The sequence below is a fragment of the Sus scrofa genome, chromosome 4, assembly GCF_054392235.1.
Source record: "Sus scrofa isolate SSC_HxYL_T2T_F1_AM1 chromosome 4, Sscrofa_HxYL_maternal_Yorkshire_Landrace_v2.0, whole genome shotgun sequence".
NCBI lineage: Eukaryota > Metazoa > Chordata > Mammalia > Artiodactyla > Suidae > Sus > Sus scrofa.
Window position 1 is genome coordinate 129,978,759 of NC_139386.1, and position 208,787 is coordinate 130,187,545.

Genomic DNA, 208,787 nt, shown 5'->3' on the forward strand with positions numbered 1-208,787 from the left:
TGTGTTGATAAATCTCTCCGTAGCATTCAAGACAAGGACCCTTTAATAGGCAGGTTCTACAGGTTCTGATTAAAGTTCTAATTAAAAGGCAGTGATTTTCCGGAATTTAAAAGTTCTATTATTTTTATGGTGTACAGCTGCAGGCCACTTATTTCACCCTCTGGCCTCAGTTTCCTTATCTGTGAAGTGGGAGAGTGAGCTGGAGAGGGTTGGAGGAGAAGTGCAAATTGGATGGTTCTGCTTTTGGTTTTGTTTAAATGCATTTTATTTTTGGATGACCTGCATGACATGTTTTTTCCCCTCCAAAACAATGCCTCTGCTCCAAAACAAAACAAAACAAAAAACTAGAAAAATCAGTGTGGGCGTTCCCTCTGTGGCTCAGTGCTAACAAACCGGACTAGTATCCATTAGGATGCAAGCTTAATCCCTGGCCTCGCTCGGTGGGTTAAGGATCTGGTGTTGCCGAGAGCTGTGGTGTAGGTGGCAGATCTGGCTCAGATCCTGTGTTGCTGTGGCTGTGGTGTAGACTGGCAGCTGTAGCTCTGATTCGACCCCTAGCCTGGGAACCTAAAAAGCAAACAAAACAAAACAAAACAAAACAAACCCAAACAAACAAAAAACAAACCAAAACAACAACCACAACAAATACCACACACACACACACACACACACACACACACACACACACACACACAAAATCAATGTCAAAATAAAGAAGAGCTCAAGATACCACCAGCTCCACTTTTCTTTTCTTTCTTTTCTTTTTTTTTTTTTTTGCTTTTTAAGGCCACACCCATGGCACATGGAAGTTCCCAGGCTAGGGGTTTAATCGGAGCTGTAGCCGCTGGCCTACACCACAGCCACAGCCACGTCGGATCCTTAACCCATTGAGCAAGGCTAGGAATTGAACCAGCAACCTCAGGGGTCCTAGTTGGATTCATTTCCTCTGCGCCACAATGGGAACTCCAGTTCCACTTTTCTAAGTCCTAGTTGTTGTGTAGATGAGAAGCAGCAGCCAGCCAGTTATGATTGACGGTGACATACACAGTAACAGGCAAATTTGTTAGCATTTTTTCCATTTCTAAACCATCCTTAAAGAAAATCATATATGCAGTCACACCATCCTCATAGCAGTCCAGCAGAGTGGCCATGCCATCTGGATTCATTTTTCACCAATGAAGAACTGACAGGTTTTGAAATTAGCAAGGATGTGCTTGATTTGTTCTGCATCTCCTGTGATAAAAGGTTTTAATCATCTTTCTGGTCTCTGCTCCTTAAGTTTCCCTTTGACTTGACTTCATGCAGTCTCTCTTTTTTGGCTTCACCCAGGCATGCAGAAATTTCCAGGCCAGGGGTGGCACCCGAGCCACAGCAGGGACGACACCAGATCCTTAACCACTAGGTCACCAGGGAACTCTAACTTCATGTAACCTCTGACGTCCTTCTTGTGGGCTTCTTTTGCCAGCTGGTTTCCTGCAAGGGATGGTTCGTAACATATGGACACCAGTGATGACTGGCTTTCTGTCCCTTTGCCCTCCAGCCTTCAGCGGTGGCACTGCCGCCCGTGAGCGAGTCTGTCCCACTGACCATCCTCCAGACAAAGCCCACTGCCATCTCCTGGGTCTCGTGGATGTCAGAGAACGTCTCATGCCCGCTGACCTAGTCCTGGTAGAGGACTATGATGCTGGCTTAGAGCTGGGCATGAGGCTCGGGGGCGGTGCTGGAGGTGAGGGGCGGGGAGGGTTCTGTATTTTTAAATCCTCATGAACCAAAAGAAGGAGGAAATCTCCTGACTCAGACCAAAAAAAAAAAGGGAGAGAGAGAAAGAAAAAGAAAACAGGGGTATAGGTTCTTTGAGAGAGTGGCCTTTTTACAACACTCACCACAGACACAGAAGTTCCGTTCCCACTGAGTAGGCAGCAGTAAATCTTTTACCTCATTCCAGACCCTGATAAGCTTGGAGGCCCCCGACCAGGGACAAAGGAAAGCCCCCCACTCAAGGAGTTTGTCAAAGGCCCCCTCTCTGGCCAGGATGCAAAGGATGCCAGAGGCTGTCAGAGGAGCCTCAGGCTCAGAGCCTGGGCTGGGCTGCCAGACGGAGTGAAGCCAGCACCCAAACCCACCTCCCTTCCCCTAATTACAAAGGACTTTTCAAATGCACCCCGGGACTTGTCATCCTTCTAATTCACAGATGCAAATGCCTCCACCTTGTGCCTTTGACACACACGGATGGAAGCGATGATGCCTTCCAGGTGTTGCTGAGGGAACTCGGGAATGAAAGGAGCTGGGGGGGATGGCCCAGAGCCTCTTGGGAGGTTCCTTCCTTCGCAGTTGGGTGGGGGGTGATTCCTTCCTTCCCCAAGAATGGTTTTATCTCATCTGCCTTGAAACGGCTCCACTGCGGATTGCCGTTATCGCTAAAACATTTACGGAACTAAATCAAGTTCCTCCTCCACGGCTTTTGAAGATGAGATCTGACCTGAGAGCAGGGTCTCAAGCAGCAGGAGCTGTGTGTGAGGGTGTCCATCAGAGCAGCTTAAACTCGTGGAATGGTGCTCCCGTCCTAGCGCAGTGGAAAAGAATCTGACTAGGAACCATGAGGTTTGGGGTTCAATCCCTGGCCTCGCTCTGTGGGTTAAGGATCTGGTGTTGCTGCAAGCGGTGGTGTAGAAGGCAGACGCCGCTTTGATCTAGTGTGACTGTGGCTGTGGTGTAGGGCAGTGGCTGTAGCTCTGATTGGACCCCTAACCTGGGACCCTCCATACGCCGTAGGTGCGGCCCTAAAAAGCAAAAATAAATAAATAAAAAAAATAAAATCGTGGAATATCAGTAAAAGCCCATCAGCAGAATCACGGACTGTATATTGTAAGGCCCAGAATTTGACATGAAACAAATCTGTGTTAAGTATAGTAATTTTAGTGTATGTAGGGGACGAAATTGGAGGAATGTGGGCCGGAATGTCATAGTGATACTTGGGGACGGGGTGAAGTGGGCTGGAATTTGGGGAGATTTCACTGCATGTGCTGTGTTTGCAGTGTTTCAATTTTATATAATTTTGTATTCGTTTTGGATCAAAAGAAAAAAAAAAAAAAGGAGGAAAGAAAGAAAGAAGAACGGAAAGAAAGGCAGTATTTGAAAGATTTTCTGTTCGTGGCCCCGGGTCTTGATGTTGCATCCTCTCCTTAGCCAAGGTGAGGCCTGGTACTGCGATGCGTTCATGGTCAAGTGCCTTTTCCTCCTGACAGGCTCAGGTGATCCCATAGGTGCAGATTTTACTCCCCAGCACATGCAGCGGCTGATGGCCTTCATTGGGGAGGGTTCTGTTCTCAACAGAACTTATTGTAACAGTAATCTTGCAGGTACTGAAATACTTGAGGTAGCTCGCCATTTGACCACTGATTTTGTTGTTGTTGTTGTTGCTATTTTAGGGCCACACCTGAGGCATATGGAGGTTCCCAGGCCAGGGGTCGAATTGGAGCTATAGCTGCCAATAGCAACGTGGTTGACCACTGAATTTGAAATTTATTTATACAGCACTTTTGGTTAGATTGATTTTTTTTCTTTTTCTTTCTTCCTTCCTTCCTTTATTTCCTTCGTCTTTTAGGGCCACACCCATGGCATATGGAGGTTCCCAGGCTAGGGGTCAAATCAGACCTGCAGCTGCTGGTCTACGCCACAGCCACGGCAACACAGAATCTGAGCCACATCTGCGACCTACACCATAGCTCACGGCAACGCCGGATCCTTAACCTACTGAATGAGGCCAGGGATTGAACCTACATCCTCATGGCTGCTAGTCAGATTCCTTTCTGCTGAGCCAAGATGGGAGCTCTGACTTTTTTTTTAGAGTTTGTTTTTTTAAGGTACTCAATATATAAGGATATTTATCGTAGCAGAAAGAATGGAGAATTTCATGGTGCTGAGACTAAACGTTGACATAGACTACCCACTCAAAACTATGGCTCTTTCCATTTTTATTTATTTATTTATTTTTTCTCTTTTTGCCATTTCTTGGGCCACTTCCCGTGGCATATGGAGGTTCCCAGGCTAGGGGTCCAATGGGAGCTGTAGCCGCCGGCCTACGCCACAGCCACAGCAACGTGGGATCCGAGCTGTGTCTGCAACCTACACCACAGCTCACCGCAACACCGGATCTTTAACCCACTGAACAAGGCCAGGGACCGAACCCGAAACCTCATGATTCCTAGTCGGATTCGTTAACCACTGCGCCACAACGAGAACTCCTGGCTCTTTCCACTTCAAACATGTCTATAATGCACAGCTAGAAATTCTGACCTTGAATATCAGCTCAGTTTCCTGGATGTTTCCAGGGAATCTGTGTTCTTTTACTTTATGTCTAGAGACTCAGCCTAACACAACATGGTCTCTTCATGGGTTTTCTTGTTTGCGATATATTTCATTCATTCACTCACTCATTCAAGAAATAACTATTATTATCATCATTAAACAAAGTATAGCTCACATTTAATAAGTATAGACTACTTGCTGGTAGTTAACACAAGGTAACATTTAATGCACATTTATTACCTGCTGCTCTTTAATGCCTTCTCTTTGCCTGCCATTAGAGAGGATACAAGATGACCTAGACTCTGGAGGTATATACATGATCCGAATATAGCTCTGTGCTCAAAAGGAGGGTTAGATACTAAGTTATGCATTTGCTAGACTGAATAAATGACTTCCCACCAAGGAAATCAAGGAAAAGCTTTAGGAGAGAGATGGTATTTTTTTTTTTTTCCTTTTCATCATCACACCTGCAGCCTATGGAGGTTCCGTGTCTAGGAGCTGCAGCTGCAAGTCTACGACACAGCCATGGCAACACCAGCGTCAGATCCAAGCCACACCTGTGACCCTGCAGCTTGTGGCAACACTGGATCCTTAACCCATTGGACAGGGATTGAACCTGCATCCTCACAGAGACAAGGTTGGGTCCTTAACCCTCTGAGCCACAATGGCATGATATTGGAGTCTTTAAGCAAAAAAATTGGTCAAAGGAGAAGGGGGAGGAGGAACATTCCAGATAAGGCGGAAAGGCAGGGATGAGAACGTGCAGTGTCCTGGGAGCACTGGGGATGCAGGACAGAGTAAATGAAAGGGAGACGCAGGAAAAAATGCTAGAGGGGCAGATGCCTAGAATGTTCCACTTATAGGGCCAGGGAATCACTGATCCCAGCACCTTCATTTTACAGATGAAGGCACTAAATCCACAGAGAAAGGAAGTTCCCTCAGTTATTCGGCCACAGGGAGGGAATTAGATCTCAAGCTCTCCCCGTTCTCTTACCCGAGCTTCCCGTTAGGCTGGGACAGATCAAGAAATGCCGAGAGTGGCAGGCTAGAGCTTGGTGGTCATCTCAGTATAGAGGGGAGTTGCTGAAAGTTTTGAGGAAGGTGTGAGCAGCAAAAGTGAGGCAGGACTAGGATGATTTGGAAGTTTCCAGGCTAAGAAACTGAGAATCTGGAAATTACATTCGGGTAACTAATTTAATGTCACATGGTTTCTGTTAACACAGAATCAGATCTAGAAAAAAATGAGTAGTTCAATTAAAAACAATCAGTTTTTCTCAAAGGAACTATTGGATTGAATGTAACCTCTTAAAAAGTCTCATCTTGCTTTTTCACTGCCTGACTGCCCCCATCATGGGTCACATGCCCGCTCCAGGAAGGGCCTGTCTCAGTCTGCTCTGCCCTCCTGCCCACAGCGTTCCCACCTGCCTGAAGCCGACATCTGACAATGTGCAGGAGCAGATCTACAAACTGGCAAAGAAGGACCTGACTCCCTCACAAATCGGTGTGAGCCTGAAAGACTCACGTGGGGTTTGACAAGTGCTTTTCTTTTTTCTCGGGGCACACCCGAGGCATATGCAGGTTCCCAGACTAGAGGCTGAGCTGCAGCTGCCGGCCTATACCACAGCCACAGCAACGCAAGATCCAAGCTGAGTCTGTGACCTACACCCCAGCTTTTGGCAATGCTGGATTCTTAACACACTGAGTGAAGTCAGGGATTGAATCTACATCCTCATGGATCCTAGTCGGGTTCGTTAACTGCTGAGCCATGATGGGAACTCCTACAAGTACTGTGACAGCCAATAAAATCTTGAGAATTCTTGGGTCCAAAGGACTTGCTCCTGATCTTCCTGAAGAGCTCTACCATTTAATTAATTAACAAAGCTGTTGCTGCTGGAAAGCATCTTGAAAGGAACAGAAAGGATAAAGATTAATTCCATCTAATTCTGATTGCGAGTCATATTCACCAGTTGGTAGATATTAGAAGACCAAAAGAGTCCTTCCCCTCTGTTGGAAATATGAGTCATCCACAGCCTCTGGCCTGCCCACATAAACTTGTTGGTTGTACTCAAGCAATAAAATCATTGTTTAATTAGAAAAAAAAAATGTACGCCTTCATTTACGTATTTATTATTTTGGCCAGCCTGCAGCATGTGGAAGTTCCTGGGCCAGTGATGGAACCCAAGCCACAGCCGGAAGTTGAGCCACTGCAGTGACAATGAGGGATCCTTAGCCTGCTCGCCAGCCACAAGGGAACTCCCAAAAGATTCTGGTTTAAGAGTATGTTAACAATGACTGGAGAAAGGGAGTCCAATCTGTAATGGGTGTCAGGTACTCAATTTACCTCCTGAGTCTCTGTTTCTTCCCTTGAGAGGTGAAGAATTTCACTTGAGTCCCCCCCCCCCCCCCGTATAATTTGCATTCTTTTTACATTTGAAAAATAAATCAAATATTCACTTTTTTTAAAGTTCTTTACTAGAGGCTTATTTTCATTACATTTAAGCTTTACTTTCCTCACAAGCAGCACCTCCCAGCCTCACATGTGATATCAACAAAGATCAATAAAAGAGGTTATCTTTAGCCACAGACACACAAAGCCTCCCAATCAGCAGCAGGAGTCTCATTCCCCTCACCTGTAGACTTGCAGGCCCCAGATGCACCTCACCATCAGCCAAGCTCTTAAAGGGAGGGGAAGGGTGGAGAACGTCAGACCCTCCGAGTTTCAATCCCTGCTTTGCCACTCGCGAGTTGTGAGATCTTGGGTAAGTCATTCCACATTTTTGTAGCCGATGATAACGCATTCTGGGTTTATGCTAGTTGTGAGAATTGCTAGACAGTGGGCCGGTAGAGTTAACCACAGTGCCAGGCACATTGTAAGCATCTCCTTCAGCCTTAAGCTGCATGAACTGGCTCACCCACACCCCAGGACAGACAAGCTGCTCAGAAAACAGTATTTCCGATAGGGTCCCAAGTACTAGCGCCGTGCCTTTATTTTAGATGAACTCTAGGACTAAACATATAACTACTTCACAATTTGTCTCCAGGGTCCATTGTTTTGAGAGCCTTACGAAGAGCCTTTAGGGAAGATGTAATTTCCACATCTCTGATTCATGTACAACCACCCACCCCAAACCAAGACCGAGCTTTTCGGCCTCCCGCTCTGGCCTGCTTCCCAGCTGTTCACGTTCCCTCCGGGATTGTTAGAAGCTCCACTAGCTCCGCAGGAGCCGGAGGAAAGTAAACAGCCCGGCCAGGCGGGCACCCCACCCACCATTTTATTTTCCTAAATCACTCCTTTAGCTAATATTTCAGGGACAGACACGCGACGCATCTGGCTCCAACCAAATATTTTCAGTCAGTCGGATTCCAAAGTAAATATTTGCCAGTTCGATCGCTGCAGCTCTGGCGGCCTGAAGCGGGGCGCCATTAACCAGCTTTCAATCAGGGCCGCGCAGCTGGAAGGTGTCGCGGCCCCGCCCCTTCCCGTGAGCCCCCGCGCAGGCGCCGCCCCCGCACTTCCGGTCCCGACTGCGGGGGACCGGAACCTGCCCACGAGCGGGCACCTGCCCGAGGCCAGGGCGCGCGAAGCCCGGGGGCGGGGGCTGCCTGCTTGGCCGAGTTGCTCTCTCGCCAGAGAGGGTTTCTTTTTCAGCAGGTGTTTACTTAAGTATCTCGACTTGTGGAGGGTGTTGGCTGTGGCCTTTCGGAGGTGGGGAGACACACCAGGGAAGGGTTGGGAAGTCTCCAGGACGCGGGGTGATGATAGACGTGGTTTGAGGTGGAAGGACCTAGAAGATGCCTCCTAAAGCCTGTTCCGAGTGCTTGAATTGCTACCTTAAGCGACTCCTATCATTGTTCCAAGGCTTTTGAGCTGATTGCATAAACAGGGCCCTGGGTTATCAAGTCGTTTACACGTGGGTGAGAAAGTTTTCTCTTAAAGAGTTGCATTTTATGCCATTTTATGGAGGAAGACTAATAAAGGAGGAAGGAGAAGACGGGAAAATCAGGAGTGGGGGGTTTGTGATAGAAGCAAACATCCTGCCTCATTCTGTGGCAAGGCTTCTTCATCTTTTAAGGGTCCTTTTGGGACCCCATGAAAGTTTCCCCAGGAAAAGATTTGTGAACACAATGTTTTGCCTATAATTTGAGGAGATTCGTGGATCCCAAGGACCCATCTGCAGACTCCCTTGAGGCCAGGTGAGGAAACCCTGGTGACCTGGACCTGAGGACAGGGACCGTCTTTGTCTGGCGCAGGGGCATCACTAGGGACAAGAGAATAAGGCATTTCCTGCAGGTACAAAATTTAAGGGGCATCAGGAAGTTCAGAAATGGAGATTAATGTTTTAGTGAAATATTTTAAACAGTCAAATGTGCAGACTATGGCCATGGCTTGTCGCCTTTTGTAAACAGAATTTCTTTGGAACCAGGGCAAGGATTTGGATGAGATGGGTGAGGCAGGTTTGAACAAGTGCAGTCTGTGTGTGTGTGTTTTGGCTGCACCTGTAGCATGCATAAGTTCTCAGGCCAGGGGTGGAAACCCAGCCACAGGAGTGACAACACTGAGTCCTTAATTGCTAGGCTATCAGGAATCTCCCAATTCTGTCTTTTTTTTTTTTTTTTTTTGCCTTTTTTATGGCTGTTCCCACAGCATATGGAGGTTCCCACGCTAGGGGTCTAATCAGGGTTGTAGCCACTGGCCCATGCCAGAGCCACAGCAACACGGGATCCGAGCCTCATCTGTGACCTACGCCGCAGCTCACAGCAATGCCAGATCCTTAACCCACTGAGCGAGGCCAGGGATCGAACCCACAACCTCATGGTTCCTAGTTGGATTCGTTAACCACTGAGCCACGACAGAAACTCCCCAATTCTGTCTTTATTTAAAAATGTTATATTGTGTATTTTGTTCATGGATTTTTAATTTTTAGTAGTGCATTAAAGATACTGTGTTTTAATGCTGAGTTTTTTTATGCTCCGCCTTTAATTTTGCTCCTGACACCAGTGCCCCATTTACCTTACCCTAGCCCCAGCCCTGCTTGTGTCCAAGACACTGTTCAATTAAAAGTCATATGTAAGGGCACACTTGCTGTGTTCTAGCCCTTGAGCCCCTGCATTTACAGACAGCAGAGGCAGTGGGCAAACTCTAGTCCTGGCTCTGCCATATTCTGCTGGATGACCTTGGCCAGGTCATTTGACTTTTCTGAACCTGCAGAATGAGGGTGCAGGGTACTTTCCAGTTTGGGCAATCCTGTGATTCCATGACTTTGAAAGAGACAACTAAGCCAAATTGTTCCCTAGAGAGCAGAGCCCTCAGAACCCAATTCCACAACCAGCCTTCTAGGATTCCCTTGATTTGCCTCATTGATGGAGGGGCTTTGCCTGCTATAGACTTTCATGTGTCTTCATGGAAGGACCCGTGAGTATCAGATCTCCTGAACTGGAGTACTGATTGCTAGAATCAAAGATTATGAGAGCTGAAGAGAGTAGAGTGCATGGAGATAATTTTAAGGAAAATGAGGCTGAGGCAGGTGCGGTCAGTTGACCAAGGTGATACCAGTGTCAGATTTAGAAATAAAACTCCATTCTCTGATTGCTCTCCAGTTCTCTTTCTGCCTCACCATGAGATAGGACGCTTGCCTTCCTACTTCCCTCCAGAGAATTTCCTAAAAGTACTTTGAATATTCTTTCATAATGGTCTTTCCTCCTCTGTGTTTTGCTAGTTTCCTCCTCACAGTGCTGTTCCCTCAACAGTTCACCCTCTTCTGAAGGACGGGAGCCAGAGTTTTTCATCAGTGTCTTCCCCTCCACGTCTTCCCTCTCCCAACCTCATTTTGGATGATTTAACTTCTCTGGGGATTTTTTTTTTTTAACTGCTACAAGGTATATAATCTTAGCAAGTTAATTTCCTCCTTGTTTCTTTTGAAAGGTATTTTTAAACTTGGAGAGAAGAAGTGATGCATGACAACTGTATCAGGTGGGTACTGTTACTATTCCTACGTTACTGATGAAGAAACTGGAGCGCTAAAAAGCTAAGTAACTTGCCCAACATCTACAGCTAAGTATCAGAACCAGGGTTCACATCCAGGCGCCCTGACTCCAGGCTGTACTCTTCACCAGAACAGTGTGTGGTCTGAACAGTTCTGCAATGGGGATCTTGGGGATTCTTGGGCAGCTTTTTTTTTTTTTTTTTTTTTTGGTGGCCACACTTGTGGCCTATGGACGTTCCCAAGCCAGGGATTGAATCTGAGCCACAGCTGTGATCTACGCTGCGCCTGTGGCGGTGACAGATCCTTTAAGCCACTGCCCTGGGCCGGCAATTCAACTCATGCCTCCACAGCAACCCAGGCATCTGTAATCAGGGTCCTAACCCCCCGTGTCACAGCGGGAACTCCAGAATGTCTTCTTTTTATTTGTTGGTACGCGCTATAGCTGGTTGTCCAAGATGGTTTTCTATTTTCTAAAGAAGAAGAAAGGTAGAAAGAAGAGAGAGGATCACAAAACTGAAATCCTTCTGCCGGGCCTTCACCAGGCATTCCTGACCCGCTTCCAGTTCTGTGGGCTTCTTGAAAAGACACAAAGTTCCTTTTTTCAGTTTTGTGTCTTTTGAAAGTAAAATCCCCACCCTATGTGTTTATACATTGTTCCAGGAAAGATTTAAGGTGGTTCACAAGGATTATAAAATACAAGTAAATGGCATAAATTAAAAGAGTATGGCATGATCCAGCAATTTCCCTCCTAGGTATTCGTGCTTCAGAAATAGTTACAGGGGCTTACAAGGATAAATAGTCAAGGGTTTTTATTGTATCTTTTTTGTAATTGCACAAAAAATTGTGGGCAATTTAAATGCATATCAGTGAGGAAATGGCTGAATACATAATAAATATACTTTGTTAAACTAGTAACATGGGAAGATGTCAGTAAGTGTGGAATTTAAAAAGTAATTTTTTACTTAATTAAAGGAATTATTTTTTGGCCACATCCATGGCATGTGAATGTTCCTGGCCCAAGGATCAAACCCTCACCACAGGAGTTCCCACTGTGGCTCAGGGGGTTAAGAACCCAACTAGTATCCCTGAGGTTGTGGGTTTGATCCCTGGCCTCCCTCAGTGGGTTAAAGGATCTGGCGCCGCCATGAGCTGTGATGTAGGTTGCAGATGTGGCTCCGATCTGGTGTGACTGTGGCTGTGGTGTGGGCTGGCAGCTGCAGATCCAGTTCAACTCCTAGTCTGGGAACTTCCATATGCCGTAGGTGTGGCCCTAAAAAGGAAAAACAAACAAAACCCTTGTCGCAGCAGCAACCCAAGCCTGATGCAGGGACAATGCTGGAGAACTCCAACATGTAATTTTTTGAACCATATTTGTAGAATGACTATTTTTATATGGTGCACTGAAAAAGGTTTGGAGGCATATACTCCAAATTATTAACCATGGTTGCCCACAGGCATGGAAGTGATATTAGGAAAGGGTGAGAGGGCTTTCAATCAGGATGACTCCATTGTATTTCAGGGTTAAAGGACAAGGGTTTTTTTGAGCACCATGGCTCAGGTCCAGCACATCCTGAACGTTCAGCTGTTTGTTGAATTGATTAAGAAGCTGGATCTTATCTTCGGTATATATTGGTAATTTAAAGTTTATTGCTGACACAGTAAATAATCATCTAGGAAAAAAAAGAGAACTCCAACTCTTCCAAGTCAGCCTCTGCCAAAAAAGTATCAAAATTGTTTCTCTGACATTCAGACTAGTTTTAACTATTTTCAATGCATAGTGTTAAAGTAAACTCCCTATTTACTCTGGAGAAAATCATTATTGACACTTTTTAAATTGGTGCTTGGAGTTAGTTCTCTTGTGGCTCGGTGGCTTAAGGATCTGGCATTCACTGCAATGGCTCAGGTTGCTGCTGTGGCCTGAGTTTGATCCCTGGCCCAGGAACCTCTGCATGCCCTGCCCTGGGAGTGGCCAAAAAAGGTAAAAGAAAATAAAAATTGGTGCTTGATGAAGTATTTTATCACCTCCACCATTATCCCAATGGGGGGGTACAACAGTTTAAACACCTTTTTCTCATTTCAAAGTGAATTATGTGGAAAATAAGAAAAAGTGTAAAGAAGAAAACAGCCTGTAATTCCAAACCCTAAAGATAAGAACTGCAAACCTTTAAATGTTCTTTCCCATCTCGTTTGTATACATGTAGCATTTTTTCGTAGGATATACAGAACATTTGAATCATTTTTAAGTGTACAATTCAGTAGCACTAGGCACATTCACATTATCGTGCATCCATCATGATTTTCTCTCACCAGGACTTTTTCATCATCCCAAACTGAAACTCTGTATATCTGTTCAGTAATAACTTCCCATCCTTCTCCCCCCCAGATCCTACTTACCACTATTCTACTTTCTGTCTCTGTGAATTTGTTATTTCATATAAGTAAAATCATACAATATTTGTCCTTTCATTTCTGCTTATTTCACTCATCGCTATGTTTTTAAGATTCATCCTTGTTGTGGCATGTATCAGAATTTCATTATTTTAAAGCTGAACAAAAGCCCGTTGCATGTGTGCACATTTTGTCTATTCATTCAAACATCAAGGGACATTTGGGTTATTTCCACATTTTGGCTGCTGTAAATGATGTCGCTATGAACATTGGTGTGTAAATCTCTGTTCCAGTTCCTGATTCCGGTTATTTTGGGTTTGTCCCCAGAAATGGCATTTCTGGATCATACGCAAATTCTGTGATTGATTTCGTGACGACTGCTCTACTGATTTTCACAGCAGCTGCACCATTTGACATTCCCACTAGCAGTGCACAAGGGTTTCAGATTTCTTCATTCTTCATTCTTGACAACGCTTGTTATTTACCTTTAAAAAAAAAAAAAAAAAAAAGTCTCCATCCTAATGGGTGTGAGGTGGACTCTCACTGTGGCTTGATTTGCGTTTCCCTGGTGACTGCTGATATGGAGCACCTTTTCATGTGTCTGTTGGCCATTGCTATCTGTTCTTTGGAAAAATGTCTCTTGATGTCCTTTGTCCACTTTTTATACTTGTCGTTGCATTGTAGGAGTTGTATATATTCTTAATATCAGTCCCTTATCGGATAGATGGTTTGCAAATATCTTCTCCCATTCTGTAGAGAAAACTTTCTTTTGATGGTGTAGTCTGCATAATATTTTTTTTTTTTTACTTTTGAAGAAATCCAATTTATTTTTTCTTTTGTTGTCTGTGCTTTTGGTGTCATATTCACGAAATCTTTGGTAAGTCCAATGTCATGAAACTTTTGCCTATTTTTCTTCTATAAGTTTTATAGTTTTTTAGGTCTCACCTTTAACTTTGATCCATTTGGAGTTAATTTTTGGGTATGGTGTAATTTGAGAGTCCGGTTTCAGTCTTGTGCTTGCGGATATCCAGTTTTCTGGGCACCGTTTGTTGAAAAGACTTTTTTTTCTATTGTCGTGCTTTTCTGATGCCAGGCTTGTTCTGGCTGCAGCCGGGGCTGCTGCTCCAGGCTTTCCTCACCCTCACAGGTGTGGGCTCCATTGTAAAGTTACTTCACTGGGAACAAAATGGAGCCATTATGAGCTTTGTCCAGTACAGAAACATGGGGGCCCAGAAGAGCCTAGTGAAAGGGGTGGTTCCAGTATTGACCATACAGAGCTACTCAGTGAAAGCAGTTTCATTTATCGCTCAATGGGGATGATGAGAAGACCTCCTCACTTTGCCTTGCAGTAGCGTAAATGCTGGAGGAGTATTACTAGGGCTGATGTTCATTACTGCGGCTCATGTTTATGAGGCGAGTACTGTGTGTCAAATAGTTCACGTGTATTTTTTTTCATTTAATACTCAAGCAGTCTTATGAGGTAGATGCTATCATTTTTATCCCTTTAACCATCCCTAAGCTGCTTTTGTGGTCTGTAAAATGAAGAAAATTATATTTACCATGCAGAACTGTTGTGAGGATTAAATGAGAAGCGTGAACGTTACGGGCCTGGCGAAGACGATGCACACAGTAGATGCTTACTAGACAGCAGGTGCTTTCCTTTAGTCCAGGAGATGACTCCAGTAAGCACAGACTACATCACATGACGATTCTGTTTGGTTTCTAGTCATCTCGAGTTTCCTCATCCTTCCCCTTCAAGGTGACAGGTACTGATTATGCGGGTCCGATAGGAAAGTCTGATGCCCTTTATGTATGAGACAGAAGTACCTTGTAATCATCTGCCTGCAAGGCCAAAGTCAAGAGACTGTTGAGTATCAGCCACCAGGACGACTTCCACAGTCACTCATCAGCTGGGATGTCAGCAGGCAGGGCAGCCGCAGTCCTGGAAGCAGCCGGCTGTGTGTTTTGGTCCAGTGTGTTAGCGATGCTTTAACACGTCAGCATTTTGGCCGGTAAAGTGCCGTTTTCGTAAACCCTTCTCCATTTCACTGCCTTTACTCCTCCCTTTTTAAAAGTTTTTAGATTCTTTTAAAATAACAATTACAGTGAAGTACCACTGCCCGCGGCCAGACTAGAAGAGACAAACAGGCTGAGACTAGTCATTACATTCGCGGAGTCCTCAGTGGCTGTGCTTATGCTGGCTTAGATTTTCTGGATATTATTTGGACACTCATTGGATGGATCCAGGCCACTTATTTCTCTTTAGCGGCGGCTAATAACTGACAGTGGAGTCAATTCCTGTGCCGAAGTGGCAGCTGGACCCTCCCTGGAGCCTCTCTGCAATCCCTTCACTTACTGCTAATTGCCTTCCTAATTCCCCGCAGCAGCTGGTGTAAGTAAACCTTTTCCACTCTCCTCCGTGCCCTTAATCTTCTCCCTGCTCTGAGCGGCAGGTGACTGTGAGTCCTCTGTCAGTGCTCCCTCCCGTGGCCTCGGGCCTCTGCCGTCCTCCACCGCGCCCCCCGGGGGGCCTGGTCCCCAGGTTCCCCTTGGCGTCTGGCTCCTTCATTGACTCCCTCTCTCCCAGCTTCAGTCTCTCCTCTTTTTCCTTCACTCATAAACAAGCTCAGATAGTCCTCAGCCTGTAGAAGCGTAAACCTATTTCCCTTGAAGTCAATTCCTTTCTCCTTTCCTTACTGGCAAGTTTTTAATTTTTTTCCTCATTACAGAAGAAATAGAGTAGTAGAAAACTTGGGAAGTGGAAATAATGGAACATGTTTCGAACACCCGTAGTCCCCCTTCGGGAGGTCGTCATCAGTGTCCACATCTGGTTTATGGCCTCCCAGTCTTACTTCTGTGACATGTCCTAGTCCTTGATTTCAACATCAGGAGCATTCTGGATAGCTGCTTTGTGAGCTGACACTTTTCCTGTGTCGGTAGGTTTTCTACCATAACATGATTTAAATTGCATTAAAAATCTCCACTGTATGGATGCACTGTCAGTTATTTAGCCATTTTATTTTTATTTTTTTGTGTTTTTGCTATTTAGCCATTTTAAACCGTAATCATAGGGTTACCTCCAACTATGTTTGCAAATAAGTCTTTTCACGTCTTCCTGATTATTTATTTAGTATACATTTCTGAAAGGAAGTTCCTGAGTGTACATTTTATTGCAAAATACAGACATTTTTGCAAGAGTAGCCTGCTCTCATCACTTCAGCTGTTAACTCCCATGCACTAATTTCTGGGCAGTCCTGGCCCTTCCACGGTTCCTGAAGCGGTTCTGTCAGAGGTTAAGGTCAGCACTGATTCCTAATCACCAGCCTTCCCAGGCTTTGTCCAGCCTGGTCTCTTTGCAGCAATAGCCCCTTTCCATCCTTTTCTTTAAGACATGTTTTTCCCGTTATCTTACCTGAGTCCTTTAACCTCTCTGGTAACACATTTCAGGCTCTTCCCTGGCGCCTTTTCCTCTGCCTGATCTTTGGCTTGTTTCCTGCTCTTGGGATTTTCAATTGTGGGGTTAATGCCGCTGCCACGTAGATCTCAGCATCAGTCTGACCTGCCGGGGTCTGCTGGTCTCTGCCTCGCATCTCACTGCTCTTCGCAGACAGCTCCCTCCCTCCATCCACCTACAAGCTCTATGCCCCAGTCATTCCAAACTGGGTGCATTTCCTATGCCTTTGATCATGCTGCACCCTGTGCTTAGAAATTCCTGCTCCCCTTCTTCACGTGATGAGGTTTTATTTGCCCTTCAAAACTCACCTTTTGGGGAATCTCGACGGCGCGCCACTTCCACTCTTTTTACCTCTTGCCCCTTTGGCTGGCTGCCTAGGGTGGCCCTTCTCCGTTCTCTCATGGTCGTGTTTCCTTCTTTGTGCTGTGTTAGGACTGATGGCTCCTCTGGCCTGTGAACTCCTGGAGGTGGGATTGTGACTCTGAGGGTTATAGCCCCAGAATGTAGCACTGCCCCTTGTCATCCAGCAGAGACGTGGAGGAGACATCTTCCACCCCTTAGCCAGATCCTTCGCTGACCTTCCTCTGGGAATCCGCCCCCTGCGTTGCTCTTGAACCACAGCTCTGGATGGGCCTGACCTAAGCCCTGCCTCAGGGGAGGTCCTGAGGCCGCATTACCCAATTACAGCAAATGAAAGAATCCTCTGGGTTTTTTTGGTGGGGGGGAGAAAAGCTTTCTCTCTCTCTTTGTTTTGTTCTGTGACAGTTATTAGAAGGCGTGTTTCTCTTCCCCTAAAAGACGTAGTAGAAAGATTGAAGGTAGCGTTGTTTACCCATTTTGCCAGCAAGAAGGGGTGCCTGGAACTGCCTGCGGGCTGTGGAAGATGAAGCCGGCATCCTGGAAGACAGAGCAGAGACACAGGGCGAATCGACATATGTATGCGTGTATTACTGTTATTATCATGTAACAATCATGCGCGTGACGTTTCTGATGTGCCAGGTGCTGGTCCACGTGCTTTATAACTAGTAATTCATCTGATCATATCAAGCTTATGAAGTAGCTCTATGGTTACCTCTATCTTATGGTGGAGAAAAGCATTGTACAGAAAAGCTCGATAACTTGCCTGAGGTCACACAACTCGTACGTGGGGATTTGAAGCTGGGCTTAGTCACCAATCTTACGCTGTCCCTCACGGTACATTGTCACCAAAGAAGGGCTTAAGGCACAAGGCTTCCTCCGAAGGCAAACAACTATTCAGTGTAATGTCCTTTATCGTATTTGAAATCTCCGTGACTCCGGGACCTGGATGCAGAAGGCGGGAGTCACTCAGGCAGGCTTATGCCCAGGCCCACAGCTAATTAACACTCAGCCTCTGGTGTCTGAGCAGGACTTTTACTTCAGAGGGAAGTGTCTAGCAGCTTCTGAACAGAGATGCCTAAAGGCCTTGGGCCTCTGGGGCAATAGTGAGTGACAGACCCAGCGTCTGGGTCATCAAACCCAGGAGTCTTTCCACCTCCCTTGGCCCTGAAAGGGCTGCTAAGGCTCTAGGGTGTACGTGGAGGGAGTCGGTCTCCCAGGCTTCTGGAGGAGGCTAACACAGGCTTGGAGAAGCCTCGCCCAGCCCAGCTTGCCCATGTCTCCTTCCTCAGGCAGCTGTGACTCGCCGCAGTGGCTTCCCGGCCCCTCCCCAGCCCACAGGAGCTCTGGTGGCTTTGTCGCGGCAGGACCTGCCGGCCAGAACGCACCTGTGGGGCAGAGTCATCTCTGGAGGCTCCGGAGCCCCGCGGCCCAGCCTTCCGATGGCTGAGTTTGGGTTCTTGTGGGCAGTCGTGAGCACCTTGGGCTGGGGGCGGGCACCGTGGAGCAGGGCTGGGGGGAGCCGAGGGACTGCTGGAAGGAGAGGCCGTGGTGGGGCGAGGCCGGTTCACGGGGGTGCTGCACCTTCCGTCCACATGTGTTCGCTGATGCTTCCGAGATACTGTTTGGTCTGTGAGGGCAGGAATGCCAGGCTGGAGAGAGGCGCTGATGGTAGTGATAACTGTTTTTTACCCAGACTGTTCATGTTCAGGGCCGTACATACACTGTCATATGCTCCTCCAGCGAGTCTGTGACATGTGAATAGTCGCTTGTCTAGATTAGACCATTGGAAAAAGAAACCTGACGCTTGGAAAGGTTGCCTGTAACCACCGAGGGAGGGTTGGGGTTTGAATCCAGTCCCAGATGAGTGTATCTCGAGCCTGTGCTAAGCTGTCTAGAAAATAAAAACTCCGCATCCATCATCAGAGACCTCCCAGCCCCTGTGTGCCTCTGCTCACTAGTCCAAAGTCCCCTCTTGTCACTGCCCGTCTCACTCTGCTCCAGACACACTGAAATACTAGCAGTTCTAGCATCTTCGTCTTGCCTCTTACCTCCAGAGCTTTATAGATGCTGTCTTCTCGGCCTGGAATACCTCCCACTCCCTGCGCTCCCCTGCTCACTCCGTGTCATTCTTCGGGTCTCGGCTTGCTGGTCCCCAGGCTCTCCAAGACTGGGGGTCTCACGCTTCTGCTGGGTAGGGGGCATTTGCACTTCCATTTCCCCCTCTTCTCTTACAGGAAGTTCTTGGACTTCTTGTTGGGACACTCACTTCTCCCCAGGCTTAGTATGATGGACACCCGCAGGTCCAGGCCCTGGTCTGATTGTTTAATCCAGTCGGCATGTCTCATTCTGACACTGATGAGGTCAGAAACAGGGGTGTGTATACTCAGAATCAAGGAACCAGAAGTCTTAAGTTACCAGGACCGGTCCGCTCACAACCAGAGGAGGGGACACAGTGCAGAGGGCCGGGCTGGGGGTGGGGGCAGCAGAGGGCTGGGGCGCCGGCCGTGGAGGGAGAGGGTGAGAGGATAGTTTGAGCCCGGCTGGCGAGGCGAGAAGGCTGTGAGGATGATGGACTGGGAGAAAGAGGAGGGATCAAGGCTCTAGTGGTTTCAGAGGCTGAGGAGCAGGTGCACAGCTAGAGGGTTGGGAGCCTGTGCTGGAGAACGGCTTGGGTGGCAGTGGTGCCATGCACGGTGTGGCTGTGGCAGCAAGTGATGGGCCATCAGGGTGACTCGGTGCCTGCAGGGGAAGGGGGCCTCCTCCTGCCCACTCACCGGCCCCAGAGGGTACAGGGAAGGGGGCTGGGACGTGGGGAAGCTGCTGTGCCCCAACAGTGTGGGCCCCAGGGGGGTTCCGCTGGAAGGGAGTGTGGGACTCTGCATCTCCCCTCATCTGGTCTGAGTCCACCCGCTGAGCCATGTAGACACACATGTAGGAGAGAAGCGTGGTATCGCTGAGGGGGCTTCAGGAGTGCTGTGTTAGGGGCCGACAGGTCTCGGGGAGAGAAGAGAGCCCTCTGTGAGGTGAGGGATCAGGGGCATTGGCAGGAGTCCAGGGAGAGCTTTGCAGGGAGGAGAGGCAGCTGGCGTTTGGGAGGAGAGGCGTAGGAGAGTGCCAGCTTGAGAACACTGGACAGAAAAAATGAGAACGCTTACATTTCAGGAGTTCCCGTCGTGGCGCAGCGGAAACAAATCCGACAAGGAACCAGGAGGTTGCCAGTTTGATCCCTGGCCTCACTCGGTGGGTTAGGGATCCGGCGTTGCTGTGGCTGTGGTGTAGGCTGGCAGCCCCGAGCCTGGGAACCTCCATATGCCACGGGTGCGGCCCTAAAAAGACGAAAAGAGAGAGAATGCTTACATTTTTGACAGTGACTTAAGTTTGCAAGCGGTAACATCTGGGCATGAGGGGACCATCTGGATTTCTGGGGTCAGGTGGCCTTGGGGGCCACCCAGGCTGGGGCTCCAGAGTAGCTTGGGCTGGTGCTAGGGCTGCTGACTGTGGGCCAGCCCACAGTCCGGCTCTGGGTGTCAGAGGCCATACCAGGAATTTCCAAAGACCTAAATATTCGGAGCCGCCACAGCCCCAGAGAGCCTGCTCCGCCTCGGAAGCCTCTGTGCCTCGATTCTCAGGCTTCCAGGATGAAGCCTGGGCTCGGACCCCACCATCACTCACCCTGTCGACGGCTGGAGACAGCCCTGCTGCTCACAGTGCTGGCAGTCATGCTCCTCGAACGTCCATTGTGATTTAAAATCTCTCATGTTTGAGGCCGACTTTTCTCTGTTGACAGTGGGCTGGGTTTGGCCTGGTCATTAGGTGTGGAACTCCCGGCTTGTGGTAAATCCTGATTGGAAAACAGTATAAACATATTTCCTGGTAAATGGGTAAACATATAGAGAGATGGTGGTTGTTCCCCTCCCGTCACCAGCACACCGTAGAAGCAATTGGAAGCAATTTAGGTGTGCTCAGCATCTGGCCCTCATAAAAGGCCTCGAGTGAGTCATGATTTTGCACCAACAGAGAAGGCTTGTCTCGCTTGTGGAGAGAATTGTATTTGCCTCCCATTTTGCCCATGAATCTCTCCACTGCTTTATGATGATCAGTCTGATTTGTGTGCCGAGAGACTGGTGAGTTAAGAATTTGGGGAAGGGGGGAGTCCCCTTTGTGGTTCAGTGGTTCATGAACCTGACCAGGATTCATGAGGCTGGGGAGTCGATCTCTGGTCTTGCTCAGTGGGTCAAGGATCCGGCGTTGCTGTGAGCTGTGGTGTAAAAAGAAAAAAAAAGAATTTGGGGGAGGGGAGCAAGAAGAAGAGGAGAAGGATCCAGAAAGCTACGTTCAAGGCAAAACTACCAGTCGTGGGGGGGTTGCTGTTTTTGCTTTTAAGGATCTAACAACAATATCAAGAAGGCAGTGGAGAGAGCTTTTCATTTTATGAGTTAGGAGACAGCCTCTATTCCTAATGTAGGCCACTCAACCTTTTGGCACCTCAGTTTGCTCATCGGACAAGTGGGACCAGTAATGGCTGCTGCAATGCTTGAGTTGTGGAGTGAACCCCCCCCCTTTTCTTTTGCTTTTTAGGGCCACACCCGTGGTATATGGAAGTTCTCAGGCTAGGAGTCAACTTGGAGCTACAGCCGTTGGCCCACACCACAGCCACAGCAACACAGGACCCAAGCCACATCTGCAACCTGCACCACAGCTCACGCAACGCTGGATCCTTAACCCACTGAGCAAGGCCAGGGCTCAAACCCACGTCCTCATGGATACCGGTCAGGTTCACTACCCCTGAGCCATGACGGAAACTCCATGGAGTGAACTCCTTAAAAATGCCGATGTCATTTAATGCCCAAGAGAGTTTCCTGAGGGAGGTAGCATCAAACCTTTCTAAAGCAGCAGGAACTGAGACACAGAGAGGCAGTGTCTTGTCCCAAAGCCTGTCAGAACTCAAACCCACATCTGGCTTGCTCTAAGTCCTGTGTTCTTGTTATATTACTTCACAGTGACGCTGAACTCAAAGGCCACATCCCTGTCCCCCCCTGGGGTGGGAAAGCACACGGTGACTCTCTGATCAAGGCTCAGGGTGCCCTGTGTCGTTGGTCCCCCCAGAAGTTCCAGCCAAGGCCAGCTCTGGTTCCTCGGGGCCATGCGCTCTGCTGTGGGAGCAGGTGGGTTGTTAGTTGGATGAACGGCTTCCTGCTAAGGGGGGAGGGGGAACTAGAGAGCAGCCGAATGGCCCCCCAGACTGGCAGGTGGGAGAGGCCTGTGCCCATGGACGTGCTCTTGGGCTGCGTCTGAAAGCCTGAGGGCTTTGGGGTTGGTCAGCCCTGGGGAGGGTCCTGGCTCTGCCTCTTACCAGCAGCATGACCTTGGGTTGTCTGACCTTCAGTTTCCCCAGCAGTAAAATGTGGATTAGAGGGCTCCCTTTAAAGGGCGGCTGTTGGGACTGTTAACTGAGCCAATTTAGGGGAAAGGTGCCCGGCACCTTGTGTCGTGCCTTGTACACAACCGAGTGGAAGGCAGCCACTCTCTCCATGGAGGGAGTGGGCTGATCTCCGGGGGAGCTAGTTAGGCTTTCAGCAGTTTGTGTGTCCCATCCCCTAAACCCACACTGTAGTCGATCATGTATTCATTTGTTCAGAAAATGTTTTCTAAGCATCCACTGTGTCAGTGGCCGGGGACAGACATGGACAAGACAGGCAGTGTCCTTGCCCTCATGGAGCTCAGAGTTGAGCTGGAGCCATGTGGCTGGGAAGTATCTGGACAGTCGCAGAGGGGGCAGGGGCAGGGGACCAGAGCCAGAGCTTCCCCACGGAGTCTGTAGAAGCATTGGCCTCCTCTTCATGTGTAACAGCTGCTTAGGGAATTGTCTAGCACATTCCCTCCTGGGGGGTCAGGAAAGGCTGGGCTGCAGACTGCTGAGAGGAGGGGGTGGGCGGTGCCAAGGTCCTGGGGGGGCTTCCCACCTGGTGCTGGCAAGACCCCACCTCCTTTGCCAGAGACGAACTGCTGCTTCCAGCCCAGAGTTTATGGGCTACTTTACTTGTTATCTGAGGCATTTACAGGGTGTTAGGTGTTGCCGTGTCTTCCAGGGACAGTAAAGGTAACACAGACCTGTTCCAGCTCCCAGCCCACTGACTCACAGGTCACCTTGAGGCCGGGCAGATCAGTGAGCACTCTGGGCTCTCCTGGGAAGCGGTAAGAGGAGTGCCCAGGTCCACATATAGAACTTAGTAAGCGGGCTCGCTGCCAGTCTGCTTGGTAGGACGCCCAAGGTATAGCTGTCCTGGGGACTGGGAGGGTGTCCCCATCTTCCACGGTCAGTCCCGCCCTTTCCCGTGCCAGTCTACCCGCTCTCCCGCCTGCTTCTCCACAGTCAGCACCTGTGCCAAGCTAGCAACTAGTGAGTCTCCAAAGACACAGAAACTCAGTCCGACCTCAACCTGTTTGCAGGTAGATCCCTGTCATTTCGCTTCTTAGCCGTAGCTGGATCATCTCTGAAGCCCAGCTCTCATCCTGCCTCCTCCAGAAAGCTTCCCGTAACTTTTACAGCACATGCTGATCTTTCTCCTCTTGGATCTCCCCGTTTTGGTGGCTCTTCATTAATTAATGCATTCAGCGCATTGGCAGGTCTTACCTATTCCTTGTGAAAGTGCTTCCCAAACACGTCGACTTCTCCCCATCTCTGCTACTTCCAGCCAGTCATTTCTTGCTGGATTGTTAAATGATGCTCTGCCTTTCTCCAGCCCTTCCACGAGCCTCGGTGCTGTCACGGTGAATTAGCTCCTGTCTCTCCCCCGCTTACATCTTCTGGTAGCTCCCCAAACTCCTCAGCACAGCCTTCCAGGCTCTGCTGATCTGGCGTTTGAGTGCCTTCCCAGCCGCTTCTCATCCTGTCATTCCTCTTGCTCATTCTGCTTCAGCCATTGCAGCCTTCTCTCTGTTCCCCCAGAAGGCAAAACCACTACCACTGCCTCAAGGCGTTTGCATTTTCTGGGCCTTCTGCCTAGAATCGTCTCCATTTGTCACTGTCTCCCTCCATCTCGCCTCTCACGCAGCATCTGTCCACCTGTGCCTCCTAGTGAGCTCTCTCCTGAACACCCCATCGAAAGTAGCTTTTGCCTTCAAGTCATGGTTTACCTCATTACACTATTTCCTTTATAGCACTGAGATTTTCTGAACTTGTTTTCTTTATAGAGTCTGCTACTTTCCACTAGAGAGGAAAACGATACCTATCTTTTTCACTGCTCTGTTCTCAGAGCCTAGAAGAGTGCTTAACATGTACAAAACCAAAAAATACTGTTTAGCACATATGGGTATTAAATGTCTTCTCTGTATGAAGCCCTGAAAATCAGTATTTACTACCACTGATTAGAGATACAAATGCCTATCTTCGAAGCACGCTTCCTCAAAGGTAGTCCACAAACTCTGGTAATCTGTTAGGGAGTTTGCAAATGATTTGATGGTTGTAAAGGAAAAACTAATGGACCAACTTTGATCACATACACTTAACTAGTTTAAAATGTAAGATTAGTTAAGATTTCTATAGAAATCCTTTTTTTTTTTTTTTTTTGTATTTTTGCCTTTTCTAGGGCTGCACCTGTGGCATATGGAGGCTCCCAGGCTAGGGGGCCAATCTGAGCTGTAGCTGCTGGCCTACGCCAGAGCCACAGCAACTCGGGATCTGAGCTGTGTCTGTACCACAGCTCACGGCAATACCAGATCCTTAACCCACTGAGCAAGGCCAGGGATTGAACCCACAACCTCGTGGTTCCTAGTTGGATTCATCACCCACTGAGCCACAATGGGAACTCCCTATTACCTTCTTAATAGTTGTTTGTTCACTGAAAGGGCTGTATCTGTCAGTTCATCAGAGCTAATTTCAATTATCAGTTATAGATTATTTTGGATAATGTGTTTCATGTCAGGATAGTTGTAAAACTACATCTTTGTTGTTACTTTTGTGCTGCATTAAATTTCTTGTGATTCAGAAGTAGTTCATCAAAGAGTAAAATTAATGATGAAGATAGTATTGTAAGTAGTGCAGTACAGAATAATTATGTAAGTGTCAATGCTGAATTGGGCCACAGTGTCAGTGGACACCATGAATATGTGTGAGCTGGGACAGAATAATCTGTAAGAGTGTTGATTTGGTACAGTAGCTGAAAAAGGGACATTCCAATAAGAAATACAGTGCTGAATGTTTGAAAATTGGACTTCATGGGACTTTGTTATAATGGCTCCTAAGGGTAGTGTTTCTTGTGACACTTTTTTCTTTGACGCAATTTTTAGTCAAAGTATGGTTACCTCCCTGGTAAGTCAAATGACATGTTATTGTGTAGGAAACAGATTAATTTTGTCAGTAAAGGCAAAGAGGAGACTGAAACTCAAAAGTATTGTTCAGAGTTATACTTCTTAGAGCAAAATCACAAAATCAAGCCATATTACTGTGAAGACACTTGACCAACCAGCTTAAGCTGAGTTAATGATAAATATTGGGTTTGGAGAGAAAGCCAAACAAGTCCAGGCAAAATTCTTTTATCAAGGGATCTGTCTGAAAGGAAGTAAAGAAAACAGTTAGATGTGGAACCTGACATTATGGCTCAAGTCAGTTCTCACTGAACTGACTATATAGACATTTTGGTGAAAAGTTGAAAACAGTTTTTAGCCCTCTCACTGTTTTGGGATAATTATTTAAAAACGACTATATTTTATTTACACTTTTAAAAATTGAAGTGTATTTGCAGCTAAATGTGGTAGATTGAACACATGTTTACTTTCCACTGCCTCCCCAAAGTTGTCAGTAATGGATTTTCAAAAGAGCATAAATAAGGCGTTCCCACTGTGGTGCAGTGAGTTAGGGATCCATTGTTGTCTCTCAGTGGTGTGCGTCTAATCTCCAACCTGGTCCAATTGGTTAAGGATCTTGCATTACCGCAGATTTGATCCCAGGCCCGGGAACTTCCATATGCTGTGGGTACAGCCATAAAAGAAAAAAAAAAAAAAAGCATAAATGGACTTCTGTTTTAATCCATGATGAAGTGATAGGGGCCAATTTATCTTGCCACTGTAACTAACTAGAAACTATATACAGTGTATGAAACAGCTATTCTCTGATACTGGACTAGAGCTAGTACAGGATTGTGGTCTCTGAGGGGAGAGAGACACATGAGATGAGCTCTTTCATCACTTAGGTTTTTATTTGGAAGCATATTCTGAGTCATGGAGTGGGGGACTGGATGGGGATGGGGGGGTCCCAAATACAGCACAGTGGTCTCACAGAGTAGAGGAGAGATTGTAGGTCAGGGAGGCTGAGGCAGCTGAAAGGTATGAGGAAGAACCCACTCCAAGAGGGAGTCATGCAGAAAAGGAGATCCGAAAATGTTAGATCTTTTTGGAATACTAAGCATCTAAGAAATGATGCTTAGAGTTTTCTGGTGGCCTAGCAGTTAGGATCTGGCATTGTCACTGCTGTGGCTTAGGTCACTGCTGTGGCATGTATTCTATCCCTGGCCCAGGAATTTCTGCATACTGTGGGCATGGCCCAAAAAAAAAGAAAAAAAAAAAGAAATAATAATACTAAGACAATGGTGAACACTTTTCTAAATTTGGTAAAAATGCTAGGACAGAGATCCAAGAAGCTCAGTGAATCCCAAGCAGGATAAACCAACATATACAAAAATTCATATGAAACCGTATTGTAATCAAGTTGCTGAAAACCAGTGATAAAGAGAAAAATCTTAAAAGCAGCATGCACAGAAAAACAAAGGTAAAGTGTGACTGCAGACTTCTTGTCTGAAGTTATGAAAGCCAGAGACAATGGAATTACCTTTTTTTTTCTTTTTTGGCTGTCCCACTGCATATCGTGTTCCCCAGGCCAGGAATCAGATCTGAGTGGCAGTTGTGACCAGCACTGCAACTGGGGCAATGCAAGACCCTTAATTCACTATGCTGGGTCAAAGATTGAACCTGCTACCAGGGCTCCCAAGATGCCACCAGTCCCATTGTGCCATAGCGGCAACTCTGGAATCACATCTTTAATGCACTTAAAGAAAAAAAAAGATAACTTGGAAATAAGTGAAAATATCCTTCGAAGTAAAGGCAAAATAAAATCTTTTTAAAACAAAGGTTGAAGGAATTTGTCAATAGACTTCTGTAAGAGATATTATTTAAGCAGGAAGAAAAAATCATATGGAAATATGGATTTACACAGGAATGAAGAGTGCCTAAAATGGCACATATGTAGATAAATATAAAAGGCTTTCCCCCCTCATTACAATTTTTATTTAAAACCCAGTTGACTATTTAAGGCAAAAATTATATGCATTTATATGGGGTTTAGACCATATGTAGGAGTAAAATGTATGACACTAGTAGTACAGAGGATAGGAGGAATGAAATAATAGTTATGAAGTTTTGTTATGAGGTCTATATATTATACCTGAAGTTATATAACATTATTTGAAGGTGCAGTGTTATAAGTAAAATTTTATTTTAAATATGAAGTGTCTAAACACTGCAGTTACAAGGCAGATACTGTCAGACTAACTGGATAAAAAGCAAGACTCAACTCTGCGTTGTCTAGAGAGAATCTACTTTAAATGTAAATACATAGGTAGATTAAAAGTAAAAGGATAGAAAAGTTATACCATGCAAACACCATCCATAAAAAAGCTAGGATGACTGCGTTAATATCAAAGTATGTCTTACAACAAGAAATGTCATGTGGAAGAAAGAGGGTCATTTCCTAGTAGTTGAGAGTGCAATTCATCAAGAGGATGTACGAATTCTAAATGTGTATCTAATAACAGCTTCAAAATACATGCAACAAAAACTAATCAAAAATTATTATTTTTTAGAGTTTTCAATATTCCTCTTTCAGTCACTAATAGAACAGACTGACAAAATCAGTAAGGATATGAAAGATACTAACAACACTATCAACCAACATGACCTAATTGTCATTTAAGGACCCTCTACCCCAAAACAAGGACTACATGTTCCTTTCAAGTGCATATGAAAAAAAGCACCAAGTTAGGCCATACCATGAGTCATAAAACAAGTTTCGGTAAATGTAAAACCAAATCACATAGAGTGTGTTTTCTAATAAGAATGTAATTAAATAAATTAATAGTAGGACTTCCCTTGTGGCCTCTAGTCTCACTACTTGGTGTTGTCACTGCTATGGCATTGAAAGCCTTTGGCAAAATTCAACACCCGTTTATGAAAATCTTTCAGTAAACTGTGAATACCAGGGAACGTCTTCAACCTAATAAAGGCCTTCTGTGTAAACTTTACATCTTATATCGTTCTTAACGGTGAAAGATTGAATATTTTCTAAGATCTAAGAATGTCTGCTTTCACCACTTATATTTCATATTGTTCTGAAGGTCCTAGCCAGGGCAGTAAGCCAAAACATATAGATTGGCAAAGAAGTAAATTTTACTTGCAGATGATGTGATTGATTGAGTATGTAGAAAATCCTAAGATTCTGTGGGAAAGCTACTAGAACTAATAAGTAGATTGGCAAATTCACAGGATATAAGGTCAACATATAAAAATTCTTGGGAGTTCCTGTTGTGGTGCAGTGGAAACGAAACGAATCCTACTAGGAACCATGAGGTTGCGGGTTTGATCCCTGACCTCTATCAGTGGGTTAAGGATCCGGTGTTGCCATGAGTTGTGGTTAGGTCACAGACACGGCTCAAATCTGGTGTTGCTGTGATGTAGGCCAGCAGCAACAGCTCCAATTAGACCCCTAGCCTGGGAACCTCCATGTGCTGTGGGTATGGCCCTCCAAAGACAAAATTCTTTTTCTCTATACTAACAATGAACAATTAGAAAAGAAAAATTTAAAATATCCCTTACAATAGCATAAAAACACTTGAGATGGGGGTGTATGTGGGGGCAGGGGGTATATGGGAACTCTCTGTGCTTGGATTTTGCCATGAATATAAAACTGCTCCAAAAAGTAAAGTTTATTTTTATTTTAAAATTGTTTTTTGTTTTTTGCCATTTCTAGGGCTGTTCCTGCGGCATATGGAGGTTCCCAGGCTAGGGGTCTAATTGGAGTTGTTTGCTGCCGGGCTACACCACAGCCACAGCAACACGGGATCTGAGCCATGTCTGCAACCTACACCACAGCTCACGGCAACGCCTGATCCTCAACCCGCTGAGCAAGGCCAGGGACCGAACCGTCAACCTCATGGTTCCTAGTCGGATTCGTTAACCACTGAGCCACGATGGGAACTTCTAAAGTTTATTTTTAAAACAAACATGAAGTATTAGGGACATATTTTACAAGATCTGTGTGAGACTTACACACTAAAAACTACAAAACATTGCTGAGATAAGTTAAAGGAGCCCTAAATAAGTGGAGAGGTGTGCCATGTTCATGGGTCAGAGATTTAACATTGCGAAGATATTAATTTGTCCAAACTGACCTATAGATTCTTTGCAATCACAGTGAAGCTGATTGTGAAATTTATGGAGTAATGCAAAGGACAGAGAATGGCCAGAACAATTCTGTAAAGGACAAAGTTGGAAGTCTTACACTGTTTAATTTGGAGACTTCGTTGTGAGTTATGATTATCAAGACATTCTGGTATTGGCATAAAGAGAGATATAAGGGTCAATAGAAGATAATAGAGTCCTGTTATAGACTCAGACCTATATAGTCAATTGATTTTTGACGAAGCATCCAAGGCATTTCAGTAGGTAAAAGGAAAATCTGACGCTAGATCAACTGGTTCTCTTTATGGAAATACAGAACCTCCAACCTTACCTCATACCATACGTGATAAGTAACTGAAATGGATCTCAGGCCCAAACATAAAAGCTAAAATTGTAAAACTTCTAGAAGAAAACTTGGAAAAATTTCACAGCTTTGGAGTAGGCACATATTTCTTTAACAGGACAAAAAAACCACAAATGGAAAAAAAACTGATAAATTTAACTTCATTAGAATTCAAAGAACCCAGGTGAACTAGCCCAAGAAAGAAGCACGTGTAATTACAGAGACGATAAAGAGAGCTCCTGAGAAATGGCTGAGTAGCAGAACTAGAGGCCTCCAGCCTAGACTGGAGCAGAAAGGCCCTGGGAGGGTTGTGTTCAAGGGTTTGATAGACACACGGTGTGTTTCAGTAGAAGGAGTGGAGATGAACAGGGCAGGGAGTTGGGTGATGGCTTAGTGGAAAATACTAGAAACTAAGCAAGCCAGTAAGACAGATTTTACCTCGGGTTAGCAGTTGTATAAGAAAGAAAGAGAAAGGCAGCCTATGGCAGGGCTTGCCTGAAGTAAGGTTACAGACGATAATGACGTAAAGTTTGAACATCAATCTAATTAGAAATGATATTGAAAGGATGGAAGAGGGGAAGCATATGGACCACCGAGGCGGGCGGTGGTTTCCGGTAGTGGAAGAGCCTGAGACTCAGAAGCGCAGTAGTTAAATAGGTGGAGCAGGGAGGGCAGGGAGGGAAGGGCAGAGGGGGGCTTTTCATAGGAAGTCGTAGAATTTTTTGAGTTGTTCAACTATGTGCACATGAACATGATTTGAAGCCTGATACTACCACGGACGAGCTGTGTGACCTTGGCAAGTCCCTTAACCTCTCTGTGCCTCCGTCACATCTTTTGTTGAAAGTCGGTGTAATGATTGTGCTTACCTCAGAAGGCTGTTGTTAGGGAGAATTAATTTAATCCATGTAAAATACTTGGAATAGTGCCCAGTACAAAGCAAGTGCTATGTAAGTGTTACCGTAAAGGGTTTTTGTTTGTTTTTGCCTCTTTAGGGCCTCACCCACGGCATATGGAAGTTCCCAGGCTAGGGGCCGAACTGGAGCTGCAGCTGCTGGTCAACACCACAGCCACAGCAACGCCGGATCTGAGCCTTGTCTGCCACCTACACCACAGCTCATGGCAACGCCGGATCCTTAACCCACTGAGCGAGGCCAGGGATCAAACCTTTGTCCTCATGCATACGACTTGGATTCATTACCACTGAGTCACAGCGGGAACTCCTACTTAAAGTATTAAAATGAAAATAAAAACAAACATGTGGCTGAATCTTAGAAGTTTTTACCTAATATTGGTGGCCTCTATGTATTTACCTAATATTGGTAGTTTCTGTGTCTTTATGTCCCATTAAATAAGTAACCCTTTAAGGAATCTGTTATTCTCCATTTTCAAATAAGCTGAGGCTCAGCGGATTTAACCACCTGCCCGAGATCAACCAGCTGGTTTTTGCCAATTACCCTAATGTTAGGGTTTAAATGGGGCCAACCTGGCCACGTGTCCCAGCCTTTTCCCATTTTGCTTCCTGTGCTCATGGTTTACTGAACATGTCACAGGCCCAGCTGGAGCGCAAGCGTCTGTGGGAAACGAGGGTGTGTGCAGAGTGCAGCCCTCCGAGCCTCGTGGAGAAACTGCACGGGGCTTCGGGGAAGACACTCGTGAGTGGTCCTGCAGGGAAGGCCTGGCCCGTGGTGGGCGCCCGGTAAATCTCCATTCTCTGACTGGATGAATGAGTGTGCGTGGTTCTGAAGCCGCGGGCGGGTGCAGGATGCGCCCCGGGAGTGTAGGAGGGAGGAGACAGCTTCAGGGGGGACTCAAAGCTCCACACCGCTTTGTCAGGCCTACCCCCCCTTCCCCGGGCCTGCAGCTGAGCAAGTTGAGGACGGAGTGTGACTGCGTTTATCCAGCCAGTAAATTCCATACATTCCTAGAAAATAAATTAACCGGGAAGCTTTTATAGATCCTCATACTAATGCGAACGTCCCCCCACCCCCCAAAAGGCCCAGAACCCTCCTTTTGCAGATCTCTGCTTCTCTTGCCATCGTGAGCGAGCAAGCCGGCTTTCTTGGTGTGTTACTTTCCACAGAAACCTCAAGGTTTTAATCACAGAGAGCACAAAGTAGTGATGGGCGTGTTTGCTGGTTTTACTGACTTGAACCTGACCGGGGTGGGTTAGAAAGGTCTTCAGTAACAGCTTCCTCGCCCGCTTAGTAAATAGTCCTTCTCTGTCCTAGAGGCTTTCCCCGAGAAACTCCCCGTGCAGCTGAGCTCTTCCCAAACTCTCAAAAAAAAAAGCCAGGGGCTGCTCCCTGGCCCCATGATCTTTCACCCTCTGACCAGCTTCAAACAAAAATTTCTGAGCCTTAAAACCAAATTGTTGTGACTCACACCCCAACCCCGTCCACCAGTTGGGCTCTCCGCGTGGCAGTGACCCTTGCTCTGCAGCGGAAGTGGGGGCGGAGGTGGAGGCATCTCAGTTTAGCTCACCCAGACGGGCGGCGGCCCGGGCCAGGTGGGTTTTGATTGAAAGAGTTCTGTTTTGAGCGCCCCTCTCTCTTCAAAGCTCCTTGGACTTTTTGGTTGCCCTAGACTAGGAGTTTGAGACCTAGTTTCTAGCAATGGCTCTGCTGAAAGTGGCTTCAGCTTGTGTCAGGGCAAGGCTCTGGGTCTTAGTTTGTGCCTTCCTCATAGGAAGGGATTTAGACCAGCCCGAGGGATTTTCAGTCTCTTTCCCTTGGGTGTAAGACTCTTTGTACAAAGGCCATCCACCTGGCTGCCCAGTGTGGACAGGAGGTAGGGCTGCTGGCCTGGAAGGTGCACCCTTCTCCCCCGCCGCGTAGCCATACTGAATGTGGCTTTAAAATTGGTGTTTTGATTTTTTTCTCCAAAGATGGCTAATATATTGATAGGACAATGGGAGAAAGACAGGAAAGAAAGTGAGGATGTGAGAGGGAGTCAACAGACCGTTGGCCTTGCTTTCTATGTAAAAAAAATGGAGGTCAAGGAATTACAGAAGATATTAGTGCGGTGTTTCTCTGAAATGCCGTATGAATTACGATTTATGAAATTTATGAATTACGAAATTATACTGCTGTATGGCACTCAAAAAATAACAGTACGGTGGACACGGCCTTGGCTCTAAGAGCCTAGTACGTCGGGGGTCAGGTGGGCATCCAGGGACCTGGTTTTTCTTGTTCTTTTAAATCATAAAAGCGGTCACGGCTACAACACCTCATTTTATCACTGTCTTATTTCTGTTATAGGTCCTGTGAGCTTGGTTGGGTCAGGGGTCACCCAGAAAATAACCACCTTCCACTTCCTTTAATTATGCAAACTAGAGCGAGGTGACTGAGATCTTGCCTCTGGTCTGCAAGACACAGGGAGTTTTGCAAGCCCCAGGGAGTGCAGAATTTCCTGAAGATGTTGCACAGGGGCTGGCTTTTGCTGAAGTCGTACAGTATTCTCCTTTGCTTTGGTTATGACTGCAGAGGTGCTGGGAAGCCGACTGGAGAGCAGCACCATGGAGCGGCCGGCTCCTCTCCGTGGGAGGCGACGCCCGCTCTTTGAGAGGGAAGGGCTCGGCTCTGCTGCCTTGGGCTAAAAGCACTGTGATCCAGTTCCACCTCCTGGCTCCTTCATTGGTAATTGGTTTTCCAAAATGCAAGGATTTTTGCTGACCGACAGGGACCTGAAGGCTTGAAAATTTAGACAGCAGAGAGCTAGGTGGCTGAGATTTTACAAAAGTCCACATTTTGCTAGTTTAATCTGGAAAAGGACACACAACCCAAAGAATAGGAGCCTTGTTGCAGAAGAACCAATTTCATTCATCAGGGTATTTTACCAGTAGTCGCGCTGGGCACCTGGCTATGCAGTCACCGCCCCGTGCTTCTCAGCTCCAGGCGGAGCTGCAGCGGGAGGAGAGCCTGGACGTGCTGCCAGCCCGGGAGCCGGGCCCAACTCGCTCAGGCCTTTCTAGACCCATTTCAGGTGAGTCACCCCTGCTCCCCACGCCCCCTCAGCCCAGCAGAGGTGACCTGGCCCTCCTTCCTCCTCTTTTCCTACCAGGGCCTCTGACGTGAGGCTATTAGCCATTCAGACTTCACACTGTAGCCCTTTCCTTGCCTCTCGGGAAATGTTTAAATGAGCAGGCAGATTACCTAGTCTCTGGACAGGACCATAAGCACAAGACACTGCGTGATACGTTACAGAGACTCCACTAAGTATAGTAAATCTGCTGGGGTTTTCAAGGGTTTGAAAATCTCAAGGTGATGGAATTATTCAAAGGGCAAGATTTTTTTTTAAGTCTCCATTCTCTGAGTATAACAGCGTATGAACTAGTTCCTGAAGTATTTAAATAGAAAGTGAAACTGAATCACACTGTTTACTTTTCATAGTAAAAGCTGTTGAGGATTCAGATCTTCCCTGAAAGAGCAACAGGGTTTTCAGAAAATGCTTCTTCCCATTGAGCTTCGGAGTTCCTAAGAAAACCTGGGGGTCATGCTTTACTGAGGGCAACACGTGGGGGGCAGGGCGGGGCGTCCTGGAGAGGAGGCGTCTGGGCTCTGAGTCAGCAGAGCACATGACCGAACCAGAGATGGGGTCAGATGCCCAAGGCCCAGGGAAGCAGCTGCTTCAGGCTTGTTTAGGTTGAGAGCTTGGCAAGTGGAAATACTGCTGTTGAGAGGAATCTCACAGTCCCTTTGAGAGTTAGTGTGGGTGAGCGGGAGCTCAGTGTGTATTCAGGGCGCAGAGCAAGTGTAGGACAAGTTAGGGAAAGAATGGATAAATGGGGGGGATCTCTCTCAATAAAACTGATTTGGTAGGTTTTTCATTTGGAGGGTTGAAGGGCAGTGTAGCCACTCTCCCTCCTGTGTGTTGGAAATACATGACTGCCCCAATAAAGTTCGTGTCCTGTTCTAAACCTGGCTGACCCCATCTTTTTCATCGTGTCTGCTGCTTTCCTTAGTTTTCTCCAAATCCCACATCTGTGTCTTGAAAGGAACACACCCTGGGTCTTACCTCCTCTGGGCCCTTCTTCTTGAAGCTGCCCAGGCCTGGGCCAGACTCCCCCTTTCCTGTCCCTCCGGCTTCTGGCTCGGCTTCCTCGCTCCCCAGCTAGCCCTCCAGGCCACCGTCGCTTCCCATCTCCGACCACTCCCGAGTGGCCTGTGCCTTTCGCTGGGGTGACCATACAATTTAATGTCTAAATCAGAGCGCTTGAGGAAGTAAGAGGAGGTGCTTGTACTTGATGCTGCCGCCGAGTTGACAGTTAGAAACTGGAGACTCTCCCAGGCAAACCAGGATGCACGGTCCTCTGAGGACAGCGACTGGTCTGTGTGTCCTTTCTTATGTTCAGCTAGTACTTTAAAAACGAAATTTTTTATGTTGAAATAATTTGAGATTTACAGAAAGTGGCAGAGTACAGAGTTCGTGTGTGTATCACTCACCCACTTTTCCCATCATTTACGTCTTGCATTTCTGTGATGACACTTGCTGAAACTAAGGAACTGCATGGTTTATTGCTATTAATTACATTTTAGATTTTATTTGGATTTCACCAGTTTTTTTCATTAATGTCCTCTTGCTTTTCTTTCTCTCTCTCTCCCCTCCCTTCCTTCCCTTTTCCCTGCCTCCCTCCCTCCTTTCTCAGCTGAACCCATGGCATATGGAAGTTCCGGGCTAGGCATCGAATCTCAGCTAGAGCTGTGACCTGTGCTTCAGCTGCAGCAATGCGGGGCCTGGGATGGAACTGGTGCCTCCACAGACACAAGCCATCATTAACCCACTATGCCACAGTGGGGACTCCCTTTGATTTTATTTATTTATTTATTTTGCTTTTTTTAAGGCCGCACGTGCAGCACATGGAGGTTCCCAGGCTAGGGGCCGAATCGGAGCTGTAGTTGCCGGCCTACACCACAGCAATGTGGGATCCGAGCCTCGTCTGTGATCTACACCACAGCTGACAGCAATGCCCTCCTCTTCATACCCATCAGGGGACACAATATGCACGTGACGCCACGCGGGACGTGAACCCGCATCACTCGGGGAAGGTGTTTTTCCTCTTCCTGTTCTCTTCTTTGGGAGCAAGTCACCGAGTTTCACCTGCCCTTCAAGTGTGAAGAAGCCCCGCCTCCTGGAAGGGATAGTTCTACATATAGTTTTATTCTTTTCTTTTTTTTTTTGAGGTTCTGGTGTTTTTTGTTTGTTTAATCACTTTTCTTTTTTTTGGCCATTTCTTGGACCGCTCCCACAGCATATAGACGTTCCCGGGCTAGGGGTCGAATTGGAGCTGCAGTCACAGGCCTACACCAGAGCCACAGCAATGTGGGATCCGAGCCGCGTCTGCAACCTACACCACAGCTCACGGCAACGCCGGATCCTTAACCCACTGAGCAAGGGCAGGGACCGAACCCGCAACCTCAAGGTTCTTAGTCGGATTCGTTAACCACTGCGCCACAACAGGAACTCTTCTTTTTGTGTGTGTGTGTGTGCGTGTGTGTGTTTTCTTTTTAGGGCCACACAGGCAGCATATGGAGGTTCCCAGGCTAGAGGTGTATGTGGTGTGTGTGTGTGTGTTTTGTCTTTTTAGGGCCACACAGGCAGCATATGGAGGTTCCCAGGCTAGAGGTGTGTGTGTGTGTCTTTTGTCTTTTTAGGGCCACACAGGCAGCATATGGAGGTTCCCAGGCTAGATGTCGAATTGGAGCTGCTGCTTACACCACAGCCACGGCAACGTGGGATCCGAGCTGCATCTGTAACCTACACCATAGCTCACAGCAACGAGCTGTGGGAGCAAGGCCAGGGATTGAACCCAAAACCTCATGGTTCCTAGTCAGATCCATTTCCGCTGCACCACAACGGGAACTCCTTTATTCATTCATTTATTTATTTCAAGACTGATATTTATTTTCTGACAACTTTATTTTCTGTTAAGGAGTCTGTGGAGAGCAGCTTAAGACTGCCCAGCGGTTGTTCCTACCCACTCAGTGGCCTGAGCAGTGGGAGCTGCAGACCCGTCTTGAGTGCGCTGTGGGGACAGCTGGACAGGCACAGAGGGCACCTGCATGCCCTCAGACCAGCCTGTGACCTCAGGATGAGTCGCAGTAAACTCAGGAGCTGGAGCAGGGTCACAGCCTTCTCCGCACGGCTTGCTTTTCCTTCTCAGTCCCTTCAGGACCTGGGAAGCGCTGAAGATCGGACCTGGCCTCCTCTGCGTGTTCATGGCAGACTGCACAGGACTCCCCAGACCAGCCTCCACACCAGACCTACCGAGTGAGCTCCCTTGTGGTTGCAGGAGGGCGCAGTGACCACATGGCCAAGAGCAGAGTCTGTGCTGGGAGAGTGATGGAGGCCGGGGGTCCTGACCAGCAGCCGACCGAGGCTCCTGCAGGGCTGGCTGGTTCTCACTGGGGAAGGTTCCGGGAGCGAGGCCCCGAGCAGCAGGAGTGGCTCCAGTGGCGGCAGCACGTCAGCAGAGCCTGCCGACCAGCATCCCTGGAGCGCGACAGCGACACCAGCCAGGTCTTCAGTGCAGCAGTGGCACGAGCTGCCGGCAGAGCCGTCGCTTTAGTTTTGATGCAGGTGCCGTCGTGTTTCCTTTTACGGATAAAAGGTTCCGCTCGGAAGTCAGTGGTGGTGCCACCGACGTGGGTTCCCGGTACAGGGAGTTTGAGGACATCCTCTTCTTTCGTCCGCAGGACATCAGGTATTCTGGCTGTTTTGCAAGCTGCCTTTTAAGCTGTGACGGGAGAAGAGGACAAGGCCGTGGGGCCCCTCTGGGCAGTGAGTGGGCGAGGGCTCTGCGAATCTCACGTGCAGTTTTTCCACGAGGAGGATTTGTCCTCTACCTCATTTATTTTTCAGCCACTTACATCAGTATGTTTCTTTCTTTTATATTTTGCGTCATAATTCAGTATTATATTGTTATTTTGTTGCTGAAATTGTCCTAGGATTGGCCACTGGGAAGTTTCAGGTAGGTTGCTGTGTCCCTTTGACAGTCTATTTTGTTTTGAAGCACCTGCTCACTTTCTGGTACCATAAGATGCTCCAGGCTTAACTTGTATTTCCTCTACCCCAACCTTAGAACTAGCCAGTTCCCCAAGATGCTCTGGTTCCTTTTATGACATTTGGTTCCTTTTTTTCGGCTTTTTTTTTTTTAGGGCCGCACCCATGGCATATGGAAGTTCCGGGGGCTAGGGGTCAAATTGGAGTTGCAGCTACCAGCCTACACCACAGCCACAGCGACGTGGGATTCAAATATAACATAGTGATTCAGTATTTTTATCGATTAATTATAGTCCATTTAAAGTTACTGTGAAGTAACGCTGTATTTCCCTGTGCTGTGCAGTATACACTGTAGCTTATTGACTTTGTACATGGCGATAGTTTGTGCCTCTCCGTCCTCTCCCCTTCCCTCGCCCCCCCCCTGCCTCCCCTCTTCCCACTGGCAACCAGTAGTTTCTTCTCTTAATCTGTGAGGCTGTTTCTCTTTTGTTACACGCATTTGCTTGTTTTACTTTTTAGATTCCACATATAAGTGTTAACATACAATATTTGTCCTCGTCTGATTTATTTCACTAAGCATAATACTCTCTAGGTGCACCCATACTGTTGCAAATTGCAGAATTTCGGTCTGTCTTATGGCTGAGTAATATTCCACTTTGTACGTATACCACATCTTCTTTATCCATTCGATGGACACTTAGGTTGCTTCCATATCTTGACTATTGCAAATAATGCTGCTGTGAACACTGAGGTGCATGTACTTTTTCAAATTAGTGTTTTCACTCTCTTTGGATATATATGCAAGAGTGGAATTGCTGGATCATATGGTAATTCTAGTTTTAATTTTTTGAGGAACCTCCCTACTGTGTTCCATGGTGCCTGGAAACAATTTACATTATCGCCAACAGTGTGCTAGGGTCCCCTTTTCTCTATATCCTCGCCAGCATTTGTTTTTGTAGAGTTTTTGATGATAGCCATTCAGTCAGGTGTGAGGTGGTATCTTGTGGTTTTGATTTGTATTTCTCTCACGATTAGCATGTGCCTGTTGGCCATCTGTATCTCTTCTCTGTAAAACTGTCTCTTCAGATTCTCTGCCCATTTTTATTTATTTATTTTTTTTTGGTCTTTTTTTGTCTTTTCTTGGGCTGCTCCCAAGACATGTGGAGGTTCCCAGGCTAGGCGTCGACTCGGAGCTGTAGTCACCAGCCTACGCCACAGCTGCAGCCACTCGGGATCTGAGCTGCGTCTGCGACCTACACCACAGCTCGCAGTAACGCCGGATCCTTAACCCACTGAGCAAGGCCAGGGATCGAACCCACAACCTCATGGTTCCTAGTCGGATTCGTTAACCACTGTGCCACGACGGGAACTCCTTGATGTCGTTTTTGATCTTTGTTGTAGATATTAACTATCAGATAGATGATTTGCAAATATTTTCTCCCATTCAGTAAGTTGTATTTTTATCATTTGTTGATGGTTTCTTTTGCTGTGCTATAAAGCTTTTAATTAGGTCCCATTTGTTTTTTGTTTCCTTTGCCTTAGGAGACAGATCCAAATAAATATGCTGCTGTGATCTATGTCAAAGAGTGTCTGCCTGTGATTTCTTCTAGGGGCTTTATGTTTCGGGTCTTGCATTTTGGACATGGTGTGAAACAATGCTCTAATTTCACCCTTGTACATGTAGCTGTCCAGGTCTCCCAGCACCACTTATAGAAGAGATTTTTTTCTCCATTGTATATTCTTGTCTCTTTTGTTGTAGATTAATTGACCATGGGTGCATAGGTTTAATTCTAGGTTCTTTATGCTGTTTCATTGATCTGCGTGTGTGTGTGTGTGCACATGTGTGCCAGTACCATACAGTTTTGATTACTGTAGCTTTGTAGTATATCTAAAGTTAGGGAGCTCCAGCTTTGTCCTTTTTTCTCAAGATTACTTTGGCTATTTGGGGTCTTCTGTAGTTCTGTATGAATTTTAGGATTTTTTTCTAGTTCTGCGAAAAATGTCATGGGTATTTTGATAGGAATTGCTTTACAATTTTAGGTTACTTTGGGTAGTATGAACATTTTAAATATTAATTCTTCCAGTCCTATTCAGTAGGTTGCCTTTTCATTTTGTTGATGGTTTTTCTGCACAGAAGCTTTTTAGCTTGATGTAATCACACTTATTTTTGTCATATCCAAAATATCATTGCCAAGATTGATGTCAAGGAGCTTACCGCCTGTGTTTTCTTCTAGGAATTTTACGGTTTCAGGTCTTATGTTCAAGTCTTTAATTCATTTTGAGTTAATTTTCGTGTAAGGTGTGAGACAGTGGTCCACTTTCCCTGACACCCTTTACTGAAGAGATAGTCCTCTCCTCATTGTATATTCTTGGCTCCGTTTTATAAATTAATTGATTACGTATGCATGGGTGTATATCTGAGCTTTCTACTCTGTTCCACTGATCTATGTTATCTGTTTTTGTGCCAGAAGCATACTGTTTTGATTACTATAGCTTGGTAATATAGTTGGAAACCAGTGAGTAGAGTGTCTCTGCTCTTCCTTTTCAAGATTGGTTTGGCTATTGGGGGTCTTTTGTGGTTCCATATAAATTTTAGGATTATTTATTCTAGGAGTTCCCCTTGTGGTGTAGTGCAAATGAATCCAACTAGGAACCATGAGGTTGCAGGTTTGATCCCTGGCCTTGCTTAATGGGTTAAGGATCTGGCATTGCTGTGAGCTGTGGTGTAGGTTGCAGATGCAGCTCGGATCCTCTGTGGCTGTGGCTGTGGTGTAGGCCAGCAGTTCTAGCTCCAATTTGACCCCTAGCTTGGGAACCTCCATACGCCATGGGTGTGGCCTTAAAAACCAAAAAAAAAAAAAAAAAAGATTATTTGTTCTGTTCTAATGAACAATACAATTAGAATTTTGATGTGGATTTCACTGCATTTGTAGCTTGCTTTGGGTAGCATGGACATCAGCTATTATTTCTAATAGCTTTATTAAAGTATAGTTTATATACAAAACATCCACCTGTTTAATGTGCACAAATATTTTTAAAGTTTACAAAGCTTTGCAAAAATCACAGTTTAGTTGTGAACGGTTTCCTCACCCCGAAGAGGTCTCTGTGGCCACTGGCAGACAGTCCCCCTCCCACGTAACCACCAGCCTGGTATCTGTTTTAGATATTTTCCTTTTCTGACATTTCATTGTAAATGGAATCACACATTATATGGTCTGTGCGTCAGACTTCTTTTACTTGGCATGACGTTTCTGAGGTTTATCCATGTGGTAGCAAATATCAGTATTCCGTTGCTCAGCTTTTTGTTTATCCATTTACCAGCTGAGATTGCTTCTACTTTTTCACTGGAGTGAATAATGTTATGAACACGTGCCTACTAGTCTTCACGAACAGTTTTCATTTCTCTTAGGAGGGAACACCAAATGGAGCTGCTAGTTAATGGTAAACTTCTGCTCAACTTCTAAAGAAACTACCAGCCATTTTCCAAAGTGACCCCATTATTTAAAGTGTGTTAGTGCTCTGGTTTCTCCACATCCTGACCATCCTCTGTCTTCGTTACAGCCACCCTGGCGGCTGTGATGCTGTATCTCATTTTGGTTTTAACTTGCATTTCCCTGAAGACTAGAGATGATGAGTGGCTTTTCACATGCTAAGCCATTCGGAGATCTGTACTGAAATGTCGTCTTCAGATTTTTTTCCACTTAAAAGTTAAGTTGTCCTACCTTTGAGTTTTAAGAATTCTCTATGTAGTCTGGAAGTAAGTCCTTTAGTAAGTATGATTTGAAAGTATTTTCTCCCAGTGTGCATTCTGTCAATTCATTTTCTTAACCATTGTTTAAGTTTCAAGTGTATGCTGCTCAGGACTACTTTATAGCATAGCCAGCTTCTTTTAAAGACTAAAGACTAGACTTCCAAAAGGCTTAATCTTAAATTGTATTTATTGATCTAATTCTTTGCTGTTCTACTGTTCTTTAGAATCTAGAGTTAAACTGTGAGACTAAAAGGGAAATTTTCTCAATTTTCTGGCCAACTGATACAAAGACTAGACTTATTTATAGGTCATTATATTTTCTCGAATATATTTTCTTGAATACTCAAGTTTCAATGTAAGATTTTGACTTGCATTTTCAAATAAATAAAAATAGTCCTATATCTAGGATGCCAGGGCAAGGACTTGGTTATCCTTGTTGGGATAACGGGTCTCCTCTCTCTGGGGACGTCAGTCTGTACCAGTCAGTCACCGGCAGACAATTACTGTGGCTAGAGTTCCCGCAAAGGTGAACGGAAGTGCTCTCTTCACCATCACGGGTCATACCTATGAAGCAAGAAAGAACAGTCTGAATAAAAGACCTGAAATATTTGCTAGCTTTGTGAGCAATGTGTCATCTTCCCAATATCCCTCCATTTCCCCATCATCGAGCACTAGTGGTTGGGGCAGACTAACCCCGGCCTCCTATCTGGCGTGAAGGGGAGGCCCTGCGAGGTCTGGGTCAATAAGAAAATCCTCTTCTCCCCCCAGTTCTTGCTAGAACGACTGGTTAGCTCATAGCATTTCTGAGGCCATGCAGATTAGTTCAGGGGTGCCCTCATCTGTGTGCCAAGTTCAAGACTCTCACTAGGACAGGGTGGTATATGCCATCAAGCTGGGAACTATTCAGTGATTCTGCCACCTGTCGCAGACAGCTGCTAAAATGGCTCCAGTGACCCCTGCCTCCTGGTGCCGATCCCTTTAACAACCTGCTCACCCTGAATGTGGGCTGAACCTAGGGACTAGTTTCTAACTAGTCATAGACTACAGAAAATGTGATGGGGTGTCACTTCTGAGATTCGCTACAAAGACTCTGGCTTCTGTCTTGGGCTTCCTCTCGCCTGCCACGTGCCAGGCACACCATGAGGCACATAATTGGGAGGCCCAGTGGCAACAGACAGTGAGAAACCGAGCTTGAGTTCCACAGCCTGCGAGGAACCACATCTGCCAACAGTGACCGGAGGGAGCGTGGAAGGGGCTCTTCCTCCCACTGCGCCTTCTGATGGCACGGGAGCCCTGGCACACAGCTTAGCTGCAGCCTCATGAGATGCTGAGGCAGAGGCCCTAAAGCACATCGTGTCCAGATTCGTGACTCACTGAAACTCGGAGATTAAAAAATGCTTGTTTTAAGTCACTAATTTGTTAAGCAGCAAGAGATAATATGTAAGAAAAGCTAGTTTGAACTGGATTTTTTTTTTCTGTTATTTGCAACTAAAAGCAAATTACCATATACTAGCTCTTAGTAATCTAATCTTGAAAAGGCTATGAGACATCATACACAAATAATTTTGTGAACTTATGTTTTACAAACCATTCAAACAGAAAAATCCATCTACCTATTCACAGTCATCTCTCATGTGGAAAATTATGCAAATAAGGCTTCATTCATTCAGTATCCCTTATAATACTGACAAATTCTGTGCAAAGACTGACTTTTGATTACTTACACAAATAATGTAAAAAAAGCAATGGTCACAGAGGAACTGTGAAGTCCACTTAAAACCTCTATTGTTTAAAGTCATTAAAAGTACGTTATGTTGTTTATACATAAGCATTAAATGTAATTAAAAATGATTCTCAACTGGTACTTATTCATTGAAGCAGGTCTGGAAGGACCTCGGGTTGGGCACTTTTTGTCCTCAGACTGTCTGGAAAAGCAACCTTTCAACCAAAGGAGATGGAGTGTCATGAACTGAGGAGTATGATAATTCAATCTTCCATATCTAAAGCTCAAAAACCCAACAAACTCCAAGCTGCCTTCAGGCTTAGAAAAGCCTTTGAACTGGTGCCTACACGGTCCAACCTGACCCCACTGCCTCAGTAAAAGCTTTGTTTTGGGGGTGCTCAGGGCAGCAAGTCTGTTTGATAAGGTCACTCAGTGGAAGTTGGGAGGCAGTTACGGTGCTAATTCTTTATATTCTAGCAGGTTCAACAGAGGGACGATGCCGTTCTTTCCTGCCTGCCAAAATAACCTCTCTCAGATATCCTCCATGTAGCTAATGACTTGCTTGAAGAGTTTTTTTTAATTCAAATAATATAAAATTATATAGATCAATAGTGCACTTCTGGGAGGGGGACAAGATTGGAGGCGGAAGTGAGGGAGGAATTTTGCTTTTTTAAACGATGCATGCCATATTCTATACTGCTTACTTTCCACAGAGAGCTTGTACTGGTTTTATAATTTAAAAAACAGTGAGTTCCCACTGTGGCAGTGGGTTAAGAACTGGACTGCAGTGGCTTGGGTTGCCGTGGAGGCACGGGTCGATCCCCAGCCCAGTGCACTGGGTTAAGGATCCGGCACTGCCAACGCTGTGGCGTGGGTCATCACAGCTGTGGCTTGGCCTCAGTCCCCGGCTGGGGTACTGCCATATATCACAGGTGGGGCTAAAAAGGGAAAGACACAAATATAAACAAATAATTGAAAGTTAAAAGAAGAAAATGCTCCTGAAGAGGGTTTCATTTGTAGTTTAGAATGAATTTCTTCAACCGTAACGTTAAACCAATTCCTACCTGAGCACTGGAGAGTTAGGTGAGATGAGAAGTGAGAGGAAGAGATGAAAAGTCTGGTCGAGGCAAGAGGCGGGAGGGGCCGGGGAAAGGGGGCCGGCAGCAGAGGCCGGGGTCTCCGCAAGCAGGCCGAGGAGGCAGCGACCTGGCCGGGTCGGCTCCCCGGCTTCCCTGCACCTGAGACGACCCGGGCAGCGGCTGGGGGCCAGGAGGAGGATGTCTCCGGGGATCGCTGCAGGGGTTTGGGTGCCGTAAGCTGCAGCTTCCTGGGAAGAAACCTCTCAGAGGGGCCACGCGGGGGGCAAGATCTGAGCATGAAGCTCCTCGTGGGGAGTTTCCTGGGTTGCAAGAAGCAGCACTAACCGCGGTGGCAGCCGCCAGGGGGTGGCTCACCAAGACGGGGCAGAAGCAACGAGGGTGGGCGGCTGAGGCCCGAGGCCGAGCTCCACCAGCGAGGGGGCGACACGGGGAGGGCTGGTGCCTTTAAATGTCCAGTGGGAGAACAAAGTCCAGAGAGGCAGCAGACGAAACCAAACAAGACAAAAAAGCAGCCAAAGTAAAACACGGTTCAGCTCACCCCTTGGTTAACAGCTGGTTCTAAATGGGAGGGTCAAGCTTTCCAGGTCTTCATTCTTCAAGTGCAGCTCTTCCAGCAGGGTGGCCTCGAACTGCGGAAACGCCGCCTTTGGCCGAGGGTGTTTCTGGAAGCCGCGCGTCGAGGTCAGCCTGAAACAGGGAACACGGGCACTGCAGAGCCGGGCCGCGCGAGGCCAGGGGCCCCGGGCCTGCACGTGGTGGAGGGGACTCCTGCGAGGGTAATGAAGTCGCGCTCTCCGATTTAACCAAAGCCCGAAGACGTCACTGAGGCTGAAGAGCAATCTCAGGAAAAGACGGAACCGTCAGACAGACTGCTGGGTAAGGAAAGGCGCCCCAAAGCCGTAATCCAAAGCATGTTCCTCATTACGCCGCCAAAACCACCAAACTTCTGCTCAGAAAAGAACATGAGCGGGCGTTTCCACACGGGGAAAGGAGGTTTGCGTAGAGATGCTTAGAGCTGAGAAATGTCTTAAAAAAGAGAATTTTTACTGACTATCACCTGAAAAAAAGACAATCAACAGGGTTAGCCTTTGGATGAACCGCAACAGTCTGACTTTTGGACACGCAACAGATGGCTCACACAAGGCACTTGATACAAACTTCACAAGGAACACAACGCTTTCTTCTCCCCCATTTCCAGTGAAGAAATACCTGTAGACACTGATTACGTACAACAGATGCTTGAAAGTAATTTTTACTGAATCTGAGTGAGCATGATTTGTTAAAAAGTGAACAATGTCTTATCTAATCACAAATGATTGCAGACCACTCCCTTTGGTAAGCTGGGTTTTTGTTTGTTTTTTTCAATCTCCAAGAAAGCATGCTTCACAGTCTTTGTAAGTACATTCTGGAAAGCTTTTTGGAAAAAAAAATCTTTTTTCCCCCAATAGTCTACACTTTCCACAAAGCTCCTCCAGAGGCTTATTCAACCTTGGTCATAACCACTGGGCACATCCAATATAAATAAAATAACTGATTTAAATCAATAAAGCTCAAGAAATGAGAGCAATTCTGCAGTCGTGTGTGGAATGAGAAATGTTATTCTTTGAGACAGATTTCCCCTTGCTCAGCTACCTCTCAAAACAGAAGCAGAGAGTTCTCATTGTGGCTCAGTGATAACAAACCTGACCAGTATCCATGAGGATGTGGGTTCAATCCCTGACCTGGCTCAGTGGGTTAAGGACCCAGCATAGCCACGAATTGTAGGGGAAGTCACAGACGCCGCTTGGATCCCAAGTGGCTGTGGCTGTGGTGTAGGCCCATAGCCATAGGTCAGATTCCACCCCCAGCCTGGGAACTTCCATATGTCACGGGTGTGGCCCTAAAAAGCAAAAAAAAAAGCAGAAGTAAAAGCAAAGATTTGTCAGAATTGCTCATAGGTGCCCAGACTTCGAGGAGTGGGAGAGGCTCTGTATCCTGAAGGTGTTTTAACGAAACCTGAAACCAGGCGACCCCAACAGTCTAGCATTCCTGCCAGCAAAGCACTGACTCCTCCCACCTCTCCTCTACTTCCTTGCAGCCGGCGGACGGAGGACCGCTCCTCACACATCTGTCTGCGGCTTCTCCCCAAAGGCGGTTCACACTGGGAAACAGGCCTGCCCAAGCCCTGCAATGCCAGGCTTAAGCCGGGCGCTCAGGTGACTTACAGGCAGCTGTGGCCAGCTTTCCCCGAGGCATTTTCCTGCAGAGAACGTAGAACCCAGAAGTCAACGCTCTGGGCTTTTCCTACATGTAGGTGATGTCAGCATTTAAAATCGGAAGTTGCTGCTTCCCCACCGTAAGAGCAAAGATGCTGGGGATGGGGTAACGTTGGCTAAAAACAAGAAGGCAAAGCAGGCAGCCTCGGTTACTTCTCAAAGTGCCATTAATATGCTCTAAAGTTTAACCCTCCTATGAGAAATAAATGATGATGTCTAGATTTCTGTGTGCCCAGATGGGAAGTTACAGAGAGACAGTTTGTAAGAGAATTGTTCTATCAATTACCCTAATTAGAAAACATTTTGGGAATAGTAACATTTTTCTAAGCAAACTTCTAAGCATAAAATTATTCCCTAAGTGATAACTTTATTATAAGATGTGTTCAAATTCACCTAAAAGTTTTGTTCATAAAGAAAACTAGGGTTAATGGGAAAGTGTAGCTAGGAGTAAAAAGAAAAAGGAAAACAATGCAACCTCGCTTCATGCTCCAAAGCTCATGAAGAATACTGCTCCTCAATCAGGAATGTTTCTCTTAATGAGCTTGGACCTGTTTTGAGAACCCTCAAAACAGGGCTCTGAGCAACCACCTGCTACGATTTGGGGCAAGTTGAACATCAAAGCCTCGGGGTCCGTCTATAAAATGGGGCTAATAACACTTGAGCTCCTTGAAAGTTGTTATTGCAAAATTCAAGTAGGATACTGGAGATAAACTGTTTAAAAAAAAAAAAAAATGGGGAGTTCCTTTCATGGCTCATCAGTTAACAAACCCAACCAGGATCCATGAGGATCCTAGGCCTCGCTCAGTGGGTTAAGGATCCAGCATGGGCGTGAGCTGTGGTGCAGGTCACAGACGCAGCTCGGATCCTGCATTGGCTGTGGCTGTGGTGTAGGCCGGCAGTTGTAGGTCAGATTCGACCCCTAGCCTGGGAACTTCCATATGCTGCAGGTACGGCCCTAAAAAGCAAGAAAAAAAAAATCAAGAATAATGATTCTAATAACATTTACCATGTACTACCCAGGAGTTTTACTACACACTTGTCCTAAGCATGAATTACTCCTTTAACTGCCAAATGTGCTGAGGACTACGGCATTGTGCCCATTTTATGGGTAAAGAAATAAAGGCACAAAAATTGAAGTGCCTTTCCCAAAGTCACAAAGATAGTTAGTAGCAGGTTAGGGCTTTGAACCCAGGCAATTTATCTCAAAAAGCCCACACTCTGGGCTAATATGCAAGCTTTCATTCTTTGCAGGCTGTATAAATTTAATTTTTACCTGCCTGAATGAAATGTACTGTGCCTTCACTGAACACGCAGAAGGAAGTGTTTTAAATTTGCGTTAGACAATCCCACTCTTGGGCATCTATCTGGACAAAACTCTACTTAAAAGAGATACATGCACCCGCATCTTCATTGCAGCACTATTCACAATAGCCAGGACATGGAAACAACCCAAATGTCCATTGACAGATGATTGGATTCGGAAGATGTGTATATATACACAATGGAATACTACTCAGCCATAAAAAAGAATGACATAATGCCATTTGCAGCAACATGGATGGAACTAGAGACTCTCATACTGAGTGAAATGAGCCAGAAAGACAAAGACAAATACCATATGAGATCACTTATAACTGGAATCTAATATCCAGCACAAATGAACATCTCCTCAGAAAAGAAAATCATGGACTTGGAGAAGAGACTTGTGGCTGCCTGATGGGAGGGGGAGGGAGTGGGAGGGATCGGGAGCTTGGGCTTATCAGACACAACTTACAATAGATTTACAAGGAGATCCTGCTGAGTAGCATTGAGAACTATGTCTAGATACTCATGTCGCAACAGAAGAAAGGGTGGGGGAAAAATGTAATGTATACATGTAAGGATAACCTGACCTCCTTGCTGTACAGTGGGAAAATAAAAAAAATTATTAAAAAAATAAATAAATAAATTTGCATTTGAGAACCAGAGGGCTACTGACAGATGGGCTAGTCGCTGGCAGGCAGAGGACATGCTAACAGGGAAATCACACATGACCTGGCATCGTTAGGAGGCAGGAACCTCACTTTGGGGCCTGGGGATTTCGGCAGCAAGTCAGCAAGCAGACAGATAGGAATCCTCAGGCATCTGGAGCCAGGCTTTCCTGGCTATTCTTTTTTTTTTTTTTTTTTTTTATTTTATTTTAATTTTTTTTTTTGTCTTTTGTCTTTTTGTTGTTGTTGTTATTGTTGCTATTTCTTGGGCCGCTCCCGCGGCATATGGAGGTTCCCAGGCTAGGGGTCGAATCGGAGCTGGAGCCACCGGCCTACACCAGAGCCACAGCAACGCGGGATCCGAGCCGCATCTGCAACCTACACCACAGCTCACGGCAACGCCAGATCGTTAACCCACTGAGCAAGGGCAGGGACCGAACCTGCAACCTCATGGTTCCTAGTCGTATTCGTTAACCACTGCGCCACGACGGGAACTCCTTTCCTGGCTATTCTTAACACTTGAGCCACAAGCGTTGTTGTGTGATGCTACTCCTGGAAAGCTAGTGATGAGATTTCCTTTAACCTTGTTCATTCCCTAGTGTTTCTCCTTTAATCTTTAACTGCAGAGACCTGTTCCCCACCCCTCACTCCCTAACAGAGAACGTAATCCTAAGGAGTATATATTAGCTTTCAAAAAATTCTGACTTAAATCCCTTTTGGAATAAGCCAAGATATAAATGAATACTACCCTAATAGTCCCTGTGTACCTCTAATCCAGTGGACTACTTTTGGAGAGTCATGTAAAAATTGTGTTTTCCTTTGAAATTATCTTTCCTAGAAACCGGGCTCACAAATACAAAATATAAAGGATGGTTGTGACAAGTTATAACATCGTAATATGTCAAAAAAGATACTGAACCCTGAAAATTTTGTCATTTTATGAATGAGTCATTCAAAAGAATTACGACTTGCTTCTATCGCCAAAGCGATTTACATTTGAAGTTGAATAAGGGCTGTATATCATGTTTTCCAGATCCCTTGGCTCATCTATTTTAACATGCTGCATTACCGAAGCGCCGCAGGCTGACTGCCCTCTTCCAGACTCACCGCTTGCTGACACCTGCTGCATTTCCAAGGCACCTCGGCGGCGGCGAGAGGCTTCCGTGCTCACCCGCACAGGTGAACCCAAGGCGCTTTCCTTCAGTCTGTTTCGGCTTTGGTCGGGGAGAAGAGTTGGCTGTTGCCACTGCCAGAGATGCTTCTAGACACACTGCAGGGATTCTTTTTAGGGTACGTGCCACCCTAATGAGAGGTACCATGGGCTGAACGGGGTGTGAGGACCTGTCTGACGCCGAGAGCGCTGCACGGAGTGTGGAGCCAGGGCTCTGCAGGATCTGCTTTTGTTAACCGTGACCCTGGAAGAGGGCTCTGGAGCGCACCCAGCACTAAGCAGCACGAGCACTCTGTGCTTAGAACCAGCCAAGGACAAGTGCACAGACTTGCTCTTGGGAACTGTTCGTTCACGGTCGAGCGTGGTCTCTGAACCGCCGCATCTGAAGGCCTCTTCTAGGCCCTCTTCCCCGGGGACCACAGCGTCTGAACCCTCGGTCCTCCTTTCCCAAGGGTTCTCCTCCTCGGCTTCCCGCTCGCTCGCTGTCACCGTCCCCCTCCTCCCGGGTTGGCGGGTGTTTCTTCTTTACCGGCCCCTTGATAACGGCAGGTCTCACCCAAGGGTTCCTGCTGACGCCTCTGCACTACCAGCCGTCGCACGGCTCTGCCTGTCAAGGATGTAAGACTCCAGCCTCTCTCCAGGGTTTTTCTCCCCTTGGAGGCCCGAAAGGGACTTCGAATACATCATGTTCAAACCTGAGATTCAGACCTTTCATTTTACCAAAACCTTCCACTCTCAGTCTTAGGTTTAACCCTTAACCGTGCATGTTCGTTGTCCAATCAGTTGCCAAGTCCTGCTGATTCTCCTCTGAGAATCCACTGCATCGCCTCCATCCTCACCGTCGCTGCTCTAAGTCTGATGAATCACCTCCTGCCGGGACTGTAAGTCACAGCCTCCTAAGTTGTCCTCCACCCCCAAGCCACTCTCATCACTGCCACCCCAATCCCTTCCTAGAGACCTAATTCAGCTGTTCTCTCACCTTAATAACCACACATAGGAGAAAATAAAATTTATTGGGGGGGCTTTTATTTTCATACTATCAGTTGTACATATACGTTTTCTCACCAACCAGGGAGGTAGCAGGCTGGGATCACGCTGTATTCATCCAGCTTTGTACCCCCACAGGTGTGTTCCCTCATACATAGTGGGCTGAGTGGTTACAGACCTGACACTGCTGCTTCAGTTCTATAATCCTTAGTGCGGTTCGATAATCACATCACTTCTCAATGTATTACAAGGTCCAGGACGAACTATGGTCTGTAGGCCAAATCTGGTTCGCTGCTTATTTTTGTAAATAAACTGAACAACAGCCATGCTCATTTACTTCTGTATTCTCAGCTGCTTTTGTGCTACAACAGCAGAGTTGAGTACTTGGGATCACAGGGCAAGCAAAGCTGAAAATATTTACAATCTTGCCTTTATAGAAAGTTTGCCAACTTTTTTTTTTTTTTTTTTGTCTTTTTGCCTTTTCTAGGGCCGCTCCCACGGCATATGGAGGTTCCCAGGCTAGGGGTCTAATTGGGGCTATAGCTGCCAGCCTACACCACAGCCACAGCAATGCCAGATCTGAGCTGCGCTTGCAACCTATACCACAGCTCATGGCAACGCCGGATCCTTAACCCACTGAGCGAGGCCAGGGATCGAACCAGGGATCATGGTTCCTAGTCGGATTCATTAACCACTGCGCCATGACGGGAACGCCTGCCACCTCTTAAAACTAGAAGATTGTTAGGTACCAGTTTTAATTTAAAGTAACTCAGTGACTAATACAATGCTTTATATACTGTAAGTCTGAGGGTGGGGGCAAATCAAATGGGAGATGAGAAACCCAAAGGCACCATCTGGCTCTGGGACACTCAGCTCCTCAGTGGCTGGGCTGGGGAGGGCCTCTTGCATTCTGCACGGCCCACGTGTGGGAGGGGCTTGAAGAAACCAACCACAGCTCATAAAATCTACCAGCTGGAGAGAGGACGTTGCCTGGTGTATCCGACTCCAGCCAAACCGACCAACTTGCCTCAGCTGGGCCGAGGGGCAGGCTCTTCTCTTTGCTGGGGATGCCCCCCCCGCCCTCAATCTCTGCAGGGCGGGCTCCTTCGTGTAGGTCAGTTCTGGGTAAGGTCTCCTCTCTGCCTGAAGCCCATCCTCCCCGCAGGCTCTCTACCCACCCGCTGTGTCTGTTTCTTCCTCCGCGGTCCTTCGGTCGTCTGGCTGTCTGCCGTCTCCCATCTGAAAGAAGGGATGGCCCGTGTACTCACGGCACTCCCTGGACCCGCACGGCTGGCGCACGGCACGTGACCAAGACTTGGCTGCCAAATGAAGAAACAGCTTCATTTATTGCTCCTACTGAAATATTTTCTCTTCTTCATAAAAATTTTCATTTTTAGAGGAAGGGAAGTTTCTTGACTCCTCCTCCTGCTCGAAATGAGCGGCCTTCTCCGGCTGGACTATCTCAGAACATCGCCCGGCGAGGTGCGACGGCTTTCAATTCAGCAGGCAGGACAAGCATCACATCGAGCCCCGCCACCTGCTCCTGCCTTCCCTTCTCGCTTCTGCCTGTCCTGCAACTCGTGTTGGCCGAGAGGGACTAGGGCTGAGTGGCCCCGGGCAGGCCTGGTTTGTACTGTAATTCGCCCCAGTCCCGTAGAGGAGTCTGCGGAGTAGGGGCCTCGCTGCTCGTGCCTTCCTCACGAGCAAAAGCCTTTAGCCTCACAAGTTCCCTGTGGAGGGAAAGGAACGTCCTTGCACTCTAAAGGAGATGAGCCTCACTTGGCCAAAAGGAAGAGCAATTTAGGACGAATCCAACTAATTTAAGCCTTTTTTTTTTTTTTTTTCCTATGTATTTCTGGATGTTATTACTGTTCTTGGATGCGGTGTGTTCTTATTCTTTTTAGGTCAATGAAAGTAACAGAATATAGCAGCCAAATGAGGACTTGGCTGTTTTTAGAACTAAAAGGGAGTAAAACTCCGTTAAGAGGTAAAAGATCTAAGAAAAGAAACTCAGGATCCTTTCTGAATGTAGAGATGTGGTCCCTTTACACAAGACAGTTGATAAACCAACTCCGTGGTCCCGAAGGAGGGAGGTGCTACACCCCATGGGGAGCCCGCTGCAGTGGTTGAGGAGCTTTATGTAAAGCTGGACACTGATCCTTAGATGTCATTGAAATGTCCCTTGCAGAATTTTATTTTCCCCTTCATAGAACTTGTTGCTGTGCCAGCTCTTAAAAGCGATTCCTTCATATTCTTGAAAATGGTTCTAATGAATTCCAAGTCCTTTTAATCTTTCCTAATAGCACCCCACTGATCCTTCTTCAGATCGGTGTTCTTCTAGGTCCCTACTTCTAGCTTCTGATTTTCCTAAAGCGCAAAATGCCCAGACGATAAATACTGCTCCAGTCCATTACTTTGAAATCGAATACACCTTCAGAGAAAGACGTCATGATGGAAAGTTCTTCACATCGAAGTTGTCTCTGAAGTGTAATTTCAGAACCCTGCCAACCCTCTGCACCCCCAACAACAAACTGGGCCCAAATAACTGCCCTACTCAAATGAAAAGAAAAACAGAACCATACCACAGCTGGCATCTAACAGTGTGCTTTAGGTAGGAAACACCTTTAAAATAATCAACAGAAAATATTACTGGCAGTGAGTAAAGGTTTTTATGTTTCAATTTACATCCTTCAGCTTCTTTTAGGTATGAATAAAACCTCTAAAGGTGACACTAAAAGGATGGTTTACCACAAAAAGTCTGTATGCTGGAGAACACAATTTGAAAAAAAGACATAACTTGCAATGTATAAATCACGAACAAGACAGGAAACTTCTGATGAAAACGCCACTGATTCAAATCTGAATTCTGAAAAGAAAGCAGCCTTCTCTAACTAGTCCTCTACCATATGGTAAATGGCCCGACAACACAAGTAAAAAGCCAAGTGTCACACTGCATCTTATTGATAAGGCCTTTCTTTAGCCGACTGCTCCACATATGCTCCGCATCAAAAGGAGGGCCCGCAAGCCGGGTTAGGACCGGTACCCCTGAGCTGTCAAACAACATCTGGTTAACAGGAATATTACACACGGAAGTAAGAGGAGTTTCACAGTCTGACAACTGCAACGAGAGAGATTTTTAACTCCAAGTGGCCTTTTAATGAGTCTTATATCCAAGGATTTAGAGCTACACAAACTCCTGATTAAGCCTCAAAAGACAGTCACCTATGATTTTGTGAGTCACTGTTTTGTTTTTTTCTTTTCATATCAAGAGAGAAAGCTATATAAAGAATTAAAGTTGTGGTTTACCAACGAGTCTCTAGGTTTTCCAGCTCCTGTGGCTCCGCAAGACAGTCAGGAATGAACTTGGATTTCTTAAATGGCCTTCCCAATCGCGGTCCCTATTGTTTTGCTCACTCAGTCATTCCCACTGGGGGGCACACGTGCAGCTCCGGAACCCTGGAAACCACCGCACGGCCTGCATGACCCTTTCCTGAACAATCTGGGGACACACGCCTTAAATGACAGAGCACAAACATCCCTTAACCCGACCCCCAGCACTGAGAAGCCACAACACAGAGGGCCTCGGAAGCATTCGCTACTGGCTGCTGAAGCTGCAGAATCCATCTGGAAGGCCGCTGTTGGACAACACCGAACAGCACTCCCCAGAGTCAGCCTGATCTTCAGTGAGGAGTACGTCTGGTGACTAAATGTCAGCAGAAAGCATGCGTCTTTATGGTTTGGGCTTGGAGGAAGGGACAGGAAGTGAAAAGCCACAGTCCTCGGTACCTATCGGATCTGAGCAATACTAGGTTCATGCAGAGTTCTGCTGCAGTGGGGTGACCTGTGCCGAGCACCGCGCAGGCGGGTGCTGATGTGCAGAGGCGGCTGGAAGGCTACGTCAGGCTTCAACAAAATTTCTTCCCACTCGCTGGCCCATCCTTCCAAAGCGAGGGCTGGGAAGGAGACGGTCAGAGGAGTAGTTCTGTTACAAAGAAACGCTTTCAATGTTTACAAACGCACAGGCGCTGTGCCTGTTACCTCACCAATGAACACAGAGCAGATGGTGTAACACTGACACTTTGGGGGCTTAGCATCAGACGAGGCCAAAAGACCTCTGGTTCAGGTGCGGCATCATGAACAGGGAGGGCCTGGAGAAGCGAAGAACCTGCAAGAAGAGCCTTAGGTGGTGAGGGTTATACCACCTCATTCCCGCAGGGTGGTTTAGCCTCAGCCTGTCCAGCCAGTGTCCCCGCCACCTGCAGCAGCGAGGCTCCGGACCGGGGAAGGCATTCCTCCGGGTCACACAGGTGCAGAACCGTGCTACGAACGGACATCTTCCCAGCCGAGTATCTTGCTTATCTAGCAAGTGGCACTACTTCTTCCCGCAGTAACGACTGGCACTTTAAGACCCATGCTTTGCCTTAGTAAAAATTAAGAAAAGAAAAAAAAAAAAAAAAAAAAAAAAAGAGTTGGGATTTTCCCTTCTTCTCTACATGAGCAAGTGTTAAATGATAAAAGATTAAACCAGAGTACCTCTGTCTGTGCAAACATATACTCAAAACTGAAAAGAAAGGAGAGCTGTGACCAGTAAGTAACCCAACGGGTCGAAATGTTATCTATTTTCAGAAATTTGAGGGCTCACACAACCCAAGGCACTGTGCAAAATGCCTCCTTCAGTTAGTTTAAAAAAAAAAAAAAATCTATAAACTTTCTAAAGGGATTTCATCTGTATATTCAGGGCTCATTTTTAACATAATTCTTTTTCCATCTTGGGTGTTTCTACTTTTTGCTTTTTAGGTCCACACATGTGGCATATAGAAGTTTCCAGACTAGGGGTCAAATCAGAGCTGAACTGCCGGCCTATGCCACAACCACAGCAGCGCCAGATTCAAGCCATATCTGCGACCTACACCACAGCTCACGGCAGTGGCGGATCCTTAACCCACTGAGCAAGACCAGGGATCAAACCCGTGTCCTCATGGATGCTAGTCGGGTTTGTAACTCGCTGAACCACAACAGGAGCTCCCACCTTGCGTGTCTCTCCCTGGGAAGAGGGCAGAAGACTGCACTTGGTCAGAGGTTCTCTCAACACCTGTCTAACCTGTGGCCCCAGGCTCCCTCCCTGAACTAACACCATGGCCCTGGGGGCAAGGCAAAGAACCAAAGAGCCAGCCTGGGGAAGAACTCTTCCCTCCCACAAATAACACGGGCTGGGCCGCGTCAGAGGCAACCGCCACGTGGCACTTTCCTAAGCTTCTCTAGGTGCTGTTTTTAAGTAAGAGTACAGGTGCCTTTACTACTGACAAGGGAACAAATGCCAGGAGGTCAGAACTGAGTTAAAAATTTGGATACTTTAAAGTGGGTGTTGGGTGGCTTTCGACGTTGGAGCAAATGAATCTGTCTCCCTTCAAGAATGCCAGTGCTTTGCCCCAGTTACTCCTTTTGTGACACCACTGGGTCAAAAATAAGCAGCTACAGTGATTTCCAAGTTTGTAAAAAGCCATTCTTCTCTATGAAACCAACTTGTCGGTCTTCAACCTTGCTGTGAAGTTGCAGCAAGTGTTAACTCCAAGGTGAGGTTCAAGGGACCTTCTGAAGGTCACGTAGTTAGTAAAAGATGGGCAAATAACCCCAGAAGTACTCCCACAGGTCTACACTTCTAACCACCACACCAGCTCCCATGTCTGATTCATTTTAAGAAGACAGTGGACCTTGTGATGTCAAAAGCCCACTTGTATGTGCTCTTTAACTAGTTTTTGAAACCTGTCATTACAAAATAAAGCATGCTAATTAAATCTGACAATTAACTATTGTTTCTGATGAATTCATCCTTTCTGTGACAGCCCAGAGGCATCTTCAAACACCATTCACTGATGACGTTAGAAGGAGAGCTAAGAAGTCTCTCTGAACAAGCAAATCCCGGCAAACAGAGCTAAATCAACCGATTCAGCATATCTTTATCTAGCACGCAAAGAGCTGCACTAGAATTAAGGACACTGGTTGTCAATTCTGACTGCACAAATTATACTCACTTGGGGAACTTAAAAATTCATATGTCCAAGTCTCACTCCAGAAGAGTCCATCAAAATCTTTGAATCACGTATTAGTAATTCTTAAAAGCTCCCTATGTAATTCTAATGGACAACCAGTGTTTATGGCCACCATTAAATTTTTTTGAATTGAGATAATTTGTGCAGTTCTGATCATGTTTTGCTTGTTAACTACACTGTTGGAAGAATCTGAATAGCAAAGGAAATGAGTAGCTTTACATGGTAGCTATGTAACAAAGCAGAAAGTAACAGAGTCCAAAAGAAAGGTCTTATCTAAAGCAATCTGCACAAGGAAACTATCATTTGAAACTGTGGGGGATTAAGAAAGACTTCTAAGGAGATGGTGACATCTTGAAAGCGAGGACAGACAAACATGGAAAGGCTTTCAAAGCACAGTCCACAAAGATACAAGCTACCAGAGATGCTTGCAGGGGAAACAGCGAGTGGCTGCGATGTGAGGATACAGGCAAGAGGTAGGCTGGGTGGGCACTTGGGGCCACTGTGGGAGGGCCTTGAAGTGCAAGCAAAATTACCTGACTGGAACTGGGGTGCAGCCAGGTTTCTGAATAAAGCGCTACCCTGATCAAAATCCAGCTGTAGTGAGAACAGCCCTGTGGCCACAGGAAGGGTGGACGAGCGGAGGGAAGAGGCCCAACAGCGGGAGGCGGTGTGGGAAGCCTGCCCTTCGGCGGTCTGGGCAAGCGAGCAACGTCTGAGGGGGTTGGCGGCAGTGGGAAAGGAGACAGGCAACTGGCCAGGAGGCGTTAGAAAGCGGGATTTGGCAATTTATTGGATGTGGGAGAAGAGGCCAGGAGAAGCACCCAACTTCACTTCTGGGTCATCAGGAAGATGGAAACGCCACCAAAAGTAGTGAAAGGGGGAGTTCCCGTCGTGGCGCAGTGGTTAACGAATCCGACTGGGAACCACGAGGTTGCGGGTTCGATCCCTGCCCTTGCTCAGTGGGTTAAGGATCTGGCGTTGCCGTGAGCTGTGGTGTAGGTCGCAGACGCGGCTCGGATCCCGTGTTGCTGTGGCTCTGGTGTAGGCCGGTGGCTACAGCTCCGATTCGACCCCTAGCCTGGGAACCTCCATATGCCGCGGGAGTGGCCCAAGGAATGGCAAAAAGACAAGAAAAAAAAAAAAAAGTGAAAGGGAAGATGAGCTCGACCTCAGACCTGAGCGGGTGAACTGCTTGAAGGCAATCCACGTGGAGAAGCCCCCTGGTGATAAAACTCTGCTCTGCACCCTGGGAGAGACGTCAGCGCTGAAGACGGAACTCTGGGGGGAGGGCCGACCAGCTGCCTCCCTAAGCCAACGCCATCACCCTTTACCGATTACGTTTGTCCCGATTCTTTAAACTCCTCTCTCACCAGCGCTCCTCTGCATCTCTTGCATCCCGACGTGGCTTCCCCGCTCATCCCAGCTACCACCTGCGCTCAGGGCTCTGCCTCCTTCCGCCACACCTGCAGCAGGACGGCCGGAAACTGCTGGCGGGGGCTGGGGGGGCACGGTGCGGACCAGGACCCCCGCAAACACTTCATCTCCGGCCTCCTCTGGGGACCCAGGGTCACGTGTCAGTTTTCTCTGGCACTTGCGTTGGTCTTTCCCCGGATACGCTCAGGAACTGCTGTTACCACTTTTCTCACGCCCCACTCAACCACCATCTCTCTACTCTCAGAACCCAACATCACATCCTACTTCACTGGAAAAAGAAGCTGTCGGGCATGACTTAAAAATCACCCTTCTACTACAGCCACATTATACTTCAATTATTTTCCTCCAGCCCCAGAAGTGTAGTTTCTCTCTCCCATTCAGGCTGCTGCTGCCTGTGGCCAAGAGCTCGCCTCTCTGAGCTTCCCCTGCGACCCTGTTCCACCACATCTGTCTACCCCCACCCGGCCCTCAGCTTCGGCTTCTTTGGTTTTTTTTTGGCTCCTACTACATACCCTACAAACATGCTTAATTAAGTCTCTTTTATCCAAAACAAGTTGTTAACTGTTCAATCTCTTTCCTATTCTCATCAATTTTCCCAAAAGAGAAATCTACATTTTCTGATATTTCCTCATTTAACCTGGGATACTGGGTTAAATATAGTGCTTGAAATTTTTATATAAAGTTCCCCCCCCAATACTCTTTGCTTGGGGAAAGAGTTATTTTTTTTATTCCTATTTTCAATGTATAACTATATCTCAATCTGTAATGTGGGATGCAGAGATTAGTGCCATTTTGTTTTACACAGTTCGGGGACTTTTGGAGCATATGTGAAAGTTGTGTTAAGTCTTAGTTTTTCAGATGAGCAACATTTTTCTCTGCCCTGAAAGCACAGAAATACTAGTTACAACTTGGCAGTTGCTTACGTCTTATAAAACATTTTTGCAGTGTGGCAGATTTGTCACTCGCTGCAATTAAAAACTCATGTGACAAACATCAAGGTGTGGGGCCTGAAAAATTCACTGGAAAGAAAATCAGTAAATAAATAAAACTGTGAAAGAGTAAATGATTCAGTTACTACAATGTGATTTCACCTGCCCGCAATCGCAGGTGCTCAACTTGCGGTGGTTTTCCGAGTCCTTGGGCTCCCCTGGAATGCTCGACATTCAGCGTTATGTATTTTGATACGTCTTGTCCTTTAAGGCAGAGTACATCTGAGCTGTACTAGAATGATCAAGAGCCCACTCCAAACTGCTCATTCAGAATGGGCAGTAGGATGGCACGAATGGCAGCAGAGGAGCTGGAGAGAGGCAGGCCCGGATTTACCCTTTGGCCTTTATAATCTGTTCTAGAAATTGCGTAAAAACAAACAAGGAGGATATCGGAAGCGTCTGAATGGTGCCTCCAAGAAACCGTATGACTTTACTGCTAACCAGAACCATCAGGATGAGAAAGTCAGAGGCAGGAAGACTATTAAAAAGGTGTGAAGTCTCTGTAATACACAATCTAACCGGAAGTGTTTAAAGACAAAAGAGAAGAAAAAACACACACGGTGATTAGGTTCTTGAATTTAACAAGTACGCCATTCGCCTGGGAATAATGTTTTCTCCTTACAACTTTCATGCAAGTTTGCAGGACTAGTTAATAAAAATACATTCAGTAATACTAGTTAGAGGAGGAGTTTGCCTCTAGAGTGAAATCTTCCATTAAGACCCATTAATATTTGATAAATGCTTCCAATTCAACGAACAAATACCAACACGTAAAACATTTAAAGAATTCTCCAGAATTGTGTCTGTGATGCATCAGATAAATAAAAGACTTAGTGCCATATCTACATACTTGGTGATTAACTGCTCTGTAACCAATTCTTTTATTTATCATTCCAAAGATGAAAAAGCTCATGGAAATCAGAGGAAAGCAATATTTGAAAGCAAGCTTTAAAATCAGAAACATTAAAAAATTAAAGTATTTACTGATTTTATAATTAAATGAGTAAAAAGATAATTTCCTAGTTATATTTAATTGTTGTTTGTTGATTTTATTAAAGATTTTATAAATATCTGCATTAAAAAAGCCATGCTAGATTTGGTTAAAAGCAGCAATTCCTTTTAGGCTGGTCGCGTCCCTATCAGACTGTATCCACCGGAAAATATAAATCGTTACCAAGGCAATATTCTCTTTACTCATGATAGTAAGCAATAATTTTTGGTTTTTCCTGTGCAGTTTTACTAGTGCTACCAGTCCTATTTTGAAGTTCAAAACGCCAACAATGGCGTGATCTGCGTTGTTCCCGTCCCCGCGTTCGTTTGATTTGCTTTACACACATGCCCTCATGCTCACTACACGCCAGCCCGGGTGCTCGGCGATGGGGAGACCAAAGTCACACAGACGAGGTCCCCGGCAGCACGAGGACGACGTTTTGGTAAGAAAACACTTTCAAATCTGCCTCATGTCTGCAGGGATCTTTCCTGGTTTAGAGCTTGTTCACACATTGTTCAAACCCAATTTTTCAATGAGTGGAAAGTCTCTTATTCTCATGTAGAAACTGGGTGTGTGTGTGTGTTTGTGTGTGGTTTTTTTTTGTGAAGTACATGTATATGTTAAGACTGATTTGTGGATTATAAAAGAGGAGAGGGCAGGGAAGGTAAAGTCAGGAATACGGAAAAAAAACCACCCCAAACCAAAAAACTCAGACACCAGAATTAAGCATAGTGACCGTATAGGTCAGGCTTAGAAGTGCTGCCCTACATTTCCCCCAAAGCGCATCACTAACCTGTGGTGGAGGGATATGAATAAGCTACAACAAGTAACGAAATGATAATACTAACAGGGGTTTTGAGAAAGAGCAGTATCTAAGGTCTGGTTCATTCACTCTTGAAATTAAGTACAGGAGGCACAATGTTACCCAAGAACCCTGACATTCAGGGAGAGAGAACCACAGGGAGGAGGGGGTGGGACAGGGAGGTGGGTGACCTGGGGGCATTCCCAGTGACTTCCAGACCCTTCCCCTCAGCTGTCTTCTCGGTCCTTCCCATCCCGCCTGGCATCCCTGCCTTTGCTGCCAACGTGCTCAAGCCTCCACTACCCTGAGAAGTCTTCTCAAGCTTCTACCACGTTCCAGTGGCTCGTAATTCCTCTCTCTTTTCCTCTTTCGACAACCACATGAAGAGGGGCAATACTGGCTATGCCTAGAAACCCTCACGCCTGTCCACGAGAGCAGCCCTTGCAATCTGTTCTCCGCTGGCATTTAATGGAAACTGCTTCCGTGAAGGTCACCCACACCCACAGCTGCCCCAACCACAGCCCAGTTCCGTTCTCGTCCTTGTCCAGCAGATGGGAACTGCCGGGCTCTCAAGAAGGTAGCTGCCCTCTCTTTTTTGAACTTCAAACCCGTTCTGGATTCCCTGGGGGTGTTCTGGTTGTACACATGCCTTTCCAAGGTACACGGGGCCATGGAAAGTGCACACATCTTGAAATCAAAATCCCAGCTGCGACCTTGGACAAAGGGCTTGTCTTCCCAGAGTCTGCTTCCCTCTCTAGGAAGTGGGACACCACCACTGACCTCACTGAATTGTGAGGTTCACATGAAATCGGGCCTATAAAGAGTCAAGCATATTTGCATACCGTTTTGGCATTTAAAAAAGAGAAAGTCTGTTCCTCCCCCTTCTGCTTTTTCTGTGCCCGCAGCCGACCTCAGCACAGAATGCAGCGGTCCCATCCTGGACCGCCTTTAACATCCTGTAACTCTGCCTCTCACGCGACTCTAAAATCTAACTCTGATTTTCCTTTTCATTTGTTAGCTTCAACTCCGCATTTTCTTTTTGTTGTGTGTGTGCCTTTTCTAGGGCCACACCCATGGCATATGGAGGTTCCCAGGCTAGGGGTCCAATCAGAGCTGTAGCCGCCGGCCTACACCACATCACAGCAATGCCAGATCCGAGCCACGTCTGCAACCTACACCACAGCTCACGGCAACACCAGATCCTTAACCCACTGAGCAAGGCCAGGGATTAAACCCGCAACCTCATGGTTCCTAGTCGGATTCGTTACCCACTGAGCCATGATGGGAACTCCCAACTCCACATTTTCAACACCTATTGGGGAACCACCCAACTGGATAATCTGCCTTAACCTTGGATCTTGCCTGAACTGGTCTCAGTACTCGGAGAACAGGTGTTAAACCCAAAGCAACCTCTCCTTCAATTACTGCCTTACATCCTCTCTTCCTGAAAAGAATTGGTATTTTTTCCAATTTTCTGTCTTCATATTTTGAAATCACGTTTGATAACCCCCCCATTGCTGAACTTTGTAGATTCAGGGGCTATATAATGTCTCTTATCATCTGTCTCTCCCATTTCATTTTCACTGTAATCATTTTAGTTCACTGCAGCCCTGTTCTTTGGTTAACTTAGGCTATTACTACTAGAGACCTTGAGAAAAGCAATTTCATAAATGCTGTGGCCAAGAGCCAGAACTGAAGGGATTAAAGAAAAGCACTGGTGGAGTTTCAGGAAGATGCAGGTTCGATCCCTGGCCTCGCTCAGGATATGGCATTGCCATGAGCTGTGTGATGTAGGTCGCAGATGTGGCTCAGATCCTGCATTGCTGTGGTTGTGGTACAGGCTGGCAACTCCAAGACTGACTGGACCCCTAGCCTGGGAACCTCCATATGCCATGGGTGCAGCCCTAAAAGACAAAAAACAAAAAAAAGAAGAAGAAAAGAAAAGCACTGCAATCGCAGACAGCAGACCAGCTCTTCAGTGAGAAGTCTGGCAAGTGAGTTGGTCAGTGAGGTTATGGACAAAGGATAGTTTTGTTCTGTTTTTTTCCTCCTGTTTTTTAAGCACTTGTAGGCAGTGGGGAAGGAGTTAACAAAAAGCTAGAAGTGACAGCTTCCTAAGTAATTCCATTCATTCACTCACTGCTAGCTATTTATTGTAAATCTATAATATTCTAGGCACGATGCTGAAGTGCTGGGTATATAATGGGGAGTAAAATCAGACACAGAGCCAGCCCCCAAAATCCTCAAATTGAGTGAGACCTTCATCAAGCAGTCAGACTACTAACACGTGCTAGCCAAGATAAGCACATGGTGTTATGATGGCCTATTGTAAAGACAGCTGATCTAGTCAGGGAAGTTTCTTGAGGAAGAAACACTTCCTCGTGTCCTCAGCCGTGAAGATGAGTGAACCAAAGAAAGAGGGGAAGGAAGAACATTCTGACACGGGAACCGCCTGTGTCCTACGAGGAGAGAGGGCGTGACGCGAAGGGCCGGAGAGAAGGTCGGCGTGGTAGGAATGGGGAGGACGGGCAGGTGGGGTGAGACGAGGCTGGAGGAGGGGGCTGGACCACGCAGGGCCACGCGGGCCCCCGGAGGAGCATCGGCCAGTCTTCGAAGGACTGGATCAGAGGGGCGCCCGCAATCCCAGCACAGGCTTCAGGATGGAACTCTCTGCTCAAAACTGAAACGACCTCCACTGCCCACTGAAATGCGTGCTTGCCAGTCAGGGCTTCACCCCTCCAGCAGACTCTACCTCTCGACACGCTTGCCAGTTCCTCTCGACCGTCGCTCTTCTTCTTGCACCTTTCATTACACGAGCACTTCCGAGAATGCTCCCACCCTTTCATTTCGACTTCTTGAAACTATCTTCTAGGCCCATCACAAATCTCCCTTCTGCGAAACCTTTTCTGATCTTCCCAGCAGAGGCCGCCGGCTCCTTTGACCCCCGCTTACACACGCTCCGCTCCGCTCGGCTGCAGCTACTCACGCAGGACTCGCCCCCCCTTCCTCAGCCTCCGGGGGGCTGTCACGTCTCTGACGGCAGGGTCTTGGTTTAACTTCTGTAGCCCCTACAAGGCCCGGGACACAGTCGTACCCACAGCAGCTGCTCCATAAACATCTGCTGGCTCTTTTAAAGCCAGATTTCAATTATTTGAAAACGCTTCCATTATTCTGTCGCCTCCGCAAGGACTTTCAGTTATGGTGCTACGTACGGCCAAGTGTGACTCTCATCCTTTCCTGGCATATGTGGGCTCTGTCTATGCTGGCTTTCATGGCATGATGTTAAAAACATTAAAAAAAAAAAAAAAAAAAAAAAAAAAAGACGTCCAGACAAACTCTTTACAAGAAAAATCAGGGCTACATACTACCTCAGGGAGAAACTCATTACCATACCTAGTTTAGAGAAGTTATAGCAATGAATGTTTGGGATCTTTTCATCCATAAAAGAAAAAAAAAAGGAAACATTATTCTAGGACGACTTAAAAAACATTTCCTTAAATGTGATCTGAACACAGAGTCAGGAATGCTGACATAAAAGAACAACCTTCTAGATGTCCCTATTCTTTGCTAAGACTTACTCCCAGAATAAAACGTAAAGAATAATAAGGAAGAGGGAAAAAGGCCCATAGGTGTGGTGACGATTCCGTAAGCAAATGAATTCTAAAATGCATTTTTACATTAAAAAACCCCAACCTACCCGTCTTACTTCCCTCCTCACCACCTTGGGCGCAGTGCTGAGGCACTCAGTCGCTTCACTGCTGCCTTCGTATCTTTGATGTGGATGGCAGCAGGATGCCAGCTAAGTCTCTGGCACGAAGAAAGGGATCTCGGGGTTCACCCTGACTTCAGTGAGTACGCTGTCATCTTCCCACAGAAGAACAGCCAGCTGCATCAGCCACTGGATCTCTCTGCCAGCTTAAGGACTAAGACGCCCAACAGGGCAGGGACACTGGGTTGGGTCTCCACGACCCGCCACCAGCAGCTAAATCCTCTCCTCTGTTGAGTACACTCATCTCCGCCGAATGCTTCAGTAGCCTCTGACGCCTTCATTAAAATAGTTCCTTACTGTAGCATCGCAGAGGTAAATTCATACTGCCCAATCTATTTCACCAGGATTCAATCCCCTCTTACTGCCAATGAGACAAAAAATGCTTTACAGAGCAGCTCTGCGGTTAAGAAACCTGTGCCAGGCTACACTGTTAGTGCAAGGGGGGAAATAGGATACAAGCCATAACGAGAGTGAATGCACAAGTTAAGAGACCCTTGCAGAGCTAAAGGTGATCTCTGGGGTAAGGGGATCTCATTTATTAGAAATACCACCATGCTTAATAATAATTATTTACATATATTTAAACTGCATTAATTTTATCCTAGGCACAAATGTGAAGTCCCGAAATGCGAAAATCAAGAGGCACGTGAGGCTGTCATTACTAAAGACTTCTAATAGAAAAACAGACCAGAAGAACCCACCGTGAAGAAGTATGTCATTATGGGTTTTCTATTTCAGATCTAGTATCTAGAAAACTGAGATAAAAACTTTGATTATAAGAGACCATGAAAGCCAAATAAAATAGAGTGTTTTTCTTATAACAGATGGTTTATGTCCTGATCATGTTTGCATTTAATGCTTTAGGATTACCTATTAATAAGGAAGCAGGGATGCTTCCCATTGATATTTCTAAACGAGTTCTTGGTAACTCACGCTGTAGTGAGATATTACACAGAGGTTTGTTTAAAGGGTTGGGCTGTCGTGCCTTTAAACTTTATATCCAAATCCTGTTTGTGACAGCTTTATAGAGCAGCTTTGGAGATGAGTGTTGGAAAAACTTCTTGATAAGAACAGTGCTCTCAGAATAGTGGCTTGACTTCACTTCAATCCTCCCAGACAGAAATGGAATCAGCAGGTAGTGTCCACACAGCATGTCACACTCTAAAGGTGCAGAACCCAGAGGCTAGAAATAACGGTGTCAAGAAACCTCATGCTTCCGCGTCTCCCCTGGCCCGTCCTCCCAGCAAGCTCGGGTAGGACGTGAAGCTGTCAAGAGCAGAGGGAGACGGACTCCTCGGGTCAAGGTGGGGACCGTGAGGGCTGAGAGCTACCTGCTAGCAGCTCTCATCGCTGCTGTCACTGCTGCTACTGCTGCTGCGTGGGAGGGGGAGCTGGAGAGCATATCTTTCTTCCTGGGACCCTTGGCGACTTTAATGTATATTCTGGCCCAAGGATGGGGAAGCTTAGCTACTCATGGATTAAAAAACCTTCCATTATAAAACTGCCAAAAACAGGAGGAACTGTGAGGCAAGAAGAGATGACCTCTGAAATTCAATCTCCAGAGCCTTCACAGAATGCCAGTGGTGATTTTAAAGCAGTGCAGCCACTGTGGAAAACAATCTGGCAGTTCCTCAAAAGGTTAAACACAGAGTTAGCACGTGACCCAGTAATTCTATTCATAGCTATATATACTTATGAGAACTGAAAACTTATGCTCACACAGAAACTTGTACACAAATGTTCATAAAGAGCCAAAGAGTAGAAACAACCCAAATGTCCATCAACTGATGAATGGATAAATAAAATGTGGTATATCCATACAATGGAATACTACTCAGCCATAAAAAGGAATGAAGTTCATGTTACAACTTGAGTAAACCTTGAAAACACTGTGTTAAGTGAGAGAAGCCAGACACAAAAGGCCATATATTATTCTATTTATATGAAATGTTTGGAATAGGTAAATCCATACAGAAAGTAGATTAGTGGTTGCTGGGGGGTGGAAGAATGGAAAGCAGGGACTAAGCTAATAGATATGAGGTTTCTTTTTGAGGTGATGAAAATGTTCTGGAATCAGTGGTGACAGCTGCACAAAATAGTGACTATACTAAATACAAGTGATTTGTACATTTTAAAATGGTGAATTTTATGTTATATGAATTATATCTCAATAAAACACAATTATATATAAAAATTTCATAATTATAAGGAAACGTACACATTATTTCAATGATCGATATGGTCTGATACTGAGAACTAAACTGGGAATGTTAAGAGAAAGGCTTTGGAATACTTCTGAGAACCGATACATTTCTAAGGAACCGTCTCTTCATTTTTCATGGCGTGCTCACGCATTTCTCTAAGGAAATCAGTGACGGGCACACTATAAAAAACAATCTGCTGAGGCAAAAAGCCTTCGCCACATCTTTCTGTTCATGCCTGGCACCCGAGGGAAGGGACTCTCCCGAGTGTCGATCCGTGTGACGGTTACCTAAAGTGGCTGCCCATGGCCAGAGAAGGCTTTTGTTGCGCGATCATGGTCAAGTTGAGCTTATTTAAATACCATTTCCCAGGACTTACATGCTACTCCCAGAACGACGGGAATACTCAAAGCTTTTAGGGGGAATAAACTATGGCCTGGTCTCTGTCTAGGAAGTGGGCCACAGTTCACTGGAAACAGACAGTTCAGATAAATAAAATGAAAGCAGACATTTCTGGAGATCATCTTGAAAGCTTTCCATTAGAGAACTCCAAGGGCAGGAAACCAGGACCAGAGTGTATCCACAGGCCACCTTCTACTCTCCGTTCCTCCTAAGCAGCACAGAGCAGGTAAGCACGGATGCACTCACTCCTTCATGAGAAAACCAAATCATCCCCACGGAACACAACTCACTCCTCTCCGTGGCTGGGCGCTATGAGACATCGGATTCCTAGGCTACGAATAACCACAGATCATTATAATCGAATAGCAGCGGCCTTTTACAAAGGTTCCACATTCAACCTTGATGAAAAAGTTCCATTTTAAAGACAAGAAGTCACGGAAGATACTGATCCCGCTTCTGGTGTGTGTGCTGCACACAAAGAGAACTCGGGCCAGTCCGTTGGCTTCTCTAAGCCTTCACGATGGCTCCTCTTTGGCTGCCAGCCTTGGTCTGGACCCTTCCCCTGATTTCTCAGCTTTAGGTCAACAACTGCACAGTGCCCGCTCATGTTACAGGCTCAGGTAGAATGACAGAGGCCAGAAAGACGGGGAGGACCAAGGGCAAAGGGAACACAGAAGGGAGGAAACGGACCGAGTCTGGGGGGCGGGGGTGGTGTCATGACTGTAAAGTCTCAAAAGAGTCAAAATCTTCTCAAAGACACTCTTCTGAAAACTGTGACCGGGGTCAAATATGATTCTTCAGTTTCTGCTTTCCTAATACTAAGGTTAGGTGAGTGTTATGAGGAAAATCAAAACAAATACGTGATACACTATGAGGAGGCACCAGGAAATGCACGTCGATGTAACTTACTTCGCTTTCTAATTTGGTATATAAAACATCAAGATATATAAATTCATTCACAAGCTTTACACAATAGAGCATAAAGGTCCTAAAATATTTATAGCAGGCTATCTATATACATATACACATTTTTATGGAAAATCATGCATCAAGACTGTGGAAAGAGCTTAATATCTTATTAGAGCATTATTTATGCGAGAAAGATTCAATATTTTATTATTTCAACATAAAATATGTAATCAAAGTATGATAAAGTTCAATGCAAACATAAAATTATTATAGCCAAGAGCTTAAGCAAAAACAGCAACTACTAGGTTACTTTACTGCATTTCTAATCAGCTATTGATTTTTTTTTTTTTTTTTTGGCCATGCCCACAGCATGTGGAAATTCCTGGGCCAGGGATAGAACCCACAACACAGCAGGAACCTGAGGTACTGCAGTGATAATGCTGGATCCTTAACACATTGTGCCACAAGGGAACTCCACCAGTTATTTTTAGAACACCAAAACAGTGTTAATTAGCACTCTTATAATTTGGTTTTTTTGGTCTCTTTGTCTTTTTAGGGCCACATCCATGGCACATGGAGGTTCCCAGGCGGGGGGGGGGGGGGGTCTAATCAGAGCTACAGCTGCAGGCTTACACCGCAGCTCACGGCAACACAGGATCCTTAACCCACTGAGCAAGGCCAGGGACTGAACCCGCAGCCTCATGGTTCCTAGTCAGATTCGTTTCTGCAGCGCCACGACTGAAGTTTCGTGTTTTATCACGAGTTCCAAAAATGTCTACAAGCGATGACTAAAAAAAATTCCATTGGAAATTTGAGAGTAAATGCAAAGGTTTTCCAAATCCTAGGATGATTATTAGGAAAAAGAAAAACGGTAATTCCACGTATGCCTATGTCCAATCTTAGTGGCAATAAATTAAAAGGCTGAAGGCAGGGACTACTGCTCCACAAACACTGTGTGTTACCTCCTTCTGCTTTATAGGTACATGCTTCTTGGAGTGTCTAACGTCTCCGTATTTTTCTCTGTGTTTAAGGTTCTTTACCCAAAGTTGGCTCTCATGCCTGTTTTTTCTTCCCCCAATAACAATGTCTTCTCTAAAAATTAACTGTGAAATCTAAGAGGGGGGAAAGAGGGGTACAAATATAAATTAAAGCATGTTTTGCAGAAGTCTATGGGGTTGATTTTAACGTGATGGGTATATGTACTTTAATTTTATCCCATCCCATATAATATTTATTCTAAAGGGATGATAAAAAGACAGGCTGAGAAGGAAACGGCTTATTAGATGAGACATAGATTCCCTGGAGGGGCAGAAATAGGAAAAGCTAAAGGGGATTTTCTGAGAAATGAGGAAATAAGAAATAAAATATGGGGACAGGGCACAGAAGTCTTAGCAGCAGATGACTAAAGAGGTTTTGGAGTTCCCATTGTGGCTTAGTTGGTTAAGAACCTGGCTAGTATCCATGAGGATGTGGGTTCAATTCCTGGCCTCGCTCAGTGGGTTCAGGATCCAGCATTGTTGCAAGCTGTGGTATAGGTCTCAGATGCGGCTCAGATCTGGCATTGCTGTGGCCGTGCCATAGACAAGCAGCTACGGCTCCAATTCCACCCCTAGCCCAAAAACTTACATGTGCCGCAGGTGCGGCCCTGAAAAAACCAAAAAAAAGTAAAAGGAGATTTTGGGAGTTCTCTTATCGTGTATCAAAATGGCTTCTTAATGATTAAGTTAGTCATTAATCTGATCTGGTCTATAATCTGGCATTGTCACTGCAGGCACTCAGGATGCTGCTGTGGTGCTGGTTTGACTTCTGGCCCGGGAACTTTCACAGGCCACAGGGAGAGCCCCCCCCCCGCCAAAAAAAGAGAGAGACAGATTTAACTAGGAAGATAAAGACTGCAAAGAGGGCCTATGGCAAAAGTTAGAGAGAAATGTGAGAAAACAAGATTTGAAAGGAAAAAAACCGAAGTACCAGCCAACTTGGTGTCCATAGTGATGGAATATTTTAAAAGAAGCCAAAAGGGCTTTAACCAGAAAGGCTGTAAGTCGTCAAGGGATCAAAAGGATCAAAGACCAGGAGAAAGGTGGGCACATCTAACCGCAGGGCTTGGGGACAAGGAGAGAGAATGGCTGCTCTGACCTTAAGACTGACTGCACAGCGGGAAACGTGCTATTCACCCAAGATGCGAAGATGTGAGGTCTTGGATTCAATTACGTTGCTATTTGTAAGGGTCCCTGGCCCTTGAAATACCTACACTACACCCAAAGTTAGGTTCAGTCCAATAGTACGTAAAGGACTAGCAAAGCTTTCAGTATTCTGGGCCACGTGGATGCCTCTAACAAAATCAAGTAAGAGACATTTACTTCTGCATGGACTAACCGTATGAAATTGTAATGGTGGCCTTTGACACGTCATTTTCCCTGCTTTTTCCCCTTTTGTTCCTTGCTATCCATTTTGGAGAAGAGGGGGCAGGAGTCCGACACAAGAAGAAGTAGGACCTCACATGCCCTCAGTAAGCAGCTGCTCATTAAGATCATACTTCCAGTTAATGACTTAGAAAGCAGGATTCTAAGACGACTGCTGGGCCTGGGCCTCTGACTTGTCAACCAAAAAAGTTACTTCCCCTTTAGTATAATGAATTGCAGAAGTACAGCTTAACAGTTATCTATGAGAGTTTATTAGCAGGCAGAGGATATGGTGGGTGAGCAGAGATACTGATATTTTTTTTGCCAGTGGCCAAAATATTTACAAATTTCATAAAATGGAAAGAACTTTCTAAAAAATTAATAAGATCTGTTTCACAAATTACCAATTCAACTGGAACACTGAATAGTAGAAATGACAAAAGATTTGTTCTTATGGTTGATAAAAAATTTATATCAGGGCATTCAAGTAAAGTTATTTTCTGTGTTCTGATTTAATGAATCATGTGAGTTGTGTCTGGCTGGGCGACACAGATGCTGGTTCACTGAAGCCTACTCTAATGCCTCCCAGCACAGCCTTCCTCGAGACAGTGAAGCCAGAATAACATGTCAGACTGGAGTATATCAAAGAGAGAAAAGTAGGCCTGGAGATGCTATGAGGCTGGCTCCTAACACTTCGTGGCCTGAGTGTCCAGTAAGTGTTCAATGTCCTATGGGCCTCAATGACCTCACAAGCACCAAGCAGCAACAGTAATGCAGTAATGAATGGTCTGACTTCTGCAATTCAAGCTGAAAAACACGACACTTACTAGATGGTTTTAACCCGATTGATAGACTGCCTTAGAAACCACTAGTGATTTCTTAAAAGGTGAGTGAGTATTAAATGTTTTATATAATATAGGAAGTATCCACTCCAGTTCCTTTAAATCTGTTTGATTTTAAAGATGTACATTAACTTGGAAAATAAAACTCTTCTGATGATATAAGTGATGAGAGTTCTGGTAAAAATGAACTAGCACTAGATATACCAGTAAAAATACAGATGTAAAATAACGAAGCCATTCAACATGAATAAAATTCACTATTAAAAATGGAATTAAGGAATTGGTCTGTATGTATCTCACACGGGCATGTTCTTCCCTTTTACAAGATTACAAATAATATTTGAAAAGAAACAGGCCCTTGGAAGAAAATATATTTAAAAATACAGAGAAGGATTACAGCTTATCAAAATGTGGCATGGCATTTTACATCAAAGTCATTTTATCACAAAAGAAAGGAAAATAGGCACAAAATAGAGGTACAACACTTTCCAAGAAGTTTAGAAAAATCAACAAATAACTCTGTTTTTCTCTATAAGAGTCTTCATATTAAAAATCTGAAAGAGTACTTACAATGAGAGCAACACCAAAGCAATTAAGGTCCACTCTGCAGGTTTGTGTATAATGTTCCTATTTGTTAATCTGAAAGACAGTGAGGTAAAATTAACCAGAACGTTGCTAGCGTTAAATATATAAACTTTCCACTTTTAGATAAAATCAGATTTAGGATATACATTAAAGAGGACTATTTTAAAATTCTTGTTACATTTGATAGAAAAGAGTCAACAGTACAAAAATGTGGCTTGATATTCAGTATCTGATAATGGCCATCTCAAAAGGAAGGCTCATATTTATATATTTACAACAATACCTCTGGATAAGATGGGGATACAGGAACAACATGGGAAATGAAATTGCATGGTTTACTAAAATACACACACACACACCTCCCTGTAACCACATCCTCTAGTCAAATGTCGGATTAAAGATGACAAGGTAAGCTACTTCTGATTTTAGTTTTAATTCATCTTTTGCACCCTTCTACCTTGTGAGGTTGGCAGCAGGCAATTAAGGGACATCATAATCCTAATTTACAGAAATAAGAGTTGATTTAATAAATTGTAAGACTAGGTCTCAATTCATGAAACTTATGTTTTAAAAAATCAGAAGTAAATTTATATCCTAGCAATTGACGACAATAAACATTGTAGTCATCTCATTTCCCAAAAGCACTTAGAAAGATCATTCTAAATAAAAAATGAAAGTTCCAGAGTTCTCTGGTGGCAAAGCAGGTTAAGGATCCAGTATTATCACTCCTGGGGCATAGGTTCGATCCCTGGCCCAGGAACTTCCACATGCCGTGGGCTTGCCAAAAAAAAAAAAAAGCCATAAATCATTAAAAAAAGAAAACAACAGCCAGTAACATATGATAAAGGACTGTTATCCAAAATATCAAAGAAATCTTAAAAGGTAGTAACAGGAAAAAGAATGGCCAATTAGAAAATGGGCCAAAGACTTCACAGACACCTCACTAAAGAAGATACAGAGGAGCTCCTGCTGTGGCACAGTGGGTTAATGATCTGGCTTATCTCTGTGAAGGTGGCAGTTTGATTCCGGGCCCAGTGCAGTGGGTTAAGAATCCGGCATTACCCCACCTGTGGCTCGGACTCAATACCTGGCCCGGAAACTTCCATATGCAGCAGGTGTGGCTGAAAAAGGGATGGGGGGGAATAGTAAGATAAACACACGGCAAGGAGCACAGGAAAAGCTGTTCCACATCCTATGTCGCCAGGGGAACAGAAATAAGACGATGAGATGCACCACACAGTTGGCACGGCGAAGATCCTGGGCAACCATCGCCACAGCCAAACGCTGGCGAGGGTGTGAAGCAAGAGGAAGCTGCGTTCACTGCCGGGGGGAAAGACGTGGCACAGCAACTCTGGAAGGCAGTCTGGTGTCTCCTATAAAACTGAACATGCTCTTACTGTGCCATCCAGCAACCACATTCCTCGGTGATTAACCACACGAGTCAAACCTTGGATCCTCACAAAACCTGCCTGTGGATGTGCAGCAGCTCTGTCTGTCTATTTCTATTGGAGTACAGTTCATTTACAGTACTGGGTCCCTTTCTGCCGAACAGCACAACGACCCAGTCACACAGACATTCTTTTCCCCGTATTATCCTCCATCACGGTCTAGCCCAAGAGACTGGGTAGGGCTCCTTGCGCTGTGCAGGGGGGCTTCTTCATGGCTTTCCATTCTAAATGTAAGAGAATCGCAGTTCTATGTACAAAGCCACCAGAACTAGGAAGCAACCAAGACGTCGCTCGGTAGGTAAACGGACAAACTGCAGGACATCCAGACCACGGAAAACATTATTCAGCCCCAAGCAGAAATGAGCCATCAGGCCTGAAAAGACATGGAGGTATTTTAAATGCGTCTTATTTAAGCGCAAGAGTGAAAGAAGCCAGTCTGAAAAAGCTGCAAATGGTATGTTTCCAAGTATTTAACATTCTGGAAAAGGTACAGCTATGGAGACGGTCAAAAGATTAGTGGTTGCCAGGAGTTGGGGGCAGGGGGTTGGGGGGGGGACGGGGTGAATAAGTGGAATGCAGGGGATTTTCAGGTCAGTGAAAACACTTTATGATACTATGATAAGGGACAGATGTTGTTGTACATTAGTCCAAATCCACAGAATGCCCAACACCAAGAGTGAACTCTAGTGTCAACTACAGACTCTGGGCGATGACGGTATCACTCCTATGGCACATCGGTGGCAGTGAGTGTATAACTCCGGTGGGGGATGGTTTTGAACGGGCAGGGCCGTGCATGCGGGAGCAGGGGCATATGGGAAATCTCCATACCTTTCTCCCAATTTTGCTATAAATCTAAAACTGTTTTTTTTTTTTTAAATAAAGTCTTTGAAAAAAAAAAAAGGCCAATAAATAAATTAGCAAAGGATATGAGCAAGCAATTTAGAGGAGGAAAGTTGAATGGCCAGTAAACATTTGAAAAGGAGCTCAATGTCACTATTAAGCTGGGAAGTTAATATAAAAATGACAGTTCACTCCATTACACTGGCAAAAATAAAAGACACTCAACACCCAGGGTTGGTGAGGACACGAAGAGATATTACTTTTAACACACTTCATTGTGAGCAATGAAACAATTTAGCAATACCTAATAAAACTAAAAATGCACGAGCAACTTCTAAATATAAACAAACTCTCACTTAAGCGTAAGGAAATGTATATGAAGATATTTGATATGACACTGCTTGTAACAGAATAATAAACGGCGGCACTTCCATGGAATACTAAATAGCTGTTAAAATAAATGAACTAAATTTACACATTTTGCTCACCATAAGCTGAATGAAAGACAGCAAGTATGGTAGGACATACAACTCAAGAACAGACAATACTCTTATTTTTGGACACAACTATGTACTAGAAGTATAAAAACAAAGACTGGAAAGACACAAACGAAACTCACAGCACTGGCTGCTTTTGGGGAGAAAGCAGAATGGGGTGGGAAAGGACCGAGAGGGCTTCATGTCTTGGGTCTTTTGCATTTTTGGTGATTCCATCGACATGAAACTTCCCCAGATGGGTTTTCTTAGGTCACCTTTGCAGGAGAGTCTACCTGGACCAGACTGTCAAGAGCAACTCCCTCTACCTCTCAGCCCCAAACTCCTGACTCCCTTACCTTGCTATATATTTTTCTTTATCCTTGTACCACCTATCACCTTCTAACATGTACTGTTTATTGGCTGTTTCGCCTTGGCTGAGGGCAGGAAGTTTTGTGTTCTTCACATATTTATTCCAAGTACCCAGGACAAGTACCTGATGGTCAGAAGAGATTCAATCAATTTTTTTCTGAAAGACAGACATTTCTCCAAAGATGACATACAGATGGCCAAAAAACACATGAAAAGATATTCAACATCACTCATGATTAGAGAAATGAAAATCAATACCACTATGAGGTACCACCTTACACCAGCCAGAATGGCCATCATCAAAAAGTCTACAAACGATAAGTGCTGGAGAGGATGTGGAAAAAAGGGAACCCTAGTACACTGTCAGTGGGATTGTAAATTGGTGCAACCCCTGTGCAAAACAGTATGGAGATGCCTCAGAAAACTAAAAATAGAACTACCATTTGATCCAGTAACCCCAGTCCTGGGCATCCATCCAGAGAAAACCACGACTCGCAAAGACACATGCACTCCATGTTCACCGCAGCACTATTCACAATAGCCAAGACGTGGAAACAACCTAAATGTCCATCGACAGAGTGGATCCAGAAGATGTGGTACATATACACAATGGAATACTACTCAGCCATTACGAGGAAAGAAATAACAGCATTTGCAGCGACATGATGGACCTAGAAATCATCAGGCTAAGTGAAGTCAGTCACACAATGAGACACCAACATCAAATGCCATCACTTACATGTGGAATCTAAAAAAAAAGGACACAATGAACTTCTTTGCAGAACAGATACTCACAGACTTTGAAAAACTTATGGTTTCTAAATGAGACAGGTTGTGGGGGGGGATGCACTGAGGGTATGGGATGGAAACGCTGTAAAATTTGGTTGTGATGATTGTTGTACACCTATAAATGTAATAAAATTCATTAAGTAATTAAAAAGTTTTTTTCTGAAAGAATGAACTAACCTATTTCTTTTATTTAAAAATGTATGTCTTGCTCAAATACGATAAAACATTAAAATCTATTATTTCTGAGTGGAAAATATATCTTTGTTACATTACTCAGAAGTTTTTCCATAGTTATAATGTTCTACAAAATTTTAAAAGTCTAGATGATATGAAAAGCAAGTGCAGTATCGTGGTTAAAGAGTCTGGCAGATAATGGGTTCAATATTCACATCTGTCATTAATGGTGTGTTACCTTGAATGCCTTCAATGGCTGTAAGGCTTTTTATTTTTAATTTAGTAAGATGAGGACAACGGTACTACCTATGTTATAGAGTTCTTAGGAGGATTAAAGGTACAAAAGACGACCACGTTGCCAAACCCGATGGATATGCTCAGCCCGCATCTTAAGCTCCCAGGCGCCTTGGGCACAGCTGTCACGCCTTCTCCTTGGAACACTTCCTTCCCCTGGTTTCCCCCTGCCTGACTGCCCACCCCCGAGAGCTCCTCCTCCTCCTGAGACCCTTTCATTTTTGATCGCCCCAGGGCCTCTGCCCTTGGGTGTCTTCCAACTTCTACATGTGCTCATTCCCTCGGCCACGTCATCCAATCTCATAGCTTTAAATATTAGAGAACTATGTGCTCACAATTCTCAAACGTATTCTCTCTAGCCTGCATCTCTTCCTTAAATTTCAGGCTTCATATCTAATGATCCACTCAAATGTCTAACAGGCATCTCAAAGCTTCAGGTCTTCCCCCCTAAACTGGTCCTCTGCAGGTTATCTCCATCTCAGTAAACAATTACCTCATCTTTCCAGAACCCAGCTGCTCAGGCCAAAAATTTTGTCAGTAACCTTACTCTCTTCATATCCCATGTTGAATCAGCCAGCAAATCCTGATGGTTCTAATCTTCAAAATAAAATCTGATCACTTATTACCTCCACTCTTCTCATCTCAATCCACGACACATCTTGCCTAGATGACTGAAACAGCATCCTAAAAGGTCTCCCCGCCTCTGCCATCTATTGTAATTCTCCAATCAGCAGCCAGAGTGATGCTGTTGAAAATCTCTCAGACCCTGTCATTCCCCTATTCAGAATCCATAGATTGCTCTCCGTCTCACTCAGATTCAAAGTCAAAGACTGACCTTGGCTCCAAGGTCAGTATAACTACACCATACCCACTGTCCACTCTTTACTTCTCTGACCATACCTCACCATACTTTTGTCTCTGCTCATCTCTCCAGCATCACCAGCATCTTTGATATTCTGTGAATTCACCAGGCCTGCTTCTGCTTCAGGGTATTTGCACCTGCTCTTCCCTGTCTGATATGACTGCACTCATAGCAACACGGCTTGTTGCCTCATCAACTTTCCGATCTTTATACAAACAGCATCTTCTCAGTGAGGTCTTCCTTGATCAGCCTATTTAGAAATCACAACTTTCTCCCTCCTCAGTACCATCCCCTTCACCTGCCTCTGGGGAGGAAAGAAGGAGAACAAACTGGGAAAGGGAAAAGGGCCTATCATCACATAATAATAATATATGTGTCGTCCTTTAAAAAATTTCCATATCCTCTCTATTAGGATAGTTGTTAGAGAAGGAATTTTTATTGTTTTGTTCATTGTTTTATTTGTTGTAATTAGAACAGAATCTAACATACAACCAAAAAAGGTCAAAGAAGGATAAGCGTGTAAGAAGAAAAAAAAAAAAGCAAAAACAGTTAAATAGGATTTCCTTTTCTACCGTACTCAAATCTCCCAAAGCTAAGACAAATCTAAGAATCCATGAATTTATCTACTCACTCTGTAAAAATCTGTTGAATGCCTGCTCTACCACCATTCTGGGCACCGGGAAAAACACGACGTGGCCTTTGCTTTCACTTCAAAGTACTTGAAGTGGCAGAACAGCAAAATTTTACCTGCTATCATTTTTTCCTTTTGCTGAGCCAAAATTACAAGCAAAGATGCTAAACGAACATACCTACTATTGTCTAATAACTAAATAATGAAAACAGTAGTACTGGATAGAAAAGATTTAAAAAGCACAGTTTCAAAATATAATTTGAAATTTAGTACAGATTTAGAAAAAACACCTGATCCGTGATGCAGTTTAAAAGGACTTCTGTTAAAATGTAATTTTAATTCACATCCTCCTTAGAAAAGTATCTTTTGCTTCAACTCCGATGAGACTGATCATCACCAAGCAACTTCTGGCGGAACTACCACGACAGGTCAATCAATACAACATTCCCGGTGAATGACGACGACGCGGTTCGGTGGAAAGGACAGCTCCACTCACTGGGGAAAGGTTTTTCAAGGAGCTGAAAAAGCTGCCGTACGTTCATTTCTCACAGGCTCTCAACTCTGGCTGCACATTAGAATCACCTGGGGCACTTTTGAAAACATACTAATGTCTGGGCCCCGAGCCGAACCCAAGGAAACGCAACCTCTAGGGGTAGAACCAGGCATCTGCAGTTGTTAAAAGCTCCCCAGGTAATTTGGATGCACAGCTGGCTTGAGGATCACTGTTCTACAAGTTCCTATTATTGATTATCATTTCAAAGAGACAGATACGGTTACTGATGTCAACACTTTCCCACGCCATGTTGCCATGTCGATGGGAAAGCTCTCTCAACACAGGTCACTGTCACCCGTGCGGATTTCCTCCGACCTCACCCAGAAGCCTCAGTCTACAGTCACGTACCTGGGAGGACTGTCCTGCCAGAATGTGAGGAACCCCAAACACACTCTAACACCAGAGGTCCTTGTGTACGCTAAAGAACGGACACATTTAAGCAAGTTTAAGGAAAGCCGCAGACTTTGACTTGCAGGTACTAAAGAGCAAAGATTTTCAAAAACAGCCTATTATCAAGGTTTTTATAACATCCTCTACACCAAAACAAAGCAGAACTGTTTGGCTTATTTCCCCAAAACTTTTCATTGAATTTCAAACATACATAAAAATAGAATATAAAACCAACTCCCATACAGTCATCATAACTCCGACAGGCATCAGCTCCTGGCCAATCGTATGTCACCCATGCAACCTCACGTTCACCACCACCCTAACCAGGGTAATTCTGAAGCAAATCTCACACATCACATTCTTTCATCTAGGCTTTATCTTAACTTAATGAAAATAACGCAGAAAGTAACCTGAAAAGACACTCACATAACTAGAGTGACAGAAAAAGGTGATAAAGTCATAGCCTCTAAATGTAAAAGGAAGATGACATTTGAAAGTCACATCTCGGCAGTCTGCTGCCCGCCTCTTATACAGAAGGCTGTGTCTCTGGGCTCGGCTAGCTTAGGTGCCACCGAAGGCTCAGTTTCAGAGGGACAGACCTCTTCTAAGTAGGGTCCTTCCTTGGGGTCTAGAGCGGTGATAAATGGAATGATTCAAACAGAACTTTAATACTAATAATTACCAAGACAACCAGTAGATTTCTTTAAACTTTTTTTTCAGCTTTACTGAGGGATAATGGACACACAGTAACTTGAAGTATTTAAGGTACACAACTTGATATTTTAATATATGTGTACACTATGAAGGGATTGCTACAATCAAGCTGAATAACATATCCATCACGGATAGCGACCATTTTCTTTCTTTCTTTTATTTTTTTGGTGGTGAGACCACCTAAAATCTATCCTCTTGACTTAGATTTGGGGTCTAAACCCAACGACTAGTTGTGTGATTTGAGATTACTTAATTGCTCATCTCTCATTGGTTCAATGAGGATACTACTACTATTTTTTTGGAAATTAAGTAACACCTGTAAAGTGCCAAGCACGCCTGGCGCACAGTAAGGACTATGCTGAATACAAGGAACTGACACGGAAGGCACAGTGCTACCAGGCTGCTTCCAAAGGCCAAGATAACAAACAGCCTGGCCAGCGGTTTCCAACCTGAATTACCTAAATTCCTAGAGCACATGAAAGGAATCATGTGGCAATCTTGCAGCTATGTCTAAACATTTGTTTCCAATGGGTTTCTACTAAATTCTGAGAACCTTAGAATGGGGGGGGGGGGAGAAAAACATCCAATTAGATAGAAAAGTATCTGTAGAAACTGTTGTCAAAGGAACCTGAATCACTTGTTAACCTATTCGAAGGCAGTGGGTAAAAAACCAAGTACAAAAACTCTCTGTAGTTCAACATCAAATGCTTTAATATCTGTTCTGTGGTGTCCTCGGCGACTTTACCACTTACTGAAAACGGTGATTCAATAAACACTGTCTGAAGAAACTGAGTGCCAAGTATTTTAAAGGCAACAAAACGAGCAGCACCTGGTTTTCATCTTTCCTCAGTGAACCCCCTTTTTTTTTTTTTTTTTGGTAGACGTTCCCAGGCCTGGATCGAACACGAGCCACAGCTGTGACCATGCTGAATCCTTAACCACTCGGCCATCAGGGAGCTCCATAACCTCTCTTACTAAAGTCCTTACTTCCTAATAAATCCTGAGCCAATCCTAAACTCTGGTGCTTCTACACTGTGGACAGCTAGTCGAACTTCACCATCGGTGCAGACAGTCGCAAAGCACCTTCTTTTCTTTTGGATGCATGCTTTTGTGCTAAGTGCATCAAAGAGACCTAAAAAACAAATGCCTCTCTTTGCCACTAAATAGGGATGCAGAGAAGTTTGGCTTTGGTCTTGATATGTGGCCCAAACCCTCTTTTTAGCACAGCATTTAGTAAGTCTTACCAAGGCCTGGGCCAATCTGAGCATCATTTCTGGTGCATGATTCATGACCTTGTGATAGCACAGTGTCCCCGATACCTAGTAAGTGTAACAATCTCAGTAATTAGACCAATCATGTCATTGAGATTTACGGTTATTCCCCAAACATTCACTTTCAACTATAAACATTCTAGATGAAGTGGAGTGAAAATGTCCTTACGTGTCTGTTTTATCAGTTAACAGAAGAGTGAAAATGCTGTAGTAATGTTGCTTACGAAAACTAAATTTTACGTATAACACAATCAGTAAATATTTTCAATTACTTAGCAAAATAGATTAACAGGTAATACAAATATGTCATACATTAGATTACTTTCTCAAGAAAGTGTCCTGGGAGTTCCCGTCGTGGCGCAGTGGTTAACGAATCCGACTGGGAACCATGAGGTCGCGGGTTCGATCCCTGGCCTTGCTCAGTGGGTTAACGATCCAGCGTTGCCGTGAGCTGTGGTGTAGGTTGCAGACGCGGCTCGGATCCCGCGTTGCTGTGGCTCTGGTGTAGGCCGGTGGCTACAGCTCCGATTCAACCCCTAGCGTGGGAACCTCCATATGCCGTGGGAGCGGCCCAAGAAATAGCAACAACGACAACAACAACAACAACAACAACAACAACAAAAAAAAGAAAGTGTCCTGGAAAAATATTTATAAAAAATTAAATAATAGGAGTTCCCGTCGTGGCGCAGTGGTTAACGAATCCGACTAGGAACCATGAGGTTGCGGGTTCGGTCCCTGCCCTTGCTCAGTGGGTTAAGGATCCAGTGTTGCCGTGAGCTGTGGTGTAGGTTGCAGACGTGGCTCAGATCCCGCGTTGCTGTGGCTCTGGCGTAGGCTGGTGGCTACAGCTCCGATTGGACTCCTAGCCTGGGAATCTCCATATGCCATGGGAGCGGCCCAAGAAATAGCAAAAAAAAAAAAAAAAAAGACCAAAAAAAAAAAGAAAATAACATTTCAGATTCTGCTGTATAGCACAGAAAAAGTATCCACTCACTTGTGATGGAACATGATGGAGGAGAATGTGAGAAAAAGAATACAGAAATACACATGTACGACTGGTCACTCTGCTGTACAGCAGAAACTGATACAACACTGGAAGTCAACTATAATGGAAGAAATAAAAACCATAAATAAAATAAACATAATTTATCAATTTAAAAAAGCTGTTTACGTCCATTAAAGTCATAACTATTTTAAGAAAAAGTCCTACTGGGGAATTCTTCACACCTTCTGATGATGAATTAAAAACAATGTTACATGATAATACCCTGGGCTAGACAGATACCTAAACTACATACATAACAGACAGAGTCGTTCAAATCTAGGCTCTAATCCAAATTATTTTTTAAAGTGTTAGACGAGACTGTCAGAGAAAGTTAGGGTACCTAAACACACTGTGTTCAGTCAAACTACACAACCAAAGACTCCGCAAGAATGTCTTCAGACAAATTCCATAGTCTCGCGTCTATGAAGGCTTAAGATTTCAACACAGAAGGTTACAAATGATCCTTCTGTAGCTTCAGAAGAGGAAGAACTTTTGAGACATGCCTCAACTTTGAATCCTAGTTCCTCTTAAATCATTTATTAAAAAACATTTTCCTGAAGTACTCTGGGGTAACATAAAAAGGTTAGTGATGTTTTAAAATGTGCTGGTTGGGAGTTCCCGTCCTGGCGCAGAGGAAACGAATCCGACTAGGAACCATGAGGTTGCGGGTTCGATCCCTGGTCTCGATCAGTGGGTCAAGGATCCAGCATTGCCATGAGCTGTGGTGTAGGTGGCAGATGAGGCTCGGATCTGGCGTGGCTGTGGCTGTGGTGTAGGCCAGCAGCTGTAGCTCCGATTAGGCCCCTAGCCTGGGAACCTCCATGTGCTGCAGGTGCGGCCCTCAAAAGACAAAAGACAAAAAAAAAAAAAAAAAAAAAAAAAGTGCTGTTTGAAAGTGAATGTTTATTTGGTATCACAGTGACTATAAGAAAAATCAAACTGCTAATATTACCACAAAATTGTTCCTGTATTATAATTTCATTTATATAAATTTGGCCACCCCACAACATGCGGAAGTTCCTAGGCCAGGATAGAACCTATGCCACAGCAGTGACCTGAGCTGCTGAAGTGACAATGCCAGATCCTTAAACCACTGCACCACAAGGGAACTCCTATAATTTTAAATTTTAAAAATCTTACTACTATTGTTGACAATAAACTATAATAATAATGAATTTTTTGGAGGAAATGATTCTTCCACCCTAGAAGTTCATCATACGTCAGTGCTATCTGGCTTTAGTCACAGACAATTATTACTCTAATGTTTGGTCAGTGGCACTGGGCCAAAATTTATATCTGGTTCACCTCTACTCACAATGTATTTAGAAGCCTGTCTCTATGCGTCCTGAGAGCCTCATCTTAGCCTGGTTTTCTATTTTTTACCTTGATAGCTGTAGAAAAATCCCAATGGCTCCATTTCATAATTGATATTCTCTAGTTTTCCTTCCCTTGTTCTTCCTGTCACTTCGGGTCTGTTTCACCTGATTCAGGACTAAATGACCCCCTGTCCTGCTCTGCTTCCTCACCTGTCTTCTCACAGGAGGTCCTGCTCAAGGGTGGGCATGTGCTTCCTTTGCATTGTCCCCAGTGCTGGTCATCTGATATATATATATTCGGTAACTCGCTAAAATGCAAGATAGTACTGTCTAACCGCCATGTCTCAGATATCATCTTCCTTCACAATTTTAGGCTATTCCATGTATAAACTATCCAAAGCTAAATCTATTACGGTTTGAGCAAATATGGGGTGGCATTTTAACACAACACATAAGTAATGTTGTTTCGTGGAAAAGGAAAGAAAACGCAGTATTTGGATCTAAGACAATTAAGGTAAGTTGCTTACCTTCTTCATGCCTTAGTCTACCATGGATTCTGCAAGGCAATCACATAAAGTCAAAATAACTGAGAAGGAAAATCGTAATATTAACACTAACCTGAAAGTCCGGACAAGATTCCTAAGTTGTGGGTAAATGTCTCCTAATGTAATCTGAAGAGGCCCCAAAAGTCCAGGCAATCTGAAAATTAAAAATTACATTTCTTTAAAAATAAAATTTAATTATATAGATACACTGGGCGGGGGGGGGGGGGGAGGTCTTGCCTAAATCTAGATTTTCCATAGGTAATCAAGGTACTGAAGCGGAGGCAGCTAAGCTAGTTTATGACTGGTGAAAAGTCATAAAAGAAATACTTTGAAATAACCACAAACTATATTTTGTAGTCTACGCTACAGAATGAGGCACTGAAATGCCAGAACAGCATTTTGGCTGCTATCTATATTCCTGTCTCTAGTATTTCTTACCTTTTTACTTTCAAATATTAGATAAATGGGAAGAACACAAGGCCAGGGGATTGGCCCCTAAATGGTGTATTTCTTATTAAATCCTTATAGTCAGAATAAAAATTGGCACATTTCTAGAGAGCAATTTGATAATATATAGTAACATTTTAAATGTGGTACTCTTTGACCCAATAGTTTTTCTATGAAAAAATTTACCCTAAAGGAATGATCAGATAAACATAAAAAGTATGGTTGGGGAGTTCCCGTCGTGGCGCAGTGGTTAACGAATCCGACTAGGAACCATGAGGTCGCGGGTTCGATCCCTGGCCTTGCTCAGTGGGTTAACGATCCGGCGTTGCCGTGAGCTGTGGTGTAGGTTGCAGACGCGGCTCGGATCCTGCGTTGCTGTGGCTCTGGCGTAGGCCGGTGGCTACAGCTCCGATTCAACCCCTAGCCTGGGAACCTCCATATGCCGCGGGAGCGGCCCAAGAAATAGCAACAACAACAACAACAACAAAAAAGACAAAAAGACAACAGACAAAAAAAAAAAAAAAAAGTATGGTTACTGCTGAAATATTTTCAATAGTGAAAAACTGGTAACAAATGTCCAGCAATAGACAGGTTAAATAGATTATGACATAACTGTAACATAATAAAAACCTTTAAACTAATAATGTAAACTAATCTGTCTATATATTTTTTGCTTTTTAGGGCCACATCCGCAACGTATCGAGGTTCCCAGGGGTCCAATCAAGCCACAGCTGCCGGCCTACACCACAGCCACGGCCACTCAGGATCCAAGCTGTGTCTGCGACCTACACCACAGCTCATGGCAACGCTGGATCCTTAACCCACTGAGCAAGGCCAGGGGTCAAACCTGCATCCTCACGGATCCTAGTCAGGTTCGTTTCCGTTGAGCCCTGACGGGAACTCCCAGACATTACTTTTACAGTGAGCAAAAAAGCTCTACTGCTGTCGTAAACAGCCAACCAAAAAAAATCCCTATGTCGCTGTAATTATTTTCAGTATTCTTTGTGCTTCTTTTTCTTTAGGTCATTCCACCTCTTCTCAAATTTAGTTCTTGCACTAGTACCAATAATTTGGTCTTTTAGCAGGGTTCCTATTGGTATCTTCTGTTGCAGCCAAAACTCAGAAGGAAGAGAATTCCTTCAAAGACATACCTACATGGTCTTAAGGTTAAAACACTTAATTTAAAACGTAAACGTGGAGGAGTAGGCTGCTCAATACACCACGGCTTCCAGAAAACAGGTTTTGCTTATTTTTGAACTACTACAAAATGAAGACATCTGCATGGGCACAGCACCTTAAATAATGACTGAAAACCCCTTTCCATCGTTTCTACTGAAGGAAAAAATACAAGTTCAAAAGTTCAAGACCGATGTCACACTTCTGGAAAAAAAGATACTCAAGCTCCTTTTGAAAGAGAAACCAAGACTGCAATTTTTAAATGTCATTTGTGACTGGGCTAATTACAAGAACAATAATTTCCACTACGGGAAGCTGAAAACTAAAGTGCAAAACTCAAGTTGCTGAGTGTGAAATGGTGCTATGAATGTGTACATAAAGTAAGGTAATAAACCGTTAAACCCCCATCAAATCTTATTCACATGTAAAACCAATGTGACACTTTTACCACAAATCAGTATTTAAATGGGTCTAGCCCTGATACTTTTTTCCCTGACTTCACTGAATGATTAAGTGGGGCTCAGGCAGTTTGGTTTTCCACTCCCATAATCTCAATCCTCCTCTTTATTATGTGTCTCTGTCTTCTATGCAAAGAAATTCCTATATTCTTTGGTAGGGCAGCTTAAAAATCTAAATTTCTCAAGTGAAGAAATCCATGTGAACTTCACACGTTATTTTTCAAACTGTTCAAAATTCAAGGATTACACCTAAAAGTTATGAAGCCACAAATATCAAATTAATTTTTAAACATTATACAAGTGGAATAACAATTACATACTTACACTTTACTCAATTTTTCAAGTACGATGCGTTTTCTAATCTGGTTCTGAGAACTTGAATCTATCAGTGGAAAGGTGGGATCATGCTGAATCACATTTTTAAACAAAGCAAAATAAAATCATAAATTTACATTCTTTCTTAGGTAAGAACAATAAACATAAATCAGAAAAGTTTATAGCTGCAGTGTGGTTAAACCTTCAGAATTCGAAGGTTTAAATTTGAGTGTCAGCTCAGTTAGCAGGTTGGGTGGGAACTTGCTAGTTATCTGCCCTATTGGAGAGCACTGTCTCATCTGTATAATAGGGTCACCAATGCCTTTATTAAATGAGAAAAATGTATACAAAAGGACTTTGTAAAATGCTAATTGCTATATAAGTGTAAGAGATTAAAGGACTGAAATTAGCAAATACTATAAATATATTATGGGAAATTCCACTTCTAGAAATGGCAGACAAGATAATTCAAACCACTCCTCCTGCTGAGAACTAAAAAAGCTGGAAAAAACCCCACGTTTGTTTGAAAGCATCAGAGAGCTAACAGGCAGTAAAGAATTGTGGCCTGAGATTCTAGAAGGTAGAGGGCACTGACTAATTTCAGAAGAGGCAATTTAGATACTGAGAACATGAGCATTAGAGTTTGGGGCCAAGAAGGAAGGGTTGCTGTCATCCCTCCCCAGACGTGAGACCAGGACTGGAGACCACACTCCAGGAGAAAGAAGGAAAAGGAAACAGGCTGGCTTTTACAGAGACGGTAGCCCAGCTTGGTATCATCTTTTCTTTTTTTTTTTTTTAGGGCCACATCCTCAGCATATGGAAGTTCCCAGACTAGGGGTCAAATTGGAACTTTAGCCAGTCTATACCACAGCCACAGCAACATGGGATCCGAGCTGTGTCTGCAACCTACTTCACAGCTCACCGCATTGCCCCATCCTTAACTGGCTGAGCAAGCCAGGGATTGAACCCATGTCCTCATGGATACTAGTCAGATTCGTTGCAGCTGACCCACGATGGGAACTCCCAGCTTGAAATCATCTTAATCGCCAACTGGACTGCTACAAATCACTTGCCAGAAGCAAATGCAAATCTGTCTAGAGGAAGGTAACATCAGCCTGGGTTTCAAGTTATCTCTGTAATTATACAGTGTCTGCCACATAATTAAGCAATAAGAAAACAAGACAATATGACTAAAATCTGAAACAAAGCCCATAGACATCAACCCCTAGAAAATCCATATATTAAAGTTATCATGTTTATTTAGAATAACTATGATGAATATATTCAAAAAATGACAAAATGGAAAATTTTAGCAGAGAACTAGAAACTATATAAAAGAATCAAATGAAAATCCTAGTAACTGAAAAATATAGTATTTGGAAGAACTCAATGGATAGATTTAATAACGTAGGAGAAAGCAGAAAGGACTGAAAGAATAATGATTTGGAAAATATCCAGAATGAAGCATAGTTCCACCCAACGTCCTTCCTGCCAACCCTTCCCTCCGGGTAATGCGAAGCACAAGAGAATAAAAGAGACACAGGAGATATGGTGAAAAAGACTTAACACACCTGCAATTGGAATACCAGAAAGAGAGGAAGGGGAAAATGGGACAGAAGCAATACCTGAGGAGATAAAAACTGAGAATATTCCAAAACTGATGAAAGAAATCGCAGATTTAAGTATACAGTAGACAAAAGAACACAAATATTATTATCGCACCTAGGCAAAGCATTTAAAATTGATGATAACCAAAGGAAAAAAAAAATCCTAAAAGTAGCTAAAAGAAGAAAACATTATTTTCAATTAAGAGAACTAAATGGAAGCCAAAAGACAGCGGGCTGCGAACAAACAAAACCCCAAGTCAAAAAACTGCTAATCTGGAATTCAACTCCCAGGAAAATAGCCTTCAAAAATGAAAATAAACAATCTTCTGACAAACAAATGCTGAGAAAAATCATTAGCAAACTGGTACTGATGAAAATAAATAATATTTTTCAGACCCAAGGCAAATGATCCCAGGTGAAAAAAAAAAGATGCAGGATGGTATGAAAAACAGTGAAAGAGTAATTAACGTATAAATCCAACTGAATATTGACTATAAATATTCTTGTAGGGTTAAAACATATAACTTACATTAGACTTAAGACAAAGATTCAAGTTTTACTCCTAAAGATTAAGTTTTTTTTCAATTAAGTCAACTTTTATTTTGGCATCAATATCATAAGACATTCCCAATTAATGCTTAGTAAAAGAATGTATAAAAACAAGCTAGCGGAAGGAAAAAAAAACAGAATAATAATATTTGCTCTCAAAAAAGCAAGAAAGGAGAGGAGGAACACAGAACAAGTGGGGCATGCTGAAAGAAGTGAGATAGTAGATTTAAACACAAATATATCAATTACGACATTAAATGTAAACAGACTAAATTCTCCACATGAAGGACAAAGAATATCAGCCTAGATTAAAAAAAAAAAAAAAAAAAAGTCCTTGAAAATACTAATAAAGGAATGCTACTGTCAGCCAAGTAGATCTTGTAAGGCCAATTCATTAATTAACTAATTAAATAAAATCAATGATGAGAACGATTACCCTATATGCTAAGAGGTCTTACACTTGCACCCAATAATACAGTTTCAAAATATTTAAAGTAAAATAAGCAAAACTAAACAGAGAAATACTTATTTTTTAATTATGGTGAGCGATTTTGACCCACCTTTCCCATCTCTCTTAGGAACTTACGGAATGAGCAAACACAAACAAAAAAAAAGAAGGAAAGAAAAGAAAAATCAACAGTGCTTCTCAAACTTTAATGTGCACACATTTCCTGAGAGGAAAACAATGAAATCTGACCCATACTCTCACCATAAACAAAAATCAATCCCAGATGAATTACAAATCTAAATGTGAAAGGAAAAACAACAAAGCTTCTAGAAAATGAAATAACCTGGGCTAAGTAAAAATTTCTTAAAGAAGTCACTAAAGGGAACAATTAATAAGCTGGACTCAAGACATCATCAATGAGAGTGAAAAGGCAAGTCTCAGAGTGGAAGATGGTATTTGCAAAACACAAACAAAAACAGGCTTGAATCCTGAATCCATAAAGAATTCCTACAAACCAACAAGAACCACCATCTCTCCAGATATTCTAACAGATAAATGAAGACAACAACAACAACAACAACAACAACAACCTTGAACAGGCACTTCATCAAAGAAACTATCCAAATGATCCATAGCCAGATGAAAGAGTGCTCAAGTCACCAGAGAAATGTATTATAATCTAAGAGCAGTATGGTAAGAACGGTGAAAAGTAACAACATCAAGTACTGGTTAGAAGGTGGAGGCATGGAGACTTTCATACAGTGATAGCAGAATATTAAATAGCAGAACAATTGTGGAAAGTTGTGTGGTATTATCTAGTATAGTTGCATATGTGTGCACATTAGTCTAGAAATTCTAGTCCCAGATACATACCATATAGAAATGTATACACATTAAGAGAGAGACATATATAAGCAAAATTCATAACAGCAAATTCCTAACAGCCCCAAACTGGAAATAGCCTAACTGCTCATTAACATTAATAAATTTTAAGATATTTGTATAATGGAGTACTATACACCAATGAAAGAATGAACCACAACCACATGCAGCACAAATGCCACACAAACATAACATTGCATGAAATACACTGGACACCAAAGAATATATACTGAGTGAATCCATTTGCGGACCGTTCAAAATCAGCAAAATTCATCTTTGCTATTATAATTAATTCATAATTGTTATAAATAACTTTGGAAAAGAGGTAACACTTAGGAGGAGACACAGTGGGGGTTTCTGGTTAATTCAAGTTTCTTGGCTTAGGGAGTGATTACATTAGTGTATTCATTTGCGAAAATGCCACGAGCTGTACACTTACTATCTGTGTTACACATCAATAAAAAAGTTTTAAAAACAGAGCAAATTTCAGGGATTTTTTTTCCTTTTTGCGGTTTATAAGCACAAAAATGATAAAATAAGTGATGAACCAAGGTTTATGAAGCTGAGTGACAGAGATTATTGTTTCTCCAAGATTCATGTTAAAGTTATGGATGCTATTTATACAGCTGAAGTGATTTCAAATATAGAGCTAGGTTAGGTAACATTCTACAGAAACAGAAGAATTTCTAAATTTTTACTGTATTTCCACTTTCATCCTTTTTTTAAATCTCCAAATGTGTTCTTAAATTTAGAGCTATTTTTTACTCAGAAATCTTTCACAACAAACTCCTGTGGTAAAAACAAGATTATCACCTATTCCTCTTTATGCCAGATGACTTCATTTCCCAAACTACATAACCAACCAAAAATGGGTAATGGACATAGTGAAGGAACCTCCCTAGCGCTCAGCGGCATAGGTCCATTTCCACATGTAACTGTTTACATGTAACTAGTAGCAATTATATGTGAGGCACTGTGGTAACTGCCTTCTATTCACTACCTTTAAAACGCCTAACAATTGAGCAAGGGAAGCCATTTATAATCCCCTTTACACATAAGCAATGAGACTAAGGTTTCACATAGCTAGGGAGTGGCAGAGCAGATATTCAAATCCAGGTTTACCTGAATCTTCTCCTATGTCCAGTATTTCCCCAATATGTCTCCTCTACTAAATTCTATTCATAAATAATATTTTAAATGGGCACGCTTGCCAAATATTATCCAAATATTTTACTGTTTAACTACTAAGTCTACTCCACTGCATACAGTCCTACTGGAAATGAAACACGAAGATATACACCCTATGTACAAATTCAAAAGTATCCATACCAACAAAAACAACAAAAAACAAGCCTTTTCAGAGAGTACAGATATTACACGAAGAACTGGGTTTTAAAGAAAACTTTGTTCCTGGAGTTCCCGTCGTGGTGCTGTGGTTAACGAATCCGACCAGGAACCATGAGGTTGCGGGTTCGATCCCTGCTCTTGCTCAGTGGGTTAACGATCCAGCGTTGCCATGAGCTGTGGTGTAGGTTGCAGACGAGGCTCGGATCCTGCGTTGCGTTGCTGTGGCTCCGGCGTAGGCTGGCAGCTACAGCTCCGATTAGACCCCTAACCTGGGAACCTCCATATGCCATGGGAGCGGCCCAAGAAATGGCAAAAAGACAAAAAAAAAAAAAAAAAAAAAAGACAATTCCCCAATTCTAGGCTTTTTCTATGTTAGAGAAAATGTTAAATATTTATGAAAATTTTCTGGGGCAAACTTTACATAGTATCCATCAGGATGCAGGTTCGAACCCTGGCCTCACTGGGTTAAAGACCCAGCATTGCCGCAAGCTGTGGCGGAGGTCACAGATGTGGCTCGGATCCGCAGTTACTGCGGCTGTGGCTGTGGCGTAGGCCGGCAGCTGCTGTTCTGATTCGACCCCTAGCCCAGGAGCATCCGCATACTGAAGGTGTGGCTGCAAAAAGAAAAAAAAAATTTTTTTTAAATAAAAAAGACATACCTCTTCTGAGTCTTGTGATTTGGTGGTTTCTTCATTCAAAACATATCGTCCTCTATAAAACTCCCTGATCCTTAGATTTAATGTTTCAGTTTCTTTTTTCAAGTTCTCATAACTTGGCAATGGTTTACTGGCTGTATCTGAGGCTCTAAACGGTAAAGACTCATCCAGGCTGTTCGGAGATTCCTGCAGGGCAGGGGAACGACTCTCTGGGTCAGAGGTTACGTCATCTTCATCAAGTTCTTCTTCTTTAACCAGAGGTGCTGAAGCAGGCTTCAGACATACAGAAGCATAATTCTGGCCATACAAAAACTTCAAGGTTTCTTCTGTCTTCCACTCAACCAAGGTCTCCTTCAGGGCTTTAAGTAAGTTTGCCTTTCCAACTTCAGAGGACACCTGCACTGAACTAGAAGCTGACCTAGAAACCTGACTTGATTTGGCAAATTTCCTCTTAAAATGCTCAGCACTTTTCTTACTTATGCCTACAAGAGTTATTTTTGAACTACTGCACTTACTTTCAGAAATTTCTGAAGCTTCTAATTTTTCTTGCGAAGGACTATGTGAAGAAATCTGAGTATTTAACTCCTGTGAGGGAGGTTCACAAGCAGAAGCTTTCTCCTGATTCTCTAATCTGCAATGACCTAACTGCTCCGTGGCATCTATTACTATCTGCTCTTCGCTTTCATGGTTGGAGTTCACTTTTTGATCAGCTTTCTTTCTCATTATGCTTTTTTTGTGCAGCTGTGGCATTATACCTGCTGCAGTTGGCCTGCTGCCTGGCAGAATGGAGGAAACAAAGTCTGGTTCATTATCACTGCCACTATCACTGGGAGTGCTGGAAGAACCAGATTCATTGTGCTTCTCCGAACAGTCAGGATTGTCAATATCTGATGTCTTAATGGCCTTACTGGATAACTGTATTTCTTCTCCAGAATGACCACTGTTGTAAGGAAAGAAACAAAAACCACTATAACAGAAAAACAAAACGTTCCATGGTATTTATACTTCATAACTTTCAAGGCAGAGATTTGTATTCCTTCGGCAAGGCCTTATTTATAGGCTTATATTCACCTAAGCCTGTAGATACACACGCGCACACACACACACTGCAGAAAAAAGCTGTAATTCTAGAATTTCTCTATGTCTTATTAACTGTATATAGTTCTTCCATCTTCTTCCCTTATCTTTTCTCCCCCATTATTTAAAAACGTTAAGAGTATAGCAAAAAAAAAAAAAAAAAACCCCCCAAAACCCGGAGTTTCCATTGTGGCTCAATGGAAATGAATCCAACTAGGAACCATGAGGTTGCGGGTTTGATCCTTGGTCTCGCTCAGTGGGTTAAGGATCTGGCATTGCCATGAGCTGTGGTGTAGGTGGCAGACGGCTCGGATCCTGCATTGCTGTGGCTGTGGTGTAGGCTGGCGGCTCTAGCTCTGTAGACAAAAGATGAAAAAAAAAAAAAAAAAAAAAACACCTCCCCAAATCCCTAAACCACACAAATACAAAACCCTACGCTTGATAATTTCATCCTACTAAATTAGATTTTTGCTTCCTTCATTTCTGTAATTGTATTACATAATCCCTTTTTTTTTGGCTTTTTAGGGCCACCCCGAGGCATGTGGAGGTTCCCAGGCTAGGGTCCAATCGGAGCTACAGCCACAGCAACACCAGATTCTTAACCCAACTGAGCAAGGCCAGGGATAGAACCTGCAACCCCGTGGTTCCTAGTTGGATTCATTTCCACCGCACCACAACAGGAGCTCCTATAATCCCTTTTTTAAAAAAAATTTCTTTTGAGAGTTCCCTGGTGACCTAGTGGTTAAGGATTCAGCATTGTCACTGCTGTGGCTCAAGTTCAATCCCTGGTGTGGGAATTTCCACAGGCTATGGGCGTGGCCGAAAAATTTTTCTTTTGGAAACTTCATTATTGGTTTCTCAAAAAAAAAAAAAAAAAAAAAGGAACTCTGCTTAGATTTTGAAAGACAAAAATAAAATGATGTTTTAAGCATTCCCCAATTCTTTTTTTTGCTCCTTTAAGTCCACACCCACAGTATATGGAAGTTCCCAGGCTAGGGGTCAAATCAGAGCTATAGCTGCTGGCCTACACCAGAGCCACAGCAATGAAGGATCTGAGCCTCATCTGCGACCTACACCACAGCTCACGGCAACGCTGGATCCTTAACCCACTGTTTGAGGCCAGAGATCAAACCTGCATCCTCGTGAATCCTAGTCGGGTTTGTAACTGCTGAGCCATGAAGGTAACTCCACATTCCCCAATTCTGATTGATAGTTACATAGAAAATTCCGTAGAATAAAAAATACAAGAAAGTCATAGCAGAAAATAAAGCTGGCAAATTAGGAGTTCCTGTCGTGGTGCAGCAGAAATCATGAGGATGCAGGTTTGATCCCTGGCTTTGCTCAGTGGGTCTGGGATCTGGCATTGCCGACAGCTGTGGTATAGGTCGCGCAGCTGCAGCTCCAATTCGACCTCTAGGAGCTGTAGCTCAGATCCCTCGCTGCTGTGGTATAGGCTGGCAGCTGCAGCTCTGATTCCACCCCTAGCGTGGGTACTTCCGTATGCCGTGGGAGCGGCCCCAGAAAGACCAGAAAAAAAAAAAAAAAAAAAAGGAAAGAAGGCTGTGGAAGGGAACAGAAAAAAGAGGACAAGTTCATTCCATATCAGTTAAGATTTTTTTAGTTAGAATCCAGCCTATATAACTACGGACTAAATCTTGTATCTGAAGTTAAGTATGATTTCAAAAAACACAGACAATTCAATTTTCAAGTGTTTCATACTTTCTCCTGGAATTGTAAGGTAATTATATTTTTCTATACTATTTGAAGCTATAAACTGAAGATTTACATCAATTAATAAATATCTCTTACTTTTACTCAATTCCATATAACTAAGGTAGTGACTAATAACCAGGAAAATTTATTCTGGGAGATAAAAAGGTATGTTTTGAGAGATGATCATGGTTGGGCAAGCAATACCATGAGGGAAGTTTAGGAAAAAAATCACAACTCAGAATGTCTATTACTGCCTTAGACACTTTCAAATAATTAAATAGCTGATATATTGTTTTGAAATTCTATAAAACTACAAAAACCTTTCAACAAATGTAATTGGCACAATCTGGTTGACAAAGAAGCACCGTATCTCAGATGGAAGCTGTGTTTGTGTCATATTTCAACAGGTTCAATTAGACTTCCTGGGTAGAAACAGCTGTACAGTAAATCATACAGATCAAACACATCATCTTATCATCACAAAAGAAAAAAAGCTGTACCAGGCAAATACTTCTCTGTGTGAGCCAGAACGGGCACGCACACAATGCATCATCAGCACAGGAAGTCCGAGAGTTCACCTCACCTGGTTTACTCAATGTTTCTACCAACATGGACCAGAGAAGGTAAACGATACTGATTCAGCCATACCTTTGTCCTTCCTGCAGCAGCTGAAAATCAGGGTGTCTGTGACAAAAACACAGAAACAAAAAACTGAAAGCAACTTGCAAGTCAAATACTTTCAACTGTTTGTTATATCCCTTTGGAAAGAAAATATAATTAAAAGAAACAGTTCATTTAAAGATTTTCTTAAGGAAAAAATTCAAGGGCATCATATTGTGAAACTCACCCATAAGAAATCTGGATTAATCTCATGTAAAATTTACTCGTATTTCAGGACTAAGTTCAATTTCTATGAGCCAATAAAGTTTTCCCTGACTAAGCTGCTAAAGCAAACCTCTCCCTTCTCGAAACACCAGAGTCATCACTGTCTGTACAGTTAACACACATTAATCATGTATTCCTTTGACCTAATACTAGAGATTCTATTTACATGTTTTACGTTTCATATGTTTTAAGTCTAGCTTCTTAACTAGACTACAAGCGTGTTGAGGGCAGAGTTTATGTATTGTAATTTTCCTGTATTTTCTTTGTATGTTCAACAAGACTTTTTTCCCCTAATTTCTGAGAACACAGTTGTACTGAAGGACAGATGTGAGCTACTGGGTCAGGGGACCCGATCTCATCCTGGGAATTATTCCAGTATGAGTAGCAGAAATCAGATCTGGCTGGGCATCCCAGATATTAAAAGAGGGGCGGAAAAAGCTCTGGGCCAAATACAAAGAGGAACAAATATAATCACAGCAAACGAATCCAAGATGACAGCAAAACTCTGTAAAGTACTTCTGAGTACTCAGAAAAACGCCTTCCAAAAACTGCAGAGCACATCCAGTGAAAGTAAATATTCAAAGCATTAAATAAACGGGTCAATATTCTTTTCTTCTCTTTGGCCACGCCCACAGCATATGGACGTTTCCGGGCCAGGGATCGAACCTACACCACAGGAGCAGCCCAAGCCGCTGCCGTGACAACACTGGCTCTTTAACCTGCTGCACCACAAGAGAACTCCTGGATCAATATTCTACGTTCACTGATAGACTCAATTCTTAAGCGGTCAGTTCTTCTCAACTTGATCTATCGATTCAATGCAATCCCAATCAAAACCCAGCAAATTATTCTGTGGGTATCGATGAACTGATGCCTAAGTTTTTTCGCAGAGGCAAAGACGCAGACTAGGTAACACAATATTGAAGAAGAAGAATGAAGTAGGAGAACTGACACTGCCTGAGTTCAGGACTCACTATAAAGCTACAGTAAGCAAGGCAGTGCAGTGAGATACTGTTGAAAGAAGAGTAAAAGGATCACTGGAGCAAAACTGGCCCGAAACAGACCCACAGGAATACAGTCACCCGATCTCCGACAAAGGAGCAGAGGCGACAAAATGGAGGAAAGCGAGTCTTCTCAACACATGATGTTCCACAGGCAAAAAAATTCATCTCGATGTAGACAATACACGCTCCACAAAAATTAAGGCAAAACGGATCACAGACCTAAACAGAAAATGCAGAACTATCCAACTCCCAGGAGAGATAATGCAGGAGAAAACCTAGATGACTTTTCAGATACGCACCAAACGCATGATCTGTGAAAAGAGAAATGCTAAGTTGGACGTCATTAAAATTAAGTTTCTCTTCTGTGAAAGACACTGTCAAAAGAATAAAAAGATCAGATTAGGAGAAAACATTTGCAGAATACTTATCTGATAAAGGACTGTTATCCAAAATACCAAAGCACACTTAACAATCAACAATAAGAAAACAACCCAATTAAAAAATAGGCCCAGGGAGTTCCCTGGTAGCTCACTGGGTTAAAGAACTGGCATTATCACTGCTGTGGCTCAGGCAGCTGCCGTGGCTCAGGTTCAAAGATAAACAGATTGTAAACAAGCATGTGAAAAGGTGCTCTAGGTCAGCAGGGAAATGCAAATTAAGACAATGAGCTACCACTCTCTCTATCAGAATAGACAAGATCCAAAGCACTGACAAGACCACAGGGTCTGAATGCTTCCATCCCCTGCCCACCATCATGTACTTACGTTAAATCCTAACCCAGTGGGATGGTATCAGGAGGTGGGGCCTTGGGGAGATGACTGGGTCATGAGGGCACATCTTTCTTGAATGGGATTAGCGTCTACATTTACAAGAGAGGTGAGAGGGAGAGCTTCCCCATCTACCACGCGAGGATACAACCAGAAGTCTTCCACACAGAAGAGGTCCTCACTCAGCCGCACTAGCAGCCTGACCTCAGATTTCCAGCCTCCACAGCTGTGAGAAGAAAGCCCTCCTGTTCGTAAGCTACCCAGTCTGTGCTAGTTTGTTACAGCAGCCTGAAAAGACCGAGACATGTGCTGAAGCCCTCATCAGAGAAGAAATCCAGAGGACACTTAAGCACACGGAGAGATGCTCCGCCTCATATGCTGTCAGACGAATGCAAATGAAAGTAATAATGAGCATGATTACACACCTCCTAGAATGGCCACAATCAGAGCAGCGACACTATCAAGTGCTGGCGAGCACGGGAAGCAGCAGAAACTCTCCTTCACTGCTGGTGGGAGGCCAAATGATACGCTCTCTGGGCAAGACATCTTGGAGACGTCTTACAAACTACACACGCTCTCACCATACAAGCCAGCAATCACACACCACGCCATCTGCGCAAAGGAGGTGAGAACTTACGGCTACACAAAAACTTGTATGCTGTGTTTACAGCAGCTCTATTCGTATCTGCCAAAACTTGGAGGCAATCAAGACGTCCTTAACTAGGTAAATGGATAATTACTATGGCAGACTGACAATGAAATGCTATTCAGCACTAAAACGAAATGAGCCACCATGCTATGAAGAAACAGGGAGAAACTCGAAGGCACTTTAGCAAGTACAAGAAGCCAGTTTAAAACGTTAGTCCAACTATATGACATTCTGGAAACGGTCAAACTATGGAGGCAGGAAAAAGATAAAAAGTTACTGGGGTTCGAGGGGTAGGAGGTGAACAGGTAGAGCTCAGAGGATTTTTAGGGCTATAAAACTACTCCGTGTGATAGCGTAATGGTAGATTCAAGTCACTATACCTTTGTCCAGACCCCAAACTGTACAATACCATGAGTGAACCCTAATGCGAACTATGGATGTGGGTGACAGTGACGTATGAGTGTAGCCTCATCAATTATAATAAATTCCAGAATTCCCGTTGTGGCTCAGCAGTTAACCAAACTGACTGGCATCTGTGAGGACATAGGTTTGATCCCTGGCCTGGCTCAGTGGGTTAAGGTTCCCGCCTTGCTGTGAGCTGGGTGTAGGTCAGAGATCTTGCGTTGCTGTGGTTGTGGCGTAGGCTGGTGGCTACAGCTCTGATTCGACCCCTAGCCTGGGAATCTCCATATGCCACAGGTGCAGCCCTAAAAAGCAAGAATAAAAAATAAGTTGTAACACACTGCATGTTGATGGGGGATATGGATAATGGGGGAGGTTATGCATGTGTGTGGGCAAGGGGGTTATGGGAAATCTCTGTACCTTCCTCTCCATTTTGCTGTGAATCTAAAATTGCTCAAAAAAAATCAATTGATAGAAAAAGAATAAATATAAGGAACTAGGTGTGCACTAAAAAGAAGCCAAAGCATGGAACATAAATCTCATTTAAAGAGCAAAAATAGGGCTGCCATGAAGGTCGTATTATAAAAAAACTTAGATTAAAAAAAGTCAAGCTAAATGGACAGATGGAACCAGAAGTCATTTGAGTTAGGACATTTAAAGGGTGCCAATTAAAAATAGAGTTGCAGGAACTTTTCTGTGTAATTAAACATCACAGTATCAATCATATAACTGTTGCCTAGATAATCCATTATCTTCTGTTCAGTCCAAGCGCAGGAGGCACTGCAGGGAGTGGACATGCTTGCCAAAGCTCTCCTAACTACAGGAGGCACTGCTAACTGACCAGGGCAGCCGCTTCCATTAACCCTCTCAGTACCACACCTCAGGCACACACCCTGCTCTAGAGGTTCCCCTGCAGTTCAGGGGTTCCCCCGAGACCAATAATAAAAATATTTAGAAGGAAAAGGCAAAATAAGGCAATCAGCAGTGAGTTGCTGGAGAGTAAAAATTGAATCTATTTTTAATTCTTCCTTAGTCTTTCGGCCAATCAAGGCGTGTCCTTTCCCACTCATCCAAATTATCCTGTTTTCCCGACCTCTTCCCACTCACGAAAACTGCAGTCACAGAGGCTACCTAGGTGTGGTGTTGCTCAAAGAAAACAAATGACACTGCTTGGACAGTGACTCGCCTGGACTGTTCCGGGGATATTTATAACTCCCATTAGGAGCTTTTTTAGCAGACCAAATAATACGCTAACGCTCACAACAGAGGGTTTTATTGCCTGTTGACTACTTCCTCCCACTTCCATTTGTGGTTCTCACTCTTCCCACCCCACACCCCGCCCAAGTCTTCCCGGCTAAGATGATCAAGGTTCTGTATCTTGCCGGTGTCTGGCATTTACCTGGTCCCACCTGATCCTGTCTGAGGATCACTGTTGGGAAGAAAATACGTGAGGACACAGGGATTCTCCACTGGATTCTTATATTAAATGGATGACCTGCAAACACAGGGCATATTTCATCATTCAATGAATTCTTTCAAAAATAAAATTCCGGGAAGTTCCCGTGTGGTGCGGTGGGTTAAGGATTGGGCATTGCCAGAGCTGGGGCGCAGGTTTGATCCCTGGTCTGGGAACTTCCACATGCTGTGGGGGCTGGCCAAAAAAAAAAAAATTTCTGAACTATTATACGTATGGAATATGCTGGATATGTTAAGTAATACAAAGAACAGGTTCCTATTCTTAAGGACCGTAAAATTTAATAGGAGAAAAATGCATGTTCTTAAGAGATTTACAAATAATAATCCTTATAAGAACGATGTAGCTATTATTATCATTCCCATGTTACAGATACAAAGACTGAGTACAGCTAGTAAGTGGTAAAGCCAGGAATCAAGCCCGGCTCATAAGAACTACACCCTTGCATCACACAATTCAAGAGAATATGTGCTAAGTACCATGAGAGAGAAGTTAGCTGCTACAGGAAATTAGAGACGGAAAACTTCCCGCTGAACCAATGAAGCAAAGCTTCAGATTCAGCTGGGCGTGTAAAATCCATATAGTTTGTATATGAAGATATTTGAGGCTAACACTTTGGATTTTACTCGGAGGTTTCACCTCACAAATGTCTCCCCCTTTTCTCTTTTCTTTCATTAAGCCACCATACTTATATCTAGCCTATCTCTAAAAAATAAAAACCCACCCTGTCCTTCCCCATTTTTTTTTTTTTTTTGCTTTTTAGGGCTGCACCCCTGGCATATGGAAGCTAAGGGTCGAATTGGAGCTATAGCTGCCAGCCTACGCCAGAGCCACAGCCACGCCAGATCCGAGCCTCGTCTGCGACCCACACCACAGCTCATGGCAACGCTGGATCCTCAACCCACTGAGCGAGGCCAGGGATGGAACCCACAACCTCATGGTTCCCAGTCAGATTCGTTAACCACTGTGCCACGACTGGAACTTCCCTATTTCATTGTCAAATTCTTTAAAGAAGCCTAAGCTCATCACTTCCAATTCCCTATCTCCTACTCAGTCCTCAACCCTTTGCCTCCTGAAATGCATATGCATTATTCTACTGAGATGACGCTCGCTAAGATCGCCAATTACCATGGGTCTGCTAAATCTAAAGGCTATTGTTCAGGGTTTTCCCTCCCTTTTTAAAGTAGGAGGAGTTACTGCTGTGGTGCAATAGGATCGGCAGCTGGGACGCGGGTTCAATCCCCGGCCTGGCACAGTGGGTTAAGGATCTGGTGTTGCCACAGCTGCCCCTTAGGTCAGATCTGACCCTGGCCTGGGAACTGTATATGCCGTGGGGCAGCCAAAGGAGAAAAAAGGAAAAGTAGAGAAGAAAGAATCAGTAGGAAAGGAGAGTTTGAAAGGGGAAGAAAATGAATCCTAAACTAAGGAAGAAACCATCAAGGAAGGCCTTGGTGGTGCGAGGAGGGGGGCACGGTAACAGAGGGTCCTACCGAGGAGGCTGAGACACGACAGAGCTTGTGACGGAAACGACGACGGTGAGGGGATACTGGTGTCAGTCGTAGGCTGTCGCTGCTATGAGGTGGGGGTTGGCTTCAAAGGTTAAGGAGAGGCGCAAATGTCTGCATGAATCATAGTCATTAAGAAACAAAGAACAAGCACGTGAGCGCAGAGCGGATACTACCCAGAACAGACTGGGACAGGGCCAAAAGCATGCAGCGTGCAGGCCTGGGTCCCAGACAAACCTGGGCGTGGGTCCCACATCTACATACATGAGCTGAATGTTCCTGAGTGAGTCACTAAAGCTCTCTGGGCCTCAGCGCCACCAGGACAAAATGAGGAACAGCGGGTGTTTCCCCAGGGATGCGGTGAGGCCTGCGTTAAACGGGATAGCTCACTTCAAGCACTGATGGTCTTATCTGAGAACATGAGCCAATCATCTTAAGCAACCGAAGCACCGAGAAAAAACAAAGAGAAAAGGATGGCTGAGGCTTGGGAAGGTGGACACGGGGAGGAGAAAAGTGAGAAGGAACCCACGACTGTTGGAGAGAGTGCTATGCAGCTGCTGCCTGTGGAGCTCAAGACAACCAGGTTAACGGGGTCTGCCGACCTAGAACAGAGCTGAGGCGGAGACAGGAGGTCAAAACCAGGTCACAGAGCACACTCAGGAGCCAGAGCTGTAGATGAGACAGAGGCTGTGGTCAGAGACGGGAAGCTCTTATTTCAAGATCTTGGAGGCAGAATAGTTCCAAATACGAATGAGGTACAAGGATGGCTGAATCAAGGGCTAATCGAAAAGTAAAACAAGAATTATTAAAACAAAATTCAGTTTCTAATGAGGGGGGAAATTAGCATATATTAAGGGCTTATTTTAAGGTAGGTGAACTTTTTTTAATTGTGGTAGAACATACATAAAATACACCATTTAAAAAAAATTTGGCTATAGTTCAGCGGTATGAAGTACATTCCCATTTCCGGGCAATGATCACCATTCTTCTCTAGAACTTTCTCACCTCCCCACACTTTCTGCCAGTAGGTGGTTTTGCATACTATCTCATTTAATCCTCATATAACTTACAACTTTATTTTGACAGATGAGGCAACTGAAGCTCTGAGAGGTTAACTGCCTTTCTAAGATCATTTCAGGTATCAAGTAGCACATTTAATTCAGGTTTTACAAAGTCTAAACTCTAACATGTTGCCTCTAATTAAAGTCAGAAGAAAAGAACCCCCAAGGTTGTGAGGAGATACATCATCATTACTGAACCCCCACAGATGCTAACTTTACTATTTTCCTCTCCTTGGTTTCACCTTTCTGACTTCACATAAAGAAAACTGCACTAAACAGTTTATGACTGAACTGAATACCCTGATTCCAGATGTACAAAAGGCAGGTTGGATTAGACAGAGTGGAAAAAATTAAAGTCATTTTAGAAAAGGGGAGACTGGTATCTGACACCAAGATAAACTAACATTGAGCTTAACGAGGTATTGGACAAAAGGTTCAATATACAACTTTGTTGTGGGCGTCAGCTGTGTTAGAAAGACAGCAAGTTACAGTGCTCCTTCTTGTCTGTCTCTTTTTAGATGACACTCTAAAGTGCTGTCTTTGTTAAAAGCCCCATTTCTCTTCACCCTAAGTCAGTACCTTCCGAATCCCTGCCAAGTGTACGTTGTCTCCATCAAGGTAAAAACTCCATTTAAAACCAAGTAACCATGCTAAAAGATGCCTTCAAGCTGGTTCTTCATCAACATTTCACATCATCTTCATGAAAGGATAAATCTGACGATTACCTGTACCATTCGCCAAGGAAATCTAAAACTAGAACCAACAGGCCAAGAGACATTGGGGGTGGGGGGTGGGAACGTGTATGTTACACACAAACCAAAAGAAGCAGTAAGCTACAATTCCCCCCCATGGTAGGAATTTTTCAAATATAATTTGAGACATGTTAAAACCTGTTTCAGACAGTTTTTATTCTGTCTACCAAGCGAGAGAGCTAGCTGTCCAGGAAGAGGTTATAGAAGTTGTTCGGCAGAGGTTTTTGGCTTCCGCACCTCTGAGATTATACTGTTTGTTGCCAAGAAGCCTGTGTGAAAACCCCCTTCTCTGGGCCACATGATGGCGCTTTCAGCTCTGTCAGCATTAACCATTCACCCCAATTTCATTTGCTAAATCAAAACTTGATTCTCAACATTTGTCCTTCCTTCTCAGTTTTAACTCCTAATTTTTTGGGTTACAATTCAAGAAACTCCCCTCCTTCAAAGACTTGTCAGAGCCTAAAGTCAACCAAACAGGGTTTATAAATGTAACTATAAGACTACCAAAACCAACATGTGGTCTCCAAGGAACAAAACTGTATGTGGTCTGTTTCTGGCCACCAAGTGGGTGAAAAATTTCTAACTTACAACAGGAAAAGCATCATACTGCGTCACGACCCAGGCCATCTAGGTCAGTGTTTTTGTCTCTGCAAGGGCATCAGGAGACATGCTGTGAGAAGCACTGCTGCTGACCATGACATTCAAGACATACTCCAGGTATTTTCCCCTTCCTAATGACAACAAGCAAGGGGCTTTAACACCTCTAAGACGCTTTCTGATTCCAAAGCCTCAACAGAAGCATGGAATGAGAACTCATGAATCTGAGTAAACCCTGAATCAACTTACACATTTTTACCAATGAGGTGGTGAGTCTACTACGGAACAAAATAATACCTGAGAAATGTTAAAAGGCACTATAGGTTTTAGTATTTTAGAATCTGGTGAGTATTATAGTAGCTTCCACAATAATGTAAGAAAAACCAAATTAAGTCAATTTTAATATCCTATTTCCAAATCATATGTAAGATCATGGTGTCCCTGAAAATGTAAACTTCAGGTTGTCTTGGACTACCGTAAAATACAAAACACTCTCGGTGTTTCTCCATAATTTAAAAACTTTGATTCAATCCTTTATCAACCTTTATCTTTTACAGCCTGAAGAGTTCAAGTTACTTGAGTCAGTAATTGTTCTAAACTCTGAAATGAGACAGACTTTCCACCAAGGTAGTACAAATTTCCCTAGGCTTACGTTGATAATTTTCATCATTTTTACCAATAAGACATTCCCTTATCTAGAAAACTTTCACTCTAGCAGGAGCAACTGACTTAGAACTGTGAAACATTAGAACTAAGGGGAGCTCGGGTTAAACACAATATTGTACTTCAAAATTAGGAAAATGAGATTGAGTGCTGATAACACTTTCTTATGGTAAAACAAATAAAAACCTAAGCTAGATCCAAGAAAACAGTGCTCTTAAATCTGCAGATCAGGACCAACCAATTAAGGGGGCTGCAACCAGCATTTTGAAAACACAACAGAGTAGAAAATATCAGAGGCTTTTCATGTAGTGAGATAAAAATTGTTTCATAAAACTTTTGCTTCAGTTCCATGTATATACTAGATAATGTAAAATACATATACAACAGTCAAAAATTTTGGAAATCAACCATAGATACAGAGACCAAACAAGTAGTTGCCAGAGAGGAGGGGTGTGTGGGGGGGTAAAATAGGTGCAGGGGATTAAGAGGTTCAAACCTCCAGTTATAAAAAAGTAAGCGTTGGAGATACGACATACAGCATAAAGGGTACGGTCGATAATACTGTAATAACATTGTACAGAAACAGAAGGATACTAGACGTATCATGATCATTCCATAATGCATGCAAATGTCAAATCACTATTTAATAACCAGAAACTAACAAAATATTACATGACAACTAAATAGCAATTAAAAAAAAAAGATTTTGGAGGTCATTACAACACCTAATTCCGAGTGGATTTTAGAATTTATTCCTATTTTAAAATAATAAAAATAGTAATATAATAAAATCATGACTTGAAATGATGATGATGCTATAGAGTTAATTATTATTACAACTCACCCTAAGCTAATAAAAATATCTCTGCTTTAAACACTGAATGTTGCCATTAAAAGCCATTTTTCCTCTTTAGGTTCTGAACGTTATACCCCTTTCATATGTGAACAGACTTTCTTCAAAATACCACAGTTCTGTAGTTTATATCAACAATAGCTAGAGAAGCTTTTTTAAAGAATACTCAAGCCTAGACTTCTAATTAGCACACAGGACAATATCATTCTTGGTGGAAGCACAGTGACCTCTAGTGGGTTCATGAAATAAAGTGACAGAATCGCTGCCCCAAGAGTTTAGAAATTAAGGGAACACTGATGCATCCAGACATGACAAATACGGGTAAGGCTGCACACAGACGAGTACTGCACACAAATAAGGAATACAGCTGCACTATGTGCAACATGACAGCTGTACACTTAGAGCTGACGCACTGGTTCTTTTCCATCAAGAGGAATATAATCAAAGAACCCCATCCTTGTTCACAATCTACAACTAGCTTAAGAAATACACTTAATTTTTGTGAGCCAGTTTGATAATGAAGTTTGACTGAATTATTTCTAAGGACGCTTTCGGGTTTTTTCATTATGATCCTTTCTCTAATTCATCTTTTACGCCAGTGCCAGACTAAATTCTGCTCAAAAACACCTGATGGCTCCTCAGTACTTAGAGACGTACCACACTTAGCCAAGCCCCTCGATAGGTGTCAAGCCTGTCATTATTTTGTACTTTTTCCCAACATACATCCTTACTTCCAGTGAGCAAATGTTCTCACTACGTCCTTCCCATGCCCGCCTGCTCCCAGGAGTTTGCTTCCTGTCCTCTGCTTACAGTTTCCGCTGTGCAATGGTCTATTCTAACTTACACTGCAGGACCCCAAGAGAAAAAGTGTGAGTTTGTTTCACTCTATGTGTTGCTCTGCTGTCCCAATGAGACTGAAATGTACCCACGGATTGGGTTTTAAACACGTCTGTGTACACGCGCACACACATGCACAGCCTGTTGGGTTAGTAAGAACATAACTACACACTTGAAATGTAAATTAAATTGATTACTGTAGGGAACCCAAGGCCATTTTCATCTTTCTTTTTTACTGAGGTAGGAAAAGGCATACAGATAAAATAGAATTTCAAGAACCACAAATATAAATCAACAGAGCTTCATGATTTGGGGAAAAGTGAGAGTGCTAAACCTAGGATGATGAGATTTTAGGGAAAAGATTAGAACGGAGAACCGTTTTAAATCAGCTGAAGGAAGTACCAATACCTACAGGTGAAGGAAGCAGAGATGGCAGGAAGGGTGACCTATCATGCGGTTCGCAAGCTGCGCTAAACGAGCAGCTAAACGAGCAGGCGAGCTTCAACACGTACAGAAGAGCAATTCGGGGGCCAAGCTGGGAGCGACTCAAGGAAACACTGGTCTTAACACAGGAAATGGAACTGGGTGCTGCTGCAGGACTTCAGGGGCAGCTCTGGTGTCAAGGAATGTCAAGAAAAGAGGCAAACGTGAGAATCGCTACCTCTTTTTTCCTCCAAACAAGAGAGTCAGACGCACTCGGGGAGAAATGATGAGCAATTCCGACCTCACCACGCTCACTGCCTTTCACAAAGGCCACGACGCCTACAGCACGTACCCTGCACCACGCGGGCCTGCGTCCGCAGGTGAAGGTGTCAACAGCACCACGGCTGCTAACTGAACATACAGCAGTGTCACGGTTCCTTGCGTGTCGGATAAGACTTGACGTTTATTTAGTCTTATGTAGTCCTATTTTACCCCAAATAACACTACCTTGTGTTATTTATTCATTATAATGTTCATTACCAAGCAAATTACTTGAGACATTATCTCATTAATTTAAGCCTCTGTTTGGAATTTCTAGACAATATGGTTTAATTATATAATAATAATTTTTGTTACCTTTTAAATATTATTATACCATCTTCTCAGTAATAAATTCTCTTTCAAATTCAGCAACTACTAAAATGTAATAAATTCTCTTTCAAATTCAGCAACTACTAAAATGCTATTTTTTTTTATTATAATTTTTTATTTGTCTTTTTAGGGCTGCACCAGTGGCACATGGAGGTTTCCAGGCTAGGGGTCTCGATCAGAGTTGTAGCTGCTGGCCTACACCACAGCCACAGAAACACAGGATCTGGGCTGCATAGCTCATGGCAACGCTGGATCCTTGGCCCACTGAGTGAGGCCAGGGATCGAACCCGTGCCCTCATGGACGCTGGTTGGGTTCGCTAACTGCTGACCCACGACGGGAACTCCAAATGTTATATTTAAACTTTTCTCAAGAGGTAAAATCCCAAGAACGTCTATAAACTTTTCTGCTAAAAATGACTCTTTAAATTGGCTTTCTTTAAATTTATAAAATATTACAGTAATTTTTAGTAAAGACTAAGTGAATTAGTAACCTGAACTTTTTAACCTTACTATATAGTTTCCTGACAACACAGTGAGTTAGGCTGCTTCCCAAAATCCAGTATCTTCTGGAAAAATTTAAAATTCTTACCCCAGGATTATTACATTAATAGGATTAATAGAAATAGCCACCACAGCAGAAAGCAAAGTTCAGATTTTGTGCTTAAAGCTAAAATAGCAAACAACTAACATTTCTGTAAGTTAATTTTCTGATTTTAAGTGTAAAATCCTTAATAGTTCTGCTTGAGATACAACCATTTCCCCACAACTAAAATGTATACAGTAAATGCATCCCAAAGAAAATCAGACCTGTTCTCTACATATCTCAAAAGGCAGAAAGAAATTATTAGAATACATGAATAAACGTATATGGAATGATTTAAATTACCTTTCTTCTTCTCGAACCCACACCGGAGTTTTAGGAATTTGTGCTTGGAAAAGCTTAGATGCTTTATAACAAAAATTGCTGCAAAAACACTGAAAAGAACATTTAAAAACCAGCAAATTATTTTTCTTATTGTGAAACACACCTTACATGCACAAGAGAATATAAAATATAAATATGTAGTTCAGAGAAAAAAAAACGAAATCCACTGAATCTCCCAGCCAGGGTAAGAAGGAAAGTAGAGAACCTTGCAGGCTTCTACGTGTCCCTCCCTGATGGCATCTCTCTCCGAGTTCCCCAGAGGCAACCACTATCATCACGGGTTCTGCGTTACTCCTTTGCTTTCCTTCAGTTTTGCTACCCACATACATTTCCTATAAAATACATCATTCAGTTCTGCTTACCTTTAAACTTTGTCTACATGGAACCATATAGTTACATATTCCTAGAGTCCTCTCTTCCATGTTATGTTTTTGAGATTCATTTGTGTAGGTATAGTTTATTCATTTATACAGTGTATTATATGTCAATGCCTAAGTATTCCACCCTTTAGTTACTGTTTTTTTTTTTTTTTTTTTTTTGCTATTTCTTGGGCCGCTCCCGCGGCATATGGAGGTTCCCAGGCTAGGGGTCCAATCGGAGCTGTACCCACCGGCCTACACCAGAGCCACAGCAACATGGGATCCGAGCCGTGTCTGCGACCTACACCACAGCTCACGGCAACGCCGGATCGTCAACCCACTGAGCAAGAGCAGGGACCGAACCGTCAACCTCATGGTTCCTAGTCGGATTCGTTAACCACTGCGCCACGAAGGGAACTCCCCTTTAGTTACTGTTAAGGCTGAGTTTTAACTTTTAGTTATCATTACAATGTTACTATGAACCTTTTTTTAATTATAATTTTTTAAATTAAAAACCGTGGTATAATACACAAAATTTATCATCGAAGCATTTTTACCTGTACAATTCAGAGGCATTAAGTGCTTTCTTACTGTTGTGCAACTGTCACCATCATCCATCTCCAGAACTCTCTTCATCTTGCAAGAGTGAAACTCTATACATATTAAACAATAACTCCCCATTTTCACCTCCCCGACTGACAAACACAAGTCTACTGTCTGTCTCTACAAATTTGACTACACATTACCTCATATAAGTAGAATCGTATAGTATTTTGTCTTTTGTGCTGCCTTCTCTTACTTAGCATAATGTTTTCAGATCATTCAGTTGCAGCTTGTGCCCAAATTTCCTTCCCTTTTAAGACCATGTAACAGTCCGTGCTATGTGTGTACATATTTTGCTCACCCTACGAGGAACACTCACACCCTCCCCACTATGTACGTATAGGTTAGTGCACACGGACAAGGGTGGACACAGAAGAAGAGGAGAATGGCCACAAAGACCGTGTAAACTTGACCACCTATTTGACTCTGCCAAGCTGCTTCTCAAAAAGATTGTACCAATTCTTATTGGACCAGAGTATAAAGAGTTACTAATATCGTCAGATTTCTAAAATTTTGCTACTTTAGGGGCTGCAAAAATGTAACTCAGTGTGTTTTTATTTGCTGTTTTCCTAACTACTGATGAGGCTGGAGCATCCTTCATATATTCATGAACCATTCAGATTCCTTCCATAAAAATTTTTTAATCAAGTTTTTTACCTTTTTTTATAGATGATGTGTTCTAGTTATGAATCTGTGGGCAGTTATATGTGAGAAGTATAACTCCTGATTTGTAGCTTACCTTTTCACTCTTTTTTAGAAACTTCTAATAAGCAAACATTTTCAATTGTTTCTAGTCTATGGTCTATAATTTTCTATTTATTTAAGAAATTCTCTCTAGTTGAAGTTGATAAAGATATTCTCCCATAATGTCTTTGAGAAGGTTTGTCTTTTACATTTGGGTTCTTAATCTACCTAAAAGTGAGCTTGTTATATACACAGAGATAGAGTTTTCACTTTTTTGGAATGGATAATTGTGCCACTACTATGTATTTAAAAATCCATCCTTGGGCACAGTCTTTAAGGCATTACATTAGCCTGCTGTGGCCCCCTTCACCTGGTAAAGCAATAAAGCTACCTTTTTCTCCTTCACCCCCAAAAATAAAAAAATTAAAAATTCATCCTCTCTCCACTGATCTAAAATACTCCTGATGTCATATACCCAGTGTCCATGTAAGGAGTGCCTCTGTTTCTGGCCCTCTGTTCTGTTCTATGATTCACTTGCCTGAATTTGTGCCAATATGCACCTTTAATTTTTAAAGGTCTGTATATCAACTAAAGTGTAAGCAAAGAGTTTTCTTCTTTTTTTTTTTTTTTAACATTTTGAATGAAATTATTTACAAATGAAAAACTCTTAATATGGCTATTTTCTACAAGGCGAAAATTTAAAGGCCTATTTTTAGAATCCCATTTAGTGTAATATTATATATCCACTGCCACATTGAAAATGCCTTTAAACTTACCTTTCTTTCAGTAATATCATAGACTTTATTGGTTCTGGTAGAAATTTTGTATTTCTGTTTTGGTACCTAAAGAAAAGAAAATACAGCTTACAAAAAAATTCAAGTAATAAACATGAACTTCATAGTTACCAAGATTAAGTCATCTATGGAGCATATCTTAGGCTAACCCATGTCATTCGTTCATGACCTCAGTTTCATTTATTACTCTTTCTACACAATTTTTTTTGCTAAATATAAAAATTAATAGTCTACATCTTAAAAAAAAAAAGTAGTTACTTACAATTCCTAGCTTCTTCTGACATAAGGGATAGCCGCAGAGTTTGATAATAGCACGCTCGTCCACGACGTCACTGTAGTGAGCAGGTGTGATGAACTTCCCCTGCAGTGAAATGATATGGACATTTCCCATCAGATGACTGGAAAAATTTATCAGCTCTCTAAGCCTCGTCAGTCTCATCTGAAAACACAGGGATCAGAACAGTACCTATCTCACAGGTGTGATGTTAGAAACAGAGGAGAAAATAAAGGAAAAGCACTCAGAAAAGTGCTTCTCAACACACAGTAAATACTCAAAAAATGTTAGTTAGCTATTATTTAAAAAAACTCACAACCCCCCCCCAAATTTCTGCTATGCATCTTTGTAGATTATAAAATTCATGAAATAATTCTGAGGCAGGAGGAAAAAGTAATCTATAGTGATTGCTATAACAAAGGAAAATACTGATAGTGTATTTTATTTCAAAAAAAGCATTACTCAGGAGATCCCATTGTGGCTCGGTGGTAATGAACCTGACCAGTACCCATGAGGATATGGGTTCAATCCCTGGCCTGGCTCAGTGGGTTAAAGGATCTGGTGACGTTGTGAGTTGTTGTGTAGGTCACAGATGCAGCTTGCATCTGGCATTGCTTGACTATGGCATAGGCCAGCAGCTACAGCTCTGATTCGACCCCTAGCCTGGGAACCACCATATGCCACAGGTGCAGCCCTAAAAAGACCAAAAAAGTATTACTCAAAAATAAACCAAATAAAATAAGATATAACTTCAACTTTTTTCTTTTTTTTTTTTTTCTTTGTCTTTTCTAGGGCTGCACCTGCGGCATATGGAGGTTCCCAGGCTAGGAGCCTAATCGGAGCTACAGCTGCCAGCCTAAGCCAGAGCCACAGCAATGCCAGATCTGAGCCACATCTGCTACCTACACCACAACTCAAGGCAACACCGGATCCCTTAACCCACTGAGCGAGACCAGGGATCGAACCCGAAACCTCATGGCTCCTAGTCGGATTTGTTAACCACTGAGCCATGATGGAAACTCCCTATTTTTTTTTTTTTCCTTTTCACAGCCACACCTGAGGCATATGGTAATTCTCAGGCTAGGGGTCCAGTTGAGCCGCAGCTGCAGGCCTATGCCACAGCCACAGCAAACTGGATCCGAACCACACCTGTGACCTACACTGCAGGTCCTTAACCTGCAGCAACACCGGATCCTTAACCCACTGAGCGAGGCCAGGGATCAAATCTGCATCCTCGCAATCACTATGTTGGGTTCACTGAGCACAATGGGAACTCCCTCCACTTCACCTGATTTTTAAAGCACAATCTTAAAAACAAAGTATACCAAGTATACTATACCATATAAACCTGACTGCTAATCAGATTCGTTTCCACAATTATACCAAAGGTGTAACTGTGACTTCTGAACAAACATTTGTGCAAAATCTTTCATCTTCTGAAAAAACTGTGCAGAACAGTAATAAGCTAACACCGAATATTTTTCTTTGACATCTTCAGGTTTAAATAATCTCAGTTCTTGAGATTATTTTTTAGTTTTTGTTTTTTAAAGGGACCGAACTACTTTCTATTGAGTGTGACATAAGGTATTTGTTTCAAATGATGCTTTTCTGGTTTGTCTTTAGACTCACTGAATGTGGCGATGCTGATGCAGTTACCTACATCGATTTAAATGTTATCATATTTATATTCCTCTTGCTTAGGAAAATCTCTGGGCCACACTAAGAGCTATTTCTGTAATAAAAGTGCTGAGCTTTAATTTTCCATTTCTTTTTTCTTAGGGATTACAAAGACATAACAGAAATTTGCATTCAAATTTTTTATGCAATAAAGCCATTAAAGAAACTCCCCCTAAAATGTAATACAGATTATAATTCTCCTGTTATGCGTTAAACCATAAATGATCCAGATGTCAGGTTTTTAAAATATCAAAATTAATGAAATAACATTAACAAAAATAATGATCTATTACTAAAGTAGAATAACATACAGAACATGAAAAATGATGAGGGGATCAGCAGTGCAAAACAGTGAAAATCAAGTGAGATTAACAGACTGGTTAAAGAACTACTACTAAGGGGTAAAACATGCATGTCATCTTTCATTAGAGCATCTTGAAGTCATTCAGAGCCAGGAACGCATAACCTTTGATTATTTTATTTTAATTAATTTATTTTTATTTAAGGGACACACTGGTGGCATATGGAGGTTCCCAGGCTAGGGGTCAAATTGGAGTTACAGCTGCTGGCCTACACCACAGCTCATGGCAATGCAGGATTAACTCACTGAGCAAGGCCAGGGAGAGAACCTGTGTCCTCATGGATGCTAGTCAGATTTGGTTCCACGGAGCCATACCAGGAATTCCTGATTATTTTTTAAATGCACAAATTATATAGCATCTGACTGACAACAGATTCAAAGACTTCAATAATGCAAGGGAAGTTTCATGTTACCTAGATTTCATTATCTTATATGATAAAAATAGTAATTTATCAACACATACACATTCCTTTAGGAATTCTTCCGTTATATTCTCCTCTAGAAGCTGTTCAACAATACATAGAGCTTTTCTCTCAAACTCAATCTTCTTTCTGATAGCTGCTTCTAGTTCTGCTTTCCTAAAATAAAAAAATACATATATTTATTCTACTTATAAGTGATAGCATAGCCAATTTCCTATGTTTTAAAATACAACATTAACATCTTACTATTTTGCTATTTGAGTTAAATATATATTCTTAAATGCTGTTACTTTCTAATACTTTGCAAAAAAGAAAAAAGCTACTTGTTACACTGTACACATTAACACCTGCCATAAAAACATCCTTGACTTGCAGAGCTCAGAGAACAAGATCTTACAGACTCTTACAGGAAAGAAAATGAGATGAAATCGTTTTGTTAGAGTTTATATACTCTATCGTTTGTGTGTACCGAAAAAATAGAAGTTTTCCTCTGAAATCATTAGAATTTAGAAGAGATAGTGAGGAAAAAGATGATTTTGGCTGATCTTACAGGTAAAAATTACTTTGTGTCAAGTCTCAAAAGCTAACCAGTGGCTGGCTCAATTTGACAGGACAGCCATATCTGCAGAGATGAATTTATTCATTTTTTTTTTTTTTAATCTTTTGTCTTCTAGGGTCACACCTGTGGCATATGGAGGTTCCCAGGCTAGGGGTCTAATCAGAGCTGTAGCTGCCAGCCTACACCACAGCCACCTCAACGCCAGATCTGGGCCGCATCTACAAACTACACCACATTTCACTGCAACACCGGATCCTTAATCCACTGAGCGAGGCCAGGGATCAAACCTGAAACCTCGTGGTTCCTAGTCGGATTCATTTCCATTGCACCACTGATGGGAACTCCTGTAGTTATAGTTACGTACTTTTGTTGTAGTCTTTTTCTTTTTTTTTTTTTTTTGATCCTTTTAGGGACGCTCCTGTGGCATATGGAAGTTCCCAGGCTAGGGGTCAAATCAGGGCTGCAGCTGCTAGCCTATGCCAGAGCAACGCCAGATCCAAGCCATGTCAGTGACCTACACTGCTGCTTGCAGCAATACCAGATCCTTTAACCCACTGGGTGTGGCCAAAGATCGAACCCGCATCCTCATGGATACTGGTCAGACTCGTCAGCTGCTGAGCCGCAATGGGAACTCCCTAAAAATCTTATTAAATAACTATATGACGATGCAGCTCAGGAAAACACCAATCTTCCTAAGAGGGCTGGACCTTGTCCTGGCACCAGTGGCACTCTTTGCTGGCCCCACACATGGTAAATATAAAAGCAGAGGGGATCTAATCAAACAACTGGCCAGAAGACAGTGGTTCTCAATTCAAGCTGAACTTTAGGACCCTCTGGTGAGGTTGCTTTTTTTTTTTTTTTTTTTTTTTTTTGTCTTTTTGTTGTTGTTGTTGTTGTTGCTATTTCTTGGGCCGCTTCCGTGGCATATGGAGGTTCCCAGGCTAGGGGTTGAATCGGAGCTGTAGCCACTGGCCTACGCCAGAGCCACAGCAACGCGGGATCCGAGCCGCGTCTACAACCTACACCACAGCTCACGGCAACGCCGGATCGTTAACCCACTGAGCAAGGGCAGGGACCGAACCCGCAACCTCATGGTTCCTAGTCGGATTCGTTAACCACTGCGCCACGATGGGAACTCCCAGGTTGCTTTTTTGTTTTGTTTTGTTTTTTTAAGATATTGTGCTCACCCTGAGAAAGAAAAATGGAGCTGAAGAATCAGACTCCCTGACTTCAGACTATACAAGGTTACAGTAATCCATACAGTATGGTATTGGCACAAAAACAGAAATATAGATAATGGAACAGGATAGGAAGCCTAGAAATAAACCCATGAACCTATGGTCAACTAATCTATGACAAATGAAGCAAGAATATGCAATGGAGAAAAGACAGTCTCGGAGTTCCCGTCATGGTGCAGCAGGAACAAATCCGACTGGGAACCATAAAGGTTGCAGCTTTGATCTCTGGCCTTGCTCAGTGGGTTAAGGATCCGGCATTGCCGTGAGCTGTGGTGTAGGTCTCAGACGCAGCTTGGATCCTGTGTGGCTGTGGCTCTGGCATAGACTGGTGGCTACAGCTCTGATTAGACCCCTAGCCTGGGAATCTCCATATGCCGCAGCTGCAGCCCTAGAAAAGGTAAAAAGACAAAAAAAAAAAAAAAAAAAAAAAAAGTCTCTTCAATAAGTGGTGCTGGGAATCCTGGACAGCTATATATAAAAGAATGAAATTAGAACATGCTCTTACACCACACACAAAAATAAACTCACAATGCTTTAAAGATCTAAATGTAAAACCAGTAACTATAAAACTCTTAAAAGAAAATACAGGCAGAACACAATGACATAAATATCTTTTTGGGTCCAACCTAGAGTATTAAAATAAAAACGAAAGTAAACAAATGGGACCTCACAAAAACGCTCAACAAAATTTGAGCCAATTGAATCCAACAGCACACAAAAAAGATCATACACCAGGACCAAGTGGGATTCATCCCAAGTTCACAAGGATGGTCCAACATGTGCAAATCAATCAACATCATACACCACATTCACAAAAGTAAAAAACTACATGATGATCTCAATAGACACAGAAAAAGCATTTGACAAAGTCCAACATCCATTCACGATAAAAACTCTTACAAAGTGGGTATAGAGGGAAAAACAAAGAAACCCACAGCAAATATAATACTCAATGGAGAAAAGCTGAAAGCCTTCCCACTAAAATCTGGAACAAGACAAGGATGCCCACTCTCACCACTTTGGTTCAACATAGTTTTGGAAGTCCCAGTCACAGCAAGTCGACAAAAGCAATACAAGGTATCCAAATTGGAAGAGAAGAGGTAAAACTGTCCCCCTATGCAGATGACATGATACTAGGCATAGAAAACCCTAAGGACTCCACCAAAAAACTACTTGAACTGATCAACAAATTCAGCAAAGTAGCAGGATACAATATTAACATTCAAAAATCAGTTGCATTTCTGTATACTAACAATGAAATATTAGAAAAGGAACATAAAAATACAGTACCTTTTAAAATCACACCCCAAAAAAACCCTAAATACCTCAGAATAAAGCTGACTAAGGAAGTGAAAGACTTATATGCTGACAGCTATGAAACATTAATCAAAGAAATTAAAGAGAATTCAAAGAAATGGAAAGATATTCCATGGTCCTGGGTTGGAAAAATTAACATTGTAAAAATGGCCATACTACCCAAAGTGAGCTACAGATTCAGTGCAATCCCTATCTAATTAACCATGACATTTTTCACAGGACTAGAACAAACAAGCCAAAAATTTATATGGAACCATGAAAGATCCATAATTGGCAAAGCAATACTGAGGAAAAAAAAAAAAAAACAAGCAAGAGGCATAAGCCTCCCAGACTTCAGACAATGTTACAAAGCCACAGTAATCAAGACAGTGTGGTACTGGTACCAAAACAGACATACAGACCAGTGGAACAGAACAGAGAACCCAGACATAAACCCAGACACCTATGGTCAATTAATCTTCAACAAAGGAGCCAAGAATATACAAAATGGGAAGAAGTCTCTTTAGCAAATGGTGCTGGGAAAACTGGACAGCTGCATGTAAATCAATGAAACTAGAACACACCCTCACACAACGCACAAAAATAAACTCAAAATGCTTAAAGACTTAAACATATGACATCATAAAACTCCTAGAAGAGAACATAGGCACAACATTCTCTGACATCAACCAGACAAATGCTTTCTTAGGTCAGTCTCCCAAGGCAACAGAAATAACAACAAAAATTAACCAACGGGACCTAGTCAAACTGACGAGGTTTTGCACAGCAAAGGAAATCATTAAAAAAAAAAAAGGGCAACCTACAGAATGGGAGAAAAGAGCTTCAAATGATGCAACTGGCAAGGGTTTAATCTCTAAAATATACAAAAAACTTACACAACTTAACAGCAAAAATAACAACCCAATTGAAAAATGAGCAGAAGACCTGAACAGACATTTCTCCAAAGAAAATACACAGATGGCCAACAAGCACACAAAAAATACTCAACATCATTAATTATTAAAGAAATGCAAATCAAAACCACAATGAGGTACCACCTCACACCAGTCAGAATAGCCATCATTAACAAGTAAACAAACGGAGTTCCCGTCGTGGCGCAGTGATTAACAAATCTGACTAGGAACCATGAGGTTGCGGGTTCGGTCCCTGCCCTTGCTCAGTGGGTTAACGATCTGGCGTTGCTGTGAGCTGTGGTGTAGGTTGCAGACGAGGCTCGGATCCCGAGTTGCTGTGGCTCTGGTGTAGGCCGGTGGCTACAGCTCCGATTCAACCCCTAGCCTGGGAACCTCCATATGCTGCGGGAGCGGCCCAAGAAATAGCAAAAAAGACAAAAAACAAAACAAAACAAAACAAAAGTAAACAAATAACAAATGCTGGAGGGGGTGTAGAGAAAATGGAACCCTCCTTCACCAATGGTGGGAATGTAACTTGGCACAACCATTATGGAAAACAGTATGGAGGTATCTCAGAAAATACAGAACTACTACGTGATCCTGCAATTGTGCATATATCTGGACAAAACTTTCCTTGAAAAAGATACATGCACCCTTATGTTCACCGCAGCACTATTCACAATAGCCAAGACATGGAAACAACCTAAATGTCCAATGAATGGATCAAAAAGATGTGGAATATATTACACAATGGAATACTGCTCAGTCATAAAAAAGAACAAAATAATGCCCTTTACAGCAACATGAATGGAACTAGAGACTCATACTAAGTGAAGTCAGAAAGAGAAGGACAAATACCATATGATATCACCTATGACTAGAATCTAATAAATGGCACAAACGAACCTTTCTACAGAAAAGAAACTCATGGACTTGGAGAACAGACTTGTGGTTGTCAAGGGGGAGAGGGGAAAGTGGGGTGGACTGGGAGTCTGGGGGTAACAGATGCAAACTATTACATTTGGAGTGGATGGGCAATGAGATCCTGCTGTACAGCACAGGGAACTGTATCTAATCACTTGTGATGAAACATGACGAAGAATAATGTGAGAAAGAACATATATAAGACTGGGTCACTATGCTGTACAGGAGAAATTGACAGAACATTGTAATAAACTATAACGGAAAATAAAATGGGACCTAATTAAATCAAAAAGGTTTTGCATAGCAATGGAAACCATAAACATAACAAAAAGACAACCCACAGAATGAGAGAAAATATTTGCAAATGAAGCTACTGCCAAGGGATTAATCTCCAAAATATACAAACTCATATAGCTCAATATAAAAACATGAAAAAATGTGCCGATATAAAAAGACATTTTTCCAAAGAAGACATACAGATGGCCAAAAAGCACATGAAAAGATGCTCAACACCACTAATTATTACAGAAATATAATGAGGTCACCAGTCAGAATGGCCATCAACAAAAAGTCTATAAACAATAAATGCTGGAGACGGTGTGGAGAAAAGGAAACCCTCCTTGTAAACGGCTACAACCACTGTGGAGAATAGTATAAAGGTTCCTTAAAAAACTAAAAATAGAACTATCATTCGATCCAGCAATCCCACTCCTGGGCATACATCTGGAGAAAACCATCATTTGAAAAGACACACAGACCTCAATGTTCACAGCAGCACTACTTACAACAGTCAAGGAATGGAAGCAACCTAAATGTCCATCAACAGAGGAATGGATGCAGGAGATGTGGTGCACATGTCCAGTGGAATATTACTCAGCAGGAAAAAACCAAAATAATGCCATTTGCAGCAATATGGATGGACCTAGAAATTAACATACTGAGGGAGGTCAGAGAAAGACAAATATCATATACTATCACTTACATGTGGAATCTAAAATATGGCCCAAATAAACTTATTTATAAAGACTTAGCAAACAGATTTATGGCCACCAAAGGGGAAAGGTGGGGGAGGGATAAATCAGGACTTTGAGATGAACATATACACACCACTGCAGAGCAGACAGAAAATCAACAAGGACCTACTGTACAGCACAACCGTCTGTAATAATTTCCTACATGGGGAAAGCATTGGCAAAAGAATGGATACATGTTTATATATAACTGGGTCCCTTTGCGGTACACCTGCAACTAACAAAACATTATGTGTCAACTATACTCCAATATAAAATGGAAAATAAAAAAGATACCATGCTCAGGGCCCACTGTCAGGCTAATTAAGTCAGAATCTTTGAGGACGGTGTCTGGTTATTGCTGTTTTCTTACAAGCGCTCCGGATAATCTTAGGGTTTAACGGGGCTGAGAACCACTGTCATGGGACCAAAGATACCACCTGTCTTGGTGACTTATTTGCTTCCTTTCCTACACCGGCTTCTACTTACCTACCTAGACCTTGATCAGCTCTCGCATCTGGAATGAACTCCCCCTTTTTCCCACCTTCAGGGAGGTGGGGGCAGCAGTGGGACAGGGTTATTCTCGGGAAACAGCTGAAGGTCTCCATCCACCAACAGTGTGGCCATTCCTGCAGTTTGAGGTCATTAACCACTTAGGTCAGCAGTTCCACTTAAGTTCAAAAAGAATGGACTCATCTTTTCTCCCTACCTTCAGGGACTTCCAAGACTTCAGACTCTTAATTCCTTGCCTGGAGCAATATGTTTTACAAAAAACAACTTAGAGGAATGACACAGGATTGCCAATTAGGGACGAAGAGTGACATGGCATTAAAACAAGAAACTTGCAATTGGCACCTGCTCTCATGCTGTTTCATAAAGACCAATCTTACATCGAAGATACATAAAAGACATGAGTACAGATTAAAAGACAGTTCTTTATATAGAATACCATTTACCTTTATGAAAAACCTTTTCCTCATTTTACTGCCTATCAATAAATGCTGTCATATACTAAGATCAGTACAGAATTTGCATTAGGAATTGCTGACTTCAACTGCAGGAATAGCCCATTCTTAATGGACGAGGACCTTCAGCTGTTTCCCATGGATACGCCTGTCTCACCGCTGCCCCCACCTCAAATGATGACCGGCAGTGTGGCACACAGCAGCGGTTCTCAAACTTTTTGGTCTCAGTGCTCCTTCAACTCTTAAAATTAGAGCTTTTGCTTACATAGATTACATCTATTGATATTTACCATATTAGGATTAAAAATTGAGAAAATTTTAAAGCACTTACTTATTCATTTAATAGTAATATACCCATATGTCAACATTTTTAAATGAAAAATTGTGTGAAAAGTGGTATTTTTTTACATTTTTGCAAAGTTCTTTTTTCTTCCTTTTAGGGGTGCACCTGTGGCGTATGGAGGTTCCCAGGCTAGGGGTCGAATTGGAGCTGCAGCTGCCAGCCTATACCACAGCCACAGCACCACAGGATCCTCCAAGCTGCATCTGCGACCTACACCACAGCTTGCGGCAAGACCAGATCCTTAACCCACTGAATGAGGCCAGGGATCAAACCTACATCCTCATGGATACTAGTCGGGTTCTTAACTCACTGAGTCACAAAAGCAACTCCACAAAGTTCTTTAATTTCTGGCTTAACCCTAGTTACCTGGATTGAATGTAGAAGTATTTTTCAGTTGGAATAAATTCGTGAAGGAACACTCACCAGCTAGGGGGCTACCTCCAAGGATTTTTAATTGCTTCATCATCCTGGGTGAACTCAAAATACATTTCAGCTTATCTATATTCTTCCCGTTGTGGGGCTTAGAATAAAATATAATTTCCTCAGGCTTATGGTCCGTATTGAAGAGAGTTGCAAATTACCATCATCATCCTTATGAAGTCAACTTCACTCGTGTGACACTTCCCAAAGCCAAGTCGGTATAATCATCTGTTTCACAGGGAAGTACTCTTCAAAACAGGCCTCAAAGCCATTCAGTTTCCCCGCTTAAACGATCATTATCACTAATATCTTAAAACTTTTAAAACAGAAATTCTATCACTTCACTACTTGAAGTTTTCCCCTTTGCCCCCAGACAACCTGAGCGTATCACCGTAGCCTGCCAGATACTGTCTGAGCGGAATCCTGCCTCCACCCTTCTCCTGTGTTCCTTTCTGCCTTTGCTCAGGATGCCGCACACAACCCTGGACATTCCACCTGTCTTTAAATGACCAATCCTTGTCTTGTCACACGCACTGCCCCTTCTGGCTAGAGGTCTCTGCAAGCTATTCTTCGTCTGGTAAATGCCCACGCAGCCTTCAGGTCTTAGTTATTACGTTCTCAGAGAAGCCTTTCCCTGAAAACCTAGCCCTTCCTGCCAATTTCCAGCCATACTGGACTCCTGTTATTAGTTCCTCCACCCCAGTCTTTGCCTTTAGAGGACTTATAATCTGTAATTCTGTCTTGGTGATAACTGGTATTTCTCTGCTCCACGAGACAGGACCTGTGTCTATTTTGTTCAAAAATCATATCCTCAAGGCCTCTGAAACCATAAAACTTCTAGAACATACACAGAACACTCTGACATAAATCTTAGCAATATTTTTTGTATCTATCTCCTAAGGCAAAGGAAACAAAAGCAAAAATAAACAAATGGGACAGAATTAAACTTCGAAGCTTCTGCACCATAAAGGAAATCATCAACAAAATGAAAGGTCGACTTACTGAGTGGGAGATGATGTTTGTGAATGATATGACCAATGAGGGGTTAATATACAACATATATAAACAGCTCATACAATTCAACATCAAGTAAACCCAACCCAAATGGGAGTTCCTACTGTGGTGCAGCAGGTTAAGGACCTGGCATTGCTGCAGCTGTGGTGTAGGTCACGGCTCTGGCTTGGATTTGACCCCTGGCCTCAGAACTTCCATATGCTGTGGGTGCGGCTGAAACACAAAACCAAAAACAGTTAAAAAATGGGCAGAAGACCTGAATAGACACTTTCGCAAAAATACACAGATGGCCAAAAGGCACATGAAAAAATGCTCAACAACACTAATCATCAGAGAAATGCAAATCAAACCACAATGAGGTATCACCTCATACCTGTCAGAATGGCTATTATCAAAAAAATCTACAGGAGTTCCCGTTGTGGTGCAGTGGTTAACGAATCCGACTGGGAACCATAAGGTTGCGGGTTCCGTCCCTGCCCTTGCTCAGTGGGTTAACGATCCGGCGTTGCCGTGAGCTGTGGTGTAGGTTGTAGACGCGGCTCGGATCCCGCGTTGCTGTGGCTCTGGCGTAGGCCGGTGGCTACAGCTCCGATTCAACCCCTAGCCTGGGAACCTCCATATGCCGCGGGAGCGGCCCAAGAAATAGCAACAACAACAACAAAAATCTACAAATAAATGTTGGCAAGAATATGTAGAAAAGGGAACTCTAGAACACTATTGGTGGGAACGAAAACGGGGGCATCCAGTAGGGAAAAAGAGTACGAAAGTTACTAAGAAAAACCTAAGAACTACCATGTGATCCAGAAATTCCACTCCTGGGTATACATCTGAAGATTATGACACTAATTTGAAAGCCATAAAAAAGAAGGAAATTCTGCAATCTGCAACAATGTGGATGTACCTAGAGGGTATTATGCTTAGTGAAGTAAGTCAGACAGAGAAAGACAAATATCCTACAAGATCCCTTTCCATGTGGAATCGGAGAAATAACTGTATAGAGCAAAAGACACACAGACCCGTGAATACGGAGAACAAGCCAGTGGTTACTAGTGGGGAGACGGCAGAGGAGAAGCACAAGAGGGGGGTACGGGATTAAGAGGGACAGACTACCATGTATAAAATAAATAAACAAGGATATAGTGCACAGCGAAGGGAAACTTAGCCATTATTTGGTAATAACTTTCAATTGAGTGTAATCTATGAAAGTATCTACAGCTCTGTTGTACACCTGAAACTAATATAATATTGTAAGCCACTACAACTTAAAAATTTTTAGACAAATCGTAGCCTCAGGGTTTCACACAGGTGTGACTTATTACATCACATTATTATTCAGTAAGTAATTTTTGAAAGAACGAGTAAATCAAGGCCCGTGCTTCACAAAATGATAAATTACGTATGGACATTTTCATCATCCTCTTGGACTACGATTCTAAAAATCTTTTGTGACAAGAGATTCATCTTGGCTTTTTAGGAGCAGCCTATAGACAGTACAACTTTTTGGTGAAAATACGGACATGATGTAAACAAACCAACAACAGCAACAAAGGTTTCTTGGAGTCTCTGGCATAAAAAGCCAAAAAAAAAAAAAAGGGCAAAAAAAGGAGAGAGTATCACAAGGGCTGGGAAAAAAGTACCTGGTTCATTCAGGTTATTCCTATGGACACCTTTCCACCAGCAACCTCAAAGTGTCCATTTAGTTTTCCTAAAGCGTGGAGTCCGGGCAGCAACAGTCGCTGTTAGAATTTACAGTACTTCCCACATCTACCTCTTCTCTCACAATCACCTCCTCTGAGGCAGCACTCATCATTGTTTTTTAAAATGGTTCAATTAACGGGCAATTCACAGAGAAGTGAAAGCAGCTGAGTAGTTCTCCTACCTTTGAGAAGCATCTTCTTGTTGCAAGGCACTTGTCCGTTTAGTGCCTACAATTAAAAGAAACAAAAAACAGGTCAAGTCTACACCAACTCACCTGGTTACAGGTGAGATTCTTACTCAAACAACCTGCAAACCATCTTTTCTTCTTTTCCACATAGTTCATTTCCAATCCTGTGTGTAAATCTAACGAAATGGGAAGGGGATCCAATTTGGGTTTGCAAACTAATTCTTTTTCTCGCTTAAAATGTATCTCTTGGAGTTCCCGCTGCAGCCCAACGAGGAGAGCGGCGTCTTGGGAGCGCTGGGACGCAGGTTCGATTCCGGGCCCAGCACAGTGGGTGAAGGACCCCGGCCCCAAACTGCACGTGCCGAGGGGCAGCCAAAAAACCCGTATCTCTTCTATCACTGTCGCGTTAATTAACCACTCCTCAAAGTCTGAGTTCTGGGTACTTCAGGGGGCGACCTCTCTTGCTCCCCTAAATGTTCGTTCCCAGGTGAAGGGGGGGAGTGTGACACCCCAGAGAACTGGGGCACCAAAAGCAGCAGCACACCTGCAAGGAGGGCCAGTGGTAGGTTCCCTGCCGCCTGCGGACGCTGGCCTGGTCCGCGGCGCGCTCTGGACCCCCAGCTCCAGACTCCCAGGACCTCCCTACTGCCCGTTCCCTGGGAGACTGGCTCCCAGCCCATCCCAGGAGAAACCCTGGACGGCCGGTGCGCAGAGGTGGGGTCCGGCCCAAGGCCTTCCCCCTGGGGCGAGGGCTCGGCGGTGGGAAGCGCTCGGCCTCCTCCGCCCCGAGACCTGCTCTGGGGCGGCCTTTCCCGAGCGCCCACACGCTTTAGTCTGGAATCCCGTCGGGACCCAGTTCTCAGTTCCAAACCTGGGAACAGGCCCTGCTTCCTTACCTGCGACGTTTCGGGAGGCGCGAGGACCCCGGGCCCGGCGGCCGGCGGAGCGCGGCCGGACCGCGTCGGCCATGGGGAGCGTCGCTGAGAGTCGGAACCTGCCCGGCGCCTCCCCCTCGAGGCTCCGCCTCCAGCCGCGCAGCGCGGGGCGGGGCCGGCCGGGGCGGGGCGGGGCCGGCCGGGGGCGGGGCCCGGAGGGCGGCCGGGGGCGGGGCCCGGAGGGCGGCCTGCGCGCCGGGAGGCGGTGGGCGGTGAGAGTGGCCGGAGGCCCGGCGGTGAGTGAGCGCGCCGCGGGGCGTGGGGCGGGAGGCGTGGGGCCGGGGCGGCCGGGGCTCGCGGTGGGGGGCGAGCCGCCGAGGGCCGGGAGTCACCTGCCGCCCGCGCCCGCGAGGTCTGGGGCCCGAAGGCCCACGCAGGCAGGAGCCGGCAGAAATGGCCGTCTCGGATGCCGCCTGCGCGCGCTGGGGTTTTATCCGCCTTGGAGCGCGCTGCCGTGAGGTCCCGGCCCGCCCGCGCCCCACTGCGGGGCTGGGGACCCGCCTTCCCGCCGGGAGGAACGCTGGCCTGCGGGAACCGGGCGCTGTTCCCGGAGGGCCGCCGCTGCCTTGTCTCCGTGCGCTGTAGCGATTTCACCAGCTCGATTGATTATACTGGGGGGTCATTAACAGACAAATGACCCGCTCACACTTGAGCTGGAGGGCATCGCCCCTTTCACTCCCTCCGGGTGAGTTGTGATGCAGTCCAGTTTGTCAAGGGGGCCATTAAAAAATAAACAAATCCCGTAATGATTAGAACGGCTTTCAGGCCCACCTTTTGGGAAAAAAGTCTGCCTTTTAAAAACTGTAATATTAGAGTCCACATTTGCGCTGCCTCTTGAAATGGCACTAGAGGATTTTTTTCCCTTGAGTTTAACGTTCAAAATTATGCTCCAAGAAAACGTAAAGATGAAACAGGAAGGGTTTTTCTTTTTTTTTTTTTTAATTTTTATTTTCTTAGGCTAACCTACTTTCAGTAAAAACATTTCAGCTTTAAAGCTTTCCATTTTCTTTACTGTATTTATTAACTATTCATCAGAATGAAACAACTTAATAATACTTCACTATAGTATTACTGATGGTTAACACCTCATTTTAGTACATTTCAGCATCAAAACTACGAAAAATAAGAAGGAATGGCTGTGGAGGAACTTCAGTCCATAATAAAGAGATGTGTAAGTAATTTTTTCTTCTTTTTTTCTTTTGGTGAAGTTAACCTTTCAAAATATAAGAAGGGCACAGATTATATTTAATTACATTAGCAGTCACTAACATTGTAAATCGTCTGTAATCCTGCTTTTTTTGACCTATGAGCGAATAGCATGAAGGCAGGAAGACAGATTAGAGGATGTCATTTGGATAAATAATATTTATAGTTTTAATACTGATCCTTACACATTTCTTTGGCAGAGTGGATTTCAAGATGATTTATTAAACTATTTATTAGGCTAATCCTAATTTTCATACATATGCTTATCTGCAATTTATCTAGAACTTAAACAGATTTCTTTTTTTTCAGTCAGAACAAGTAGTTATTGAATTTTCATTTGCCCCAAAATACTTGTTTTTTTGACTGTTTCTCTCCTTGTTTATTTGTTTCTTTTGTTTTTGCCAGCAAATCCTAGAAGAGCAAGACTTCAAAGAAGAAGATTTTGGCCTGTTTCAGTTAGCAGGCCAAAGATGCTTAGATGAAGGGCACATAGATCAGCTGTTCGAAATTATTCAAAATGAGAAGAACAAGGTGAGCACAATCGTTGTATGTACTTTTCAGTCTTTAGGTAAGATAACAGCATAAAACCGTGGAAAAATAAAAAGGAATTGGGACTAACAGTGCATGTTAGGGTGCTTATAGTCTGGTGAAAGAGATAAACACGTGAACAGCTAGCAATAAAGGGTGAGAACAAACAGATGCTTTACATCTGTTAACTCATTTAGCCTCTCCAGGATAAGTGTTATAGTTGAAATATAAGTAAAATTCCTTAGAAGATCAAGGATCGCTTCTGGTTTTGGAATCATCAGTTTACACTGAGAAATGTCAATTTCAGGCAGGCTCAATATTAGCAGGTGGGGATCAGCACGTTCTTTTCCTGTGGCCAGATGTATATGGAAAACCAAATACTGAGTAAGATGGTATTTTGTGAAAGCTGGATGACCTCGCTAGATTGTCTGCAGAATCATTCTGCACAATGCGAGAACATTTTGGGGGGGGGGATCAGGAATAGCTGGGACTCAGTACTGACCACAATGCCTCTTTCTGTCTTTGGACTTTCCTCTCCTGAGACACGGCGAGACCCTCTTCTTGCCCAGGAGCATGCTCTTTCTTCCTTTCCAGTACCGTCTGCTTATATAGAAGTTTTTTGGTTGACATTACAGTCTAGTCATGCTGGCTGAGGATCACATCCAGGGCACCTTGATTATATTTAGAAGGTTATTAAAACTGTTTGTTTGTTTGTTTGCTTTTTAGGCCCGCACCCGCGGCATATGGACATTCCCAGGCTAGGAGTTGAATCAGAGCTACAGCTGCTGGCCTACACTACAGCTCACAGCAACAACGGATCCTTAACCCATTAAGCAAGGCCAGGGATCAAACCTGCATTCTCATGGATCCTAGTTGGGTTCCTTAATTGCTAAGCCACAAAGGGAACTCCAAAACTTTTTAATCATACATTGTTATGGACTCTCTTACTAGTTCAAAAGGCTTGTCCTTTTTTAATTAGGACATTCTGGAGTCCCTTAATGGTTCAGCAGGGTAAGGATCTGGTGTCACTTCTGTGGCTCAGGTCGCTGCTGTGGTTGAGATTTGATCCCTAGCCTGGGAACTTCCATATGCTCTGGGCATGGACAAAAAGAAAATTAAAAAATTAAAAAATAATTAGCACATATCATTTAGTACACATGGTCTTTGTTTTTTTGTTTGTTTGTTTTGGTTTGGGGAGTTTTTTTGGCCATGCCTGTGGCATGTAGAAGTTCCTTGGCCAGGGATCAAACCCATGCTACAGCAGTGACCCGGGCTGCTGCAGTGACGCCAGAGCCTTAACCTGCTGCACCATAAGGAAACTCCTAGTACTTTGTTTCTGCTAAGTGTTTATAATACCTTTGTAGCTCAAAATAAATTTAATCCTTTCTTTAACTACTTGATTTTTCTCAATTGCATTCTCAGAGGATAACTTTTAAGAGTACCTTACTATTAGCTAATGATAATAAAATTAATAAAAGCTAATATTTATTGCGTATTTACTACGGGCCAGATAGTCTCTTAAGTGCTTTACGTCTTTCAACTCATTTAGTCTCTCTAAAGTCCCACGAGATAGGTTAAATTCACTTTGTAGATAAGAGTCACTGAAAGATAAGTGACGTGCCCCAAACTTAGCTTTTCTGTGACATCCCCCATTCAGACCTGTGCAGCCTGCTTTCAGAGCTCTTACCCATTCCGCGCTGCCTCTGGATAGCACCCTGTGACACCTGGGGGGAAGTATTAGAATGAAGAGCACCGATGGGGGGGTGAGAGAGAGTGACGTGACAAAGATGCTGGGGTTTCTAGCCTCTGAGAGGACCGTATATAATATCCTGAACAGAAAAAGGCAATCTAAGAAGAGGAAAAAGTTCCCTGACAGAGGACGAATAAATTTTCTTGGGCCGTATCGAGTTTAGATGCAGCAGGCAATCGAAAATAATGTGTAGAGCTCGGTAGAGAAAGGGGGTTAAGATGTGGATTTGTGTGCGACTCTTAGGGGGATTAGGTGATTGCAGTAGATTTAAGCATAGTGCGGTTTAGCTTTGATAGCCTGAGAATCATTTTTGTAATGTGTGGTCTGCTAATAAATTCAGAGGTTCAGATATTGCTAAAACAGTGTTTATTTCTTTATTTTTTTTGTTTTTTTGCCTTTTCTTGAGCCGCTCCCACGGCATATGGAGGTTCCCAGGCGAGGGGTCGAATCGGAGCTGTAGCCACTGGCGTACACCACAGCCATAGCAACGCGGGATCCAAGCCACGTCTGTGACCTACACCACAGCTCACGGCCACGCTGGATCCTTAACCCACTGAGCAAGGGCAGGGACCGAACCTGTAACCTCATGGCTCCTAGTCGGATTCGTTAACCACTGTGCCACGACGGGAACTCCCGAAAACATAGTTTAAACCTGACTGCACCTTGCCAGGTGACACACACAATCCAGACAGACTCAAGATTTAGTATTAATCTGTTCTGTGTAAAAAAAAAAAAAAAATTGAAGCAGTAGAAATAATAGTTTGTCCTAAGACTCTATAGTGCAGGGGTTTTCAACATTGCCGCTGCTGACATTTTGTAGCAGTTACCACCCCAGTGATGGCAGTCCAAAAAAAGGTGGGCTGGCATCGCCAAATGCCCCCTGGTAGATGGGGACAAAATTGCTCCCACTGGAGTTCCTGTTGTGGTGCAGCGGAAACGATTCCGACTAGGAAGCCACGAGGTGCCGGTTCGATCCCTGGCCTCGATCAGTGGGTTGGGGATCCGGCGTTGCCGTGGGCTGTGGTGTCGGTTGCAGATGTGGCTTAGATCTGGTGTGGCTCTGGTATAGTCCGGCGGCTGCAGCTCCAATTGGACCCCTAGCCTGGGAACCTCCATGTGCCACAGGTGTGGCCCTAAAAAAAGACAAAAGACAAAAAAAAAAAAAATTGCTCCCATTGAAAACCACTGATATATGAAAGGCATGGGCTTTGGAGCTGGACGGGCGTCTATGCAAATCCTGGCTCGGCGACATTTTAGCTGTTTGGACATCAGGCATCTCAGTAATCTCTAAACTTGGACATTCTCATCTGCCAGCTAGGGATAATATAATTTTACCCGGTAGGGCTGTTAGCATTAAACTGAACAAGATGTAGCTTGTGGAGAGTAAGTATTTATTCCCCTTTCTCAGAAGTGTTCACTATTTAAATAATGACTGGATACTCTGCAGCTGAGATGATTATATCTTTACCACAATTCTTTTTTTCAACCCAGATGTGTAAAATCTTATTCAAATCTGGAATTTCTCCTTTAATTAATTATTCTCAGAGAATCCCTTACAATGTAGGAGAAGACCTATGCAAAGGGAAAGAGGGCTTAATTGGAAAATAGAGACTCTAGGAAATTTAAGTTTTTAAATGCAAGGATAGACTTATTTCATAAGTAATGGTGGAGTACATACTTAGTAACTTGGAAAAATTACAATACATCTATTAGAATAAAGCATAACATAAATTCCCAATTAGTAAAGACCTAAATATTAAAAAAAGTCAGGCCACACAAAAAATAGAACAGGAGAGAATATCAAATCTTTGGAGGGAGATGATTTGTTATGCTTAGAAGGAGTTGTTATCATTCCCCCGTATTTGTGGAACATCTATTTTGTAGCAGTCCATATACTGAAAGACAGATATATTCAAAATAAGTTATTTCGTATGTTAAAAGGTGATAAATTCTATGGAGAATGCTGCAGCCTGGTTGGGGGGACGAATTGTGTTAGGTAAAATTGCATAGACATCTGCAGGAGGCCGAGTTGTAACTGTGTGACTGTCCAGGATAGAGGTGTGCCAGGCAAAGAAAAACTAGTCTGAAAAGAGTATTCAGAGCGCTCAACTGAACTGTCTATTCCATTAGATAAGAAACATGACTGATTTGCTATTTGTTTAAAAGAAATTAGTTTAAGGCTTCATTTTATGCCATATTTCCAATATAAACCTTACTAGTAAAATAAAAAGAAAGGTGAAATTATATATGTGTGTTTAATTTCAATTGTATATGTATATATATTTAATTTCAAATATATGTCTATATATATTTAATTTCAATTGTATATATGTGTATATATATTTAATTTCAAAGGGAAATCCATTTATTTTAGACCTAAAAGCAGTAGAAAAGGGACCAAACCAAAAAAAAAAAAACCATTATGTTTTGCTACTTAAAAAATTAGGACAGGAGTTCCCGTCGTGGGGCAGTGGTTAACGAATCTGGCTAGGAACCATGAGGTTGCGGGTTCGATCCCTGGCCTTGCTCAGTGGGTTAAGGATCTGGCATTGCCGTGAGCTGTGGTGTAGGTTGCAGACGCGGCTCGGATCCTGCGTTTCTGTGGCTGTGGCGTAGGCCGGCAGCTACAGCTCCGATTCGACCCCTAGCCTGGGAACCTCCATGTGCCGAGGGAGAGGCTCCAGAAAAGACAAAAAGACAAAAAAAAAAAAAAAAAAAAAACCAGGACAAACAAACCAAACAAAACAGCAATAACTTGTGCAGTACAGTAAAGTGGGTATTTACACGTGTGGAGCTCACGCAGGTTGCGGAGACAAACACGGAAGTGACCAGTTGATGAATCAAAGTGTAGACAGATAGGTTTTCCTCTTTGGTGGACTCAGCGTCCACACGCCCCGACCCTCTCTGTCGCGAGTTCTCTAGGACGCAGTAAGTCCTCCCCGGCGTGGTGCCGCGTCTCTGAAAGCACGGAATGTGTGCCCACCTGTCTGTGCCCCACGAACGTCTCTTCCTCCCGGGAGCCCTAGTGCAGCCGTCGCGGAGCCTCGGAAGCCCCTTTGGCCTCCTCCCGGTGGGGTCGCCTGTTCTCCTGCTGTCCTTCTCTGTAGTCCACCTTCATTATCGTACGTGACCGAGGGGCTATGCTTGCTATCTGTCATCTTCCTAGATGTGTTTTCTTTTAAGTGAACCTCACCTTTTCTGTTTTGAGGGAAATTATAAGCTCCCCCAGCTTACGCGAGCACTTGGCGAGATGGCAGTGTGTGCTTAACGCCTCAGCTGTTTCTGCAGGTCATCGTTAAGAACATGGGCTGGAACCTTGTTGGGCCTGTCGTTCGATGCCTTTTATGGAATGATAAGGAAGATGATAAAAGAAAGTATTATTTTCTGATGCTTGATTTATTGGTAGAGGTAAGTTAACAAAACCAGATTCTCTTGGTCACAATACATAGCAATGTTTTATAATTCCCTTTCATACCTTTGGTGAGAAAGCTTTTCGTTCATGTAAACATAGGAGGGAACTCTTTGGAGAAAAGACCCAATCTTATTTATTGGATGGGCAAGTCAGTTTCTTTTTTCCCAAATTTTCTGGATGTAAGAATTATCTAGAAGTTCCCTAGAAGGAACCACCAGGGGACTAAGGACCCAGCATTGTAACTGCTGTGGCTCGGGTCACTGCTATGGCACAGGTTCTGTCCTTGGCCTGGGAACTTTTGCATGCTGTGGGCATGGCCAAATAGGAAAACAAAAAACCAAAAACAATGCTATTGAAAAAGGGGGGGGGGCGAGTTACCATCCTGGCTCAGTGGAGATGAACCCACCTAGTACCCATGAGGACGAAGGTTCAATCCCTCGCCCTGCTCAGTGGGTTAAGGATCCAGCGATGCCATGAGCTGTGCTGTAGGTTGCAGACATGGCTTAGATCTGATGCGGCTGTGGCTGCGGCCAGCAGCTACAGCTCTGATTTGACTCCTAGCCTGGGAACTTGCACACGCTGGACTTGCAGGCCCTAAAAAAAAAAAGAAAAGAATTATCAAACCTCATCCCATATCCACTCATTCAGAATCTTCAAAGAGAGACCTCAGATGCTCTAGATTTTTAAAAGTAGCTTGTTGTATAAATGTGAAGTTTAAGGTTCAGAGAGGTAGTTTAAGGCCACTCTGATCTTTTTGGCAATGTTGGAACTAAAATCAAATCTCAGTGCTCTCTCCTCTGTGCTCTGTTCTCTAAAAGAATATGGAAAGCCTCGAATGCTAGTGATCACAGTGGGACTAGGAGGGGAAGTAGATTATTTGTGACTGATAACCTTAGAAAGAGACTTCCTGAAAGGTCAATAGAGTCATAAGCCAAAAATGATGGTTAGGAGAGAGAAATTCTGACAAGAAGAGCATTATACAGAAGAAGCTACTTAGGAGTTCCATTGTGGCACAGTGGAAATGAATCTGACGTATCCATGAGGACGTGGGTTCAATCCCTGGCCTCACTAAGTAGGTTAAGGATCTAGCGTTGCTGTGAGCTGTTATGTAGGTCACAGATGCGGCTCAAATCCTGACTGGCTGTGGCTGTGGCTGGCAGCTGATAAGCTCTGATTTGACCCCCTAGCCTGGGAACCTCTATAGGCCGTGGGTGCAGCCCTTAAAAAAAGAGAGAGAGAGAGACCCTACTTAAAGATTACTGTAAATAAACACACATACTTGGGAAGAAGGAACTCTGGATGCTAGTTACTTACTATGAGAACTTTTAAAACAACAAGGCAAGTGGGGTCATGAGATGAGACCAGTCAGAAGGCAGGGCAGAGTTTTGAGTTGGGGAAGAGCAGAGAGACTGCTGGCCTGAGTGCTGTGCAGCATGAGATCCAGCGGCGCTGGGAGCCCTGGGGAGCAGAGGCCGCCCGCAGAGCAGACAGGCCAAGCGCCAGGGAGAGCTCGGCTCTGGCGGCAGGCTCTCCCTCCCCGGGTTCCTCTAACTTTTCCTTTAGGCACGAATCCAGGTCTCTGGAATGTAGCTGTCCATTAGGAGACCCTTTAATTTCTCGCTTCCACAGAATCATAGGTTGTGTGTTTTGCTAGTATATTAAAAAAAAAAAAAATTTATGAGGTGCTTTATTGTTAAGCAAAAATGCTGTTTTCTCAGTATATGTCTTTTTAAAATAGTAATCATGTGGCTTTCAATACAACTTGCATTAAAACAGGTTCAATTGTAAATATTTTTATAGTTATGTAATCCAAAGGAATTATTGTTGGGTTTGCTTGAACTGATTGAGGAGCCCTCTGGAAAACAGATATCCCCAGTTATTCTTCTTTTACTTCGGCCGTTACAAACAGGTAATGCGTATGCTGATATCTGTTTCTTTTTGTTTTTAATCTGTGTAAGTGCCTTGACATTACTCCACGATGTTAACGCTATACTGAGTAAAGTTTATGGCTGATTATTGCCTTAACTAGTAATAGCAGTGCCACTTTGAATCCTGCGGTTCATAGAAGGATGGCAATACCTGGCCCTGAGTGGGTACCCGGGAACTATTTTGTGGAATGCTGTTTTTCATGTGCTGTGTTGTAACCTGTAGCTTTTTGCTTAACCTTCCTATCTGCGGCTTATCTTGAGAGTTTTTCCCGTAAGCATTTAAAGGATTGCCTCTGGGGTCTGCAGTCCTCCATCTGATAGTATTGTGGTGCTCCCGTATCTTGCTTGAGAGCAGTTTCGGGCGGGGCATTGCTCAGCCTCTGCGTTGGGAGGTTGAGGCTGGAAATAGCAAGGGTTCTAGGGAAAACTGAAACGAGTGTGAGAAGAACAGGTGCCATGGCTGAGTGTGGAAACAGTATCGGTAAGTAATGGACTTTGGCAACCAAGGCAGACAGTTTTTACTCATGGGAAGACACCCCCTTTTCATTTTAAGTGTGACTGGCAAGAGCTCTGTGCCACTTGAAATACTCAAAGTCTTTTACAAAGAAAACTCTTAATACCGCTGCCTTTCATTTTCACAGTGCTTTATAGTTTATAAGACACTCTTATAATGATCAAGAAATATGGAAAGAAGTGCTTCTGTTTTAAGTGTGTAACCTGGGGAATTCTCTGGTGGCCTAGCAGTTAAGCATTTGGCATGGTCACTGCTGTGGGTCAGGTTCGATCCCTGGCATGGGAACTTCTACATACCATGGGAGCAGCCTGAATAAATAAGTAAATAAATAACTTTAAAGAAAAGTTTGTAACCTGGTATAAACATACCTGAATAAAATTTCACAGCCCGAGTTGTAAAGTGCCATAATTCTATGTGCCACTAAGAATGGAAAAAAAACCTGCCTAAAGCTCTGACATGTTATCCTGATATCAGAGTTGTCAAAATATGGAGAAAAAAATGTGTGTTCTAATGGTGCCTTTATTGGCCTTCTTGCATGTTTAACCTGATGAGGCTGCCTTAAGTAATCACGACTTGGTCTCTTTTTTAGTGATCCAGAAACTTCGGCACAACAGGGCCTATTCGGTGGGATTGGCATTGTCTACCCTGTGGAGTCAGCTCTCCGTCCTCCCTGTCCCCTACACACAGGGGCAGATGCAGGCAGATGAGTACGGCCTTTGTCAGTGCTGCGAGGCCTTAGTGGAGTTCACTAAGCCTTTCGTGGAAGAAGTTACTGGTGATGAAGAAAACTCAGTGGAAAATGAAAAGTTAAAGGATGAATTGCTGAAATTGTAAGTGTATCTGTGAGAAGAGTTTATAATGGACTTAAGTAACTGGCAGTTGTTTTGTTTTATTTGCTGTGGAAATGGAAATCTACTTTCACGTTTTGAATTTTGGGAGAATATGGGGTTCAGTTGACATCATGTGAAGTGTTGATACTTAAGAAAAATGAAAACCAAAATCCATTTGTTTAATTTACTTATTTTCCTCTGTGGGTTGCCTTGGTTCATCATCGGCAGTGGAGGCAATAGATAGGTGTAGCCCAGCGAACCTGCTTTTCTGCGGAGATGATGTTTTCACTCTCCCTTTGAAAGCAGCCGAAGGTGCTCCAGACAGGTGAACTTCCAACTGCACACAAACACGGGAGCAGAGAGCCCAGCCCGTCACTCCGGGCGACGTAGATGACCTGCGTGCTGTTAGACAGGGTTCATGCACTTGACAAAGGGTTAGTCCATGCTTCGTGCTCGAAGTATAAAATAACCCCTGATTTTGAAGACTTGTTCTTAAAAGAAATACTGAAATACTTCAATAATTTTTATACTGATAATAACGTTGAAGTAATGTTTCCAGTATGTGGGTTAGAAAAGATAAATGTCTAAAATGAATTCTTTTGTCTCTTATTACTTTCTTTTTTTTTTTTTTTTTTCCATTTCTTGGGCCGCTCCTGCGGCATATGGAGGTTCCCAGGCTAGGGGTCCAATCGGAGCTGTAGCCACCGGCCTACACCAGAGCCACAGCAACTCAGGATCCGAGCCGCGCCTGCAACCTACACCACAGCTCACGGCAACGCCGGACCCTTAACCCACTGAGCAAGGGCAGGGACCGAACCCGCAACCTCATGGTTCCTAGTCGGATTCGTTAACCAGTGCGCCACGACGGGAAGTCCTTACTACTTTCTTAATGTAACTACCAAAAATTTTTAAATTATAAGTGGGCTTACATTCTATGTCTTGGACAGTGCTGGACTAGATTCTATTGAATTACGTGGACTGGTAACTATTTTTTAAATTTTGGAAACTAAAACTACTGTTAGCTTTCTATTTTGTCAGGTTAGGGTAAGAAAACATTTTTTTGCCATTTCTAAAACCCATTATTTCATGAAAGAAAAGCTATTTTAACTAAAGAAATAGGTAAGGCTTAATTACAGAATAAAGTTTGGTTTTCTAAATAAAACAAATACAACTTTATGAAAAAATCACTGTATTGTCCTGCTTTTTCCGTGAACTCATAAGGACTGCATATGCCTGCACTGGTCCGAAGGCAGCTGCTCAGGATGCACTGCTAACAGTCCAGACGTGGAAGTGACTCTCTCTGCACCGACTCTGGCAGGGGTTCTCAGGCTCTCCCCACTAGTAATAAAAAGGATCTTACATTTTTATAGGCCACTGGGTTGTTGGTGCTCATGTTATTTTTCATGTGAAAACTAGTTATGTTATGAGGTGCTGTGTTCCGATGTACCTATTTCTTAAATTGTAGTTGTTTCAAAAGCTTGAAATGCCCTTTGCTGACAGCGCAGTTCCTGGAGCCGCCTGAACAAGCTGATACTGACCCTCTAAGGTGTTTCGCAGCTGAAATAATAGTAAGTGCAACTGATTTAACATATGCGAAAAGATCTGCCACTAGCCAAGTGTTACCGGCTGTATGTGCGTCTGCTGCACACGGGCATGTGAACTGATACATTTATTAATAAAGCAGTCTGTGTATTTTGTAGAATATAAACAAAAAGATGAAGGATAAACGGCAATGATTTCACTCCCCAGATGGTCATATTAACACCTGTGTGCAGTCGCCTGCCTGTGTCTTGGGCTGTCACCCTCCTCAGAGCACTTCACTGGTGACGTTTCTGGTCCCCAAGTGGGTGGGTGTCCCTGGCACCAGACAGTTTTGCAGCACCAGCCAGGCGTCCTGCAGTTTGACTCAGTCCTAACGCTGACTGCGGGGAGATGGTATCAGATTCACCCTAAGGTCCCACGAGTCTGCTCCTTCCTTCAGACGCCAGTCCCTCGGGGTAGGTCCCCGCGTCACCCACAGCTTCTGTGTGACTCGGCTGTACATCAGCGGTTCCCACGACCTCCTCCCCTTGGGTTCAGTTATTTGCTGGAACAGCTGCCAGAGGAAGGAAGCCCTTACTTAGCTTTCGGGGTTTGTTAACGGCTGTGATCCAGGGTGCAGGTGAACAGCAGACAGAGAGCAGCAGAGGTCTGGGAGGGGCCCAAGAGCAAGAGCCCCTGTTTCCGTGGCTTGGAGCCCGGCGTGCTCCCAGCACGTGGCCGTGTCCGCCCCCCGGACGCTCTCTGGAGCCCAGACTCAGGGATTTTAGAGCGTCGTCCTCACTTAGGCCGAGAAGATAGAAACTCCACTCCCAGTCTCCACCCTCCAGAGCACTAGGAGATGAGGCTCAAAGTTCCGCGCTATCTCACAACATCTTCCAGAGTTTTTTCCTTTATAAGTTAATAATATACACATACATAATTTTTTAAAGGGTTCTCTCATATTTTACAATTGACCCTTGAACAGTGCACCGTGGGTAGGGGCACTGACTCTGCACAGTTGAAAAATGCATGTATACCTGACAGCAGGCCCTCTGTATCTGAAATTCGCTATGTGAAAGTTGAGGGGGGATAGGAGAAGGGGTTAGGAGAGGACATGCCAGAACTTTTGGGGAACTAGATTCTGAGGAGGAATGATGACTTGGTGACTGAAGGAAACAGATGCATAATTTCACGCGGTTACTGTGGATGGTCAGGATAGCGGTGAAGACAGAGCGGGAGGGGGTCGTCCCAGGGGCACAGAAGAGCCTGGAGCCTCTGCATTGTCGCCAGTGCTAGAGGACAGTAGAAGCCTCTGGCTACAGTATAAACATCACCTGATGCGACGTATGTACCCTACCCTGTTTTAAGAAGATGGCTGTGCAAGTTAGAAACAACTATAAAGGATTTTACCCTTGGGAGTGGTATAATCAAACTGATTTGAGTTCATCACTTTACAAATTTATTTTTATTTTTACTTTTTGGATGCACCTGCGACATGTGAAAGTTCCTGGGCTGGGGGTGGAATGCGCACCGCAGCAGCAACCCGAGCTGCTGCAGTGATGATGCCAGATCCTTAACCCCCTCTGCCACAAGGGAACTCCCTGAGTTCGTTACTTTAATGAAGGATGAATTGAAATAAGAAAGGAGTTAGGGAGCCCAGTGAAGTGTCTTTTGGGAGTTAAGTGAGAATGATGGGAGCCTGAGTATGGAAACAGTGGTGGAGATGAAGAGAGAGCAGATTTGAAAAGTTTATAAGTAGATAAAATTGGCATGTTTGGTTATGGATTGGATTTGGCAGAATAATGAAAACATTAAATTAGGAGCAAGGTTCTTTTTGCTTGGGTAACAGGGTAGGTGGAGGTGCCAGTAATTAAGATAGAGAATACAGAGCAAGGAGAAAGGGTTTTGTGCTTTTAAGAGATTTTTTTTTTATTGTGGAAGTTTAAAGATATTCATAAAAGTAAAGAGAGCAGCATAAGTACCCTCACGTGCCGCTCGCCCCACTTTAATAGTTACCAGCGTTTTTGCCAGTCTTGTTTTATCTAGCCTCCCTCCTTTTTTGCTGTAGTATTTTATAGCAAGTCCTAGACACAGCATTTTCTCTTTAAGTCTTTATGTATGCTTCTCCAGTTGGTGAGGATTTTTTAAAAAACATAACCATGATGCCATTATGACACCTGACAAGATTAACAGCTTTCTTTATATATATACCTAATACCCAGCGAGAACAGGTGTTTTAGGAGCAAATTTTGGATGAGGGTGTATGAAATCACCTAAAGTAACAGATCAACGTGAGACAAGAGAAGGGTTTGGCCCTGAACCGTGTAATGTACCAGCACTTACAGAGAGCCAAAGAGATGATAGAAATATCACAGAAACGTGGGTTGTAGTTTCCAGAAGAAAGAAAGGATTGCTACTGAGATCGTAGCAGAGAGAGTCTGTAAAGCAGAAGTTAAATAGTACCCACTGGTAAGTGGTAGAGCCAATACTCAGATTAATCCCACTGGATACTGGGGGTCACATGCTTCCTAGCGCCCTAAAATTGGGACTAGAGTACCAGGTGCAGGAGTGACTTTTTAAAAAAACAACATAAAGCTGTAGTCGGCTAACTCATGCAAGGATGCTTCTCTTTCTCTAAAGCGCAAGAGCCCATGTGCCCTGGGGTCTCGGCACTGTTTCCTCTGCCTCTCCTCCACTGGCCAGTACTCCTCCTGCCCACTCTGTCCAGGCAGACAGTGGTCAGTGGAGCACTGTTTCTGGAATATTCGTCATCTGAGTAGTCCGTCTGATGTCATTTCATGATCGTTATATGTCTCACATTTTTAGATTGTCCTTGAATATTGCTGAAGCATTTGAAAAACAGGGTCAAACACATAAGATGTATCATTTTGACCGTTTTCACCTGCATGCTTCGGTAGTGTTGAGCTCGTGCACGTCGTGCCATCATCACCGCTGTCCAGCTCCAGAACTACTTCATCTTCCCACCCCGTTCCTGCAGGTTGTTGGCAGAATTTATCTTGTTGAAGCTGTAGGATCGAGGTTCCCATTTTCTTGCTGGTCAGGGACCACTTTCAGTTCCTAGAAGCTGCTGGTGGTTCCTTGCCAGGCAGCCCTTTTCATAGGCTGCCTCCAAACTTGGCAAGCCCACTCTTTAAAGCCAGGGTCTGGATCCTCTTTAAAAACCTTCTTCCTAGTAAGTCAGGCCCATCCAGGATAGTCGTCCTTCTCAATTCAGATCAGCTGATTTGGGACTTTAATTGCATCTGTAAAAACTTCACTTTTGGTCGTAACACAATCTGAGCGATAACACAGTCTGATCATGGCTGGCATCTTGCTGTATTTGGTGAGAAGCAAGTCTCACAGGTCCCACCCACACTTGAGAGGAGGGGATTACACAGGATGTGAGTAAGGGGAGGGAGGTGGCACACGAGCGTGTCTGCTATAACTTTTCATCCATTTCACAGGGATTTTTATCAGCCATTGGATACCCTTTCCCCAAAGTGATTTTTAATCATGGAAGGAAAAAGAAGACTTGGGATTATCTTGAATTTGAGGAAGAAGAAGACAAACAATTATCAGACTCAATGGCTTCTCTGGCATACCTAGTATTTGTACAGGGCATCAGTATTGATCAGCTTCCGATGGTCTTAAGGTAGGAGATAGTGTTTATCCATGTATTCTGGTTTTTTGTTTTTTGGTTTTTTTTGTCTTTTGTCTTTTGAGGGCCGCACCCACAGCATATGGAGGTTCCCAGGCTAGGGGTTGAATCAGAGCTACAACTGCTGGCCTACACCACAGCCACGCAGGATCCAGCTGCATCTGTGACCTACACCGTAGCTCATGGCAATGCTGGATCCTTAACCCATTGGGCAAGTCCAGGGATCGAAACCGCAACCTCATGGTTACCAGTCGGATTCGTTTCCACTGCACCATGATGGGAACTCCCCCATGTATTCCAAAAGGAACAGCAGCAGATTCATTTATGTAATGCTTATATATGTGTATTAACATATGTTAGTACATGTTAAGTGCAGTATAAGCAAAGCCTAGTGTCCCATCGAGGAGGAATACAGTTCAAACCGTGACAGTGTTAATGTGTGGAATACTTCTAAAAGTGCATATACATGTGTGTCCTTGTGTGTGTGTGTGTGTGTGTGTGTGTGTGTATATATATATATATTTTTTTTTTTTTTTCTATTTTAGCCCATCATACCTTTTGCAGTTTAATATGGGGCACATTGAAGTCCTTTTACAAAGGTGAGATGATTCAGGGGGCCTCTCAGACCTGGGGTTAACAGTCCTTGTCAGGGCCAGGGGAAACTGCCTTCTCTTTGCCAGGCCCTGGTGAATTAACTGGTTATTTTATAAAACACTAAAGCCAGTCTTCGCCACAAAGGTAAAAGTGAACCAAGGAGGTTTTACACCAAAATCCTTCTTATTTTAGACCAAAGATTGTATCAAGATACTGTCTTAGAAGGAAATTCCCAGGCAGTGCTTTTCAGGTCTCTTGCGCTCATTTCAGACACGGGTCAATCCAGACCCCTCTCCCCACGCCGCCTCCCGCGGCTGAGGAGGGTGGCCAGGGACCGACACGCAGCCAGGGGTTCGCTTCCTGGACACAGTCTGGGAAGCGCGTCCGGAGGAGGGAGGCGGCGTAACTTCCCTTTTGTGACTTGGATGATTGGCAGTGATACCATTCAACAGCTTTTCTAGTTTGAGGCGCTCATAAGACGGCTTGCTCTTTTAAGAAAAATTGCAAAGTAACAGGAACGCATAGTTTTCCCAGACAGATGTTGAAGAATTTTGCAAAACTGTATATGCGTCGTCTCCTTTTCCTGTATGATGTTTAAATGATCTCTTGAGGTCAGTCAGCGCCTTTCAGTACTGTCCCCAGGAACACTGGGGACAGTGTATCAACCCCATCTCTTCCCAGGGGAAGGAGGACTTGTAACACGGCAAATGCCCAAACTTCCGCCTGCAAGGCAGGAATTTCCAAGGGTCTCCTGGCACAAGTAGTCATTAACTCTGTAAATGTACTGTGTTGTATGTGTCTTACTGAGTTTACATTTTCATTTAGTTTGCTATGTTCATAAAATGAGATTGTGTATTTATTTGAATCTTACTAAGTTCTGTAGTCTTCAGATTTCCAAACTATTTAGTCATTGGGCCAGAAAACACAACACTTTTTTTTTTTTTTATTTTCCCACTGTACAGCAAGGGGGTCAGGTTATCCTTACATGTATACATTGCAATTACAGTTTTTCCCCCACTCTTTCTTCTGTTGCAACATGAGTATCTAGACATAGTTCTCAATGCTATTCAGCAGGATCTCCTTGTAAATCTATTCTAAGTTACAACACTTTTACTTTCTCGTATGGTGTTAGAATAAGAACCTGCAGCCTGAGATAATTTTTTTTTTTTTGCCACAGATCTTAAATATTTAGTTACCAATGATTGTAAACCTTTTAAAAAAATTATCACAAATGGAAAGCATCAATTACATAAATATAAAAGCTGGAAAGATTTTACTGATTAATCAACTAGAATAGTAGTTTCGTATGAGGTAAAATTGATTTCTTAGCACTTGCTATTGAAGATCTACTGATCTGATATCAGGAAGTAAGCCCTGAGTGGGCTAATTTGGCCTAGATTTCAGTGTCAGTAGCCAAAGAAAAGAAAAAGGTGGATTAAGAATTTTGATTCAGTTTTTCAACAGAATTTCTCCTTAGTGCTCTGCATTTTTAAAGTATTTAAATTATAATTTTTGCTTTATTTTTCCTAAAACAATAATTCTGAAGCAGTGTAGCAAACCATGTTGATAAATTTCAATATTTTCTTCCAGAACAGAAGAGTCTGTTTTGTCCAAAGGACTGGTAAGATTTGCTTACACCTATTGTAATTTAAATAGTCATGTTAACAAATACAGCTATCGACTTCACCATATATGTATCTCTGCATCTATTTGGATCTGCAGGATCTGTTGGAGAACAGTTTATTGAGAACAGAGGACAGCAGTCTGCTCCACCAGTGCTTAGAAATCAAGAGTTTCCTTACTGTACCTCAGGCAAGTGAAACATGTATCCTGACCTTGAAAGAAGCCCTCTTCCTATTCTGAACCTAGGGCTTTTCAGACTGCTCTCCCGCTTTCTGCTCCATGTCCTTTGAAAACTCTGGTGCCAAGCTGTCCAGTAGAACTTTCTGTGATGGTAAAACCTCACTTATCTGGGCCTTACAGTTTGAAAGCCATGAGCCACACTGAACACTTGTAATGTGGCTAAGGAACTGGATTCTACATTTGATTTATCTTAATGTAAACTTAAATAGCTGTATGTGGCTGCTGTCTGCGAGAGTCGACAGCACAGCATCTGGGGAAAAATACAACTTTCTTCTTTAACACTTTGGTTCTGTAGGAACCTTGGAAAATGAAGCTCCTTTACCATAACTCAAATCCCCAGGACTCCATCAAGGCGTGTATAGCTCATTACTACAAAGATGTTTTGTTTTTCCCTCCTGTGATTTATTTTGCTTGTTTATTAGTGATACTGTTTGTTATCATAGATGTAGGTCCTTAGATGTCAATGTAGAAAATGGTTTCTCCACTATTTAGACAGAAAAATATAGCTTTTCTTATATATATATATATAATTTTTTTTTTTTTTGGGTCTTTTTGCCATTTCTCGGGCCGCTCCCGTGACATTTGGAGGTTCCCAGGCTAGAGGTCCAATCGGAGCTACGGCCGCCAGCCTATACCAGAGCCATAGCAATGCAGGATCCGAGCCGCATCTGCAACCTACACCACAGCTCACGGCAACGCCGGATCCTTAACCCACTGAGCAAGGGCAGGGATCGAACCCGCAACCTCATGGTTCCTAGTCGGATTCGTTAACCACTGCGCCACGACGGGAACTCCGCTTTTCTTATATATTAAGTCTGATTATTTTAAATTAATGGATTATATTTCTGCATGTTTGATTTCACTTTTTTGCCATTCTAGACATAAGTGAAAATTACTGTTTACTTCTGACAATACACTTTGTAGCATTCCTCTCAATATCACTTACAAAATGGATTGTACTTAGCTTCCTATAGACATAACAATGGAATAAATTTACTTCTGTTTTTAGGTCTGTTACTCTCTTTTCTCTAAATTTTTAGTGTTCATTGGCAATGGATAATATAGTTGTTTCCTGGCAGTCGATATAACCTAACATTTGAATTAAAATTTTGTTTTTATTTCCAGGGCTTAGTCAAAGTAATGACACTCTGCCCCATTGAGACATTGGTATGTAGACGTTTGCGGACTAAATAATAATGGGTTACACTGAGAAACTTCAAGAAATAATTTCATCTTTAGTTTATGTAACAATATTATTTATTCCATTGTAGAGGAAAAAGAGTTTAGCTTTGCTTCAGCTGTATATTAACAAGCTGGATTCACAAGGCAAATATACGTTATTTAGGTATGTATTGATTAATTGGTTGATTAAAAACCAAATTAATGCCATTAATTATTCTAGGTTATTTTATTTTGATATGTTTTACTCAGAAGCCATATATTATAATCAGTTCTCTTATCTGTGATGGGTAGAGAAAGGTTAATCAAAAATTATGGATGCATATATAAATTACATGAATAAGAGTATATGTTTCAATTCAATTAATTGAAACTCTCTAAAAGTCTTAAAAAATTAAACCAATATTGATGAGGCTCCTGGTAGAATTTACAGGTGTCAGTAATCTCCATTATTCACAGTTGAAATGAATGGCTCCGGAGTTAGAAGTTTCGACAGGCTGCTCAGTTTACCAGTAGAGCTTGTCGGTAGCGCTGTTTGAGGAGGAAGCCTGCGGCAACCCTCTTGAGTTAAAGATCGGCAGAGTCTCTGTGGGGACCATGAGTAAACAGCGTCTGGAGGGGCCCACAGTCTCCGCTGCAACTGCTCAATTTTGTGTTTGTAGTCGGGGGTGTGTTCCAGTCAAAAAAACAGGCAGCAGGCCGGGTTTGGCCTGCCGACCTCAGTTTGTGTCTACGTAGGTAATTAAAAATGGGTTAAGACCCACTGGGGCAGAGTTCAAGGGCTGTGTTCTTTGGGATTGGCTGATCCTAGCGTGCTTGATCCATCTTTTCTTCACTTTGAATTGATGGGATCAGAGTAGGTTTATGAAGGCCCCACTGATGCTTAGGTCTTATGCCAGCTTTCCTGTCTGTCCTACTTTCATTCCTACCAAAAACTCCCTCCTCTTGAACTAACAGATTGAGTTACCTTTCTTTGCAATTAAGTTAGTCTAACCAAACTAGTCTAACAGGGACTAATTTGGGGAATTTTATGCTGTTATACTAGTGACCATTCTTGTCATGTCAACTCATTGCAACTATATGCATAAAGAGATTCAGATTTGGTTTAATAGGAATTTCTTGTTGGAAAGACCCAGTTCAAATAGAATTTGCCAGTTAGTAAGGGCAATAACCTTAATAGGTGACTTTGTAATTGCTACTGGTCTTCACTGGTTTTTGTATTCCTTGAAATAACACATGGCCCATCTGAATTTGTAAAACTTTCATCATCATTTAAATATAATGCAATCCAGGATAATTTCAAATGTATTGTAATTTTGCTTTAAAGGTGCTTATTGAATACAAGTAATCACTCAGGTGTGGAAGCCTTTATTATTCAAAATATCAAAAATCAAATTGACATGTCGTTAAAGGTAAGAGCATAACTGAGATGTCAATTATCAGTTTATTTTATTACCTTTTTTTTTTTTTTTGTCTTTTTAGGGCCACACCCTCAGCATATGGAAGTTCCCAGACTAGGGGTCAATTTGGAGCTGTAGCTGCTGGCCTACACCACAGCCACAGCAACTCAGGATTCGAGCCACATCCGAGACTTACCCACACTCATGGCAACGCTGGATCCTTAACCCACTGAAGGAGGCCAGGGATTGAACCCACATCCTCGTGGTTCCTAGTCGGATTCGTTTCCGCTATGTCATGATGGGAACTCCCCAATTTATTTTATTTTGAAGAATGTCTTTATTCATTTCTGGGATACATTAAGATAGATTTTTGCCCTCAGGATTTTTTCTCTAATATTAGGGTACAAGCACACAGATATTTCGTGTTTGGTTCCAGACTAGAAGGATCAAGCAAAGGTCACAATAAAGCAAGTCACACATTTTTTGGTTTCCCAGTGCACATGAAAGCTAATTACACTATACTGTAACCTGTATACGTAGAGTGCAATAGCATTATGTCTAAAAAAACAATGTACATACCTGAATTTTAAAATATTTTCTTTTTTTTTTTTTTTGTCTTTTTGCTATTTCTCTGGGCCGCTCCCACGGCATATGGAGATTCCCAGGCTAGGGGTCCAATCGGAGCTGTAGCCACCGGCCTACACCAGAGCCACAGCAGTGTGGGATCCAAGCCACGTCTGCAACCTACACCACAGCTCACGGCAACGCCGGATCGTTAACCCACTGAGCAAGGGCAGGGACCGAACCTGCAACCTCATGGTTCCTAGTCGGATTCGTTAACCACTGTGCCACGACGGGAACTCCTCAAATATTTTATTTCTAAAAAATGCTAACCATCATCTGATCCTTCAGTGAGTTAGTCTTTTTGCCGGTGAAGGGTCCCCCCTCGATGTTGATGGCTCCTAACTGATCAAGGTGGTTATTGCTGAACGTTGGGGCGGCTGTGGCAGTTTCTTAAAACAAGTGTGAACTAAGACAACGATGAAATGTCCCGCACTGATTTCCCTGGGGCACGCAATGCTGTCTGACAGTATTTATCAACTAAGTTTCCATAATATTCTAAATTCTTTGCTGTCATTTCAGCAGTCTTAATAGCATCTTCCCTAGGACTGGATTCCATCTTTCTTTGCTCACCCATAAGAAGGAACTCATCTGTTCAGATTTTATCATGAGGTTACAGCAGTTTAGTCACATCTTCAGACTCCACGTGTAATTGTACTTCTCTTGTGATTTCCACATTTGTAGTTACCTCCTCCACTGAAGCATTGAACCCCTCAAAGTCATCCTTGAGGGTTCGAATCAACTTCTGCCAAACTCCTGTGAATGTTGATATTTTCACCTTTTCCCATAAATCATGAATTTTTTAAAAAAATTTTTATCCCTTGCACTCAGGGCATGCAGAGGTTCCTTGGTCAGGGATCAAACCCAAGCCACAGCAATGACAACACTGGATCCTTAACCCACTGAGCCACCAGGGAACTCCATGAATTTTTTTTTTTTTCCTTTTTTTGGCCACTCTATGGTACATGGAGTTCCTAGGCCAGGGATCAGATCTGCGCACCAGTTGCGACTTATGCTGCAGCTGCAGCAACACCAGATCCTTTAATCCTTTAACCCAATATGCTGAACCCGGGATCAAACCTACGTCCTGGCACTGAAGAGACACCACCAATCCCTTTGCATCTAGTGGGAACTTCTTACTGCATCTAGAACGGTGAATCTTGGAGTCCCTGGTGGCGTAGTGGTTAAGGATTTGGCATTGTCACTGCTGTGGCTCAGGTTTGATCCTTGGCATGCCATGGGTGCAGTCAAAAAAAACACAGAAAGAATGGTTCATCTTTTCTAGTGAAAGTTTTCAGTTTACTCTGCCCACATCCATCAGAAGAATCTCTCTGTGGCAGCTATAACCTTATCCAGTGTTTTTCTCAAAGACCAAGACTGAAAAGCTGAAACTATCCCTTGTTCCACGGGCTAGAGTGGATGCTGTGGGAGGCGGCACGAGGACAGCAGGAACCTTGTCGCACGTCTCCCTCAGGGCTCTCGGGACGAGGCGCATCGTCAACGAGCGTGAATATTTTCAAAGGAATCTTTTTCTGAGCAGAAGGTCTCAAGAGTAGGGAGAAAGTGTTCAGTCCGCCACGTCATAGAGAGATGTGTTCTCATCAAGATTTTGTTGTTCCATTGATACAGCACTGGCTGGTAGATGTGGCAGAATTCTTAAGGGCCCTCGGATCTTCTGAACAGTAAATGGGCTTTGGCGTCAACTCCAAGCCACCAGCTCTCTCACTCTAACAGGAGAGTCAGCCTGTCCTTTGAAGCCAGGCCGTTTCTTCCTCTAGATGCGCAGGTCCTACAGGGCATCTTCTTTCCGCACGAGGCTCTTTCCCTCTGCGTTGAAGATGTGTTGTTTAGTGTATCCACCTCCATTCATGACCTCCGCTAGATCTTCTGATTGATTCACTGCAGCTTCTGCCTCAGCACCAGCTGCTTTACTCTTACGTTCTGGAGATGGCTGCTTTCCTCAAGCCTCAGGAGCAACCCCTGCTAGCTTCGAACTTCTACAGCTTCTTCGCTTTTCTCGGGCTTCATGGAATTGAGGAGAGCTGGGACCTTGCTCTGGATTATGTTTTGGCTTCAGAGAATGTGTGGCTGGTTTGATCCTCCATCCAGACCACTGCAACTTTCTCCCTGCCAGCAATAAGGCGGTTGCACTTCCTTATCATTCCTGTGTTCACTGGAGTAGCACTTTTAATTTCCTTTAAGAATGTTTCTTTTGTATTCACAACTGGGCTTAACGGTCTCGCTTAAGTGGCCTAGCTCAGCCTTTGACAGGGCTTGGTCACGAAGCTTAATTATGTCTAGCTTTTGATTTAAAATGGGAGATGTATGACTCTTCCCTACACTTGAATATTTAGAAACCACTGTAGGGTTACTAATTTGCCTAATCTCAGTATTTTGTGTCTCAGGGAATAGAGAGGCTCAAGGAGAGGGAGAGCGATGGGAGAACAGCCAGGCCCTGGAGCAGTCAGAACACGCCCAGTGCTTTTCACTTAAGTTCACCGTCTTATATGGCATGGTGCCCCAAAACAGCAAAGATCACACAGACCACAGATCATCGTAACGAAGAGATAATAATGAAAGTTCCATATTTGGGGGGCATTACCAAAATATGACGCAGAGACATGAAGTAAGCAAATGCTGTTGGAAAAATAGTGCTGGTAGACTTGCTTTAAGCAGGGTTGCCACAAACCTTCAATGTATAAAAAATGCATTATCTGGGAAATGCAACAACGTGAAGTAAAATCAAGTATGCTGGTATATTTTTTCATTTCTACTTTTTTTAGAAACCTGAAGTTAGAAATTTGTTGACTATAGATTTAAGTTATATTAACTCCTGGAGTTCCCACTGTGGCACAGTGGGTTAAGAATCCAGCTGCATCTCTCAGGTCACTTTGGAGGCATAGGTTCAGTCCCCGTCCCGACACAGGGTTAGAGGACCTGGTGTTGCCGCATCTGGGGCATAGGTCACGGCTGTGGCTCGGATTCAGTCCCTGGCCTAGGAACTTCCACGTGCCAGGCCGTAAGGATAAGTAAATACTAATGTACTAATTCTCGGAGCTGATGCTGTGGCCTCCTTTTGTTCTGCTGTGCACTTCTGAAGTACTAATGGAAGCTGAAGTCTGTGAATACTGAGGAATTCCGGGTAGAGAACCAAGAGAAGTGCTGTCAGTGCTCTCAAACCAGCAGGACTTGTTCTGGGCGTCTGGAAATAGTGAATGAAAGGAAAGACTAGAAATTAAAGTTAAAAAATGTATTTTGAATGTGTAATAGTTTATTTTGTAGTATCAAGGTGTAGGAAGAACACATGACTGTATCAGCCTCTTACTGAAAGCCTTTCCCAGTTTTTCTTCTGCTTTTCAGGGAACACCTAACAAATGGTTTACAGGCCCACAGCTGGTCTCCCTTCTCCATCTGGTACTCTTTCTCCCAGAGGGCGCTGAGACAGACCTCCTGCAAAACTCAGACAGGTGAGGGATCACTACACGTGGTAAATGCAGAGTAAAATGTAACACCCCTGCTTTGGGAACCTAAACTAAACCAAAGTGTATTGTCCTGCAACTTTATAATCAATAGTTACTTCATAAAATTACATAAGGATTTTCATATTTAAGTAGTTAGATATTATGTGAAAACAAAATCAAAAACCTTTTTCCCGAAGAATGACTAACAGGATGATCTTGTACCTCTGACGATTTTGTACCTCAAAGCTCATAAAGATTTGAGACTATAGCACAGGTGCATAACGTTAAAAAATTCATGTATGTAACTTACAAAGGGCTTATATGTATGGGCTTTATTGTTTTGTTTTCCAGCACTTAAATCACTTTTCCTCAGATAGAACACATAATTCTGCCTTCAGTATACTAGAATGGATGTTTAGAAGTGGTGGTAAGCACTTATAAAGGGAATCTTAAAACTCTGGGAGCAAAAGATGGTAGTCTCAGATATTAAAGATAACAGGTCTCCCATGGGGGGAAAAAGAATAGTAACTTTCACAGTTGTATTTTTGTGAACTTGAAGAATAAGAGTGACATGATAGAGGGAGAAAGTATGTGATAAGATATGTTAAAAAGTTTCTAATGGCAAATATAACTGTAAAAATACACCCAAGGTTTTAACTTAGCGTTACTCACTGAAGTTGTTGATTATATAAAACTGTGCTGTAAGTAACAAGTTATATATTTTTCATTAACAGGATAATGGCCTCATTAAATTTATTGAGATATCTGGTTATCAAAGATAATGAAAATGACAATCAAGTAAGTGAATTTTTTGAAAAAGCAAATGTATTATTCAAAATGCATAAGGAGTGTTTTGTATTTTCTTATCAATACCTGCTTTAGCCAATACTAGTATTTTAACCAGCTACAAAGCTGCCAGAAGTGCCAACAATTATTATTTACACCTACCTAATTTCAAGGCGCCCTTACCATGCCACAACCAGCTCACTTTCTTTTTCCTGTTGTACCTCTGCTCTCTGGCTGTAGGCATTGCTTAGCCCTATTGCACAGTAAGCTGGAGCTCCTAAGTGAGCCACCTTTTGGAACTCAACATATATTTGGGTATCCTGTTTACTTACCCCACCCTGCTCATGATTTACATCTGAGCCATATAAAATCAACCGATAATTTGATATCCCCTCATCAGACATGACAAATTGAAGCATTTTTAGCGCTAAAGCAATCTGTTAACAGCACCTTTTGAATAATGGGTAGGAAGTTGAACTTTTTAAAAATAGTGCATCATTAGAGGTATTCAATAAATAGAAAACCATTTGAGGGAGATTTGTCATACAAGAAAAGTTCACTTCCTTTTTTTTTCTCTCTACCTACTGTAATAGTTGCTTTACTAACTGTAACTACCTGAATCATGTGTGGTTAAATTTTCTAAAGTAATAAAAGAAATGAAAGTAATTGGAATGCCAAAGAGCCTTTAAAAAAAATTTAAGTCATCATTTGGGATGAAAAGTTTATGGGAAAAGTAGCAGTTCCCTTCCCTCTTGACCAAATCTATTAGATTGAGTGAGTTGACCTTCTGTTCATCCCTCTTCAGCCAGAAATATTTGCTGTCATTGACTATGTATTCTGCTTTTTTTCCCTGACATTTTATAGTGAACATTTGCAAACACAGAACCAAGTTGAAGGAATTCTGCAATGATCATGGATTTACTACCATTAACATTCTGCCATTAGCATTTTATTCTGCTTTTATCATGTTTCCTTCTCTCCATCCATCACTCCCTTATTTTTTGATGCATTTCAAGGTAAAGTGCAAACCTCAGCATACTTGCCCATAAATCTTTCAGTGTGTATTTCATTTAAGAAGTTAGAGAGCTCATTGAGTTAAATATTTGCCCATAGTTTTGTTAAAGGTTACATAAAATGTACAAATTGTATATGCACTGAATTTTAACACATGCTGAGATCTGTTATCCAAATCCTTATCAAATATAGAACATTGCTATCATCACAAAAATTCCCTCTTTTCCTTCCCAATTAATTCTGACTTCATCATTCTCACCCATCCCTAGCCTCTGGCCAAGGGCAGCCTCTCCTCTGGCCAGGTGCTATCGTTTCTTCTCCACGTACTCTTAGTGTTTATTAAAGGGTATTTACTCTTTAGCTTTCATTTTTCATAGATAATGTAGTCACAGGAACAAGGGCATATACCTAGTAATAGCTATGACCCCAGGTGGTGACCAGAACCTTTGAATCACAAATACAGTCCTGACTCCTTTCTAAAGGAATTTGTGATAAAAAGACAAAACACGTAAATTCAGCAGCAGTGGAAGCCCTGAGACTTCAGGAAGGAATCCTTAGAGTACGGTATGAGTTTTCTACTTTCATCAGGAAGGCGGCCATACCTGGAGATGATCAGATTTGCTTGACAGGAAGAAAAAGAATCTTCTTAGGAGTGATAGATTTATTAGGTATGAAACACACTGTACTGTAGGGGCAGCACATGGGCCTCTGCCTGGAAAGGGAACACAGAGCAGTTTTAGCATTTTCACTGCAATATTTACTGTGAGATCCACAATTAATACCTCACATTTATTTGGATTGAGCATTATATGGAGAAGAAAGAATATAACCAGATTTTAAGGTTGCATTCTTCTTAATATTTTTTTTTTCCTTTTTAGGGCTGCACCTATAGCATATGGTGGTTCCCAGGCTAGGGGTCGAATCGGAGCTACAGCTGCCGGCCCACACCACAGCAACTTGGGATCCGAGCCACATCTGCGACCTACACCACAGCTCATGACAACGCCAGATCCTTAACCCACTGAGCGAGGCCAGGGATTGAACCTGCATCCTCATGGATTCTAGCTGGATTCATTTCCGCTGTGCCACAAAGGGAATTCCACATTCTTATAAAAAAAAAATTTTTTTTTTTCCTTAGGGGTCAAATATTCAATAGTGTTTTCATGCTAGTTACTGTAAAAATTATTATACCAGGAGTTCCCATTGTGGCTCAGCGGGTTATGTACCCGACTAGTATCCATGAGGATGTGGGTTTGACCCCTGGCCTTGTTCAGTGGGTTAAAGGATCTGGCATTGCTGTGGCTGTGGTGTAGGCCAGCAGCTGCAGCTCCAGTTCCACCCCTAGTGCAGGAACTTCCATGTGCCGCTGGTGCAGCCCTAAAAAAATCAGTCCAAGATGGGAACCTAGCATCTTTGAGGCACCCTGTTCACCATGGAAGCATTTCTTCAACGTGCAGTTGCAATAGGTCATGTGTATGAATGAGAGGCAAATCTGTGCTGTGGTTGATCAAAAAATGACAGCTTTTGAGTTTTTAGAAATTTTAAGGAGAAACAAAATGATGCTCTAGTGATGCTGAATTATGGGTGGTTTTATTCAGAAGGACTCTTACCAGTACCTGTTTTTGACCACGTTAAGTGTGCTGACCTGGTAACTAGTCATAGGAAAAGCTGAAAAGCAGTCAGAGGTGTGTACAGAAAAACTTAGAAAAGACAGAGTCATTAAAAGACAAAAAAGTAATTCATAATTGAAGAAATTCTCTTCCTATTTTGGACTCCTGTCAGCCGACTTGTTCTTTTCTTTTCATAACCATTCTCCTCCTCACCTCAGTCGGTCTTGTCTGTCTCTGCATAAGCCGAAGGCACCGACTCCCACACTTGGGTTTCACGTGACTTCTTGACCCGCCATTCCTCTGTACTGGCAAAACCAAGTTTTAGACCTGGTGTTCTCTACTTTTCTGTAGATGATTTTAGTAAGTGTTAGTTGTTGAATTATAATCTATTCTAATATTCAGCCTGTAATAATTGTCTCTCTCACCTTTACTGTCCACCTGCCTACCAGTTATTTTCCTGAATAATTTGTAATATGTAAAATGAAAGCAGGCTCAAGGGAAACAATGTAAGATTATAAAGGCCACAAGTATTTAAATTATGGTATGTAGGCATATATGTTTTAAGAAAAAAATACCTGGCATTTATACACATATACATGCTTCTATATAATCCACATTTTAGGTTCTCATTTAAAATTTTTTTTCATTTACAATGATTTTTACTTTTTCCATTACAGCTGGGTTTACAGTGTTGTCAACTTTCTACTGTACAGCAGGGTGACCCAGTTACACATACAGGAATACATCCTTTTTTCTCACACTATCATGCTCCATCGTAAGTGACTAGAGGAGTTCCCATTGTGGTGCAGGGGAAATGAATCCAACTAGGAACCATGAGGTGGCGGGTTCGATCCCTGGCCTCACTCAGTGGGTTAAGGATCCAGCGTTGCCGTGAGCTGTGGTATAGACTTGGCTCAGATCTGGTGTTGCTATGGCATAGACCAGCAGCTACAGCTCCGCTCCCATTCGACCCCTACCCTGGGAACCTCCATATGCCTTGGGTGTGGCCCTAAAAAGACAAAAAAAAAAAAAAAAAAAAAAGTGACTAGACATAGTTCCCAGTGCTATACAGCAGGATCTCATCGCTTATCCATTCCAAAGGCAATAGTTTGCATCCATTAACCCCAAACTCCCAGTCCATCCCCCTCCCTCCCCCTCCCCTGTGGCAACCACAAGCCTGTTCTCCAAATCCATGCCTTGCTTTTCTGTGGAAAGGTTCATTTGTGCCGTGTATTAGATTCCAGATATAAGTGAAATCATATGGTATTTGTCTTTCTGACTTCACTTAGTATGAGAGTCTCTAGTTCCATCCATGTTGCTGCAAATGGCATTATTTTTGTTCTTGTTTATGACTGAGTAGTATCCCATCGTGTACATATCACATCTTCTTATTCCATTCATCTGTCAATGGACATTTTAGGTTGTTTCCATGTCTTGGTTATTGTGAATAGTGCTGCAATGAACATGTGGGTGCATGTGTCTTTTTCAAGGAAAGTTTTGTCTGGATATATGTCCAAGAGTGGGATTGCTGGGTCATATAGTAGTTCTGTATTTAATTTTCTGAGGAAAATCTCCGTACTGTTCTCCATAGTGGTTGTACCAATTTACATTCCCATCAACAGTGCAGAAGGGTTCCCTTTTCTCCACACCCTCTCCCAGCATTTGTTATTTGTGGACTTATTAATGACGGCCATTCTTACTGGTGTGAGGTGGTACCTCATGGTAGTTTTGATTTGCATTTCTCTAATAATCAGGGATGTTGAGCATTTTCTCATGTGCTTGTTGGCCATCTGTACATCTTCAGGCAATATTACAAAGCCACAGTAATCAAGATGCTGTGGTACTGGTACCAAAACAGACATATAGACCAATGGAACAGAACAGAGAACCCAGAAATAAACCCAGACACCTATGGTCAATTAATCTTTGACAAAGGAGGCAAGGATATAAAATGGGAAAAAGACAGTCTCTTTAGCGAATGGTGCTGGGAAAACTAGACAACTGCATGTAAGTCAATGAAACTAGAACACACCCTCACACTATGCATACAAATAAACTCAAAATGCTTAAAGACTTAAATATATGACATGACACCATCAAACTCCTGGAAGAGAACACAGACACAACATTCTTACAAACATCAACCTTACAAACATTTTCTTAGGTCAGTCTCCTAAAGCAGCAGAAATAAAAGCAAAAATAAACCAATGGGACCTAATCAAACTGACAAGCTTTTGCACAGCAAAGGAAACCATACAAAAAAGAAAAAGACAATTTACAGAATGGGAGAAAATAATTCAGGCAATGCAACCGACAAGGGCTTAAGCTCTAAAATATACGAACAACTTACACAGTACAACAACAAAAAAGCCATCAACTCAATTGAAAAATGGGCAAAAGACCTGAATAGACATTTCTCCAGAGAAGATATACAGATGGCTAAATTATTTTTCTCCACAATTAAAATATATCCCTTGTGTGTTATTTGCAGAGCCAAATGACTTCAGTTTATACACCTTAATATTACAAGTGATAAGACATATTACAATATTACTTGATAAATAAAAAGTGATACACAAATTAGGAGACGGGGAAACCACAGCTTACGCATTTCCTTCTTTCGATTTCTTCATTGTTACGGCTGACTGTGTCCTCGCTTGCAAGGTCCCTGTCTGTTCTGGCGGCCAGTTTCACGGAGCTGTGAAACTGCCTAGTCTCCCTTCTGTGAGAGAGGCTGCAGTGCAGTTTCAATTGTCTATGTAGTAAAGCTCCAGAACTGAGAAGGTTTTAGAACTACTCCACCAGTGAATCATTTGTAAACATTTCAAATTTTTATCCTTAAAACAATTTTTTAAACTCTTGTTACTTTTTCTGGATATTGAAGATAAACAAAATGTTAAGGTGATTTCCTTTGTAGTGTTTTTTTTTTTAAAGATCTAGTACTTTAAAAGAGAAAATTTTGTTTCTACAGCTTCTTCACTCCTATGAGCTTATAAAAATATTACTGTGTTCATCACATGAAAAACTTGTAGGATTATGCTAACAGAATATGCAACAAATTTTCTTTAGCTTAATTTTGGACATTGTTGTTTTGGACATTATTGTAAGTTTTAGATTATGGGCATATATCAAATTATTGCCATTAAAAACTAAAGATTGAATAAAGACCTAGATTTGCACTGTCCAATACAGAAGACAGTAGCCACACATTTAAATATTATTTAAATATTTAAAATGTTACATTAATTTTTAAACTTTTGAATTAAAAATTCACTTCCTCCTTGCATTGAACAGGGCCATTCTGGGTCATCGTTTCTCAGCACATGGCCCCAATCACCACCTGGCTTTTTACAGAATTCAAATTGTAAAAGGTCCTGACACATACTCGTATAGATTGATTTTTAAAATGCATGAAGATACAGTGTGTTAATTAAAAAGGAAGTATAAAAACAGCACCGATTAAAACAGGAAGAAAATTATAAGAAAACGTACCGGTAGGAGTTCCCATTGTAGTGCAGCGGAAACAAATCCGACTAGCATCTGAGGACGCGGATTCAATCCCTGGCCTCACTCAGTGGCTTGGGGATATGGTGTTGCCCTGAGCTGTGGTGTAGGTTGCAGACATGGGTCGGATTCCATGTTGCGTGGCTGTGGTGCAGGCTGGCAGCTATGGCTCCGATTCGGCCCCTAGCCTGGGAACTTCCATATGCCGAGGGTACGGCCCTTAAAAGCAAAAAAAAAGAAAAAAGAAAGAAAATGTGCCAGTAAATATGGAAACTTTGGTGAAATTTGTTATATAGTATAACCAACCAAAACTGCCACAGTCTACTAAAAGAAATCACAAAAGCAGGTGATTTTTTGCCATAACTTAAAGAGATACTCAAATATATAAAATGTTCCAAAAAATTAAAAAAAAAAAAGTTGCGACTAATGTTACATGTCTATTTAGTAAAATATCACCTCAGTACCAAAACAGGCTAGAATAGCCTGCTAAAGTAAAGGCTAATATCATTTATGTACATATATGCTAATATTACCAAGCCAGATCTAGCAGAAGAAGATGTAAAAAACTTTTTTAAGTCATAGGACTGTTAGGTTTATTCCAGTAAAGCAAGGTAATGTAACACATAGATTAAAGTAGAGAAATACTTCATCATATCCACAGTTACAGGAAAAAAGCATTTGATAACAGTCAGTAATCATGATAAAAATTCTTAATCAACCAGAAAATATTTTTATTGTAATTGCCACAAAAAATGAGGTACTTAGGAAAACATGTATAAATATGTATAAAACTATGAAAAATAGCTCTTTATAGAAAGACCTTAGAAAAACGTTAAGTAGAGACTTGAATACATTACGTGGATAGAAAGACTTGTTATCTTAAAGTTGTCAGTACTTCTGAAGTTAATCTAAAAATTCAGTACAATTCAAATCAAACACACATTAGTTTTTTTTAATGGAGTTTAATGGTTGATTATAAGTTTCAAATGGAGCAGCAGAATTGAAAATAGCCACAACAGCTGTGTGGACCAAGGTGCCTGGATAGGAACTTGCCTTGCCAGGTATCATAATTTATAGTAGTGTTGCTACGTGGATGGACTGACTGGTAGAATACAATAGAGAGCCTAAAAAAAGAAAATACACACACACACACACACACACACACACACACTGAGATACAGAGATATGGGAAAATATATGTGTGATTATATGTATGTTAATGGTAGCTTGTATTTTTAAGAGCCATATTGCCAAGCTGTGCTTTAAGCATAGATTAACTCATTCAATCCTCCTACAAGCTAAGTATTACTTTTTCCTTCATTGTACCCATGAGGAAACTGAGGCATAGTGAGGGTTAGCATAGCTTGCTCAAAACCACATAGTGAGTGGAGGAAGCAGGTTTTGAACTTGGGCTGTCTCCAGAGCTCACATTCTTGATTACACCATTGCACTGTGCTTCCTGTCCGAAGTGGAGATGCCATTACAGCCTGGACAGGAAGAATGGGACTGTTCAGTAAATGATGCTGGGCTGGCTGTCATACGTATGGGGGCAGAGACATTGGATGCCTCTCACACCTATTACCCAAAATTCCAAACAAATTAAAGGCTTACAATTGAAGAGAGACTTAGATATTTTTAGAACACATTATAAGAGAGTATCTGTGTGACTTAAGGGGAGAGAAGGGTTTCTTAAGAAAAAGCACTCACTAACCACCAAAGAATAGACTGATAAATCTAGTAACATTAAAACCTAACTCAAGAAAAGAAAATGTGTACTAACTGAAAAAGCCACCAGGAAAGAGAAAAAAAAAATCTTACTTCTTTTATCCAGTAGTTAGTATAAAAAATAACTACAAAGCAAGAAGACCACAAATCAGCAAAATAGGTAAAGGATACAGATACTGTAGGGCATCTAACAGAAGAAGAAACAAAAATGGCTGATAACCACAAGATTCCAAGTATCATTAGTGTTTATGGAAGTGTAAGTTAAAACTGCAGTGAGATACCATTTCACACCCATCACAATGGCAAATATTAAAAAGGTGGGTAGCACAGGTGAGGCTACGGAACAGTGACGAAACAAATTGGATAACCCTGTTTGGGCAACCTGGCATTATCCAGTGAAATGGAAGAATAAATACTCTTAACTCGGCAACTCCTCTCAGGTATATATAATTTAGAGCAGTGTGCTTCAAATTGCTGCTCATAACCAAGCATATTAGTGAGTCATTACATCAGTTTAATGGTTCAGACTGGCAATTTTTACAAAGTGAAGTAGAATAGAACTGAACATATCAGGTGGCTTGCACAGATTCTTGAGTGGTGAATATTGCGGCAGATTTTGTGGTCATTGCAAAGAATGATGTTTGAAAGGGGAGGGAGGTGGCACATTGGCTAGGAACAAGCTGTATGGTATACTGCCCACCAACATCGCTTAGGATGCATTTAACGGTCAGTTAGCAGAAGGGCTATGACATTGTACAGTTTAATTTATAGTAACATAGCACATAGTTGGGAAGCAGCTTGTACCTGCTGTCAGTAAAATTGTCTAAATTTACAATCATTTTAATCTGTGTATTTTTAGAATGAACTTGGTATCCATTTTTTCAAACTTGTGACAAGTGCAAAACTTTAATCCAGCCTGTACAAACTGCATTCAGAACCTTTGTTGGAAGGAAAATACAGAAACATGTGCACATCGAACTGTTGATCTGAAATAGTGACAATGTTCAGAAAAACACTGGCTCTGTAATGAATAAACTTAGCCTTCATTTGAGCCACATTCCAAAAAGAAAATAAGGCTTTAAAGTTTTATCAGAAGTACTCAAAGAAAATGAGTCTACAAAGTAAGTTATTTGCAAGTGAAAGCTTAAAATCATCAAAATTAAAGACAACTAGAAGCAACATGCTGAACCTGTTAATGAGGCCCTCTAATGTTTTGAAAGATGAAACGTTACCCACATTCTTTTAGTCTCAGTAGAAATTAAAAAGAAACCTTATTATCAGTGTATATAATTGCATTTCCATATTATTTGGCAAATGAGAAAATAGCTCACTTGGGCCGGAAAAGTTACTTTTCCAGCGTATGTGGATATAATGTATACAGTGTGTCTATATTGATTTATTTTCAAGCACATTTTAATGATAACATGGTGTCTTATCAAATCTTTACTGCAAAACATGGATGCAAAGGTTATGATGCTTCTTGATGAGACCTATTATAAGTTTTGCAACACTTAAATTGATATTTGGTAATAAACTTACACAAATCTAAAGATCAGCTGTATTTACTGCATCAGAAACACACTGTGGGTCACTGAGACTTAAAAAAAAAACTCGTAAAGGAATGATGAGTGGCAGAGCAGAACTGTGGGCAGTTGTCTTTTTAAAAAATCATCAGAGCACTACCAAAGTTGTTTGAAGTCAGTGTATTTTACTTTGGAAAGCTTTGGTGTCCAGGGAAATCCCTCTGGATATTATAATAAATGTATTGTAAAGGTGGTAAAAATTGTTAGTTTTAAAATTTCACTGAGAAGTTCCCTGGTGACCTGGCAATTAAAGATCCAGCTTTGTCACTGCTGTGGCTCAGCTTCGATCCCTGGCCTGGGAACTTCCACATGCTGCAGGTATGGCCCCTCAAAAATTTAAAAAACAAAAGTTTGCTGAGTAGCCAAACTTTTGAAACTTTTTTCAGTGGTTAGAGCTAAGCATGACCATTTACTGTATCCTATCAAGGTTCAGTTATTGTTCCTATGGGAAGTTCTAAGGAGGGACTATGAATTCAGGAATAATGTTTCTCTAGTTGTAAAGCAATCTCATTTGGCAGGTATTTTCAAAGATAATAGTGATAAAACTGACATACATGTCTGATATTCTGGCACGCCTAAGAAATGAAATCGGAAGCCACAAGGAAAACATTATATTTCAGTATGTTAAACTTATCTGTGGGTTGGAGAACACATTCCTATTAGAGTAGGAAGACGTAAATGTAATTGCTTTAACTAATGTTCCTGACATTACTGAATAGAATATTAATAAATTCAGTCTAAACATAAAATTAGATATATTGTTACATCTCATTTCTCTCCTGTGAACTTTTTTTTTTTTTTTTGTCATTTTAAGGGCCACATCCACGGCATGTGGACGTTCCCAGGCTAGGGGTCTAATCGGAGCTGTAGCTGCCAGCCTATGCCAGAGCCACGGCAACACAAGATCCGAGCCGCATCTGCGACCTACACCACAGCTCACGGCAACGCCAGATCGTTAACCCACTGAGCAAGGCCAGGGATCCAACCCACAACCTCCTGGTTCCTAGTCAGATTGGTTAACCACTGCACCATGATGGGAACTCCTCATTTCTCTCCTGTAAACTTTTAATCATTACCTTTCAAAGGAGAAATTTAAAACATTCAAGAAAGAATGTTTGATACAAGATACATTTGCTTTGTAAATACTGAATCAGTAATTCGGTTAAACTTGTTGGCTGAAGAGAATTAGTGAAGCTTGTTTATACCAAAGAATGAATATGACATTAAATTTATCATCATTTGGGGAATAAGATTTCAAATAATTCCTATTACTAAGTAAGTATGGGTGAAAAAAGTTTTTTCAACTTAGACCAACTTTTTTGAAAAGAAACTTTTCCCTGTATTCTGGATATAAGTCCTTTATTATGTACGGTTTTTATAAATATTTTCTAACTGTGTGTGGCGTGTATTCTCATTATTTTCCAAAGAGCAGAAATATAAAATTTCATTCTAGTCTTTTTTTTTCATTTTTGGCTGTGCCTGTGGCATGCAGAAGTTCCCAGGCCAGGGACTGAATCCACACCACAGCAATGAAAATGCTGATTCTTAACTGCTAAGGCCATCAGGGACTCTGTCAATTTTATTCTTTTAAATTATTTATGCTTTTGAGGTTCTCTCTATGAACTTGCCTTAACCCAAGGTCACAAAGACTTTCTCCTAGATTTTTTTCTTTTTTTTCCTTTGAGGAAAGGGCCTTGGACAAAGGAGAAGCCTGTGAAAGGAGGGTGCAGTGCACCTGAAGCCTGTCGTCGTGGGGTGGGCGGGGGGCAAGGCCCGGGGACCTGGAGGAGTCAGAAAAGGGAGAAAGGAGACTGGCAGGGACAGAGGAGGGAGAAGAGGCCTCAGAAACAGCCGGTGTCTGCAGGCAGCCTGGGGGAGGAAACCCACGCACGCCCCCCAGCTGGGCGTCCGACCCCTCAGGCCCTTTCTGACAGGCCCCCCGCCCCGGAGACGGCAGCAGATCACACAGGCTACCCCAGCCTGCATCCCATTACTCTAACCCCTGCCCTCTTCACATGCCAATCACAAGGTCGGGATCGACTGGTGCTTCTGACAGGCTCTAGGTCAATCAGAGGTTCCCACAACCCCTTCCTCAGGTTAATTTGCCAGAGCTGTTCCCAGAACTCAAGAAAACATTTTACTTACTTACAGATGACAAACCTAAACTGTCCTAGGCAGGTAAAATCCCCACGTGTATTGATCACCAGGAAAGTCCATTTGTGTTAGAAACATTTCCATCAACAAGGAAGGAAAAGAATCCTCTGGAACTCGATGTGTGACAGGGCTGTCATTTGAAAGATCGAGAGTCGAGGTGGCATCACTGTGAAGATGGTTGAGAAGGAAGAGAAATGTCTCAGACCTTGTGAATGGTCCTCAAATAATTTTCCCATGGATAAAACTTCCAAATGGCACAGTAATGAACGTACTGACCAGTTACACTTTGGTTTTGATTGGTATGCACATGAAATAACTAGGTGTAGTAATGAACGCATTATTAAACAGTAAACTCTACCTTAAAAGGCAGTGCCTTCCTCATTTTTGTTTCTCCAACTCTCATGTTTTATATTAGTAAGCAATCAATAAATTTTGAACCAAACAATTAATTCTTTTGTTAATTCTTCTGAACAGACTGGATTATGGACAGAACTTGAAAAGATTGAGAATAATTTCTTAAAGCCACTCCATACAGGACTTAATATGTCAAAAGCGCACTATGAAGCAGAAATTAAAAATAGCCAAGGTTGGTAATGTGTAACTTCATTTTCAGTTAGATATAAAAATTAGATTTTTTGAACTGTCATTGATATTCAAAAAAAGAACTGTATCTTGTATTCATCTAATTTATAGCCGACAAGGAACTATGACAGCTGAGTCATTTTCTTTACAATTAAAAATGATTCTTAGGCGTTCCCACTGCAACTCAGAGGAAATGAACCCGACTAATATCCATTGAGGATGCTGGTTTGATCCCTGCCTTGCTCAGTAGGGTAAGGATCCAGCATAGCCACGAACCGTGGTGTAGGTTATAGATACGGCCCGGATTTGGTGTTGCTGTGGCTGTGGTGTAGGCCGGCAGCTGTAGCTCCAATTCAACCCCTAGCCTGGAAATTTCCATGTGCCTCACTTACACCCCCCCCAAAAAAAAAAAAACCTTAGCAAATCTGTATGCCCATTAACACTGAGTGAGGTTTACAAAGATTTAAACCAAACTGAAGCCTGTTCTGGTTTAAAACCTCATGTTCTGATTAAGAATCTAATTGTGTTGCAAGTATTTCTGTCTGGATATCACTGTATTTCCTTTTCTACTTTGGGTTCTACCCTTCTATTTCACCTTCAACTATATTTAAACAAATTACAAAAAAGAATCTTTAAAGTCAGCAATTATAATAATCCTGTGATCTTTTCAGTATAGCTAAAGGGTATTTCTGTATGCATTACTAGAAACATCTTTTTATTGGGACCAGTATAATTCTGACTATATTGAAGAAAAAAGTTTATAAATGTTCATTCATCCTATGCATGCCAAAATAGTGCTATTCACCTCAAGAAACATTAATTTACATGTTGCAGAATTTTGATATTTTTGTTTATAGCTTGATTTAAGCATACTCTATCAAACAATGACTTAATTTATACAAACAGCTGACTTTTTAGTAACTGATTAAAATAGCTTATACATTTATTACTGAAATCTGAGAGTTGCTTTACTATGACACATGGTCTTTCTTTCCCTTCTCTTCTAGAAGTCCAGAAGTCTAAAGATCTTTGTTCTGTAACAGTAGGTGGAGAAGAGATCCCTAATATGCCTCCTGAAATGCAGCTTAAGGTAGATCTGAACTCTTCCTAAACTACATCCTGCTGAACCCTTCATTTTTTGCTTTGTGTAGTTTTAAAGGCAGCCAGCCTAGTAACAGTAATTTTCTTGGCATTGCAGGTCTTACATTCAGCTCTTTTCACATTTGATTTGATTGAAAGTGTTCTGGCTCGAGTAGAGGAACTCATTGAAATAAAAACAAAGTCTACCTCTGACGAAAACATGAGATAAAGTAAAAGCTTCATCTCCTAAATAAAAACTAGTAAAATAATGTATTTTCCAGTATGGTTTATTTAATACCTTTGGAAGAGTTTTTCTGTTATATACTGATAGAAATGTAGCTTTCCTCTTTCATCTGTTTCTATAATGACACATTATGGATCAGTAGTAGTATCTGGTTTTAAAAAGGTTATCTACAGGGTAAACAATGCCCATGTGTATTCTGAATACTGATGCTGAAAATCCAATACAAATTAGTAATTTTATATTATGACTTCTAAATTATAGTTGTGAGTTTATAACAACATACACTTTATGTACACACCTAAAAATACTCTGTGCTCCAGGTGCTGACATGTTACATCTTAGAAGTCCCCATGTCAAACTGGCTGTCACAGCAGGGTAAGAGCTTAGCAACTCTGAGTTGGGCCAGTTGATACCCTCTCTTAATTTCCCTTTCTTTCCTTGCCTCAGGAGGAGTCAAGGGGGCAGAGGCCTGTCACCAGCTCTCCAACAGTAGTTACAGTGTAAAAGCATCCCCCAGTGTTTTAGAAATACCAGCTGGCTTGTGGAAACCTAAAAAGTATATATGACTTTTCTTTTAACCTAAGGGGTTAGTTAGAAAATGTTATGTATTTATTTCCAAGAAAATATCTGTTCATCCAAATTAATGTGTATCATTAAGAAACTGCATGAATTTTATAATAATGTATGTACCAATTTTTCTAAACATTATTAAAGGAATTAATAAAACTTAAAAATATAACCACATTTAACTGTACATATTTTATTTCAGTATTCTTCTAAAAGAACATCTGTAATTGATAACCTAACTTGGGTTAAATGCACCGCTGCTCAGCTTTATCTTATGAAGTGTTGTCCAGACAGGACTTTGCTCAATGATGTAAGCTTTAGTTGTTATCATTCTGTAGCAGATGCTATCTATGTATGGCTTGGAGGTGATCTGGAAGAAAATGTAAACATGCAGCATTATTTGGAGAAATAAGATATTTTTACAGGGTCACATCATAAAATACCTAACTTTATTCAAGAAGTATCAGTCAGTACCATGTATGAGGTATTAGAGTAATCGAGAGAAAAACACCTGATCTCTGTCTGTAAGGAATTCCAAACATGCGAGCCAAAAAGCAGGACACTGTAAGATCTGCTTCACGGGAGATGCGCTCCCGGTTTAGGAGTAAGGAACACCTAACTCTGGGAGCTGGAAGCACACCTTACAGAGGAGAACAAGCATGAAAATAAAATGGGTAACGGACGAAGTTATAAAATAGTATGTTTGCACTCTGATAGTTCATGACTACCAATATTTGTACTTCAGAATCTGGAAGAAGATTTAAGGAACCAGTAGGGCCAACACAATGTCTCCATGACTAAATGCTCTTCTGGCCCAAAATGAGTGATCTTGGTAGCTGCTACTAGAAATAAAGTGAGAAGACTTGAGAAGCTGAGTTTCGGCTTGGGGAAGAGCTGCATCTGGAAAGAGCAACTTCTCTGAGGGGAGAGAAGTAGAGTATTTGTCAGTCCTACTGAAGAGAGTGTGCATTTGAAGTCAGGGACCTTAAAAGTCTAACAGTGTGTATGTATATATGCCATTCTCCTCAGGGGACTCACCTTAGCTATGGTGCACATAAGATTAACGGCATTTGCTGCGTTGTGTACTGGAAGTATCCGTAAGTTACTACCCAGGAATCTGGAAAAAAAAAAAAAAAATTAGTAAGTTAAATGGATCACATAACATACTGACATCTGTTATCTTAATTTAAATAAGTGGAAAGACAACACAAACCTCTTACTGTTTGTCATCTGTTTATTCATTCATGCCTACCTTATTCCACAGAGGATCTGATACAGCTTTATGGCCAGAACTTAACTCACAAGGGTTCACTCCTCTGCTTGCAGGACAATCCCCAAATCAGCATGAATTCTGAAACTTGTCATCCTGATTCACAGAACAGCCTATTTGGTCTACGTCTGATTAAACATGGCAGGTTAACATTATGAAGTCTCTTTTGGCAAAGCATCACTTACTTGCCTGAAAGGCTCGAGAACTGAAGTAATAGTTCAAGGAAAGGAGGTGTGTAGCGCCACTGCTCCGTACCTCTGCTGAATCCTGAACATCAGTTTCCATTCCTCAGGCCCATGCAGTGCAGCAGACAGAACCAAAAAACTGTTTTGGTGAATGTTAATAAACGTCTCAATTTTGGCTAGAAATACTTCTTCAGCAGACATGAAGCATTCTTGAGCATCCACTAATAAAAATGCAACTCCTAGGAAAGGTGAGCATAACAGAAAATGTCACTGTGTCATACTGATAAAATTTTTTTTGTAAAGTCAACAAAAATAACTATAAGTAAAACATAGGCTGTACGTGTCTGGGTTTTAAACCCTAACAAATGTAAGCTCCTGTAACAAAAGTCTTACACAAAAAATAACCACGTAAGAGTTTCCGTTGTGGCTCAGCGGCTTAAGAATCTGACTAGTATCCGTGAGGATGCAGGTTGGATCTCTGGCCTCCCTCAGTGGGTTAAAGGATCCAGCATCGTCGTGACCTGTGGTGTAGGTCGCAGACACAGCTTGGATCTGCTGTTGCTGTGGCTGTGGTGTAAGCCAGCAGCTGTGGCTCTGATTCAACCCCTAGCCTGGGAACTTCCTTATGCCGCAGGTAGGGACCTAAAAACACACAAAGACAGATCGTTCTTTTAAGTGCTTAGTATAAAAGGATGACTTAATCTAAATATTTAAGGGAAAAAACTTTCTGCATCAGTAAGCTTTTTTTTTAGACTAAGGCACTGCCTGCAGTAAAGCAATGCCTAATTTTAGTTGCAAGTTAATTTTTCATGTTATAATGATTTTTAAAAGCTGGAAATCAACTAAAGAAAAGTAGTTTTAAACAAGCTTTCAGTTATTTCTTAGAGAAACCTTGGTATGAGACCATAACTATTATATAAATGAAGATACTCAGTAAAGGATCTCTGAAACAGTATCAGGCCTAGAAAAATGGTCCAGAAGGGAAACAATCTAATTAGTTCTTTAAAAGATGAGAGGAAGACACAATCTGAGGAAAGTGACTGTGCGATTATCCTAATTGCTTGAACTTGGCTACATAACCTCTCTAAACCTGAATTTCCTCATCTGAAGGCTGGAATGATCGTTTGTTAAAGGGACTAAATAAGGGAACGTATATCTAGTGGCCTGTGCACAAAGCAGACATTCACCATAAATATTCCACCGCTCCCTCGAGGGCGGTCTGTTCAACCAGGAAGGAGCGATTTGCAGCTCGGAGGCCGATCCAGGGGCTTTGGAAAGTGCCTCTGCTGAAGCACAGATCTATCGGTACCCACCCTAAGCCCTTCACTCCACCGCCTTTATCGTTATCGCTCCTAGCATTTCCCAGGTGCAAGCGGAGCTGCCCCTCCCATGTCTCCAGCTTTCTCACATCCTAAGTTAATGCCCTCCTGTACTTTGCCCGCGACTCACAGTTTCACGATGTCAGGAATGTTTGCCCCGCGTGGTTCTTTTAGTTAGCATTTGTTTATACTATGTTCAGCAGGCTCTTGTACGAAATCACGAAAACCATTACCCTGCACTGTCTGTGTACAGATGGTGACCAATGTTGGGATGATATGGGCAGTACATACTCCACCGATTTCTGGGGAGGGTGGCTTTGTTCTAATTTCATCTTAGTTCCAAAGCAAGGAGTTTAACTACCACACTCTACCGGTTCAGTTTTAGTTCAACACTTATAATCTAAAAAGGAATACACTTTCGTGATTGGCCACATGCACTGCTTTTGCATCAGTAACAAAGTTTTATATGTTTATTCCTCCCACAAGATAACACCTTAAGTTTATTACTTGTTATAGAACTATCAAATTATTAGAACTGACACTCACATATTTTATGAGAAACTTAAATCAAGGAAGTTATTAGCACAAATATACTGTACCAGAGAGAGAGAATATAACTGATCCATCTTCTACCGAATCTGAATACCGAATCTTGTGGCTTCGATTTTCTAGGGCAGTTGCAACTTCAGAACTCTTAGAAAATGTTCAGAAATACAAACTTGAGAAATGTTGAAAATAGTTTAATTAAAGCTAATGAAAATAAAATGTTTAAACAGCTTCTTTTATAACTATACACCTTAAAGATTTGATTGTCGACAGATTAAATGTGCTTTCTCTATGGAGGAAAAAACTTAAAAGACTAAGAACATTTCATTCTGCTGAAACACAGGTTTGGAAAAGAGCTGTGCACTACAGTTATGCTACTTCAGGAAGAAAGTAAGGACAGTATTAAAAGCAAACACAAACTTTTTAAACACTCAAAGATGGATCTAAGTGGAAGGGGGATGGTGGTGTGTTTCTTAGACGGCTGACAGAACCAAGAAGTGCTACGCAAAATGCCACAAGGAGACAACCAGTCCTCCAAATCATTTGTTTACATTGAAGTCACTTTTCACACACTTTTCAAATGTTTTAAGCCTTAGGTGAGTCAGAAAACATTTAAGAAGACCACGATAGGACTTTTGGGTTAAATAGCATTTCAAAATTCATCTAATTTCCTATTCTACCCAAGTAATTAGATATCACCCACGGCACTAAAATATAAGTGGATAATAGTATTTACTTATTGGCTGAAACTCAAAACTTGTTAATCTCCAAACAGCTTTAAATCCCTTAGGTTTACTGACTTCATATTTTGCCTCAGAACATGGACAGCTGAAGCACACAATCTGGAGTGAGGTCTATAGACACTCACTTCCTTTCCTTCCTTACAGCTGATACTGCTCAAACATGTTAAGTTCAACTAAGACTCTTCCCATGAGTTTTCTTCTGCTGTTTTAAAATTATACATGGCTTCTAGCACTGGCAGATTAAGTAATTCAGGCCAACCCTCCACTGAAAGCAACAAGAAAAGCTGGAAAATTTTAAATATCTGCTTGAATGCATCAGACAGCTAGCAGGACAGTGAAAAATTAGAAGACCAAGATCTAAACAGAAATTCAAAGATAAGAGATCAGCATTTAGGCCACTTTTTCCCTAAGGGCATCTGTCAATTCAGGAAGAGATGGGGGAGAGAGTGAACAGAGCTTTTGACAAAAGTAGAACAGCTCTCACAGGGGCTGCAGTCTAGTTTCAAACCACTTCAATCCTTCAAATTGTATTCAAGCGATAATGTATACTAGTGCCCCCGCACCTGCAGAGGCACTCCCTAGAGCAGCCCTGCTCAAGTAGGTCTCATTTCAACTACAGAACAGGGAAAATAATCTGAGTGACTATTTTCTTACTTCTCCCATAAACTGTATCAGCTAAATGCAAAGGAGAGTTCTCTTGTGGCACAGCAGGTTAAGGAGCCGGCACTGTCACTGCAGTGGTTTGGATCGCTGTGGTGTGGGTTTGATCCCTGGCTCAGGAACTTTCACATGCCACAGGCATGGCCAAATATAAGTAAAATCTAAAAAAAAAACACACAGGAGATCAGCTCCTTCATTTCATACAATAGATAACTTGAGGCTTAGGCAGCCAGATTAGCAAATAGAGAATATCCAGTTAAATTTGAATTTCAGATAAGCAACAGTTATAAGTATGTCCTGTGCAATATTTGGGATGAACTGATACTAAATTCATTATTTATCTGAAACTCAAATTTAACTGAGTGTCCTGTATTTTATCTGGAAACCCTGATTTAGTTCTTTTGCAGAATTAAGATTTCTCTACTGGAATATAACACTATTTCTAGGCCTCAAATTATTACTACAAACAATTTTTCGCAATAAACTCCAACACACAAAAATAACAGAGAAACAAAATTACATAAAGAGAACTATCAGAAACAAGGTGGTAGAAATAGAGACATAAGGTGTATGTATATATATATATATACATATATATATATATATATACAGTAAAGTTATCAGGTATATATCTTAAAATAGCTGTTTACAACGTTCAAGGAGATGAAAGGCAAGTTTGAGAATTTTGGCAAAGGACCAGAAACTATATAAAAGAATGTAAGACATGAAAGAGTCAGGAAAGCTTCATAAAATTTGAGTCAAATCTTTAAAGTGAAAAAAAGTTGATTAAGCAGACAAACAAAGGAAGAAGACAAACGGGAGAAGAGCATGAACAGAAAGAATAACATTCGCAAAGACAGTCACTCCTAAGTATGAGTCTTTTTTTTTTTTTTTTTTTTTTTTGTCTTTTTGTCTTTTGTTGTTGTTGTTGCTATTTCTTGGGCCGCTCCCGCGGCATATGGAGGTTCCCAGGCTAGGGGTCGAATCGAAGCTGTAGCCACCGGCCTACGCCAGAGCCACAGCAACGCGGGATCCGAGCCGCGTCTGCAATCTACACCACAGCTCACGGCAACGCCGGATCGTTAACCCACTGAGCAAGGGCAGGGACCGAACCCACAACCTCATGGTTCCTAGTCGGATTCGTTAACCACTGCGCCACGACGGGAACTCCCTAAGTATGAGTCTTACATGCTAAGTGTGTAAGTTGTGTGTGAGTCCGTTAATCTGGAGACAGTGTCAGGAATAACTGAGGGCAAATCACTAGGACCAGGTATGCCACGCTGATGAATTTCAATTCTACCCTCTCAGGGAGCCAACTAAGAGAAGTATAAAGAAAATAAAACATAAGATTAGGAGTTCCCATCGTGGCGCAGTGGTTAACAAAAGACAAAAAAAAATAAAAAAAAATAAAACAAGATTAGTAAGTACTGAGTTAAGAAAAAAAAGGTAATAAGTTCAAGAGTTAATTTTTCAAAATAACCAGGAGCTAAGACTAGATATTCCCAAGTATGTCTCATGGAATATTAGTCCCTAAGACGTTAAAAGATGTTCCTTATTCAAAGACGACTGGTAAACACCAAATACTACTTTGCCGCCTTTGGAGAATTTACATTGCACCTGAACACATTAAAGGCTCTGAATAGTAAATTTTAGTTTATTTTGATCTTTTTGTCTTTTCTAGGGCCGCTTCTGCGGCATATGGAGGTTCCCAGGCTAGGGGTCGAATTAGAGCTGTAGCCACCAGCTTACGCCAGAGCCACAGCAACGCGGGATCCGAGCCGCGTCTGCGACCTACACCACAGCTCACGGCAACACCGGATCCTTAACCCACTGAGCAAGGCCAGGGATCGAACCCACAACCTTACGATTCCCAGTTGGTTTGTTAACCACTGAGCCATGACAGGAACTCCTGAAGAGTAAATCTTAAATCACAGAAATGGCAATTTCATAAAGTTCAGCTTAAAATTTATAACCTTTATGAAGAGGGTACATTTTTGAAAAAATATAATTTATGAAAACAGACTCACAACACAAAACATAACAGAACAAAACACATAGAAACCATAGACCACGACCAAGCTCATAAGGACAGTTCAACGTAGGCAAATCAACCGTCATACACCACATTACCAACAAAAAAGTCAAAAACCACGTGTTCATCTCAATAGATGCAGAAAAAGCTTTTCACAAAATCCAACATCCATTCATGATAAAAACTCTTATCATAGGGTATAGAGGGAACATATCTTAACATAATAAAAGCTATTTATGACCAAACCACAGCAAATATAATACTCAGTGAAGAAAAGCTGAAAGCCTTCCCTCTAAATCTGGAACAAAACAAGGATGCCCACTCTCACCACTTTTATTCAACACAGTACTGGAAGTCCTAGCAAGCTGCCAAACAAAAGCAATGAGAGGTATCCAAATTGGAAGAGAAAAGGTAAAACTGTCCCCCTATGCACATGACATGATACTAGGTACAGAAAACCCTAAGGACTCCACCCAAAAACTACTTGAACTGATCAACGAATTCAGCAATGTAGCAGGATACAAGATTAATATTCAAAAATCAGTTGCATTTCTGTAAACTAACAATGAAATATTAGAAAAGGAGTATAAAATACAATACCTGTTAAAATCACACCCCAAAAATTCAATACCTCAGAATAAATCTGACAACGGAAGTGAAAGACTTATATGCTGAGAACTATGAAACACTAATCAAGGAAATTAAAGAGGATTCAAAGAAATGGAAAGATATCCCATGCTCCTGGACTGGAAGAATTAAGATTGTAAAAACGGCCATACGACCCAAAGCGAGCTACAGACTCAATGTGACCCCTATCAAATCACCCAGGACATTTTTCACAGACCTGCAACAAACAGTCCAAAAACTTATGTGGAACCATAAAAGACCCAGAATGCCAAAGCAATCCTGAGAGAGAGGAAAAAAAAAAAAAGCAGGAGGCATAACTCTCCCAGACTTCAGACAACCTTACAAAGCCACAGCAATCAAGACAGTGTGGTACTGGTACTAAAACAGACATACAGACCAGTGGAACAGAACAGAGAACCCAGACATAAACCCAGACCCCTACCGTCAATTACTCTTCAATAAAGGAGGCAAGAATATAAAATGGGGAAAAGACAGTCTCTTTAGCAAGTAGGGCTGAGAAAACTGGACAGCTGCATGTAAATCAATGAAACTAGCACACACCCTCCCACCATGTGCACAAACTCAAAATGGCTCAAAGACTTAAACAAAAGGCATGACATCGTAAAACTCCTAGAAGAGAATATAGGCAAAACATTCTCTGACATCAACTGTAGAAATGTTTTCTTAGGTCATGTTCCCAAGGCAACAGAAATAAAAACAAAAACCAATGGGACCTAATCAAACAGACAAGCTTTTGCACAGCAAAGGAAACCATGAAAAAAAAAGGCAACCCATGGAGTTCCCATCATGGCTAATGAATCTGACTAGTAACCATATGGTTGCAGGTTTGATCCCTGGCCTTGCTCAGTGGGTTAAGGATCCAGCATTGTTGTGAGCTGTGGTGTAGGTCGCAGACGCAGCTCGGATCCCACGTGGCTGTGGCTGTGGTGTAGGCTGGCAACTGCAGCTCTGATTTGACCCCTAGCCTGGGAACCTCCATATGCCACAGGTGCAGCCCTGAAAAGACAAAGACAAAAAAAAAATTAATAATAAATAAATAAATAAAAAGCAACCTACAGAATGGGAGAAAAGAGTTTCAAATGATGCAACCAACAAGGGCTTAATCTCTAAAATATATCAACAACTTACAACTCAACAGCAAAAAAACCAACAGCCCAACTGAAAAATGGGCAGGAGACCCGAATAAACATTTCTCCAAAGAAGATATACGGATGGCCAACAGGCACATTAAAAAATGCTCAACATCACTAATTATTAGGGAGATACAAATCAAAACCACAGTGAGGTACCACCTCACATCGGTCAGAATGGCCATTGCTAACAAGCCAACAAATAACAAATGCTGGAGAGGGTGTGGAGAAAAGGCTACCCTCCTTCACTGTTGGCGGGAATATAAATTGGTACAACCACTATGGAAAACAGTATGGAGGTTCCTCATAAAATAAATATAGAACTACCATATGACCCAGCAATCCCAGTCCCGGGCATATATCCAGAAAAAACTTTCACTGAAAAAGATAAATGCACCTGTATGTTCACTGCAGCACTATTCACAATAGCCAAGACATGGAAACAACCTAAATGTCCAATGAATGGATCAAAAAGATGTGGAATATATTACACAATGGAATACTATTCAGCCATAAAAAAGAACAAAATAATGCCATTTTCAGCAATATGGATGGACCAAGAGACTCCTATACTAAGTGAAGTCAGAAAGAGAAAGAAAAATACTATATGACATCTTTTATATCTGCAATCTAACATATGGCACAAATTAAACTATCTACAGAAAAGAAACTCATGGACTTGGAGAACAGACTTGTGGTTGCCAAGGGGGAGGGAGTGGGATGGACTGGGAGCTGGGGTTAGTAGATGCAAAATACTACCTCTGGAGTGGATAAGCAATGAGATCCTGCTCTATAGCACAGGGAACTCTATCCAGTCACTTGCGATGGAACATGATGGAGGATAATGTGAGAAAAAGAATATAATGCATGACTGGGTCACTTTGCTGTACAGCAGAAGTTGGCAGAACACTGTACATCACCTACAACAGGAAAAATAAGAATCTTTTTTAAAAATTTTAAAAAAATAAAAAATAGGAACTACTGGAATGAAAATAATGGTGTTCCTGTATTTCTTTGGCAAGTACACAAAAGTCAAAGGAGAATGAGAAACAAAAGTAAATTTTATATTTGATCAAACTAAAGGACATGCTTAACCTCAAACAAAACACATGAAAAAGAATAGACTCTTCTACTTTGGGGAACATTTTTGAAAGCTGTATCTGACAATTTCAGCTTCTCTAGGCAAAAAACATTTCATCTCTGCCTAATGTTTGCCTGATGGATCGTTAATACAATCAGATGTCAGAAAGACCTATCTCTTGTGAGAGAAGTAAACACTGGCTCTGTTTAACTGTATAATAATGTCAAAATAAATGCAGACATTACATTTACAGAAAAGTTATGTGTTACACACATTTGATATAACTAAGTTATAAATATCTAATTAGTATTAGATCATAGATACAATAGAAGTCATGAGAGGAATGGGAAATTAGTAGTATTTTATTTTTGACCTGACTGGTTACACGGTAGTATTTTATATTTAAAAAAAAAAAAAAATCTAGGAGTTCCCGTCGTGGCGCAGTGGTGAACGAATCTGACTAGGAACCATGAGGTTGCGGGTTCGGTCCCTGGCCTTGCTCAGTGGGTTAACGATCCGGCGTTGCCGTGAGCTGTGGTGTAGGTTGCAGGCGTGGCTCGAATCCCGCGTTGCTGTGGCTCTGGCGTAGGCTGGCGGCTACAGCTCCGATTGGACCCCTAGCCTGGGAACCTCCATATGCCGCAGGAGCGGCCCAAAGAAATAGCAAAAAGACAAAAAAAAAAAAAAAAAAAAATCTGTTAGGGAGTTTCCTGGTGGTCTAGTGGTTAGGATTTGGTGCTATCACCAGTGTGGCCTAGGTTCAATCCCTGGTCTGGGAATTAAAACTCCACATGCAGCTGCATGCTGTGACCAAAATAAAAATCTCTAAAATGATTCATATATTCTTAGTTTTATTTTCATTTTTTAAAATTAGTTGGCTGGGAGTTCCCATCGTGGCGTAGTGGTTAACAAATCCAACTAGGAACCATGAGGTTGCAGGTTCGATCCCTGGCCTCGCTCAGTGCGTTAAGGATCTGGCGTTGCTGTGAGCTGTGGTGTAGGTCGCAGATGCAGCTGGGATCTGGCGTTGCTGTGGCTGTGGCGTAGGCCGGCGACTACAGCTACAATTAGGCCCCTAGCCTGGGAACCTCCATATGCCATGGGAGCGGCCCTAGAAAGAGCAAAAAGACAAATCGATGAATCAATCAATAAATTAAATAAATAAATTGGTTGGCCACACCACGGCATGTGGAAGTTTCAGGGCCAGGGATCCAACCAGAGCTGTAGCAGGGAAATACCATGTAGTTATGCTGTAGGCCACAAGAAAGGTCTCGTGTGTGTGTGTGTGTGTGTGTGTGTGTGTGTGTGTGTGTGTGTGTGTGTGTGTGTGTGTGTGTGTGTGTGTGTGTGTATTTTTTGAAATTTAGGCCTGTACCTTTGGCACATGGAAGTTCCCTGTGTGTGTGTGTGTGTGTGTGTGTATTTTTTGAAATTTAGGCCTGTACCTTTGGCACATGGAAGTTCCCTGGCTAGGGTCTGATCAGCACTGCAGCTGCCAGTCTACGCCCCAGCCACAGCAACACCAGATCCTTAACCACTGAGTGAGGCCAGGAGCAAACCCACATCCTCATGGATACTAGTCTGGTTCATAACCACTGAGCCACAACAGGAACTCCCCAGTTCATACATTTTTAAGTGAAACTTCTCTCTATGTATATTCGTATATACAAACAAAGTAAAAACAAAAGCCCCACAAAACCCTCAATGGATGAGTTTAACAGGAATAGAGGGAAATACTGACAGGGAACCAAGACAGAACTGATGAGATTACCTAGGTTATAGCCCACAGACAGAAAAGGTGAAAAAGAGGTCAAAGTGCATAGAAAATACTGTGAGAAAACCTAACACAATCGGAACTCAGGGGAAGGAACATGGGGAAAGAACAGAGACAATATTAAAGGTGACAGTGGCTGTGAACTTGGTGAGGGACACATTCAGAGACTAATGAAGCCGCAAAAAATAAAAGCCAGAATCTAGTGACGAGACCCTCAGCACACTGAGCGAAAATAACTGTAAATCTAGTAAAAATATATTTCAATGTAAAGCAACAGGAAATCTCATACACTGCTGACAGGAATAGAAAACCATAATCCCTGCACTTCGTTTTATTTTGGTTATATAGTTAAATTAAATGGATTCAACGTTCACTTGTAGTGAACTCTGGAAAACAGTTTATAATCTCTTATAAACGTACATTTATCATATGATTGAGCAATTCCATTACTAGGTATTTATATGAGAAATGCAAACATATGTCTACACTGACACTCATACATCAATGTTCAGAGCAGCTTAATTCACAATAGCCAAAAATGGAAACAACCCAAATAGCCATCTACTAGGGAAGAGATAAATGAATTGAGATTTACTCATACAACAAACTACTACTCAGCCACAAAAAGGGTAATAAATTATTTTCATAGGTAATGACATGAATCTCAAAAGCATTATGCTTTATGCAAGAAGCCGGACACAAAAAAGAGTAGCAACTATACCATTCCATTTATATGAAGTTAAACTAATTATCGTGATAAATCCAGTCAACGGTTGCTTGAGGTGGGGAACTGGAAAAGGACTGACTACAAAAGGGCACGAAGGAACTTCCTGGAATGAGGAAAATGTTCTCTATATTTTGATTGGGGTGGTGGTTACACAGGTATACACATTTGCCAAAATTCATTACACTGTACATTTAAAATGTGTGTATTCTGCAGTTTCCCTGGTGGCCTAGTGGTTTAAGATCTGGAATTGCAGTTCCCGTCGTGACTCAGTGGTTAACGCATCTGACTAGGAACCATGAGGTTTTGGGTTCAGTCCTTGGCCTTGCTCAGTGGGTTAAGGATCCAACATTGCCGTGAGCTGCGGTGTGGGTCGCAGATGCGGCTCGGATCCCGTGATGCTGTGGCTCTGGCGTAGGCTTGGCAGCTACAGCTCCAATTCGACCCCTAGCCTGGGAACCTCCATATGCTGAGGGAGCGGCCCTAGAAAAGGCAAAAAGACCAAAACAAAACAAAAAAAATCTGGAATTGTCACTGCTGTGCTTCAGGTTCTACCCTTGGCCCAGGAACTTCTGCATGCCACAGGAACAGCCCCAATTTTTTTTTTTAAGTATGTATTTTATTGTATGGAGTTATACCTCAATTAAATTGATTTTTAAAACATCTTTCAAGATCGAAGGGAAAACAAAAATATAACTGACCCTTGTAAAAAATGGGTTTGAATTGTGTGGGTCCACTTATGTGCATATTTTTTCAATAAATACAGGTACTACATGATCTGAGGTTGGCTGAATCCGCATGTGCAGAACTGCTAAGACAGAGGCGCCACATGTAAAGTTAAGTGTAAATATCCAACCATGTGGGAATCAGTGCCCATAACCCCATGCTGTTCAAGGTTCAACTGTATTCTGACACCAACAAAAACTGAGAGATTTCTGCCTCTAAAAGATCCTCATTAAAGTTAATTTCTAGATTATACTCAGGTTCGGATACAAAAGAAAGAGATCTAAAATGAAAGGTCTGAGCTAAAAGAAGAGAAGAGCAAAGGAAGTCAGAAAGACATGAGTAAATCTAAATAAATGCTAACTTTAGAAAATAATAATAATATTTTGTGGAGTTAAAAATAGGTAAGATTAAATTACACATGCGAACAATAGAATATAATACAGAAAGGGGTGATTGGAATTAGTGTTCTGAGATTTCCTTGTCATTTAAGAGGAAGATCAATTATTTACTTTGTATTTTGTGGAGCTAAGTACACATGTTAAATTTCTAGGGTAATTAAAAAACAGAGCTAGAGGAGTTCCCTTTGTGGCTCAGTGGTTAACAAACCTGGCTAGAATCCATGAGGATGCAGGTTCGATCCCTGGCCTCTCTCAGTGGGTTAAGGATCCAGCGTTGCCGTGAGCTGTGGTGTAGGTTGTGTAGCTTCGGCTACAGCTCTGATTCAACCCCCAGCCTGGGAACCTCCATATACCATGGGTGCATCCGCCCTAAAAAGACAAAAAAACAAAAAACAAACAAACAAAAAAACCCAACAACAACAACAAAAAACAGAAATGAAGCATATATCTTCCAAAGTTAGTTAAGAAAAAAAATGAGAAAAAAATAACCAATACAAAAAACACCAAGAAAAAAGAAACAGAGAAAAGGGTGAAACAAATAGAAAGCACAAGCAAGAGAGATAAACATAACAAATAAATGAATTAAAAGTAGTTGTTTTTGCAAATTAGCATGAGTTGCTAGCTCCCTCTTTCAAAATCAATTTGGAAAAGCTATAAAAACAAGGAAAAAATATGGATCCCAGAAACCTAACAAAAACAAGCATGAAAAATTTCAGTGAGACTTAAGGCTATTTTAGACTGTTACGTGGTATTGTGTTAGATGGCTAAAGCAAACAGCAAAGTGCAGCTTGAGGCAGCAGCGAAAGGACGGGGTGGATTGAAAAAAAAAATCTTATTTAGGAGTTCCGTGGTGGCTCAGTGGGTTAAGGACCCAGCATTGTCATTGCTGTGGTTTGGGTTCGATCCCTGGCCCTAGAACTTCCACATGCCATGGGCATGGTCAAAAATATCTAATTTAAAGTCTTATTCTAGCCTCTGTCTGCTTTACCATGGAACAATCACTTCTTGCACTTTGAGTCTAGACATCAGCTGGTGTCCATAAAATAAATATCAGGGCAATGGAGAAATCCTGTTGACTAAAGAGTTGGTTTTTTGTTTTTGTTTTGTCTCTTTAGGGCTGCACCCCTAGTATATGCAAGTTCCCAGGCTAGGGGTCGAATCAGAGCTGTTGCCAGATCTGAGCCGCATCTGCAACCTATGCCACAGCTCACAGCAACACTGGATCCTTAACCCACTGAGCGAGGCCAGGGATCGAACCCACCTCCTCATGGATGCTAGTCGGGTTCGTTAATGGCCAAGCCACAACAGGAACTCTGTAGAGTTTAAAACGTTGTGGACTAACTACCTGCCCTCAGACAATCAACTCCCTGTTCACTTCCCTTCCACACTGTGGGGAGACAGCCTCCTCCCAACACCAAAGTCAAGACAGATCAGTTTCTGCTGCGTACTTGTCAAATAACTTTATTTGTGCATATGCATTACTGTTTCTGGAACCATTTAACAGCTCTATCAGAACAGACTTAAAAAAAAAGAACTTGAGAAAATTTCCAACCTTCAAGTATTTAGAGAAGTAGGAAAATGAATACAATGATGTTCATAATTTATCTTTAAAATATACGTTAGACTATGCACTTGCTGATTCATACAATTTTGGATACAAGCTAAAGATCTTTTAAAATACTTTTATAGCTTTTACTTTTTAATTAGAGATCAATGGCACGGAGATTCCCTTGTGGCACAGCAGAAATGAATCCAACTAGGAACCATAAGGTTGTTGGTTCGATCCCTGGCCTGGCTCAGTGGGTTAAGGATCCGGCGTTGCCGTGAGCTGTAGTGTAGGTCAGCAGCTGTAGCTCCTATTCAACCCCTAGGCTGGGAACCTCTATATGCTATGGATGTGGCCCCAAAAAGCAAAATAATAATAATACTAAAAGATCAATGGCCCAAATGCCCCTTTTACCTTAAGAGATGCGCTAATAATAATGGTGGTTGTCCATTTTATCTTTTCTTTTCCATCACCTTCAGCCATCTCTATGGACCAACCCAGCCTCTAATGGTGACAACAATCTGAGAAAAATAACAGCAAAAAGAACACAGAAATGTTTGTTTGATGAATGAGTAAATTAAAAAGAAATAAAATTAGGGTAATGGAGACATCCAAATATTTAAGTCAAAATTTGACACTGAAAATGTACCTGTTTTGTTATACGTTCAGCTCATTCAATATTATGCTTCTTATTAACCATTATTAAAAGCAATGGTTTCCATTTCAGAACATTAACTTAAAGAAGAAAGAATTGTGTCAAGGACCATGAAAGGTCTGAAGATTTATTCTACTTGCAAGTTAAAAAGTTAGCCTGCCATGGAGTTCCCGTCGTGGCGCAGTGGTTAACGAATCTGACTAGGAACCATGAGGTTGCGGGTTCGATCCCTGCCCTTGCTCAGTGGGTCAAGAATCCGATGTTGCCGTGAGCTGTGGTGCGGGTTGCAGTCGTGGCTCGGATCTCGTGTTGCTGTGGCTGTGATGTAGGCCAGTGGCTACAGCTCTGATTAGACCCCTAGCCTGGGAACCTCCATGTGCTGTGGGAGCGGCTCAAGAAAACACAGAAAGACAAAAAGTTAGCCTGCCAGGAGTTCCCATCATGGCACAGTGAAAATGAAGCCAACTAGGAACCATGAGGTTGCGGGTTCAATCCCTGGCCTTGTTCAGGGGGTTAAGGATCTGGTGTTGCCGTGAGCTGTGGTGTAGGTCGCAGACACGACTCAGATCTGGTGTTGCTGTGGCTCTGGTGTAGGCCGGCGGCTACAGCTCTGATTCAACCCCTGGCCTGGGAACCTCCATATGCCGCAGGTGCAGCCCTAGAAAGACAAAAAACAAAAAGCTGTTTGGGTAGGGTTTTTTTGTTTGTTTTTTTGTGGTTTTTTTTTTTTTTTGTCTTTTTGCCTTTTTCTGGGGCTGCACCCACAGCACATGGAGGTTTCCATGCTAAGGGGTGAACTGGAGCTATAGCCGCCGGCCCACACCACAGTCATTGCAGCGCAGGATCCAAGCCATGTCTGTGACCTACACCACAGCTCACAGCAACGCCGGATCCTCAACCTACTGATCAAGGACAGGGATCGAACCCGCAACCTCATGGTTCCTAGTCGGATTCATTAACCACTGAACCACGATGGGAACTCCTGACAGCTTGTCGCAATGATTTTTCTGTAAAAAGTATTCTAAACTCTGCTGAAATGCTGCTGCAAAGCATGGTGCTGTTAGCAGTTCAACCGTCCATGGCTGCTCATTCCTACCTTCTCTCACCCTCCCTCGGAAGCTCGTCGGCACTGCAGCTGGTATGAGGAGAGGCTGTCTTGCCATTTCCTAACACACTCTGCCCACTCGGCTATTGTGAAGAACTTGGAGTCCTCAACAAAATGCTTTCTTCACATCTCCTTCCCTTTCTTATTCTGACTAAAACTCCCTCCCCTCCGTGTCAATTCCTACCTACATTTTATTGTTATTTTTGTCTCTTTAGGGCCGTACCCACAGCATATGGAGAATCCCAGGCTACGGGTCTAATCGGAGCTGCAGCTGCCGGTCTACACCACAGCCACAGCAACGCAGGATCCGAGTTGAGTCTGTGACCTACACCACAGCTCATGGCAAGGCCAGATCCTTAACCCACTGAGCAAGGCCAGGGATCAAACCCATAGCCTCATGGATACTAGTCAGATTCAGTACCCACTGAACCATGACAGGAACTTCTCCTACTTCTATTTTGCAGTAAGCAATTTGTGCTTTTCCTGTTCTTTACAGGCAATTAGGACCTTCCTTCTCTGTGGAAATATTAGTACTCCAAATACCTCTTTATTATAGAAATCATTACATAGCTGTAATGTTTCTTTACACAGCTATATTCTCTTTCTTTTCCCCTCAATCAGCAGAGGATCAGAGAGCCCCAGGATGAGTGACTGGTCCGTCCGCCTCAGTACCTGGCACGGTGGGGGTGGGGGTGAGGGTGGGAAATGGGAAACACGTAGCTGTGTTCTCAATGAAAAGACTTCTCCCTGGAGGCTCTTGAAGAAGAGGGACAGTGTTTTATTCATCTTTGCATTCTCACCGCCTGGCACAGTGCCTGGCACATTGACCAAGTACAAACACTAAGTCCAGAAGTCGGAAGCAAAATAAAGGTCATAGCAAACCAGGAACAAGCAAGGGAGGGTCCTGGCTGCAGAGGAAGGGTTTTGCCATATGCCTTTTTATTTTGCTTTTTTGGGCCACACCTATGGCACATGGAAGTTCCCAGGCTAGTGGTCAAACTGGAGCTGCAGCTGGGATCTGCCACAGCCACAGCAACATCAGATGCCAGCTGCATCTGCAACCTATGCTGCAGTTCATGGCAACACCGGACCCTGAACCCACTGAGCAAGGCCAGGGAATGGACCCACATCCTCATGGATCCTAGTCAAGATTCTTAACCCGCTGAGCCACAACAGGAAGCGGGAAAGCATGTACTCTTGACATGGAGTAGTCCTCCTCTCATGAGTGCCTAACTTCGCCCAGTCATGAGAAAAACACCACACATACGCTCCAATAATAGAGCATCCTATAAAATATCTGACCAGCACTCCTCAAAGCTGCCAAGATCATTGATAACTAAGAAGGTCTGAAAAACTGTAACAGTCAAGAGGAACCAAAGAAACGTTACAACTAAACACAACTAAATACAGGCTGGAATCCCAAACAGGAAGAAAACGGGGGGGGGGGGTATTAGTGTAAGAAATGAGGAAATCTGAATAAACCATGGACTTTAATAAATAATAATATAGTGGAATTCCCTGGTGGCCTAAGGGGTTAGGATCCAACAATGTCACTGCCATGGTGCAGCTTCAGTCCCTGGCCTAGGAACCTCCACATGCCGTGGACACAGACAATGATGATGATGACGCAGTAAAACTGGCTTGTTATGTGTAACAAAGGTACCATAAAAATATAAAACATTAATAACAGGGGTAACTAGGTATGGAGTCTATGGGAATACACTGTACTATTATCCCAATTTTTCTGTTAATCTGAAACTGTTCTAAAAAAAAGTTTATTTTACAAAGTATCCTTCAAGGCCCATTAGAAGTCCTGTCTCCTGAAACTACACGAGACCTTCTTCAGAAACCACCTTACAACACCTCCGTTAAGCACTCACTATATTTTGCCCAATAAAATTACTTATAAACATATTTCATTTTCCCCAAATCACAACCTTTTTAACATCAACCAAATTTATAATCTTCATATTACTTAATACAAAAGTAGTTGAAAGCAAAATTTAGAAGCCAACTAATCTAAACGAAAGTCACTTTCAGGGATGGTGAGCTAAAATCTCCTAAGGCAGTTTTATTCTCCTGAACAACTCTAATAATTAGAAAGTTCTTCCTGCTGGGTCCAAACCAGCTGCTCTACAATTTCCTCATTTAGTGCGTGAACAAATGAGTGAGAAATTAACTAGCTCTATGAGAGCAGGGACACCTGCTTTATCCAATACTGTATCTACAACACCTGACACCAAGTAGATACTCAAACTTTGTTTTTGAATAAGTCGATGATTGGCTGGGGGAAGGACTGCAATGTTCACTTCCTCCCATACAACTTAATTTACTGTCTAGCTAAGGACAATCCGCCTCATAACAGATCCACAAAATACACAGGCAAACCTTGTCTTATTTACTTTGCTTTGCTGTCATTCAGAGATACTGTGTTGTCACTGCTGTCTTTACAAAGTGAAGGTCTGTGGTAAGCCTGCCTTAGACAAGGGTGGGTTTCTAAAAAAATATTTTAAAATTGAAATATGCACATTGTGTTTTTTTTAGTCACAAAAATGCTATTACAGGGAGTTCCTGCTGTAGCACAGCAGGTTAAGGATGCAGCACTGTCACTGAGGTGGCACAGGTTCCATCCCCAGCCTGGTGCAAGTGGGTTAAGGGTCCTGTGTTGCTGCTGCTGTGACACAGGTTGCAGCTGCAGCTCGATTCCATCCCTGACCTGAGAATTTCCACATGCTGCACAGTAGCCGAAAAAGAAAAAAAAGAAAAACCAAAAACCAAAAACAAAAAACAACCCCTAAAAGAAACTGTGATATTAGCAAATGTAAAAACATACGAGAACTAGTTGTCACTTCTGAAAAAAGTTTTTTAAAATGCTATTACACACTTCAGAGTACAGCACAGGATGAAACAATTTTTAGATGCACCAGGAAATCACAAACTCCACGGGCCGTGCCCATGGGTGGCCTGGAACCCCCCCAGCCCCATTCCTCCGAGGTAGCCCAGTACGGTCCTTTAAATCCTCACACTCGTCCATGTAGTTTTAACAAACAATTTGAACTAATGCAACTGAAGCTAAGAGAGGTTGAATACTCTTGTGCGCGAGTGAGAAAGGAACGGGGGTCACAGATCCCCAGGGGAAAACTACTAACGCCTGAGAATCAAGCAGAAAAACAGGGCTGGGGTGCAAGGCGTCCCCGCGTCTGGGGGATGCGGTCGGTCCTGGACCAGCAGCTGCCCCCGAAGCCCCTGCCCTCGGGCCACGGCGTCACCTCCGCGGGCCGCGGCCTCCGCCGAAAACCAAACATTGGACTCAATGGCCCTTCTGCCACTTCCAAGTCCTGGGAACCCAAGCTTTTGTTCTCATAGTTTTCTGTCTCTCACCTTATCAATTTTTTCTCTTTTGGTCTTTTTTATCTAGGGCCGCACCCGCGGCATATGGAGGTTCCCAGGCTAGGGGTCCAATTGGAGCTGCAGCCGCTGGTCTACACCACAGCCACAGCCACGCGGGATCCGAGCCGCGTCTGCGACCTGCACCACAGCTCATGGCAACGCCGGATCCTTAACCCACTGAGCGAGGCCAGGGATCGAACCCGCGCCCTCACGGACACTACGGGGTTCTCAACCCCCTGGGCCACGCCGGGAACCCGCTCAAATTTAAAACCAGTAACCCAAGGAACCCGAACACCGCTTTCCACGCGGGCCTGCGGGCCTCTTCGCGTCCTTCCGAGGATCCCCAACCGCCACCCGCCCACGAGACCCACAGCAAACCGCGACCCGCAGGGCGGGCGGCTCCGTGGTCCTTGGCGAACACCCGCGGGAGGAGCCGCCGGGCCGGGGCGGACACTCACCTCCGCGAGGCTGAGGAAGGCGCACCCGCTCTGCCGCTCGTCCCGCAGCCTGCGAACCACCGGACCGCCGGTCTCCGCGCCGGCGCCGCCGCTCCCAGGCTTCCAGAACCTTCCACGAGCAGCGAGCTCCGCGGCCGCGCGGAGAGGCCCCGTGCCGCGCGCTCCCGCCGCCCCCGCCCCGTCCGCTCGCCGGGCTCCTGCGCAGGCGCACCTGCTGCGGCGACCTGGCCCCACGTGTCCCTCTGGTTGGAGCGCCACGTGTGCGGCAGCTGGGAAGGGATTCGGAGAAAGCCTGGGTTTTTTCGTGTTCGATTGAATTGTCTGGAATTGATTTTTCACGGTTTTCTAAAATTCAGTCTCAATTGTTGCGGTACTACCGTAAGCATAAAATCAAATTGGCCTCTGGTTTATCTAAATTATGAAAAAGAGACATTTTCATGGCAGTCTTTGGCTTTCTTTTTGGGACTCTGCTATCTTCAGCCCTGACTGAAGCACAGCAAGTTATTAGGCACTGGTTGTCACCCTTGTAAAAATTTAAAAATGAAAAGCAAACCCACCGCTTGCTTAGAGCCTAATGCCTAGAATATGACAGTATGTATCTTCCTTTATAAAATATGTATTCCTGGGGGGGAAGAGTGCTCTAGGAAACATGCTTTGGCACACACTTGTAATACGGATCAATTATGCCCGGAGGTAGCCGTTTTGTAAATGTGTTTCCTGTAACTGATAATAAAATTAAGTGCACTCTTCTGCCGCCTCTGTTGGCCGGTTTTTTTGGTTTGGGTTTTCTGTTTGTTTGGTTGGTTTTGGGTGTTTTGTTTTTTTTTTTGTTTGTTTGTTTGTTTTTTGGTCTTTTTAGGGCTGCACCCACGGCATGGGGAGGTTCCCAGGATAGGGGTCAACATGGAGCTGTAGCCACCAGCCTACACCACAGCCACAGCAACATGGGATCAAAGCCACGTCTTCCACCTACGTCACAGCAACGCCAGATCCTTAACCCACTGAGCGAGGCCAGGGATCGAACCCACATCTTCATGGATCCTAGTCGGGTTCGTTAACAGCTGAGCCACAATGGGAACTCCCGGACAGTTCGTTAATGCGTGACAAGACATACCGGAAGAGTCAAGACCTGGCTGGAGCCACACCATCTGGAACTCAAGGAATTGAGGCAGCAGCTGATGGGGCAGGAGGGTTTGGTACTGCCAGAGGACTCTCCTTGGAACGTCCTCACGTTTCAGAGCAGGCTAATAACAGAGGGGTCAAGATTAAGCACAAAGGATCCCAACAAGTGGAGCGCAGGGCAGTGGTCCTTCTCCAGCAGTCAGGCTGCCAGGAGACGTGGCTGTGTAGAGAGCAAAGACTCCAGTTCAGGTAGTGAAACTGGCAAGTGCAAAGAAGGATCCATTTCTAGGAAGGTACTGAAGTTCCGGGCAACTCACCAGAACAGGGAGGGAAAAGAAAACTGATCTTGGAATTCCTGTTGTGGCGCAGCAGAAACGGATCCAACTGGGAACCAGGAGGGTGCAGGTTCGATCTCTGGCCTCGCTCAGTGGGTTAAGGATCTGGCGTTGCTGTGAGCTGTGGTGTAGGTCACAGATGTGGCTCAGATCCTGCATCGCTGCGGCTGTGGTGTAGGCTGGCAGCTGTAGCTCTGACTCGATCCCTAGCCTGGGAACCTCCATATGCCTCAGGTGTGGTCCTAAAAAGCCAAAACAAAACAAAACTGATCTTATGGAGAGTCTCCTTTGTCCCAGGTACTAGCAGGTGCTGTGCATACACGATTCTATTAATCTTCTCCGTGAATGCTGTGAAACATAGGTTATTCTCATTTTAAAAATTGAGAAAACTGGAGCTCAGAAAGATTACGTTGCTTGGCCAGGATAACACAGCCCATGAGAAAGGGTCTGAGAGTCAAAGCCAAAACCTTTCAGATGTCAAGGCCACATCCCTACCCCTAGACCTCCTCCTCCACACAAGCGCCCGGTTATAAGATGTGAAACACACCATTTAGTGTCCATGTGTGGCAGGAATGACGTAGCAGAAAGCCACAGGTGGTGGAGATGGCATTGATTGTTCTTCCCTTTAATTGATCCTTCCCACATTCAGTCATTCCTTCATTCAATCAACAAACATTTGATTTATAGAAAAAAGAGCCTTGTCGCTGGAGTCAAAACACTTGGCTTCATGTCACGCCTGCACCATTTACTTAGCTATGTGACCACAGATAAGTGGCAACGTCTCCGTTTCTTAAACTAGGGATAATAATTGTTCCAGTTCATTGGTTTACATACATAAGCCTAAAACATAAGCACTCAATATGTTTTCCTGCTCTCATCATTATTCAACTGTTCCCTTATTATTATGTGGCAATTATACTATATCTGCCCAGTCCATTCATTCTCCTACTCTTGTAAATAACTCTTTGATACCTTCTCTTCTCTTCAAATATCCAGCACCTCTTCTTCGTCCTCACTTTCAGCTGAAGGACTCGTTTACTATTTGAATGAGATAAATAAGAGCATCCCAAAGCAAACTTCCACCGATGCCCGTAAACACATCTATCCATCTGCCATCATGGGTACCCACAGATTTTGCTCTTCTTCCAATCATAGCGGATGAACTGAGCATGCTCTTATACAAGGCCAGCCCTCCAGGAGAAACTAGACTCCATTTCTTGTTTACTCAAGAATGTAGTTCCAGGAGTTCCCACTGTGGCTCAGTGACAATGAAGCTGACTAGTATCCATGAGGACACGGGTTCGATCCCTGTCCTTGCTCAGTGGGTTAAGCATCCAGTGCTGCTGTGAGCTGTGGTGTAGGTTGCAGACGCGGTTTGGATCTGGCGTTGCTGTGGCTGTGGTGTAGGCCGGTGGCTACAAGATCTGATTCAGCCCCAGGCCTGGGAACTTCTCTATGCCACAGGTACAGCCCTGAAAAGATTTAGAAAAAAAAAAAAAGAAGAAGAATGTGGTTCCAACAATTCTGTCCTGTCTCTCACATAACAATTTCTCCTCTCACTGGACCTTTATCAATAGCAAATAACATGCTGTTATTTCTCATCTTAAAATCTCTTGATTCCGCTTCCCATTCCAGCTACCCATCCCATTTTCCTGCTCTCCTTTACAGTAAAACTCAAAAACATTATCTATAATGTGTTTTGACTCCCTCTTCTTCCATCCTTTCTTAAACTTACTCCGGTTGGGCTTTTTTTTTTCCCCAGCATGCCACAGAAATTGGTCTTGTCAAGGTACTTGTTAACTTCAGCAGTTTCAATAGTAACTTTACTTGGTGGATCAGTATCTTTTGCTGCAGGGGAACTTCCCTCCTGGAAACATGTTCTTCCCTTGGTTTCCCACTCTGTGATCTCCTGATTTTCCGCTCATCTCACTAGTTACTTTCTAACAGCCTTTATTGTTTTTTCCTAAACACTCAGCCTTTTTTTTTTTTTTTTTGTCTTTTTGTCTTTTTAGGGCCGCACCTGCGGCATATGGAGGTTTCCAGGCAAGAGATCTAATCATAGCTGTAGCTGCCAGCCACAGCCACAGCCACAGCAATGCCAGAGCCGACCCGCATCTGCAACCTATACCACAGCTCATGGCAATGCCGGATCCTTAACCCACTGAGCAAGGCCAGGGATCGAACCCGCAACATCATGGTTCCTAGTCAGATTCGTTTCCATTGTGCCATGACAGGAACTCCCACACTCAACTTCTTGAGAGCACTCAAAGTGCAATCCTGCAGCTCTTTGTTTTCTTGGCTGTACAGTTGACCCTTGTAGTCAATTCACTGATATGTGAATTTTTTTCAAAAATATACTGGAAAAATTTTTGAAGATTTGTGACAATTTGGAAAAAATCACAGATAAACCACTAGCCTAGAAATATTCAAAATATTAAGAAAAAATAGGCATGTCATGAATGTATAAAATATATGTAAATATTAGTCTATCCTTACCTAGACATGAATATTTAATATAAAATTAATAGTGTGTGAGTTTTCTTACACTTTTATAACTTTGCTTTCAAAGAGTTATATTACTATACAGTATGCCTCTCTTTCTCTCTCATAATTGGAGAAACTGTGTATCAGCCTATAATCACAATCACAGGTAAGTTTTGTTTTTGTTTTTGTTTTTTTTTTTGTCTTTTTGCTATTTCTTGGGCCGCTCCCGTGGCACATGGAGGTTCCCAGGCTAGGGGTTGAATCGGAGCTGCAGCCACCGGCCTACGCCAGAGCCACAGCAACGCGGGATCCGAGCTGCGTCTGCAACCCACACCACAGCTCACAGCAACGCCGGATCGTTAACCCACTGAGCAAGGGCAGGGACCGAACCCGCAACCTCATGGTTCCTAGTCGGATTCGTTAACCACTGCGCCACGATGGGAACTCCCACAGGTAAGTTTTTTTTAAGTAAGAATGTTTCATATATATATGGGCCTCACCTGTGGCATATGGAGGTTCCCAGGCTAGAGGTCAAATCTGAGCTATAGCCGCTGGCCCACACCACAGCCACAGCAATGCCAGATCCAAGCCACGTCTGCGACCTACACCTCAGCTCACAGCAACACCGATCCTTAACTCACTGAGCGAGGCCAGGAATTGAACCTGTGTCCTCGTGGATACTAGTCAGATTCATTTGCACTGAACCATGACGGGAACTCCCAAGAATGTTTCCAATATTGTGTTATGAATATGACTGTAATACTGCATGCCATGAAAACGTTATAACAAGTCATTTTTAGTGTATAGACCAGGCTACTATAAAGCAAATGTATCAAAAACATTAACCATGCCATAAAGCAATCATATTGCTGCTTCGTTATCAATTTATTAATTGTTTTACCTGGAAATAGAAATGAGGTGTTTTTTTTTTTATCTTTTCGGTTTTGAGATCTAGTGCGGGTAATACACATAACATCTACAGTGGTTTGTAGCATATAAGGCAATCTCCATGTAGATACTAACAGATGATTCATCTCGTAAACAGATGATGTGAAATTATGGTATCACACACACTACTGTAAATGTATTATCTTTCCCACATGATTTTCTCCATATTTTCTTTTCTCTAGCTTACTTTATTGTAAGAATACAGTATGTTATACAGATAACATGTACATTAATCGACTGTTCCTGTAAGGCTTCCAGGCAACAGTGGGCTATGACTAGTTAAATTGCGGGGGAGTCAAAAGTGACTTTTTTTGACTTCCCAGGGGTCCAGCATCCCTAACACCTGTGTTGTTCAAGGGTCAACTGTACCTGCTCCCTTGCTGATCTCATCCACTCGTGGCTTTAGACATACTCCATATGCTGACAGATCCCACATGTCTATCTCCAGCCCTAGCTTTCTCCTGAACGCCACACTGGTACATGCAACCATCTATTTAATATTCCTACTCACAACCATCTCAAATTGCACGTGTCCAAGACTGAACTTCTATTTCCCGAACAATCTGTACCACTGCTCCTCTTCCCCATCTGCGAATACCTCACATTTTTCCTATTGTTGAATTCGAATAGCTTGCCCCTCTCTTGGACGCCCCATCTCACCCATCAGGAAGTCTCGTCCAAGTGTATCCAGAGCCTGATGCCCCCTTGTCTGAACCACATCAGCTCTCACCTGCTTATCGCCATAGCCTCCTAACAGGTCTTCCTGTTTATGTCTGCCTTGCTCTTGAAAGTCATTTGTCAAGAGAGCAACCAGGGTAATCCCGTTACAACAGAAGCTGGAGTTTCTCTCCCCTCTGCTTACAACCCTCTACTGGCTTCCCACTCTCTCGGAGTTAAAGCTCAAGTCCTTCTGATGACCTTCAAGGCCCCGTGTGATCCACCGTTCCCTGCTAACTGTCGCACCTTTGGTGCCACTCGCTCTCTCACTGACTTCTGTTTCAGCACACCGGCCTCCTCCTGCTCCCCAGACCTGCCTCCTGGGCCCGCTCCCGCCTCAAGCCTTTTGCGCCAGCTTTTCTGGCTCAAGTGCTCTTCCCCCGGATACATTCATAGCTCATTCTCTCTCCCCCTTCAAATCTTCGCTCAGCTGTCATATTTCCAGGAAAGCCTGACCACTCTGACTTCCCGAGTTAAAACTGGAATCGCTCCTGATCGCTCTTAGCCTGCTCTATGTTTTTCTCATAGCATTTGTCACCTGTGTTTTTTTTTCGGGGCGGGGGTTGTTCTTTTGTTTGTTTGTTTTTTGATTTCTAGGGCCATACCTGTGGCATATGGAAGTTCCCAGGCTAGGGGTCAAATTGGAGTTACCGCTGCCGGCCTACGCCAGAGCCACAACCCGAGCCATGTCTAATAGCTCACGGCAATGCCAGATCCTTAATCCACTGTGCAAGGCCAGGGCTGGAACCTGTGTCCTCATGGATACTAGTCAGTTTCATTACCGCTGGGCTACGACGGGAAGTCCGAATTTGTCACCTTCTAACATACTAAATAATGTATGTACTTATTTTGTTTATTGCTTACAGCTTTCCTCCACTCGCTAGGATGTGAACTCCACAAGAGCAGGAACTTTTGTCTTTTTTGTTTGCTGATAAATCTCTTTCACCTAGAACACTGTCGGGTATCTATTAAGCACATATAGAACAATACTGAAGTATCATTCACTCTGACATACAAAGCCCCTTCGGGCTTGTGTCTCAATGATAACATATCAGACTTCATTGAATATTAGTAGCCGTCAGATGAAGAGCACAAGTGGAAGCCTCTATTTTTATTAAAATTCTTACTTACTCTTATTCTTTTTAGGCTTGAACTAATTTATTTCCAGCTTTGATCTTCTGGGTTAGGGCTAACTAACTTGTCCAAGAGACATTTGCGAGAAATAAATGTTTAACAGTTAACCCTGCTAACGGGTTTTTAATTAGGAGGCTTATGTATTACCACGATTCATTCATTACCAGAACGAATAAAGCTGTTTAAGCTGTGCTTTTAAAGGTGTCTGCATGATTCAGGCCCAAATATATTGAAATGAAATACACAAATATTTGGCAACTCTATAGCAGCCCAGCTCCCCGATTCACTTCTCCGTAGAAAGCCTGCATAGAAATATGTTCAATTTACATTCCTGCTTAGTGTCAGAACATTCCTAATTCAGCAGCTGTGAGAGAGTTATAATGAAAAATTAATTCCATAAATTATTGATTCTTGGATTGAAAATGTGAAATTCAACTTAAAAGCGTAGAATCAATAAGAAATATATATTTCATAAACCTTGTGATGCCATATTTCCACATGAGTTGAGAATGACAACCTGTTACGAGACTATAAAAATAGCTTTTTTTTTTTTTTTTTTTTTTGCGAGATGCCTGTTTCAGAAGCAGCAACAAACCCTCAAAGCTACTTAGCGGCTTGAATGCTTTGATAGATCTATGATAACGAATGTCCTTGTGTTACGGTCCCCTTTTACTCAATTACAAACATTGAAGAGTCGTTTTCATTTGAGGCTCCACTGCATATTCTTTATGTTATCTTGCTTCATTCCTGACGTTCTGACCTTGATGTTGTCCGTCAAAAGGAAATACACACCCTCCCCCCACACAAAGGGAAGTGTAAAGGAAGCTGGATGCAAGCAAAGTGGCTGTTCTCTAGTAGCCTTTCACCAGTTTTCTTTGATGCGAAAAACTGGCACAGTACTATGTTCTCAGACCCTGACCAGGTATAAAGTCTTACTTTTAAATACCTGGATTTAAACAGTTTATTGTTTTGAAAACAACAGGCTCAACTTAAACCATGAGAGGTTTTATCTTTTTTTTTTAATTTTTTTTTTTTTTTTTTTTGGTCTTTTTGTCTTTGTTGTTGTTGTTGCTATCTCTTGGGCCGCTCCCGCGGCATATGGAGGTTCCCAGGCTAGGGGTTGAATCGGAGCTGTAGCCACCGGCCGACGCCAGAGCCACAGCAACGAGGGATCCGAGCCGCGTCTGCAGCCTACACCACAGCTCACGGCAACGCCGGATCATTAACCCACTGAGCAAGGGCAGGGACCGAACCCGCAACCTCATGGTTCCTAGTCGGATTCGTTAACCACTGCGCCACAACAGGAACTCCCGAGAGGTTTTAAATATAACTGGATGTTTGGAGTTTTCTCGTGGCTCAGTGGGTTAAGGATCGGCAGTGTCACTGCAGGAGCTCAGGTCGCTGCTGTGGCTTGGTTGGATCCTTGGTCTAGGAACTTCCGAAAGCCCCGAGTTCGGCCAAAACAGAGACAAAAACCTTCCAAAGCTTTTGTTTCCAAATAGGCTTGAGTCTGAACGTATGAAACTTCGATGATCAGAGGGAAACATTCAGATCTCTACTCATGCACTAGGAAAACATTTTTGCACTCTCCCTGCAACTGGTGCTATTCCTTGGCTTAACATCTCTCCTGGTTCCCAGCTGTCTCTCAGGGTAACCCCTTGTGCTGTAGCTATTGTTGGTTTAATGCGATCATTGAACACAGCTGTAATTCAGTGGCGATGTCCTCAAAGTTTAGATATTTTGACAGATGCTTATTTTTCGCCTTCAGTCCTCAGTCATAATGTAAAAACCATTAAGATGAAAGCTCCGTGCAGCAGCCAACAGTAAGCCTGACATAAAAACTCCTAAATGTAAGGCATACTGAGCTACATAAACCAATTCCTACCAAGACTTCCCTTCAGAGCCTAGCCAAGTTTTATCAAATGAGTCAGACACTGTGAAAAAGGATCAAAGATACAGAATCTCTCTTCGCACTCTGTCTCAGATCAAGGGTCTGTACCAACTAGACATTCTGTGGCTATCCTTTTACCTGGTAGGCATCACTTTTTGAGGCCACGAGAATGGTATCCATCCCCTCTCCCTCCCTTTCTCCCTCTGCCCCCCTCAGCTTTTCCTGTTGTTCCAGAGAGAGAAGAGCGCCAAGAAAACAGCCTGGCAGGAAGGAGGGAGCCGGCTGAGTGTTGAGAAATGCAGAGTCCTACCAAAGAGCCTTGCAGGTAGGGCAGAGAGAGGGTGAACCTAAGAGCAGTGCCCACTGAGAATGTTGTAGTTTTTCATGTGCTCCATCATTTCAGAAGAACAGATGCTCAAACAGTGGGGTAGGAAGCAGCGGTGGAGCGAAACAGCAGGAGACAATGGCTAATAGACGTGGAAATGGAGACAAGAACTGGCATGTATACAAGTGGGTAGGGAATACGACCAAGAGAAATATACACATTCTGTCTGCTGGCAAACACTAATTCTAAGGACTCTTACTGAAAAGTGAGTTGAGAGAAAAGTCAACATGGAGCCTAGGACAAAATGCTTCATAAGAAGGAAGAGAAACTGGCATGTAGAGACTCAAAAAGAAGCAGGATCCAAAAGAAAACTTCAAGAGGCTGTTTACATCCTTAATAGACTATATAAAAAGCCATGCATGTTCTATAAATATTCAGCCAAAGTGTGAGAAGAAAGATTTAGGACGATAGGCTGAAATGGCAACTCAATAGAATGTTACGAATGAAATAAAGGACTGGAATGATAGAAAAATTATGCAACCATAGAATTAAAAATCCACATTGGCAATAAAGAAAGACTTGATTCTGGAGGAATATTGAATAAATGATGAGATTACTTGAGACACTCCTGGATGCAGAGAGAAGGGTCGGAAGGAGGTCGTATGGATAAAGGTAAGAGAAAAGATAATTGGTGTGCATAGAGACGAGACCAAAACAAATGGAGGAGAGTCATGTTGGATGGGAAGAATGCTTTCCTGATGAGAAAAAAGCCCACAGATGCAGACAGAAAGGAATAACCTTGGTTTTGGCAAGAGTAGATGGCAAAGACCTCCATCCAGACACGGCCTGACAGTGTTTTTAAATTGCAAGGCTATACAAGAAGTAGCCCAAACAACCAAGAAGGAAATAAAAGATGTCACTTGGAACCAAAAAATCATGTTAGCCTAGCCTTCCCTACGGCCACACCAAATCACGGGAGATAATTGCTGCAAACTCTTTTTCTGCGGGGGATAAGGAGGACTGGCCATGAGCATTAACGCAAGGGAAATGGAGCTAAAATCTAAGGAATTACAATATGGCCACAAAAGGTAAACTCGGTGGGAGGCACTCGTTTAGGCACCTCTTCAGATCCCTTTGATTTCTGCTTCCCCAGGGCTCGGCATTTGCTCAGGCTCCCCAGCCGGAGCAACCCTGTTAAAAGTTCTTGCCATTCCTTCGGTAACAGTCCTGATTCCTCTAACTGCATTTTGTCTCCTGCCACCACCAGCTGGCTCAGCTTCCCAGGCAGGTGTTCAAGCCAGCTTCGGCGTGAGCTCTGGCACACACGCTACAGTGGGCGCTGCACGGGCTCCATGGGATCCACGTAGGCTCTGGATTCTCTCGAAGCTGCCAGCAGGGGCTGGGGTCACAACCTGGACCTGCGGAGCATCTTTGGAGCGATAGGAGAAGGCAGGTGGACATGGGCCCTTCGGTTGTTCACTCTTCTTCCCCCGATGGAGCCAAGACGCGGAACTGCCCTCGGCCTCTCCAAAGACGCCCCAGCCGTTGCCCATGACGTTGAACGTGCCACCCCCTAACTGCCTCTTCCTTTCCCTCCCTGTTTTACTTTTCCCCTCGCTGTTGCTTCCCCGGGATTGAACCCTCCCATGAAGCATTAGTTCACAAGCTTTGCCTTGGGCTCTGTTTTCTAGGGAGCCAGGTTAAAACAAGTCATAATTACTCTTAAAAGAGAAGATACCTAGGAGTTCCCGTCCTGGCGCAGTGGTTAACGAATCTGACGAGGAACCATGAGGTTGCAGGTTTGATCCCTGGCCTCACTCCGTGGGTTAAGGATCTGGCGTTGCCGTGAGCTGCGGTGTAGGTTGCAGACACGGCTCAGATCCCGTGTGGCTGTGGCTGTGGTGTAGGCCGGCAGCTGCAGCTCCGATTAGACCCCTAGCCTGGGAACCTTCATAGGCCGCCTCAGGAGTGGCCCTAGAAAAGGCAAAAAGACAAACAAACAAACAAAAACAAAACACCAAAAGAGAAGACACCTAAAACTTCTGAGTGACAATCTAGATCCAGACATTCAAAATATCTCAATATTAGAGAAAGGAGCAAGAAAAAGATATAAGGCCAGAGAGAAAGTTATGCTAATTCCTTATATTAAATAGGGGGAGGAGTTCCCGTCGTGGCACAGTGGTTAACGAATCTGACTAGGAACCATGAGGTTGCAGGTTCGGTCCCTGCCCTTGCTCAGTGGGTTAAAGATCCGGCGTTGCCGTGAGCTGTGGTGTAGTTTGCAGACGCGGCTCGGATCCTGCGTTGCTGTGGCTCTGGTGTAGGCCGGTGGCTACAGCTCCGATTGGACCCCTAGACTGGGAACCTCCATATGCCGTGGGAGTGGCCCAAGAAATGGCAAAAAAAGACAAAAAAAAAAGGCGGAGGGGGACTCAAAAGGTGAAATTACACATTTGATTCTTGTGAATTGGAGAAATATTAGTTAAAGAATGTTTTAGGGAAAATAGGGTTAATTGGAGAATTTAAAATAGATTATTGGGGAGTTCCTGTTGTGGCTCAGGGGGTTAAGAACCTGATATAGTGTCCATGAGGATGCAGATCTGATCCCTGGCCTTGCTCAGTGGATTAAGGATCTGGCGTTGCCAAAACTGCAGTGTAGGTCACAATGAAGCTTGGATCCCACATTGCTGTGGCTTTGGTGCAGGCCGGCAGCTGCAGCTCTGATTAGACCCCCTAGCCTGGGAACTTCCATATGTTGCCGGTGCAGCCCTAAAAAGAAAAAAAAAAAATAGATTATTGACTTTTCAAAACAGTAGAGAAGAGCAAATACAACCTGATTTATAGAGAAAAAGACCAAAAACAAGAAGGAAGCATAAACCATAAACATCTAAAACAAAACGACAAAATTAATTTAAATCGTATAAGTGACGTTGAAAATATTGAAATAAAAATATACACTAAAAGACAAAAGAGACAGGAGACAGAAAGACAAAGAGAAAGGTAGAGGAGATAATAAGCACATTTGGGAAGCTGAACGCAAGAGGAGTGATACCTCACTGAATAAATGCAAGAAAGCAAAAGCATGAGCCAGCAATGGGGAAAGTCACGAAGCAACTCAGAACCCCCAGAGGATTTGCTGTCGAGGCTCTGGTGTACCAGCCGTGTGACTAAAACCCAGAAGAATTGTAGAAGGTGTATTTAAGAAGCACTCAGAACCCAAGATGCCACAGCCAGGTGACGCCGTGGAGGTTCTTTCCCCAGAAAGGGCAGCACAAGGGTCTCTGACTGGGGGACCGCGAGTGCAGCTGAAAGTGGACTTTGCTGAAAACAGGAGAATAAGAGAACATTTACACATGGCAAGTGAGGCGGTCAGTCTGCTCCCCACAACCGCTTCCTAGGATATCAAGGTCATGTCCTCCAGGCAGGAGATGGGACGACTACTCCATGCAGGACTGAATCAGGTCAGGTGAAGACCACCCGATGCTGACACTGGTGGTTCCGCATCAGAGGAACCGCATCAGAGGATGCTGCAGAGAAGCCCACTGTCCACAGCAAGCCCCACTCACTCCCACACAGTTTTCAGAAACACTTCTGAGTCCCTAAAGTATGAGCAAACAGCGCAGGAGTTCCTCTAACATAAGACATAGAGATTGAAAAACAAACAGAAAAAAGGGGGAAACTCACTGCACAGAGAGGAAGACTTAAAAAAAAATAATTTGTATCCTCAGGGAAAACACAGCATCCAAGCAACAGGAACAAAATACTATTAAGGGAAATTTCAAAGAACAAAGTAAAAATATAATAGGGATAAAAAATAAAAAGCTGAATGGAAGGGCTGGGAGATAAAGTTGAGGAAATACCCTAGGTACTAAAGCACAAAGACAGAGGAATTCGTATGAAAGAGAAGGTATTAGTGCTCATATATCTGTATGTAGGTATTCCAAAAATATGGAACAGAAAGAATCGAGGAGGGAGAAACTGTTAAATAATTTAAGAAAAATTTCAGTAACTGGAGGATCTGAGTTTCCAAACTGAAAGGGCCCGCCCGCCGCATGCTTAGGACAATAGATGAAAATGTACCCACATAGAGCTCGTGATCCTACTACTTTCCGACAGTGGGGACAAGGAGAAATCCTAACATTCTCCAGACTACTTCCCATGCATCAGGAACCAGAATAGCAGCAGACTTCTCAACAACACTGGAAACAACACACTCACAATTTGGAAGTAAAATTACGGGCAGAGGATCTGCATAAACATTTTCCCAAAGAAGACATCCAGGCAAATGAAAAGACTCAACATCACTTATGGTCAGAGAAATGAAAATCCCAACGGCAGCGATACCATCTCACACCTGCCAGAAGGACTGTTACCAAAGAGACGGCGGGTAACAAGTGCTGGCGAGGATGGAGAAAAGGGGGACCCTGGGGCACGGTTAGTGGGAGTGTAAATTGGTGCAGCCTCTACGGAGAACATGTGAAAGTTCCCCGCAACGTTAAAAACAGAACCACCAAAGAATACAACAATTCTACTCCTGGGTGTTTCTCTAAAGAAAATGAAAACACTAATGCAAAAAGATCCAGTGGTTTCATGAAGTATGGAGGTGCCCATGTTTCTGCTTTGCCATCTCTAGGGTGTGGCCCTCACGGTCTTGGTGCTGATGGGCTGATAAAGGCACGTCTGTGCTCCGGGCAGCTTGACAGAGGGAGGAAGAGAAGGAAGGCCCATCCCCTTTAGAGAAACTTGTAGGAGTTACCACTCAACACTTTTATTTATACCTCATTGGTCAGCACCTAGTCACGTGTTTATAACTAACTCCAAGAAAGCCAGGGAAATGAAGTCTTCATTCTGCATAGCCCGGTGTCCAGCTATAAAATTCAGGGTTCAATTGGGAAGGAAAAGGAGAAGAATAGATATTCGTGTAGGATATTCGTAGTTGTACCAGTCACGGTTGTGCAGAGAAACAGAACCAATAGGATATCTCTGGGAAGAAGTATTTAAGGAACTGGCCCACAGGATTATGGGGGCTGGCAAATCTGATATTTGTGGGATGGGCTGGAAATTCAGGCAGGAGTTGATGTTTCAAACTGGAGGCAGAATTTCTTCTTCAGGAGACCTCAGTTGGTGCTCAAGGCCTGAAGTTGATTGGATGAGGCCCAAATTATTAAGTATGACCTCTACTTAATGTCACCTAGATCAGCATTTGGTTAGATAACTAGGTACCACAGTCCACCCAGGTTGATCCATCACACTACCACAGCACTCTTTGTCCTGGATTATACTACACACACGTATCTATGAGTTCCTAATTTTATTGTGAGCGTTCCCCAAATCATGGAATGTTCTTATCAAATATGATATTTTTAGAGAAGTGGCTTAATATCCCAACACATCAAAATACCTTATTTGCCCATTCCTATGTCTCAGGACAATCAGATACCTATACATGTGTGTGCCTCTTTTAAACCATTTTTGATTACCCATGACGTTGACATTTCTAAAACTGAGATTACTGGAGTTCCCGTCGTGGCGCAGTGGTTAACGAATCCGACTAGGAACCATGAGGTTGCGGGTTCGGTCCCTGCCCTTGCTCAGTGGGTTAACGATCCGGCGTTGCCGTGAGCTGTGGTGTAGGTTGCAGACGCGGCTCGGATCCAGCGTTGCTGTGGCTCTGGCGTAGGCTGGTGGCTACAGCTCCGATTCAACCCCTAGCCTGGGAACCTCCATATGCCGCAGGAGCGGCCCAAGAAATAGCAACAACAAAAAAAAAGACAAAAGATAAAACTGAGATTACTGATTCAACAATGATGAAAAATTTGAGCCTTAGTCTTATTGCCAAAGTGCCTTCTGGAAATTTTGCACCAATTTACACGTATACCAACATGTAGGAATGCAGTGCCAGCCTCACTGTACTCTAGACAACATTAATTTCATAATTTTGCTTATCCTTACAATTAAATAGATGAACACATTTTGTTGTGTACCCTCTTTACTAACTGGTATGTAAAACACATTCGCTGTGTTTTTATTAACCATTTCAATTTCTTCTTTTGTTAATTTTGTGTTTTACTTTTTGCCTAGATTTCTACTGGGCTGCTAGCATTCTTCTGATTGATACATGAGGCATTTATATATTAAGAATATAAATCTTTGTCATATCTCTTGTAAATGATTCCTAATTTGCTTTCCCGCTTTTTTGCTTATTATAGAGTTTTTAGGATATAAGTTGCTTAAAGAAATAAACTATATATACTTCAACTGTTCACTTAGGGTAAACAGTCAATCAAAATTAATAAAGATATCATATTATTGGTGACTAAAATAAAGGGAACTGAAACATGAAAAAGATTATTTTCATACACAAATGAAACATCACTCCCACGGATGAGTCAGGTAACCAGTCACAGATTTCCAAAAAAAGCACCTTTTGGGAAAACTCAGTTTTGTTTCCCTAATAATTCTTACCCATGGAATATTTTTCTTCATTTAATCGTGGCATTACTAACTTTAGAACCTCCTGACTAAATTGTTGTTCCTAAGATGTCAAGGCAACATTCTGTTCAAATAAGTTTTAAGATGATCAGTAATTTTTAAGAAAAAATTTATGGGAGAATGAATTAAACAATCATCTTATGATTTATTTCTCGCTTCTAAAGAAATTCAAAAATTGAAAAGCAGCAAATAAGGGTGTTAAGTCTGTGATGGCAGTAATAGCTGCCTGACACTGACACGCTCTAAATAAATCTGGTAATTTAAACGAAGGCATTTGTGCCACACATCACAGCCCCAAATGCCTTCAATTTCTGCTTAGTTTTTAGATTTTATCTCACTGACTATGAAAAGTGAAATAATCCCACACACTATTCTTAGATTGATTTTAAAGTAATCTGCCCAGAATTTTAGCCTGATTTTCAAAATTAGAAGTGAAATTGAATTCCAAACAAGGTACCTGATTTGATTAACAATTTAGCTTGTACAGTATAACAATACTTAGAACTGTTTTTCTACTTCAGAATATTTCAATTGGTTACTTGAGTCTAACTCCAATAATTAAAATATGTTGGCAAAGCATCTAATTCGTTTTCATTCATTATTCCCAAGTAGTTAAAATGTATAGTGGATATTCACTTTCTTATAATAGTCTCATTATTTATTATTACTTATTAAATCTATTCATATTTTCAAAAATTTTTATGGTTCTTTTTCTAAAGCTTCTTGAACTGTGGTTAAACATTTTTTTTTTTCTTTTTGTCTTTTCAGGGCCACACCCATGGCATATGGAAGTTCCCTTGCTAGGGGTCAAAGCAGACCTGCAGCTGCTGGCCTACACCACAGCCACAGCAAGGCCATATCCAAGCCACATCTGTGACCTACACCACAGTGCACAGCAACGCCAGATCCTTAACCCACTGAGCGAGGCCAGGGATCAAACCCACATCATCATGGATACTAGTCAGGTTGGTGACCACAGAGTCACAATAGGAACTCCCCAAACATATTTTTCTTGTTTACCAGTAATTTGCATTTTTTTTTTTTTTTGGTCTTTTTGCCACTTCTTGGGCCGCTCCCACGGCATATGGAGGTTCCCAGGGTAGGGGTCAAATCAGAGCTGCAGCTGCCGGCCTACACCAGAGCCACAGCAACATGGGATTCCGAGCCACGTCTGCAACCTACACCACAGCTCACGGCAACGCTGGATCCTTAACCCGCTGAGCAAGGCCGGGGATCGAACCCACAACCTCATGGTTCCTAGTCAGATTCGTCAACCACTGAGCCATGACGGGAATGCCTGCATTTTTTGTTAAAAAAAAAAAATCTCCCCAGTTTATGTTTTGCTTTTCATCCTGTTTATGCTATTTGGGGCATATGTTAGTTCTAAATTTTTTTAGGACTATTTTATTTTTGTAATGAATTTTATTACATTTATAGTAGTACAAAGATCGTCACCACCCAATTTTATAGCATTTCTATCCCAGACCCCCCACCCATCCCCTCTCCCCCCAAACTGTCTCATTTGGAAACCATAAGTTTTTCAAAGTCTGTGAGTCAGTATCTGTTCTGCAAAGAAGTTCACTCTGTCCTTTTTTAGATCCACATGTAAGTGATAGGATTTGATGTTGGTGTCTCACTGTCTGACTTCACTTAGCATGATAATTTCTAGGTCCATCCATGTTGCTGCAAATGCTGTTATTCATTTCCTTTTAATGGCTGAGTAATATTCCATTGTGTATATGTACCACCTCTTCTTGATCCACTCCTCTGTCAATGGACATTTAGGTTGTTTCCATGTCTTGGCTATTGCAAATAGTGCTGCAGTGAACTTTGGAGTGCATGTGTCTTTTCAAGTCATGGTTTTCTCTGGATGGATGCCCAGGAGTGGGGTTACTGGATCAAATGGTAGTTCTATTTTTAGTTTTCTGAGGCATCTCCATACTCTTTTCCACAGTGGTTGCACCAATTTACAATCCCACTGACAGTGTAATAGGGTTCCCTATTTTCCACATCCTCTCCAGCACTTATTGTTTGTAGACTTTTGGATGATGGCCATTCTGGCTGGTGTAAGGTGGTACCTCTTCGTGGTTTTGATTTGCATCTCTCTAATGAGTGATGTTGAACATCTTTTCATGTGTTTTTTTGGCCATCCATATGTCTTTTTTGGAGAACTGTCTGTTTAGATCTGTTCTAAATTTTAAATAATCAAATTAACTATTTTATAGTTTATGTTTTGGAGTTCCATGTGCTTTTTTCTAGGTTTCATGTGCTTTATTACTGCAGGATTATATGCATACTTTCTTCATTTTTATCAAAGTATAATTGATGTACAATATGATGTTACAGGTGTACAATATAGTGATTCACATCTAAAGGTTATACTCCATTTATAGTTACTATAAAATATTGGCTAAGTTCCCTGTGTTGAACAATATGTCCTTGTAGCTTACTTTATACATAAGAATTTATACCTCTTAATCCCCAATTTCTGCCTTCCCCTCCTGCTTTCCTTCTCCCCACTGGTAACCATTACTTGGTTCTCTATATTTGTGAGTCTGCTTTTTTGTTATATTCGCTAGTTTGTTGTATTTTTTAGATTCCACATATAGGTGATGTCATACAATATGTGTCTTTCTCTGCCTGACTCATTTCACTTAGCGTTATACCCTCCCAGTCCATCTATGTTGTTGCAAATGGCAAAATTACATTCTTTTTTTTTTATGACTCAGATACGCATCTTCACTATCCATTCATCTGTTGATGGACAATTAGGTTGCTTCCATATCTTGGCGATTGCAACAATCACGTGTTTTCTTATAGTATTCTTTGGAATCATCATTTCAAATTAAATTTGGGGGTCTACGGAGATGATACTATTTTTCTATATTTGACCTATTAATATGGATGCACTATATGAATAGGTTTCCCAACCTTAAATTGTCTTGCATTCCTTAAATAAATTGTTATATACATTATTATTTTAATGTATTTCTGGATCTTTCAGGAATTTTGTATTGATTGGTATATATGATATTATTCTATAATTTTGTCTCTTATACTCCTTAGGTTTTGGTGATCACATTACGATGACTTCTTAAATTGCATCTGGAAGCCTTTTCTTCTTTCTCCAGCACTCCAAAATAGTAGATTTTGAATGCTTTTCTCAGTTTCTACCAAGGTTAATGATCTGTGTAGATTTTTTTTTTTTTTCTTTTTATGGCCGCGCCTGTGGCATATGGACGTTCCCAGGGTAGGGGTCAAATCAGAGCTGCAGCTGCCCGCCTTATGCCACAGCCACAGCCACACCAGATCCAAGTCACATCTGCAACCTACACCACAGCTTACAGCAACAACAGATCCTTAATCCCCTGAGCAGGGCATGGATGAAACCCGCATCCTCATGGATACTAGTCGGATTCTTAACCTGCTGAGCCACAACAGGAACTCCATTTTGATTTTTTTTTTATCACTCTTTTTAAAAAAGTTTTTCTATAGCCAAATCTGCAGCATATGGAAGTTCCCAGAGCCACAGCTGAGGTCTATACCACAGCCACGGCAATGCCAGATTCTTAACCCACTGAGCAAGGCCAAGGATGGAATAGGCATACTCAAAGAGACAACATCACATCCTTAGCTGCATGTTGAGCCACATTGGGAACTCTGATTTTTTTATGTTTTTGAGCCTGTTTTGATAATTTATATTTCTCTAGACGTTATTCATTTCATCCAGGTTTTCTACTATATTTGTGTGAGTTGCTCAATATACTATCTTATTAATTTCTGGGGTTTTTCTTCCTACCTGATATTGTATATTTATGCTTTTCTATCCATTAAGCTAGTGTATGGGTTGTTTTGAGTATCAGCCCTTAAATTTATCAGTTTCACTCTTCTGATTTCTTCTGCCCCCCCCCCCCCTTTTGGCTGCTCCTGTAGCATGCAAAAGCTCTCAGGTCAGGTCAGTGAAGGAACCCACGCCACAGCAGCCACCTGAGCTGATGCAGTGACACCAGATCCTTAACCGGCTGAGCCACACAGGAACTTCCTCCCTCTTCTAATTAAGTTCCACTATTGCCTCTATTAATTTCTTTCTTTTACTTTTTTTGATTCAATTGAATGTTACTTTCTAATTTCTTGAATTTAAATATTCTCTATAATTTCTGCAGATCCAAAAACTGTAGAAAAGTGTTCTGTTTACTTTCTTAGCTTTAAAAGTAGATTATGCATGTTTGAGAGCTGCAGAGATCTAAGTAAAAGGACAGTTTTGTAAAGTGTTAGACATCTTCTTCCCTAAACCTGTAATTTTTTAAATGCAAGTGCATTTCTTTTTAATTTTTTTCCAGCTTTCTTGCCAGACTAAAATTGAGCATAAATTGAATGAAAAGAGGTAAACCTCACAACATTTTTATGAAACCTTTTAGGGGAAAATACTGTCTTTTTTGGTGTGAAAATACTTTTTCCTGCCTTCTTGATTTGGAAATTCATTAATTAATTGGGTAATGTTTTTTTGGGTTTTTTTTGTTTTTGTTTTTTTTTTGTCTTTTTGCTATTTCTTTTGGGCTTCCGCGGCATATGGAGGTTCCCAGGCTAGGGGTCCAATCGGAGCTGTATCCACCGGCCTACGCCAGAGCCACAGCAGCGCGGGATCCGAGCCACGTCTGCAACCTACACCACAGCTCACGGCAACGCCGGATCGTTAACCCACTGAGCAAGGGCAGGGATCGAACCCGCAACCTCATGGTTCCTAGTCGGATTCGTTAACCACTGCGCCACGACGGGAACTCCTAATTGGGTAATGTTATTATAAAATATAGAATCAGAATAGAATTGAAATTCTCAGATTAGAATTAACATTCTTGTGTTAATATCGGCTAAATTTGGAATTAAGAAACCACTGTGTGAAAGATGAATCCCAAACACTCCAAGTAGCTTGTGTCATATTAACTTGTATACATCTCCTATCTAACGAATCTGGATTCAAAATAGTCTTGGTATAAGAATTTACAGTATAAATAATATAAATATCACTGGAAAAGAGTATGTAGATAATTCCAACACCAAAATAACTCCTGCGCCAAACCAAGTTCCCTCCTCCTTCCCCCAAAAAATTAGTAGGAAATGGAGTAGGGCTTGGAAAGATTGTAGTTCGTTGGGATTCTGAATCTTGAAAGACACATTGTATACCTTCGTTGTCTCAATCGCCTCTCAAATGTGACGTCTAAACTGAAAATTCTTTCTCCCAACCCCAAACCATCAGCCTTCCGTTTTTCACCTCCTGGAATTCTGAGATATGAAGAGGGATCCCCTCTATCCCTTCTTCCAAGTCTTCACACTCAGTGGGTAACCAGGTCTGGTTCATTCTGCCTCCTAATTCGTCTCAAGCCCATGCTCTGACGTCCGTCTTCGCCATGATTCCCTTAGTTTGGGCTTCCTTGTTTCCTTAATTATCCCAAAGACCCCCTTAGGTCTTCCTTACTCCAGATGCTACGGTATTCTCCCACACTCTGCAGCTAGAGTAATCACAATAAAACAGTCCTATCATGTGTTTGCCTCCAATGTAGTCTATGTAAATGGGTGCCTAAGAGGCTCTCTCATAGTCCTTGGCATGGCTACGGGTTCTTCACGTCTTAGCCTGACTGTACTTTTCCAGCTCTATCTTCCGCTGCTGTCCCGCGTGCATGCGCTGCTTTATTTATGTTAAACACCACAAGTTCCTTGAAGTGCCCTGTATCAGTTAGTATTCTCTGTGCTTCATCCACCTGTCTCTTCCGTGAGGGCCCCTAAGTCATTGCTTATTCCCAACCTATTTTCAAAATGCGAGTTACTTTTATCTTAAAAACAACAGTAACTTCAAGCTACCACTGTCTCCTTTTCAATCGAGCTCCTCAAAAAAGAACAAATACTACTTTTTTACTTCCTGCTCCCCTTTCAACTTGCTTTGGTTTTGTTTCTGTCCTTACTACTACGCTAAAAAAACAAAAACAGACAGAAAACCCTACTTATTTTTCAGTGCCTTGTAGGAAACATGGAAAATATGTTAAAAGATAAACAAACATAATAATCAGCACTTAACCAAAACCACTATTAATTCTTACTTATTCCCTTCAAGTCTCTTTTACTGTGTACTTATAAGTATAAAAAATTGAATATTATATTTATAAATAAATATTCTGGGGTTTTTTCTTATAAATATCTTCTCTTAACATTAAACAGAATTTTTTTGGCCACATCCATGGCATGTAGAAGTTCTTGGACCAGGGATCAAAGCCACGTCACAGTAGGGACCCAAGTCACTGCATTGACAACACTGGATCCCCAACCTGCAATGGGCCACCAAAAGAGCCACCAAACTCCTAAACACATTTTTTGGAAACAATTTTAATCATTGAATAATGCATTATATGGATGTACCATAAGTTATTTAGTTTTTCTTCTACAGTTGACATGTAGCTAGTTTTCAATTTTCACTCATATATCTAGCTCTCTGATACACATTTTTGTAGAAAATTTCCTTGTTTCAGATTCTTCTTATTTCTTTTCTTTTTCTTTTCTTTTCTTTTTTTTTTTTTAGGGTTGCACCCAAGGCATATGGAAGTTCCCAGTCTAGGGGTCAAATTGGAGCTGCAGCTGCCAGCCTACACCATAGCCACGCAGGATCTGAGCTGTGTCTTCGACCTACACCACAGTTCATGGCAACACCAGATACTTACCCACTGATCTGAGACCCGGGATCGAACCTTCATCCTCATGAATACTAGTCAGGTTCGTTACCACTGAGCCACAATGGGAACTCCCAGATGCCTCTTATTTCTTAAGGGTAGATCCCAAGCGGGGAAAGGACTAGTTTAAGGATATGAGGTTATAAACATTTTTGATAGATTTGCCTAGTTACTTCTTGGAAAGGTAGTTTACATCCTGTAGCAACATACAAGGATCCCAAACCCATCTATCAATCTGCTAATGCTGAATTTTTTTTGTGTCTGTCTTTTTGCCATTTCTAGGGCCACTTCTGCGGCATATGGAGGTTTCCAGGCTAAGGGTCTAATTGGAGCTGTAGCCGCCAGCCTACACCACAGTCACAGCAACGTGAGATCTGAGCCATGTCTGCAACCTACACCACAGGTCACAGCAACGCCGGATCCTTAACCCACTGAGCAAGGCCAGGGATCAAACCCGCAGCCTCGTGGCCCCTAGTTGGATTCGTTAACCACTGAGCCATGACGGGGACTCCTGCTAATGCTGAATTTTTTACAAGCCTTTAAAACTCTGCCAACCTGACAGGTTAATGTAGAATCCTCGCCTCGATTTGCTCTTCTCTGATGAGCGTTGATTACACTTTACCCTTGGCTTCCCGGCTCTCTTATTTCTGAATATTCCTTTTCAGTCTCTTTCTCAGGCTTTTCTTTTTCTGTCTGTTCCACTGTGTTTTGTCCTCAGCCTCTCGAATGTCCCACAGGCATCTCAAACTCAGTGTATCCTAAATTCAACCCGTCCTCCCTCCTGAGCTTGCTTCACTTCGGGGCCAATGACGTCATCGACCACCCAGGCACGCCCGTCAGAAACCAGACTCGTCTCATCCCCACATCAACCACTGTGTTTCTCTGACCCACATCTTCAATGTCTCAAACATGTCCACTGCTTCCTGGCTCCACGGCATTGCTCTAGGCCAAGTCTTTCTTAACCCTCGTGACCAGACGCCCTGCTTCGTGGCCCTGCTCCCCTCAGGCATCCACGCCGCTTCCAGAGTGATCTTTCTCAAACGCCCTCTGACCATCTGACCCTCTGGACTCGACGTCGCTGTCCGGCTTCATTGCTCGCCCCTTCCCATCCATTCCCTTCTCCTCTCCAGCCACGTGGCAAGAGTTCCCCACGGCTTCTAAACTCTTTTTCCGCCAAATGTGCCTCTTCCTTTGTTTTGTAAACTCCTACTAGGCCTAAAATAGTAAAGCAGCCCTTCTAAGTATCATTCCAGCATCTCCCTCTCCCGTACGCAGTGATTACACTTCATATAGGTCTTTGACAGAGCATCACAATTAAATTTTTTCTTAACAATCTCTCATTAAGCTGAGGTGTTCAAGGACAGATACTACGCCACTCGCCTTTTAATCTCCAGAATTATTACAGGCCCTCCAATAGGTGCGGAATAATTTTTTTTTTTTTGGTCTTTTTGTCTTTTTAGTGCTGCACCTGCGGCATAGGGAGGTTCCCAGGCTAGGGGCTGAATTGGAACTGTAGCCGCCGGCCTACACCACAGTGACAGCAACGCAGGATCCGAGCCACGTCTGCGACCTACACCACAGCTCACAGCAACACCAGATCCTTAACCCACTGAGCAAGGCCAGGGATCCAACCCACAACCTCATGGTTCCTAGTCGGATTTGTTAACCACTGAGCCACGATGGGAACTCCCTAGATGTTATTTTTGATAGCAATTAAACATTCCTTTCCATCTCCTCTCACCATCTAATCATTTACCAAGTTCTAAAATCTCAATCTACTTAACGTCTCTGTTACCAAGTCCTCCTCCAGTCCCATTTCTAAGGTTAACAAAACTCCTGTGATTGCATCTTGAGACTGGGGTGCTTCTCCACACCAGGCCGTCTTCACTATTGCTGACAGCTACCTTTCTAAAACATACCAGGAAATTCCCGCCGTGGCACAGCAGGATCTGAAGCGCCGCTGAGCATCAAGGTCGCAGGTCCCATCCCTGGCCCAGCACAGTGGGTTAAAGGATCTGGCACAGAAGGATCTGGCATTGCAGCCGCTGCAGCGCAGGTTGAAACTGCGGCTCAGATCTGATGCCTGGCCTGGGAACTCCATGTGTCACAGGGCAGCCAAAAAAGAAAAGCAGAAAAGAAAACATACCATGTTAAAGCTTCCTAATAACTTAAGAAACAAGTTTTACGGCTGTGACTGTGGGTAGGCCAGCAGCTATACCTCTGATTTGACCCCTAGCCTGGGAACTTCCATATGCCTTGGGTGAGGCCCTAAAAAAGCAAAAAAAAAAAAAGTTAGATAGCTAGCCATTTTGAGTTGTAACTGGTTATTTCCCAAGAATGTGTTAACAGATTGTCCATGGAGAGTTAAAAATAAATAAAATAAATGAATGCATAATGGAAAGAGACAGGAGATAATGTCTTGGGTTGCTGCATGCCTCAGGAGCAGCCAAAAAAAAGAAGAAAAATCAAAGTATTTTCTATACAAGTGCAGCTTCAAGTCAAATTCCCTGGCCTACACGTCCAACTAGACTGCAGCCACTAAGCCCCTCGTTTATAAAAATTCTGAAGCAGTCAGTGACTATTACTTGTCCTAAGAAGCTTTCTCTAACCTTCTCCTCCTGATGATCTGTTCACAGCTTTGCCCTCTAAGCTTTTACAACTCCGGCCAAATACAATTATCTTACCAAACAACAGTACAGGGCGCTATTTCTCTTTTAGATTCTTCTAGGGTAGCTCATCCAGGGTAAGAATGCTCCATCAGTTCCCTCATATGTAAAATAAAGA

The 208,787-nt window shown here is 43.0% G+C and overlaps 3 protein-coding genes, 1 long non-coding RNA gene and 1 pseudogene across 29 annotated transcripts; 2 read left to right on the top strand and 3 right to left on the bottom strand.

Moving 5' to 3' along the window:
* Positions 1 to 986: 986 nt before the first annotated feature.
* Positions 987 to 3,388, bottom strand: LOC100627999 (translationally-controlled tumor protein-like; annotated as a pseudogene).
* A 3,530-nt stretch (positions 3,389 to 6,918) lies between these two features.
* LOC110260382 (uncharacterized) lies at positions 6,919 to 50,578 on the top strand. 7 transcript variants are annotated; one of them, XR_014844793.1, is made up of 5 exons: positions 7,832 to 7,960; positions 10,232 to 10,279; positions 32,545 to 33,268; positions 36,216 to 36,986; positions 49,118 to 50,578. It is a non-coding gene; the product is annotated as an uncharacterized LOC110260382 (long non-coding RNA). The 7 variants fall into 7 exon arrangements; XR_014844795.1 differs by lacking the exon at positions 32,545 to 33,268 and having other exon boundaries at positions 7,818 to 7,960; XR_014844792.1 differs by lacking the exon at positions 49,118 to 50,578 and having other exon boundaries at positions 36,216 to 38,869.
* RPAP2 (RNA polymerase II associated protein 2) lies at positions 40,248 to 124,182 on the bottom strand. 8 transcript variants are annotated; one of them, XR_014844782.1, is made up of 13 exons: positions 124,097 to 124,182; positions 122,953 to 123,240; positions 112,674 to 112,788; positions 110,161 to 110,259; positions 109,881 to 109,946; positions 107,420 to 107,508; positions 94,659 to 94,694; positions 91,224 to 92,160; positions 85,741 to 85,823; positions 83,409 to 83,489; positions 71,604 to 71,672; positions 44,398 to 44,916; positions 40,248 to 41,600 (listed from the first exon to the last, which is right to left on the bottom strand). XR_014844782.1 is itself a non-coding variant. In XM_003125906.5 (13 exons), the coding sequence occupies exons 1-12, from the start codon at positions 124,167 to 124,169 to the stop codon at positions 44,405 to 44,407; spliced, it is 1,836 nt and encodes a 611-aa protein (XP_003125954.3). In that variant the 5' UTR covers positions 124,170 to 124,182; the 3' UTR covers positions 40,248 to 41,600; positions 44,398 to 44,404. The 8 variants fall into 8 exon arrangements, 7 of the variants coding, with proteins under 7 accessions (XP_003125954.3, XP_084880138.1, XP_084880139.1 ...); XM_003125906.5 differs by having other exon boundaries at positions 44,398 to 44,546; positions 123,195 to 123,240; XM_085024012.1 differs by having other exon boundaries at positions 44,398 to 44,546.
* Positions 124,183 to 124,300: 118 nt separating this feature from the next.
* On the top strand, positions 124,301 to 163,626 carry GLMN (glomulin, FKBP associated protein). Of its 10 annotated transcripts, XR_014844784.1 has the most exons (20): positions 124,301 to 124,371; positions 125,231 to 125,306; positions 125,747 to 125,872; positions 130,908 to 131,027; positions 132,832 to 132,940; positions 134,063 to 134,303; positions 135,769 to 135,871; positions 139,289 to 139,476; positions 140,028 to 140,081; positions 141,667 to 141,697; positions 141,799 to 141,888; positions 143,065 to 143,106; positions 143,211 to 143,284; positions 144,446 to 144,530; positions 147,545 to 147,765; positions 148,500 to 148,606; positions 149,335 to 149,398; positions 161,451 to 161,562; positions 162,566 to 162,648; positions 162,757 to 163,626. XR_014844784.1 is itself a non-coding variant. In XM_021090232.2 (19 exons), exons 2-19 carry the CDS (start codon positions 125,268 to 125,270, stop codon positions 162,865 to 162,867), a joined length of 1,779 nt encoding a protein of 592 aa, XP_020945891.2. In that variant the 5' UTR covers positions 124,301 to 124,371; positions 125,231 to 125,267; the 3' UTR covers positions 162,868 to 163,626. The 10 variants fall into 10 exon arrangements, 7 of the variants coding, with proteins under 7 accessions (XP_020945891.2, XP_084880144.1, XP_020945893.2 ...); XR_014844785.1 differs by lacking the exon at positions 140,028 to 140,081; XM_021090232.2 differs by lacking the exon at positions 147,545 to 147,765.
* Positions 151,003 to 184,003, bottom strand: C4H1orf146 (chromosome 4 C1orf146 homolog). 4 transcript variants are annotated; one of them, XR_014842846.1, is made up of 9 exons: positions 183,840 to 184,003; positions 178,646 to 178,752; positions 166,823 to 166,916; positions 164,975 to 165,143; positions 164,488 to 164,566; positions 163,690 to 163,819; positions 160,972 to 161,142; positions 152,224 to 152,310; positions 151,003 to 151,112 (listed from the first exon to the last, which is right to left on the bottom strand). XR_014842846.1 is itself a non-coding variant. In NM_001435424.1 (6 exon segments), coding segments are annotated over 5 exon segments (546 nt in total). In that variant the 5' UTR covers positions 178,715 to 178,752; positions 183,840 to 183,972; the 3' UTR covers positions 163,627 to 163,684.
* Between the last annotated feature and the right edge of the window lie 24,784 nt (positions 184,004 to 208,787).

Bases quoted from the DNA above. Each gene is read 5' to 3' on its own strand.
- RPAP2 (XM_003125906.5), bottom strand. From the start codon at position 124,169: ATGGCCGACGCGGTCCGGCCGCGCTCCGCCGGCCGCCGGGCCCGGGGT. The intron at 109,947-110,160 runs GTAAGTAACTAC...TCTTTTCTTTAG, and splicing joins GTCAGAAGAAGCTAGGAATT to GTACCAAAACAGAAATACAA. The intron at 44,547-71,603 runs GTAAGTACTCTT...TCCCTGTTTCAG, and splicing joins GCTTTGGTGTTGCTCTCATT to GCTGACCTCGACGCGCGGCT.
- GLMN (XM_021090232.2), top strand. From the start codon at position 125,268: ATGGCTGTGGAGGAACTTCAGTCCATAATAAAGAGATGT. The intron at 144,531-148,499 runs GTAAGAGCATAA...TCTGCTTTTCAG, and splicing joins AAATTGACATGTCGTTAAAG to GGAACACCTAACAAATGGTT. The intron at 161,563-162,565 runs GTTGGTAATGTG...CTTCTCTTCTAG, and splicing joins AGAAATTAAAAATAGCCAAG to AAGTCCAGAAGTCTAAAGAT.